Genomic DNA, 288,358 nt, shown 5'->3' with positions numbered 1-288,358 from the left:
AAATTGTACCCAATGATAGTATCTGCTTCATTGTGTTTCTGAGATAAATACATACCACCTATGAACTCTATAGTATAGTGTCTGGGACATTGTCAGTACCTTAATAATAAAGGTTTAGTGAGTTAGTAAGTTTCATTCCCTAAATAGATGATGACTTTTGAATGTGTAGTGAGGCTTTACCCCCAGAATGGCCTGGACCTGAATTGTGGGCACAATTAAATTCACTGGTGTGCCAATATACCACTGATACATGAATATTCTCTCATTAGAAGCCATCAGGTGAACAGGTGTGGACCTTCCTATTTGTCTAGGGTGTTGAATGTATTCATATATAATAAAGAACTGATTAAACAGTGGCACACTAGCTGACAATAACCCTGAAATTGTTTTAAAAATGGTTCAGTGAAATGGTGGGTGCAGTTTGGGCACTAAGACACTCTTGGCATTCCATGACCAGGTGAATTTCAAAGATGCAGTCATAGGGCCCTGATGAACTCAAGGCCTGCTATTACATGGTAGTGGGAAGGAAGCATTTGGTAGGAGAAAATGGAGGGCTTATCTGGCAACTGGTTGAACAAAGAAGCCAAAGGCTCAAAATCATACATTTATTAACAGTTGTGTTATACTAGAATTAGAATTAAAAACATTAAACATGAACAATTATGAATAAAGTATGAGAAGGCTAAGTTGTTTCTGTAAAGTTTCAGGCTTAGAATGTCAACACACCCTGCAGAAAAGACTCTTAACGTATTTGATTCTGTTCTAGATGTCAGCTGCAATCGATAAGAGACTATAGTATCTGAAAAATGGGCACTGTATGTTTGTGACAGTGAAGGAAGACAAGAGTGTTCAGAAGAAGATGAAAAGCACCCAGGTTCTGTTACTTGTCTCTGAAGAGCTCCCAAAGTGAGGCTCTTTTTTAAAAGTCAACATACTTGAAATCCCATACTTAAATGTGTTTTATATAGCTTAGAACGAAATGAGAAACAGGTCCTGGGAGAGGTCCACTGAGAATGATAGACTGAATTTTTACACACCCTGTGAATTTTTCGTGTTGTCTGTTCCTTTAGGAAAAAAAAAAAAAACCCTCTTATTTATGCAACGCATATTCTTCTAAAGCACTCAGGGCTTTATGGCTGACACTGATCTATACTATCAAATCAAGTCCCAAAGCATTCCTAATTACCTAATTTCTATTTCTTTATGTTCCCTTATTGGTTCTCTCCTCCTCTTCCTAACTTTCTAAAATCTCTCATTACATTTGTTTATTTGTCTTCTCTATCCGTTCTTTTGTGATGTCTACCTACCCAACCGATCTAATACTGACCCTTGGTAACGATGACAATCCAATAATACAGCAATAATGACACAATGCTCTGGTGAGCATTTGCTCTGTATCAGATGCTCTTACTTCCTTCTTTCCTCTTCTTTCACCTGTACTTCTCCCCAAGTATGGGCACTTTGGTCTAACATTTTGAATAGTGGATAGAAATGTGCTTTTGTGGTGTATCATAACCGTATCAGAGCCAACACAAACCATGAGCGTACTCTCTCGTTCCGTTCCAGTATTCAGAATGTGGGAAGAGGAAGCCATCTTGGAACAAAGAACAAGTAGAGTCACTGTGTACACACTTAATCTTAGGCCTCATAATCTCACAGAATCTACTAATTCATCCCTTTGTTCTATTGTCAGTATCTCGCCACCAAGAGAGGGACACAATTTTTCCCTTTGACTTCCGTCCTGCGTCATCAGCAGATTGAAAGAGTTATGTAGATAACACAAAGCCCTCTTTCCAGATTCACTTGAGGCTGAGATGAGCTCACTTCATGCCAGTGAATGTGGATGTCCAAGCAGTTAAAGGGTGAAGTGGCCTCAATGAACCCTTGAGTGAAGAGCTCCCTGACTGTCCATCTGCCATCTCCTGGGCCACCCAGGGGTTGGGAATTTGTGGAGGAGCAGCTGGGCAGGGAGACATCCATCCTCGGTGCCATGTGCACAAGTGTGGTTGTTTCCATTACTAAATTCTGCCAGAACAACTTAGTATTATATTGGCGTGCAAACTGCTAAACTGAGAAGAACTTTGTTTCTCTCTGAGAGAGTCCACCCTTGGTATTTCTTTTATGCCTGATATTTTTATGAAATCATTGTAGAGCTCAACCGTCAAAGTATATCCTCGGGAAATACATTAGATCTCTTCTGTGTGAGGAAGAATTATAGGACTAAGAAGAGGTTTTTGTTTTATCAAATCTCTAAAAACTAATACAGAGGAGGAAATATTCCCAGCGTTTTTTCTTTCTTTTTTTTTCTGAGAATGATAAAATTAAGCCGGTTTAAAGAGTTGTATTTTCTGTGCTATTGCCTGAGCAAAACTCACTTCTCCATGAAACTTTTATCTTAACTGTCAGGACGAAGACATAAGCATGACTCTAGCAATTTGTATTCTAGGCAGACACATCAATTCATCTCTAAGGAGTCAGAAAATGGAAGGAAGCTGCAATGAAGGTGGCTTGAATGAAATGAACAAGAAACTGCGTGGGATGCCTCATAACACAGCCTTGCTCTGGACCAACCGCGGCTGTAATTGATCCCTTGGGAGGCTGAAAGAACCTCAGCCTTACAGGGGAAAGAAGGAGGAAGAGAGATGCAAATTAACATGGCTTATGTCAGGTGTTTTCCACCTGTTACCTTCACTCTAAGCTAGTGGAGCCAATAGTCTCCTCCAAAAGCTTGGTGAGTCACATTGCTACTAAGTGGGAGGAAACAGGATTTGAACCTGCGTCTGTTTCTTAAGCTTGTGCATATTCTACCTCTTCCTGCTTTGCTGAGGAACTACATGTTTAGAATTTCTTTCTTCAATAACTGGAGTTACTAACAATATTGAGGCAGACAATTTTTTCAAGCTCCAGTTCAAGCCCAGAGAAGTTCTCACCTATGTTTTTATGTGTGTGTGTTTTTATGTGTGTGACCCAATGTACCAAACTTACATATTTATTAGATAAACATTTAAACTATACTATATCTTGTCTAATTTTGCTATCCCATATAAATGTGAACTTTCTTTCTTTTGTATTTCTAGACCTAACGATGACTCTCCTACACAACTTTCACGTTTTGAAGGCATTACTGGAGGAAGCAGTTTAAATTTAGTTATCGTTTTAGGTATTTTATTGGTTCCATCAGAAATTCCCATCTAGTCTATGGCCATACCACCCTGAATGCGCCTGATCTCGTCTGATCTCGGAAGCTAAGCAGGGTCGGGCCTGGTTAGTACTTGGATGGGAGAAATTCCCAACTAGACCTAGAGGGTATTATGCTAAGTGAAATACATCAGACTGAGAAAGTAAATACCACAGGATTTCATTCATATTTGGGATCTAAAGAAACAAACAAACAAATAGCAGAATCAGACCTATAAATACAGAGAACAAACTGATAGCTGACAGAGGGAAGGGGGCCTGAGGGATGGGCAAAATGGGTTAAGGAGGGTAGGAGATGAATGAGTCATGGAAATAAAAGGCAAAGTGTAGGGAATATATCCAATGATATTGTAAGAGAACTGCATGGTGACAGATGGTAGCTATACTCGTGGTGAGCACAGCATAACCTATAAAGAAGTTGAGCCGCTATGCTGTACATCTGAAACTAATGTAACACTGTGTGTCAATTATATGCAAAAAAAAATTATAAAAATTTCCCATCTATTGGAAACTTGACTGCCCTATTGAGTGCTGCAGAAACTGCCAGCTTGCCTAACCAGCCTTCCGTTCTCAGGTTAGCATGGAGTTTCGACTCTTAAAACAGAGATCTTCTTCATTTTGGTCCCCTCTGATTCATGATGTAACAGCTCAAATAAAGAAGTGCAACCATCGGCTGGAATCTACGCCAGGCCCTATCCATATCATGTGGTTACTCTGTAATGACGCCCTGTCACTTAAAATGGGATTTTGCATGAGTGCATCATATAACTGAATTACCCTGTTGCAAACAGCTTATTTTCTCCAGATCCATAGTCCAGAAAAATGACACAAAGAATGACATATTAGATGCCTTTGTACTTTGACTTCATTTTTTGCTTTGCCACAGCCTGCATATGATTATAGATGGTAGAAAATTAAAGTGCCCAGCCTTCAATTTTTTGATGATTACCATCTTAGTTGTGCAGAAAGGGGCTCACCAAGAAACCAGTTCTGCCAATTCCTTCTCGACTCTCTTCTGCATGTCAGGAGAATCAATCTAGGGCCTGGGAGTTTATCTTCAAGGCTGAGAAAACAAGAACAGCTAACCCTGTTTACAACATCCATGGACTTTGGACTCTTTGCAGCACCTGTGTCTGGAGCTGTGGATGAGTTAATATTAAAAATATGGTGTGATATGTCAGTCTATGTGGTAATAAATGACTACGGGAGGAAATGACAAGCACTGTGAAAGCTTCATTTCAGAATAAATTCTGGTGGCGCTTCTCTATTTTAGCGACTCAACATTCAGCATTTGGACTTAACTGCGTACTTAACCCTCTGTTCTTTATATTTTCCCGTTTGTGTGTATTGATGCTGTTTCTGTTAGGAAACCATCGTCCTCAAATTCTTCTGTCTGGAGGAGACACTCTTTTTGCCTCGTCACCATTGCAAACTCACAAATGGGCAGATTCAGAGTCAAGGGAACAATGGGCGTTGCTTACTTTCTCTCTTCAGCTTTAGAAGTGGGATAGCTGTGGTTTGTATCTACTGCTTTTCTATAGGTGGTAATGGACATACAACATGAATGTTTTCAAAAAGATTCCTTAAAAGTCAGTTTCTTACAATATCCACAGGCTATCACTCCCTAGCTTCCAGCCATCGACATGCTGCTTTTCAAACACACTTTACAATCTGACCTCTAGTCCCCATCCTTAGCACTTCTTTCCCGAACCCCAATACCCAAGCTCAATATTTGCCTGATCACGGCCATAGCTCCCTATACCTCAGCCCTCGTCAATCCTAGTCCATCTTCTCTTTTTGACCATGTTACTTTCTGAGAAACAGATTGGATCACATTATTCCCCTGCCTGAAATACTCAAGTAGGATCCCCTTTGCCTACAAGATACATTGTGATCTTCATAGCCTGACATTCATCTTCTGACCACAACTGGTCTTTCTCTGATTATTTTATTTGTATTTTTTAAAAAAGATTTTATTTATTTATTTGACAGAGAGAGAGAGAGAGATCACAAGTAGGCAGAGAGGCAGGCAGAGAGAGAAGGGGAAGCAGGCTCACCGCTGAGCAGAAAGCCTGACTGGGGCTCGATCCCAGGACCCTGAGATCATGACCTGAGCCGAAGGCAGAGGCTTAACCCACTGAGTCACCCAGGCGCCCCTTATTTGTATTTTTAAATGCCATTCTATTTTGGTGGCTCTTAGAAATGCATGCAATCTAATAAGCTAAAAATGAAAGAAGAAAGGAATCAAATCAAAGGAATTGATGATATCTTATTTTCCTTTTTGTTTTGCCAAATTGATGAAATTGTACTGTCAAAGTGGTTAGAAAATCATTGCTGTATTGATGGAGGCAGCCAAAGGAAATTTTACGTTAGTGCTCTGTAATTAAATAGGTATGAGGATTTACTTGCCCATTTTCCCTTCTCGAACTCTGTTTTCTGTCTTGGAATCTGTTGATGGTAAAGCATAGTTTACGTGCAAATGTTTACATTTTTATTAGGATAATGTCAGCATTGTTGTGCAGGCGTTGCTTCTCTAGCGAATGAGGAAAGATATTTTAAAAATAGAGAAGTTTAAAAACAATTTAGCCTGTCTATTCTCTCCCCAGTCTGGGTTAAGGCAGAACCAGAAATTAGATTAGACTAGTTGGGTCTGATACAGAAGTAGGGAAAAGTAAGATACAGCATTTATCGGATGGCATAATCCATATGGAGCAGAAAATTTTAAGTAGCGGGAGAAGCATAAGTAAATGCATGAAAACTGAAAGACACATTATATTTTTAAATTACAATGAATAAATGTTTGGGTAAAAAGGAATTATGTCCAGAAACAGAAAGCAATATGAGCAGAAATGGTTTTAAGAACAGGGCACAGAGGATCTGAAATGCTGGATTTAGGGGTCTGAATGTGACTCAGTAAGGAATAAGGAGAAGCGTTTCTACAAACTGAGTTTGAGCAGCTCCCTGGAGATACAAGTGGAGATGTTGGGTAGAATGCTGCGTATCTGGGTTTGTTCTGAACCCAGTCCTTTCCAGGTTAAATCGAAAATTTACAATCTTTGCATTTTTCATTTGTGGGAATGATTCTCTCCATTTGGAGAGAAATGGAATCTGCAAGTTTAGACTCCTGAATGAACACACTTGGTAACAAAATGATAGAAGTTCAAATCCCACCTGTGAGGACACACTTGTGTGACTTTGCCAGTGATCTCATCTATGTTTCCACTCATAAAATTAATGAGTACGAATGAAGTGCATGGGATGTGTGAACAGATCACAGTATGACAACTGAGGGGCTTTGCAGTTTGAGAAGCAGTGTCAGAGGATTCCCAAGAGCTTTCTTCAGTAAACAGAAAACAGCACTGAGAGGCAGGAATATTCCAGAAGACCAGGTCATCAGTGAAAAGCTGGGTAGCACCCATATTTAGTACCTTGACAGCTTTTATAATATGTACTGTATAATTTGATTATAATAATGAAAACAATAACCACTATGTTGAAAATTTGGAAATTGCAGAATAAGTATTAAAAAAAGCTATGTGCAACCCAACCATTCAGTGACAATCATTATTAGCATTTTGGTATATATACAGATAAGCCTTTTTTCCCCTCAGGTATTGCATGTTCTACTCCTGTAGATACATATAACCTGCCTTCTTCTTAAAAATGTACAACAGTACTCTTTGCAGATCAGAACATCTTTTTTTTTTTTTTTTCCTCTCAGGAATAAGTGAAAGACAGTCTGAGGTCAGCTTATATCCAGCATAGGCAACTAAGGGTAAAATGGCATATGATTGCCATTTTGAGTATTTAGTGAAAATTTTACCTTATTATAAAACCACAGGCTAGGCCATGCCAACTGCACTGATATAAATCATGCTGTAATAAACAAAAATTCTTTCATGTATTTATTTGTTTCCTTAGGATGACTTCACAGAAGTAGAATTTCTAGGTCAAAAAGTTGTGAATAATTTTAAGGATGTGAGGTTTTTTTTTTTTTTTAAATAATTCATATCCCCCCTCTTTCCCATGTGTTTTCAATTTTGAAATTTAGGGGATCACGATTTAATGGATTATTTGATTAATAAGTCCTGTGGAAGTGCAGTGGCACTGGAACGAATTAAGTGTCAGGCTGGGCTGTTTGCTATAGTTTCATGTAGATTGCCACTCTCCTTGATATTTTAGAAATATTTAAGCAGGTGCTTAATAGATGATAAATAGCTTGCACAGATCCTTTGATTGTACATAAAACATTTATTATAACTCCTGAAGGTACTGGAAAAATCAGCAAAGCATATGAAAATACTTAATCTGGCTAGTTAGACATTTATAATATGAGGTACTTTTTGTGTGTTTATTAAAGTGGAATCAGATTGCAGAATTCTCAATAATTTAAATGAAATGTTCCCATGGAAGACACCATATGCTACCATCTGAATTTTGTATGTTTTATTAATTCAGAGGGAAAAATATCTTAAGAGCTACAGGCAAAGCATAGCCAAATTTAACTGAAGCATTTATTTTGTTGAGTCATTCAAGAGGTATGTCCTTATGGGTGCAAAATAAATATTATTGAATTAACATTTTTAATCCATAAAGGAGCCAAAGGGCAAGACCCATTTTCCCAAAATTGGAAAAGGAATGCCAGCAGAGCTCACTCTCTTTACAAAACAATAGATTCTGTAGGGATGTGAGTAAATCTTAGAGAAATTCTTCTTTTTTTTTTTAATGTGATATTAGCTACAGACTGGTCCATTTGTTAAGAATACCTCATGACTGATGGAGGAGTCAAGATGGCGGAGAAGTAGCAGGCTGAGACGACACCAGATAGCAGGAGATCAGCTAGATAGCTTATTAAACCATTGCAAACACCTACAAATCCAACGGGAGATCGAAGAGAAGAAGAACAGCAACTCTAGAAACAGAAAATCGACCACTTTTTGAAAGGTAGGACCGGTGGAGAAGTGAATCCAAAGCGACGGGAAGATAGACTGCGGGGGGAGGGGCTGGCTCCTGGCAACAGAGCAACAGAGCACAAAATCAGGACTTTTAAAAGTCTGCTCCACTGAGGGATATAGCTCCAGAGGCTAAACCGGGGTGAAGCCCACACAGGGCCAGTGAGGCCCCAGGTCCCGCAGGGTCACAGAAGGATTGGGGGTGTCTGAGTGTCACAGAGCTTGCAGGTATTAGACTGGGGAAGCCAGCTACAGAGACAGAGCAGAGGAGTGAGCTCACAGCTTGGGGTTACCTTGAACCGGTCGCAGGCTGGGTGAGCTCAGAGTGGGGCCAGAGGCCAGGGAGACGGGAGTGATTGTGCTCTTTTCTCTGAGGGTGCACTGAGGAGTGGGGCCCGGAACTCTCGGCTCCTCTGGGCCGGAGACTGGGAGGCTGCCATTTTCATTCCTGTCCTCCAGAAATCTACGAAAAGCGTTCAGGGGACAAAAGCTCCTGAAAATGAACCCGAGCAGATTACTTAGCCGGGGCCCTGATAAGGGCGGTGCAATTCCACCTGGGGCAAAGACACTTGAGAATCACTACAACAGGCCCCTCCGCCAGAAGATCAACAAGAAATCCAGCCAAGATAAAGTTCACTTACCAAGGAGAGAAGCAGAATTCCAGTGGAGGAGAAAGCAAAGCACAGAACTCATGGCTTTCTCCCATGATTCTTTAGTCTTGCGATTAATTTAATTTTTTTTAATTTTATTTATTTCTTCTGCTAAATTTTTAAAACTTTTACCCTTTTCTTTTTTAACGTTTTTAAATTAGTTTATCTAATATATATATATATATATATATCTTTATATATATATATTTCTTTTTTCTTTTTTTTCTTTTGTGTTTTCTTTTTTTAATTTTTTTTTCCCTGAACTTCTTTTTATCCCCTTTGTCCCTCCCATGATTTGGGGTCTCTTCTGATTTGGTTAAAGTGCATTTTCCCAGGGTCTTTGCCACCCTTTCAGTATTTTATTTGCTCCTTCATATATTCTTATCTGGACAAAATGACAAGGTAGAATAATTCACCACAAAAAAAAAGAACAAGAGGCAGTACCGAAGGCTAGGGACCTAATCAATACAGACATTGGTAATATGTCAGATATAGAGTTCAGAATGACGATTCTCAAGGTTCTAGCCGGGCTCGAAAAAGGCATGGAAGATATTAGAGAAACTCTCTCAGGAGATATAAAAGCCCTTTCTGGAGAAATAAAAGAACTAAAATCTAAACAAGTTGAAATAAAAAAAGCTATTAATGAGGTGCAATAAAAAATGGAGGCTCTTACTGCTAGGATAAATGAGGCAGAACAAAGAATTAGTTATATAGAAGACCAAATGACAGAGAATAAAGAAGCTGAGCAAAAGAGGGACAAAGAGCTACTGGACCATGAGGGGAGAATTCGAGAGATAAGTGACACCATAAGATGACACAACATTAAAATAATTGGGATTCCAGAAGAAGAAAAAAGAGAGAGGGGAGCAGAAGGTATATTGGAGAGAATTATTGGAGAGAATTTCCCTAATATGGCAAAGGGAACAAGCATCAAAACCCAGGAAGTGCAGAGAACCCCCCTCAAAATCAACAAGAATAGGTCCACACCCCGTCACCTAATAATAAAATTTACAAGTCTTAGCGGCAAAGAGAAAATCCTGAAAGCAGCCTGGGGAAAGAAGTCTGTAACATACAATGGTAAAAATATTAGATTGGCAGCGGACTTATCCACAGAGACCTGGCAGGCCAGAAAGAACTGGCATGATATATTCAGAGCACTAAACGAGAAAAACCTGCAGCCAAGAATACGATATCCAGCTAGGCTATCATTGAAAATAGAAGGAGAGATTAAAAGCTTCCAGGACAAACAAAAATTGAAAGAATTTGCAAACACCAAACCAGCTCTACAGGAAATATTGAAAGGGGTCCTCTAAGCAAAGAGAGAGCCTACAAGTGGTAGATCAGAAAGGAACAGAGACAATATATAGTAACAGTCACCTTAAAGGCAATACAATGGCACTAAATTCATATCTCTCAATAGTTACCCTGAATGTTAATGGGCTAAATGCCCCAATCAAAAGACACAGGGTATCAGAATGGATTAAAAAAAAAAAAACCCATCAATATGTTGCCTACAAGAAACTCATTTTAGACCCGAAGACACCTCCAGATTTAAAGTGAGGGGATGGAAAACAATGTACCTGCTAATGGACATCAGAAGAAAACTGGGGTGGCAATCCTTATATCAGATCAATTAGATTTTAAGCCTAAGACTATACTAAGAGATGAGGAAGGACACTATATCATACTCACAGGGTCTGTCCAACAAGAAGATCTAATAATTTTAAATATCTATGCCCCCAATGTGGGAGCAGCCAACTATATAAACCAATTAATAACAAAATCAAAGAAACACATCAACAATAATACAATAATAGTAGGGGACTTTAACACTCCCCTCACTGAAATGGACAGATCATCCAAGCAAAAGATCAACAAGGAAATAAAGGCCTTAGATGACACACTGGACCAGATGGACATCACAGATATATTCAGAACATTTCATCCCAAAGCAACAGAATACACATTCTTCTCTAGTGCACATGGAACATTCTCCAGAATAGATCACATCCTCGGGCCTAAATCAGGTCTCAACTGGTATCAAAAGATTGGGATCATTATCTGCATATTTTCAGACCACAATGCTCTGAAGCTAGAACTCAATCACAGGAGGAAATTTGGAAAGAACACAAATACATGGAGACTAAACAGCATCCTTCTAAAGAATGAATGGGCCAACCAGAAAATTAAAGAAGAATTGAAAAAATTCTTGGAAACAAATGATAATGAAAACACAATGGTTCAAAATCTGTGGGACGCAGCAAAAGCAGTCCTGAGAGGAAAATATATAGTGGTACAAACCTTTCTCAAGAAACAAGAAAGGTCTCAGGTACACAACCTAACCCTACACCTAAAGGAGCTGGAGCAAGAACAAGAAAAAAATGCCTAAACCCAGCAGGAGAAGAGGAATCATAAGGATCAGAGCAGAAATCAATGAAATAGAAACCAAGAAAACAATAGAACGAATCAACAAAACTAGGAGCTGCTTCTTTGAAAGAATTAATAAGATTGATAAACCCCTGGCCAGACTTATCAAAAAGAAAAGAGAAAGGACCCAAATAAATAAAATCATGAATGAAAGAGGAGAGATCACAACTAACACCAAAGAAATACAAACAATTATAAGACCATACTATGAGCAACTCTACGCCAAAAAATTTGACAATCTGGAAGAAATGGATGCATTCCTAGAGACATATAAACTACCACAACTGAACCAGGAAGAAATAGAAAGCCTGAACAGACCCATAACCGGTAAGGAGATTGAAACAGTCATCAAAAATCTCCAAACAAACAAAAGCCCAGGGCCAGATGGCTTCCCAGGGGAATTCTACCAAACATTTAAAGAAGAACTAATTCCTATTCTCCTGAAACTGTTCCAAAAAATAGAAATGGAAGGAAAACTTCCAAACTCATTTTATGAGGCCAGCATCACCTTGATCCCAAAACCAGACAAGGATCCCATCAAAAAAGAGAATTACAGACCAATATCCTTGATGAACACAGCTGCGAAAATTCTCACCAAAATACTAGCCAATAGGATTCAACAGTACATTAAAAGGATTATTCACCATGACCAAGTGGGATTTATTCCAGGGCTGCAAGGTTGGTTCAACATCTGCAAATCAATCAATGTGATACAACACATTAATAAAAGAAAGAACAAGAACCATATGATACTCTCAATAGATGCTGAAAAAGCATTTGACAAAGTACAGCATCCCTTCCTGATCAAAACTCTTCAAAGTGTAGGGATAGAGGGCACATACCTCAATATTATCAAAGTCATCTATGAAAAACCCACTGCAAATATTCTCAATGGAGAAAAACTGAAAGCTTTTCCGCTAAGGTCAGGAACACGGCAGGGATGTCCGTTATCACCACTGCTATTCAACATAGTACTAGAAGTCCTAGCCTCAGCAATCAGACAACAAAAGGAAATTAAAGGCATCCAAATCGGCAAAGAAGAAGTCAAACTATCACTCTTCACAGATGATATGATACTATATGTGAAAAATCCATAAGACTCCACTCCAAAACTGCTAGAACTTGTACAGGAATTCAGTAAAGTGTGAGGACATAAAATCAATGTACAGAAATCAGTTGCATTTCTCTACACCAACAAGACAGAAGAAAGAGAAATTAAGGAGTCAATCCCGTTTACAATTGCACCCAAAACTATAAGATACCTAGGAATAAACCTAACCAAAGAGGCAAAGAATCTCTACTCAGAAAACTATCAAGTACTCATGAAAGAAATAGAAGAAGACACAAAGAAATGGAAAAATGTTCCATGCTCATGGATTGGAAGAACAAATATTGTAAAAATGCCTATGCTACCTAAAGCAATCTACACATTTAATGCAATCCCTATCAAAATCCCACCCATTTTTTTCAAAGAAATGGAACAAACAATCCTAAAATTTATATGGAACCAGAAAAGACCTCGAATAGCCAAAGGAATATTGAAAAAGAAAGCCAAAGTTGGTGCCATCACAATTCCGGACTTCAAGGTCTATTACAAAGCCGTCATCATCAAGACAGCATGGTACTGGGACAAAGACAGACACATAGATCAATGGAACAGAATAGAGAGCCCCAAAACAGATACTCAACTCTATGGTCAACTAATCTTTGACAAAGCAGGAAAGAATGTCCAATGGAAAAAAGACAGTCTCTTCAATAAATGGTGTTGGGCAAATTGGACAGCCACATGCAGAAAAATGAAATTGAACCATTTCCTTACACCACACATGAAAATAGACTCAAAATGGGTGAAGGACCTCAATGTGAGAAAGGAATCCATCAAAATCCTTGAGGAGAACACAGGCAGCAACCTCTTCGACCTCAGCCACAGCAACATCTTCCTAGGAACATCACCAAAGACAAGGGAAGCAAGGGCAAAAATGAACTATTGGGATTTCATGAAGATCAAAAGCTTTTGCACAGCAAAGGAAACAGTTAACAAAACCAAAAGACAACTGACAGAATGGGAGAAGATATTTGCAAATGACATATCAGATAAAGGGCTAGTGTCCAAAATCTATAAAGAATTTAGCAAACTCAACACCCAAAGAACAAATAATCCAATCAAGAAATGGGCAGAAGACATGAACAGACATTTCTGCAAAGAAGACATCCAGATGGCCAACAGACACATGAAAAAGTGCTCCACATCACTCAGCATGAGGGAAATACAAATCAAAACCACAATGAGATACCACCTCACACCAGTCAGAATGGCTAAAATTAACAAGTCAGGAAATGACAGATGCTGGTGAGGATGTGGAGAAAGGGGAACTCTCCTACACTGTTGGTGGGAATGCAAGCTGGTGCAACCACTCTGGAAACAGCATGCAGGTTCCTCAAAATGTTGAAAATAGAACTACCCTATGACCCAGCAATTGCACTACTGGGTATTTACCCTAAAGATACAAACATTGTGATCTGAAGGGACATGTGCACCCGAATGTTTATAGCAGCAATGTCTACAATAGCCAAACTATGGAAAGAACCTAGATGTCCATCAACAGATGAATGGATAAAGAAGAGGTGGTATATATATACAATGGAATACTATGCAGCCATCAAAGGAAATGAAATCTTGCCATTTATGAAGACGTGGATGGAACTAGAGGGTATCATGCTTAATGAAATAAGTCAATCAGAGATAGACAACTACCATATGATCTCCCTGATATGAGGAAGTGGAGATGCAATGTGGGGGGTTAGGGGAGTAGGAGAAGAATAAATGAAACAAGATGGGATTGGGAGGGAGACAAACCATAAGTGACTCTTAATCTCACAAAACAAACTGAGGGTTGCTGGGGGGAGGGGTGTTGGGAGAGGGTGGTGGGGTTATGGACATTGGGGAGGGTATGTGCTATGGTGAGTGCTGTGAAGTGTGTAAACCTGGCGATTCACAGACCTGTACCCCTGGGGATAAAAATACATTATATGTTTATAAAAAAATAAAAAATAAAAAAATAACCATTAAAAAAAAAGAATACCTCATGACCAGGGGCACCTGGGTGGCTAAGTGGGTTAAGCCTTTGCCTTCGGCTCAGGTCATCATCTCAGGGTTTTGGGATCAAGCCCTACATCTGGGCTCTCTGCTCAGCAGGGAGCCTGCTTCCCCCTCTCTTTCTGCCTGCCTCTCTGCCCACTTGTGATCTCTTCCTGTCAAATAAATAAATAAAATCTTTAAAAGAAAAAAAAAAAAGAATACCTCATGACCAAACTGATGAATTTGTTCAGACAATAGGCTATGCCTCTCAAGTATCGAGGCCACACAGGAAATTCCTACAGTATCTGAGAGAGCAAAGAAATAGCTTTTCTTTCTTTTCATTGACAATATTTGGCAACAGAGTTTCTGGGGGTGGTGGTTTAATATAGGGAGTCTCATTTAGCTAATTACTGGTTTTTAAACAACTATCACTTGCCTAACCATTGTGTTAATTGGTATACTGAATTTTCGTAATTGTGCGTTGTTAGGTTTTAAGGGTCTTAAGAATATATACCTTATTTGGCATCTGGATTCTCATCATTAGTTTATAATAAAAGGGGAGTGGTTAAATGCACATACAACTTCTAGGGTGGCACCTGAGTATTGCAAACTATAAATTAATGTTAGCTGTTTTTATTTAAAAGTTATAATACTAGTTGTTGATGATGCTATGGCTATTTTATTGTTATTGCTACTATTATTACAATCAGGAAAGCATGGTCAACTTTTCTCTTTCATTTTTTCAGAGAACTGCTAAGTGGCACAAACTCCTGCAGGGTAGGAAACCTCTTCCCACGAGGGCAGGGAGAAGTATCTGCTGTGCATTCGTCTAGGGAATTTCCTCATGTTGAGATGTACAGCAGCAGGACTGTTCAGCTCCCTCACTCCTCAGAATGAAACAACACAACCACCACTGCCACCATACAAGACTGTCTCAAATGATGATTCATGTACTGGCTACTAGAGATACGGATGGTGATTCTCTCAGTGGTGTGACCAAGAGAAATTAGTGACCCTACTTTCCCTGTCCCTGTTTTTCCCTCTTAATAAGATAAAGTTAGTGTCCCCATCACAGGAAAGATAGGCCGTATAAATATAAGTATATTGTCGCTAAAAGCAGTTCTCATGCCCTCCTTCTTTCCAATCTTTCAAGTTACATAAAATAAGGAAATACTTAGTCTTTAGCACACATCTGTTGGGGTTCTTCTTAAACGGTAAAACAGTCTTTGGTGCAAGGTGACGTTTAGAATGAATGCCAAAAAGACATCTATGGAATTGTCTCTCCAGCAACATCCTTCCTTACTCCCTCTCATCCCCGGGAGGTTACCGTGTGGCTATCTCAGGGATGCCCTTTTCTCATATGACCCTTTTCTCCAGGCCAAATTTCTTGATATTTAGAAAAAGATGGGCTCCAATGGGAAAGAAGGAATCCAATATAAGAAAGACACAAACAGAAGAGAGAAAGAGTAGAAGAGAGAAAGGGGAAGGGGGAGAGAGAGAAGGAGATTGAGAGAGAGGCATTCATCACTATGGTCATAGCTCTGGCTATTCTGAGGCCCCAATCCACCCCTAACCTTCCTGCTTTTTGATGACCCAATTATAAACTGGAGTCCCTGTGCCAACCAACTTCCCTTTGGTGTTTAAGCTGGTTTGGGTTTGCCTTAGGGTTTCAGTACTGTCTTTTCTGATTTCTTGTTATCTGTATTCAGACTCTTGAGACTCATGATTGTCCACTGGCTGGTTTGCGCTCACTCTACTTCGCAAAGCATTAGCCCCAGGAGTCTCAGCCTGAGCATCATTTCATAACAACATGAGATGGATATCACTCATTAGTTCAGCCCTTGGTGCTGATAGAGTTAAGTGTCCTAATTCAAATAGCAGTACTTATGCAAAAGAAAAGCCACATTCTAATCTCGTCTGTATTTCAAAAGCTCAAAAGCTTCATGTTCTAGCAAATGATCACATGTGAGATGTGCCTTTCTCATTTTTTTGCCAGTTGTCCTGCTTACTTATTCTTTCTTTCATTTGTCGTGTGGCAGTAGTATGGAGCAGTTTTTCTCTTTTCAAGACAATTATTACTGGTATAATTTAGACAGCAAAATGTGTTTCAAATTAAATTTAAAACCCATGGGCAAGAGATTGATGTTTGAAATATATCTAAAATAAGTCTGCCGGAGATGCTGTGATTATTTTGGGTTTGGAATCCTTTAACATACTAACGTTAATTATATATTTTTCATAGTTAGTTCCAAGGCATTGGTGCTCCATCTCTGTTTTGCTACTATAATCACTGTGCAGGAAAGGGTCAGGAATGCCGTCAGAGATTCGTTTTATATGTATTATCTTTTTGGCTAATTATCTGAATAAAAGTCTTCACAATTCTCTATTTTGACCCATATTATAAATAAATCAGGCACGCAGTCAAAATGGCTTGATTTGTTAAAATCGATTTGTTAAAATGGAGGGTTGGGTCAAATGTGAGGTAAGTGAGGCAGAAGGGTGAAAAGTATAAGGAAGCAGTCCCAGGGCTGCCTCTGTCACCTCGTCCTCACCCTGAGTCTGTCCCAATGTTATGAGCTAGACTGGGAGGTGTTCACATGCATCACGCTAAAAAATGAAACAGTATACGTACCAACTATGCGATGAGAGTATGGACCAAAATTACGTCATGTATGTACCAACTGTGGGATTAAGAAAAAGCCAGAAGGAAAAGGAAAAATAAGAACAGACTCTTTAGCAGAGTTGCCAGATTCACCTTCTTTCTTTCTTTACTCCCTCAGGAAAGGTGTCACCCACAGCATTCAGCACAGGTTTGTCCCAGGAGCTTTCTAGGACACTAGGCAGAGCACCTGTGACTCAGGGTCATGTCTTTGAGTGAGTTACGCTTGACTGTTGAAAATAAAAATATCATCATCTCCGAGGTCCTTTTCTGCCAGGTGTCTAAGACATTTCTTCACTCATGATGACTCAGTAGGTTCTGCTCAGTAGGGCGGAAGAGAAGGCCTGCCTGGGCAACTATAACAAGAGTGAGGTTTTTTTTCAGCTACCCTATCCTCTTAATTTTGTTCCCCCTTTTCATATTGATGGTTTCTTTTTCCAGTTCTTTCAAGCTCCAGTTGCCCTCATGGGTCCCTCATTCCTCTACTCACTCATAGGGTCTGTCCGAACCCTGTTGTTGCCAGCATGGAAATGACTACTGATGATTTGAAATAGTATTCCTCTACAGGGAATGGGCAGCTGGGAAGGCACAAGTAAGACTTGGCTTGATAGTAAATGGGCAGAGAGGTGGGCAGATTGGACATGGATATAGAACAGGTACGCCAGGACAGGTAAGCTCCAAGTTCAGCTCAAAATGAGGGTGACAACGTTTGAGCAAGGACAGAGACTAGATCTCCTCTGACCCTATCCCAAGGTTTGGCAAAAGGGGATGATACTGAGAATGGTAAAGTTTACCTCAAATCCCCATAAGGACATGTTGCAACTTATTGGGTTACAGCCACTAAGATATCCCTTATTACTGCATATTTGGCAATATGCTATTCAATTTTAGTTCTGCTTTATGCATTTAAAACTTGTTTCCTCTAAGATTATAAGTGAATTGAGGTCATGTACCTCCCATTTCACCTGGTACAATGCTAGAAAGATAGCAGGTGGTCAATATTTGTTCACTTAAATTGAATTTTATTACATACAGGGTGTATTTGTCTCACATACATATGTAGCCTTCATACTATTAATGTTCTTCTGGCTTATAAAGATAATATTAACACTTAATTCCTTTGAACAAAATTACTTTTATATCTCTTCTATTTTTGCAATAATTTTATTAGAATAACTCTTTCAGCTCTTAAATCCTATGTGGTTTAATTGAATTATCAAGAGACTTCACTCTCCATCCTGAGACAATCCAATGTACTTTTTTCCCCCTGGCCCATTCTACCTGCATTAGCTCCTATAGAATTTTTTTTTTTTTTAATAGCCATCTGAGCTTTTTAGAAGTTCTGCTAGGGCCACACATCACCAGCACTTGGCGGTTCAGTTATCAGCAGGGTGATTCTCAGTAACCGCCCCCCCCCACCCCCCACCACCCGCTGTACTCCCCCTTTGCCAAAACAAACAAACAAAACACCAACAAAAGCATCTTCTAACATCAGGGCTTTGGTTACTCTTAAATACCATGTGCAGGTAATATAACCACATGACCACATGTTCCCTCCAGTAAGTGCTTGCAGTAGAAGTGAATTCTGTGTGTTTGTTTAAACCATGCAGCGCGTATGCCATCTGGCATATTTCGCATAAAAATGAAACTGCTTTCATGGCTGAGTAGATGCCAAAATGGAATTGTATAACAGTAATAAGGCCTTGTCTGGTTCATGAATATACCTGAGGTGCTGCTTCAAGCATGAAACTACAGATGATGTGAAAATAGTCAGCTTTTTTCTCTTCAGAGGTGAAGAATATACTAAAAGTGAAGTTACTCACTTCTGTGGGCTTAGATCCTGGCCATGATTTTTAATGTGGAGAAAAATAATTGCAAATTCTTGGTCTATGATTTTTGAAATGTAATTCAAGGCTTTAATTTAACTCTGGGTTTATGCCTCTCCAAAATAGCCGGGAGGTGGGGAAATAAAACATTCAGACTAAAGACTGGATCTTTTGTCTCCATAATAGAAAAAAAAAGTTTCTAAATGTCTACGTGTCTAGAGTTTTAGGGTTTCTAGAATATATCAAATACATAGATGATTGATGGAATTTTCTCCTCATTACTTTAATGTTATACTGCCAAATCCCAACCCATGTCCTCTTTTCCACCTTTCCCAAGCACCTTATATACCTTAAGAAAATGAATTTTAATCCATCCAACCTCCAGGGTGCTGATGGAGGTTTAAGGAATTGTAGAGCACTGTATCAATTCCAGTGGGGCATACCACATTGGTTGAGGAGGTGTCAGAGATAGAAATAATCCTTCATGGTTAAAGGTATTTGTAGGAAATTTGTGCATCTCCACCATGTTCTACAACCTAATAGTATATTCTCCTCTGTCTATAATAACTTATTTTCTGGCAACTTGGGACTCAGCATATCTCATGGCTGATACTCAGATTTACACAAAAGTGTTCTTTTAATGCACATTTGTGCATCTCATACATACTTTCTTTCAGCATTTCTAGTATTTCTTTCCAGCATTATTTTAGACCCAGTAGAGTGTTGTAATAAACCTTCCCTATGTTCTCAGGACCAATATCTATAGCATCCAAGCAATTTTCGAATGTTTCAACTCATTATCTCAAGAACTTGCTGCAGTATAAGCATAAGTGCAATCAGATAGGGCACGTTTCTACTTTTCTGGACAACTTACCTCCAATGTGTACTCGTCTCTTTGCATGCAGTAACGAAGTGATTAATATATCAAATGGCACATTCTTATAACAGATGATGGAACTTTATGTCATACAGCTATGAGAGAATCTTAGAAATTTAGCTTGCAAACTAGTTTCTTATTTGCTTTATAATCTAATACTGGGAACCTGGATAAGAGATTGCTCCAAACACTTTTTGTCTCTTTTTTTAAGAGGGGATATTTCACCCCACTGGGTGCAGACATTTTCTGATGTCTGTTGCTACAGAAAGATGCACATGTTGGTTCTGTTCAGCGCTTGTCTACATAGTGTTTGCGAAGATAATTGTTGTTAAAAATGTCTCTGAGCTGGATACAAATGAACTGAGGCTTCCTTTCACTTGCAATTAAACTTCAAACTATGTGAAGCTGTAGATTTGTGAGGGATTAGAATTTAGTAAATATTCTGCAGAATTGATTTCAATCTCAGAGGTCTTTGGAGAACTATCACTCGAAATTTAGAATACCTGTTCTTTCTTCTAAAACTTTCTATGTAGGAAATAGTTTTCTTCTACCTATAGTGCCTAGAAAAGAGTGAAGAATTGTGTAGGCTTCTTCCACAGGCCCTTATAGTTGGGGATGAAAGCTTATAGCAATATTGACCTTTTAGTAACTTAGTTACAAGCCTGTCATTCATATATAACTTGTGGTTATTACTCTTGAGTTTTATAGTTCAATTAGGATTTCAGGGTATAAAGATTATAGCAGATTGTCAGAGCCTACTCATTATTCTGTTTTGCTAAGCATCCATCCATTTTAGGAAATCTTTTCCACCCCTGAGAACAAAAATGACCCTGTTTAAAAAAAGCAACATTGAGATCCCAGTGACAGAGACTTAGAGCCGCCATTTTGTTCCCTATAGGACCATAAATGGTGTTGCAGATGAAGTGCCCAGTGTAAAGCTGATCCTGAGGGAATAGCTTCCTATATGCAGACTTACAGGTGGTCTTGGAGATGGGTTTTTTACCGATTTTGTACTGATGGAATCACATCTGCCTGAGAGACAGAAAAAAAAAGTCATTGCAGCCAGAAGAGAACATACTTACGATGGGTGATATGGCACAGACTGGAAGAGATTCAGTAGTGAAAATTATTTACTCATGTTTTTCCCCTTCCACTTCCTCAACTGATATGCTGCATTAAAGACAAGTGTGGGATAATCTGTGAGAACCGATAAAGAGGTCTGAAATTCCAAAGACTACATCAGCGACCCATTGGATGGCATTTAAATGTTTTAAATTCAGTGTCTCAAAATGTGCAGAGGGTGGGGGGGATGGAACAGGGACTGTTGGAGTATAGCTCAAGTTTTGTCAACATGACCGAATAAGAGGATGAGAAAAGAGACCTTCCAATGATGTAAAGAAATCTAAATTTCTTTAGATGGCCACATCTAGGCATTTGGTATTGGCACAAAAATATTTTCTAATGGTATGAAATTTTTGCTTTTTTCTCTAGATATTTTAGAGATGTGTAGTCCCAGAGCTAGACTAAAATCTCCAAATAGCATTGTAGGATTTCTACCAACTATTTACTAAATACATCATCATTTACTCATTCACTCATTCAGTTAACAAATGTGTAGTGAACACTGACCAAGAACTATTTCAAATGTTGCAGGTCCACTGGTGAATAAGTTATACTGGGTCTGTCTCTCTTGGAGCTCATATTCTTCTCTCAATAGAAGGAGGATGCAGGGAAAATTTCTACCCTGAGAGTGTGTTCGATAACCTCACCTCTCTTCTAACATCCCATTGGCAGTAATCAGGGGTAGCCTGCTTTATATTCATAAATCTACCAACCCCTAACTTTATCAGTCCTTTCACTAGTCCAGCAAAGTACTTTTATACATGTTTTCCCAGTTGTGCCTCATCTCCTGGTTAAGCCATTGGTTGACTTTCTAATGTCATTTTTAGAAATTATTTTCATTTTTTCTATAAGCTCTATTTAATTTTTTTCCAAGTATATCTCATTCATAGGCTCCTCTTTGTTATACTTCAGATAATTTTATTTCTATAACTATATTAAGCATAATTATTTTAGGACGGGCATTTGACAGTTCTAATGTTTGCAGTGTTTCTGGGTCTGTTTTTGCTTTTTTGAAACTATATGTTTTATGAAAAATAATTTGTGGAATTTTTTTCTTGAGGATCAACTTTAAGATGCTTTCCACTTGTTTATGATAAGTAAATTCTCATTCTAAACTAATTTTTAAGCTAAACACCCCCCCTCCCCCATGTGGATAGTGTAAATGCTGGCTGTAATCCATGTGAGTCGGACTCACAAATGTAAATTCTTGGGGAACTATTTCTCCCTGTCCCTTCCCTCCACCAAGAGCCACGATGAGACACCATGTCTTCATTGTCTCCTTCAAAAGTAACTCTTTCCTTAGCTTATCTCTTTTCATAGAATGTGTTACATTCTGCAGGTCCCTGCTTTATGTGAGATTGTCCTCTGAAGATATACCATTCTTCCCAGTCCTTGCTAGTTTTAATATCTTTATGACTCAACTCAGATGTTACCTCTTCAAACAGTCCTTTCCTGACTGTCTGAAGTAGAGATCCTGGTCATGTCATCCTATTATTGTCTTCATACCCTTACCAATACTTGAAACTATCTAGTTATCTGGTTTGTGTATTTTTTTTTCTAATTAAAAATCAGCTTTCCCAATCAAGACGATGAACTGCACAAGTGTGAGAATTTTCTCTTTTATTTACTGTTGCAATCTCGGTGCCTGAGACAGTGCTTGGCCCAAAGGACGCTCTCAGGGAATTATATTGAATTAGAAATTGATGGAATGAGCTAATAGGTTAATATTATACCACTCTATATGCAGAAATTAACTTCCTTCATACCCATGTTGTTTAAGAAAGAAAGAAAGAGCACAAGGATTTTTGTGCTTTGCAGTTATTTACCTTGGTTCAGTTGCCCTTTGCTCACTTCCTTCTATTTTGATCCAGAGGTTCCCTCACACTTCGGTTGGATTGAGGGGAAATGCAGGCTGATGGAGGACTAAGAGTAGTCAGGCTTTCCACTGCATGATGGATGGCTGGGATGAGATTCAGGTGTGCACTATGACTTGCATCCCTTAGTATTTGTAGCAAGGCCCTGCTGACAGATGTGTGTACTTGCAGAGGCGAAGGCAGGATATGGTGCTAACTCCTCATATTTGATGGAGCTGACTCTCATTGACTATGAAAGGATGCACTATCACCCTTCTAAGGTGGTAATGACTGCTTCCTGCCTGTCCCAGATGATTCTAGGTTAAGGAAAATGGATCTTAAAGCAGCAGTTTTACTGGATATGCAGAGAATGAAGTATTGGAAGTCATGTAGCACATGGCCAAAAATGTAGCCAAAATAAATGAAAACTTGACCAAATTCGTCAGCATCAAGAATTAGTATGCAAGTAGCAAACTCCTGAATATCAGCATGACTGCTCAGCGGAACTCAAAAGACACCAAGAGTTTGCCTCATTTCTGATGGGATGATCTTTGGCCACCCCTGAGGAAAAGTAGTTCTGTGCACTCTGTATTGCTGACTAAGTGCCCCTGTGGTCATAAGTTTTGCCTGGTAGCTTAGTTCTCTCCAAAGAGGCAGAGAGTATGGGGATTCTATTAAGTATATGAGATATCCTGTGATACGCCAATGTATTGCCTTCTATTCTTTCCCCTCCCCTTTTTCTTTGGGCTGTAAATTGGATTTCTATCCATCTTTCCATTTCTAGGTGGACTAATGCCAGTTTGTAACTTTGACCATATAATGATAAACCTGCAGCTGTACCCAGTTGATTTCAGACCTCTTTATATCTCATTCTGGGTTCTCAATTGGAATGCCCACTTCTTGTTTCTTTTATCACTGCTACAATTTGCCTTGATCCTCTCTTATTTAACAAAAAAGGTGAATTTAGGTGGAAAATAAAAACAAAAGTGATCTAAATGAAATAAGTTAGTCAGAGAAAGAAAAATACCATATGATTTCACTCATATGTTGGAATTTAAGAAACAAAACAGATGAACATAGGGGAAGGGAAGGAAAAATAAAATAAGATAAAAACAGACAGGGAGGCAAACCATAACTCATATACTCTTAACTACAGGGAACAAACTGAGCGTCGTGGAGGGGAGGTGGGAAGAAGGAAGGGAGGGGGTAACTGGGTGATGGACATTAAGGAGGGCACCTGAAGTAATGAGCATTGGGTGTTATATGCAACTGATGAATCACTAAATCCTACCTCTAAAACTAATAATGCACTGTATGTTAATTAAATTAAATTTAAATAGAATTTTTTTAAAGTTCACTTAGAAATTTTAAAATATTAAGTATTTTAAAATATAAATGTACTATTAAAATTGCATAACCTCATTAAAGTAGATGTTGAAAACAAATGGAAACATAGAAGGAAAACAATCACTTACAATCTAGCCACCCAGTCACAATGATGGCATTAGTTCCTTTTGGTCCTTTTATAATGATTAATTTTATTTTCCCCACACTGTGTGTATAATTATACTATTTATACTGTATATACAATTTTGAATCATGGGTTTTTAAATTTTATCTTTAAGAACACTTGAATATGGTCTGTAATGGCTGCATAGTATTCCAGTTAATGGATATACATTAATTTCTTTAGGCTTTCACTTACTATGAACATTTGTGTTGTTTAACAGGTCATATGTTCATATAAATGTTTATAGGCCCATTATATAATCCATATCACATGTTATATCAGATCCCACTCCTGGGAAATGAATCAATTTAGCAAAACCTATCATTGGTTGAGGTGAGAGTTGGCTATAAGATGCTCTGAGGAATGTGCTTTGTAATTGATCACATCCTGGGAGGTTGGAGGAGGACCCAGCGGCTCACATACACTAAACTGGGTGTGTGCAGACATGCACATATGCCCAGATCCTGGAAGGGATCCATTTGGGGTTTGTACCACACAGAGCATGGTAAGGATTCATTCTTTGGTGCAAGGGAAACACATACCTATACTTCTCTAAGAAATATTTTGTAGTTCAAGGAAATCCCCAAATTCCAATTTATTAAAATAGTCAAACAGAAATAAAAATAAAAATTGCAAGATTCTTTTGTATTTCTAATACTATCTAAAGTGTTATGTTTGGATTTGCAAATTTATGAAGGAAAGCAATATTTTAAAGTGAAATTGCTTCTGTGTCAAGGATGTCATTGTTGCTTGGACGTTCATAAAAAACAAAAGATTTATGACTCTTAAAAGTGTGAGATTAGGTTTGGCAGTGATTCCCCATTAAATGATACAGATATTTCAGAGAATTAGAATTCAGAATTACCGGGATACTTTATGGGATACACAAAATGAAAGTAAGATTAGGTTATCTTGATTTTAAGAATGTTCTTAAAGGTGTCCTAAGTAAGCTGTAATTTTTTTGAAAGTAAATCATTTCAGCATTTCTCTGTAAAATTTATGCTAAAAAATAGAAAAATCAAATCTGCAGGGGGCAATAATCTGGTCCTGATGGAAAAAAGAAATATAGCTCTGTTTTATGGAATATCTTTGCTACGCTGACATGGAAGTGACATCATGTTTTAAAATATCCTTCCGGAGTAGCATAAATGAAAACATATTTTTCTCTGACTTCCTTCCTTCTAACTGCTCTTTACCCTGTCTTTGGTGTTTCTGCTCTGATCTGCCATTTCTTTTGTCCCTTCTTGGCCCCTCAGCCCTATCACTTTGATCTGCATTTCCTTATAATTCCCACTCCATTCTTTAATTTGAAACTTCCTTCTTTACTTCTCTAGCATCTTTTCCCTACTGCACTGAAACCTTCTGCTAAATCAAACAGCCACATTGATCATGAAAAAGGAAAACAGTGTCAGATGTTACCCTCTGCCCATAAGTAAAAGCAAACAAAACAAAATGAAAACACAGATGCAAATATTAAGATGTTTTTCTCATTTCAAGAAAAGAGTTTTGCTGAATGTCTTTGATCTGTGTGGCCCTATCATAGTCTATTTGTTTTTGAAGAATGAAAATGATGCATGCTCCTGTTTATACTTATGATTGATATTTTATTCCAATAACTTCTCATTGACTGAATAAACTTACAGAGCTGACTTCTCCATCAGAATAAGGGTATAGACTGGTTAGTTTTAATCAGTCAGGGCTTCAGAGAAGAAGGAGATACCACCTGAAATGTTTATATAATAAATAATATCTTATATCAGGGATGTCATTTATATGTTCCACTCCTCTACTTGGCTTTCATGACAGACATCACTAATCAATCATAGCACTCTTTCCTATTCAACATGGATATGGTTCCAAACTCCTAAGCATTACAGACAGTTATAAGTTAACCAGATGTGTTACAGAAGTGGAAATCGATTTGTTCTCCCTGCTTTAGATAAGGTCAATATAAATCTCTAATGACCTTTTCCATCTCCTATGAGCATGAGGTAGGTATTGTATTAAGGATTTTACAGGAGGCAGTTTTCCAACTGAGAAGAATTTAAGTAACTCAGCAACATCATGAAACTAGTGATAGGAATACTTCCATTTTTCTTATGGCAAAATCAATATTCTGTTCTCTATAGTTGTGTAAAGAGCTAATTGTGGACATTTGCCTTAGAACGCCTAAAGAAATAGCTAGCAAATGGTAAAAAAGATTTAGTTGCGCTGGGAAAATTCTTGTTCTGGGGCTCCGGCAAAATGTCACTGAATTTTGGTGTTGAGTGTGAGTAAATAGGTGCCATCTACTTGCAGTGAATAGTAAATTCTAAAAACGGAGCCTAACACTTCACTGAAACTATCCTCATATCAACACCTCCCTGCAGACAGTCACCTCCTGTGCTTGTCATTGATATTTCTTTAGATCTGGGGATTTTTTTTTTTTTTTTTAAAGCTAGTCAACACTGCTGAACTAAGAAACCAATTCAATTTGTAGCACTTAATGGAAACAGGTATACCCAATCATTTATTGTTACATTGGAAATCTACAACAGTGCTTAAAGGAAGGGAATAATCAGAGAAATGATATAATTTTAAAAGCTTGAAGCGTTACTCAGGAAGTCAGGGTTAGAAGTGGGTGATTCCAAAATGGCCACTGAATTAATCTGAATTCATCTAGAAGAAACATGAGCTTCTCAATTTTAAAGATGACTGGTCCTATAGCCACCCAGAACAGATAACACCTGCCCTTGATCCTCTCTCTTCTAGGTCCCAATCTCCCTTTGCCTTTTTCACTAGTGACAGAAGGAGACTACTTTTTCCAAACAATCTGGGCAGAGATCTTCCCTTTCCTGAAACGCCCACCCCTGCCCCCAACATTTAAAAGATTAGCTACATATTCTTTTGAATATTTTTAACAGGTCTTCCATAGCTTTGCATATTTGCATATAATGATAAAAATTCATTTCTTAGTTATTTTCCTTAACAAGCTGAAAAATTCCATGCAAACCTAAAGTGGAATCATCAAGGGGCTACCACATATTGCCCATTTGCTCTTCTCTATACTTCATCAAGTTACTTCACCTGAATCCTAGTCCAAAGCACTTTTCTTCTCCATTGTCACAAATCAAAAAAACAACGTCTTAGAATAAATAGGACATTTCAAGAGACATCCTATTGTTCTTCATACTATACTACATTTCCTTTCTCATGCTACTTTCTTAATATGAACTCTGGCTGAGAAGGAAGCACCCTATGCTCTGACAGCAACAACATGATCTACAATCCCTCCTAAAGCTCTGGGTGTTTGTTTATTGGATCAAGTAGCTATTTGACTCTACAGTTGTGTCGGGAACTTACAGATTTTTAAAAAAAAGATTTTATTTATTTATTTATTTATTTGAGAGAGCATGGGAGCAACAGCACAAGCAGGGGTAGGGGTGGGCGTGGGACAGAGGGAGACAGATGAACAAACCCCCGCCCTGCTGAGCAAGGGAGCTCTCTCTCAGGACCCTGGGATCATGACCTGAGCTGAAGGCAGACGCTTAACCGACTTTGTGACTCAGGCACCCTGGGAACTTATAATTTAGAAGCATTTTTATTTTGAAGAGAATAACACTTGTGTAAGATTGCAAAATATTATATACATCATATTTTTATGCTGATGCATCAGTATTATTTCTATATAATTTTAATGAATATTTTCACAAAGAATTATTTGTAGAAATGGGTTGTTTAAACATCAATTATGTGAAAATTAAGGTCCTCTCTGCATCTCATTCTGCTAGAAATCAACAAATTTAAAAATTAATATCTATATTTTTCATAATCTGTTTAAGAGATGGAAACCGAATTTAATTTCAGAAGATGAGATTTGCTAATTGATCTTTCTAGAGTAAACAAACTGAGGAAATGAGAATATAAGTAAGTTTAAGAAAAAGGACTTATGTTGTAACATATATTTATAAAACATGCATATTCTCCATGACTCTGTTTTGTATTCTAAGAACTTACAGTATTCATTCCTGTGGTTTATAAGCCCTCTTCCAAAGTAAAAATCGTATTAGTTTATGTCAACACTGTTTACTATTTATGTATTATTTGTTATATGAATATTAGAATTAAATATTCTTTTGAAAGAAATAATCGCTAGTTTTTCCCAGATCCAGAAATCCTAACACAAGGAAATAAAACCCAAGGCTTTTTATGCTCATGAGTGCATTTAAGTCTTTAATTTCTTTTTTTTTTTTAAGATTTTTATTTATTTATTTGATAGAGAGAGATCACAAGTAGGCAGAGAGGCAGGCAGAGAGAGAGGGGGATGCAGGCTCCCCGCTGAGCAGAGAGCCCGATGTGGGGCTCGATCCCAGGACCCTGAGATCATGACCTGAGCTGAAGGCAGAGGCTTAAATCACTGAGCCACCCAGGTGCCCCTAAGTCTTTAATTTCTGAGAGAATGAACAATAGCAAGTGATAAACTGTAAATGAGCAAATGGTTAGCATGTTTTCTCAGGGTCTCTTGCTGGTGAGTTGGCATATATTCATCAGAATCAAAAACAGCTTCCTCTTTCCCTTAGAGGAGCTTCCAGTTTTTAAAGAGCAGATGGGATAGAAGTAAATATGCAACATCAACAGGTAACTAGAGAACTACAAAACTATGTTTGGGGCAGCACATAAATCAATACATGTTTCTTTTGTTAAAGAACAGATTGGCTTTCATAGTTACTTTCTAGATCCACTGAAAAGAAAAAAACAAAAAACAACACAACCATCCATACCAAGCTACAGCTGCTTGGGTCTCATCATCTTCATGATCAAACTGAGAGCCTGAAAGTCCTTACTTTCAAGATTCTAGCTTTCTATTCCTATGTACCAGTCTGAGGATCTGTAAAGCAGATGTTCTTCTGGTATAAATCCATGTGCCTTGAATTATTTTAGTCCCTCTCAGTAAATCATCCCTCTCCAGTCCCTTTTCAGGAAGCATTCCTTTTGGTAAATATGAACACAGTTGACTACTATACACTAGGAACTGGGATGAAGAGAACCAACCGTAGGGCATTGTCTTCCAATCTCCCCCACTAGCATCAAAAATATCTTTGATCTTTGAAATTAATCAATCAAAACTTACTCTTTTATAATGGAAACCAAAAAAAGATAAGAGAGGGTGTTAGATGCTAAATAACTTATCCAAGTTACCTTAGGACAGAGTCCACAACTGGTCTATTTTGAGATGAAGGCTGCTGTGACCTGTCCACCCCTTCTGCACCTTCTAGGCACTTCTAGTAGAAGGGACATATGCTAACACCTGCCACCAGGACCCCTCGCCTAGAGGGACTGATAAAGAAAGAACGTCTTGCCCAACCCTCATCTTGTACTACAAGAAGATGTATACTATCTGCTCACGCTCCCACCCCAGGCCCACAGAACTCCAATTTTTACGGAATTTCCCTTTAGGGAATACAAATGGAGATGTCTGCTAAGAAAATCTTAGAATTTGGGGGGAACAAAGGTATTCTCTAGGTTGGCCAGACATAATCCTCAACTTGCTAGAAAATGATCTGACTTTTAATTTCACTTTCACAGTGTGACTATTGCCAGTGTCTGCGGGTGCCTGGAAAACCTAATCAGATACAGGGGGTGAACATTTTACTTTCAGTCAAGGGAATATTTCTCCTGGATAAATCACGATGGGACCCTAAAAAATAATGGTGTTTGGCTTAATTTTAAAAGAACCGAATGAGCCCTCAGATATTTTGGGTTTATTTGGTATTTTAACACAGGATACAATCTATAAGCTATATGGTTGGCAAATCTCTTTCTTGAGGCCAGTTTTTATTCAAAACAAGCATTCTAAACAACAAGGATCTGTTTGGTCAAAAGTAGAATACAGATATGTATCCTATCCTAATTTCCTGTAGTTCTTTTTAAATGATGAGAGAAACCCATATTTCCTCTTCCATCCTTGTAACACTGAATGTTTTGAAGATGATGCTGTCCTTTAGTAAGAGAGATGCAAGACACTTATTTGAAAAGCTGGCTTATATCTCTATGTGTTTGAATCTTACATATAGTCATTTTCCCTAGGTGTCTTCCTTACAAGTGGATACTTGGGTAGAGTTATAGTTGTGAGGTGGCCACAGAAACTCTCCAATCTAACTGTTTGGGTCTGCTTGGGATTGACCCTTCCCTTATGTGGCTAAAGACCCTGTTTTCCAGGGTCAGGGTTTTGGGGCTTTGCCTGTCTGTGGACAGAGACAGCCCCTTTGATTAGGCTCAGCCCTACTCAGCATCTAATCTGGTACCAGGCAGATCAAAGAACACTTAGGGAGTCTCCTCTCCAACAATGAGTGGGGTCCAAGTTATGCATGTTTATGCAGTCTGATGTTCAGTGTGGCCAAAGTAAGCTCATACACAGATATATTTTTATGGGGTTTCAGGCTTTCTCTAAGCCCTGCTTTGTTGGTCTGTTCTCAGGTTCGGTTTAGTATCTCAGTTCTCTTGCAAGGATTGGAGATTGAACTCCAGTTTGCTTGGATGGAGCTCTCACCTCCTCTGGTTCCTGCTGATGTTCTCTGTGAGGAGCATGAATTTCATCCAGATCTCAATGAATTTATCTCCACCTCCTATCTATCCTGCACTGAATGACAAGGTTTTCATCCCAACTACCTTCAAAACTTGCTTGGAACCCATGTTTATGCCTTCAAGCTTTGTATATCAAATTGAATTGACTTAGATTTTGATGCCAAACTTTATCAAGTTCAAGCTCACCCACTCTCCGACTGGTGTGTTGGACTGGTGGATAACATCGATAACCCTCTTCTCACCTCTTCATGCTGATCACACATAGTCTGTTCTTCTTCCTTTTCCCAAACTCTGACATTGCAGTGTGCCCACATTCAAGGGGTGGGGAGCTATGCTTTACCTTCTTATGGGTAAGGGTAAATAGATCAGAATTTGGAATTCTCTTGCATGGGAGAGTTATGTGTTCTTCTCATTTATTTATTTATTCAATCATTCATTTAAATAATACATATTTATGGATGTTCTCCTCTTTGAATAATAATCCAGTCTAATTTTCTTACAATTAGTTCAGGTATTCCTAGGGCATCAGAACAGGTATTCCTAGGGAATTAGAACTGATTCCTGCTTCTATCAGTCCCTCTGCCTGACAAAGAACAGATGCCTCCAAAATAGGTACTTGTTAGTTAATAGAACTAAAATAAGAATTAAGGTCATAGTATCTGTAGTGATATCCCAAAGCAGCCTAACTGGTCTTCTGACATGAACTTATTATATTTATATGCCTTTCTCATAAAGATGTCAGAAATGGAAAGATCCTCAGAAATCATCCAATCCAACCCTCTCATTTATGGATGGTAAGACTTGGGACTGGAGAAGTATATGGACCCATATATGGGATGAGAACACACTTTTCCTAACTTCTAGTGTGTATCTTTAGACCTAATGCATGCATGGCACCAACTATGGTGTCTAATGCACTCGACCCAGGTTGGCTGATTTGTATCTGTTAGGCAAAAGAGAGAAATCAAAGAAATTCCTTCTGTTTCGTTTTTGTTTTGTAAAGTGAATTTTCACTTTCTCCTGATCTCTGAGGCAGAAATGAGAGTGGATGGGTATAAAAATGATATTAGGGTGATCAGATTAAAGCAGATCAAGCAAGAGCCACTAAAGGCCTGAACAAAGCCAGTGGCTTGGAAAGAGAAGAGCAGATATATTGAAAGGCATTTTAGAAGGAGAATTAATGTAATCTGTTATGAGTTAATGTGGAGGGTGAGGAAGTAGGAGATGTGTAAGGTGACTCTGAGGTCCCTGGCTTGGGCAGCTAGATGGAAGGTGACATCACTAGTCAAGATAGAGTAGGTTTGGAGAGGAAGATGAACTTGTTAAGTGTGAAAGAGTTGTTAGACTCTGTAGTTCCAGGAGTCCGCAAATGTGTGGAGCTTAGAAAGAAATTTAAGTCCAAGGTATTGGTCTAAGAGTTAATGTCAAATGACTGATGAAGTCTTCGAAGGTGGTGGTATCACTTAAGAAAAGCAGGGTAAAGACAGAGAACTAAACACCCAAGTTCATGAGGGACAGAAGACATTGGAGGCAACAGGAAATAAGGAGAAGCTATCAGAGATCCAAATGTGCAGTAGTGTAGGGAAGTGTGGTGAGGAGAGATGGTGAGCTGGTTATATCTGGCAATGAGGTCAAATGAGATGAACATTAAAGAGGCTGTGGGGATGACAGTACTCACTCAGGTCATGGACAACCTTAGCTAGAGTCATTCTAGTGGAAAGGTACAGGGCTTTATATAAAAGAACCAGACACCGCAGAAATGGACAGCCAGATCAATACACACCTTTGCATTATGTTTCTTCCTGGCTCACACTCTCTTCATTTCCAAAGATTACAATTACATATGAAAAGATTTAAGCTAAACAGGAAAAATGTCCTAATTGTTTTTATGAGACATAGGAATAGATTAAGGGGTTTTGAATCTCTCATCTGGGGGAGTTTTTTTTTTTTTTTTTTGTGAGTATATTCTTTTTTTTTTTTTTGTGAGTATATTCTTTTTTTTTTTTCCAATTTATTTATTTTCAGAAAAACAGTATTCATTATTTTTTTACCACACCCAGTGCTCCATGCAAGCTTAAGAGTAAAGACGCAGATATTTCAAACTAGAGTTAAGTTAATCTTATCTGAAGCATGCCTATGAATTCCCCTTCAAGTCTTTGGCTCTTACTCCATTAAAAGTGAGCATATAAGGCGACCAGGAGAGTGTTTTTATTTTTTTTGCAGAGTACTTATAGGATAAATTTGCCCTGTCTGAAAATATTGAATTTGCTAACTAGTTGATTTATTCAGAGGTCCCTGAATATTTCAGTGTGCAATCAATTGTACTTTTAATAAACCATAAAGCATGTTTACTGCCTTATTTATTAAACTTAATCGAAGTGACTTGATGGCTAACTAGTACAGTGCTCTTGACAGGCTTCAGAGACTGGGTCTGCTTACTGGAGAAAATAATACAGCAAGATGATAAGATGATCTTATTCTTGAAAAATGCAACAAAGCAGAGCAAAGTAAAAGATTTCTTGTTTGTTTGTTTGGTGCAGGGTTTTTCTGGAAGATAGAAGGCCAACACTGTGAAAACCTTCCTGTGGTTCTTCCCGTCTTTCAAGCAGGTGCAAGCGACACAAGATTCTTATTGAAAAATAGCCTTCCCAGCTCCTCACGGCCTCACTGCTGTGTCTGCCCAGAGGTGTAAATAGATTCAAAGGTCATCTGCTTCCTAATATCCCATTTCTCTCCTTTTGGAGTGGTTTCAGTTAGAGTTTGAAGCATTGAGATGAGGCAGCTCCCCAGTCAATCTGAGAGAATCAAAAGAGCCCTTACACCCCCTACAGAGCCTTTTGCAATCTTCTAGGCCCTAACACTCCAAATGATTTGATTATGTTTGGTTATAATTGCAATATTGATTGAAGTTAGAGGTGGCCAGGAAGGGTCGAACTATGCTTTATGTCTCCTTGTAGTCACATAGCTCAGAGTCTGTTACTTTTACATTACCTGCAGGAAGGAATCACCAGCATCTTTCTAAAAAAATGCACTGCTAAAAAATTTCATAGGCCTAAAGAGAGCTTTGAATAAACTAGTTGGCACAGTAATAATTTGATTTTCATGAAGCAGTTTCCTTTAGTGAATAAACAGCACTGTATTTACACACAGAATGAAGATCACTGAAAATCTCTTTATTTGGTTTTGACAAGTTCACTGAAAAATTGACAAGAGAAACATTTATTTTAGACAGCACTGGCCAATCCAATAAAGATCCTGCTTAACTGAATTTTTAGGTTTTATTTCAAATACGAATAGACCTACAGACTGGGGAGGGGTAGTTGTTTTCAGTACTTTTTTATATTTACACATCAAACACTCATAGAGGAATTGCTTTCTAAAATATATAAGCCTTGGGTTAAAGAAGATTCTAAGATGAAGGATCATTTTAAGGGTTCTTCATTTTGCACTTGGAGTCCATCAAGAGCAGGAGAAATCTACACCCCAGTGAGCATTTAGCATGGTTCTACTCCCATGTTGTATATACTCAGTACAATGTTCCAGAAAGAAGCTCAATGGAAAAGAGCCAGGTAATATAGAATGTGATGATTAAGTGACCCAGAGCTTTTCCATTTCTCGGGATTTCACAATATGTAACATCTCCAAGATCACTCACTATCTCCGGAGAGGGAGCAGAAGACTTGTATGGCCCTGAATCTTGAGGTTTCCTGGCAAAGTATCTTCTGGGACTGCTTGCCTCTGATCCAGCCAGGGTTTCAAAGGCTGCTGTTAGCATGATAGTGCTCGTGAAGAGGAAAGGGAGAGACAGAAAAATTAAAGAGGGGGAAAAAAAAGAGTGCTTGGCTGGGAAATCCATACTTTCTTAGGGAAAATAGGAAAATAAAAGGAGTTTTATGTCATTTTATTTTGAAAATGCGTTTTATTTATATTTACTAACTTCCATAATATAATAACTTTGACATGACAGTTATATTGTATAGAAGCAAATGTGATTTGACTGAAATAGCACTGTACTAGCTTTGAACAAAGCAAACAACTGACAAAAGATGGAGGAAAGAGAAAACACTTTTTTTGTTGCCTCACATAAATCATGGCACATTGGAAATAGAAAATGCCTTTAGTGAGAGAGTAATGAATTAATGAATGAATAAAAAAGATCCCCATTGAACCGTAAGATCTTTTATGAATACAAGTATTCCAAGGATGGGAATTTTGTCTAAGCTCTTACTTTCTACAGTGCCTAGCTTTGGTGGGTAGTCAATCAATACTTTTTGAATGAATATACTGCATTCTACAGTCTTAATGACAGTTTACTTGTTTAGAGGGAATTTTTCAAAACAAATTCCTTCATAGGCCCAAAAGAAAATTGGAAAGCAGATTACAGTGTGCAATGGAACTGAGGTCAAACAAGGAGAAAAGGGCAAGGGCAGGACATACCCAGGAGGTTAGGTGTTCTTGAAGCCTTATTTATTTGGTGAGGCAGCTCAGGTCTAAAAACCTCCTGTCTATGAAATCAGATGACCCTCAGGGATGTGATGCCAGAATGCCAGTAGCTCCAGTACACAAATGATCCTTTGGTCCCATTTCATCCTGAAAAACCCTTTCCAAACCCTGAGCTTTCTAATGATAAAGACCCATTTTTAGGATCCTGCCTAATCCACCAACCTAGAAAACATCCAACATCAGGTCTGGCTTGGGGCAAATAAGATTTCAAGGCAAAGGGGAAATTTTCCAATATCATCCCCAAACCCATAAGCAATTTATTAAAAAACAAAACAAAACAAAAACAAAAACACCTTTCTCTGGAATTTAAATTTTCTTCTACAGGACTTCGTGGAAGTGAGATCTCTGGTGAAAACAGACTTGCCTAGGGGAAGGCTGTGTTGTTTCACTGTAGTCACATGCACACAGGTTGCTTATGAGATCATTTGCAGGAACCTGGGGAGCTTTTCATTACTGGAAAAGTTATGGAAGCTCTTTGAAGGCTCAGAAAATCTAAAGCCCTGTAAGTTTTGCCCAGATCTCACTGTAAGCACTGAGGGTGATAAAAAGACAAAGATAAAAAGATAAGGCACCATTATATCTAGGAGAGGCAGCTAACTTCCATGCTACTCCAGACTAATGTTCTCCAGATTTCTTAAAATCTTGACTGCTCTAATTAAGAAACACAAGTTTGCTTTATTCTCCAGGTAGGTGCTTATAAAAGAGAGAATAGTCTCTCCATGTCTGTCTTCTAGCTACAGCCTTCCTTTCCCCCTTCCTTTCCTCCTTCTCTCCCTGACTCCTTTCTTGCCTTCATCCATCCGTTCCTAAACATTTTCCAAGAAACTACTGTGAAGATGTCACATAATATGAAGTATATAGGACATGGTTCCTGCTTTCCTGAAAATAAAGATACAAATAAATATTTAAACTATGCCTGAATATGTTATGTCCTTCATTCCCAGCATGCCTGTCAGATGGGGCAGTGAAGGGGTGCCTGGATGGCTCAGTTGGTTAAGCGTCTGCCTTAGCTCAGGTCATGATCTCAGGGTCCTCGGATCCGGTCCTGCATCGGGCTCCCTGCTCAGTGGGGAGTCTGCTTCTCCCTTTCCCTCTCTGAGTGCTCGCTCTCTATCTCAAATAAATGAATAAAAATCTTGAAGAAGAAGAAGTAGTAGTGGTAGTAGTAGTAGAAGTAGTAGTAGTAGTAGTGGTGGTGGAGGAGGAGGAGTAGGAAGAGGAAGGAGAAGGAGAAGAAGAAGGGTGGTGGAGGGTGTGGCAGCAGCAGCTGGCAAGGGGCATCCAACCTGAATGTTGGGTACATGGACAGTGTGAACAACAGAATAGCAAGACATTTGTGTATAAGAGGTCAGATACACTTTTTTCCTTATTTTAAGATTTATTTATTTATTTTAGAGAGCGAGAGAGAGAGAGAGAGAGAGAGAGAGTGAGTGGAGGGAGGAGCAGAGAGAGACAGGGAAGGAGAGAATCTCAAGCAGACTCCCAGCTGAGCTTGATCTCACAACCCTGAGATCATGACCTGAGTTAAAATCAAGAGTCAGAGGCTTAATCAACTGAAACACCCAGGTACCACAAGAGGAAGGGTATTCGTAACAAACAAATGAAAAGGAACACTAAATTCATTACTTTGGCATCTTATATAAATTATGAAGCATTTGTTGAATAAAAGAAAATTAACATACAAATGAGGGGAAGTGACATTGTCCTGGGGACCAGTGGATCAGCTCATTAAGCATCTGTCTTTGGCTCAGGTCATGATATCAGGGTCCTGGAATTGAGCCCCTCCCTGCTGAACAAGGAGCCTTCTTCTCCCCTCACTCTACCTGAGTCTCTGCCTCCTTGTGATCTCTGTCAAATAAATTTAAAAAAATTAAATAAAACAAAACAAAACACTGTCCTGGGGATTCTGCACATTCCACCTTTATTATTTCAATGAGGTCTCATAATAACCCTAAAAAGGATGTGTTTTCCATATTTCTTTTCAGTTGTAGAAACTAAGACTCAAGAGTTCTTAGTCTACGATTCACACATTGTCTAAGTTAAACCATGATTGTAAACAAAGATCTGTCTGATTCTCACATTTCTTTGGGGTTAGGGAGGTTAGGAAAGGTGATAAGGGAATCTGAAAAAAAAATGGAAGGGTTAAAAGGATCTCTTTTGGGTATTTTCTCACAATGCTAGGAATATGGCAGAAATGGCTTTCTTCCTTTTCTAGTGTTCTGCTGAACAAAGCAAATCCCATTATAGTAAAAATTAGACATGTTTCTTTAACATCTTTTAGAGTAACCAAATAGTTAATATTCCATGATATCCTGAAACTTATCTAAATCCCAACTATCCCAGAGCAGATTCAGATATAACTGGATACCCCTACACTGAAAATAGATCACAGCCAATCTAGGAAACACAGTTATGAGTCCAATCTAAATCACATTTCATATATGTCCTTTACCAATAAATAAGGTGAACATTTACTGTTTCCCCAAATAGTTAATTGAATATTTTAGAGGAATTTCTAATTGCAATGTCATTGTCTTGCCATTTCTTAGTGCTTAGCCCTCTAATTTGAGATCTACTGGAGGGCAACATTTGCAAATTAGAAACATAATTGAAATCTACTGCTGAATAAATTGATGTTTACCACTACATAAAATTAGCGCAATCGTTTTAAATGGTATGGAATCTATTTTCTTTTCACTTCACTGACTTCTTGCTTTTCTTTGATGGAATTGTATTTGGAGATGACCCTCAGAAACAAGCGAGTGTTCTCCCTTTGATATAGTCCCAAATGAACAGTCGGAGGAAAAGAATGGTGGTCTTTGTTGAGGACCCACAGGTTGCTGTGATCTTTCATATGGTGGGTTCTCCCTAGTTTCCTGACTTTTTGAACCAATCTGAGTTAAGGATGTTGTTGGGAAACTAATGCCATCTTGACAGACTTTTAAAACTTGAATAATTGAAAGATATGAACAAAGAGTAGATTTACATCTAGACCAGTAAAAAAACAAGGCTGAATTTTGTCAGTGTTGAATTATTAATTAAATCAAAGTTTTAAAAACAAGCGAACTCTGCAGAATACACTGTTAAGAGAATGAATAGTAAAGCCACAGACTGGGAGAAAATATTTGCAAATCACATATCTAATAAATACCCAGAACATGCAGAAGTACACACTGAAAACGTTAAAGAAACAAGACTCTCTTAAAACTAAACGAAAAGAAAACAAACAACCCAATGAAAAATGGGCAAAGATTTGAATAGGCAGTTCACCAAAGATATGCAGATGAAAAATAAGCATGTGAGATGTCCAATATCAACTATCATTAAGGAACTACAAATTAAAATGAGATACCACTGTGTACCTCTTAGAATAGCTAAAATCCCCAAACCTGACAATACCAATTGCTGATGAGGATGTGGATCAATAGGAAATCTCAGTGCTGGTGGAAATGCAAACTGCTACAGCCACTTTGGAAGACAGTTTGGCAGTTTTTGACAAAGCTAAACATGGTTTTATACCATATGTGTTCCTAGATATTTACCCAACTTGAAAATATATGTTCACACAAAAACCTGGGCAATAATGTTTATAGCAGCATTATTCATAATCACCAAAACCTGGAAGCAGCTAAAATGTTGTTTAGTAGGTGAATGGATAAATTGTGGTAAATCCATACAATGGGATGTTGCTTAGTGATAAAAATAAATGAGCTTTCAAGCCACGAAAAGATGCAGACATAACTTAAATGTTTATTTTTAAGTGAAAAAACCCCTCAGGTTGAAAAGGCTCCATGTTCTATGATTTTTTTTTATAATGTTCTGGAAAAAGGCAAAAGTATAGAGACATTAGATCATTTAGTGACAATCAGGGGTTGGGGAGGGAGTAGGATAGAACAGATAAAGCCCAGAGGATTTTTTTTAAATGTTACACAACTATCTGTATGATACTGTAATGGCAGACACATGACACTGTGTATTTATCAAAACCCATACAACTTTACAGCCCAAAGAGTGAACCTTAGTGTATGCAAATAAAAAAATCAATTAGGTTAAGGGATCCCAGGCTGGAAAGCAGATTGTTACAAAGAAATCTAACCATATCGCTGGAAATGTGTGATATAAGCTTACTGAAGTTGGGAAAGGTGGAGAAATTATTGTTTAATAGGTACAGAGTTTTTGTTGGAAATGATGAAAAGGTTTTGAGTAAAGAGAGTGGTGATGGTTATACAACACTGTGAATGTATTTAATGCCAGTGAATTATACAATTGCAAATGCTTAAAATGATAATGTTATATGTATTTTACCACAATTAAAAATGCATGAGAAGAAATTGTATACTTAAGTGAATAAAATGGTAAATTTTGTTATGTATAGTTTACCACAATTTAAAAACAGTTATGTGAAAATGCAAAACAATAAACAAAGTAGGGACAATAAAAAGATCATTGGTTGTCAGGAGCAGAAGGGATATTTTTAGGGGCAGTGGAACTATTCTATATGATACTGTAATGCTGGGCATCTGACATACATTTGTCAAAGCCTATAAAACTATACAACATACACGGCTAATCCTAATGTAAACTATGGACTCGAGGGGTGCCTGGGTGTTTAGTGGGTTAAGCCTCCACCTTCAGCTCAGGTCATGATCTCAGGGTCCTGGGATGGAGCCCCACATCAGGTTCTCTGCTCAGTGGGGAGTCTGTTTCCCCCCTTCTTTCTCTCTGCCTGCCTCTCTGCCTACCTGTGATCTCTCTGTCAAATACATAAATGAAATCTTAAAAAAACAAACAAACTGTGGACTCTAGTTAATAATAATATATCAATATTTGTTCATCAATTGTATCACACCAATGTTGACAATTGAGAAATAATAGGGAAACTGTTTGTAGGAATGTAGGGAAGAGCTACATGGGAGTTTTCTACTTTTTGTTCACTGTTTTTGTAAACCTAAAAAATTATTCGTTAATTTTAAAATATGGTGCTGACCTAAATAACTACGGGAGATTTTAAGACTAAAGACAAAAGTAACTATACATAAGCACTGCAGTCTTGTTCTTGTTAACAGACTTGTTTCTCATAGGAGAAGAGTTTACCAATTCTGGAATTACTATACATGTACACTAGGATTGAAAACTATTTAAATAAATGTCTGAATGGTGGGAGTTACTGGTGGAGTAGAAGGTTACAGATACATAAAGAAGGGAGACTAGAAAAAATCATTTAGTACTGGATTATGATGGGGTACACTGATATGAATTCACATTTAGTTTTATACAGATACAGATGGCTAAATAAAGAAACAATTATAGATATGTGTTTGGATTAGTAGACAGACATATCTTTCAAAGTTCTGTTTGCTGAGAAGGCCTGGAAGAAATTACTACATTCTAGTAGTAATGAGCATACCCAGAGTCCATATCTTGGTTACTAATACCATTCTCCCTTAAAGGAACCAGGGTTTCTTAGAGAAACGGTTAACTCAAAAGCAGAAGCAGGGAATACACAAGATGAGCTTAGATCATATTGTAGTACTGAAAAATAAGAAAGTACTCAAGAAAAAATATGCAATGGGGCATTTCAAAGGGATGCAAGAACCAACTGAAAGAGCTCCCAATGGTTAAAGTTGAAGCAACTGAGCAAAAATATAAATAACATAGTATTGGATTATAATCCAAAGTACAAAATAAATATTCATAAGTCAATTCTGACATAAATATTTGATTGAATAAGTTAATTAATGAGGGGGAATTTATATAGATACTTTTTTTCTCTCTTAAGAGAGTGGAACATAACTCTGATTCCTCCCCTATCCCTTATGTGTGGGCTAAATATAGTGATTTCCTTCCAAACAGTTCAGTATGGAAAGGTGGGGGGAGATGAATAACTTTATAGTATGGAAACCTGAGAAACAGGTTTCCCAGCTTGTGAACAAGTTTAACATCAATAATTGATAGTATGTGCCCTTTGATATGATGTGATAAAAATGGGACTTTACTTCTGTAGTTTTCCTCCCTGAAACTCATCAACCCTGTCTAACCATTAGAAAAATATCAGACAGACATAAATCAAGGGATAGTCTACAAAATAAATGACAACTACTACTCAAGGTCATCAAAAAAGTCAAAGAAAAGTCTGAGAAACTGTCACAGTTTCTGTGACAGGGTAGGGGAGACATGACAACTAAATACAATGTGGCACTCTGGATGAGATTCTGGAACAGAAAAATATTAGTTAAAAACTAAATAAATCTGAAAAAAAACATGGACTTTAATTGTAATAATGTATCAGTATTGGTTGTGGCATTCATTATGACAAATGTACCTACTAATATAAAATCTTTTTTCTTTTTTTAAGAGAAATAATGAGAGAGAGTGTGCATGGGGTTGGGGGTAGAGGAAGAAAGAGAAAGAGAATTTTAAGCAGGCTCCCTGCCCAGCACAGAGCCTGATGTGGGGCTCAATCTCACAACCCTGAGAACATGACCTGAGCTGAAATCAAGAGTTGGATGCTTAACAGATTGAGTCACCTAGGCACTCAATAGTAATAGTCTTAACAACAGAATGGTCGAGCTTCATTCTTCTATACATAGCTATCCAATTTTTCCAGCACCATTTATTGAGGAGATTGTATTTTTTCCACTGTATATTTTTTCCTGCTTTGTTGAAGATTAGCTGACGATAGAGTTATGGATCCATATCTCGGCTCTCTACTCTGTTCCACTGGTCTATGCATCTGTTTTTTTTTTTTTTTGGCAGTACCATGCTGTCTTGGTGATCACAGCTTTGTAGTAAAGCTTGAAATCAGGTAATGTGATGCCCCCAGTTTTGTTTTTCTTTTTCAACATTTCCTTAGGAATTCAGGGTCTCTTCTCGTTCCATACAAATTTTATAATTGTTTGTTCCAGCTCTTTGAAAAACTCGAAATGGATAAAAGACCTCAACGTGAGGCAGGAATCTATCAAAATCCTAGAGGAGAACATATGCAGTAACCTCTTTGACACTGGCCACAGCAACTTCTTTCAAGACACGTCCCCAAAGGCAAAGGAAATAAAAGCAAAAATGAACTTTTGGGACTTCAAGATCAAAATTTCTGCACAGCAAAAGAAATAGTCAACAAAACAAGGAGGCAACCCACAGAATGGGAGAAGATATTCCCCAATGACACAATAGACAAAGGGCTGATATCTAAGATCTATAAAGAACTCCTCAAACTCAACACACACAAAACAAATAATCATGTCAAAAAATTGGCAGAAGACATGAACAGACACTTCTCCAATGAAGACATACAAATGGCTAACAGACATATGCAAAAAATATTCATCATCATTAGCAATCAGGGAGTTTCAAATCAAAACCACATTGAGATACCACATTACACCAGTCAGAATGGCCAAAATCAACAAGACAGTAAACAGCAAGTGTTGGAGAGGATGTGGAGAAAAGGGGAACCCTCTTATACTGTTGGTGGGAATGCAAGTTAGTGCAGCCATTTTGGAAAACAGTGTGGAGATTCCTTAAGAAATTAAAAATAGAGCTACCCTATGACCCTGCAATTGCACTACTGGGTATTTACTCCGAAGATACAGATGTAGTGAAAAGAAGGGCAGTCTGTACCCCAATGTTCGTAGCAGCAATGGCCACAGTCGCTCAACTGTGGAACAAGCCAAGATGCCCTTCAATAGATGAATGGATAAGGAAAATATGGTCCATATATACAACGGAGTATTATGCCTCCATCAGAAAGGATGAATACCCAACATTTGTATCAACATGGACGGACTGGAGGACATTATGCTGAGTGAAAGAAGTCAAGCAGATAAAGTCAATTATCATATGGTTTCACTTACTTGTGGAGCATAAGGAATAATATGGAGGGCAATGGGAGAAGGAGAGGAGAAGAGAGTTGGGGGAAACTGGAGGGAGAGACAAACTTTGAGAGACTGTGGACTCTGAGAAACTGAGTGTTTTGGCAGGGAGGGTGTGGGGGTTAGGTAAGCCTGGTGGTGGGTATTAAGGAGGGCACATATTGCATGGAGCACTGGGCGTGGTGCATAAACAATGAATCTTGGAACACTGAAAAATAAAAATAAAAAATAAATCTTAACAGCAAAAGAAACTGGGTGCTGGGTACATGGGAACTGTTACACAATCTTTGCAAATTTTCTGCAAATCTAAAACTATCCTAAAATAGAAAGCTTATTTTAAAAACAAACAAGAAGGGTGTGAGTATGAGTATAACCTGAATTTAGTCCATAAGTAAGGTTTTAAAAGTGACTGTGATAATAAAACCACAAAGGCAAAGGAAAACGAAAAATATCAAGACAGAATCATCTACAGAATTGTGGAATGACTGTGATTACTTCGGTTTTACAACTGCAGGGGCATACCGCAAGTTTGGAGACTACCTTTCACATATGTGAAAATAATGCTCCCCCCCCCTTTTTTTTTTTACCATCATTGCCCTGTTTCTAGGCTTTTTTACTCAATATATTCTAAAATTACCTTTCCATTCCTATCTCCCGATCATTTAAATAAACCTGTCTTCTAGGCAAACTGGTCTCCTCACCACCTGCGATGTATCAGAAGGCTCTTATGTTCAAAGTTGTTCCCCTCACCTAAAAGCACTTTCCTCTTGCAGGTGTAACCATCCATCCTGAAGTTCTAACCATCTCAACACGAGCTCTTTGGCTTTCCTTGATTTTCTTAGCTGAAAGAGATTTCATCCTCTCCTAATCTACAACGTTGCTCTGTCCTTCTCATGTCAATCATATAACTTCGGACTAAAGTATTTTATACATAGCTTCTCTATTGGTTATTAAATACTTTGAGAATGGGGTCCTGATTCATGCATCTCTGCATTCCCATGGCTCCCTCCATACATTTATAGAAGGTTGAACTAATGAATTTTATAAATGTTGGACAGTCATTTTCAATTAAGGGAAAAACTTGAAACCAAGATCAATTGGATTAAATTAAAAATAAAATTTTAATTATTCATAACAGAAGTCATTTGATGGAAAGGGACTGCTACATTTCCCCTACATCTGTTATTATTGTGGTTTCTCCATTTGTGGTCGATAAAGCACTGAGTCAATGCATGTCGGGTAATACCTCCTGTGTGTGAGCCATTATTACAATAATTAATAACAATGGCAGCTCAGTGATAGGAACTTGGCAATGTGTATATCCTTATCTTCAGAGTTACAAATGGTTTAGAATTTGGCTTTTTGTGAAACCATTTAATAGGAAAGTATGTGTTTAGAATCTGTTCTTAGCTCAAAGACTGACCCTTATCTCTAAAGTCCTTAATGAGAAAGCACCTGACAAATTGACTGGCACACTCTACTCCTCCAAGTAATTTCCCTACCTGCCAAATGAGTCTCTTGCAGCCTCCATTTCTAACTTAGAAAGTGTTGAATGATGAACAGTCTGAAGCCAATGTCTGAAGCTTCAGAAAGCACTCTTCAAAAGGTTATTTCACAAAGTAAAATTAACTTATTGAAAAGGTAGAAAATCAATCAATCTTTTTCTTCCCATTGTGCCAATTAACTACTTGATGAGTTTTACTTGGCTAAATTGACTGATGCGTTTAGTACTCCACAGCTGCCCCAAAAGGAACTTTCTTAATGATTGTCATAGAGTTCTTTTATTTAATGGAGTACAGTTCCATACAGCAGCACTGCAAATAAAAATCAAATGTATTATCCATCTTCACAATTATTGTTTGAGTCTACTCATAAACTTTCTTACTGAGAGTTTATTACTAATTTATTTGTTTGATAAATATTCAATAAATACCTAAAGTGGGTAGGATTTTATATTGTGACCAAAATGCAAAAGAAAATATCTGGCCTTATTTTTTTGAAAATAAATGCAAAAAATTTTAAGTGAAAAGAATTAATCAAAATGGGACTGGAAGGACTATAATCACTGATTCCACTATCCTTATCAAGAGAAATAATTACTAGTTTATTACAACACAAAAATATGTCTATTGTGTGATATTATAATCTCAAAACAATGTGGAAATTTCAAAGATATTACACAACTTTTAAATCATGTGTTCAAGAATATTAGTTATGGAGAATGCTAAATATATAAGTTTAAAGAGTTAAAAATTAAAAAAAAGAGTTAAGAATTTAGTGGGAAATCAAGAATGGATAATGTAAGATGGCACAACTCTTTTCAAAAGCATGACTGAAAAGAATGTGAGATTATGAGGACAGTATCTAAATGAGATCACAGAGTAAAGGGAACTTAAAAGAAAAGATGCATAGGATCAGCCTGATTATTTTAAAAAGCTGAGGAAGAGTGCCGGGAGGGAAGAAGAGACTGAGGATCAGAAGAAAGGAGTAACTGATCAGAGTGCAAAGTATCAAGAGCAACATACAAGTTGTTCAAGAATAAAATGATGATTCTTCAGCCTTGAGAATGGAAGGAAGAGGGAAATATGGGTGGATACATAGATACTCTTAGAACTTAAGTGCTTGATGACAAGGTGATGATTTGCAAAAGGGGTCAGCAAAATGAGAGGGGCAGATAACTAAAGATCAAAAAATACACTGCTGAGCAGGACTGGAAGGCCCACACATTCTAGGGGCACTTAAACGGATGGTGGTTCTATGATATTCTTCTGCTGTGCACAACAGTTTGGGTATAATAATGGTAATAGTAACATACTGTGATAAGCACTTTAGTTAGACTGGCTCATTTAGTCTTCATAGATAGCCTCTGAAAAGTACAATTATTATTTCAATGAAAATGAAGGCTTTTGAGGCCAGGAAATTTGCCTGTATGTACATACTATTATTATTTCCTTGAACCCAGGCAGTCTGACTTAGAGATTGAGCTTCTGCAGGGCTATTTAGGTTTGGAAGTACATTGTTTTAAATCAGAGACTTGGAATATTAAAGACCAAACACAACAAGAAGTTTCAATAAGGCAAGGGGACTAAACTGTTCATGGCCATAATCATGCCATCCAGGCTGAATAAGGAAGTAAGGCCAGGAAGAAAGACCACTAGAAGGAACTTATGGTCTCTGAGTCTGGCAAGAAGTTGTGAAGGAGATGGAAGCATGACAGCTCTATTGGAAGAGAAGATTATGGACAGAGAACAGGATGCTGGAGGTTTCTGAGGCGGTATATTTTTGAGTGATGATATGGTTCAAGTTGTGGGCATTGGTATGAGTAGCCAGAGGGGCAGGTGTAGAGAGAAAATGAAGGACTCAGGAGGATATGAGGGCTTAAAGAATTATGGTAGATTCCTATTTATATAGAACTATGTTAAGAGATATTTATTTCTAAATGACGGTTTTCACAGAGCAGACCTTTCCATCCCTGCTATAAGACAGAGTTCCAGGATTTTAGGAAGTAGCAGAAACAAAAGTTGCTTTCCTCATGAAGTTTACATTCAGCCATCCATATATCAGCTAGTGATAAGTGCTTCAGAAAAAATATTATGCAGGTAAGAATAGATACTGTCAGGGCAAGGGGTATAACTGTTATAAAGGGTGATGAGGAACCAGTGAGGGCCATTATGGCCAAAAGGACCGAGTCATCATTTTCAGAAATAAGGAGGAGTGTGTGGGACGTGTACAGTTTTGTTAGGTCTGAGAATTAGGAGTTATATTTTTGAGTTAGCAATAGCGGTGCCTCAGATAAAACTCACCGGCTACGATACTGCCACTGTGCAAAGCTGGAGTTATATTTTTGACCAACTAATTTTGAGATGTTCACCGGGCATCCAAGAGGACTACTGAATATTAAGTAAAGATTGGATATCAGATTCTGGATTTCATAGAGACATTTGGAAATGCAGGCTAGGGATATAAATTTGGAAGTTGTAAAGATGGTGCATAAAACTATGGAGATGAAGGGGATCACTAAGGAAGAGAGGGTAGATAGCGACATACAATACTCAGATGACTATATGTAGGGACATTACTAAAAGATTGGGATGTTCAAAGAATCCAGCAGAGGCTGAGAAAAAGAGACCAGAGGAGAAAGGAGGAAAACCAAAAATATGGTATCATGGAAACCATGTGAAAAATGTGTTTCAAGATGGAAGGATGTTCACTTTAATCAAATACTGGTCAGGAGTTTAAAAAGAGAGAAAGAGAGAGAGAGGGAAGAAGAAGAAGACTGAGAGTTGGCCACTGGATGGGGAGGCAATCAGTGGCTGGGGCAGAGCTGTCTGCTTGGTGACGGTTTAATAGAGGAGAGAGGAAAGGAAATAGGGTGAGCATCAACACATTTTTGTAGGTTTTCTATTGAGTAGAGCAGAGAAATATAATGACACTTGAGGAAAGACGTAGGATCAAAGGAATTTTTTTTTTTTTTTTAATATTTAAGGTGGAAAAAGCTGCAGCGTGTGTAGGTTGATGAAAGCTGCCTCATTGCTAAGGCCGAAGCGTGAGGCGATGAGATCTCAGCACAGGTTGAGGGTTGCTCCTGAAGTACACACAATCCATCCACGGTTGCAACTCTAAAGCTATTAAGAGGCTGGGATGCTAGCTAGCTAGCCGAATGGTGGCAGAGATACTATTTATTCGGGATCTGCGTACACGGAATACTGCTGAACAGTGTAAATTCCAGTGAGTAATGGTTAATGACATCGAACGCGGAGGCTGTACAGGGAATTACTCCTTTGCTCTCAAGGAGAACATGACTGAATAGCTGAATGATCAGTGTTAATAAACTATGACAATTAAAAATCTTCATGGTAACCTATGAAATGGATATTTAGTGTGACTTTCCCTTCCAGAAGTGAGATTCTTTATTGAAAACTACAGTCTGTGTAATGGGAGTTATTACCTACTCCCAATCCCCATCTCTTCTAACTGAAGAAAAAAAATCTGCTTTTCGCCCATAATGGTGTTCTAATAATATTTCATGGCTGTTTAAAACTTCTCCCTTATAGCTTACCTCTGTAAACAGGACCATTTTTGCAAATGGAGGCAAACTGTATATTCTTTCACCTTTTTATTTTCAGAAAATAAGGTATGTAAGAGTGTAAAGAAATCTGAAATGGGAATCAAGACACTATGTTTCTTGCCCTGGTTCTGCCACTAACTTACTCAGAATTGGTTTCTTTTCTGGAAAATAAAGTAGTTGGTCTGGAGGATCCATAAAGTCCCCTTTTGAATCCAAGTAATGAAATCAAAATAACAATCTAAATAATTCAGAAATTCACAGCTAATGCCCTTTATTTTTATATGCCCATAATATTCTATGTCAGGATAAGTCACATTTATATTGTTGAGAGGTTAACAATCACCCATGCATTAATATCTTACAGGGTTATAGTGAAGATTAAAAGGGAAAATGTGAAAGAAATTCACAAATTGTAAAGTGAAATACTGTCAGTCATTAATAACACGTAGGCACTGAAATATTACATCCAGATTCAGCTTCTACTATGTGGCTTTTAGGACACTGAATAAAGTCAGTACACAAGGAATGTAAATGTGGAAGAAGGAGATTTTACTCGAGGAAGGTGTACAATTGCTTTTTAAACTTCCTGTTATTGTTAAAAAATAGCCTTACACTATTACAGGAATAAAAAGACTTTAAGACCTAGGGAAAGACAATGAGACAAGCACAAGGGATGGATGTATTGGTATTAATTTATCATCAAACAGTATGTCTGCAAAACAAAAACTAAGTAAATTGAAAATTTTAATTAATTAATGTGATAGTTTAAAGTTTCAGGGTTAAATCAACAATCTAAAAATTATAATCTATTACCATAATTATATCCTTACTTCCTTCCTTTTCCCATAGTTCTCATTTTTTCTGTTTTTACACATTCCTTTATTCCTTCACACACAAGAAGAAATTTAATAATAAGCATATATATGACACTCATTTTTTCTTGTAAAAAGAATTGCACCTTCCTCCTAGATAAACTGTTGGGAAGGATATGCTTTAACACCAATAATAACAATGATAATCCATTTTTAGGTTTGCATAGCATTTAATTTTTTTCAGGGCAGCTTCACAACTATCTCACTTTATTCTAGCAATATGATTACTAGATTATTAGCCATATGAGCAGGCAAGTTACTCAACTTCCCTGTGCCATGGTTTCCTTATCTGTAAAATGGGGATAATAGCAATACTTTTCTCAATGAGTTGTGTGAAGATTCAATGAGTTAATTTATGTAAAATATTTTGTAATTATGCTGTCATAGTAAACATGGTGCCATATATCATAATAATTATATAATTATTATTACTCCTCTCAGTGGTTTAGAGATTATATCAGGCCCTACTGCCATTTTGTGGTAGTCCCAATGATTCATCTGGTATCATAAACTCAAACGTCTAGAGGTGTCTGACAGTAATATAAATGGATACATCATGCTAGGGTCAATTGTGGCACACTGAATAGCCCACACTCCTAAAACAAGCAGATCCTACTCAGTCCCAGGCAATGTTGCCATACAGGAATACAGTCCTGGTGTTGCCGCCCTAACGTCTCAAGAAAGTAGAAATTAAGATTTTTATTTAAATCCCTGACTTAAAAAAAAGGATGGTAAATTATTTGATTTTTGGTAAAGCACAGATGGATCACATACACACAAGATTGTGGATGGCCTTGTACCATGATCAGCAGCTTCCTTACGGGGTCTCATTACTGTAGTATGCATTATAATCTTGATACAATCCTAATGGACTATAAGAATTAGGGAATCATGGTTATTTGGAGGATTAAAACACCATTAAAAACAGATACGTGAGCTTCTCAATGGGCATTAATAATGAATGGACTGGAAAATCTAACATAATAGATGAAGCTCAAAGAGGCACTGTGTATACCATGGATATGATCCCTACAGAGCACCTCGATCTACAAGGATGCAGACTGTAGATTACCCAGTCTCTGGGGAGAAAAGATGGACAGCAGGATAGGAAGTGCAGCAGAGCTGGTGGGGGAGGGTGGAGAAAACCCCTAATAAAATGGAAAAAAAGCACACAGGTCTTCCAGACACCAATGTCCATGCTTTTCCACCGTGTCAAGCTGCTTCTAAATTAAATTAACAATTGCACAGCCCTTACCAATCTACAGAACATTAGCTGAGCCCTGCTTGGGGATTCCAATATAGTATTTATTGGCACTTGAAATCCAGGTAATGATTGCTGATACTCTGCTTGTATTTAGTGAGGTAGATGCTGAAGGTACCATTTTAGAGCCAGGTAAGTGTGGTTCTCTGACCCTATCAACAGGGAAAAAAACTTGTTAGTTTTTTTTGCAGACAAGTACCTCACCTTTGATGTGATTCAATTTTATAGAACCTACTACTCTTTACGACTTTTTAAAAAAACATTTTAAACCACTTAAGTCCCAGTTCTTTGATGATTCCTTTATGGCAGAGGGAGACTCATAGATAATTGAAAAGGGATGAGTCATAATGAGTTTTCACTGATGCATGTTGCATCTCATCACTAATTCCACTGATATCCTATAGGGAACGTAAACAGCCTCTCATCTCACTGACTGGTGGCATGAAAAGGCCTACGTCTGACACATAGAGCTTGACTCTGTCCTTTCTGAGCTTGCCTAGGGACAGAAAGGAGAAGGCCTTTGTTCTTTGACCCTCTGTCCCACAAAAGCTCTAATCCAGTCAATTTTATTCCTGGTGGACTGGAGAATACCCAGATGCCATGCTCCATTATTATCCTTCCAGACATTTGTTCCACATTTGCACCTGCTCTCAGTTGCTATTCCCGTGGGACAGTTAGAAGACTTAGATAAACATGGTGTAATTTCACATTTACTGCAGAAAGCACTCTCTTTGTTCTTGAAATATTAGCTATTCCACCATCAATTCACCTGATATTTAATCATAAGACAGTGTTACATTTCAGTCCCACAGGCAATTGAAAAATGAGTGTTTAAAAATATTGCAAACAACACAGGGATCTTTTTTCCCCTCAGTTTTGCATCCTCAAAGTCTAGAGCTCCTGATGACTATAAAGTACTCAATAAATGTTTACTGAACCAAATCAAAATTGTAAGGAATTGTCATTCCAGGAATGTTTGTGTATATTTATGGGTTTTAAAGATATGCTTATATTTACATAACGAATTTGGGGGATGATTACAGCACTCTTGAATTAATATCCATTGATATAGAATAGAGAATTCTGGTGACTATAACCATCTAGAAATACAACCAGAATTCTACATGTAATTGAACTAAGGCTTCTACACAACAAGAAGGGAAAGAAACTGTCACAAAGCCTATGCACAGTACAGGAAAAATATAGGAGAGCTTGGTCTTTAGTTTCTTTCTTCATCTTCGATGCCTCTCTATCAAGAGATTTGTTCTGTTATGAAATAAGTGGTACTAGTGACAGAATAGCAAGGGTAGCACTGTGCTTAGCCATGTTGGAGCCCGAGACGAGAGGAAAAATCAGTAATAATGATCTTGAATTTTTGAATACTTTGATAATTTTTGCTCACCATGAATTTTATTAATTTCAAGTTTTAAAAAGATTTTTTATTAAAATATTTATCTGGGGGTGCCCAGGTGGTTCAGTCATTTAAGTGCCTGACTCTTGATTTTGGCTCAGGTCATGATCTTGGGGTCATGAGACAGACCCTCACTTTGGGCTCTATGGTGAGTGTGGAGCTTGCTTAGGATTCTCTCTATCCCTCTGTATCTGCCTCCCTGCACGTGCCTGCAACCTCTCCCTCTTTAAAAAAAGAAAAGAAAAGATCTGGATTACTGAGATTTCTGAATCCCTCTCAAATTTCACTCAGTGAGTGCTTCACTTGCCTTACCCTAGTCCCAGCAGAGGATATAACAATAGAAATGGTATTTTCTGGCCTACTTGTGATCTCTGTCTGTCAAATAAATAAATAAAATCTTAAAAAAAAAAAGGATAAGGAAGATGTGGTCCATATACACTATGGAGTATTATGCCTCCATCAGAAAGGACGAATATCCAACTTTTGTAGCAACATGGACGGGACTGGAAGAGATTATGCTGAGTGAAATCAGTCAAGCAGAGAGAGTCAATTATCATATGGTTTCACTCATTTGTGGAGCATAACCAATAGCATGGAGGACAAGGGGCGTTAGAGAGTAGTAGGGAATTTGGGTAAATTGGAAGGGGAGGTGAACCATGAGAGACTATGGACTCTGAAAAACAGTCTGAGGGGTCTGAAGTGGCGGGGGGGGGGTGGGAGGTTGGGGTACCAGGTGGTGGGTATTATAGAGGGCACAGCTTGCATGGAGCACTGGGTGTGGTGAAAAAATAATGAATACTGTTTTTCTGAAAATAAATAAATTGGGAAAAAAAAAAAAAAGAATAAATGTTAAAAAAAATCAATTCTTTTATTTTTAGTAAGGGAGGAAAGTGTGGTATTTTAGAAAGATTTCTATCAAATAGAAATAAAATTATAAGTGACCTATTAGTTAGAAATGCTTTCAGCTGTAAGTAATGGCATATTCGACTTACAGAGGCTTAACGTTATATATCTGTTTTTTTCATTTTTCTTTTTTTTCCCATATAACAAGTGGTTTGGAGGCAGACAGATGGGGAATTCCTTTTCTTGTTTTCTAGTACTTGTTGCCTCATGGTTGTATAATAACATTAATTCTAGCAATTGCATGCTTTTCAACAAATGCATTAAGAAGGGGAAAGAACCTCACTACAAGTATATATCCCCTTTTATCAGGGTGTTCATGCCTTCCCAGAGCCACACCAACATATCTTGGTTCATGCTCTTTTGGAATGATGAGTCACCCTATCTCCCTCTTGTGGACACTGGGAAAGCCAGACTATCACATGGATCTGGCCACATTTCTGCCCTCAACAAAAGGATCTTAAGCCAGAAGGTAACAGAGACTGATTTACAAGCTAAGAATGCCTATGATTGTTAGCTTCTATAGAATTTGTGTAAATGATGTTTTAACTACCTGATGGTAAACATGAGCTGTTGTATTTATAAACTCATCTTCAAGAATGACATTCTTGAAGTTGTTTTCTTGAGACTGTGGTTTTTATTACTTTTTACTTAGAAATTAGCTCCCAAGGTCCTAACATTTGTATTGATAAATCTTAAAATGGGAGTGACAACAAATATGTCTGTGTACTGATCTGCCAGAAAAAAAATAAGTAGATGGGATGTTTTAGTAACTCTGTTTAAATGTTGATTTCTGTGAGTTTGATTTTATTTTGTTAGATATAGTTGTGCCTTAGGCAATAAGCTCTCATTATCCATCAGCATTTGGGGTTAAAATATCATTCACCCTCCTTTTCAACTAAGCTGAAACACAGATGAGACTGGCTTCTTTGGACCACTATATGATAGTGTTTTTAAGGAAACTATGTGCAATCAGAAAACAATAAAGGTACAATATATTTAGCTACACATTGTAAGTTACACCTTGACAGTTTATTATCTAGTTCACAGAAGTTTTTTTTTTACCTTTTAAATATTAAATACCTCCAAATGCTTTTAACAATTTGATTATATGGTGCTCAGCTGTTTAATTCTGTGGATGAACATTCCCAAAGTTCATCAAATAGTATAATTTTTCTTTTCACCTTTCTAGTGTGAGTCAGAGAGGTGTGATCACCGGAAGTTCATCAATGGCTAGCTGGGCTTCAGGAAGGTCTGACAGGTTTAGGGGGTGAAGAATTCAAGTTCAGAGAGCAAAGCAATTTCTATAGACTTGATGAGGTGCAGTTCAGAGATTTTCCTGACAGGAAGTGTGCCATACTAAAATAGTCACAAGTCATGGTAGTTAACAGAATGGATTTTTGTCTCCTTTCCTGGTTTCTTTATTTTATTTTAGGATCACTTTTGTACCCTGAGAGCATTATGATTGAGTGATCTGTGCTGTAATAGAAAAAGCTTGTGCTGGTGTCTAAAAAGACCTGTGTTAGCCGAATGACTCTGCTAGTATTTGCGTATAATGACCTTGGGTTAGTCACACCATCCTTGGGGACTTGTTTACTTATTCACAAAATTGGTGCCTTTTTATTTTTTTTAAAGAATAATTCCTTTCTTCAAATCTATTCTTATAGAGAAACCTCATATATTTGGACAGATGAAAGCAGAGTTACTCTGCTTGAAGTTAGGAGATGGGTCATCCTTGAACCCGGCCCATTGAGTCCTTCTTAGATCCTGTCTTAGTCTTTGAGATTTGGCCACAAAATCGTTAGGCTTCAGGGAGTGCCCTTAAACACTCCTGAGGGAGAGAAGAGAAAGAAAGCTATGTGTAATATCTTACGGGATAAATCTGAACTCATTTTTGTTACTTTCCTGCCTTTGCTTCTTTTTAATTTGGGGGTTTCCTTAGAAGTCCTAGGAAACCGCTTTCATGCCCTACTTTATAATTGCTTTAATTAACCTGTTTGTGAATGTATAATTATCTTTATTCTAATTATTTTGTATCTGCATGTGACATCCACTTACTTTCATTGACATGTAGTTACAACATCCACATCAGCAATTTTATTTTAATATTTAACCTTCTTATTGTGCAGAGAGCAAACACATACAGTCAGTGATTCTGTCACAAAGCAGCCATCCGTGGAGCCACCAGAGTCCAGGAAATGGAACATTGCCAAAATTCCAGAAACGAAACTTCTCCCACTGAGTGCCCCCATCATTGTCCACTCCCTTTGCTATTCTGGCCCAGCGTTGGTAATGGGGCCACACTCTTCCCATTTCTGACATTTCACCAGTCCTTGCTGGTGCCCCTATTACTGGGAGCACCTCTTTTCAATTAAGCTGCTTCTGTGTGTGTGTGTGTGTGTGTGTGTGTGTGTGTGTTCTGCTTCCTGGAAGGAATCTGAATGACACAAAAGCCCTGGAGAATTTTAACAGAAGCGATGTTAGCAGTCTCAGTGGAAGGCTTCTCAACATGTCATGATTAAATACATGCTTGCTGAAGGTGTGTTTTAGTAGACATGACTTACCAGATTTAGGATGTTCCTTTTTTTTTTTTTTTTAATTTTATTCATTTATTTGACAGAGAGAGATTACAAGTAGGCAGAGAGGCAGGCAGAGAGAGAGAGGAGGAAGCAGGCTCCCCGCCGAGCAGAGAGCCCGATGCGGGACTGGATCCCAGGACCCTGAGATCATGACCTGAGCCGAAGGCAGAGGCTTAACCCACTGAGCCACCCAGGCGCCCTAGGATGTTCCTTTCTATATCTAATTTGCTATATACAAATGGATAGTGAATTCTATCAAACCATTTTTCTAAAACTATTGAGACAATCATGTGATTTCTCTTCTTGATTCTGCAGATGTTTGAACTACATTGATTGCATTCTGAATGTTGAGTTCTGTTGAGTTCCTAAAATAAAGCAGTTTGGTCTGGTATGTTATTTCCTTTTCAAAATATTACTAAATTTGGCTTATATAGATCTTGTTTAGGTTTTTTCCTATTTTGAGTGAGATTTATCCATGTTTCACTTCACTTCATGTACGCAGTTGAAGCTCCAATTTAATACTCTGGAAACTTACTTACACAGGTTTTGATGGATAGTATATTTGGAACTATCATTCAGATCAAATTATTTTATTACAAATTTTAATGATGATGGTTTTTAGGGACCCAATGGGTTATTTGGAACTATATTTCTTAATTTCAAAATATAACTATTTCTAGTTATCTTTTTATTATTAATTTCTAGCCAAATGTCATTGTTGTCAAAGAACATATATTACATGATTTTAATTTTTGATATTTGTTGATACTTATTACCCAGAATATGATTAATTTTTGTAAATATTCTGTGTATTTTTAAAAAAATGTCTGTTCTGCAGTTGTTGGGTAAATTGTTCTCCATATATTCAATAGGTAAAATTGATCAATTGTGTTAGGCAAATATTCTACCTCCTTACTGAATTTTTGTCTGCTTGTTCCATGAATTACTGAGAGAGAGATGTTAAAAATCTTCCAATATGATTTTGGAATTGTGTATTTCTTCTTTCACCCCTGTGAAGATTTTGCTTTAAAGATTTAAAGCTACTTTATTCAGTGCAAAAAAATTTAGTGTTTTTGTATCTTCCTGGTAAAGTAAATGTTTTATATGTATGATGTGCACTTCCTTCTCCCCAGTGATGCTTTTTTACTTAAAACTCATTTTGATATTAATGTAATGACCCCAGCCTTTTTTGGTTAGTATTTTCATGACCTTCTTCCATTATTTTGCTCCTTAAGTTTACTATATACTTGTTGCTTTGTGAACAATATATAAGGTTATTTTATTTATTTATTTTTTTAAAGATTTTTATTTATTCATTTGACAGACAGAGATCACAAGTAGGCAGAGAGGCAGGCAGAGAGAGAGAGGAAGGGAAGCAGGCTCCCCGCTGAGCAGAGAGCCCGACGTGGGGCTTGATCCCAGGATTCTGGGATCATGACCTGAGCCAAAGGCAGAGGCTTTAACCCACTGAGCCACCCAGGTGCACCTATAAGGTTATTTTAAAATGCAATCTGACAACATATGTCTTTGAATTGGAACATTAAGTTCATTTGCTTTAATGTAATTACTGATGTATTTTGACTGAAATTTGCAATCTTAGTGCTCTAGGTTCTTTTTTCTCTCCTTTATTATTATTTTTTCTCCTTTGTGCTCAAAGGATGTACATTCTTTTACCATCTTCTCAATGCTTACCTGGAGATTAGAGCATTCATTCTTAATTTGTCAATGGCTAATATTAATTGGCACTTTTACCTAGATAGTGCACTGGTCTTCTAATCTACATGCTATTGTTTTCCTCTGTTTTATTTTATTGTATATTTTAATTCCAAAGCAATATAAAGATTGATTTATTCAGTCAATATTAATTTATATTTTCCTGGAAACTTGTTATTTCAATGCTTCCTTTTCCTTTCTCCATCTCTCATCTTCCATCTGGGATCATTATCTTTCTGCCTATAAAATATCCTCAGTATGTATTTTAGTGTGGGTCTGATGGCAATAAATTTGCTGATCTCTCATTCTTGTCTGAAAACCTGTTTACAATTACCTTATTATTTGAATGGTGTTTTCACTTGGAATAGAATTTTCATTACCTCAAGTTTTTCCTTAGCATTTTGTTCTATGTCTTCTGTTGAGGCATCAGTGGTTACTTTAATTGTTGCTCTTCAAAAGATATTCTCTCTCTCTGTAGCTGTTTTAACAGTTTGTTTTCTTGGTATTCAGTAATCTTCATATGCTTTATTCTGTTTTGCTATTTTATTCTATTTATCCTTCTTGAAGCTCTCCAAGCTTTCTTGATTCTTTGGCCTGATGGTTTTCATTTGTTGTGGAAAAATTACAGCTACGATCCCTTCACTGTTTCTTCTGTCCCATTCTGTCTTTTCGACTCTCCGAATATATGTCTATTATACCCCATGACCATATAGTACATGTCTATTTCTTTCTCTTATTTTTTAGGCACTCTGTTCTCTGGTTTTCCTTGGAAGCATTTTTTTTTTCCTGATTTATCTTCTAGGTTACCAATGATCTCTACAGCTATGTCTAATCTGCCGTTAAACCTGTCCATTCATTTTTTATTTTTGGTTATTTTTTCAGTTCTAGAACCTTTATTTGGTCCTCTTTCAAAAGCTGTTAATGATAGGTTAAAATTTTTTACCCTAGTCTTTTATTTCTTGAACAAAGTACAGTTGTTGTTGTTGTTGTTTTTTTAAAGTGTGTATGATGATTTGAGGATATTGAACCTTTCCTTATGAGTCTTCTATTGTCTCTTGTTTCTGTTGTTTTTGTTCCTGTTGCCTTGTTTCCTCACTCTCATATGCTGTTGTTTATGATTCTGTGCCAGACATTATATTCAGAATTGTTTGTAGAAAAAAATGTGTGACCTAAGAGGATGTTATCTCCTAGAGAACGATGTATAGTATAGATGTATAGTTTGCTTCTGCCTGGGGGTATTGCCAATTTAGAAACACTGGAATCCAACTTTATAGATAAAAATGACTTCAAACTGAGCTATAATCCCCATGAAGACCTGGAAACTTCCTACCTCCAGTTCACTCTTAATTTTAGTTGTTGCCATTTTGTGATTCCAACCCAAAGGAAGGAGGAGTAATAGAGGCCTCTCTTAGTGGGTTATGGCTTCTGATCTCCATCTCTTTAGCCACTATTGGCCCAAAGCACTTCTTGCCTTCTTAGCCATCCTCTCTTAAACCAATAAATATTTCTAAAGAAAAGAAGTTTAAAAAGGTGGGCCTCCCTTCTTGAAAGCAGCTCACCCATATCAAGCCCTCATAGTTCACTATCTCATTAGCTCTCTGATGTCTATGTTTTTCAATTATTCCAAGAGGCAATGTTGGTTTGAATTACCTAGTCTGCTATAACCAGATGTTCCTGTCTCAATTAATATGTATATATACTTTTTTCCCCCAAGTAATTTGTTTTATGGGTTATTCCTGGAGTGTCATAGTCCTTTTACTTTTACTCCTAGGAAGATGTGAAATACTAGGCATACACCATTACCAAGAATTATAATTAAAAGTTTTATTCACATACAAAAAACTTGGCTGTGGCACATAAATTCTACAGGCTACCTTAGATACTAGAGAGATCCTGGAAATCTGAGATTTTATGTAAAGCCTACTTACCTTTCCTTGAAATGATTATGTAAGCCCTCCTAAACTGGCATGTCAAACTGTGAGGTACAACTTGCTTCTGTTTCTGGGTTGCCCATCTTCCCAAATTTCCAAAAATCCATTTAAGCACAAACTTCTGTTCCCTTTGGTAGTAGCTCTGAATATACTTTCAGAGCACAGTTATTTAAGGGCTAGTTCCTATATATCATAAGTCTCAGGATAGGAATGTCCACCGAAATCTATCCCCGCTAACTTTCTGGCTCTTCTTTCTCCTGTCACTGGCTCTAATCCCCCACTGGCTTGTGGAATTCCCAATCCATTTTTTTTTCTCTCCCATTCCAAGAATCCATAGGTAACATAGTAGTCAGTGCTTGCTCACCCTGGTTTTGAAAGAATCACTACTATTCTATTTAATCTTTCTTTTTAGATTTTATTTATTTATTTGAGAGATAGATATTTATTTTATTTATTTATTTGTGAGGGAGGGAGGCGAAGGGCAGAGGGAGAGGTACGAACAGACTTGCGCTGTGCAGGGAGCCCACTGTGGGGGTTCCATAACAGGACTCCGGGGTCATGACCTGAGCTGAAGGCAGAAGCTTAACTGACTGAGCCACCCAGGCATCCTATTATTCTATGTAATTTTGACAAGATTGTTCCTTGTTCCTCTCTTCTTTGTGAATTTTACTTTACCTAAGAAAGATGTTTCTGGCTCCCAGTATCACCTTTTTCTCTTTGTTTCCTGGTCAGTTTTCTGAGATGCTTGCTTCCAAAATTCCCCCAACATCCAATTTTTACAAAACCAAGCAAAACAAAACAAAAAACAAACAAAACTATACAAAATGCAGCCAATTCTCCTTTATTTCTTGTCCCTATGTTTTTAGTAACCAATACCAGAACATGGTCTGTATAATTTCACCTGGGAGATTCCATCCATGCTTTTAACAGAAATTATCACTATTTGCAAATGATTAACATTTAGAGTTCCAGCTTAGACCTCTCCTCTGAACTCAAGACCTGTATATTCAATTACTCCTTGACATATCCTTTACGTATTTGAAGGTACTTTAAACTCCGTATATCTGAAACCAAAACAATGATCTTTTCCCAAACCGGACTCTTTTCTAGTCATTCATATTTAAATAAATATCACTGCCCATTTCCTTTTTAAAATGTATATCTGAAGTTTTCAAAATTAATAGACTTAATTTCATAGAACAGTTTTTGGTTTAAAGAAAAACTGAGTAGAAAGTACAGAAAGTTCCCATATTCTTCCTCTCTTCCTGCCCTTAGTTTATCCTATTCTTAATTTTTGCATTGATGTGGTATATTTGTTACAAGTGATAAACTAATATTGATAGTATTAATGAAATTACATAGGTTACATTAAGTTTCACACCTTGTATTGTATAGTTCCATGGATTTTTGCCCAATAGAGAACATAATATATCCACAGTTACAATATTATAAAGGTTACTTTCATTGCTCTGAAAATCCCCTCTGTTCCACCTACTCACTCCCCTTACTACATCCCCCTCCCTCTCTCCCGCAACCACTGATCTGATCTTTTTACTGTTTCCATAGTTTGACCTTTTCCAGGATGTCAAATATTTGGAATCATATGGCACATTAGCTTCTTTCACTTAGCAAAGTGTATTTACGATTTCTCCATGTCTTTTTTCTAGCTTGAGAGATCATTTAGTTTTTAATGTTAAATAATATTCCAGTATATGGATTTACCACAATTTGTTTAGTCATTCACTTATTGAAGGATAACTTGATTGCTTCCAAATTTTGGTAATTATGAAAGTGCTATTAATGTGGAAGTTTTTGTGTGGCCATAATTCTCCGACTCATTTGGACAAATACCTATGAGCATAATTACTGGATCATATGTTAGGCTAAGTTTAGCTTTGTAAGAAACCGCCAGACTGAGTTCCAAAGTGGCTATGTCATTTTGCATTCCCACCAGCAATGAATGAGAGGTGCTGTTGCTCCAGATTCTTTCCAGCATTTGGTGGGGTCAGTGTTTTAGATTTTAGCCATTCTAAAAGGGATGGAGTGGTATCTCATTGTTGACAGTTTTTTTTTTTTTTAAGATTTTATTTATTTATTTGACAGAGAGAGATCACAAGTAGGCAGAGAGGCAGGCAGAGAGAGAGAGGAGGAAGCAGGCTCCCTGCTGAGCAGAGAGCCCGATGCGGGACTCGATCCCAGGACCCTGAGATCATGACCTGAGCCGAAGGCAGAGGCTTAACCCACTGAGCCACCCAGGCGCCCCATTGCTGACAGTTTTATAAGGCAGAATCCTTAGCTGTCTTTGACATCTTTCTCTTCCTTAGCTTCTATCACCAGTTTTTTTCTGCAGATTTTCCTTTTACATATATTTCCATTTTATCTACTCTCCATCTTCATAGCTGCTCCCCTAGTCCAATCCGTCATTACTTCTAAACCACCTCAAGGCTCTCTTGCCTCCTAAATGATGCAACCACAGCAATCTTTTCAAAAAGCAAATCTAGGGGCGCCTGGATGGCTCAGTGGGTTGAAGCCTCTGCCTTCAGCTCAGGTTGTGATCCCAGGGTCCTGGGATCGAGCCCTGCATCAGGCTCTCTGCTCAGAGGGAGCCTGCTTCCTCCTCTCTCTCTCTCTCTCTCTGCCTGCTCTCTGCCTGTCTGTCAAATAAATAAATAATATCTTAAAAAAAAATAAAAGCAAATCTAATCATGTAACATCACCCCCAAAACTTTCTGAAAACTTCCCAACAGATTTGCATTGTGCTTAAGATAAAACCAAATTTTTGTCATGACCTACAATGTTCTGCATGGTTGTCTTCTACTTCTTCAGTCTATTTGGAACCAAGCCCCTACACTCTGCACTAACCCCACTAGTCCTACTGAAAGCCTTGAAAGCACTGTCTATGACATTCTATTCTGCTAATTATGATCTTCATCCCCACTGCACTCCATCTTCCCCAACTCCCTTTGCCTAGTTCATTCTTACTAATCCTTCCACTCTCAGGAAAATTATCACATCCTAGGAAAAGTTCCCCATATACCTTATGTGAAAGTTGTAATGTTACATTTGTTTTTATGATTATTTGATTGCTATCTGTCTTTCACACTAGATTCTAAATTTGAGGAGAGGTTTACATATTTGCTTGCTTATTTATTTAGTTACTCATTTATTTTAAATCATACATTGTCAGCAACTAATACACTGTGTGGCATCAAGTAGATGCCCATTAAAAATGTGTTAAATAAATGCTTTGTCCTAGCTGATAATGAGATTTATTAGTCAGAGAGTAAAATTTAGGAGTCTGAGAGCTAAAAAGTCAGAGAAATCTAACTGGCAACTGGATATAAGGCAAAGGAAAAAGAGGGAAGAAAAAGGAACTATCATTTTCGATACACAATGCTTTCTTTTTCTTCTCACACTTAAGGAACATTTAGGGGATAACAGCTACTTAGGGAAATTTTGGGTAACTGAAAAATGATGGCAGTGTTTTTTTGTTTGTTTTTGTTTAATATCTTCACTTAAAAAAAAATGAAACCGCTGGTTTTATTTCCCTTATACATCCAGGAGTTTTTCTTTTCAGTTTTTCTATTTGGATGAAATACCAAATCTGTGGTTTTTAATCAGCCTGTCCATATGCAATGCTCCCTTAATCATGATGCCTCTGTTCTTGTATTATCCCCAAGATAAAGAACACAAGTGTATGAATGCTATGGCCCAACAGGTTACAAGGACATAATAGAAAACAGCCTGTTGTCATCCTTTCCAGTCCATTCCCAGATGTCTCTTCCACACACTAAGGTTATTTGCATGTGCTGAGAATTGGCTAAAACCTCTGACCATGTTGTGCTTTTAGAGTATTTCTCACTTAAAAAAAAGGATCTGCCATTTCCTCTGAGATTTGCAAAGTAGCCCAGTGAGCACCTTGAGGAAGCTTATGAATTATTAATTAAGGCAATGAGAAAGAAGTGTGCTTGGGAGGCTTCTCTTTTTCCACGAGTCATCTTAATGCCTTTGGATGTGCAGAGGTGGAGTCACAGTGAGGTCTTCCGCTCAGGATGGCTTAGCCTGAGGCTGTGCATTCAAACTTCAAAGCTTATTTCCTGGCTAGAAATGGGTGGGGATAAACTAGAGTGCAGAGAAGGACTGACAAAGACTTTGGAGAGACACTGTTTATTTCAGCTGAGGCTGGCATTCATTCATTCAGCTCTCCATTTGTCCATTCACTACAAAATTTCCAAAATAATTTTGGGTGCCAGATATGCACAAAGCATGGGACTAGCCACGTGGACATACAAATGATTTATCTGGCTTACAAATTATAAAGGGCCTACACGTGCAGTGGGCTACATGCTGTGTGAGAAAGAAGACCCCATGCACTGGGGTCAGGTAACATGGGGCTCCACACTCCAGCCTACTTATTTCTTATTTTCTGTTTTTCACTTGGCTGCTGATTTTCCAAATTTACTGACAGGCGCTCCTGAGAGGGAAGTCTGGGCCTGTGGGAAGGGGGCTATCATGAGGCAACAACTCAGCAGCAGGCTCCCATCTTTCACTCCCCAACCTTTGACTGAGGTGCTTTCATTTTACCTGTTGTGCTCCTTTGTCTGATTCCACTGGAAGGAGTCAGTGACTGATCCACTTGAAAATTATGATTCTAGGATTAGCCATCTTTTCTGCTCACTGGGTTGTCTGCATCCCTTAACTGTACAGACTTTGCAACTGTTCGCATCCGTTTGCTCATTGTTTCTCTTTCTTTCTTCCAACTTGGTAAGCTCTTCCCATTTTCTCTGTTTACCATACTTCTGCCCGTGGGAGATCCCCCTTCCAAGGCTCAGTTCCATGGAAGCTTTCTTAATAACTCTCACCTGAGTCTCTAATTGTTTTCTTTTAATCATCAAAACGTTGAGCACAATGCTAGGATCCCATTGTGTCCTTAGTGGATATGTGTTGGCTGAATGAGCACATAAAAGGACAAAATAGAAAAGAAGCCATGATTTTATCTGAAGGACAACCCCAGTGAGTTCAGCTAGAGGATGCATACCGAATTTCATTTTTTAATCTGACATCTGGAAAGTTTGTACAATTTCATTTTTTACTCAGAAGAATAGGAAGAATAGGAGAGTGAGTACAGGAAAAGCTAAATAGTTTTCTTCAATGGAAAGCAATCTATTCAGGACTCCAGAGCTATGTGTTTAGCTTTAAAGAAAGACCTTAATTCCCTACCTTGGCCTGTCTGGCAAATATTAGAACTCTTCTTAGAATTTTACAATTTCTAAGGAAAGGCTGTTATTTGTTACAATCTAGTTTCTTCTATTTCAACAACTCAGTCAATGTTTATTGTGTATCTACTCTGAGGAGTAGGCAAGAAATGAAATTGAATGGGACATGGTTTTACATCTGGCAACACAAAATTTAGTGGAGAGACCACAGCAAAGAGAAGAAACACTGCAGCCTACCATAAGAATTAGAGTGGAAGGATAAAGTGCAATGATAAATAGAGGAGGGAGAGATTCATTTTGTCTGAAGGGAATCCCTAGCAGACCTGATAGACCCAAGTACTGCCTGAAGACTGTGCAGAAACTCAGTATAGGGAAATGAGGTCAGAGTACTGAAGGCTCTGGGACATCACAGAAAAGGTATAGCCAGGAAACTGGAAACATGGAAAATCCGCTATAGCCAGTTTGTAAAGGATATTTGATTTTATGTGCAGTTGAGGGACATTAAATGTTTTCAGAAGGAGAATGATTCATTTGATCAGGCTTGGGTTTGGAGCTAACTTTGGTGACAAGATAGAACAAAACACGCGGGAAACCACTGGAATGCTTCTGACAAGCCTAATGATGACTGGACCCAGAATAACGGCAAGGAGACCAGACTGAAGGACTAAGGGTGAGAGATACCTCAGGAACCAACTCACAGGATCTGATACCACTTGGACGGGACAGAGAAAAAAAAAAAAAAAACTTTAATACAAAGATAAAGTTCTTTAAGATGTCGCCAAAGTTTTGAGCTTGAGATACTGGGATAGGGTGATTCTACTTACTGAGATACAAAATATAACAGAGGAAGTGGGGGGTAGAGAGGAATAACTAGTGGAAGAAGATGTATTTAGTGGTACAAATACTAAGTTTCAAACACTTATAATTTTTCTAAGAAATGATGTCCCACAGGTGATTAAAGGTGTGTGGTCCGAATCAGGAATAGGGAACATATTTGGGAATCATTACCATAATGGTAATTAAGTTGTGGAGAGAGAAAGGCAAAGATAGAGCCTAGAACTCTTACAGATACCTATAGAGAGTATGGCTGAAGAAGAGAGCTTGTCTGACTAAGCCCAATCATGAAATGAGCAGGATACCCTACTAAGGAGGAGAGGGGTGGGGTTATGGACATTGGGAAAGTATGTGCTATGGTGAGTGCTGTGAAGTGTGTAAACCTGGTGATTCACAGACCTGTACCACTGGGGCTAATAATACATTATATGTTAATAAAAAAAATAAAAAGAGAGAGAGAGAGAGTTATGAATAGCAGACAGAATGAGTAGATGAAGAATATAACGTCTTGAATTTGCAAATCAGGCACATATTAATAATCTAGAAAAATAATTTCCTTAGAGGAAATAGAGGGTGACACTCAGATTGTATGAAGTTAGGAGTTGACGAAAGGGGAGAAATGTGTTAGAAGCTTGAGGAGGAAGAGGAGAGGGACCTGGTTCTTGGAATATGTTTTGAATGTGTTTATAGGTGAAGGAGAAGGAATGAATGAATTATCACAGAGAATAAATGACACATAAAATTAATAATAGCCATGCTGCAGAAATAGCTAGATATAAGCAAATGAAAGAAGACCTCTGGCAAAAAACAGACCCAAAGATGAGAACGGTGGAAAACAGGTTGAGTTAACATTAGTGGGCACTGAAGAGCTCTGCTGGAAAAGGATATTAGGCTCTTAAGTAGTTTTGATCATAGCAGTTTGGGTCACATATGGTGTGCACACACTTGGAGGGAAACCAACCAGCAACAGGGTTATCTTCAAGGCAGGACTGAGGAGGGGCTAAACAAGGAATCCTGGGCCCAGCCACTCCTCATACTATGATGACATGATAATGACAGGAAGTGTGGCCTGATATGGCTCCAGTGGGAGCCGGGAGAGAGTAAAGCAAGAGAACAAAGGAGGGAGAGGGTTTGGAGTTTGACAAAAGCACATGACTCCAAGCTGATATTCTGAGGTTATCCAGGTATGCAGGCATGTCACCTCACTCTGTTTTGGTCAAAATCAGCATTAAAGTAGAAACCATGTCATTGTGAAACCAGGTTGCTCACAGCGTTTCTACTCAGCATTTCTGACTGGAGTAAACCTTGGACCAGAGAGTGGGGACCTGTGACTCTCCCTGGCAGCCTGGAGAGGGGATCTGGCTCATAGAAGCCAAAAAACCCTATTGCTTAGGTCACTTTCTCTGCTCTGACTTAGTGTCCAGGAGTACTGGGGATTCTCCATCTGAAGAGGTGGGGAAAGGTAATCAGCAGAAGAGGAAAATGGAAGTTAGGGGAAGGAAGAGGCTGAGGCTACTTAGGAGGAGATCGGTCACAAACATGAGTAAAGACAAAGTCATTGGATTTGGAATGAGGCAGAACAAATGGAGAGAAGGGGCAGAAAGGGATGACTTAGAAAATGTTTGAGGCTGAAAGGAAGGGAGCTAAGAGATCCACTGGCCTGAAATTTCTCTCGACCTGTTGATGTGGGTTAAAGCGTAAGAACTTGGAAAGAACTGAAAAGATTTTCAACTGTTCCTGTGGGGTATTCAATTAAGTGCTTATAGGTGGGTTATTGGGACTCATGAGCAAGAGAGCATGGAAAATGCTAGTAAGGAGAGCTGAAGAAGTGGATGGCAGCTAGGTAAGGGCCAAGAAATGGAGAAGGTAAAGGTCTGGAGAGTGAAGGATGGGCTTGGTTCTGGTCAGAGTGGGACAGCAATAAAAAGATGGAAGGACTGCACTCCACAGTTGAAGTCAACATTAGAAATATATGTTGTGTTTCTTCAGCTGGGTTAAGAACTCCTTGAATTGTGTCAGTGACTCCTGTCATCAAGAGGAAGTGCAGAAAGGTGGAAACAGAAATTCAAACCCCCAAGACAGTTGTCCAGTAGAAACATAATGTGGATCTTGAACATATTTCTAAAATTTTCTAACAGTCACAGTAAAAAAAAAAAAGAAACAGGTCTTAATAATATATTTATTTACCCCCATATATCTAAAACATTATTAGTTCAGCTCCTAATCAGTATAAAAATTATTCATAGGATAATTTATATTCTTTTTTTTCCTACTAAGTCTTTCAAATCTTGTATTATTCCCCTTTATTACATCTCAATTTGGATGCTAAATTTTTATCAGAAACACTTGACCTGTACTTAGATTTCATGTAATTGACTACTGAGAAAGTAGATTCACATATCCCAGTTGTTTCAAACATAATTACATTCGGTAAAGTTTTAAAGTTTAAATTAATATTAATTAAAATGAAATAAATAATTCAGTTTCTTAATCACATAGTCATTCTCAAGTGCTCAGTAGCCACGTGTGGCCAGTGGCTTTTGTATTGAATAGAGCAGTCCCAGCATAATTGGTAACTACTATTATAAAGCACTTATTGATTGCTATTGGGGTTTATGTACTATTTTATTGAGATTAAGAGGTGAGAACTGGACACTGCCCTTTAGAAAATAAAACCATGAAGGCATGAGAAAGTGGGCATCTGGTTTTTGTAGTTTGGGGAAGCACCAGGAGACATATATAGACTGACATTGTTATAACCAGCCGGGAAGAAAGCTCCTGTTTTCTCTCACATACAGATGATTTATAAAGCTGACCTATCTTCTAAAACTATATCCCTGCCTTAAGTATGAAATGCAAATGATAACTATATTATCAAATCATTTACTCTTTTTTCCAAGCCCTTTTACTAGAGTGGGCCCTTGATAAGAGTCTTCTTAAAATTATCTCCCATTTTCATTATTTTAAAAGATCTTTGGCTCTTGTTCTTGCACCAATTTGTAAGCTTGGATTAAAGGAATTGGTGGAAAGAGGAGAGATCCACATTATTATTGGTGTGATTTATGCTACCTGCTCTGTATCACCTGTATATAGCTCATAATCAATTTGCACATAAAGTTGATTGAGCTCTATGGGAATATTTAGATGAAAGAAACTCTGTAAATGCCAGGCATTTATTATGTTCATTATGGTCATGTAACGTGGTAATAACAGAAATGTTACAACGGATTTAATGGAGCTCTGTTATTTGAAGCACATCTCTAGAATTATTACTGTGAACTTATTTCTTGAATTTTTATATTATTTCATGTGTGTTATTTCATCTATGAGCTTCCTCATATACTGACCAGATGTTGCATAGATGTCGTTTTTTCAGAGTTCTATCACCGTGTCCTACACATACTGATTACAAAGAACAAACGCATCTATTGTCTGATATTAGTGGCTGGCAAAGGAGGAAGGACTGGGTGATGGGTCCTATTTTTGAGACTAGAAAAGTGAGGCCCAGAGATCTGCAGTTTAAGATTACACAGTTAGTAAATGGCTGTGCCAAGACCAGTACTCACACACCTCCCACCTTAAAGTGTTCTTGTTTTATTGTTTTCCTGTTTTATTAAGGAACAGCTGACGTACATCACTATGTAAGTTGAAGGTATACAGCACGGTGGTTCGATTAACATATATGGTGAAACGAGGACCATGGTAGGTTCAACCAGCATTCATCTTCTTACATAGATACAATGAAAAGGGGGAAAGCAAAAACAAAACCAAAAACAACCCTCTTTATGAGAACTCAGGATTTAATCTCTTAACAAGTGTCCTGTCACACAGGACAGACAGCAGTGCTGGCCAGAGTCCTCATGTTGTATATCACATCCCTAGTGCTTATTTATCTTACAACTGGAAGTTTAGTACCTACCCCCCCTTTTTTTTTCTACCCCCTTTTTTATCATAAATTCCTAATTTCTACGTTACATGTTAATGAATAATGTTCCAGAAATGCAGTATAAAAGAATGGCTAACACACAGGTGTGGAACTGCGAGGGCCCCTGGTTCAAATCCCACCTGCCGTGCACTAGCTATGTACCGGTACTGCCAAAGCCCTGGCTTCTTCCCTTGTAAAAGGGGAAATCATAAAAATTAAATGAGATTTTTTTTTTTAACATGGAAAGTATTGCTCAATCTGAATTATAGTTGAAGAATATGGATATTTACAATGGCATATAAAGTAAATACCTGGAGATATGAACGTTAGATTTAAGTACCATTGAGACCTGAATGACTGCACCGTATGAGCACTTTTACCTCTACCAACCACATCCCATAGCCTCTCACTCCCCACCTCCCCACCCCACTAACCTCTTTTTGAAGCTTTGAACCCACTAAGCTTTCCCTTCCACAGAGCCTTTCTAGACACTGGTCCTTCTGCCCAGAATGTTGTCTAGCCCTCTCTTTGCGGGATCCGTCTTTCCTTCCCTCCCTCCCTTCCTTTCCTTTCCTTCCTTCATCCCTCCCTCCCTCCCTCCCTCCTTCTTTCTTTCCTTCCTTCCTTCCATCCATCCTTCTTTCTCCTCTCAGGTTGAATGACGGCTCACAGAGGCCTCTCATGATTGCCCCAACTAAGGAGATGCCCTTCATCCCCAGTTACTGTCGATTACCAGTCTCTGCTTCTTCATAGTCAATATTGCAGTTTGTCATTAAAATTTTCTTATTTACCAAATGCAATTTGCTTGTCCACATAAGAGTTGCCTAGCAATATGCTGAGAACTGTATAGAGTGTGCATCTGTGTTTGAAAAAATATATATCCAATGTAGGATTTTGCTTTAATAACTTAGCATCTTACTGTGGGTATTTTTCAGACATTAAAAATATGTTTATAACATAATTTTTAATATTTATATATTATTTGGTCGCATGGATCACTTCAACCACTTTCGTTTTCCTATGTGTCTTCCTTTCATTTTTTTGAAAACTATTTTAAGAAACATTGCTATGAATATGTTTGTACATATGTCTCCATATATATCTTTGATTATTTCTTTAGGATATACTATGGGAAGATGAAATTACAGGATCAAAAAAAAATACACCTTTTGAAAGACCAGGTTTATAATAGTGCCAAATTTCTTTCTGGAGAAATTTTAACAATTTATATTCTTGTGACACTGTTTTTGCAAACACCTGTCTTATACACTGTGAAGAACAATGAGCTTTATTCTTTATAAATAATGCAATTTTATAGGCAACAAAGAGCATTTCTTATTTTAACTTGTACTTATTTGATTAATTAGGACTAATCATATTTTTATGTTTATTAGATATTTGTATTTCTTCTAGCAGTGGGCTTTTGTTCTCTTTCTCATTTTGCTTTTATGTTTTTCTTATTAATATGTAAAGACAAATTTACATTAAGAATATTAACCAGTTTCTTACAACATTACTGCAAGTATTTTTCCAATGTATTGCTTGATTCTTAAATTTGTTTATATTTTTGTTAGATATGCTCTTAGAATTTTTGTACACTCAACTTTTTATGGTCTTCTCACTTCCTTTATATTTGGCAGGTCCCTATAAATGAACTAAAGCAATTAAAATATCTACCATTTTTCTTGGACATATTTTACTTTTTCTCCACTTGTGATTAAACTTTTTAGGCCTTTTAGGCTAGATTTTTTTTAAAAAATTTTATTTTTAAATTTTTATTTATTTTTAAAATTTCTTTTCAGTGTTCCAGAATTCATTGTTTATGCACCCCACCCAGTGTTCCATGGGCCTTTTAGGGATACCTAGGTGGCTAAATCAGTTAGGCGTCTACCTTAGGCTCAGGTCATGATCCCAGCAGGTAGCCTACATCTCCCTCTGCCTGCCGCTCTTCCTCCTTGTGGGCTCTCTCTCTCTCTCACAAATAAATAAATAAAATATTTAAATTTTTTAGACTTTCTAAAATATTTCCTGAGGTATGGCATCACATGATATATTCTTTGCCTTTTTTAAAAAAATGAAAATAACTGCATTTTCCAAGTAATCGATTTCCTTCTCATTGGTTTATGATGTTTTTACCACATATTCTGTTCTCATGTATACAAGATGAAACCTAAACTGGTGTCCTTTTTTCTGTAATTACTGCAGGTTTAAATCATATTTTAATATCTAGTAAGATAATTCTCCCTTCCCTACTTTCCTTTCTCAAAAAGTTTCACCTGTTATTACTTCTTTATACTTTCAGATTAAGAGCTATCTTGTCAACTCTGGTAAGCCAAATAATGGCCCTCAAATCCTTGTAATTAGTGAATGTTACCTTATGGGGGGGTTGGGGGAAGGTCCTTGCAGATGTAATTAAATTAAGTTCCCTGAGATGTAGGTAGGCTTTAGATGTAATCACAAGAGTTTCAATTGGATGCAGAGGGATATTTGAGTGATTAATATCCACCATGTGAAGATGGAGCAGAGAGAGATTTGAAGATGCTATGCTGCTGGCTTTGAAAATGAAAAGGGTCCAGGAGCCAAGGAATGCAAGGAAAGCAGCTCTAGAAGCTGAAAAAAGCTGTTCTTCCCCAGAGCGTCTCAGGGAGCATGGTCTCACCAATACCTTGATTTCAGCCTAGTGAAACTGATTGTGGACTTCTACCTCTACAGCTGTAAGAAACACTGAGTGTTGATATAAACCATCAAATTTGGGTAATTTATTATAGCAACCATAGAGAGCTAATATGTCAATTTAATTAAAAAATTTGAGATCTTTTTGAATTTTTGTTAATTTAGCTATATTTAAAGAATTAAAAAAATTCAATATTCAATATTCCCTTCCAAGAAAATATATCTTTTTTCTTTTCTTTTTTAAATGGGCTTCATGCCGAGTGTGGAGTCCACAGTGGGGCCTGAACTCATGACCCTGAGATCAAGACCTGAGCTGAGATCAAGAGTTGGACACTTAACTGACTGAGCCACCCAGGTGCCTTGAAAATATATCTTTTATTTTTGAGTAAAATTTTGTGGCCTTTTGAGAAATTTCTTGTGCTAATATTTCCAATGAAAGTGATTTTTGTTTTTTAGAGAAATCAGCAGCATGTCTTTTATAAAGTGATTTTCTTGTAGAAAAACACAGAGTGAATATGAGCGTCATTAAGATTGGCAGGACTTGGGCAATTAATAGGTCAACTTCTATAATATTATATAAGGAGCAACAATTTGGTTTTTTAAAAAAGGTTAGCTTAAAAGAGATAAACTTACAATTTTCCCCAAGTTATCGTGTTCTTTTGAAAGGCTCATCTGTGACCCGATTTTGTTCATTATATGATTATAGATGATGAATAAATGGAAATATAAAGCTGCATTATCTCTCTAAAGTGCAATTTCAACAACACTGCATTAGAGTATACTCAAAATAGTCCTTAAAGACTGAAATCATGTTTTTGACAAAGATATCAGAACTCTGAAGATTCTGGCACTTTTTTCACACTCTTCTTTGGTAATAAGCTTTTGGTATTTTACTGTCCTTATTTTGATAACTAAATAAGTATTCTAAGGCAGACATCAAAATTTTTTTCGTGTTTCAGATATATTTGCGGGAAAAAATTCTGACATGCTGGAGTGGAGTTAATTACTCACAAGTTTTTAATATGGCTTACTGAAACATTTTGGTCAGGTAACTTTTTCTAGTAGGTGGTTCTGTGGTTCCAGTAACTGAACATCAGTATCGCACAGGAAATTTTAAAAAGCGCAAATGTCTTGATCTTCCTCAGATTGTCCAGAAGGGAGTAAAAAAAGCATTTCTCTTTTTAAAGAGCTCTTAACATGATTCAGGTGTGCCCAAAGCGAATGTCCTCACTTTGGGGTATAAAGTAAGCCCTTGGGATTTGGAGATTTTCCTGAACTCTCAAGTACTGCCCAAAGCCAGCTGTTTTCCCACTGAGGTTACTATGTGAATGGGTCCCATTCTCTCTTAGCTAAGAAGAGAATCTCCCCCCCCCCCCAACACCTCCCCCAGCCCCAGATTTTTCTTCTCTATACAGTGAATCTTATTAAGAGTCAGAAAGGGCAACTTAAAATATTTAATGAGTTTCATTTTATGGGGAAATTTTTAGGATAGCGTAGCATTTGTGATTCGAGGATCAAAAGTCCTCTAGTATAACTTTTTCAAATGTCAAGAGTATATTGGTTTTATTTTATAGTAATATTGTGAATATAAATTTCATAAGAAAATGGAAAATATTTACAAACATAGTAATTTTGAAGAAAGGAAGTATGTCATGCTTTCTTGCTGACTCCCTAATCCTAAATCTTCAAGAAAGATTTCTTCTTTCACGAACTTCTAAATACTCAATTTTACTCAATGGTAACCTTTCTTGTTTCTAATTATGAGATATTTGCAATCATTTTGGTGCATGAATATCATAGTTTCTATTGTGCTTCAATTATCACATACATTTTTTTTTTCCTCAACACATATGAGGCTCTTGAGTGTTGGCATCTTTGGTACGCTTTGCAGTGCTAAGAATATTGTCAAGTATGTTTTAAGTCTATGAAACTCATTTATTAAAAAGAATAAAGTAAAAACATTTTTCTTAACAAAGATACTGATTTCATAAGTGTCAACCAGGCAAACTCTCACTTACCTTTCTTTTTTTCTTAGTAGAAAATTTAAGGAGACTAAACAACATGACCACTTTCTTGATATATACAATTAATCTTCACAATATGATTGCCAGTTGGTTGGTTTGAATAATCATATTTTTTATAAGAATGCATTTCAAAAGCTACTATACTCATCTATAAACTGCAAAACCAAACTTTTTAGATATAGTGGTGTGCTTCTGGTGTGTATATTTATACTTTTATATCTGTGTTTGGCTTACATGCCTGTGGGGAGGTGAGGGGAGAAACTTTCTTTACGGTAGTTATCAAAGCAATAATTAGCCAAAAAATATGCAACAGTATGTGATTCAAGATAATTCAGATCCATTATTACCCAAGACAATTAAAATCTCGTAACTTTGCTTAATGCAACAGTAATCCATCACCTGTGTGAATGCTTTCTTGGCAACACGGGCTGAATTTAATATTTATCATAAATACAGTGTTTGTTATAGAAATGGCATTGTAAGTGCTCTCTTCCACCTTTATGAAACTGGAATTAAAATGTCTTTACAGAGTACAGCATCCCTCTCATTAAACTTCACAGAAGAGCTCAGTGAAAATAGGATTTCAACACAAGTTTCTTACCCCTTATCTTTCTTTCCAACTGTTCTGATTCTCCTAAAAACCAACTGCTGTTGATGGTTTCTGTTAATAGGTAATAAGACCAGTGATTTAAATCACTGATTACTCTCTTTTGGCTTTCAAACTGTTCTAGCATGCTTCTAGTTAGAATAATGATTGCAGTGATAAGTCAATGTGAGAGGATGGTAATTTTATACATTAATGCTCACCAAGCTTCTTAGATTTACATTAGCTCGTGCAATAATAAAAAAGTTCTAATAGTAGAAGAAATACTTATGAATATCTGAAATTTAGATGTGCCCTCTAGCAAAATTAGAGACCTACACAAGCCTTGTTGAGATTCGTTTTGCTGCAACAAAACATGTATTTCCAGTACTGGTAATTGGTGAACTTAGATTACTCTGGTGTTTTTGTATTCAGTTCTCAAAATGTCATATTCTGATCAGTTCTACCAGCTGTGCCTTTAGAGATCTTCAAGGGAAATTCACTTATATTTATAAGACAAATTTAAAATAATTGGAAGTTGCTCCTCCTTCACCTTTCCTCCCACAGCGCACAAGTGCACAGAGACATGCTTATATTTACTACTTCTGTCCGCAGAGTCTCAGTGACCCGGTGACTTGCTCTGACATGTCTGGTAACAACTCTGACATAGAAGAAGATGTATACTTTTTAATTGGGAGTAGCTACGATTTCAAATTCTTTAGCGAACCATTACTTAGCATAAAGTCACTTTGGAATCAATTAAATATGAACCTTTGTCACATCAGTATTCATTGAAAAGCACTTAGGTGATTAAAGACCCTTGGCCTCTAAATATTTGACTACTTACCAGCACCAGCCATTTAAAATGTCTTATTAGCTCTTTATATTTCCAGGGATGGCAGCGTGAAAAAGTAAAACAAAATGAGAGGAAACGTAATTGCCTCCAAATGAATGTACCCTCAGCATCGTCATGGCTTGAACTACTCTAAGTGCTACTAGTCTCTGTCTGGCTCCCTGTACCTCTCGCTGACTTCTAGGTTTCCTGAGCTCTCTGCTTCTATAATGCAGTATTTGTTTCATAACAATGCAAGATTAAAAAAAATGAATGAACTTACAAATTTTCATTATCCGACAGAGATTGGGTTAAAATATACATTTTACATTTAGTAAATGTAGCAAATTTTAGCATGTTCAACCTTTAATTTTAAACAAACCTTTGGAGCAAATGTAAACAAAGTATATAAAAATGACATCAGTTTAAATAATTATTATGCTAATTAAGTAAAAACTGTTACTCAAGGAATTCTGTGCGAAGCTGTGTGGCTTATATGTGCTCATTTAATCTTCTTAACAGTAATGTTATGAAGTGGGTATTTTCATTGCTGTATTTGTATGGGAAACTTGAGGTTTGGGGAAGTAATTTAAGTAATCTGGATAATCTATCAAAGGTTATACAGTGTGCAAGTGGTCTGGTTGGGATCAGAATCCAGGTTTGACTAATTTTGAAGCTCTGTTTTTTGACCAGTAAGCCCAAATGACTCCTTACACAGGTTTCCTAAGCATCTGCAGAAAGATTTCCTTATGAACTCTTCAAGGCATGAGAAAATAACTATTTTTTGTTCAGGAGGTCATTGAATAAATTTGAAACTTTTATAAGGAAAGGCTCTTGGCTTTTCCCCATTGAGAATATTCGTTGTGGGCTTTTCATAGACAGTTTTTATGAAATTGAGGCATGTTCCCTCTATCCCTACAATCTGAAGAGTTTTAATCAGGAAAGGATGCTGTACTAGAGGTTTTGGAGAAAGGGGAACCCTTTTACACTATCGGTGGGAATGCAAGTTGGTGCAGCCACTTTGGAAAACAGTGGAGGTTCCTCAAAAAGTTAAAAATAGAGCTACCCTATGACCCAGCAATTGCACTACTGGGTATTTACCCCAAAGATACAGATGTAGTGAAAAGAAGGGCCACATGAACCCCAATGTTCATAGCAGCAATGTCCACAATAGCTAAACTGTGGAAAGGGCTGAGATGCCATGTAATAGACGAATGGATAAAGGTGTGGTCCATATATATAATGGAATATCACTCAGACATCAGAAAGGATGCATACCCAACTTTTGCATCAATATGGATGGAACTGGAGGACATTATGCTGAGTGAAATGAGTCAAGCAAAGAAAATCCATTATCATATGGTTTCACTTATTTGTGGAACATAAGGAATAACATGGAGGACATCAGAAGAAGGAAGGGGAAAATGGGGGGGGGAATCAGAGGGGAAGATGAACCATTAGAGACTATGGACTCCTGGAAACAAACTGACAGTTTTAGAGGGGTGGGGGGATGGGAGGGATGGGTAAGCCCGGTAATTGGTTATTAAGAAGGGCATAGATTGCATAGAGCACTGGGTGTTATATGCAAACAATGAATCATGGAACAGTACATCAAAAACTAATGATGTCCTGTATGGTGACTAACATATCGTAATAAAAAAAAAAACAAAAACAAAAAACCCAAAACTTACAAGGAAGAGCTTTTGCTCAATTCATAATTTTACCTGTTCAAATGGAATATTCCACTCATTAAATACCTAATACTTCAGTGAAATCCAGTCCTTTGCTATGTAAAGATCGAAATATATAGTTTGTATACTCAAAAATATATATGGTCTTGTGATATCTGATTAAAATTTGCAAAACGTTTACCTGTGTTTTATTTGGGTAATCAATATTATTTTAAAATATTCTACATCATAACTGTCCTAATTTAAAAGGAAAAATAGTCTTTAATAAATTGAAACAAGTGGTTATAAAAAGGAGATACTTCTTTCTCTAACAGCAGAATAATAATGATCATTGACAGTCATTAGTGAGTGGCTAATGGCCCAAAGGGAATGTAAAACAATTATTATCAGACCAGAGAACTGATTTATAATAAAAAGGGATAATATACATTGTCAAAAATAAAGATGTGTTTTAATGTACTAGAAAAGAATGAATGCGGGGCGCCTGGGTGGCTCAGTGGGTTAAGCCGCTGCCTTCGGCTAGGGTCATGATCTCAGGGTCCTGGGATCGAGCCCCGCATCGGACTCTCTGCTCAGCGGGGAGCCTGCTTCCTCCTCTCTCTCTGCCTGCCTCTCTGCCTGCTTGTGATCTCTCTCTGTCAAATAAATAAATAAAATCTTAAAAAAAAAAAAGAAAAGAATGAATGCTACTCACTTAAGTTTATGATTCCATATTTTTCCTTCTATCTTTAATCTTATGGAGATTAATCTCCATGGTATAAAATTCATATGTTTATTAATCTGATTCAGGCTTGAGAATTAAGACTTTGGGTTTTTCTGCTGTCTGTGAAGCCCCCCCTATTGTTTCCATTTAAAAAATCACTGCTAATATCACACAACATTGTCTGGAATGTTAAGTATCAATAGACATTGGAAGCTATGATTGAATATTCACTCAAAATATTGTTCTGTAACTTTATAAGTCTGCAACATCATGAAGTCCAGGGTTTTAGTTGTTGTATTATTAATATATTGCACATTCCCCTTCTCCCCTCTTTTTTTCTTTCAATGTACACTTTCCTTCTATTTCATACCTTGGAGGTCAGGCATACATATTAAACCTTCATGTAGTTTAATCTCCTGAGTACCAAAGTATTCTTATTTGGGTACTCACATGACATCTGATCATCTTGTGGCATCCAGGTGGAGAAAAGAAGTATCTTCATGTGAGATGAGATGCTAGAAGAAAAGAAAGGATGAGAATGTTTTAGGTCAGTCAGAGGTTGCAGTAAGGTAAGGTAAGGAAAATTCTACTCAAATACTTCTATTTTCTCAGTGGAGCACATGGCAATATTATGACTTACAGTGAAGCCTGGGAAAGCAAGCTTAAAAGGGATCATAACATCTTAGAGGATCCCATGGGTAATGAAAAGGGGCAGTGGTGATTAGGGACAAAGTAAGCCATATTGAGCAACAGTCAAGTTCCCAGACCCATGTAGCCAGTGCAGATTTGCTATATAGTCAGAATATAATTTTAGGATGAATGTTGATGAAGCCACCTCTGAGTTACCGACGCTTAAATATACCCAGATATTAATTTGAGGGGTGGAGCTAAAAAAATTTCTCTCATTGACATTACTTCGTTACATTAAATATATGCAGTTAGGCTATTTTCCCCCCAAGACTATAAAAAAAGCTTTTGTTAATTTTGAATTTTAAAATAATGACAAATATCATGATATATTATTAATGCAATTGAAAACTGCACATATTAAAAGGAACAAGATAGGACTGTATGTGCTTGCCCAAGAGGATTTCACAGAGATAGTAAATCAAATGTAACATAGAATGTATAATATGATCTCCTTGTTGTAAATAAGCTATAGTTAAAACATACCCTTGGAATGTTACCAGTTTGTAGGCATCAGATAGAAGTCTGCAGGGTGCAACTTTGGAAACTGAATATGGCTTCATAACAGCATGTTCCTTTGTTTCTGCAGCTGAATGCCTCACCTTTGTTAAAGGATCTATAAGATGGGAGGCTGCCTACCTTAACTAGATCCCGTGTCTAGATGGAGCCATTTGACAAAGTATATGGGTGGAGCTAGGACATTTAGGTCTGACTAGAGCAGGTCAGAGCCTTACAGGAAAAATTCATACTTTGCCAGAACACGAAGGAGTCCCAGATCCTCATGATTCTCACTATTCGTGAAACTTTGTGGGATGGGAAAGAGGGAAGTTTTATCGATTATTCTGGACATCAAAACTGTGTTCTATGCTTGGTCTTTGTTTTTGTTTTGTGTTTTTAAAATTTTATTTATTTATTTGTGAGAGAGAGTACATGAGCCAGAGGGGTAGAGAAAGAGGGAGAGAGAATCCTAAGCAGAGTTTCTTTCTTTTTTTTTTTAAGATTTATTTATTTATTTTGGAGAGAGAGAGAGCACATGTGGACTTGCAAGAGTGCAGGGCAAAGAGCAGATGGAGAGGGAGAGAGAGAATCTCAAGTAGACTTCGTGCTGAGCTTGGAGCCTGACTGCATGGGACTAGATCCCATGACCCTGAGATCATGACCCGAGCCGAAACCAAGAGTTGGATGCCCAGATGCTTCATCTTTGAAACTTCAGTGCTCACTTGAGTTGCTGGAAGTTGTGCAGAGGTGATCATCCCCCTTGATTGTCATACAACCTAGATCCTAGTCCTTGGAGGTACACCCTTTTAATCAGAAGTGTTCAATAGCCAGCACAGGGTCTTGTGGTGGGGAGCCCACAACATTACATTGCTTCCAGGATAGTCATTCAGGTCAAAAATAAAACGGCGCAGTGGGTTAAGCCGCTGCCTTCGGCTCAGGTCATGATCTCAGGGTCCTGGGATCGAGTCCCGCGTCGGGCTCTCTGCTCAGCAGGGAGCCTGCTTCCTCCTCTCTCTCTGCCTGCCTCTCTGCCTACTTGTGATCTCTCTCTGTCAAATAAATAAGTAAAATCTTTAAAAAAAAAATAAAAAAATAAAACTTTCGATATCACCTGGATAGCAACCAAACCCTTCAACATCTTGTGGACCATAGTAGATGACATATTCAGACATAAACATAAGACTTTTATTTTCAGATATGGTGAGAAATTCATGTCAACTTTTCCACTCAACTCACAGACAACAGATAAAATATATTTCAAAAATCTTCTTTAAGTTACTGAAAAACAAACAAACAAACAAACTAACGATGAACTCCCAAACCAGTGTCCTTAGAAAGGCAGAGCCATATGAAAGAAAGACTGGCATTCAGAGATGTTTTATGCTATGGGGGAAGGTGCTGATTACTGAGAAGGCAGATCAGGAGGCTGACTAACCCTTTTGAATGTGATTAATGTAAAGATGCCAGATAATATACAGGATACCCAGCTGAATTTGGATTTAAGATAAACAATGAATAGATTTTTAGTATAAGTATGTCCCATGCAATGTTTAGTTTAAGGTGAGTGAAAAAAAAAAAGCTAATATCCACAGGAGGCCAGCACATCTGGGTGTTCAACAATAAAACGTTGATATGCTTTATTGCTATGTAAGGTTTTAATTTGTGGGTAGACTAATACTTTGATAACAATAATATGTTATGACAACTGCTAGTTTTGTTCTTTTTTCCTAGTGTGAAAGTAAAGACACATTTGTGAAGCTTGGCTGAATTTGGCAGGAAGAGGAGGAAGAACTGGGAGTAAGTGGGTTGCTTTTTTCTGCCTTCCAACACCCCTCTCTATGCCATATACACAATGGGAGGAAGGAGAGAAGAAAACCAAATTTTACCTTGTTGTTTGAACTAAACTTTAGTTAGAACTAAAGACCTAGGATTAGGAAAATCTGTATAATTCTTCATGTAGGAAGTTAGTTGGAGTATTCCAGACCATAAGATACGAAGAACAGAAGAAATGGCTGTGTGGCATGTGGAGATAGCAGAAGTAGGAGACAGGAGAGCATTTCTTTTGACTTCCAAAAGGAATGGGCCGAGCCCAATTGTCCCAGTGAGATGTAGAAGTAGTGGAGGGGCAGGGCCAGGAGACCTGCAAATATCTGAAGAAGTGTAAGGTGAAGGGAAAAATCACAATTGCATAGTAGTGGTGAGGAAAGGACATCCTGGGTCATAGACAGTCAGCATATGTGGTGGAAATCTCTAAGAAGCCCTACTCCAGGAAACACCAGCTGAGCTGAAAGCTTGAGGAAGCTCTAGGAAGTGTGGGCACAGATGGGAGGAGTCTGGTTAGGACTCTACAGAGTCCTAACAATGGCCCAAATCTAAAAATGATCTCTTTTTTCTTATTGGAATGGTTAATTTTCTGCATCAATTTGAGTGGGATACAAGATGCCCAAATAGATGGTAAAAACATCATTTCGGAGTGTGTCTGTGAAGATGTTTCTGGAAGAGATTAATATTTCAGTTGGTGCTTTAAAAAAAGGGGGGGGCGCCTGGGTGGCTCAGTGGGTTAAAGCCTCTGCCTTCAGCTCAGGCCATGATCCCAGGATGCTTGGACTGAGCCCCACATCGGGCTCTCCGCTTGGCAGGGAGCCTGCTTCCTCCTCTCTCTCTCTGCCTGCCTCTCTGTCTACTTGTGATCTCTGTCTGTCAAATGAATAAATAAAATCTTAAAAAAAAATATTTCAGTTGGTGAATTAAGTAAAGCAGATGGTCCTTCCCAGTATGGGTGGCCATCTTCCAGCTTGTTGAGGGCCTGACTAGAACAAAAAGATGAAGGAAAGGCAAATTTGCTCTCTCTGCTTGAGCGGGGACATCCATCTTCTTTTGCTCTCCTTCTCAGATTTTTGGACTTTGCCTGGGACTTCTACCATCAGGCCCCTAATTCTGAGGCCTTCAGACTTGGACTGAGTTATACCATCAGTTTCTTAGGCTTTCTAGCTTGTAGGTGTCAGATCATGGAGCTTCTCAGCCTCCATAACTGCATGAGCCAATTTCTATAATAAATACCCTCTTATATATCTCTCTATTATGTCTATTAGTTCTGTTTCTCTGAAGAACCATGACTAATACACTTACTAACCCTATATGGCAGCAGGCCATAAGAATATAGACAAGTAAGAGAAAAGGTAGATGTAGAGAAGATCCTGGAAATGAATATGAATCTAGGATGTAACTGATTCATAAACCTGAAGCCCTCAAGAAATCACTGTCTATATTGCAAGAAATCCTGAAATTGATTTGAGTAGTACATTCACATTAAGTAATCTGGGATTTCAGAGCCAGATGTGAACTCATTATAAAAATAAAGAGAATTTGTTTAGGATTTTGACTATAAATTTTAACTTCTATTATACTTATATTAGTATCTACATAGAAAGAGTACCTGAAGAAAAATCATACCAAATCACTCATGGTGATTTGAGGCTGGGATGGGGTGGAGTAGGATGGGATAGGAGATAATAGCAATTTTCCCAAAGTGCATTGTGTATTTCTCTAATGTTTGAATATTTTACAAAAAGAATAATTTCTTTTGTAGCAATATTTACCAAAATAATGAAGATTAACATCAACAGGGTAAATGCCCTGAGCAATATACCACCACGATTTCTGTTGGGGCACTGAATTACTAAGCTAAGTATACCCTAAAATTGGAAAAGGTGGAGGAGATCCCAAATGTAACATCTGAGTCCTCGGATTCACTAATGACAAGATGCAAGGTCTGGGCACCACTGTTGTCAATGCCAAGATGGCCAAGGACCCAGTCATTTCAGTTCTGCATCTCTGGCAAAACCTATAGTGAAACTCTCTGCCTTATAGCTAACATAGGTGAAACACTTGAGCTAACATAGAAGAACCAACCTATTTTCTCACACTACATAGTACCCAGAAGAAATACTTTGCCTGCTGATACTAGGTCTGAGAAAAATGTCTAGATAGGGTAGAATTACTCCTTTCCCATACAGTTAGGTGGTATATTTCTCTATACTTGGAAGAGCCTCCTGACTAAGCCTAGTGGAAAGGACTTGATTCAGCCCTGTTACCTCCCATCCTCTGGTAGAGAAAATCCCGTAATATATTTCACTGCCTGATAACCTACCACTGCTGAAGCTATGTGAAAGCTCATGCTGAAGAGACTCTCATTTTCTAACAGGAGTATGCAAACAAAGCTCAGGAAGGAGACAGAGCTGAAAAATGGAAACAGGTGGATCTGATAGGGGAGACTGTACCACTAAAAGTGAAAAAAAGAATCATTACTACTGAAAACTGAGTTTGTGATAAGAAGGTTAAATGGAGGAACTATATTTCAACACAAAAGAGAAATGCTAAGCAATGTAAATCATGACTGAAAGTATAAGAGATATGGAGGACAGTCCTAAGAGAAGTGATATGCAAATAATCAGCATTTCAAGAGAAAAAGGAGCAGATGGAAATGGAATCAAAGCAATAATCTTCAACTCCCTGATATGAATATCAAAAAGTTTACTAAACATCAGGCAGATATGATGGGAAACACACACACACACACACACACACACATCTAAACATATCTTTGTGAAAATTTTGGCGTCTGTGGAAAAAGAAAAAATATATATTTTTCAGACAGTAAAACAAGTTTGAATATAATGGAAAAGGAATGTTTGACTTTGACTTCTTATATGCCACAGTAGGTGCTAGTGGAATAATGTTTATAAACTTTTGAGAGAGAAAGCACTGTTGCATAAAAATCCTACTCTCAGAAAAGTTATTGTTCATATGATAACAAAACTGGGACATTTTTTGGATATGTAGGAACTCAAAGTATTTTACTCATATTCTTATTCAAAATTACTCAAGGATGTACTCCAGCTTAAATGTTAGTAAATTTGAATAGAGATCTAAAGCAAATGGAAAATAAAGGGTACAAGATATAGCAGTGAGCAATGAATCTAGAAAAATATGTGGATGAGAATAAAGTGACTGCAAATTGTAGTATCACTTTTGAATAAGTATACTGAGAAAAGTCATACTCTAGAGGAAAAAGTAAAAAATAATACGGAATTACATTTCTGAAGTAGTTCAGAAAATCTAGGATTTGGAAATGGTATGAATGAATGAGAGAGTAAAATACTCTTAAGGTCCCATCATTGTGGGGAATGGTAAATGTACTACTAATTTTAATAAAATCTCAGAGAAATATGGGTTTTAATGTGACTGTTTAAAATACATGCTAATGAACTAGCAAATAGAGAAAGAGTACTATTTCTAAATGATTGTTAGGGGCAACTGGAATGCAAAACAAAGTAAACAGAACACGCGTGTGCGCATGCACACGCACAATTTGTTTAAGCTAGTGGAAGTTAAAAATCATAAGAAAAGGAAAGAGTACGGGGGGTGGGGGTGGGAAGTTGGGTGAGACTGGTGGTGGGTATTGTGGAGGGCACGTATTGCATGGAGCACTGGGTGTGGTGCATAAACAATGAATTCTGGTACACTGAAAAGAAAAAATTAAAAAAAATTAAAAAAAAAGAAAGTAGAGGAACACACACACACAAAGAGAAAAGGAAAGAGTATAATAAAGAGATTAACATAAAATTAGATGGGAATTAGAACAAACTTATCACGTTTCACGATAAATGTAAATAGGTTGAATTCTCCAATTAAATGACAAAGTCCAGTTGTCTGCTTTTTATGAGATGTAACTGAAATATAAAAACAAACAAACAACAACAACAATACCCACAAAAAACAACCCGTAAGGGTTATAGATAAAGGGAAGGGTGAAGATATGAGTAGTAAATGCAAAGAAAAAGGGGTGGTCATTATGATATTTAAAAAATGGGGAATTCCACATAAAAATAAAGTATCAAATCCAGCAGAGAGACATCATCCAACAGTAAGTTTTTAAAAAGCTGAAAAACTACTTGGTATATGTATCAGAAACGGTCCAGTCAGGAGATGATAATCACATTGCAATTTGAACAGGGAAAGTTTAATACAAAGAATTTTTAACTAGTAACAGGAGATTAGCTACAAAGAAGTAAAGTGAGCTCTAAAGAATGCAGGAAGGGCAGATAAAGAGAATAATCACCACCCCAAGGGCTGAGACAGAGTACTTAAGCAAGGAGGAACAAGTTTGGGAAAGCTACCTCCCTCATCTACTCTTAATGCCAGCTTAAGATTTAAGTATCATGAGAAAGAATGTAACTAGGCCCTTGGATAGTGAACTTTACCAAGGTACCGGTATGGCAGATTGCAGCTGGTAAGCAGGAATTGCTTATTGGAAGAACAACAGAAGTTGCCAGGAGGTTGCCCATGCGGTGAAGTGGAATTGCTTAGAAGCTACCTAGGGTGACTGTGAAACTTACAAGCAGTGTCCCTCCACCACCATCTACTGCGAAAGGCTAATATTATGCCAGGTGTCAAAAGGGAAACATTTAGAGCACCCAGCTCTAGTTTCACAAAGAGGGCAATGAAGGGTACATTTGGAACTGAGAGATAAGAACTTGATAACTGGCAGAGTATTCAGGACTGTGGAACTTTAATATGCCTCTTCCAGAACTGGATAGGTCATTGGGGGGGAAAAAAAAGTAATGATAGCAAAAGGATTTAACACAGAAAATGTAAGAATTACAATAAAAGTATTATGTACTTGACCACAAAAATAAATCTTGAAAGTTCCAAAATGTGGACGAGATGCTTTAGCATCTCATTATTTGGCTACAAAATAAAAATATAAACAAAAATAAGAACATCTCAAAAATGAGATAACTTAAGCAAAGTTTAATGAAATGTTAAAACAACTGCAGCTGAAATTAAGAAGGTTTTAAAAGTAATTTATGGGTCAAGAGAAAAACAAAAGTGAAATTAGAAATCATCTAGAAGTTGACAGGACTGAGGACACTAATTATTGAAATCTATGGGATATGGCTTTAGTTTAAAAAATACATAACCTTGGTGCAACCACTCTGGAAAACAGCATAGAGGTTCCTCAAAAAGTTAAAAATAGAGCTACCCTATGACCCAGCAATTGCATTACTGGGTATTTACCCTAAAGATACAAATGTAGTGATCTGAACGGGCATGTGTACCCAAATGTTTACAGCAGCAATGTGCACAATAGCCAAACTATGGAAAGAACCTAGATGTCCATCAACAGATGAATGGATAGAGAAGATGTGGTATATATATACAATGGAATACTATGCAGTCATCAAAAGAAATGAAATCTTGCCACTTGCTATGATGTGGATGGAACTGGAGGGTATTATGCTTAGCGAAATAAGGCAGTTGGAGAAAGACAACTATCATATGATCTCCCAGATATGAGGAAGGGGAGATGCAACGTGGGGGGTTTGGGAGATTGGAAAAAAATCAATGAAACAAGATGGGATCGGGAGGGAGACAAACCATAAGAGACTCTTTTTTTTTTTTTTCCCCAATTTATTTATTTTCAGAAAAACAGTATTCATTATTTTTTCACCACACCCAGTGCTCCATGCAAGCTGTGCCCTCTATAATACCCACCACCTGGTACCCCAACCTCCCACCCCCCCGCCACTTCAAACCCCTCAGATTGTTTTTCAGAGTCCATAGTCTCTCATGGTTCATCTCCCCTTCCAATTTACCCAAAAGCACATACCCTCCCCAATGTCCATAACCCTACCCCCCTTCTCCCAACCCCCCTCCACCCAGCAACCCATAAGAGACTCTTAATCTCACAAAACAAACTGAGGGTTGCCCGGGGGAGGGGTTATGGACATTGGGGAGGGTATGTGCTATGGTGAGTGCTGTGAAGTGTGTAAACCTGGTGATTCACAGACCTATACCCCTAGGGCTAAAAATACATTATATGTTAATAAAAAAAATACTAATATTGATATGATAAAGGCAGAAAAAAATGCATAACCTTACGCTTACTAGCAAAAGGGAGAGAACATGCATGTTTAATTGTTCAACTTAAGGAAAGAGAAAAGTAAAAGAAAGCAAAATAATAAAATTTGTAAAATTATCTAAATATAAAGAATTGAAAAATAAAATAAATAAAAAGTAGAGTGGAACACTAAAAGCAAAAGCAAGTGAAGAAATGATTTATAGCCATAAATAAAACAAAAAATTTACTCATGAAGAAATAAAGTATTTGAACAGACCAATGTATTTTTACGTTTTGTGTGTGTGTGTGTGTGTGTGTGTGTGTGTAAAAGAATACTAACAATCTACCACTAAAATGTACAAGGTTTGACTGGCTTTATAGTTAAGTTCTAGCTAGTCTTCAAGAAACAGTTATTTTCTATGTATTCAGACTTTTCCAGAGCATGGAAAAAAGCTTCAAAAATTCAGTTTATAAAGTGAACACAACCCCTCACACAAAAATTTGAAAATGTGGTACAAAGTTTAGTCTAGGTCACGTCTGAATAAAGATGGAAATATCCCAACTGTGATTTTGGCAAATGGAATCATAAGAGTGTTTTGTTTTATATTATTTTAAGATCTTATTTATTTGACAGAGAAACAAAGACATTGAGAGAGGGAATACAAGGAGGGGGAGAAAGAGAGAGAAGCAGGCTTCCTGATGAGCAGGGAGCCCAATGCGGGGCTCCATCCCAGGACCCTGAAATCATGACCTGAGCTGAAGGCAGAATGCAAGAATGTTTCAAAGCTAAGATGTAACTACATGACTAGTAATATTAAATTATAGGGGGAAAAAACCCCTCTCACTATTCAATAGATTTTAAAGTAAAAAAATAAATAAATTGGGAATAAAAGTGGTAAAAATTGTTCTCCAGAAAAAAGAAGAAAAATCCTAATAAATGATCAAATAGTAAAGTTATTGATAGTAAAATCAAGTAAAAGAGAGGGAAGACTCTAATAAATCATTATTTTCAGTTTTATTTTGTATTTCTGGGTCATGCAGCATAACAAGAGATTAAGTAAGTTGTAGCAACACTTGAAAACCAGAATTAAAATTCTGGTTAAAATTCTGGTTTCACTAAGAATTAAAATTTTCATATGATTTGTTTGTATACCTATGTAATTTCACAAGTCAGAAAAAACCACGATAAATAATAAAAGGATTGGGAGATGGAGAGAAGTGAGTTGGGGGAAATCAGAGGGGGAGCCAAACCATTAGAGACTGTGGACTCTGAGAAACAAACTGAGAGTTTTGGAGGGGAGTAGGGAGGGGGGTGAGCCTGGTGGTGGGTATATGGAGGGTGTGTATTGCATGGAGCACTGGGTGTGGTGCATAAACAATGAATTCTGGAACATTGAAAAGAAATAAAAATAAAATGAAAAAAATAATAAAAGGAAGTTACCTGGAAACATGATAAATATTTAACAATTTTCATTTATAGTAACAAAACCCTGTTAGAATGGAAATAAAAAAAAATTCTAATCTCAACAGGAATAAACAAGAATGTTTTAAAAATTTGTTTAAAGAAAAACACTTACTGAATGGCAAATGAAATGAAAAGTGATGATATCCCCAGTGGGGAAAATTTACTAACAAATATAAATCCTTCCCAAATTAGTATATGCATTTCACATGGTTCCAGTAATAGTCCCAGTGGTATCTCTTGCGTCCCATTCACGGTTCCTTTGTATGTCATTAGCTTTGTAGCAGAAAGTAGAAGGCACATTCAAATTTCAAAGGGAGTAATTGAAGGAACTTTAATAAAGGGATGATTTACAAGGGTTTTGGTAGGGTGAAGTGTAACCTGCAGAAGATGAAGCCCTAGACTCACATTATCATCATGAGTCCTTAACCAATGAGAAAGAGAGGGACTAGCAACCAGAGAGTTCTAACTCTAGGTGTAGGAGAGAACCACCCAACAAGAACTGTGGCCATTGGATGGAAACTAGTGAGAACTGTTACTCCTGCTGGGAAGGATCTGAGTAATAAATGCCATATCTGTCCTTCAGTCTCCTGTAGATGCTTCTCCTTGACTAAACCCAAATGGCAACAGGCAAGAAATTCAGAGTGAAGCAGTCCACAGACGCCAGCCTCCTAAAATATAGAACACGATGGTGAAGAGAGGCAAGTGAAACTGGAGAGACAAATGTCCGTAACCATATGAAAGAATCAAGTATAACATCACTAAGTAAACACTGAAAGCTTCATGCAATAGAAAGGGGACTTGTCTCCTCCCAGATTTTAAAATTTGCAATAAATGTGCAGATTAAGAAAAGGAATAACCAAGCAAAGCAACAGAGTTGAACAGAGGGCCCAAAATAAGCTTCAGTATATATGGGAATTAAATATACATTAGAGATTCTATTCTATTAGGTAGAGGAAAGATTGGTTATTCAATAATAAGTTTTTAGCTATTTGACTATTGATTTGGAGGAAAATAAAGTGATATTCAACTCATACAATTTAAAAATAAATTTCAGGTGAATGAAAAAACTAATTAGAAAAAGGAAATAACAATGTGTCTGAAAAAACTATAGTAGACTTTTTTTTTATAATTTTGGTTTTAACTGAATTTCCTAAATTAAATAGGACATGTCATAAAGGATAAATATAATGGATTTGAGCAGATAAAAATAAGATCTGGATTTCAAGATATAACAAACAAAACAAATGTACATAACAGCAAGAACATATCTGCAACAAAATAATACACAGATTGACTGCCATAAAATAAATAAAGCTATTCTCTAAAAGTAAGAAAAGCTCCTACCATCAAATAGAGAAATGGGCAAATTGTATGTACAGGCAATTCCAGGAAGTGAAATATAAACAATAAGTTTATGTCATACCTAACTAATAGAAACATTTATAACTTAAAAATATCATCAGAATGAAAACTTTGAAAATATTAGTAATATTCAGGGATGATGAGGGTGTGCAAAAACACATGCTTTGCTACTGCTGGTAGGAGTGAACCTGTTACACATTATCAGAAATTACTTTTCAAGTATCTGTTAAACAAAGTGTAGTTTTCCCCACTATTTCATTTAGAAATATAACCTATAGGAATTAAATAACCTTAAAGAATATCCTTTATTCTTTCCTTCCTTCCTCTGCTCTCCCCTTTCTCCCTTCCTATTAACAATATATATTTTCTGAAGAAACATGAATTTAACATGGTTTAATTAAATATCCTTCAGCAATAGAAGGTTTTATGTCAGAACCTCCGAGTGTTCTCAAATTTCTATAGTTTTATCTATATTTCCCAAACATCCTTGCAATTAGCTTGGGACCACATGATTACTTTGGCCTATGAATGTAAGCAGAAGGACTGACATGTGGAGGCAGGTGGAAGAGGTGTGACTTCTCCTATTCTTCTCTTCCTCTGCCATGTGGACCTTGCAGGGCCTGTGTTCCAGATCACACTCTTACAATATGGAGGAGGGACTGCCTCACCCATGTCAGATTTATACCATCAAGGAATAGGCATTTATTGTGTGATGAACCTGAGCTTTTATTTGTTATGATAGATGTTTGTCATTTTTGCTCTAAAGTCTTCAACTGATTGGATGAGTCCCACCCACAATATCAAGAGTAATTGCATTTACTTAAAGCCCAACTGATTCCTTTACAGCAACACCCTGATTAGTGTTTGATTAAACAGCTGGATATTATAGCCTAGCCAAGTTGACACATAAAATTAACCATCACATGGCTTTATGTGCACTGACTCAGAAAAACATCAAGCTGTTGAGTAGAAAGAGAAAATTGTCAACAAATTGTGCAGAATGTGAAGCAGATACTTTGTGTTTGTTGGCTTATGCAAGGTCTACTCCAACTTTTTTTTTTTCAGCAGGCCTCTATGCTCTTGTGAGACTGGAAAGGCAGAAGCTGTAGTTCCCAAGCTCATGCGAATCTTGGGTTCTATATGTAGCCAAGGTTCTCCTGGGTGGACATAATGGGATAAGGAAGAACAAGGTGAGACAGAGCTGTATGTAGAAATGAACTCTAATGAGTGATGCTGGGGACATTTGGCTCTTCTGGGGCAGCTATGCTCTAGGTTCAGGTGTCAAGTCCCAGTTTTCTGGCTGCCCAATTGTATAGTCTCAGTAGTAGATTTTCTGCTAGAATAGTGGCAGTGTGTGTGGTGTAGGTGAGCCTTTCTTCTGGCTCCCTTTAGTTTGGACTGCATATAATACAAAGCTGTCTCTATGGTTTTGCCAGAAACTCTGGTACTTAGTGCTCTCTGATAAATCTCATTCTGCTTAAACAAGCTATATTTGATACTGTTTCAAGTTACTGAGAACCTTAGCCAATAATGTATAATCTATTACTGTAAAAAGAAAAAGACATTTCTGTTTCGTTTTCAGTCTTAAGATGTGTAAAATTTTAGATATGCTTAATAAGCATTAAACAAATGAGAAATACAGAGATCAGCATGGAGTGGAAGAGGGAGGGAAATTTACTTTCATATCAGGCAGAGTCCAAATCAATCAGGAAAATTTCAAAACACTCAAGGCTGGAGCTACTACTACCTTCAGAATTCACTATGGTTTATGATTAAATTTTCTTTTGAGTTGGGTTTTCTAATACTTACAAAAATAAATTTTATAAATTTATAATGACAAATTGTTGAGTGTATATTCACATTCAAAATATTGGGAGGTTGGGGGGAGGAGTCAAGATGGCGGAGAAGTAGCAGGCTGAGACTACTTCAGCTAGCAGGAGATCAGCTAGATAGCTTATCTAAAGATTGAAAACACCTGCAAATCCATCGGCAGATCGAAGAGAAGAAGAACAGCAATTCTAGAAACAGAAAAACAACCACTTTCTGAAAGGTAGGACTGGCGGAGAAGTGAATCCAAAGCGACGGGAAGATAGACCCCGGGGGGAGGGGCCGGCTCCCGGCAAGCGGCGGAGCAACGGAGCACAAAATCAGGACTTTTAAAAGTCTGTTCCGCTGAGGGACATTGCTCCAGAGGCTAAACCAGGGCAAAGCCCATGCAGGGTCAGCATGGCCTCAGGTCCCGCAGGGTCACAGAAGGATCGGGGATGTCTGAGTGTCGCAGAACTTGCGGGTATTGGAATGGGGAAGCCGGCTACAGAGACAGAGCCAACAGTAAGCTCACAGCTTGGGGTTAACTTGAACTGGTCGCAGGCTCGGTGAGCTCGGAGCACGGCCAGAGGTCAGGCAGACGGGAGTTACTGGGTGCTGTTCTCTGAGGGCGCACTGAGGAGTGGGGCTCCGGGCTCTAGGCTCCTCTGGGCCAGAGACCAGGAGGCCGCCATTTGTATTGCCGTCCTCCGGAACTCTACGGAAAGCGCTGAGGGAACAAAAGCTCCTGAAAGCAAACCTGAGAGCGGATTACTCAGCCTGGACCCTGGTAAGGGTGGTGCAATTCTGCCTGGGGCAAAGACACCTGAGAATCACTACAACAGGCCCCTCCCACAGAAGATCAACAAGAAATCCAGCCAAGACCAAGTTCACCTACCAAGGAGTGCAGTTTCAATACCAAGGAGAGCAGCAGAATTCCAGAGGAGGAGAAAGCAAAGCACGGAACTCATGGCTTTCTCCCTGTGATTCTTTAGTCTTGCAGTTAATTTAATTTTTTTTTCTTTTTCATTTTTTTTCTCTTCTTCTGCTAAATTTTTTTTTAACTTTTACCCTTTTCTTTTTTAACATTTTTAACTAGTTTATCTAATATATATATTCTTTTCTTTTTTATACTTTTCTTTATTCGTTTTCTTTTTAAAATTCTTTTCTTTTCTTTTCTTTTCTTTTCTTTTCTTTTCTTTTTCTTTCTTTCTTTCTGAACCTCTTTTTATCCCATTTCTCCCCCTTCACGATTTGGGATCTCTTCTGATTTGGTTAAAGCATATTTTCCTGGAATTGTTGCCACCCTTTTAGTATTTTACTTGCTCCTTCATATACGCTTATCTGGACAAAATGACAAGGCGGAAAAATTCACCACAAGGGGCGCCTGGGTGGCTCAGTGGGTTAAGCCGCTGCCTTCGGCTCGGGTCATGATCCCAGGGTCCTGGGATCGAGCCCCGCATCGGGCTCTCTGCTTAGCTGGGAGCCTGCTTCCTTCTCTCTCTCTCTGCCTGCCTCTCTGCCTGCTTGTGATCTCTCTCTACCAAATAAATAAATAAAATCTTTAAAAAAAAAAAAATTCACCACAAAAAGAAGAACAAGAGGCAGTACCGAAGGCTAGGGACCTAATCAATACAGACATTGGTAATATCTCAGATCTAGAGTTCAGAATGACAATTCTCAAGGTTCTAGCAAGGCTTGGAAAAGGCATGGAAGATATTAGAGAAACCCTCTCGGGAGATATAAAAGCCCTTTCTGGAGAAATGAAAGAACTAAAATCTAACCAAGTTGAAATAAAAAAAGCTATTAATGAGGTGCAATAAAAAATGGAGGCTCTCACTGCTAGGATAAATGAGGCAGAAGAAAGAATTAGCGATATAGAAGACCAAATGACAGAGAATAAAGAAGTTGAGCAAAAGAGGGACAAACAGCTACTGGACCACGAGGGGAGAATTTGAGAGAATTCTTATGACACCATAAGACGAAACAACATTAGAATAATTGGGATTCCAGAAGAAGAAGAAAGAGAGAGGGGAGCAGAAGGTATACTGGAGAGAATTATTGGGGAGAATTTCCCCAATATGGCAAAGGGAACAAGCATCAAAATTCAGGAGGTTCAGAGAATGCCCCTCAAAATCAATAGAAATAGGCCCACACCTTGTCACTTAATAGTAAAATTTACAAGTCTTAGCGACAAAGAGAAAATCCTGAAAGAAGCCCGGGAAAAAGTCTGTAACATACAATGGTAAAAATATTAGATTGGCAGCAGACTTTTCCACCTAGACCTGGCAGTCCAGAAAGAGCTGGCATGATATATTCAGAGCACTAAACGAGAAAAACATGCAGCCAAGAATACTATATCCAGCTAGGCTATCATTGAAAATAGAAGGAGAGATAAAAGCTTCCAGGACAAACAAAAACTGAAAGAATTTGCAAACACCAAACCAGCTCTATAGGAAATATTGAAAGGGGTCCTCTAAGCAAAGAGAGAGCCTACAAGTGGTAGATCAGAAAGGAACAGAGACAATATACAGTAACAGTCACCTTACAGGCAATACAATGGCACTAAATTCATATCTCTCAATAGTTACCCTAAATGTTAATGGGCTAAATGCCCCAATCAAAAGACACAGGGTATCAGAATGGATAAAAAAACAAAACCCATCTATATGTTGCCTCCAAGAATCTCATTTTAAGCCTGAAGACACCTCCAGATTTAAAGTGAGGGGGTGGAAAAGAATTTACCATGCTAATGGACATCAGAAGAAGGCAGGAGTGGTAATCCTTATATCAGATCAATTAGATTTTAAGCCAAAGACTATAATAAGAGATGACGAAGGACACTATATCATACTCACAGGGTCTGTCCAACAAGAAGATCTAACAATTTTAAATATCTATGCCCCCAACATGGGAACCGCCAACTAAATAAAACAATTAATAACAAAATCAAAGAAACACATCAACAATAATACAATAATAGTAGGGGACTTTAACACTCCCCTCACTGAAATGGACAGATCATCCAAGCAAAAGATCAACAAGGAAATAAAGGCCTTAGATGATACACTGGACCAGATGGACATCACAGATATATTCAGAACATTTCATCCCAAAGCAACAGAATACACATTCTTCTCTAGTGCACATGGAACATTCTCCAGAATAGATCACATCCTTGGTCCTAAATCAGGACTCAACCGGTATCAATAGATTGGGATCATTCCCTGCATATTTTCAGACCACAATGCTCTGAAGCTAGAGCTCAACCACAAGAGGAAGTTTGGAAAGAACGCAAATACATGGAGACTAAACAGCATCCTTCTAAAGAATGAATGGGTCAACCAGGAAATTAAAGAAGAATTGAAAAAAAATCATGGAAACAAATAATAATGAAAATACAATGGTTCAAAATCTGTGGGACACAACAAAGGCAGTCCTGAGAGGAAAATATATAGCGGTACAAGCCTTTCTCAAGAAACAAGAAAGGTCTCAGGTACACAACCTAACCCTACACCTAAAGGAGCTGGAGAAAGAACAAGAAAGAAACCTTAAACCCAGCAGGAGAAGAGAAATCATAAAGATCAGAGCAGAAAGCAATGAAATAGAAACCAAAAAAACAACAGACAAGTCAACGAAACTAGAAGCTGTTTCTTTGAAAGAATTAATAAGATTGATAAACCCCTGGCTAGACCTCAAAAAAAAAAAAGAGAAAGTACCCAAATAAATAAAATCATGAATGAAAGAGGAGAGATCACAACTAACACCAAAGAAATACAAACAATTATAAGACCATACTATGAGCAACTCTACGCCAACAAATTTGACAATCTGGAAGAAATGGATGCATTCCTAGAAACATATAAACTACCACAACTGAACCAGGAAGAAATAGAAAGCCTGAACAGTCCCATAACCAGTAAGGAGATTGAAACAGTCATCAAAAATCTCCAAACAAACAAAAGCCCAGGGCCAGACGGCTTCCCGGGGGAATTCTACCAAACATTAAAAGAAGAACTAATTCCTATTCTCCTGAAACTGTTCCAAAAAATAGAAATGGAAGGAAAACTTCCAAACTCATTTTATAAAGCCAGCATCACCTTGATCCCAAAACCAGACAAGGATACCATCAAAAAAGAGAGCTATAGACCAATATCTTTGATGAACACAGATGTGAAAATTCTCACCAAAATACTAGCCAATAGGATTCAACAGTACATTAAAAGGATTATTCACCACAACCAAGTGGGATTTATTCCAGGGCTGCAAGGTTGGTTCAACATCCACAAATCAATCAATGTGATACAACACATCAATAAAAGAAAGAACAAGAACCATATGATACTCTCAATAGATGCTGAAAAAGCATTTGACAAAGTACAGCATCCCTTCCTGATCAAAACTCTTCAAAGTGTAGGGATAGAGGGCACATACCTCAATATTATCAAAGCCATTTATGAAAAACCCACCGCAAATATCATTCTCAATGGAGAAAAACTGAAAGCTTTTCCGCTAAGGTCAGGAACACGGCAGGGATGTCCCTTATCACCACTGCTATTCAACATAGTACTAGAAGTCCTAGCCTCAGCAATCAGACAACAAAAGGAAATTAAAGGCATCCAAATCGGCAAAGAAGAAGTCAAACTATCACTCTTCTCAGATGATATGATACTATATGTGGAAAATCCATAAGACTCCACTCCAAAACTGCTAGAACTTGTACAGGAATTCAGTAAAGTGTCAGGATATAAAATCAATGCACAGAAATCAGTTGCATTTCTCTACAACAACAACAACACAGAAGAAAGAGAAATTAAGGAGTCAATCCCATTTACAACTGCACCCCAAACCATAAGATACCTAGGAATAAATCTAACCAAAGAGGCTAAGAATCTATACTCAGAAAACTATAACGTGCTCATGAAAGAAATTGAGGAAGACACAAAGAAATGGAAAAATGTTCCATGCTCCTGGATTGGAAGAACAAATATTGTGAAAATGTCTATGCTACCTAAAGCAATCTACACATTTAATGCAATTCCTACCAAAGTACCATCCATCTTTTTCAGAAAAATGGAACAAATAATTCTAAAATTTATATGGAACCAGAACAGACCTCAAATAGCCAAGGAATATTGAAAAAGAAAGCCAAAGTTGGTGGCATCACAATTCCGGACTTCAAGCTCTATTACAAAGCTGTCATCATCAAGACAGCATGGAACTGGCACAAAAACAGACACATAGATCAATGGAACAGAATAGAGAGCCCAGAAATAGACCCTCAACTCTATGGTCAACTAATCTTCGACAAAGCAGGAAAGAATGTCCAATGGAAAAAAGACAGCCTCTTCAATAAATGGTGTTGGGAAAATTAGACAGCCACATGCAGAAGAATGAGACTGGACCATTTCCTTACATCACACACAAAAATAGACTCAAAATGGGTGAAGGACCTCAATGTGAGAAAGGAATCCATCAAAATCCTTGAGGAGAACACAGGCAGCAACCTCTTCGACCTCAGCCACAGCAACATCTTCCTAGGAACTTTGCCGAAGGCAAGGGAAGCAAGGGCAAAAATGAACTATTGGGATTTCATGAAGATCAAAAGCTTTTGCACAGCAAAGGAAACAGTTAACAAAACCAGAAGACAACTGACAGAATGGGAGAAGATATTTGCAAACGACATATCAGATAAAGGGCTAGTGCCCAAAATCTGTAAAGAACTTAGCAAACTCAACACCCAAAGAACAAATAATCCAATCAAGAACAACAACGTGGATGGAACTAGAGGGTATCATGGTTAGCGAAATAAGTCAAATGGAGAAAGACAACTATCATATGATCTCCCTGATATGAGGAAGTGGAGATGCAATGTGGGGGGTTAGGGGAGTAGGAGAAGAATAAATGAAACAAGATGGGATTGGGAGGGAGACAAACCATAAGTGACTCTTAATCTCACAAAACAAACTGAGGGTTGCTGGGGGGAGGGGTGTTGGGAGAAGGGGGGTGGGGTTATGGACTTTGGGGAGGGTATGTGAGTGCTGTGAAGTGTGTAAACCTGGCGATTCACAGACCTGTACCCCTTGGGATAAAAAATATGTTATATGTTTATTAAAAATTAAAAATTAAAAAAAAAACCAACCAACCAACAAACAAAAAGAATATTGGGAGGTTATGTCAAATGTAACTGATATATGTGCAACTAATATAAAAACAATTATATATATTTATTTATTACTGACATGCTATAGGAATCCAAAGTTCATTATGGAGTAAATGTCACAACTTTAATCAAAACAGTATGTCTGTGCTGAAATGAAAAGATTATTTTAAGTAACTGATTTTTATTGCTCTAATTTTACATTTGTTTTCTTTGGTTCTCTACTATCAGATTTGTTTTCAATTATTTGACTAATGTAATCCAATATCACTTATGTCTACTTATATATTTTTATTTATTTATTTTTAAAGATTTTATTTATTTATGCAACAGAGAGAGAGAGATCACAAGTGGGCAGAGAGGCAGGTAGAGAGAGAGAGGGAAGCAGGCTCCCCGCTGAGCAGAGAGCCTGATGCGGAGCTCGATCCCAGACCCTGAGATCATGACCTGAGCTGGAGGCAGAGGCTTAACCCACTGAGCCACCCAGGCGCCCATACTTATATATTTTTAAAGCCCTGAAAAAGTATCATAATCCCATGAGATTAAAGAAATAGTTACTGAATGGGAGGACTCTGTCCTCATGATCTCCTGAATGCAAACATGCTGTGGACAATTCGTATTTTATTTGCTCAGCACCACCTCTGCTTTCCTTATTGAGAAGGTCTCCAGAAGTAGAATGGCAGCTGCTGAGGTCTTTCATACCCTAGGTCTTCCCTGCAGTTCTTTTTTCTTTTTCTTTTAAAAAATCTTTTATTTGTTTATTTGAGAGAGAGAGAGAGAGAGCACTAGCAGAGGGAAAGGAGGGCTCCCCTTTGAATAGAGAGCACAGCGTGAGGCTAGATCCCAGGAACCTAGGATCATGACCCGAGCCAAAGGCAAATGCTTAACCTCCTGAGCCACCAAGGTGCCCCCTCCCTGGAGTTCTTTTGGATTTTTTTTTTTTTTTTCCTTTTTGGGTGGAGGAATGTGCTCATGACCTAACACTTCTTGAAGATGAAATTAGAGAAAGTAGAGGTCAGTTCTCCTGTGCGTGAAGCTGTGAGGCTTTTACCAAGTTCATCAACATGTGATAATGAGGCTTACGTGCTGAGAACAGATAAGGGATGGTGAGAATCCTGGCAGCCATTTTTGGTTACCTAAACGTGGTTGCTTAACATGCAATTGAAATAAGAGTTTCAATCACTTGCAACCAAAAGAGACACAAGTAATGGAATCTCCTACGTAGCTTTTATTTTTCTTGAGATTAGTTTGGTAGAAAACAAAATTGCTTACCCTGCAGGGTTTAGTAACAGGTTACCCAGCAACACTGAACTGGGATAGGGGTGGTTTAAATGCTGAGTGCTACTTAGACGAAAATAACCCACAGGTTGTTGAGAAGATAATTTACACTAATCTTTTTGAGTGGGGAAAGTGAGGGAAGTAAACACTGTGTTCATGCTACCCACCTTTCATTGAGCCTGAGTTCGAAATTCTTTCCATCCTAGATAGCCATTCTGGGATTCCCAGACCCTCTAATTAAGATTGCTACTCTCCTCTTCTACTGCGGTCTCCACTAACTCTCCATGCCCTTCTCCTATCCCCTCTTATCTGGTTTCGGGGAGGAGAAACCTTCTCAAAGAAATAAAGAGTTGCATGACCATGAACAAGCAGCCTCATTCCACCCAGGCCCAAGTTTCCTGGTGTATAAAATGGAAGAGGTTGGCAAGATCGTTTTTACTATTGAAGCAGTGATCAAAAACCTCCCAAAAAACAAGAGCCCAGGACCTGATGGATTCCCTGGGGAATTCTACCAACCTTTCAAAGAAGAAATAACACCTATACTCCTGAAGCTGTTTCAAAAAATTGAAGCAGAAGGAAAACTTCCAGACTCTTTTTGTGAAGCCAGCATTACTCTTATCCCTAAACCAGGCAAAGACCCTACCAAAAAGGAGAATTTCAGACCAATATCACTGATGAATATGGATGCTAAGATTCTCAACAAGACCCTAGCAAACAGGATCCAACAGCACATTAAAAAGATTATCCACCATAACCAGGTGGGATTCATCCCTGGGCTACAAGGATGGTTCAACATTGGCAAATCAATCAATGTGATAGAACAAATTAATATGAGAAGAGAGAAGAACCACATGGTCCTCTCAATTGATGCAGAAAAAGCATTTGACAAAACCCAGCATCCGCTCCTGATTAAAACGCTTCAAAGTATAGGGATAGAGGGAACATTCCTGTGAAATCCCACAGGAATTCTATCTGTGAATCTATCTATCTGTGAAAGACCCACAGCAAATATCATCCTCAATGGGAAAAAGCTTGCAGCCTTCCTGTTGAGATCAGGAACACAACAAGGATGCCCATTCTCACCACTCTTGTTCAACATAGTATTAGAAGTCCTAGCAACAGCAATCAGACAACAAAGGGAAATAAAAGTTATCCAAATTGGCAATGAAGAAGTCAAACTCTCTCTCTTCACAGATAACATGATTCTTTCTATGGAAAACCCAAAAGACTCCACCCCCAAACTACTAGAACTCATTCAGCAATTCAGCAACGTGGCAGGATACAAAGTCAATGTACAGAAATCAGTGTCTTTCTTATACACTAACAATGAAAATACAGAAAGGGAAATTAGAGAATCAATTCTATTTACTATAGCACCAAGAACCATAAGATACCTGGGAATAAACCTAACCAAAGAGGTAAAGGATCTGTATTCAAGGAACTACAGAACACTCATGAAAGAAATTGAAGAAGACACAAAAAGATGGAAGACCATTCCATGCTCTTGGATCAGAAGAATAAACATTGTTAAAATGTCTAAACTGCCTAGAGCTATCTATACTTTTAATGCCAATCCAATCAAAATTCCACCGGTATTCTTCAAAGAGCTGGAGCAAATAATCTAAAAATTTGTATGGAATCAGAAGAGACCCCGAATCGCTAAGGAAATGTTGAAAAACAAAAATAAAACTAGGGGCATCACGCTACCTGATTTCAAGCTTTATTACAAAGTTGTGATCACCAAGACAGCATGGTACTGGCATAAAAACAGACACATAGACCAGCAGAACAGAGTAGAGAGTCCAGATATGGACCCTCAACTCTATGGTCAAATAATTTTTGACAAAACAGGAAAAAATATACAGTGGAAAAAAGACAGTCTCTTCAATAAATGGTGCTGGGAAAACTGGGCAATCTATACATAGAAGAATGAAACTTGACCATTCTCTTACACCGTACACAAGGATAAACTCAAAATGGATAAAAGACCTCAACGTGAGACAGGAATCCATCAGAATCCTAGAAGAGAACATAGGTAGTAATCTCTTCGATATCAGCCACAGCAACTTCTTTCAAGATATGTCTCCAAAGGCAAAGGAAACAAAAGCTAAAATAAACTTCTGGGACTTCATCAAAATCAAAAGCTTCTGCACAGCAAAGGAAATAGTCAAGAAAACAAAGAGGCAACCCACGGAATGGGAGAAGATATTTGCAAATGACAGTACAGACAAAAGGTTGATATCCAGGATCTATAGCTAACTATAACTAACTCCTCAAACTCAACACACACAAAACAGACAATCATATTTTTTTTAACCTGAAAATGTGATCTGCTCCTCTTGGTTTGATAGACAGGCACATCTTCTGGTGTAGTGCCAGCCGTGTTCCTGAGAGATGACGGTGAAGGTCAGAGTAAATGGATTTGCCCATATCAAGCATATATCTGTTCATTGGGGCTGATTTTAACTCTGTCAGAGTGGATACTGTCAACATCAATGACCCCTTCACTGACCACAACTCTATGTTCTACATGTATGATTCTACCCATGGCAAATTCCATGGCACAGTCAAGGCTGAGAACAGGAAACTTGACATGAATGGAAAGTCCATATCCATCTTCCAGGAATGAGATCCTCCCCATCAAATTGGGGTGATGCTGGTGCTGAGCATGTCTTGGAGTCTCCTGGGGTCTTCACCAGAAGGCTGAGGCTTACTTGAAGGGTGTGACCAAGAGGATCACCATCTCTTCCACTTCTGGTGATATCTCCTGTTTGTGACAGGTGTGAATCATGAGAAGTATGACAAGTCCCTCAATATTGTCAACAATGTCTCCTGTATAATCAACTGCTTGGCTCCTCTGGCAATGGTCATCCATGACAACTTCAGTATCAAGGAGGGCTCATGACCACAGTTCATGCCATCACTGCCACCCAGAAGACTGGATGGCTTCTCTGGGAAGTTGTGGTATGATGGTCAAGGGGCTGCCTGACTATCATCCCTGCTTCTATCGATGCTGCCAAGGCTTTAGGCAAGGTCATCCCTGAGCTGAATAGGAAGCTCTGGCATGGCCTTCCGTGTCTTCACCCCTAAAGTGTCAGTCAGTTCCAGTGACCAGATAGATGGGGTAAGTGACCCAGCTCTGACTCGTGACTTAGAAGAGAGTGTTGGCTGGGGACTTTTCTGGGAAAGATTTTTCTTTCTGATAAAAATAGATGCATGTAGGAAGAGATACCCTCCCCATTTCTTTTCTGCCCTTGGATGTTGTCAAATGAAGAGATGATGTTGGCACCATGGCAGCCATCCTATGACCATAAAGAGAAAGGCAAAAATATCTCTGAGAATATAACCAAGAGTCTCGGCATTGGAGACCTCATGATTTAATTAAACTTGGAAACATGTAACTCTAATCTTTTTGTTATTTGAAATAGTTAACCCATCTCATCTAAGGTTTTTTGTTATTTGCAGGCAAAACTATATTATCTGAAATAAAAGTGATCTAATACTGTTAATTTGTGTTCATTATAGAATCAAACAGTTCTGAATTTGAATCAAGGAATTCTCAATTAATACCTGTATGACCTTTACAGATTGTTCTGAACTCTTCTGAGCCTCGGTTTTTTCATCTCTAAAATGGGGATAATAACGGAGTTCGATTCACTGGATTGTTGAGAGGATTAAATAGCAGACTGCATTCAGAACAGTCAATAAAATGCTGGCTGCACAGTGAACATACAGCAAAAATTAGCTATTTTTTATTAGAGTTTAATTTGGTTACTATTTTTTTTTTAAAGATTTTATTTGTATATTTGACAGACAGAGATCACAAGTAGAGAGGCAGGCAGAGAGAGAGAGAGAGGGAAGCAGGCTCCCCGCTGAGCAGAGAGCCTGATGCGGGACTCGATCCCAGGACCCCGAGATCATGACCTGAGCCGAAGGCAGCGGCCTAACCCACTGAGCCACCCAGGCTATTAAGAGGCTTGTGACTATAACATAGGCAGCTCTGGAGCAGCTCTACCAAAGCAAGTTGGAGAAAAGTAAGCACTCTCTCCTGTCTTGGTTGCCCCTGATCAGCACTATTCCATTCACAAAATGGCCCTTTAGTTCCCTCCCTAACTGCTGCAGAAGTTTCAAGAACAAAGGAGCACTCAAAGACAGCTGTGCATTGGAGGAATGGAGATAGCTTTGTAGGAAATTGTGCATATTGAGATGTTATTAAAATGGAGATTGTGGGGCCACCTGGGTGGCTCAATTGGTTGATTAAGTGTCTGCCTTCAGCTCAGGTCATGATTCCGGAGTCCTGGGATCAGCCCCAGGTCAGGCTCCCTGCTCAGTGGGGAACCTGCTTCTTTGTTTCCCTCTGCTTGCCACTCCTCTTGCTTTTGCTCTCTCTGTCAAATAAATAAAATCTTTAAAAAATGAAGATTGTGGGTGGTTCGGGAGTTAACCAAGATATGAGGGCATCTGGAAGTAAGGAGGAGGTTAAGTCTTTGATAGAGGACAGGAAAAAACTGAGTTATACTCTTCTGAGTATTTCAGGGGGCACCTGGGTGACTCAGTCTTAATGGGTCTTCCTTAGGTTCAGGTCATGATCCCAGGGTCCTGGGATGGAGCCCCACACTGGGCTCTCTGCTCAGCGGGAAGCCTGCTTCTCCCTCTCCCACTTCCCCTGCTTGTGTGCCCTCTCTCACTGTGTCTGTCAAATAAATAAATAAAATCTTTAAAGAAAAAAAAAAGAAGAAGAGTATTTCAGGAATTGACTGAAAACTAAGGAGAGCAAAGTAATATTTGGCAGTTGGGAAAAGAGAGAAGGCGGCATTGGCATGTTATTTAACTGCCCACATTGCTGAGTTTATGGTAGCTGCTTCTCTCTTCCTCACTTTAATTTTTGCATTCAGTCCAGGATAAATAACAGGGAATGAAATGGTACAAAGAAGAGGATTTACAAAAAGGTCTTTCTTTCATCTCTATGTCCCAGAAACCTTTTTTTGTTTTTTCATCAACTCTTGAAATAATGTAAACCCCAAAGGAGCATCTTGGTTTGAAAAGCTTACACAGCCAAACCTACTGCAAGGAGGGCCGGCGAGTGAGAAAGTACAAGCTGCAGGTCTTCTGCTTCAAAGTGGGACTTAGTCAGTGACTCTGAAAGCCATGCGTCAACAGGGGACCTCCGCAGCGCCTGCCTCCTGTCTGCATCATTTCCTCTGCCCTGGAGGTTGCATCATTTCCTCTGCCCTGAAGATTGCATCATTTCCTCTGCCCTGAAAGTTGTGTAGGAGCTAAGAGAAACCAGCAGTGTGGCTGAACAATGTCTAGCAATTTGATAGAGTCTCAAAATTTTAGTACTTTATGACCATCCAATAAAAATGAGATTTGGGGTAAGGAAAGCATTGACTTCACTATAGTCTCTCTCTGGAGTCAACTATTTGGTTCAGTTTCCCAGACATCTAAGTTACCTTAAAATTCCACAAGAACCACCCGGAGTGGTTCAGATTTTAGGGAGGGGCTCATTCAGAATGTTTGTATGGGGCCCAGGAATCTGCAATTTTCAATAAGCATCCTTGGTGATTCTAATGCAGATGGTCCAGGAACAACATTTTTAAAAATGTGCTCTAAAGGCTTGCCTTCAAAATGTTTTTTTCTTCCTTTCTTCCTTCCAACTCCCAAGATAGGTAACAATAGTAGATGCTACTTTTGAATAACTCCTGGTGAGCCTCTCTTTAAAAATTAAACCTAACTGGGCAATGTTCTGAAATTAAGACTTGGGCTTGGAAGACTGGGCTACTATCAGAAGGAACAGACCTCTCCTGGGAAGACACCACCACTGAGATATCCAAGGACCCACTAATGTAGCTTTCTCAACTTTCAACTCCTCCCTTCATTCAAGGGGAGAGCCCTTTTTTATATCAACTGAGAACAAAACAGTTGGCGGAAGATGTGAGCCAAGGACCTCAGAAAAGTCACATTCAGGCACATGTAATAGGTTAATTAGTGAAGGAAATTTTATAATTTGTTTAGAGACAAGAAAAACTTTAGTGACATGGTGAAGGAACAGATCCCATGCTCTCCCCCGGGTGGGGATGACCCAGCTGAAGACTTGAGGTTGGAGGCAGTGCGCAGGGAGGCTTCTGCCTGATTGGTACTCGGTAGAGCATTCCTAAAAGAGGAGGAAGGTCGTTAGGAGAGGAGGAGGAGAGGCTTCTACTCTTAATTACTGTCATCACACATGCTTGCACAGGAAGCACTCTCCCACAAATTTCATCAGACATGTGATAAAATGAGTTAAATGGGTATCAGAAGAGGTATTCTTAATTTTTTTAAAAAAATTTGAATTCATTTTACTGAAATTATGGATTCTCTCTCCAAACAGAATGCAAGTGAGCATACACATGAAAAATTTCGGTACTATTTCAAAGATTCATGGCCCTCCTGCTATTCATCTGAAGGCTCCAAGGGAAGGATGTCTTCTCTAGAATAAATATTGCAGACCCTGGAGATGGAAGTCAGGGATAGACTAATCCAATAAAAATGAGATTTTGGTTAAGAAAAGCACTGATTTTACTATAGTGTTTCTCTGGAGTCAACTATTTTGTTCAAATTCTGGTTATACCCCACTACTCCCCTCAACTCCCTAGCTGAGGCGTGAGAGGTAGCCCATCATCTTCCATGTGGCACAGGTTTCTAAAACACAGGTATGTTTACTGTGAGAAATGAAAGAGTGAATGTGCGTGAGGTCCTAACCTGACACATAAAGGTTTCCTGATATTATTATTTTTTTCCTTAATGAATGAGGCCAACATAAGCCACCTATCCAGCCAGTTTTGCTAGAAAGCTTAGAGTTATCATTTGAATTCTTACATACTATATTTTGTCAAATAGATAAAGGCTGCTGGAGGATTGATTTTTAACATTTTAGACCATGTGTTCCATGTAGAATGATTGCTTAATAAAAATATGTAGAAAGAAAAAAGATTGTGTGGAATGAATTTTATTAGGCCTCTCCAAATGTTCTTCTCTTTCTTCCTTTCTTCACACCCTCATTTCAGAACCTGTCTTTCCTTATCAGCACTCTCAAAATAGCCATGGCCTCCCAAAGCGTTTCTGGGACTTGCCTACCATTAGAACCACCTGTGGTGACTTTTAACTACAGATTCCCAGCCCCTATGAGATGGACACAGTCAGCAGCTCTGAAGTGATAGCACTTTTCAGAAGTTTCTCAGGTGATTCTTAAATAATGCTAGTTTTTGAAACTACTTGTTCCATATTATAAAGTCAAAATTGCTTCATCCTTTCATGAGAGGCCCTTTAGCCTTTCATTCACTTGTCTGTCCTTTCCCAAGCACTGCCTACCACTCCCCACACACATCCTTTAGTCCAAGTGTACAAAACACCTATTTCCTAGAGCTCATTCTGGATATCCTCGATACACTTCTGAGCTCTGCAAGGAGAGGTCATTTTTTGTTTATTTTTATTAAAGTCAGATGCTAGAAACTATTTTATTTCCCAGATTCATACCCCCATTAGAATCTCCAACAAAGTTCCAGTTTATTTGGTTCACTGGTAGAACAAAAAAGATGAAACAAATCTGAGATATAATTTACATACTACAAAAGTCACTCTATTGAAAGATAAAATTCACTGATTTTTAGGATATCAAAAAATTTTTGCAACCATTATCACTATCTAATTTTTATTACCCACAGAAGAAACTTCTTGCACATTACAAATCACTCCCCATTATTCATCACCCACCTTCAAAGCCTGTGGCAACCACTAATATACTTTTCATTGTTATGGATTTGCTATTCTGGACATTTCATATGAATGGAGTCATACATCATGTGGCCTTTTTGTGTCTGGATTCTCTCACTTGGCATCATGTTTTCACAGGTCGCCCATGGTGTAGCATTATCAACATTTTGTTCTCTTCAATGAGCAAGTAATGTCAATTATATGCATATACCCCATGTTGTGTATTCATCTATCGGTGGACATTTGGGTTGTTTTCACCTTTTGGCTATATGAATAATGTTATAAACATCGTGTACAAGTTTTTGTGTGGATATGTTTTTGATTCTCTTGGGTATCTACTTATGAGTGGAACTGCTGGGTCATTTACACTTACCTTTCTAAGGAATTGTCACACTGTTTGCCAAGGCAGCTGTACTATTTTACATTCCCACCAATATATGCAGGCTCCAATTTCTCTACATCCTATGGAAACCTGTTATTTTCTAGCTTTTTAAAAATCTTTATTATAACCATCTTAGCAGATGTGAAGTGATACTTCATTATGGTTTTTATTTGTATTTCTCTAATGATTAAGGATATTGAACATCTTTTCATGTGCTTATTGGCCACCTGTAAATCTTTGGAAAATGTGTATTCAAATCCTTTGCTAATTTTTATTTTTAAAAATTTTCCTCTTCCTTTCCTGTCGTTGTTAAATTTTAAGAGTTATTTATATATTCTGAAAACACATCTCTAATCAGATATATGATTTGCAAATATTCTCTTGAATTCTGTGAATTATCTTTTTACTCTTTCAATAATGACCTCTGAAATACAAAAGATTTTAATTTTGATGAAGCCCAATTTATTTTTCTTCTGTTGCTTGTGTTTTTGGTGTCATACTAAGAAACTATTGCCTGACTCAAGGCCATGAAGATTTTGCACGCTTTCTTCAGTTTTAGCTCCTAATATTTACTCTTTGATCGGTTTTGAGTTAATTTTTGTACATGTATGAAGTAAGAGTTATTCTTCTTTTGCATGTGGCAGTGTGCCAGTGTTGTGTATTGAAAAGACTATTTTTTCCCCATTGAATTGTCTAGGCATCCTGTTGAAAATCAATTGGTCATAAATGTCAGGAGTTGTCTGGACACTTAGTTCTGTTTCATTGATCTATGTCTAGCTTTCTACCAGTACTACATTGTTTTCATTATGATAGTGTTGTAGTAAGTTTTGAGATCTTGAAGCGTGAGTCCTCCAACTTTGTTCTTTTTCAAAATTTTTTTGGCTATTAAGAGTCATTTGCATTTCCATATAGTTTTTTAGTATAACCTTTTCAGTTTCTGCAAAAAAAGCAACTGGGAGTTTAATAAGGATTTCACTGAACATATAGACAAATTTGAGGAGTACTGTCATTTTTTAAAGAAGATTTTATTTATTCATTTGCCAGAGAGAGAGAGAGAACAAGCAGGGGAAGCAGCAGGCAGAGCAAGAGCGTAAAGTCCTTCAGCAGGAAGCCTGGTGTGGGACTTGATCCCAGCACCCTGGGATCATAACCTGAGCTGAAGGCAGCCATTTAATGAACTGAGCCACCCAGGCATCCTGAGTATTGCTATTTTAATAATACTGTCTTTTCATGAACATGTGATATCTTTCCACTTATTTAGGTCTTCTTTAATCCATCTCAATAATATTTGTTAGTTTCTAGTGTATAAGTTTTGCACATTTTCTGTTGAATTTATTTTTAAATATTTTATTTTGATGTTACTATAAATGGAATGGTTTCCTGAATTTCATTTGTGAATTGTTTATTGCTAGTGTATAGAAACACAATTGATTTTTGGATCTTACACTGCACATTACTGAATTAATTGATTAGTGGATTCCTTAGAATTTTCCTTATACAAGATCATACCATCTGTGAAACATGGGCTCTTAATTTATAGGGGATTTTGGTTAACATGCACTTTTGTATCATTTATTGCTTTATCTTGATCAAACTGGTTAACTTTCATGAGAATAATTTTCTTCATCTGTAAAATGACAGTAGTAATTCTGAATCATTGCTGCATATGACCACACTATTCTGACTTGGCTCAGAATCGTAGACTGAAAATCAGTGTCCCTCTGAATTTGAAGGTGTAAAGGCATTTTAAAATCTGGGAGTACAGCTGAAAAACCTGACATCTTTCTGGTACTTATTTCACATTTATGATCTGCGGTTCTGCATTGAAGGGCTACTGAAGTTCACGTGAAGATCTTGGGATCATCTATTTCTTATCTTCTGAAATTTAACAATGATATGTGTATCTCTTAAAATTTATTCTCTTGGCATTTGATGGGTCTTTTCAAACTGGAAACCCATTTCCAACAGTTTGGGGAAATTATCTGTATTACTGATATGCCAATTTTTCTTTCCTTTTTCACATTTATCTTTTCCTAAAAATTCTGTAATATGGAAGAAAGACTTGAATGATCTAATTCTTTTTTTTTCTCGATTGCCTTTTTACTATAATGTCTGAAAGATTATTTTGACTTCATCTTCCATTTATTTAATTGATTTTTTTCCATATCATTAATTTGTATTTTTGACTATTTTTCATTTTAAATGTTCTTTCATGTTTAAAAAATTAATAGCATCTTGTTCTTTTTTATGGATATAATACTTTTCTAATCTTTCTGCTTATGTTAATTAGATTTTAAAAAGTGATTATTTCTCTCTCTGTTATCTGTAATTTCCAATTTCTTCTCCTGTTTATTTTTTCTCTCACATTCATATTGCATCTGACCCCAAATTTGTTTGGTTTTATGATATTTATAAAATATCAGATTTCATATTTTAAAAATCAGTGCTTTTGGATTCCTTAAAAAAAAAATTGAAAAATCTGGAGTACTAAAGCCATGTTTTTCCTGGTGAGTAGAGGCTGTACATTTTATTTTTTATTTTTTTTTAAGATTTTATTTATTTATTTGACACAGAGGGAGATATCACAAGTAGGCAGAGAGGCAGGCAAAGATAGAGGGGAAAGCAGGCTCCCTGCGGAGCAGAGAGCCCGATGTGGGGCTCCATCCCAGGACCCTGAGACCATGACCTGAGCTGAAGGCAGATACCTAACCCACTGAGTCACCCAGGTGCCCTGAGACAGTCCATTTAAAATAGAACATATATTCTTTTTTTTTTTTTTCAATTTATTTATTTTCAGAAAAACATTATTCATTATTTTTTCACCACATCCAGTGCTCCATGCAAGCCGTGCCCTCTATAATACCCACCACCTGGTACCCCAACCTCCCACCCCCCCGCCACTTCTACTGGTTTCCTGTTTTATTCCTTTATCTGTCAGGCCCTATAGGCATTTAGGTAAACCATTTTGTCCATGCTTCTCTGTCACTTACACGTCTCCAGTCCACTCAGAAATCCCCTGACTTATACTTCTGGACACACGGCTTATCTTTGAAGATATATTTGCTCTGTTTTTCTTTCATAAAATCCTCTCCTATCACCAAATTCTTTTGTATTGTGGTTGTTCCTCTATCAAGACAGAGAGAACAAGTTTTATGACCATTGAAATCCAATGAAGACAGGTTATTATTTGATATGTTCCAAAGACACTCATTAGCAGGGATAATTTAGAGTGTTCTATTTCATAAATCTACTTTTGTACAAATTAAAGAAAATTTAAAGCTTTAAATTTCTCGTGTATCATTTTGTGAGGTTTGAGTCAATTAACACTTTCTAAAGATAGGGCTCTCTTTTTATATGTGGATATTGTGACTTAATTAAATGTTGACAACTTGGTTTTTATTTATAATATGGTAAATAAATTTTTTCTTTGTTTCTTTTTTTTTTTTAAATAAAAGAACTGGTGTAATTCAGTAAATGCCCATCATAGTTAAATGAAACAATATGCTGTATCTTATAGAAGACTGGTTGGGCTGAAATTCACAGGAGTCATATTTTAGTTCATTGACTCATCATTCAATCACGAATATTTATTGAGCACCTACTATGTGCTAAGTACTCTTCAAAGTGCTATGAGCATCAGTCAACCAATTAGGAGAAGTTTCTGTTTTTAGGGAGCTTATAACATAGTGGAGAGAAAAGAGATAGTAAACTATACAAACAAATATGTTAACTTCATGGTTTTGGGAAAAATTATTTTTTATTTCTGAGACTCAGTCTCTCTATTCGTAAAATTAGAATGCTGATCTCTAATAATTCCTGTATCTATAAGTTAATGTTCTGCTTTACATTTTAATTTGTTTTTATTTACCTTGCAGAAAGTCTTAACTGATTCTGGATGTTGTATAAGGGTAACATAAAAGTGGAAAAAATAACCTCTTTTTGTGGTTTGAGAGTGTATCTTTAGGAACAGAAGAGTCTCATATTGATTTTTAAATTGTCCAAGACTGTGTGATGGAAATAGCTTTGTATTTCTCTAGAAATATTCTGTGCTTAGAAAATGTAAGAAAGAAATATTTATGTTCATTTTTAACATAACCATGTGCTATTCACTTAACCATTCAATCTATATATTTTAGCATTTATTACATGCTGGGCATTGGTAAAAAGGTATAATAAAAGAAAAATATTCTATCCTCATGAAATATACATTTTTAGATAGGAAGATTTTTCCATAATCACAAACAAGTAAATAACACTTCAGGTAGTGATAAGTGCTATAAAGACAGATAATTCAGGGTAGGAGATTAAAGAGTGACAGAGGAAGAGAGGGGCCTATTTGATACAGGATAACAGGAAAGGCCTCTTTGAGGAGCTAATTGTAAGAATGCCAAATAAAATACGGGATGAACAATAAAATTTAAATTGTAGATAAAGGACAAAGAACTTCCTAGTATAAGTGTGTCCTATGCACTATTTTAGATGTAATTAGAGTATAAAATTTATTGTTTATCTGAAATTCAAATTTAACAGGGTATCTTGAATTTTTATTTACTAATCTGGCAACATAATATTTGAACCAAGATGTAAATAGTGAGAAGACTGTGTACATACTGGATCTAGAGAGAGAGATTTCAAGATTTTAAAAAATGGCAAGTGTAAAATCTTATAGTAGGGATGAATATGACTGTTCAAGAAAAAGCAGGAGAGCCAACATGGCTGGGTTGGATTGAGAGAGGAGGAATGGCTATCTGTGTTGGAGACAGAGGATAAGTCGTATCATAGAGGTTCACTAAGCCATTGCAAATAATTTGTATTTCACTTGATGGAAAGTCATTAGAAAGTTCTGGCTGTGGAACTATGTGATCTAATAAGTTTAAGGAAACCACATTGGCTGCTGTATAGACAGACAATGTAAGGACAAGAGATGAAGTGGGAAGGCTTGTGGGGAAGCCTGTGAAACAGGTCGTGCCAGAGATGTTGGTTTGGAACACAGCGTTAGCAGTGGGGATGGTACCCAGAGGTCTGAATTGGGTTTTATTTTAAAGGAAGAACTGCAGGACTTGCTAGTGTGTTTTAGGTATGTGAAAAAGAGTAATTAGGGTTGTTTTCTTCGTCTTTGCCTTGAACAACAGGATAACTGTTTCATGACAACTAAAGGGAAGCAAATTAAATTTGGGTAAGCACTTGTTTACTGAAACACACATAAATGCACGCGCCTGCACACGCGCACACAGACACACAGACACACAGACACACACACACACACACGCCTTGCACATTTCTTGCGAGGGTTATCAATTCAAGTTACTGCTCTACTGTATCATCATCATAATCATCATCGCTTTCGTGTGTTTATTATAGCAGGCAACATTACTTGCCGGTTAGCTCTATTATTCAGTTAAGTGTCACAACACTATGATGTAGATACTGTTATTAAAATCATTCTTATTCTACAAAAGAGGAAAATGAAGCTCATGGAGATTAAATAGTTTGCCCCAAGTTACACGGCTTCAGAATGGCAAAGTATGGCTCTAAAGGCAACCTGGCTGATCTCAAAACACTTTCACTAAACAACTAAGTTTTGCAAAAATGAAAAAAGGGAAAAATGGCAGTGTGAATCATTCTGAATATGAAAAAAGAATAGTCATTCAACTTTTATACTTCTATTTAGAAATTCAGAATTTTTAAAAAATTTAATGAGAAAATTCATGGAAAAATGTTATTTAGTAAAAAAAAAGATTTAGGAAATTTAAGATGGGAAGATTGAAATTATATTCATTTTTCCAAATTAATTTATACTGTAATTCCTATAAAAATCACACACGTATGTGCACACATATATACCTATACATGTAAATATAGGTATATATGTGTGCACATATAATGTGTAACATATATTTTAGTCTTATTTCAACAAATCATAAACAGTTAAACAACATTCTAACTTTATCAAGAACAGAAGGGGAAAGTATAAATATAAAACACAGGAAATAAATAAAAGTATTCTGAGAAATGACAGAAATTAGAAAATTTATGAGATTACTTTTATCTCTTCGAATATATTCCAGATATATCTGAAAATGCTGTTGATAGATTATGCTTACCAAGATATGCGTTTACTGATGGAAACAAGGCGAGGAACTGGAAAAAAATAATCTATACTTTTGTGTGTCCAAAGAGGTAGAAAACAAGATCATAGATTCATATTCACTCTTATCTCCATAAAGAAACTCTGAAAGGATATACCAGACACTCATGAAGGTTATACCCGCATGAGGTACAGTGAAGGAAGACTTTCTGCTATACTGCTTTAATACTGAGTAATATGACTGTGTTACCAATACAAATATTTAAAAAATAATATTAACATGCCATATTTTGGAAACTGGAAGGCAATTACTTCTGTGGTGAAAAAGACATGCTTTGAGCACTGACCATACAAAATTTGAGTAGTTTTATTACAAAGCTGTATTGGTTGGGAAACATATGGTTTTGATCAAATAAATCTCTGGATGATTTTTATAAGTCTTTCATCACCTATTGATTCTAAAAAAAAAAGTCCTTTTGACATCACAGTCTATGTTTGGTCCAATTCCATATTACTAACTTGATTTCCTTTCTCAGAGTCTCTGAAGCAATTTGCTTCCATGCCTGAGCAGGATTTCAATTCAGAGAAAAAACAGAAAAATTATTAACTAAATATGATGCATTATTTATTTTGTTCTGTTTCTTATTCTCTAAATCTAGTTTTGTGTTCAATTTATTTAAAAATATAAATGTTTCTAGGCTTAATGCTTTGAGCACTGGATTTTGAGATGATGTCCATATTTAATCATCTTTTCTGCTCTATAACAAGCTGCAAAATAGGTCTGAATAGGTTTTAACAAAGTTCATCACATTGCTCTCTTCCAGGGCTCTTACATTTTACATAATACTCTTTGTAATTCTGCTATCTGACTCATGTCTGTAATTTATTCAGGACAATTTCCTTTTCATAGTTTTCTATTAATATTAAATTTTAATAAAATTAATGGTTGTTAATGAAAATTAATAACCATTAATTAAGTATTAAATATGTTATATTTACTAATATATTTTTAGCTTTTATCCTCTTATTTTAGTCTGTCAATACTTAGCTGAATTTGGAGATTATATAGATTTGTCTTATTTATTTTTACTGTATTTTTCATTCATTAAAAGCTGATGGTTTGAGAGATTATAATTTTTATTTTTAATCTCTTGCAATGTTATAGCATTGTCATTAGAGTTGTTTCACTCCTTGAACCACAGATAAATCATTATGATGTTCCAAATCCTTCTTTCCTATAGGGCTTCTTGTTCTTCAACTCCACATTTCCAACATGCTAGCTCATAATGCTTCTAAATTTCACGTGGGGTAACATACTCACCAGTTCCTGAAAGCTGGTCACATTTGTGAGGCATGGGAAAAACTATGTAGTTTATTAAATTGACAAAGAAAACTATTTCTATTAAGGAAGTGGGTTCTACAGTTCATTTCAGATACTGATGGTATCATAAGTCTTCTCTGCTTAATATGAGGAATAACCTAAAAATTGCCTTTATGAGATTTCTCTTAGCTAAAGAAAATATAGGACCCAGTGGTTTTTTATCTTGTGGAGATAGTATGAGAATAATGATGAAAGAAAGCGTTGCTAGCTATGATTTTCTGAGGAATTTGTCTCCATTGAAAGAAAATGTCAGGGAGCCTGGGTGACTTAGTTGTTTAAGTATCCTACTCTTGATTTTGGCTCAGGTCGTGATCTCAGGGTTGTGAGACTGAGCCCTGTGTTAGACTCCATGCAGGGCGTGCAGACTGCTTAGAATTCTCTCTCTCTTTCAACCTCTGCCCCTTCCCTGCTTTCTCTCTTTCTCCCTCTCTAAAAAAATGTAGTGAGGTCATTTAAGGAAATCTTAAGATGTTTGGATTCAGATTATATAGTTGCCATAACAGATAAATATAAGGCATGGTGTGAGTTTTAGAGTCATCTTTCCTACACTGGAGGAGAAGGATGTCAGTGAAGGCTTTTCAGAGAATGTTACCTGATTGCATCCTAAAAGCATGTGGTGGGGTTTGCCAGGTATAGATGTGAAGGATAAGGCAGTACATACAGAAGAAAGCACCGTATGAGAAAACAGAGAAGCATGAGGTGCTCTGGCATTTGGGGCAAATGATGGAAATATGATGAGATACTGGGGTGATGAATAACTGAAGATAAAGGGATTCAGCTATATAAGGACCAAATCAAAGAGGTCTTTGTAACCCATTCTAAAGATTTTTTAAAGTATTTTTTTCTAACCATATTCTTATTAAATAATAGTTAATCTGCATAAACTCTAATCTTGATTGAAATGTACACTGTATTAAACAACAAACTCCGTTAATAGAGAGTACAGTGTAGGCAGTGAAGAAAAAGTATGAAGTGTCAATTGAAAGAATCTCTACCTGAGTGTCTACTTTCTTACTTTTCATTCACTCTTCCGACAGTAATTTGGTTCTGCTTCCACTATACCATCACAATTATTTAGGTCACTGTTATAGATTGAATATGCATGTCCCTCCAGATTCATCTACTGAAATCCTAACCCCCAATGTGATGGTATTAGGAGGTGGGCTTTTGGGAGGTCATTAGGTCATGAGGGTGAAGGGCTCATAAATGGGATTAGTACCCTTATAAGAAGAGTCATCAAAGAGGAAAACCCAAAGACTCCACTCCAAAACTGTTAGAACTTGTACAGGAATTCAGTAAAGTGTCAGGATATAAAATCAATGTGCAGGAATCAGTTGCATTTCTCTACACCAACAACAACACAGAAGAAAGAGAAATTAAGAAGTCAATCCCATTTACAATTGCACCCAAAACTATAAGATACCTAGGAATAAACCTAACAAAGGGGCTAAGAATCTTTACCCAGAAAACTATAAAGTACTCATGAAAGAAACTGAGGAAGACACAAAGAAATGGAAAAGTGTTCCATGCTCCTGGATTGGAAGAACAAATATTGTGAAAAGGTCTATGCTACCAAATGGAATCTACACATTTAATGCAATTCCTATCAAAACACCATCCATCTTTTTCAAAGAAATGGAACAAATAATCCTAAAATTTAGATAAAACCAGAAAAGACCTCGAATAGCCAAAGGAATATTGAAAAAGAAAGCCAAAGTTGGTGGCATCACAATTCCAGACTTCAAGCTCTATTACAAAGCTGTCATCATCAAGACAGCATGGTACTGGCACAAAAACAGACACATAGATCAATGGAACAGAATAGAGAGCCCAGAAATAGACCCTCAACTCTATGGTCAACTAATCTTTGACAAAGCAGGAAAGAATGTCCAATGGAAAAAAGACAGCCTCTTCAATAAATGGTGTTGGGAAAATTGGACAGCCACATGCAGAAAAATGAAATTGGACCATTTCCTTACACCACACACGAAAATAGACTCGAAACGGATGAAGGACCTCAATGTGAGAAAGGAATCCATCAAAATCCTTGAGGAGAACACAGGCAGCAACCTCTTCGACCTCAGCCACAGCAACATCTTCCTAGGAACTTTGCCGAAGGCAAGGGAAGCAAGGGCAAAAATGAACTATTGGGATTTCATGAAGATCAAAAGCTTTTGCACAGCAAAGGAAACAGTTAACAAAACCAAAAGACAACTGACAGAATGGGAGAAGATATTTGCAAACGACATATCAGATAAAGGGCTAGTGCCCAAAATCTGTAAAGAACTTAGCAAACTCAACACCCAAAGAACAAATAATCCAATCAAGAAATGGGCAGAAGACATGAACAGACATTTCTGCAAAGAAGACATCCAGATGGCCAATAGACACATGAAAAAGTGCTCCACATCACTTGGCATGAGGGAAATACAAATCAAAACCACAATGAGATACTACCTCACACCAGTCAGAATGGCTAAAATTAACAAGTCAAGAAATGACAGATGCTGTCGAGGATGCAGAGAAAGGGGAACCCTCCTACACTGTTGGTGGGAATTCAAGCTGGTGCAACCACTCTGGAAAACAGCATGGAGGTTCCTCAAAATGTTGAAAATAGAACACCCTATGACCCAGCAATTGCACTACTGGGTATTTACCCTAAAGATACAAATGTAGTGATTCAAAGGGGCACGTGCACCCGAATGTTTATAGCAGCCATGTCTACAATAGCCAAACTATGGAAAGAACCTAGATGTCCATCAATAGATGAATGGATAAAGAAGAGGTGGTATATATACACAATGGAATACAATGCAGCCATCAAAAGAAATGAAATCTTGCCATTTGCGAAGACGTGGATGGAACTAGAGCGTATCATGCTTAGTGAAATAAGTCAAGTGGAGAAAGACAAATATCATATGATCTCCCTGATATGAGGAAGTGGAGATGCAACATGGGGGGTGGTTAACGGGGTAGGAGAATAAATGAAACAAGATGGGATTGGGAGGGAGACAAACCATAAGTGACTCTTAATCACACAAAGCAAACTGAGGGTTGCTGGGGGGAGGAGGGTTGGGAGAGGGGGGTGGGGTTATGGACACTGGGGAGGGTATGTGCTATGGGGAGTCCTGTGAAGTGTGTAAACCTGGCAATTCACAGACCTGTACCCCTGGGGATAAAAATACATGATATGTTTATTAAAAAAAAAATTAATTAATGTTTTTTTAAAAGAAAAAAGACAGGGAAAAAAAAAAAAAAGAAGAGTCACCAAAGAGCTTGCTTCTGCTCTCTGCTTTCCACCATGCTAAAAGTTAGAAGACAGACATATTAGAACCCAACCATGATGGCACCCTGATCTTGACCTTTCCAACCTCCAGGACTGTAAGATACAAATATTTGTTGTTTTAAGCTACCTGGTCTATGGTAAATTGTTCTACTAGTTCAAACTGATTAGGAGAGTCACCAATGAGGGCGCCTGGTTGGCTCAGTCCTTAAGCAGCTGCCTTTCAGCTCAGGTCATGATCCTAGGGTCCTGGGATCAAGTTCCGCATCAGGCTTCCTGCTCTGCTGGGAGGCTTGCTTCTCCCTCTCCCACTCTCCCTGCTCATGTTTCCTCTCTCATGGTCTCTCTGTCACATAAATAAATAAGATCTTGAAAAAATAAATAAATAAGATCTTGAAAAAAAAAGAGTCACCAATGACCTTTATTTATAAATTTAAAATTTTTAAGTATAAATTACAATTAAATTCACTACTATATAATGAAATTTTATATTATATGTTTTTAGTACAAGTTAAATTTATAAATTATGAAATTATAAATTCAGCCCTGTTCTTATGTGGTCATTTGGGAGCACTTAACATTATATACCACTAACTGCTCCTTTAAACACTCTATTCTTGTGTCTTTCCAGATGCCCTACTTCTGTCATTTTCCTTGTTTCTCTGGCCCCTAACTTTAGGATACTTTGATAGCCCCTACTCTATTCAGCCATTTAATTTTGGTCTTCTAGGGATGGTAGGTCCTTTCTCTTTTCATCATGCCCTCTCTGCTGGGGCATGTCAATTTAGTTCCATAATTTCAATTACAGTTAATATTTGTATGTAAGTGATTTCTAAACATTTACCTACATCAAAAATGATCCTCTTCCTCAAAAAGTTAAAAACTGAACTACCCCATGACTCAGCAATCCATCAACTGCACTACTAGGTATTTACCCAAAGGATATAAAAATACAGACTCAAGGGTGTACATGCACTCTGCTGTTTATAGCAGTATTATCAACTATAGCCAAACTATGGAGAGAGCCCAAATGTACATGATTGGACTGAATTATGCCTTCCCCTACTTCCAATTCATATTGAAGTCTTAACCCCCAATACTTCAGAATGTTGACTGTATTTGGAGACAGGGTCTGTAAAGAGGTAATTAAGGTAAAATGAGGCCAGTAGGGTGGGCCCTAATCCAGTCTGACTGGTGTTCTTATAAGAAGAGGAAATTTGGACACAGGTACAGAGGGAACACCATTTGAAGACAAAAAGATAAGATGACCATCTACAAGGCAAGGGAAGGGGTTTCAAAAGAAACCAACCCTGCCAATACATTGATCTCAGACTTCCAGCCTTGAGAACTGTAAGAAACTACATTTCTGTTGTTTATACCACACAGTTTGTGGTACTTTCTTAAGGAAGCCCCAAAAAACTGATATAGTGATGAAGGGTAGAAGTTTATCTTTCAAAGTAAATCTCTAACTGATAGGATCATCTATTGCTACATATATTTAGAGTAATAATGAATCAGAATACCTTATTTTAGTTGGGAGAAATAAAACAAAAATGTGATTTTTAACATTAATTTATAGTTTCACATGACTTTTCAGATGTTGCTCTACTGTAAGGACTATAAATACAATAAAATATAACCCAATGTAAGGAGTATGATATGGTCTTATGTGTATGAACATATTATTGCATATTCTGGTACAATCCAGAATTTATTTTAAAATGAGATATCAGAAACACTTTGTTTGAAATAGATATAAACCATAGATAGTAAAGTTATTTTATGTCACCCAAGGATGTTAAATGGATCATATAGTAATGTGAAAGTGCCAACCCTATGTTTATGGGTGGAAAAGTCATTTTCATTTAAAACTCCTATTTCCTATTAACCCATTTGCTGAAATTTCTCACACTTCATCTCAATTTCAGCCACATATTGTGAGGTTACACAAAAATTCATTTGGTCAAATCTGAGACATCCAAATGTGAAGGACGTATTTCAGATAGATGAAGTTTTTGAACCTAATTTTAAGATTTTGATCATTCAAAATGGTTTGGCCTTCAGTTTAAGTAATACTTTTACTTGACTTAAAATAACGTAGATTAGAAAGAGCAAATATGCAGTCTTTTGAAAGAGATGCCTTTAGCACATTGACGGTACTGGCTCACGCATGGAGTTGCTCTAGGGGACTCCCCAGTGTTTCTCCTGTGGAGTTGTACACCAGCAACAGTGAGATGGTCCACTGAGAGATGGCAGCTCAAATGTCCTTCCTGAGGCTAGCAGTTATTTGAAGCAGCTCAGTTCCTCCCCCTGTAGCTCACTCAGGGCTTTCTAAAGTTGTCCAATATTCTCCAGCATCACCTATGACAATGATTCTCAGTCACAATTTCCAAAGTACTGCACACAACAGTTTTGTTGATTTATGCTGCGGAAATTAAGGCATGTAGACCCACCCACCCATGCACCCGCCCCCCACCCCACTTATGGCCACAGCATTTAGAATCATCAGGGTGTCTACATCATGGGCTGTGGTATAAGCATTGCCCCAAGACACAGGAACAGGTAGCCAGATGTTGAACGGATGAAGTGGAGTTGAGTTGAGAGAAGTGCTTCTTAAATAATTTCCAAGTAACAGCAGCCCAGGAAGGAATGGCATTAAGCTTGATTCATTTGCATATTTATATTTACATATGTTAATGAGAGATCTGTCTCTCTTTCTCTTGCTTTCTCATTTGCTTTCACTCTTGTACTTTTGACAGTAAATAATTGTGAAAATATAGAGTATAGGGTAGAAAATATAACTATTCCTGCATATGTGTTCCTATTTCTTTATCTCTATCATCTATTTATAATATAATTTGCCTTATAATATATACATGTAGTTCTTTATTCTGATTTTTAAAAATATATTATGAGCAGTTTGTCATTTTCTTAAAGAACTAGATATTTAATGATCATATGCTATTATTTTTACCATTAAATAATTGTTTCAGTTTAATTTTGTTCTGTTTTGCTATTATAATTAACTGGAATATACAACTGTTGTAACAACATCATTAAATGCCTGGGAAATTCAATGTTGAAACAATGACGGGCAGATGTCCGGATATGACTGCACAGGAACTTTGCCTCTGGTGGGACAACTCTGAGGCATGACTTCAACTTCAAAGTTTCCCTGAGGGATTAGCTGAAGCCTGCCTGGAGGTTTACCTACAACTACACCCTTCCTTTGCTTCCTCTCTTCCCACTCCTGCTTCTTCCGCTTGCTTACTGCTTCCCCTGGGAGCACTTCTTTAATAAATCACTTGGAATAAATCTTTGTCTTGCACTCTGCTTATGAAGAACTTGGCCCAAGACATCTTTTCATAAATATATGATTATTCTCATAAGATAATATCTTAGAATTACTCTTTTACGTGGTACATACTTTCCAAAGTGTTTGACAAACATTGTTAATTTGCTCTGTAGAAAAGTTGTACAGAATTAAATTCTTACCATCAATGCATGTGTGCTTCTTCCATTGTGTCCTTTTGAATATTATTAATTATAATTTGAATAAATCTTTGTCTTGGTAAGCAAAGAATACCCATTGTCATAATTATTTTGGGGCTCTTTGGTGAGCAATTTCTGCAAAGAATTTAGTCATGCTCTTTTGTAACTGCATATGGCTATAGTACCATGCTTTGACGTCCTCAGAACAGAAAGCTCTGGGTTGGCTTCCTTTCCTACAATAGTTTCACCCTCTCTGGAGGTAGAGGCCTCTCTGTGCTTGGGGAAGATCCTGATCCCTACCGTCCATTACGGAGCTTGGAGTAGATACTTGATTGACTAGGGCCCTATTAGGATCTCTTTCTTGTGAATATAAAACTGATAGTTAAAGCCAGAAAATCTAAAAAGGCAAAGAGACTAAAAAAATCTAGGGAGTGGCACTATGCTTATGGTGGTACCCTAAAGGAGATCCTCAAAGAGGCCAATAGAACAGACAACTGGGCTTAGAAATTGACTCATGCTGATATATGGAAATTTGATAATTAAACAAGTTGGTGTTGCAGAACAGAGAGCAAAGAAAGAACTATTCAATAAATGACATTTGGGAAAACTATGTATCCATATGGAAAAATGAAAATGGATTTCCTCCTCATATACAAAAAAGCCAAATCCAATTGGGACAAGAACTTCCATGAGAAAGGTGAAATTATAAACATTTTGGAAAAGAACTTGAGAGAAGGAACTTATAGTTGGGGTATAGAAGGACTTTTAAACAAGACACAAATGACCCTTTGCACAACACAGCTAAGTACAGACTAATAAATTTTATTAGATTCAAGTTAACAATTTCTGTCCTTCAAAAGCAACTTTTTTTTTTTTCAAAAGCAACTTTTAAGAAGAGGGAAAAAGAAGCCACAGACTTGGAGAAGCTATTTGATAAACATTATAATAAAGAGATTATTAGCACCAGACTATATAAAGATACCTATAAATCAACAAGAGGAAGCAACATAATAGAAAAAAATGAGCAATACATATGTATAGATATTTTCTAGTGGGGAAATTCACATGGCTTGCAAATGAGAACATATATTCAACCTTATCTGTAATTAGGAAAAGGCAAATTAAGCATCATAAAATAACATTTCACCCACCAGAGTGGCTGTAATTTATAAATCTGATAGTGCTAAATATTGATAAGTACATTGAGCAATGGACTCTTATGAGCTGCATTTTGGAGTGTATACTGGAACAGACTCTTTGGAAAAACTATCTAAAATCACCTTTTAAATTTAATATTTCCATAATAAAGACCTAAAAATTCCATTTCTAGGTGTAAATACACCCTTTAGAAACTTGTATATTATATCTGAAGACATGCATAAGATCATCCTGAGAAGACCTGTTGCAATGGCAAAAACATGGAAGCTGTCCAAATGTTCATCAACAGTAGAATGGGGAATTATATTACAGTATACTCATGTGTTGGCATATTATAGAAAATGAAATCACAGCTACATGCATTAGCATGTAAGAATCTCAAAAATAGTACTTAGTAGAAAGAGAAAACCAGAGACTACCTACAATAAATGTCAGTTCAAAATCATAAAAAAAACAAACAATATATATGTGTGTTTATATGTAACACACAAAACTAAAAATAAAAGCAAAAGAATAATTAACACAAAAATCAGACTTGTAGGTGAATCCATCTGAGGAGAGCGAAGGTAATGAAATCAAGAAGGGCATAGAGGGGTCCTCAAAGTTAATGGTAATAGACGGTTTCATGATTAGGGTGGTTGGTCATTGTTTTTATCATTATTTCTGAAACTATACAAAAAATTATCTATACTAGTATACACACATCCATATTCATAGGTTTGATAATTTTATAATAAAATGGTGGACTTGGAATGCGGCAAACAATGGTGTACATAAACATACCCTACAAGGACACGGCCACTACTCTGAGAATGAAATACTGGTGACAGTTGTCAGGTTAGATATACCAGTTTTGAGGTCTTTTTCTTAATTAGAGAAACAAACTGAAAATTTGTAATATTGTTTTAAAAAGCCAATTCACTGAGAATATGTGAGATTACAGACATGAGATGATGGAATGAGATTACAGAATTTGTTCACCCATTCTTGAATAATGAGTGATTTTTTCTACTTATATTTTTTCTTTTTAATTTAAATTCAATTAACTAATATATCATGTATTATCTGTTTCAGGAGTACAGGTCTATGAGTCATCAGTCTAACATAATATCCAGTGCTCATTACAACACATGTCCTCCCCAATGTGCATCACCCAATTAACCCATCCGAATACAGATGTGTGGATACTAGTATGACTTTAAAAAAACCTCACATGTGTTAGTTACTTTCTAGATGAGGTGACTGGAGCATTAAATAGTAGATAAAATACTGGCTCTCTTAGACCTTTCAATCAAGATGCAAGGGGGAAGACTTATAATAAGAAAATAAACTAATACTATAATATATCAACAGGCTGATAGCTATTATGAGAAAAAATAGATCCAGATGATTTTAGCTTTTGGCCACAACAAGGTAACTTGCCTTCTCAATAAAAACAAACAAACAACAACAGCAAGAACTATAAAATTGAACAAAATATATAATGTAACTATTTTCAAGCATAGACCAAAAGACAACATAGGACTGTGATCGTTTTGAAAGGGCAAACACACAACGTGAGGCCAGTGGTTGACCAATATTTCTCTGGATTTTCATCTATGGCACTTGACTATTGTAGAGCAGGAAGATGGATCCCAAATAGAAGAGGGGGTTGGATTTCTGGGTTGAGGAAGCAGAGCAAAATTCCATGTTGCCTTAAATATTTGAAATTTGTAGTGCAGCATACTAGAGGAGAGGTAGCTGAGCAGAGAGAGGGAGGACTCAGACATCTGTGTGGGAGTTCCTCATATATAAGAGGTCAAGGATTGAGCTGCACACATGCAGGGAAGTTTTTATAAGGTCTAGCAAGAGATTGCCTGCTGAAAGACTGAGAGTTGAAAGAGGTCAGCTGATTATTAGAGGTTCTGCAGTTTTGGAAGGCACTGGAGTTCCAGCCAAGTCAGAGTGGAGGCCTTGCTGGATAGCTGGAGCTGTCAATGCTAGAGACTTCATAATGTCTACATTTTCGATATTTTAAGGATATTATCACATCTATGATAAAGGATCACATTTCTAAATTCAACACCAAAAGAAAAAAAAATCTGCCACAAAAAATCATAGGACCAAGTCTGATAGAACCAACATCATCCCACAGTAATTTGATTAACTGCCAGAACAAAAGTCAACACCCTCTAAAGGATGGAGTCATAACTCAGACTCCCTATCTTCCATTGTCTGCAGTCTAATGTATACAGTGAAAATTACTAGATTTGAGAGGAAATAGGAATAACTTGCCCATAGTCAAGAAAAATTAAGTCTATCAAAATTAAATCTAGAACTAGCAAACAAAGATTTTTAAAAAGCTATTATATACATATTCAAGGACTTGAAGGAAAATGCGGTTATGCTGAATAAACAGCTGGGGAATCTCAAAAGAGAAATAAAAATCCTCTTTTATAAAAATATAAAAATTGAAAATTTAGAACTAAATGTGTAATATCTGAAAAGAAAATTTTAGATTGCACAGGAATGCATCATTGAACTTGAGAATGGGTCATTAAAAATGACCCAATGTGAAGATGAGAGAAAAAGATGATTAAAATAATAAACGTATCTTTCATGATCCATAAGATATTATTGATTGGTCAAGTATATATGTAATTAAACCAGAAGGAGAGGAAATAAATAATGGAGTAGAAAAAATTTAGAGATACAATGGCCAAAATTTTCTCAAATAGGGTGAAAGATATAAATTCAACATTCATGAGGCTCAGCAAACTTCAATTAGAGTACAGCAAAGAAAAGCCACACTTAGAAATATATTTCAACCTCTGGAAACCAAAGATGAAGAGAAAATCTTGAAAGCAGACAGAGAGAAAATGATCTTTACTTACAAAATGATGGCAAACTTCTCACCAGAAGTGGTAAAGTTAAGAATTAGTGGGATGATATATTTAAAGTCTTAAAAAAAAGAAACACTTGTCAATGGAGATGCTATATCCATCAAAAATATCCTTCAAGGGGCACCTCATTAAGCATGCAACTCTTGGTTTCAGGCTCAGGTTCTGATCTCAGGGTTGTGGGATCAAGTTCAATATCAGACTCCAAGCTAAATATGGAGGCTGCTTAATACTCTCTGTCCCTCTCCTTGTGCACTTCGCACCCCTCCCCCGCTCACACTCACATATTTTCTCTCTCAAAAAATTCTTCATGAATCAAAAAAAAATTTTTCAGATACATAAAACACAGAGAATTCATTTCTAGCTAATCTTCACTACAAGAAATGCTAAGGTAAGTTCTTTATACTTAAGGAAAATGAGATCAAATGGCAACTCCATTATATGAAGTAGTTAAAAATATCATACATACTAAAGATGTGAATAAATATACAATACTTATGTTTTCTTCATTTCCTCAAATTTTTAAAAAAAGATATATGGCAGTATTTTTTAAAGATTTATTTATTCATTTTTTAAAAAAAGATTTGTTCATTTAATTTAGAGAGAGAAACTCTCAAGCAGACTCTGCACTAACTGATGTGGGGCTTGAACTCACAACCTTGAGATCATGACCTGAGCCGAAACCAAGAGTCCAATGCTCTACCAACTGAAGCACCCAGGCATTCCAAGACATATGACAGTTGTTAAAGCTAAATTTATAAAACTGTGTTGTGGGATTTATAAAGTCTATGGATATATTTGTAATACCTATGACAGAAACATAAAGGTAGGGAGTAAATGGAACCACACTGCTATAAAAATATATTTTATATAATGTAGGAAAATGTTAATTCAAAGTAGATTATGAAAAATAAAGTATACTGCAAACCTTGGAACAGCTAACAAAATAAAAAAAAAAGAAGAAAAGAAATAAAATACAATGTAAGGAGGTACAGCTAAGAAGCCAATAGAGGAATTGAAACTGAATTCCAAAAAATATTTGATTAATCCTCAAGGAGACAGGAAAAAGAAATGGAAAAAAAAATTGGACTAAAAGAAAACAAATGGCAATAGAGCTGAATCCAATCCTATCAAAACGTTAAACAAAAATGGCCCCAAACCTCTAATTTAAAGCCACAGATTGTCACACTGGATAAAAACTGAGAACGATTTCTGTGTTATCTACAAGACAGACAGTGTTGTTTAAACTAAAACCTCAAAGTGCTTTACTTATTCTGTTGTTCAGTTTCTGCTTTCAAAATATTGCCTTAAAGTATAAATAATCTCTATTTACCTTTAGCTGTATTAACGATGACATCAAACACTATCTCTCCATCCTATTTTTTGAGCTATGACTGTCACATGACTCTGCTATATTGTCACATTAGATGACACATACCTAAGGGCTGACTTAATCATTCTACCCCCAAAACACATTACCTCCCCATTTTTCTTTCTCCATTCATGGAATTATCATTTTTTGCAAATTGCCTAGGTTCAAAACTTTGATTGAAGTGAACTTAGATTCCATCATCTTTTAATCACTAAATCACACTGCATTTTTTTTTTTTTCCCAAAATGTCTCTTTCTAATGCCACACCATTCAGGTCATCATTATCTCATATATTTTATAGAGTGTCCACAAAGCGTTTAAGCAGAAATGATAGATGTTACCTCTGTGTGCTTCTTCAATTTCTGCACACACTTTGGTTTTTACTCATGCTCTTCTTAACTTCTTCTATGTTAATAAATAGAAGTAATTAAAACAGCCCCTGATAACTATTCCTAGGTATTAAATTGATTTCCATTGAATTTCAAACATAGGAACTTTGTAGTCACTGGGTGTTAGAACCATAAAAATACTGTCAAAAGAGCCAAGATTCCAGGTGACGTATGAGAGCAGCTGGGAGAAGCAGAGAAATAAGAAAAAAAAAATGCATTGAGGAGTGTAGGAATAACAGATGTACATACCTCCAACACTCATCCCCTAAGCCCTGGCGTGGAGGGACACACCTTCCTCATGGAAGGAGAGTGAAGTGAGTGCCAAGTTCACTGCTGACCCAAGAGGTGGCGGCCCCAGGGTGGCTCCCTGGATTCTCCCAGGAACCCATGCCCCAGCTTACTCAGTGCCTGTCAGAGCTAGTGGCATCAGGTCCCTGCTGCAACCCAGGTGGTTTCTGTAGCACTAAGCTTCCAGAGGGCTTCTAGGAACCCATCCCTCTCCCTCTCTTCCACCTCAGCTTGCCCTGGCACCTGCTGGTTCCAGCACACCTGAGTGGATCCCATGGCCCTCAGGCACCCAATCAGCCACCACAAACCCAGGCTGCTGAGTAGGTCCAGCAAAGGAAACTGAAATGAAACATAATGAACTATGTAATTAAATATTATTATTTAAAATTAACTTTCATAATTTTAATAATAAATCAAATTAGTTTTAGTAATAAATTAATAACAATATGTTGCATTTTCGAAAACTCATGAAATTCTTAATCATGATTTCTTAATCTTTAGCAGTATCTTTGGCCCAATTTATTCTGGTTTCTTCTCTTTTTTCCTGAGATCAGAGTATGCTTTATCTATTTACTTATTTGAATACATTCATACTGCTACATGAAAGGAATTCTCAGCCACATGGTTTGCAACTGCAGTTTCTAGACTTTAAAAAAGAATCTTCATCCACTATATATCCTGGGCTTTCCTGTAGAGAATTTAAGGAAGTTCTGTCTTTCTACAAAACTCTTTACAACAGCTTGCAGTGTTTTTTTTTTTTTTCTTCCTCCATCTTCTCTCCTACTTCTCCTTTTTCTTCTCTCTTTTTGTAATTCCAGTAATGCACTTTACTTTCAAAGGACCATTTTTGCCTGCCCTTTTTCTGACTCTAAATTGAAAAAGTTTGCCCTAATTGCTGCCAAAATCATCGGGCTTAACCATACAGTACAGCAAACATACCACGTGGACTAAAACTCAGGTTTGCATCTTGGCTTGTGTAAACCACATGTATCATGTGAAGACAGTAAAAAGGGAAAGGGGACAATTACCTCTACTTCTGTGATTCAATAGTGCCTTTACTATCAGGGATTTTGGAATCTTGTCTATGGGAATGTGTGGTCTTTATTTTCTTGATAATTTTGTTGATATAGCAGAGTTATGTCTGACAATAATCCAGCCTGTTCAAGCTTTGGTAAGGGGAACTAAGGAGAGGACTGTGCACTTGCTGGCTCTAGTGTTTCATCCACTGAGCAGCCCACCCAAGGGGAGGCTTCTAGAACCAATGAGAGCCTGAATGAGGAGAGCTCTGGATGCAGAGCCATGGTCTGATTTGTTTTTCAGTTTTCAACTAAAGGTAGGGCATGGTCCATGTAAAGAGAGTCCTTATGGGTCTGTCTCTTAAATAAACATGTCTGAAAATAGCTTTTCCTTTTCCATAGGAATGCCAGGTCACCAGTACACATTTCTGACTTCAGAGACCTTCCCTAGACATACCAGCATTCTTTCTTCCCATTCCCTTTCAACTAGATTTCAATCCCAAGTGACAATTTCTCCTATGCAAAATCAACAGGGCTGTAACTAGAGCTATAACTACAGATTAACGTGAAAGGAGAGAGGCTTGAGGAGAAAATGAGAGGAAGTAGTAAGATTAAAAGTCAACCCTTTGCAACAAAGGAAAGAGCCTAGAGCCAAGGGCCTAAACTCTGCTCTGCATCACACTGCTAAGCTGGTTCCTGCATCCTGACTGCCAAGGGCTTTATGGCCAAGCAGCTCTTCCTGAAGAGAAATCTGTGCATTTACGAATGAGTCTTTGAACTATAATATATTCTTTTTTTGAGTTATGTTATTACATTTATGTAACAGGGAACTGAGTGCGATTAATTCACTCCTGGATAGAAAAGTTATTAATACAGAATGTGATTGTGGTCTTTTATTTATGACCACTTTTCTTTTAACTCTGCATTAGAATTAACTCAGCACTGCATTTCAGGTCTTGATTTGGAATCTTAAAGTTTAATTTATTACCTTAATCGGAATCTAGGGTATTTAGACAGCATTTGCCTTTCCCCTGTGGAATGTTACTCTATGGCTGTCCTCTGGCATCTCTCTTCTTTTTCTTTTCTTGCCTTTCTTTGGGTGTTTAACAGCTCCCTCAGGGCATTGCCAATTATTTATGACATACTTCTCCTTGTAAGATCTAGTTGGAAAACCTGTTCCTATGGCAACTGCTGTTTTCAAACAGGATGGTTCCAACTTCAAAACAATATCATCAAATATGCAACAGCACATATATCTTTTAATGGCAAGCGTATTCTAATGATTTGTACAACCAAATCTGAAAATCTGAACACTTGGGAAAAAAAAGATGAAATGGTTGGAAAGCCCATCTGACTGAGTGGGCAAAAAGGTGAGATTGCCTGTAGAATACTTCTGGGGATTAGTTTGGCTTGGCATTACTTAGGGAAGTCTGGTGAGAGGAGCACAGGCTTTGAAATTGTGTTGAGCAGAGAGCTGTGACCTTCATGAACTAAAATTACCAGAGGTGGACTATATCTGGGTTTTGACATTTCTCTCTTTTTAGTACATTTAAAAAATTTTAAACCCCCACTGAAAAGTGTTCAATCAAAGCACCGTCACTGGCAACATAGCACCCAAATTTTAAAATCAGAGTATTTATTAGTTTATTATTCAGTCATAGTTTGTTTTCTTTGTCCCACCATTTATTCATTTCAGTGCCAAGGAAATGAAGGGCAATGTTACCACTGAGTGATACTCCCTACAGAGAGCTTTGTTAATCAGGTTACTAAGACAAGATCACTCTATATCCTTGACTATTATTTTTTCTTTTGTTTGTTGAGAGACAGTCATTTTCTCTCACTGCATTCAAATCCAAATTTTGCTAGTTACCATGGTAATATTTTTGAAGTCAATATCATTCTAATGTTTCATCATGACCTATTATGATACAGCTTGGGTTTGTTGTAGACCCCATTAGTCCATCAATCATATTGGAAAATTCTGAGGAAGGGAGGTACAGAGGGAGGAATTGAGGGAAGGAGGAATAGAGAGAGAGAGAGAGAGAGAGAAAGTGAGGAGGGGGAAAAAAAGAATCCTAGAGAATTATTGTATAAGAATGTAAAAATGAGCCTATATAACTTCAGAGAAACATGTTGTGTTGAGGAGGACAAATTATTCTTCTAATCCTTATTCGGCTGTAATACAATATAAATCTAGGCACAAATTCATTAAGTCCATTGTAAGAACATGCTTGTTCCTTGATTTTAAGCCATGAGACTACCCAAGATGTGTATAAATACTTAGGAAAGTCAGAATGTTCAAATTAAAGATGCAATGTTACAGTCCCTGCTGAGGAGCTCACTTTTAGAGCTTTGGATCTGATTCATGGTTGGAAGCTTCTCCTTTAATGTACATCATTTCTGAGTGAGGCCTACCAGCATGTAGGCCCCTGGGAGACAGATGGTACAAACTGGAAAGCAATACCACAAGAAGATTTTAATCCCTAGTCAAAAGTCAATGTCTAGATCTAGAATAGAAGGAGCCTGATTATATATGATCAGAATAAGTTTCATCTTACCCTGATCCTGTAATTCTTACAATCAATAATCTCTTTGGGTTTCACACAGTTCCTCACTTCCCTGAAGACTAAGGCACATCATTTGTAAAACTTAGGAAATCAAATAATTATATTTTGTAGCTGAAATACACATCAACCATGTAGTACCATGTATTTTCAATGAGGGCAACCTTGGTTCTTGGAGGAGAAGAAAAAAACCTTATTCTTTTTATGCATAAAACACAGATATATTTATATATATATACACACACACACATATATATATATACACATACATACATATACATACATACACATATACACACATATATATGTATATGATAAACTGATATATAGTATATATATATGGCAAAATCTTATGAGTTACTGGATATTTTAAAAAATGTCTACAAAAGACTCCTTAGGGGAATAATAATGAAGAAAACAGTTGAGAAGCACTAAGCTAGAGCAAGTTCCAGTTCCAGGTTAACTGACCTGACCAATTTCTACAGATAGTGCAAATATGGCTCTTGGTTTGAAATCTCAACTTCCTCACAAAATTTCTATATTTATTCAGCAAACATTTATTGTGTGTCCATCATGTGTTATAAACTGTTAAGACTGGAGACGCAAGGGATGCCTGGGTGGCTCAGTGGGTTAAGCCTCTGCCTTCGGCTCAGGTCATGATCCCAGTGTTCTGGGATCGAGCCCCACATTGGGCTCTCTGCTCAGCAGGGAGCCTGCTTCCACCTCTCTCTCTGCCTGCCTCTCTGCCTACTTGTGATCTCTGTCTGTCAAATAAATAAATAAATAAATAAAATCTTAAAAAAAAAAAAAAGACTGGAGACACAAAAATAAAAATGTCACAGCTCCTAACATCAAGGAGACAATGAAGACTATCTGATAATTATAGAGCAATGTGGTAAGGACAGCAGTCAAAACAAACATCATACAGATCCCCTGCCCTATGGAAGAACTAATTAATTTTACATGTTGATTTAACTTAATATGTCCTCATTTCTATGAGTTTGATATTGGTTTCTCAAGTGAAATTGTTGCTTAGAACACACACTATGTACTTTGTGAGGACATCATAGACAGAATATTAGACCTCAAATAGACCATATGGACTTGAATCCCTGGCTTTTGCCTTTGGTAGTCTTCAAGATAATTTTTGGTTGGCTGTGGACATGCTCATGTATCCGAACTTTGGTTTTCTCATTTATTGATGTCACTGGATTTCTTTGAGAATTAAATCTCATAAAAAATATCTATTAAAACCTAAGAAGACACTTGGATGTTTCTCTGTCATAAATAAAATGTTTTGTCATAAAATTTAGGGCCTGTCTCTCCGTAAGTAGTAGACTGACTGCTCTGTTTCATCAGCTATATTTGTCACCTTCTTGTGCTTTACTGCCCGAGGCCTACTCCTTGGAGATACATTGTTTAACTTATGGCGTCCATGCGTGGGACTTCAACATGAACATTGTTAATTGGAATGATGAAGAAAGCCTCACATATTAATACTGACTTCTGGTTAGATCCATTGGCAGGAATGTAGCTTGCTCCTGATGAGTTCAATCAAGTCAATGAAAGCTGGAAGAACAAGAGGGAACCAGGGGCTCACATGTGGGTGATGTATTTAGTAAGTGGCCTCTGAAAGTGAATGGGGTCTCTGGATTTTGCTGAAGGTTTACTGTGTATAAATACATGACCATTTAAATAAGAACAAGCAGAAGCTATTTACTTAGAGTTTGCTATAGCAAGGGAGTCTTTGTATTTGGCAGAAACTCAAAGATAGGCTGGGTAACGGAAAAGCAGTGTAGTAAAAATAAAGTGGGGAGGGATGGGGAAAACTTTAGGTATTCTCTGACTGGAGGTTATTAGTGTGCAAGGTGGGCTAACTAGAAGCACAGAATCTATATGATTGGTTTAGGGATCATATCTGGTTTTCTTTGATTGATTCTGATTTGAGTAGAGGACAAAAAATAGGTAAGTTGGCAGTCATTGATCAGGTCCTGACCTTTTTGGGCTAGCAAATATTGCAGAAGTTGTGGTTTGGCTTCCTGGACTGGATTCTGCAGAGAAACCAGATTTCTATTGTCATGATGTGGGTCACATTTATACTGCCATGTACAGTCTGGTCATTGTTCATTTGTATATGCAGTCTCTTAGTTGGTATGCACATTGACCTGTTATATGAAAAAAATATATGAATTAAACCTCCTTGGGATGCTTTTAAGAAATAGGTTGGCCAGGTTATATAAAAGAAAGGTCCAGCCTGAGTGCTTCAGTAAATCTCAGAATAACCACGATACAAATTTCCTGAACTATCTGAAACTTGTACAACTTCCTCGCATCTATTTCCCCCAAGATGACTAGAATTGAAAGTTTAAAAGAAAATAAAAATAAATAAAACTCAGGTACTAATTTCCTACAACATCCAGTAAAAGAATGGTCGGGAGGATTGTGTCATTTACAGCAGTTTTGAGATGTAGGAAAGTAGATGGAAAGAACTCTTGGGTTAGATTTAAAAGCTGGGTAAAGCACAAGGGTACAAAAGAGAACCCCTTTACACTGTTGAAAGCTGGAAGTGGTGCAGCCATTCTGGCAAACAGTATGGAAGTTCCTCAAAATTTAAAAATGGAATTACTGTATGATCCAACAATTCCACTTCTGGGTGTATGTTCAAAGGAAATAAAATCACTATCATGAAGAGATATCTGCAATTCCATGTTCATTGCTGCATTATTCAAAACAGCCAAGACATGGAAATAACCTAAGTATCCATCAGCAAATGAATAAATGTAGAGACAATAAATGTTTTACCAGATTACCGAAATCATAAATGTAGGATCTAGTATTATTACCACCTACATCAATATGATATTATTATTCCAGGAGATTTTTGCCAGCAATATAGAAGTTGCAAATAATTTTATTATTATTCCAGAAATTTCCGGAAAGACTCACTAAATCTTCAATAGAAAGTAACAGTGGACTACTTACTTCCGAACATTTTTTTAATCCCTCACCTCAATATCTTCACCTTGCTGATTCTACCAACCCCGAACTATCACACCAACACCTTTACTTAATCCTAGTCAAGCCTCTCTGCTGAATCTAGACTTCAAAATCTCAGTAAATCAGCCCTTGTTTTTCTCTCTTCAAGACTTAGTAGCATTAGAGGTCTCCCACTGTGGTAAGCGAGAAATTCTACTGCAACTTATCTTGTTAATTTCTTCATTTAATACTTATTTAGCATATCTGTTGGGCTAAATTGTGTATGTCTTCTACTCTTCATACTTAACTGATTCAGTGCTCTCAAATTGAAACATTTTCTTTTTTCTAAGTCCACCATCTCTGTCACGTGGATCTGCTGAGATGTGCCTACACTGTCATATGGACAGGGAGAAAGGCATATACATGCATGGGATCAAAACTCTTCAATTGCACCTCAGTTTAACTTCAAATACAAAGGTCCCATGACATTATTCTCTCCTTTTATGGTTGTTGGGGGTGAAGTTTTAAACAGATGTAGACTATGGCCTTTTTCTGTGATAATCCATGTGAAAAGATTATTACCAACTATAATATAATCTTTTATTTTATGTCTGTGATAGAACAAAATGCTGCGACATAGGGACATCCAAATTGCAAAGTAGTACTCACATACCTCTATTGTGATTATTCCTTCCGGGGACAAAGTAAATGTTTAGACCTCCGTAAGCAGAGGAGAGAGAAGGGAGTATTGAGTCTTGGTGATTTAATAGCACTTGAAGGTAAAAGGACCTTTCTACATAGTCCATTCAGATTCAGTAAGGTAGAGTGGGAACAAAAAGCAACTCAGAAAGAAAACAGTGCCATAATTTTTTTTTAAACCAGTGCCATAATTTTTGTCCCAACCTTTAATGTTTTAAAAATAGGTAAAACAACCCCAGTTTTGTTGTCTCAACCCCTTATTTTCAGTAGTAAAAAATAAGAAACAGAGTGAAAGATGTGTGGAAGTCAGAAACTTGACAAATGTGGATGAAAATCCTGAAACTTACCAAGTGGTGAATGGTTTTAAGAGGCTAAAGGTGGTTTTTAAGGGAATTAATGTGTAAACCAGAGTAAAAGTTTCAGTATTTCAATAATATCTGTAGTGCTACAGGCTGCATATATTTGTAAAATCAGATAAATTAGATGCTTAGCCTTCAGGCCACAATGGGTTACTATTTACAAGGAAACCAGAATATCTGCCTCTCTAGAGGCAGCCCTCAAGAGCCATGGTGAATTAAAGCGACTGAATCTGAGTTATTACCAATTCCACAGTGTGCAAGTAGATATGGGTATTGGAAGTGGTTTGTTTATGCTAAGAAATTAAGGACATAAAATTATATTTTGAATGGAAGGAAATCAGTGGTAAATATCAGGTAATGAGATTCTAATACCACAACATTTCAAGGTTGTTTTGAAATCCATTGTGGGCAATGCAGAATCCAAACAGGAAGACAAGAAATTAGGTGTGATGAGGCAGGACATTTCCCTTCACAGCATGCACTGGAGATGGGGGAGCAGTTTTCTCCAATATGCAATTGGAGAGTACGTGTTTCCTTAGAGTGATGGAGCAGGAAAGTGAATAGTAAATGACAATCTAAATGTCAGATGGAATTGCACAGCTTTGAGTCCCTTAGTATTTTAATCCTTAGAAATTGCAGGATTCTGAACTCAGAGTATGCTACAGCATCAAATTCTCATCTATTCAATTTCTGCTTTCAGCATGAAATTATGCAGTTTGTTTGGAAAATTAAAGCATTTTTCCTTTGCATTTTCAACCTGATGTTCACATACAATATTGACTATCTTGGGTCTTAGGATAACATAATTACTATTATACTGTTGTAATTTTTATTGCAATTAATAGGCAACTTTTACAGTTCTACATCTCCCTCATTATTTCGGTCCCTTCCCTTTCAAAATCAGAACTCTGTGAAAAAGACAAATGAGAAGGCTAAATTATGCCAGTTAATAATCAAGCAGGAATGATTTTGACAACTGACTTCATGACTTCATTGGCACTTTAATAAGTAAAATAACTGGAAAACATGTGCCTTATTTACATTAAAAATATTCCAGTCAGATGTATGATTTCTTCATGGCAGAACTATAAACACTAAATTGTTATATGTATTTTTTACATTATTCTTGTCAAATAATGACAATTACATCTTTAAGCAGCCCAAGAAATCTTCTAAACTAAATTTTACAGACCCAGTTTAGTTAGTCCATGAAAATATTCATTTACTATGAGGCTATACAAAAGGAAGAATATACTTTTAAATTTGACCCATTTTTGTAAAAGTCTATGTGAAAATAAAACAAAACAAAACAAGGAAACCGGGGCGCCTGGGTGGCTCAGCGGGTTAAAGCCTCTGCCTTCGGCCCAGGTCATGATCCCAGGACCCTGGGATCGAGCCCCGCATCGGGCTCTCTGCTCAGTGCAGAGCCTGCTTCCCTCTCTCTGCCTGCCTCTCTGCTACTTGTGTTCTCTGTCAAATAAATAAAATCTTTAAAAAAAAAAAGGAAACCTCCCTGAATGTATAATTACAGAATTTTCAGTCTTGTTCTTCTCTAAAAAAATACAACATGATGTCCCTCTCCATTCTTAGAGTTTTTGCAGTATTTTTATGGTTTATGGTTGACTTGGACAAATAAACAGAGGTGGTGATTACAAATCCAATGTCACATCCCATAATTTCCTTCAACAAAGTAATAAGGAAGTTGGAGAAACTGTTTTACACCCAAGAGAATTTCTAGAGTATTCAATATCTATGTTCCCATAGGAAATGGAAGAGGAAGTTAACAGGAGAGAAGGCAAAAGTTCAATTCAATGCAGCAAGTCTACAGATAATTGTTGAGTTCTAATTCATTTCAAAGCATTGTGTGAAGTATAAACAGTAAGTCTGGTCAGTGCTCTCAAGGAAACTCTCCTCCTTTTTTTGTCCTTTTAAGACCCTCTCCTCCTCATTATTTAGCAACCATTCCCTTTGGAGCTGACCCTATGCTCAATTTCATGTATGGTCCCAACCTGGACTAACCAAGGAATTAGCAAACTTTTCCTGTAAAGGGCCAGAGTGTAAATATTTTAGGTTTTGTGGAACCATAGAGAACCTGTCACACTACTCACCTCTGGCCTTGTAGTAGCCACAATGAGAAAGTAAGCAAATGAGCATGTCTGTGTTCCTATAAAACTTTATTTACAAAAATGGTCGGTGGACCAATTTGTCCTCTCTGCTGCAGTTCTGTGGCAGTGCTGACCCCTGCTCTAAGCCAAACTTCAATGGTACATCGACTGATTCAGGCATCGACTAATCAATGCATGACATTTCCTTAGGTAAAGGGATTCTTGGGAAATGGAGTTAGGCAGCTGAAAAAAGATTTCTTTTTTCAGTTATTATGGAATATCATTTTTTCTATCTGCCATATGTGAAAGAGGAAGTTATGGTTGCTGTCAGCAGCCAACTTACTACCATGAAAGAAGCCAGTTCTGATGATGAGGCCAACCCATGAAGAGAGCAGACTGAAAAAATGTAAGAGTCACACATAATTTGGAACTCAAGTTCTTTAACCATGCGGGAAGCCTGTTCTACTTCTTGACTTCTCGGTTAAATATTTTGTTGCTCCAGTCAGTTTGAGTGAGTTTTATGTTACTTGTAACTAAAAGATTCCAGCTATAAACTAAAAGATTCCATATATATATGAAGTAAAATAGCAGGAGTGCTTCAGAAGAATTACAGCAAGAAAAACTCAGAGAAGAGAGAGTCATACTTAGTTCTGAAAAGTTTTTTTTTAAGTGATGACATTTGAGGCAAATCTTCTAGATTATATTTTCAGAGCAGAGATGGAAGAAAAGGACCAGGATGAGAAAATGTTCACAAGTGACAAAGAGTCAGCTGAATTTCTGGATAGTCAAGTATTACAGTATGGTAGAGGCATGGGGTTTCCAAGGAAGAAGAGTGGGTGACTATTCTGGAGTCAGTTTGAGGAATCCAAGCAATATCTCAGAGTGGACAACTTGAAGATGAGTAGAAGACCTGGCAATGAATTGAAATCTCCAATAAGAACCAGAAAACGGGGGCGCCTGGGTGGCTCAGTGGGTTAAAGCCTCTGCCTTCGGTTCGGGTCATGATCTCAGGGTCCTGGGATCGAGCCCCACGTCGGGCTCTCTGCTCAGTGGGGAGCCTGCTTCCCTTCCTCTCTCTGTCTGCCTCTCTGTCTACTTGTAATTTCTGTCTATCAAATAAATAAATAAAATCTTAAAAAAAAAAAAAGAACCAGAAAACGTCTGAGGTACTGCTATGTAGTGGTGATACTGGCAATTAAACAGGAAAATAAATTAGGTTTAGATATGTGCCAGCCACAGGGTACCAATGGAATCAGGGCACAGGTAAATCCCCAGGGAACCAAGGAAAGGTAAGACAGCCATCAAATCTTATCTCTTATAGTCTCTTTGAGGGAAAATACAGATGTTATTAGTAGGAATATTAATAGAGTACTTAGGGATGGTGTAGGTGACACTTCCATCAGTAAGCATAAATGACAATAGATTATCACTAAAATTGCTTTGAGTATTTGGATTAATTAACTGAAGGGTTTTTGTTTTGCAAAATGCTATATGCAAATCTGGGTCCAGAGCTAATTTGTTCATATAAAGTTAGAAAGCCAGATTACTAACACCAGCTCTTCTCAGTCCTGTCCTTCCTGAAAGGAGACTGGCTTTTCTTCTAAACAATGGCCAGCCAATATTTAAAGTGAATATCCATTTTAAGAAGCCCCAAATTATCAGTCAGTTTTATGTGCCCAACAAGTCTACCCAGCTTTGTCAGGAGGTGCTTACTGAAGGGATCCTGGCTTCCAGGAGAAAAACCCTCTAGTATCAAGACCCACTGAAGAAACCCAGACCAAAAGAAGCTTATCCTGACAATTCTTTCAGATCCTGGTAGTTATTGTGAACTCACTCTGTGCAGACTTGCCATGTTAGTGATGGGAATACAAAGATGAACAAGATGCAGTCCCTACTGTCAGGAGTTGGGGTACTTCCATTGGCTGACTCCCACCCACTTCCCTCACACACTTTACTATTCCACTCTTCTCGGCCTTCTGTAATCTATCACTTTATAAATTGGTATCTGACTGTGATCTCAAAAAATGCAGTAAGACAAAACCTGAGATTAATTCTCCATTTCAACTGCCTTGATTAGTTACTAATTAAATATTTTGTTAGAAAACCACCCTTGATAAGCAACTAGATTATATTAATTATCTGTTCCTTGGATCTTCTAGAACACTAGTCCTCACCCTTGGCTTCATTATTACAATTACCTGAAGGGCTTTAATAATACCAAGGCCAACCTCTACCCTCACAGATTCTGATTTAATTAGCTTGGGGTGAACTTGAGCATGGATATTTTTTAACAACTCCCCCAGGTGATTCTAAACCACAGCAAAGGTGCAGAGGGACTATTCTGGACTCCTATTCCATATTGTCAAGAAGCCTCTTAGAGCCAGCTGTTTTTCTCTAGTGTCATCCTGAGAAGGTAGTTGTTATTATGTCCCAGAATTTAGCTAGTTCTCATGACTCTGACTCTGCCCATGACCTTCTGGTTTCTGTACAGGATTTCCTGAATGAAGAGTTGCTGGGTGAACGGGTGTGACATCTAAGGGGAAGTATAAAGACTGAAGGGTTGCCCTGTACTGCTAAATTATTATTTAGAGTCTCTCGCAGGGCCAGAGGCCATGGGGTAAGGAGAGTGAGCTAATACCTTATGTGTGAACAGAAATGAAAACTGCTGAAAACAGGCCATTCATGGACTGTGGGGAAGGTGGAGGGGTATCAAATAACTTTTGCTGAAAGTTGCACTAAGCTTTAAATTTTATGACAACAACCTTCTTTAAATTAACAAGAACCACATATTTTGAGAGATATGACTAGAGGTTTTACTTTTATTTTTTTTTCAATAGTCACTGAAAAAATTCAACCTGCTGTTGGACTTCCTTAAGTTCATCCTGCAAAGAAAAAGGTTCTTGTTGGCAGAAAGTCTCTGCTCTTTGTTGGTTGGCTTCCTGGTTCCTCTTGTCTCAGTTTTTGTTCTTCAACTACCACCCCCATCCCTCTTTGCTCCCCAGGGTTAAACTCTAGGCTTAATTGGAGGCTTCTCTTCATTTCCCTGGGTTAGATTCAAAAGCTGACTGAACCAAGAGGGTTCAAAAATACTGACTTCCTTCTATGCAGTATTTCCCATTCACCTGGTACACACATTGTCATTACTTTAATATTTTCAGTAGGTGACTGCAAAAAGAAAATCAAGGTGGTCATTTTATAATCATCTCTGAGGCCTTATAATTTTAAACTACATGCAACTGGCCCAATATCTTGCATTGGTCGGCATTGTTTTTCTTTCACTTCCAGCTCTCCAGATTGAATGCAGTCATTTAAGGTGCTTTCTGTTTTAATAGAGCCCTCTCAGAATACTTTTATAAAGACCATAGGATGTAACATTTTGGCACAAATTTGAACCAAGGACTTAACAACTTCTATATCTGAGCTCTTTGTGTGGTCTGGTCAAGTGATGTGTATAGTAAATTGTTATTTCTTGTAGTGAGTGCGCTTAATATATATTTTTGTTATTTATGCTTCCTTGAAAAATCTGTCTTTGTTTTGGACATATGCACGTTTCATATAATAAAAATTTTCTTTATAGATTTTTTTTTTGTTTTCTTATTTTACAAGAATACTCTTTTCTCTCACCCTAGCCCTGTACTGTGACCCTTAATCATCCTAAAAGAAGGGAGAGTTCTTACTGACTTTTCCCAGGAGTTAAGAACAAGTGTTTGCTGAGAAAGCCATCAAGGGACGACATTACTCTTAGGCACATGGCATCACCCTTGTTCAAGCATATAAACTAAGAAAACAAGCATACTCTTGGCAGGCAGCAGAGTACTCAGGGACTGGAAGTCTTGGTGCGGTAAAGTCTTTATATTAGGTTATCTACATGAAAGAGAACATTCCTTTCCATGTCAGGAATGTCAATCAGAATCACAGAATCACTGTAGTCTTCAAGAGCCAAATTTTACGAGCATGATTTCTGGTGAATGAGGTAAGAATTTGTTCATGTTCTTCCTTTTGTCCTTTTGCTTCCCCCACACCCAACCAACCAGGTTATATTCTGTTTACCTCTTGATTGTTTAACTTAATCAATATCTGCCTCTGTTTCACATAGCAGAACAGCACTGGAACTGGAGTATGGGACCCTGGACTCTAGCTCTGCTCTTCCACTGACTTGCACTGTGAACTTTGGCCAAAGAGTTTCCTGCTAAATCTCAGTTTCATCTTTTATGGGTCAAGTGTTTCTTACGTCCCTATGGTCTCTTCTGCTTTCATGACTCCAGTGTTTTTGTGCCAGGTCTTTACGAGTATGATCTTTCACAGTGGGTGTGTGTGTCTGTAGCAGCATCAGAGACAGAGAAAGTTGAAAACATTATGGGTTGATATTTGAACCTTGCCAGGTAATGTTTATTGTTTTACATTCTAATTACTTACACTTAAACTCTACTAAAAATGGGAAAAAACTTCATTTTGAACAGAAGAACATATCTTGTAAGTTTAAACAATAGTTTTGATTATAACAAGATGCTTTGTTATGAGAAATAATCACATATTAATAACCTGTCTTATGACTTGCACAATGATTCAATGCTTTTTGAGAGTACTCTGCCACTCTGGACTTCACTGTGAGTAAGAAATGTGATAAGGAATTTTGTTTGCTGATCGCAATAAGGGCCAGCAGTAAAGTGGAAAACTTTATGTTCCAAATCTGGCAATACCTGCCCATTCCTTAGGCTACTGCAGGCCTCCCAAACTTTGAATTTCTAACTTTGTAAGAACCATGCCAGATTTAACACACTACACTGTTAAATTCCCAAATGGTATTTTTAACTCAAAGCAAAAGAGCATAAGCATCTAGCAATATAGACAAACTAAGAAAATTTCTGGGACATGTTTCTAAAGCCAAATGTCAGATCAACTATTAACATGTATGACCAATAGCAGTGGCGATGCACTAAGCTTTTTACAGCAGTTTGTATCTTTCAAAGGATATGGTATATGTTATTTTATTTGTTCCTCTCATCTACCTCAGGATATGGGTAGAGAAAGCATTATTACTGAAAATCTGAAACTGCTCTAAAAATATATCCAAAAAAGTAATAAAAGTTATTACACCAGTGAAAGCAAAGCAATACATGAGAAAATTACACAACACTGGGGAAGGGAGAGAGAGAGAGAAAGAGAGATAAAGAGAGGGGAGAAAGAGAAAATAATCTGACTACTGAAAGGATCTCAAAGCAATGCATCCCATTACTAAGGAGCACATCTAGCTTCTAGAGTTGGTTTCTAAATTACATTCCCCACTGAAAAGACCTGCAAGTCATTTAACAAATAGTTGACACGACTGACTTCTAGTCTGAGGCAGGAAAACACGAGATGAGCCTGGAATATCTGTGGCAGAAAGCAAAGAGGGGCTCAGGAACAATAACTTCATTTGAAAATGACATGGAAGACGGCTTGAAGGGGCTCCCATTCACCATAAGTTGGACAGGTTGAGCATGAAAGTCTTATGGAAATGTTTTATAACATACTGATACAAATATTTATGAGGTGGTAGTGATATCTGTGAGATTGTGTATGTAGGGGGCGGGTACAAATTAAAGCACTTTTCAGAAAAAATTCAATTAGTGAATGTAAAAGAAACGGTAGAATTAAGAAATCACTACTGGCAACCCTAAATGTAGTTATTAGATTAGGCAAGGTTCCTTTGTGGATGCTAATACTTCTGGGTGAAACATGGTTAGAGAAAAGAATATTCAGTCAAACCCAATGATTCACCCCCACAAATTATTTACTAATTGAATTTATAGGAGAAATGCAGTTTTATGAATAGATATTTGGCAGTCAACACCTTAACTAATAATCAAAGAGCATTACTATTAGTGTGACAATTTGATACCTTATGCTTCTAATGTGATATAATGAACAAGTACCAATAACACCTTTGTTATTCTTTCCAAATATGTTTAACTTGAATTCATTCCTAAAAAAGTAATTAGAAAATTCAAAATGTAATTTGTTCTTTAAAATAATGGTCTGTACTGCTCTAGAAAACTGAACAAAACACAATGTCTTGAAAAACAAAACAAATCAACATAAAGGTATGTGACTTCTAAATTTAAAAGGCTAAAAAGATATACTCAAACTCAATGCTTCATCATTCATTGAATCTTGTATTTTAAAGTTATAAAATATATTTTCAGAAAAAAATATACTTTTGGTAACTGGGAACATTTTAATTTTTTAAAGATTTATAAATTTATTTTAGAGAGAGAGAAAGAGAAAGAAAGAAAGAGAGATAAAGAGAGTGTACCCAAATAGGGAAAGAGGCAGAGGAAGACAATCTCAAGTAGGCTCCCTGCTAAGCATGGAGCCCCATGAAGAGCTTGATCTCAAGACCTATGAGATCATGACCTGAGCTGCAACCAAGAGTCAGATGCTTAACTGAGTGAGCCCCCCAGGTAACCCGCTGGGAACATTTTAATATGGAGAGTAGATGGTATTGTAAATTTTCTTGGTAGGATTATGTTTTTATCCTTAAAAGATGCATGATGTAATATTCAGGGGTGAAGTGCCATGATTTCTGTAATTACATTTCAAATTGCTCAGGAAAAATGTCAAAGATAGAGAAAGAAAGAGAAAGAGAGAGAGAGGGAGATGGCGAATATAGGTGAAGGGCATTAAAATGTTCATTGTATTAGTCTTTTAACTTTCTGTCAGCTTGAGAAAATCAAAATATGAATTGGGGAATGAAAGAACAAATACAGCCAGAGGAAGATGTAAAATATAATGAAGACATCTGATGAGATACTTTGGCTCAAACTCTTAACTAACACACCTTCTGAACTTACCCAGTTCACAACTGTTCAGCAGGAGATGGGTGATCTCAGAAGATCACCCATGGGTGACTGGAAGAGAGTTCCAAGGACGTAGAATAAACGTCCACTCCTTCTTGCTTACCTGCAACTGCAGTTTTGAAAGTTAGACAATCTCTCATTCATTCTAGTACTAGAACCTGTGCAAGGATGGCTACTCCACCTTAAAGAGGGGGACTTTCTCACTGGCCTCTTCTGGGCATGGAGCTCTAGTTTCCTTCCTCTATCCCACCTCCTCACCCATTTTTAATTTGGTTCCATAAACCTCTGTTTCCATCCCTCCCCCCCTTTCTTTTTAGTTCTTACTCTGGTGCCGCTTCAATGAATGCAGGAAGTTCCTTCAAAAAATCTCTAAATTTATCAGGCAGTAGAGTTCTCAAATTATTTTTTTTAGCTTTTTACCTTTTAGTCCTTATATCAGACTCTATTCCACCAACACTAAATGGATTATTTTTGGAGACCAAGTTTAAATTAATAATTTGAATATACTGTCTTTATTTGAGAAATATCAGGAGTAAGATATAAAAGGTGAAATAGAGGTGTTCTACAAAGCACTGACATAGAAAACTCCTAATCCACTTAAACTATGGAAGATATCTTTCTCTAGAAAAAGCTTTTTAAAGAAATAAAACACAAGTCCACTTTTTTAGATGTTCTACACTGCCCCAATTTCACTGATGGAACAAAACTCTTTCAAGGAGGAATACACACATACTTTCTTCTCAAGCAACTAGTGGAAGAAGATTCTAAAGACAGCAAGTCATTTGGATCTAGAAATCAGCTATCAGGAGAAAAGACTAAAAGGATAGGAAAAGTATTGACAAAAATTGAATCACCCATGCTGGGATTTTAAGACAATGTTTGTAGGCTGGCTAAAATACAGAAGTAACTCCTCCTCCCATACAAAATTTAAATCAATCCTATAATAAGCTTCATGATCTCATTATTTTTCATTTGAAGAAAAATACAGGAGAATCCATTTTTAACACTGGGAGAAAGAAGTGGACAATGTTTTTATTTGCTTTCTGTTGACTGTTGTATGTGGGTATTTCTTTTGTGAGTATGATGCCTAAGGCATTGTAATTATGTAATTTATTTGACATTTCTCAGGATTTAATTTGACCAGTAATGCATTCAAAATGCATTTAATGTCAGACTGTGTTCATTTAAGAGTCTACTGAATCCTGGCTATGCCTATAAACATGGAATTTCATATACTTAGTTCCTAGTTTTGTATTTCAGAAAAAAAGTCTTAGTTTCAAATAGAAGTAACAAGATAGTGACACAAATGCTGTATTTTCCTAATAAATAACTAGACATGGATTTTTTCATTTTAAGTATTGCATGTTATTTAAATCTAATTAAATTAAATGACCACTTTTGAAAGCAGCTGTGGTGGAGCACCTGGGTGGCTCAGTCAGTTGAGTGGCTGCCTTTGGCTCAGGTCATGACCCCAAAGTCTTGGGATAGAGCCCCACATTGGGCTCCCTGCTCAGCATGAAGTCTGCTTCTCTGTCTCCCTCTGTCCCTCCACCTGCCTGTGCTCACTCTTGCTCTCTCTCTCTCTCTGACAAATAAATTAAAAAAATATTGAAAAAAAAAAAGAAAGCAGCTGTGGGAAAGACAACATGTTGACTGATATAACACATGGTTCATGTTTTATGTTGAAATGAGCAAGACATAAGTTGAAACATAAAAGATATTTCAGTCTTCAAAAGGCATGAAGCAAGCATGTTCTGCCAGTCTGTGAACCGAAGTCAGACTGTCTTTGCATAATTTTAATTTCTGTAGATTCAGCATTTAGCAGTGACTTAGATACAGTCATACTTAGAAGGCAGTCAATAAATGCTTGTTGAGGCAATAAATATGCATAAATAAATACAATGAACTACCATATAGATCTATAAACAAAGCACTACTGGAAAAAAAGAAAGAAAATATTAACAGAGGAAGGAAAGGCCATACCTGACTGAGAATAAAAGAAAAGGCTTTATGGAAGAGGTACTACTTGAATTGAATCTTGAAAAACAAGTAAGGCTAAAATAGATAGGGATGCTAAAGTGAGGAGGGGACATTGCCCATAGCGATGAAAGTATTTCCAACTGATGACTTCCTGGGGATGTCCAAGTATCTATGAAAGTGCTTCTTAGTCTGAAAGCTGCCAGAATATATTTAATATGGCAGGAGAATAAGATTGAAGTATTTCCTAAGAACAGTGTGATTTTTTATTTAGAAATGAGAAATTGCTGAGGAATTGGATGAAGGTATCTCTAGAATATAGAGGAGATTGCTGTATAGAAGTCTGGTGTGTTGTAGGAAACAGAGTTGTTTTGTTTTTGTTTTTGTGTTTTTTTAAATCAGACAGTTTTGACTTCAAGTCTTGGTTCTGAGTCCCCCAAACAGTGCTATTTTGAGATAGTTCTTTAAACACTTTGAGCTTCATTTTTTCCTCTTTTGTAAAATGGCACAATTGTTCCTGCCTCTCCAGACTGTTGTAAGGATTAAATGAGGTAATGTTTATATGAAACATCTGACCCCTGGTGAGTGCTCAGTGTTTCTAAGTGGGCAAACTCTGAACCAATTATGTCATAATGTTTCCCTTAAAAAGTGGAATACAAACACACTGAATTCTTTCCATGGTGCAGCTCTGTCAGTTTATCCTTGTATACAATATTTCTCAGAGATGTTTATAATTTATCTGTCTCTCCAAGACTTTATTCAAGGCTCTGTACCCAGGGGAACCTAATAAGTTCTTCTTAAAAATAATTTCCATCAACACTTCATTCTGAGCTTGCTTTGATTCCAAACAACTCTGAACCGTATCAATATCACTGACAAGTTTCATCTGTATCTTTAATTACCGATTTGAATTGATAATGTGTCAACCCTGAAAACATTATCTCTAACAGTCTTATTAAATAAGCAAATGCCAATCATGTGGTCCACTGTTTAAAAAACAAAGTACAAAATCTTCTCCCTTAAATAGGCTTTTATTGTTTCACTGATTTTGCCAGTTGCAGCTGTAGTGTGCTATTTGGGTTATAAGGATACATTCCCCAAATCAGGAGGAGGAAACAGGTATTTGCAGTGCAGTAAGTCTCATTTAGACTTGCTACTGCCTTACTTCCTCTTGGATCACAACATTCTCCTTTTCTAATGTGTTTAATTACTTCAGTCACTTATTATTTTACTTTATTCTATTTTCCAATCACTTATTTTAAAGTTGCCTCTTTCTTTTGTGCTCTTAGTGTGTCTTATGCAGCAGGAGACTAGTATTGCTGGAGTTTAGTTAAACAGAAGCCAGTACATTGGAATGAGAGTGACATTTTTCTTCATACTGAACAAAAGGAAGCCTCTGGACTTTAAGTCCTGAAGTGAAATTACTGGAATCTACTCATTTAATATATGCTAAATAGCTGGTACCAAAGGCAGGTACCAGCTATTAGTAAGGATTAGTAAGTCAAGGACATTTTGTTCCATCTACAGGACAATATGCTGCCTTTCAATTGTAAGACAGGATCCTCATTTTTAAAAGTTGAATAGAACACTGCTTACAAAGGAAAAACAAACATTTTTAGCTGGTTAAATCTGAGATGTTGAGTAAATTCATTACAATGCCTGTAGCGCTTTTATTTGATCTTGAATTGGAGAGATTTTCCCATTCTCAAAGCTTTTGTTTCTCAAGGCTTTGTTGAGATATCCAAACAAATACTTAAAACTATATTTGAGATAGTAGACTTAAATATTCTGGTCCATAAGTATTAATTTCAGTTGTGTTGCTAGTTGAACTAACCTTGTATTTGTTGATATTTAGTCAAAGATTAACTATGTAAGGAATAGGAACATAAGCATCTTCTTATAATTTAACATCACTATTTGGGCAGTTGAGATGGAAGAATGATGAGAATGATGTATCTACGAGAAAGAACTCAAAGCTGCCACGGAAGCAGTAAGAGAAAATTAAATACAGAGAAAAATACAGAAAATCAGTCCTGAAGGGATGTAGTACAATGGTAAATGCGTAACTTTCCAAGGTAAAGAGGACAAGCTTATGCTACCTTGGTTAAGTGAATTGTTTGTCATGATTTCCTCACCTATCTATTTGCAACTTTTTTTCTGTCTTGTGTCTTATTTTTTTTTTGGAAACCATCCTACAACCAGGAATAAAGCAGATATAAATGCATAGTTAAAAATCAGTTCTTACTATTTAACAAAGAAAAGTAATTTACAAAATATGATTAAATTCTTTTCCCTCTTTGTTCTGTGAAAGCTTTTTCAACGTGAGCCTTTTAAAAGGCAACTTGGAACGTATGAAATAATGTCCTCAATTGCCCTTTCCAAGAAAAAGAAAAGTGTCATATTTACTTTGACCCTGGATAAAATCCAAGGGCAAAATATTTAGTCATACGGTTGTAGAGTCAATTTCACCACACTCTACCATGAGAATAGAGCGTTCTGGTGAAATGACTGGATAAATGGGTAAAATCTTGCAAATCAAAGCACTTCTCTTAAACCAGTTGTTCCAAGTTTGGTCCCTAGGTCAGCAACACTGGAATCACTGTGAACATGTGAGAAATGCAAAATTTCTGGTCCTGTCACAGATCTCCAGAATCATGAACTTTAGATAATTCTGACGTATGCTTAAGTTGAGAACTACCATCTTAGACTGCCTATTCCCTGTATTAATAACCTCAGATGGGCTTCTACCTCTAGTGTACTGTTCTTAGAAATCATTTAAAAAATAATACAAGTTTATTAAATAAAACTTGAAAATTGTAAAATAGAAGATGAGAAAGAACAAGAAGAGGGGGATTATGTCAATATCATTTCCTCCCGCCCAAATGCCAGAATTTTAACTTTTTTTTGTGATTTTCCATTAAAGTTTTTTCCCTGCTACACTTATTTTAAAATATCTATATATTACAGTTTACATTTTAAATGTCACAACACTTTTCCATGTAATTATCTGAATGTGTAAATCTCATTTGCAAATCTTCAAAACAATCCCATTCGTTTAACTACCTGCCTGTGGTGATATGTCAGTTTCACAATTACAGATAATCCACTGATGAATATATGTGTGTACAAAGCATTTCCACATTTTTAAATGTGTTGTATGAGTGACTTCCTGGGTCAACGTAGATGATTTTATTTTAAGATGTTTCTATTGGTTAGATTCTGAACATTGTCTTAACTCTCCAACACCCAGTTGTTTCTGAGGTATAGAACTTTATTTAGCTCAAGAGGCAATCCTAGTCAATCTCCATACCCACTCCCTGTGCCTTTTTCTTTTTTTGATTGTTTATATTTCTACTAAAGTTTGCAGCAAATCTTCCTAAATTTTGTCCCACACCCAATCTCAGAATTTAAATTTCTGATCCTGCCTTCATCATTTCCTCATTGCAGGTCTCCAAGGAGCACGTTGAAAGGAAGTTCAGTGTAAGGCTAGATCCTCAGCGGTTTTTAATTTTAAAGAGTCTTTCTATCTATCTATCTATCTATCTATCTATCTATCTATCTATCTATCGTGAGCACAGAGAAGGGCAGAGGGAGAGAGAGAAAGGGGCCCAATGCAGCACTCAGTCCCAGGACCCCGAGATCATGACCTGAGCCAAAGTCAGACACTTAACTGACTGAGGCACCCAGGTGTCCCTACCATCCTCTTTATCACTTTCTCTGCCTCCTTTTCAGAACCTTGTGTGACCCTTTCCTTTCTCTCCTGTACGTCTGTTTGCAAAAGAGATATATTTGCAATTAGCAGATGGCTTTATACTTATTCTCCTAATCTGGGTTTAATATGTTTGCTAGACCTACCTATTCATCAGTGAGTTTGCAACTAACCCAGAAGCCCACAAAGGTCTTATTTTTCTGTTATTTCCCTAAATTCCTCATAACTTCTCTGTGTTCCTATTTTCCAATCTCCCTGTGCTCTGTCCAGGCATTACTCCATTGTTGGTTTTACACAGGAAAAAAAAAAAAGAGATAGCCAAATATCATCATGCACCATACTGTCAACTTCTTTTTTAAAACTCGCTACCCAGGCTTATCTTCTCTAGAGGTATGACTGTAGGTTAGAAATCTGGAGCCAGAGTGGGATATTCAGCAGACAAAGGGGCCCTGTGCTTATTCTTTCTGTAAATGGATTCAGAATGGTTGCCAAATCAATACACTTTTTAAAAGTCATCTTTCCTTTACTTAAAGAGCACTTAAAGAAACTGCATTCAGTCTTTCAGTTCAGTGGCAATGTCCAATTTAAGGAATTTGCTTCCACAGAAGCCTAAGAAAGTGAATATAACTTTGGAAGTATTTAGTTTGCACCCAGGGAATAGTTAACATGCCTGGAGAAACTCTATCAAGATACAACTGGAATCTGGGAAATTGACCCAGTGCTAGATTAATATTGATAATAACTCATCCAGCATCCTTGTACCCTACTTCCTTATGTTTACAAAGTCCTTAATACATTACTTGCTTTCTACTGAATGCCTCCAGATTGAATCCCTCAAAGAAGAGCTCCAAATATAACCAAACAGGTCATTTCATTTTATCCCCTTAAAGATGGGATGAGAAAACGAAGTGAAAGTGATGGATTCCTTAATGAAATAAGAGACTGACTGGTCAAGTAACTCCTTCTCTGAAACCTACAAAAAGTAGAAATTGATTAATTAATAATTAATCATTAGGTACTACTATATTACTACTAAATAAAGGGGATAACACCCATAGATGCTAAAGTTCAGAAGAGGCCTGCTATCAGGCAAAAATATATCATAGTAACTGAAACTCCACTATATTTCAGGAAATTCATTGTTTCAAACAACAGCTTTATGCATATCTATTTTAGAAAGAGTTCTTTGAAAAGATGAAGACACTTAAATTTCTAGGAATACTGAGATTGGGAGGTGAAAATTCTCCCATTATGAAAGAGCTAGGAATGCAGTATAAAATATAACAGGCATCTTAAATGCATAATTGTGCTCATAAAAGAATAAAGGAAACTGACAGGGGCCAAAATTAAATGAGTTGAAAGTTAGAAAAGTGTGGGCCAAGAGGGCATGGTTGGCTTGAGAATAAGTCCTCATAAAGCCTTGGCTCGTAATAGATGTATAAGGACTGGATATAATACTTTGGGTCTCTGTAGGGTTGGACCTGATATGCCTGCATAATGTTAAAACTTCTTTGGAAGTTTCCTATCATATTATTTCTCAGAGCTTAGCTGCTCGCCACTCTGTTCATTAAGGTAATCCCACAGCAGAGGAGCTAAAGCCCCTAGTTTTATAATCCCTTCAATTTTACATCACAGCTGGCATAGATAGTAACAAAAATTAGGGATAGGTTTAAAAATGTAGTTTCCATAAGAGACTCTTAATCTCACAAAACAAATTGAGGGTTGCTGGGGGGAGGGGGGTCAGGAGAAGGTGGTGGGGTTATGGACATTGGGGAGGGTATGTGCTATGGTGAGTGCTGTGAAGTGTGTAAACCTGGCGATTCACAGACCTGTACCCCTGGGACTAATAATACATTATATGTTTATTAGAAAATAAAAAAAAATAAAAAATAAAAATAAAAATGTGGTTTCACATCCAACATCTACTAGTTCTTCCTAATGCCCAGGAACCCCTGTGAAGTCTTATCTTCCTAAACTCATTTGCCACTTGTAATGATTTTATTTGGGGAACCTTATGTTCTTTTCTGCTATGACCTTGCATGTCTATCCTGTTTATTCAGACATGCTTGTATAAGGCTTTAGCTTAACTGAGGGGTACAAACTTCCAGTTTTTGTCACTGGGCTTCTAGGTCCCAGGAAAATCAAAGATTATAGCTAAATACCAGTTTCTTTGTCTCTGAACATTTCAAATATAATCACATTGGCTTTGTCTAAGCAAAATACATAGAAAGCACTGATTGTGGGAAGGATGTGTAGGGCAAAGAGGGACAATGGCATGAACCTTACGTGAGAGTCTCACATGAACCCAGGTAATATGCTGTAGTGTATTTATAAGTGGCACTGTGTCTATCATACTATATGCATATTTTTAGTTAATGTTTGTCATTTTCTCTCCTTATGTAAGAGCTGGGAGGGAAGGTAGCAGGATTCCAGCTTTGTCACGCCATGACTGTCCAACACTACTAATTTTTATGGAACTGTAAAAAGTATGAAGAATGATGTTGTATAATAAATGCAAGTCAGTGCAGTAAGTCCAGTAGGTGTTCTCCTAGAGCTGGTTGGGTAGAACTGGAGGTGAGAAAAGAGACAGAGAGAAAGAGAATCAGGATTTTGCTTTTGGATCTGTGAGGCTCCTTAGCTATTATTTCACCCTAAGCAAAAAGAAGATGTGTATGGTGGTGGTAGCATGGGGTTATCATACTTCTGTAGTCATAAGACATTTCTCATTAGGAGTGAGGAGTGAAAAAAAGAGGGGTGGGGAAACAGCAGAGAGATTAAGAACGACCGGCTGGGCAGATACACTGAAAACCTTTGTATCATTAAGCTGCTGATTTATTCATTCAATAATGCATTCATATTCAATGTGGTTAGCGGAGACTGGAGGGACAACCCATGATGCACCTCTGTATCATATACCACAAAACACTTCATCAACCTCACTAGTTTCTTCACATGTCTCTGAAACTTTCAGCCACAGACTCACTTTTCCCCCAGTTAGGCTATTCCCTTGCCATTGCTTTTATTGCATGGTTGCTCCTCACCACACTAAATTAAAAGATCTAAATCTGAATCTAGACAAATAATTTGTTTTACCACTTTTCTCCCAGCGAGTTCAGTTAGTTTTAGTTTTTCAGTTTACTTTTTTCTAGTTCAGTTTAGTTTTTCTAAAGGGACATGTGTTTAACAAATCTTGACATTTGGGTTTAGCGCATGAATTAGCCATTCTGGTGTGGCTTTGATCTACATAGATGCTAGCTCAGCACTGAGAGGCTATGTGGAATGTGATTCACAAGGGCAGTTCCGGGCAGAGCCGATGACCTGGAAAACTCATCTTGACCTATCTGAACACGGGTATCCTCTTATCTCACAGTGATTATAATCACCATGATCAGTGTTTAGTAATTCTTCAAGTATATATTAAAAAAACTAAATTCTCATCTACTTCAGATTGACTCTAAGTATTAACATAAAGGTTTCCAAAAAGTAAAAATTAATTTTGCAATTTAACAAATAATTAATACAAGCTTGTAAAGCAGCAAAAATCATTATACTTTTCCCCCCAAAAAGGCTGAAAAAAGGGAAACAGCTGTCATCGAGTAGAAAAGCTTTTCTAGATATAATGTGTAAAATGTAGGCTCTTTACTGTGCATTTATTAAGAGACAATGAGCAAAGGGTCTATTAGACTGTGGCATTTTGAGTCTGATACACTTGGGTTCAGATGCTAAGTCTTTTTTCCCTCATCTGTAAGATGGGGTTACAAATAGGACCACCTGTGTAAAAGCACTCCAAGGATCAAATGAGAGTGTGTGAGGCATTTAACAGTGCCTCACTCTGTTCAGACACAACAGAGCTAGCAGCAGCAGCATTGTAAATGCACTGGTTTACAATCTATGGTGTTCCACCTTTTTGACTGAAGCACCTGACAGTTTGCTATACATTCTCTCTATAAACTCTACTTCTCATGAATTTTTGCAGCAGGAAAGAATGTCTTTTTAAAAAATGAACTATAGCACACATTGCTTTTTGTGGGAAATATGGTCTGGGAGTATAGACTTTTAGCTAAGCCTCTACCACACATACGGTTACAGCACACCCACTATTCACAACAGTTCCTCATATCTGACCAAAGACAGAATATCAATGAAACCTTTACTCTTCTTACTGTATTTGTGATGAATGCTATGAATATCAAAGACATTTTTATATCTTTTATTTTATTCATTCAAACCAATAAAGTTATTAGATTTTTTTTCTTTTTTAAAAAGATTTTTATTTATTTGACAGAGGGAGACTCAGCAATAGAGGGAACACAAGCAGGGGGAGTAAGAGAGGGAGAAGCAGGCTTCCCACTGAGCAGGGAGCTCGATGTGGGGGCTCGATGTGGGGGCTTGATGTGGGGGCTCGATCCCAGGACCCTGGGATCATGAGCTGAGCCAAAGGCAGACACTTAACAACTGAGCTACCCAGGCACTCCCAGTTATTGGATTTTTCTTAGGGGTTAAGCACCTGTCTTACACTGGAGGGGGCTACAAAGGTAATGGGAACAGAATCCTGGCCCTCATTTTCCACATTCATCACCATCAGCATTTTTATGATTTTTCTTTTGTCAAATATAATTATTATTTTCCAAGTCTTGAAATTTGTCTTAATTGTTAGAGAAATATCCTTTTATGCCACTCCCAGATCTCTTCTTTGAATGAGTCACAGTGATAATGGATATGCAAAAGATAAAGCCTCCCCTATGATTACACAAAGTCCTTCCATTGCTGAGTAGAAAAGAAACACGCATAAATGGGAAAACAGCTGTTACCATGTAGTCAGCAAATTGTATAGTTCTCTCATCTTGCTGAGGCAACTCAGCTTTGATAATACACTTTTTTGATAGTCATTACTAATAAGGGTAGCTCTTAGGTGCTAATGTTGTTAATTCTTTAGAAAAAAGGTAAATGAGCCTAAAAGGTATTCAGGATATCAAAGATGGAAATGCTAATTTCAACCATAACTCTCTATTGCTTAAGCTTTTATACTATAATAAATGTGGCAAATGGCATTCTGGTATGGATTGGAATAATTCTTTCTCACTTCTTTGACCCTGAAGCAGTCATTCTAACTTGGACTGGAAATTTGTACCATCAACACATTCTGTTACTGAACTCACATACTGTCTTTAGTGACATGCCAAGACAGTGGTATAATTTTTCTTTCAAAAGAGTGAAGTGTTATTGATCCCATTCTAAGGAACTGAAGGAATTGAATGATAGCACAGGGAGGCTACTGCTGTCACCAGTACTTGCCACCATCTGCACAGGAATCAAGTCATGAGAGAAAGAGGTTTGAAATGCCATTGCAAAATCTTGGCTGTCTGAAAACGTCTGCACATAAGAGGCCAATGGTTTCACTCATGGCATACAAGTTTCCCAAATGGAGTGCTTATCAACCTTTTTCCACTTTAAAGCACATGTAGAAAATAATATTTCCTGGGGTAAATCAGAGTAAATTTGGGAGTAGCTATACAAGGTGTGGTGATTAAAATAATTACATCTCTTTATAAAGCAAAGCATTAAGAACAATACTTGACATTTAACTGGAAAAATATATCTAAGTAAAACCTTGAGAGTTCCAGTGAGAAACCTGAGCTTGCTTCAGTGAACATACTATGATTTTTTATCAGACTTTTATACCTGAGATGACTACAAGCAATTTCTGATTAAGACTTTTTAAATGATGATGCCTCCAGAACTGGAGAATCGTTATCAACAAGAATCTCTGTTCCCACAAATAGGTGCTAAAATATTTAGAACCATTATTACAGTAATACAAAAGTTAATAGTTGTCAATTAGGTTTAGAGAATATAACCAGTTTTCTTTTCTTCCACTGACAAATGCAATGCTGAAATTTCCTGTGATAATAAAAAAGGATCTTGAATGTAGGTATTTTAAAATAATGATGGAGCTCTGATTTGTGGAACTTGCATACATTGTTTGAGCAGCCAGCCTGTTAGCCTGGATGTCACTAACAAATAATAGAAGTATCAGAACAAAGACTGCAATTATTAGCCACTGCATGGAACCGTACTCATGGAATTGTACCCCTCTCTTCCAATGGGCTGGAGGTTGGACTGCTGTTCTGTGTGTTTCTCCTAGAGTGCCTCCGGCAGTAACACTGCCCCTTTTTCCAGATGGCAGAGCTACTCCTTGACTCTATACTTGAATATCAGAGTTCAGTGGTGAGAACCAGATATAACTAGGAGTGCTCACCCCCTGAGAAGACCAGGCAGTACTGCGGTACACCATTCCTCTTGGGCTGAGCTCCAGAGGAAGAATCTAATAATCAGAGGCAGCTGGCTTTGTAACTCCAACCAGCCTCTCCACACCATTGGGTTACCTATTGGGATCCTTATTTCCCAGGATCTACCTCTGTAACTCTTCTGTATCATACCCACAATTTTCAAACTTTTTATGAAGGCTTCCCCTAGGGTCTGGAATAACTGACTGAATACCTATATATGTTAATCATAGGATAGCCATCAAGTGCCCCTCCTTCCCTAAAAACTGAGAGATGATTATGAGAGTGAGTAGCACGTTTATCTTTTTAATTATTGTGTTTTTAGTTCCCAACAGGAAGAAGGGGCTCAATACATATATTTTGAAAGAATAAGTAAACAACAGGAAGTATATTTGCTCCCTGATGGTTAAGACTACTCGAGGTAATGCACTTGAGACCATAATGAGCCATGGACAACAGCATTGGAATCGCAGCTTAGTTTTTTCAACAAATTTATTCAGCAAATGTTATTCAACAAATTTGTTTATTCAACAATTATTGAATTCTTACCATGAACCAGGCACTGATCTGAGTGCTAAGGATCAAGCAGGGAACAGAAGAGTCATACATCCCTTATGGGAGATGGAGGGCACTGAAATAAACAACGTGCGTGAGTTTAATGTACGTATGTTAGATGTTTATGGTATGAAAAAAAGTTAAGACATTGATGAGGAATATGGAAGCCTAGAGAATTTTTAAAAAGGAATTCTAAGAAAATGACATTTGAACAATAGCGTAAAAGAATTAAGGGAACAAACCTGCAGGCATGTGGGAAGAGTGTAATGTACATGGCTGGTGGAGGGAGCAGAAAATTAAGGCCCTGAGACTGGAAGATGCTGTTATGTTCAGGAGATGATAAGGCCAGTCTGGCCGGGATGGAATGAGTGCAGAGGAAACTAACAGGGGAGAGTGGTGGTCCATGTCATACAGAACTCTGTAGGGTGGATTAAGAACCTATTCTTTCAGGGGTACCTCGGTGGCTCGCTCAGTTGCTTAACCGTCTGCCTTTGACTCAGGTCATGATCCCGGGGTTCTGGGATGGAGCCCAGAGTTGGGTTTACTGTTCAGCCAGGGAAGCTGTTTCTCCTCTCCCTCTGCCTGCTTCTCCCTCTGCCTGCTGCTCCCCCTGCTTGTGCTCTCTCTGTCAAATAAATAAATAAAATTTTAAAAAAAAAGAACCTATTCTTTCAATTTGAGTGAGACAGATAAAATGCTAGAGGCAGAGGGGGTGAGTAAAAGATTAACAATGACCTAGACTTTAATAGGACCTGTTTGTAGGCTCTGCTGAGAATAAACCAAAAGAGCAAAAAAACAGAAGCAGGCATACCAGTTAGGAGGCTTCTGCAATAATCCAGGAGAGAGATAGTGGTTACTTGGAAAAAAAAAGGCAGATGTGGATCAATGTGCAAATGATGAGGAGTCAGGTTTAGGATATGTGTCAAAGACAGAGCCAGGAAGATTTGCTGATGGAGTCAATGTGGGGCATGAAAGAAACAAAGGAGTTAAGGCTGCTATCTGGGTTCATGTCCTGAGCAACTGAAAGAATGAAGCTTCTGTGAAGACTGCCTTTAGCTTAACTGGCATAAATCTGTTAATGAAATTATTTGTCAAAATGGGACTCAAGAGGAAAAACTTTGGCTATGTGTCTCTCGTACTTGTTTCTTTTAAACATTATTTTATAGAAAATGGCATATATAAAACTTTAAAAAGTAAGATAATAAGCCAACTTCAATAATCAACGTTTTATTAGTTTTGTATCTTCTATTTCCCATCCACGCATTTTTAACTTTTGGGGGAGTATTTTAAGGCATGCTAGCCATCATGTTACTATTAGAGAAGGCCCTCAAGAGAATGGGATGCCGGGTGACACAACAGCTGGACCCAGGCAATCAGAGGCTCCTGGCCCCCTCCCCTTGCCCTTGGAATGTATGCTCTGCCTACTATTCCCCTAGTGGGAGCTGCTTCAAGGATGCAGCCTGGAAAGAGTAAAGTGTTGTTGAGACCATCTGGACTAAATATATGACTGAACCCAATTAAGGCCTCTCTATAACTTTGAAGATTCTGGCAGGTGCAGAAATATACTCATCTTGCAGTCACCCAAAATAAGCCTCATATGTAAGTTCCTTTGTTTATTAAACCTGCCTCTGCTAATGTGGAGTGGTCTGCCTCTTTCTGCAGACTCTCCTTGCCTTCTGGGTATGTAGGTCAATTTTAGATTTCACCCAGGAAGCTCCTGAGGTTGCAAACCATTTCCATCTTAAATCATTCAGTGTATTTCACTTATTCCAATAAATGTGTTATGGACCTATCACAACACTATTATACCTTAGAAAGTATTTCTTAATACCAGAACAGACTCTTTTTAACCATTCTACATTTCTACCATTTCTTAATACCATCTAATATGCAAGCCACATTCAAATTTCCCTAATTGTTTCAAAATTATCTACTAACAAGTGGTTGTTCAGATCAAGGAGCAAACAAGAGCTTCACATCACATTTGATTGTTATACCTTTTAAGTCTCTTATTCAATAATAGTCCCTTCCCTTGTTTTCTCTCCATATTTATGATTTTTAAATTATTATTATTATTATTTGCAGAAACTTGGTCATTTGTCTTATAGAATGTCCCATACTATGAATTTGGCTGATCATCTTCTCCTGAGAAGATTTCTTAAAAGGGCTCTCTACCCTATTTTAAGTGATAGACTTGACCTGGTTCAATGTCAGTATTTTTGGAAAGAATATACATAGGTGGTATTGATTATTTCCTATTGCACCATTAAGCTTTTTAATTCATTGATGAATACTGCTTAGATCCATTATTAGTAAAATTGAGACTGCAAAATGGTGGTTTTCTAATTTTATTGCTTTTTTTTTTGTAGTTTTATCAGGCATCCTATAGGAAAGAACTCTCTCTTACCAAATATTTGATTATCCTGAAATAAAGTTTTAGAGGAAATGAAGGGTAAATATTTAATATTTTTCTTTATTTGTTAATCTGAAGAATACTGAACTTGTCCATTGAATTATCCATTGTGGTAAATAGTGACTTTTACTTTTTAAAAATCATCATGAACTTATAGGTTCTTATATATTTGATGTGTTGCAATCCATTATAATAGCTTTATTTTTTGGTGATTAATTAATGTTATGCTAGGCCTGTGAAAGCCCCTTTAGTTTGGCTCCTTTGTCCCTTCGGAATGAGTTTGTTGGTCTTTGATAGGTTTCTGGCATAAGATATTCATTGTATATTTCCTGAACCAGACATAGAACCAGTTATTTTCCTTAGTTTCTGTTAATGTGCCCCTAGATTCTGTTAATGTGAAAGGTATCCAGAGACCACAAGCTGTATGGGTCCTTAATGCTGTAGATTCTCATTGTCTCTTGGATCAGAACATTATAAGGGAAAAGGATACTGATCCTGGGATTTGTACATTCCAATAGGTCTTATGAGATATTCAGTATTTAGTGGTGTTTTGGTCAGGATTGACCTTAAGTGCTTCCAAAATGAGCAGCATCCTATGTCTGGTCACTAAGTCCTAGTAATACCCCACAAACACTACCAATCACTGTTCAGTTTAAATACTTTCAGGAGGAGTTACTATCTTTGGTTGAGATCCAGTGATGATTATGCCCTCTCTTGGTTTCATTTCCAAGCTCACCGAACAAACAAACAAACAAACAAACAAACAAAAAAGTATGTGTACAAGAGTGGTGAGAGTGGGCGTCCTTGCCGTGTTCCTGATCTCAAAGGGAAGGCCGTCAGCTTTTTCCCACTGAGGATGATATTCGCTGTGGGTTTTTCATAGATAGATTTTATGATGTTGAGGAATGTTCCCTCTATCCCTATACTTTGAAACGTTTTAATCAGGAATGGATGCTGGATTTTGTCAAATGCTTTTTCTGCGTTAATTGAGAGGACCATGTGGTTCTTCTCTCCTCTCTTATTGATTTGTTCTATCACACTAATTGATTTGCAAATGGTGAACCACCCTTGCAACCCAGGGATAAAACCCACCTGGTTGTGGTGGATAATCTTTTTAATGTACTGTTGGATCCTATTAGCTAGGATCTTGTTGAGAATTTTAGCATCCATATTCATCAGGGATATTGGTCTGAAATTCTCCTTTTTGGTGGGGTCTTTGCCTGGTTTGGGGATTAGGGTAATGCTGGCTTCACTTTTGTTCAACATAGTATTAGAAGTCCTAGAAACAGCAATCAGACAACAAAGAGAAATAAAAGGTATGCAAATTGGCAATGAAGAAGTCAAACTCTCTCTCTTTGAAGATAACATGATACTTCATATGGAAAACCCTAAAGATTCCACCCCCAAACTACTAGAACTCATTCAGCAATTCAGTAATGTGGCAGGATACAAAATCAATGTATATATATCAGTTGCTTTCTTATACACTAACAATGAAAATACAGAAAGGGAAATTAGAGAATCAATTCCATAGCACCAAGAACCATAAGATATCTGGGAATAAACCTAACCAAAGAGGTAAAGGATCTGTACTCGAGGAACTACAGAATACTCATGAGAGAAATTGAAGAAGACACAAAAAATGGAAGACCATTCCATGCTCATGGATTGGAAGAATAAACATTGTTAAAATGTCTATACTGCCCAGAGCAAGCTAAACTTTCAATGCCATTCTGATCAAAATTCCACTGGCATTTTTCAAAAGCTGGAGCAAACAATCCTAAAATTTGTATGGAATCAGAAGAGATCCTGAATTGCTAAGGGAATGTTGAAAAAGAAAAACAAAACTGGGGGCATCATGTTGCCTGATTTCAAGCTTAACTACAAAGCTATCATCACCAAGACAGCATGGTACTGGCATTAAAACAGACACATAGACCAGTGGAACAGAGTAGAGAACCCAGATATGGACCCTCAACTATATGGTCAAATAATCTTCGACAAAGCAGGAAAAAATATACGGTGGAAAAAAGACAGTCTCTTCAATAAATTGTACTGGGAAAATTGGACAGCTATGTGTAGAAGCATGAAATGCGACCATTCTCTTACACCGTACACAAAGATAAACTGAAAATGGATAAAATATCTCAAAATGAGGCAGGAATCCATCAGAATCCTAGAGGAGAACATAGGCAGTAACCTCTTCGACATCGGCCACAGCGATTTCTTTCAAGATAGGTCTCCAAAGGCAAAGGAAACAAAAGTGAAAATGAATTCTTGGAGTTCATCAAGATCAAAAGCTTCTGCACAGCAAAGGAAATAGTCAACAAGACAAAGATGCAACCCACGGAATGGGAGAAGATATTTGTAAATGACAATACAGACAAAGGGCTAATATCCAGGATCTATAAGGAACTCCTCAAACTCAACACACACAAAACAGATAATCATGTCAAAAAATGGGCAGAAGACATGAACAGATACTTCTCCAATGAAGCCATACAAATGGCTAACATATATGAAAAAATGTTCATCATCACTAGCCATCAGGGAGATTCAAATTAAAACCACATTGAGATACCACTTTACACCAGTTAGAATGGCCAAAATTAACAAGACAGTAAACAGCATGTGTTGGAGAGATATGGAGAAAGGGGAACCCTCTTACACTGTTGGTGGGAATGCAAGTTAGTGCAGCCACTTTGGAAAACTGTGGAGATTCCTTAAGAAATTAAAAATAGAGCTTCCCTATGATCCTGAAATTGTACTACTGGGTATTTACCCCCAAAGGTACTGATGCAGTGAAAAGAAGGGCCATCTGTACCCCAATGTTCATAGTAGCAATGGCCACAGTTACCAAACTGTGGAAAGAACCAAGATGCCCTTCAATGGATGGATGGATAAAGAATATATGGTCCATCCATTGGAATATTATGCCTCCATCAGAAAGGATGAATACCCAACTTTATTATCAACAATGGATGGGATGGGAAGAAATTATGCTGAGTGAAATAAGTCAAGAAGAGAGAGTCAGTTATCATATGGTTTCACCTACTAGTGTAGCATAAGGAATAACACAGAGGACATGGGGAGCTGGAGAGGAGAAGTGAGTTGGGGGAAATTGGAGGGAGAGAAGAAGCATGAGAGACCGTGGACTCTGAAAAACAATCTGAGAGTTTCGGAGGGGCAGGGGTTGGGAGGTTGGGTGAGCCTCGTGGTGGGTATTCTGGAGGGCATGTATTGCATGGAGCACTGGGTGTTGTGCATAAATAATGAATTCTGGAACACTGAAAAGAAATTAAAAAAGTAAATAAAAAATTTAAAAAAGTATGAGTACTATTTTGGCATTATAATTGTGTTAATGTTGGGGAAGAGCTACCCTGAACAGAGAATGTGACCATCTGGAAATTAGATGAATAGAGTTATTCATTACAAAAATGGTATTAGATTTCATGTATTAGCCTAGTGTGACTTTGTTTACTCTTGGTGCTCACTGAAAGACTGATTGTTTGGGGATATACTGATACATTTTATTTAACTTTCTAGAAATACAAGACTGAAAACTGGGCCCTGGATTTTGGTGAATTTAACAAGTTAATTTCACTTGAAGGTTAATTATATTTTCCTTAATAACTCTTCATTTAACTTACTTTGTACATATTTTTATTCACTTCATTTCTGGTGAAGAGATACTGGTGATACATAAACATTCCAGAGGAATAAAAGGAATAACATGGTGTTTGGAATTTCCTATTAGTCTATTTGTAATGAAGAGCTAATTGTACAACAATTGCTCATTGGATCAATGGCAGATTTCCCTTAGGTTTCAGTTAGTACTCATGTGGCTGCTGGCCAGAAAATCTAACTGACCTGGTCCAAACAGAAAAGGGGAATTTACTGGGTCACATAACTGACAATCGAGGATTAGGACAAGCTTCCGACATGGCTTAGTGCAGATGCATAAACAAAGTTATTAGGATCAGATTCTGAGTCTGTTGTCTCTGAGTCTGAGTTGATGGCATTTTTAGTTTGGTTCCATTTAATGTCACAAGATGGATGCAGTTGGGCTAAGTCTTATCTCTTCCAAATCCCAATTACAGAGGAGAAAGGGAGAAAGAAAGAGAGACAGACAGACAGACAGAAACACACACACACACACACACACACTCACACACACTGAGAAAGATTTCTGGAAGCCCCAGAAAATATGCCTGTGCATCTCATTGGCAATAACTGTACTGACTATGCACTCAGAACTAATCACTTTGGCCCCAAGTACTGGTTCCCTTGATTTATTTAAACCTATCAGAGCTTTTTCATGGAGAAAATCACAAGGGGGACTGAGGAAAAAAATGGGGAAGGGATCATTTTGGAGGATGGTTATTATTACTAGTGATGGTGAATGCTGGAAGCAAACTAGCTAATTATTTAACTTCCTCAATCTTGTTATTAAAAGCCTTGAGAATAAAAACTAAAAAAGCAATAGAGCATATTGTTTAAAAAAGTCAACTTACTTCAGTCTCAAAATTAAGGATATCTATGACCTATAGAGTCAATGATTTTAATAAGAATTTCATACTGTCATTCAAAGTGGAACAAGAACTACCGTTTCATATTGCAAGCTACAAATCTGTAGCATATATATTAATGTTCACTCTTAATCATGTCATAAGCTAAGTTGCAGTCATTCATTAACCCATGATAGATTTCTTTAGGTGAATTGATATATATTTATTCTTAAAGCAAATACTCATCCCACTAACTATTCCCTTTACATTTCCCCCAGGAAAAAAGGCCAGCTGAAATCCTGAAGGAGCTGCTCCCAGAACATATATAAAGAAATGTATACAAAAGGCTCAAGGTATGGACTGCTGCAGCTGTTGGGGTGCAAGTGCTGTTATCCCTTTGGGAATTAAGAATTTATTCCACTAGCTCCTGAGAGCTACTCAAAGAAGTGCTATTAGTTATCACCCCTCTTTGAGGATTTCCTTTGGAAGAATGGGTGAGGAAGAAGACTGTTTCACCCAATCTCCTGCCTAGGGCAACCTGCATCCATGGTGCTATAATGACTTGACTCCCTTGACCCAATGCAACATAACAGAAATCATCCCAGCACTGGATCTGCTCAAAGGGTTGGCTGAGATCGGACTGGGATTGCAATGCCCAATCCCAATCCAGTTTTCTTTCCCTCTGTTAATCTTTGAATCTTGCAGAATCACTCTCTAGGATGTAGATAACAATATTTTCCTAAAGTTCTCAGCATTTTCTCAGATATCATGGTAGTAAAGATAGAAAAAGGGTATTTTAATAGCATTACATAAAAGCTGAGAGAGCTTGAGTTTCCTTTTGTGAGAAGGGGCTGAAGCAGTGGTAGGCTGAGCAATCAGTAGGCTCAGAATGGCCATATATCTAGTTTTGGGTTATATCAAGTGTTTCTAGATTCCACTGTGATGGTCAATGTTCACTTTTGGTGTAAATAATGCAGTTTCTGGGACTACTAGGAGCATCTTCTCTTGTAATCTTACACTTTTGGGGGATTATAAAACCAACTTCCTACAATGCCAAAGTGCTTTGTACTTAATAGGCTCCTTGAAAACATTGGATAAATGCATTCATGCACGATTATTAAGTGAATAATTAAATTGATAAATTATTTGTATTAAAATCAGTGGCAGAATATACTTTCTTCCTTGAAGAATGATCGTGTTGAGTAAGAAAATGATTAATTTTGTTTAATTCAATTTAGTAACCTGTTTCTCAAAAATTTATTATAAGGACTTAGCAACTCCACTTATTAGTTTTATAATCTTGAGCAAATTTTCTAACCTTGCTGAGTTTCACTATCCTCATCTAGAGAATCAGAATAACAACAGAACTGACTTTATTAATGTGAGAACTGAATATAATAAAGCATGTAATGCAATCAGCACAGTGCCCCTCACACAGTAAGCATTTTATAAGTGCTTACTACTGCTACAATTAGTATTAAAATAGGAGTGGAGGGGATTTTCTGGCCAGTAACCCTTCTGATGGCATCCCTCATCTTCATGACCCTGTCAATGCCTCTTGCTCTCTGTCTGCCCTTCCTTGAGCTGGTTGCTCAACATCCTATCAAGTGTGAGTGAGGTTCCTCTTAGATTACTGGCCTTGCCCTTTTCATAAGGATTGCTTTTCTCTGAGAGTGACATATTAAGCTCTTCTCTGAGGGCAGCAGGTTCTCCCTGAAGTGCTCAGTCTGCTTTACTTTTATGTCCAGTAACGTCATAATACCATTTTCTAAACTGCACTTTTCTTCTTATAAAAACCTTTTGTCATAAGGAAAGTGCCAGGATAAGTGACACTCAGCTCAATGCGCTCAAAGCCTTTGTGTTGTCCTGATGGAATTAAGCTGAATGGGGTTACGTGAAGAAAAGGAGATTCAGATGTTTTTCCTACGGAGGTAGCAAAAGCAGAACAGAAAGAAGTCTTCGAGTCAGAATTACCGGAGTTCAAATCATGGAGTGGCCTGTAGTACTCTATATGTGATCTTTCCATTCATCTTTGTATCTTCACAACTGTGTCTGTGTGTGTTTGTGTGTGTGTGTGTCCACTTAGATGAGGAAATAAAGGTTCGGTGAATATCTATCACTATTATTACTGGTATTGTTACAACTACGTCAACATAGTCGTCATTCACTCAGGATTGGATGTAATGATTAAACGTGAGTGTCAGCACTGTTAACATGCCTGATACTATTCCTAATCCTTTTATCACTTAAATTATTTAATCCTCACTACAACTTTTTAAAGGTAAATCCTTCTGTGAGCTTTATTATAGACAAGAAACTTGAAGCACGTCTTCGTGAGGGAGTAAGTGTTCAAAGACAGATGTCCTGACTCCACATCTCTCCACACCTTGTTTCATTGCATAGTTTTTTCCAGTCCTCAGCAGAAAAGTAGGGTTACTTATAGACCTCACTCTCATTTGAAGAAGCAAAGTTAGGTACGAAAAGAAAAGAGCAAAAAAAAAAAAAAAATAGACAAAGCGCGTCGGTGGGATAGCTTCTTCTGTAACCTTTCTTTCTCTGGCAATGTAAAATGGGGAGGAGGTTTCAAACAGAGGAGAAAATAAGTTTATTTTAGAATATAAGTGCCATGAGGGCAGGAATTTGTGTTCATTTTGTTCCGTGTATCCCTGGCACTAGAAACTGCCTGGCTCACTCTCTCTTAAGAGAGTAAGTGAATGAAATTGAGAAATGCGTGCCTCTGCTAAAGCAGGCCCTACAACCTGGGGAATATTTCTGAGATATTTCCCACAGAAATGAAGCAAAGTACAACTACGGAAGTCTCGGCATGGTGTGTCTAGAGGTACAGAGGAAATGGCAAGAGCCAATGCTCTGTTACACTCAGAAGCTGGAGATCCAATAGCCTCTTGAAATTTTACAAAAATGTTTTGTATTTGAGCCATACTCCCTAGAGCATGGACTGTGAATCTAAAGCCTTTTTTAATTTTTTATCTTTACATCTCTAGTCTTTTAACTTTTTTTCTATCTTACTTTTTTTTACATATTTCTAGTGGGTTTTTTTTTGTTTTGTTTTTAAGAATATAAATTTTCCTTCTAAATTACACTTCTCTGTGTCTTCTTAGAAGTTTTTGTCACCAGATTTGATGCCTTACATTTACTCTTCAACTACCTTTTTTGTTTTATTTTTCTAAAGTACATTTTTGGACATTTTGATCCAGGAGTGATAAGCAGCTAGTGTACTACTGGGTCACTAGAAACTCTGTTGCTCTAGCATCTGAATGACATGATTTGGCCAGAGTGTAGACATTGCTCTGCTGTCCTCTGGTGATTAATAAAACAGAAGGGAAGTCTGATGTGAATATATTTTTTTTAATTTTGTATGCAAAATTTTTTTTCTCTGCCTGAATACTTGAAGGATTAAAAAATTTTTCCAGGAATTAACAATCTGTCCAAAAATACATTTACAAATTGATCTCTTTAATATTTTATCCATCATTCTGAGACTTTAACTCAGAAACATGCTACTTGTTATTTATCTAATTATGGGTTTTCCCTTTCTTTTGTTTGCTCTCTCATTCTGGGGGAATTTCTTGAACCTGTTGTCCACTAAAGTTGTCTTAATATATTTCTAACATGTTTTTAAAGAAATAAGTTGATCTTCTAAATCAAGAAAGGGTAAACTATGGCACATGACCTGTTTTTATAGGGCCCATGAGCTAAAAATGGTTTTTATATTTTTAAAGTTGCTAATAATAATAATAATAATAACAATAAGCAACAGTAGCAAGACAGGCTATCTCTGGAATTCACAGCCTAAAATACTTGTCATCTTATTCTTTATAGACAAGTTTGATGACTCCTGTTTCTAAATCAACTACCCATTTTGCTGCAGTATTTAATCTGTTCTTTACTGCTTCAACTCAGTTTTTTTTTTAAAAGATTTTATTTATTTATTTGACAGATCACAAGTAGGCAGAAAGGCAGGCAGAGGGAGAGAGAGAAGCAGGCTCCCTTCAACTCAGTTTTTAAATTTATTTACCCTTATTTTCATCTGAAATCATTTATTTCCTTATCTTTATCTTTTTAATGAATTCAATAATTTTATTTTTCTAGAGGTAGTCCTTCTTTCCCTGGTAATAAAAAATGGGGGAGGGAGTTTCAAGTAGAAAATAACTTATTTTAGAGTATTAAGCATCTGAGGGTTAAGATTTATGTCATTTTTTCAGCTGTATTATCCCTAGTCCTAGAAAGTGGGAATTAATATGTTAGTTATAAGGAAAGCACTTTTTTGGCAGGAAAATTCACTTTGTTGCAAAGTCTGTATATATGTATCCGTATTTATGCATGGCCTTCTTAAAGTTATTCGAGTAATTTTCTTCCTCCCAGCTGACCTAGTATGGCCTATCCTCAACCACTAGCTCCAGATGGAAAGTTAGGATGCCTGTATCCATTAAAAATTCTTTTGTTCAGTAGAAGAACGGAAAAAAACCATTAGAGGCTATTATTTTTGCCTTATTCTCCTACCATTTAAGGGGGAGTTGTCATTTCAAACATTTTCTAATTGACATGGCTATGTTTTATGAGTCTGCAGTAGCAAATTTCATGGTTTACCTTGTGGTTTGACCACATTAGTTGGAGGAATGGTGATGAGAGCCACAGCTTCAGCACCCATGTATACGGGTACTGAAATAGTTTCTGAAATTCTTAAATTCGTTCAATTTGCTAGTCCTCCAAGTATTCCCAAAGAGCTCTTCTCTCTTGAGTCATGGCAGCTTTGGATTAGTAGTTCCCAGGGCTCTGTTAGAAATCCTGTTCATTTATTACTTATGTGGGCACCTTCTCACATTCTTCACTTCTGCAGATTTGCCAGTTGGTTATTGCTTTTTGTAAGCTGGTCTTACCTTTACTGTATCTTAAAAGAAATCTTTTAAAATTTTTATCTTTAAAAAAATTTTTTTTTATTTTTTAAAGATTTTATTTATTTATTTGACAGAGAGAGATCATAAGTACGCAGAGAGGCAGGCAGAGAGAGATGGGGAAGCAGGCTCCCTGCTGAGCAGAGAGCCTGATGTGGGGCTCGATCCCAGGACCCTGGGATCATGACCTGAGCCAAAAGCAGAGGCTTTAACCCACTGAGCCACCCAGGTGCCCCTAAAATTTTTATCTTAATTACAAGTATCTTCTCCATTTTCTACACTGTAAAGTGTTTAAATTAAATTTTCATTTTGGGTATTTCAAAGAAATTTTGGAAGGGAAGAGAATTAGTCGATTAAAAAATTTTTTTTAAAGATTTTATTTATTTGACAGAAATCACAAGTGGGGGGGGCAGGCTCCCTGCTGAGCAGAGAGCCCAACATGGGGCTCGATCCCAGGACCCTGGGATCATTACCTGAGCCAAAGGCAGAGGCTTTAATCCACTGAGCCACCCAGGCACCCCTAGTTAATTATTCTTAAACAGTTATCCTTAGACATATGTACTTGAGTGCATTCCCACAGAAATTAATTCTTTCAGCCCTCAGACAACCTTATGAAATAGAAAACTTTAAAAGAAATCTTTATATTCCTTATAAAGAAAATAGGCTTCAGAGAGGTTAAGGGGCTGTCCCAGGGTCACACGACTGGTAAATGCTTTCAGCTCTCAGGTCTCACACCCTGTCCTCCACCTGGAGATTTATGCAGAGGTGGGACAGGTCCACTCCCCTAGTGTGATTAGAAGTGATGCTAGGAAATGTCCCTTATCTAAAACATCAACCCCATCACCTTCCCTTCCACCATTACTGTGAAACTATTAGATTGCCAAAAAAATCCAGTTCACAGAATTCAGTAAAAATATTAATTTTCTTTACTATTATCAATTTAAGAAAATTGATCCAGACTACACTGGGGTCTGTACCTTCTGATCTGCTGGTATTTGCCTTTCATCCATTTGATCCCCTTACAGCTCAATGCATCCTATTTCCACAACTTGCAGTTTAAAAGGCAAGTGATTTGTATCCATCAGCTCAGCAGTGACAACAGGGCTAAATCCATCATTGGGTATTACTTGGTCTTCCCGCACAGGCTGCCAAATGCCTTCCAAAGCCACTGAAATTGATGGTGACAATTTTCCACATTCTTCATTTATGGTTTACATTGTGACTTTCTTCCACTTCAATCTCTCTAGGGACTAAATCCAGTCTGTTTTGTGTTAGATTTTACAGTTATAACCTATTTCATCTTTTGAAGTTGCACCTTGAAAGAGCCTTTTGTTACATCTGTGAATCAGCCAAAAACTTACAGGTAATAAGACTTCGTTCTTAGTTTCTGCTACCTCTTATAATAAGTTTTATTTAAATTGCAGGGAGGATTATTTTATAATTTGGTGGTGCCAAATGCTTCCAGTATTTGTTTTGATTTAATCATTTTCCTATTTTGTTGGGTTTTATTTTGCAATGACTTGTATAACCTACCCGTAAGTTGTTACATATATACTGAATTTTGGGCCAAGTCCACTCTGTTGGACTGGTTACACTGAAAGCATGTCTGATGATGAGACATCATGAAGCATCCTGTTACCTTTACAGTTAATGGGAATTGGTTGGGTACAAACAGAGGAAGCAGCAATGCTTGAGTAGTAGGCACTAAAGACAATTTTAGCCATGCAATATTGATGCAGACAGCTGTTTCCATGGCACTAAATAGAGCTGGGCTGCTTATTTTCAACAAAAATCTTGCACAACTCATGAAGCAAAGAGAGAGAACTTCAAAAAGACAAACTACTGAGACTGGTTAAGACTAATCAACTGGGGGGATGCCTGGGTGGCTCAGTTGGTTAAGCAGCTGCCTTCGGCTCAGGTCTTGATCCCAGCGTCCTGGGATCGAGTCCCACATCGGGCTCCTTGCTCGGCAGGGAGCCTGCTTCTCCCTCTGCCTCTGCCTGCCTCTCTGTCTGCCTGTGCTCACTCTCTCTCCCTCTCTCTCTGACAAATAAATAAATAAAATCTTTAAAAAAAAAAAAAAGACTAATCAACTGGGAACAGGTCCTTAGAAAAGCCCTCAGTTCACTTTTCCAGTAGCACATGGAATAAAACTTTTTTTTAAACCTATACATATTAAATTGGCCTTGAAGTTCTATGGCTGAAAGTGAGTAACACTTTTAAATCTGCTATTGTTTTTGCTTTAGGTTTTGGTTGCTTTTGAATTTATTCTCTAACTTTAATTAGTAACTGGGATTTCAAAACTTTAAAATCTATGACGCTTTCCCTTGTTTTCTCCTTTCAAGCCCTATTTCTTTGATTATATATGGAACTGATGTAAAGGAAATGCAGTAGATAGAATTATGGTGTTGAATTCAAACATCAACTAGAATTTTTGGTATCTAACTGTTGTAAAGCAAACATCTTTTATTGAAAATACTCTATATCCAAAGTTCTTAGAAAACTGCTTTGAGCTCAAGATGATGTAAAGGTGAATAAAACTAGTACCCTAACTGTAATGGCCAATTTTTCCTGAAGGGGTATCTGACATATTATGTATAAGTGGATCTAAGTATAAAAGCTGGTATTCCATAATCCAAATTTTAGTTTGAATGTATATTTTAGAAAAAAATGATACAAAGACATGGGAAGGGAAGACAGATGACAATGGAATTATTGTCTAGAAAATGGACTTCACTCAAATAGATACGTAAACATGTTAAGTATGTTCCACATTCATTAAAGTAGAAATCATGTTCAAGCAAGAATATACTTACCCCCTCTATATCCTCTTCTTTGTATCCAGTTCCTGCTCATGAGGTCAGTTGTGAGCATACGACAACCATAGAGGAGAGACCCAGAAGAGGTTTTCAGTTTACAGGATGCCCTTGTATCTGTAGTTATTGCTGCTTCCCCCACACTCTGGTGATAATTTCTTATGAAAGAAAGTTTCATAAGAAACTTTCCTCAGGAAAACCTTTACTGGAAGTTCCTCAGGAACCTTTACTGGAACGTTAATTCTGAAGCTACTTGCTTTACCAATGATAGCTTCGTTAGTCTACTCTTGAAAATATCTAACACAAATAGAGCATTTCAGAATGATAGAAAAGGAAACTTTACATCTATATTGCTAATCCTAAATTCATTCTTTGTAGTTTTTTCATACAGTTTTTTTTTATTGTCTTATTTCTATACCAGGATTTTCTCCTTAAATATTTTTCATTCCTCAGTAAAGTATCATATCTTGGAATGGTTTATCCCATTATGGCTCCTTCTGTAATCACATTCACTTTGGATTAAATTAAATCATCTCTGAGTAGCATCAATGGAGGGAGAAGCAATTCTAAATTTAAAAATATCTGGACTCTAAAATTGAAACCCTATGTGGTTAATGGAAGTGAGGTGGCCACACACAGAGCATGTAGAAAGTTCTTAATAAGAACTCACTGAAAACAAATTTTAAGTCAGGTACCAAAACATTCATAGCTATCATTGTCAGGGCTCTGGGTACAACTTTTGAATGGTTCCAGACATCTTACAGAATAAAACTAAAGCTTCTTTTCATGGTGTACAAAGCCCTCTATGTCCAGTTCTGGACATCTTTTCTGTCACCACCTTTGAGTTTAGTTCCCTACACACGGAGTGTTCTGTATGTCCATTCCTCTCCCTATGCTATCTTTTTACCTGGGAAGGAATCTTTTTACCTGGAAGGAATCTACCTTCCCATGTTTACCAGTCTAAACTTTTTATAGCTATAATCTCTTTTAGGAATAACCTTCTAAGAATACTCTCTCAGACATCCTATGCTTACTTCTTTTTTTTTTTTTTAATTTTTTTTACAGGCAGATCACAAGTAGGCAGAGAGGCAGGTAGAGAGAGAGAGAGAGAGAGAGAGTGAGAGGAGGAAGCAGGCTCCCTGCAGAGCAGGAAGCCCGATGCGGAACTCGATCCCAAGAACCTGAGATCATGACCTGAGCCGAAGGCAGAGGCTTAACCCACTGAGCCACCCAGGCGCCCCCTCCATGCTTGCTTCTTAAATGAATACCATGCACCATATTGTATGCAAATTGCTTGTTTGCACATTTTGTTTCTGTTCCTTTGTTGTGTTCCTGGGAATCAACCCCCAGTGCCTGACAGAGAGTACATTTATATGTGTTTGCTGCAACATTAGAAACAAAACAACAACAGATGGAACAACAGCCACAAATAGATAAATGTTAGTCTAATCAGAAAGAGTGAAAGGAAACTCATTTCATGAAACTCAGTGTAGATAAAAATTCTACCATGACTACTACCATGAGACTTCTATCCCACACATACAAACTTTGGTTGTTTTTCTCTGAAATGTGTTATTTCTTTGATCTTTGCCTACTGGATTAAATCGAAATGCCTTATGTAGGCACAGAAAATCTGAATTCTTGATCCTAATTTCTCTGTCCCATTTTCTTCTACTACTCAATTCTTAACTTAAAAGCTTTATGACTTTCTAGTCATATGATTTTGAAGTAGTTATTTCTCTTGGAACCTCAATTTTCTTCTCTGCAAAATGGGAATAAATAATATAAATGTTATAATATTAATGAAATAATGATATCTACTACGTAGTCTAGAACCATTGTTCAAAATGTTAATTACCGTTAATATTGAGATATATATTATGACTCCCAAATATTTTACTCCATCCAAAAATATTTAAAATAGGTTTTGGGATGTGTGCTTTTCTGCCTTTTTGCTTTTGTTTGCTTTATTTGTATTTTCCTATTCAAGTAATAGTATTCAAGTATCAGTCTTCTAGAATCCAAATGCTTTGTAAAGCATCCTCTGACAATCTAAACTGATGTAATCTCTTTTTATTTTTATAGAAATTATTGTGTTTATAATAAATTTGAAAATTACTGAATTGATTCATGCAGTCTTCCAACACATATTTATTGAGCATTTGCTGTGTATAAGTAATTGTGTTAGAGAGTACACATAGGTGGTAAATGAGAGATCACTGTCACTATACGCAAGGAATTTTGGAAGCAGTGGTTTACAGAAGGAAATCTGGAGCCAGATTTTTCATATCTGTAATTAGGTTCCATCACTTACTAACTACTTGACCTAGAAAAGTTAGCTAAACTCTGAATCTTATAGGTGGAAATTGCTGAGAAGAGTAGCACAGAGTAAGCATTATATAAATGTTATCAGTCTGTTATTATGGTTATTAATATTACATTCTAGGAAAAGTGAGTGATCTTAAACACTTAAGCAATTAACTTTTATTACAATTTTTTTTGTTTAATATTTAAAAGAGATTTTGAAAAATCTGAGGCTCCAATCTCGATTCAAAAATACTCAAAGACGGATGGAAGATTTATGTGCTGATGAAATATCTTCAAAGACCTTACAGAATAATGCAGTCTTTAAGGTAGTGAAAGAAAAGCTTCTGGAAAGACATCTACTTCCAGAAATACCTAACTAGATGATTTGATCTAGTCCTTCAAATAATGGTAAATAAAAGAATTGGTCAAAAATCTGTAAGATAGTAAGATACTGCCAGACCATGAAAAAAGGGAAGATACTAGCCACTGAATTAAACCAGAGCCTGTTTCTATCCAGGGACATTTTCCTAAAGCAGGTGAGAGCTGGGGCTCCATCAGTGATAAGTAAGGGATAGCAGTCAAATTCCTTTGTCCACCAGAAGCAAAGCTTCCAGAGAATCACATGTCTCTTTCCCTTTCATCTATCAATTCTAAGAAAGTTGTTAAAGGACATGCAGAACTTTGAGACAAACTCCGTGAACTGAAGACAAAAGATCAAATTTCAGTCTTCTTCAAAGGTAGAAATCTTATTTTAGATGGTCCTTATTCTGGGCAAGAACCACAGAAGGCTACACTGGAAATAGGAATGGTACGCTGATCATCTAGGTATCACAGAAAATTCTGATGCCTTAGGTGTGGACTGTTAGATTCCCAGGGACTTGGGAGAAAGATTAAAAAATAAAACCATTTCTGACAGATTAAAAAATAAAACCATTTCTGACACAAGATAATGACACTCTAGATTTCAAATTATTTCTAAAAAAATTTATCAAATGAAGTATTCAGTAAGCAATTAAAGTTTATGAGGCACACGAGGCAATAAAATACAAACTAAAATCAGCAGAAATAATCACTAGCAAAAACAAACAATAAGAGCAAAACCATGGAAATCATCCAAAATAGAATGTAATAGCACTATGTTCATTATATTCTTAGAAATAAAATCTAAATGTGAAAAGTTTCTGAAAGGTATTGGAAACATGAAATATTATTTTGCAGATTTGAAAAGCATCCAACTAGAAATGATATAAATAAAAAATATAATAACTGCTAAAAACTAACAGATCACCCTTACGGCAGATGAGATACAACTGAAGAGAAAATTATGAATAGGAAGATAGCTCAGAAGAAATTTAGAATGAAATGAGAAGAATTGGAAAAAACAGAAATACAGTTGAGGGAATAATCAATATAAAGGATAAAATAAAAATGTCTAAAATTCATTCATTTGCTAGAGTTCTGCCAGAGGAATGGAGAAGAAAATGAGGGAAAAGTAACAGGATAGTAACTAACAATTTTCTAAAACTGATCAGTAAGCCCAACAGATGTCAAATTGGATAATTAAAAAGAAATTTACATTTGAACACATATAATAAAAGTACAGACACCAAAGTGTGTATAATTTCGAAACTACAGAAAACATGGAGGAGTATAAACCAGTTGTGGTGGCTTTGCAATATGTCAAATTCGCTAAACTAACCTACATCTCCCATTCCTATCCTGTAAGCTTTTGGTTAAGGTAGTCCACAAGGGAAATTCTTTTGGGAAATTTGCAAGGTGGAAATGAAGCAGCAGGCTTTTTGTCACTCACACATATTTTCCCTTACCCATGGGCCTATCCATTGACTAGAGTCAACGGTCAAGCCTGAAACTGCTCCATCCTTTCATCTTCCTTTGGCTTCTCTGAGTCAGGAGAGTGTGCATTTAGTAACATGATGAAGCTCTCTGGCTTCTGCAGGCTCCCCCATCATCAAGGTGAAAAACAACAAGAACTGTCACAGGTGCCAGTTTGTTCTTGCTCTCCTCAACTTTACGTCCATATTACTTTCCCAATAGCCTACCCTATGTATTGCAAGCTCTAGAATCAGATGTGAAAATGACAGCTCTACAGAGACTGCTTAACCACTCCCATAATTGTGTAAGATCAAATCTAGTTGTTAAATCCCTTTATACCTATCTTTATCTAAATTATCACTTTTCTTTGTGGTATTATTCCTCTAATTGAACTCTGATGCAGTAATCAATTATGGTAAATGAATGTGAGAAGAGAGAGAAAAATGAACATAGAATAATCATTTTCTAAAGCAGCCAAATGGTAAGGTCATAGTATAAGCTCAGATATACTAGTAATTAGATAAAATGTAAATATTTTAAATGCTGTATATAAAATTCAAAGACTGTTGAACTGGATTCAAAATACAGCACTCAAACTGTATGTTGTTCATAAAAGTCATATTTAAAATATATGGAAAAAGTAGAAAAAAAGTAGTACAATAAACTCAGCAAAATATAAGGAGATAAAAAGTGAATAAAATAATACAACAATCACATAAACAGGACATCACTATGAATGTTAAAGAAATTTCAAAGAAAACACAAAGATCTCATGAAAGAATTAATTCTAATAAAATTAGTATCTAGTTGAAATGGACACATTCTGAGAAAAGTGCAACTTAATTCCAACACAATGAGAAATAAATATTAAGAATCGTATATTTTTAAAGAAACCTTGATTTAATGTACTTCATATACACACACATACTCATACAAACACACAGACACCAATGCCTCACCATCAAATTCTACTGAATATTTTTTGAAAAATTCCAACTCTTACACAAATTCTTTCAGAACAACAGCAACAAAATATCAGAAATTCCTTATCTCATATTTTGAAGACAGTATGATTATGGGTTATAAAACCTAGAAAGTTGGGACACTTGGGTGGCTCAGCTGGTTAAGTGTCTGCCTTCAGCTGTGGTCATGATCCTAGAGTCCTGGGATTGAGACCCGTATTGGGCTTTGGTGGGGAGCCCGCTTCTCCCTCTGCCTGCTCTGCCTGCCACTCCCCTGCTGTGCTCTCTCTCTCTCTCTCTGTCTCTAACAAATAAATAAAATCTTAAACAAACAAACAGAAACCTAGAAACTTTTATGAAAAAAAACTTAGATCAATCTCTGTCATGAACATAGATAACAAAGTCCTAAAAACATTAGTAAACCAACATATCTATAGATAAAAAGCACAATATTTCACAATTAAGTTATATTCATTTTAGGGCACAAGGCTGGTTTTACATTAACGTATGAAATAATGTAATTTACCACATTAGCCTAACAAAGAAGAAAAACAATATGACTATCTCATTAGATAAAGAACAAGCATTTGCTATAATTCAATACATAGTTATGCTAGAAATTTATAAACTAGAAATATGAGAGAACTTCTTTAATTTAATAAAGTATATCATACAGAAAACTTAGACCAATTATCATACTTATAAGTGAAACCTGAGAAGCATTTCCTTGGCTATTAGAAAATAGAAGGCTGTGCTTCCTTCCAATATTGTAGCTAAATAATCATGGTTATTGTGAAAGAAGAACTAAAAATATAAAATAAAAACAAAAACTTAAGACTCTACTACCACCAGATTGGCAAAATTATAAGGTGAAAACATCAAATATTGGTGAAGATGTAGAAAAATAAGAACCCTCATAAACTGATGGTGGAAATATGAAATGATTTGGCTACTTTTTAAAAAAAATTAATTTAATTTTTTCCAATGTTTCAAAATTCATTGTTTATGCACCACATCCAGCACTCCATGCAATATGTGCTCTCCATAATACCTACCACCAGGCTCACCCAACCCCCATCACCCTCCCCTCCAAAACTCTCAGTTTGTTTCTCAGAGTCCACAGTCTTGCGTGGTTCATCTCCCCCTCCAAGTTCCCCCAACTCACTTCTCTCTATCTCCCAATGTCCTCCATGTTATTGCTTATGCTACACTAGTAAGTGAAACCATATGATAACTGACTCTCTCTTCTTGACTTATTTCACTCAGCATAATCTCTTCCAGTCCCATCCATGTTGATACAAAAGTTGGGTATTCATCCTTTCTGATGGAGGCACAATACTCCATTGTCTATATGGACCATATCTTCTTTACCCATTGGTCCGCTGAAGGGCATCTTGGTTCCTTCCACAGTGTGGTGACTGTAGCCATTGCTGCTATGAACACTGGGGTACAGATGGCCCTTCTTTTCACTACATCAGTATCTTTGGGGTAAATACCCAGTAGCACAATTGCAGAGTCATAGGGAATCTCTATTTTTAATTTCTTAAGGAATTTCCACATTGTTTTCCAAAGTGGCTGCACTAACTTACATTCCCACCAACAGTGTAAGAGGGTTTCCCTTTCTCCACATCCTCTCCAACACATATTGTTTACTGTCTTGTTGATTTTGGCCATTCTAACTGGTGTAAGGTGATTTGGCCATTTTTAGAAAGCAGCTTGACATTATCTGGAAGATACTGAAACATACATATTATATTATCTGGCAATCCCACTATGTGCACAAATACACTGAAAAACATGAACAAAGACATTCATAGCAAGACTGTTTGTCACAGTTCAAAACTGCAAATACCTGTATTTCCATCTACACTAGAATGGGTAAACAATCTATTATATATTCTTTCAGAAAATTAGAGCTCAATATATACATATGCATGCAAAAAATGAATAAACCTTCATGATGTTCAGTGAAAGAAACCAAATATAAAAGAATACCAACTGTTTGATTCCATTTATATAAATTTCAAAAACAGGCAACAATTCAACATATTATTTCAAGATGAACAATTAGTAAAATAATAAGGGAAGGGAAAAGGACTACATATTAGAATATTCAGTAGTATTGTTACCATTCAAATTAGTAAGGGCATTATGATCCAAGGAGCTTTCAGATGCTAGCCATGCTCCAGTTCTTGACATTGGTGGGGGTTGGAGAGACATTTATGGTTTACAATTTGTTAAGTTGTGTATGTCTTTTTTGTATGTTTGTTACATATTAAACTTAAAAATAAGGCAGTGCAGAAAGACAAGAAATAACAAGAATAATTATTGACAAGGAAAAAAATACAAATTTCAATTATTAGGACATGATGTATTTATGTATGTAGAAAATTTTTAGAAATCTACAAATTCTCCAGCCCCTAGCATGGCTAAATATAAAGATAAAGAGGAGGACAGGACCAAGAACAATGGAATTTCACTGAAGGGATTTGAGTGCATGAATGACTTGATCAATCACAAATTTAACTGAAAAATCCTAGTTTTAATTTGGCTTGAAGTGCTACAACTTTGCCTCTTAACTGGGATATTACGTTCTTTCTGGTTACAGCTTCTAGGTAGTATTTTTTCCATGGTACAGTTTCAATAACTATTTGTGGATTGGATTTACTGGGAAATTGGCCCTCTGCAAATACTTTATTAATTTGAACAAACAATTTTTTCTTTAACATTGTAATACAGACATAATAGTAGAAAATTCTGAAAATTATGGATTATATTTGTAAGTTTTCTGTTCCATATACAAATATAATTAGCATAAGTATTATGTCTACATATCTAATGCAAAAAAAAATACAGGTTAATACATGTGGGTGGAATTTAGCCTAAATGTTATTTTAGCACAAAAAATAACCAACCAGCCAAACATTAAAATAAACAAACACACTTAAGTGAAATTTTCCTGAATTGTCTAAAATATTGTTTTTCTTTTCATTTAATACTGCATATGTAGATGCAGATTTTATTGATTATAAAATGGTTTTGAGCCATCCTCCAAATACTCCTATCTAGAAAATGACTTCAAATCAGTTAACTATTTCCAAACTAACAATTTAGGATCAGTATCACAATTTTCTAAATAAGAGATGCATTAAAATATGGAGTAATTCAAGCCTTTATGGTAATGTTTATAATGTATAAATACATTAAATATTACTAGAATGTTAATAAAATATTAACATTATGACCTAAAATAAAAATAACAAGAAGTATTAAACTTATATTAGCATTGCAATATTGTCTTAATACTTATTAAATATTCCATATAGCAAAACACATTTAGCATTAGAGACTGTAGCCACATTTAATACGAATACCTTTTGCGTTTGAAGCCTCATACGTAAACTTGAAGCATTATCATCTCTTTTTTTTCCTTCTAATTTATTCTCCACAGAGAAGGTAAGGTAATTGTAAATAAGGAAAGGAAGAGAAAGGCTTACTAAATCAAATATTGTTTTATAGAATTATGGGCAATTTAAAGTAATCCATAAAATGCATACATTTTTGCCAAGTATTATTTAAATTCCCATTAAAAAATATATATATAGTCACATATAGTCTAGATGCTATATATTATGGCTTCATATTGCTACACTGGGGATGCTACATGGGGATAAAATAGTAGGTTACATTGAAGAGCAGAGTTTTAGGATTTTGAAAGGGCGTTAGGCATTAGCTGATTGTCTGAAGAAATACAGAACAGATTTCATGCAATACCATGCCATGTAGGAGTATCTTGAGCTGAGTTTCTCCATTCTGGGTTGTGGCTCAAGATAGGGAAATTTTAAATCTGACCACTGCTACTCAGAAATCTGTCCAGAAGTATTGTAGGGGCTGCCATCATCATATTTTTATGTCACTTCCACGTGTTTGTGAGCATTATTTGGAAAAACTCAGTCTTAGTGCTCTGCAAGTTGGCATTTGAGGCTTTGTACAATTTGTCTCAACCTTTATTTCCAGTTTTAATGTCCTCTACACATATTTGCCAATGCTTCCCTCCCAGATGTTGTATGTTTGCCTATGTGTTTATAACTTTCAGAAATGTGAATATCCTCCCTGTTAACCTATAAGGTGATCCTGCCCTCCTTCAAAATCCAAATAAATTCTACTTTTCTCATGAAATATCTTCTTTTACTTTATCATTGGAAAGAGTAAGTCTTAAAGTCTTCTGGCATTTTTTTTAAACTTCAGTCTTCATTTATACACAGCCTACTGAAGTCATAAAAGTTCTCCTAAATTGAATGTAAAATTCTTAAAAGCAAAAACTGTCATCTTTCCTTTGGCTTTTAGCACAAACACTTGATTATATCAAATGCCCTTCCATCCTCACCTAACTTCTTTAGAATTTTGGAATGAACACAGAAAGGCCATACTTCAGAATTCCAATCCTAAAGATTAATGAAGTCCTCCAGATTATATACAAAAATAGAGTCCTGCTGGATGCTTAATGCATTAGTTTGTTCTCACTAGGTAAGGCTGCAGTAACAATCTCCAGATATTGTTGTCTCATAGCAGAGGTGTGTTTCTTTTTGATGGTGTTTATAGACTGCAGTGGCTGTGGTGGTCATGATCAGTGTGGCCCTTCTGTGTTCATTCCAAAATCCAAACTGAAGAAGCAGTTCCTAGTCTTGACCTACCCATCTCATGGCAGAGAGAAAAAAGCAATAGAATGCCAGTAGAACCTTGCAAATGGTTTGTAAACCTATGCTTAGGATCACAGATGTCTCTTCTGTTCATATTTCATTGTCCAAAGACAGTTAAATGGCTCCTAACAATGAGTCAAAAAAGTAGGTAGAGAGTCATACATGAAAATGCCATGTGTTTGGTGGTGCTTACATAATGAGCTTCAGGATATAAAAGGAGGCCAGAATTACTCAAGAACAGAATGTGAGGGGCAGAGAACAGGACACAAAACTGGAAAGGTGCTCTTCCCAGTACAAGTAGGGACTGGTGCCTGCACTGATGATTCTGATTTTTATTCTAGGTTTTATGGAAGAACCACCGAAGGCTTTTAAGTAGGAGTATAATCAGGTCACACTGAAATTATTAAGCTTCAGGATAAAAAGCTCTGAGACCTGGTAGCAGGGGCCAAGTAAGGAGGGGAAATCAGTAAGAAAGCTAGGTTAGGTGGGACTAGAGTATTTAAGATGGATGTAGAGAGGAGTGAATGAATGAAGAGATGTTTAGAGAGGCTTCAAAGATGACTTCTATATTCCAAACTTGCTCAGTCAGATGAATGATAGTTGCATTTAATGACGTATGGAACATTAAAAGACAAGCAAATTTGCTTTTATATTGTAGATTTTAAATCTGGTCTCAGGGTACTGAGTTTACACTATTATTAAGACAACCAAGAGTTATAGTTGAGTAGGCCGCTTGATTAAAGTATCTGGTCTCAGAGTAGCGATCTGGGCTGGAGATATAAATTTGGAAGTCACTGACTAGACCTTATGGAGCTCACGTATCCATAGTTCACTTAGAGAATACTGAATTTGCAAAGAGAGTAGCCAGAGCGATGGGAGGCAAACTTGGAGAATGAGCTATCTTAGAAGCCAGATGAAGATACCATTGCAAGAATAAGAGAAAAACGCTTGAGAGTATCAGATGCTGCATGGAGATCGGGTGTTACTGGATTCAAAAATTTCTTTGGATTGAGCAATTTGAAAGTCATTAGTGAAACTGATGGGAGTGGTTTTGATGGGGTGAATAGACTGGAGTGAAGAGTGACTGGGAGATAAGGAAATGACACAGTGAAATGAGGTAACTGGAGAGAAGAAAGTTATCACTGTAGCTGGAGGGGAACATTTGGATCAAGGGATTTGGTCTTATTCTCATCAATTATAAGAGAGTCTTGGAATATTTATGGAAATATTGACTAAGATGACAGAAAGAGGATACCTGATAGGCTAAGCCAGTTGTTTCCAGAATGAGAAACAAGTACTCCAGAGAATGAAGGAGGTACAGTAGACACTAAAATATGTATATAATTATTGTCTATATGTTTTATTATAAAACTGGGATATATCATTGAACTAATTAATTAATTTTAAAGACTTTATTTGAGAGATTGTGTACACGCATGTATATGTGCACACATGAATAGGGGGAGAGACAGAGGGAGAAGGAGAGGGAGAAGCAGACTCCCAAAGAGCAAAGAGTCTTATGCAGGGCTCAATCCCCAGGACTCTGAGATCATGACTTGAGCTAAAGTCAGATGTTTAACTGACTGAACTACCCAGGGGCCCCTCAAATTTATTTATTTTTTATTATTTTTAAAATGTTTTATTTATTTACTTGACAGATAGAGATCACAGGTGGGCAGAGAGGCAGACAGAGAGAGGGAAGCAGGCTCCCTGCTGAGCAGAGAGCCCGATGCAGGCTGGATCCCAGGACCCTGAGATCATGACCTGAGCTGAAGGCAGAGGCTTAACCCACTGAGACACCCAGACACCCCTCAAATTTATTTATTTATTTATTAAAAATATTTTATTTATTTATTTGACGGACAGAAATCACAAGTAGACAAAGAGGCAGACAGAGAGAAAGGAAGAAGCAGACTTCCCACTTAGCAGAGAGCCCGATGCGGGGCTCGATCCCAGGACCCTGAGATCATGACCCGAGCCGAAGGCAGAGGCTTTAACCCACTGAGCCACCCAGGCGCCCCTCAAATTTATTTTTAATAAATGGCACACACAATGCAATGTTTCCATTATTTAGAGAATACAAATATGAGGCTGCTGAGAAACCTGAAGGGAAGAAACCTTTTTCAAAACTTTATTATGGGTTTTTATATGTCAATGTAAACCATCTAAAACAGGAAATTAATGAATACTCAACTATTTTATATACTGCTTTATTCTACATGCTTCCCAAAATATGCAAGAAAATTACCTTACTTAAACTTACTTAAGTTAGTTTTTCCTTATTGCCTAAATTTTTCTACATCATAAAAGTTGATATTATAATCAGAGGCTTACTAAGAAGCTTTTGATGATGTCAGACTCAGATCATCTTTAAGAGCACATATAGGTTGGAAATAAAGGGATGTTTACTTTCATGCATGCAAATGATAGCCAAAGGAGAACAGGAGTGCTATATGTAAAATAAACTTTCAAACAAAATTTTAGTTAAAATCGGTTTCAGATAAAATCAGTCAAAAGAGAAAGATGTCAATTTATATAGAGGATGTAACAATAATAAATTTATATGCACTCACATCAGAGAACCTAAGTATTTAAATCAAATATTAACAGAATTAAAGGGAGAAATAGACAGAAATGTAGTAATAGTGGGAGATTTCAATATCCCATTTTTAACATTATCCAGAAAGAAAATCAGTAAGGACACAGCATAGGGGTGCCTGAGTGGTGTAGTCAGTTCTAAGTGCCCAACTCTTGGTTTTTGGCTCAAGTCATGATCTCAGGGACACTGGGCTCTGCTCTCAGCACAGAGTCTGCTTAAGATTCTCTCCCTCTTTCCCTCTGTCCTTCTACCACTCAAATAAATAAACCTTAAAAAAAATGATTATGCTGAGTGAAATAAGTCAAGCAGAGAGAGTCAATTATCATATGGTTTCACTTATTTGTGGAGCATAACAAATAGCATGGAGGACAAGGGGAGATGGAGAGGAGAAGGGAGTTGAGGGAAACTGGAAGGGGAGGTGAACCATCAGAGACTATGGACTCTGAAAATCAACCTGAGGGTTTTGAAGGGGCGGGAGGGTGGGAAGTTGGGTGAACCAGGTGGTGGGTATTGGAGAGGGCACGGATTGCATGGAGCACTGGGTGTGGTGCAAAAACAATGAATACTATTACGCTGAAAAAAATAAAAATAATAATAATAAAAAAAGAAACAGTATACCTGAATAATGTTACAGGCCACATGGACCCAACAGACAAAACAAAAACATTCCATCCAAAAGAACCAGAATACACATTCTTCTCAAGCTCACCCAGAACATGTTTCAGGATAGATTACATGTTAGATGAGACAGCCTCAAAAAAAGTCATAAAAAATTTAAGAAGACTGAAATAATATCAAATAACTTTTGAGACCACATTTTTATGAATTAGACATCAATAACAGGAGGACACTGAAAAATTCAAAAATATGTGGAAATTAAACAACACACCTCTGAAAAACCAAGGGGTCAAAGCAATCAAAATGGAAAATAAAAATACCTTGAAACAAATGCAAATGGAAATAGAATACACCAAAGCCTATGGGGTGTTGCAAAAGCAGTTCTAAGAGGAAAGTTTATAGCAACAAATAACGTACATTGAGAAAAAAGATCTCATATAAATAATCTAATTTTACACTTCAAGGAAATAGTAAAACAAGAGTAAACAAAATTCAAAGTTAATAGAAGGAAGGGAATAACAAATCAGAGAAGAAATGAATGAAAAAGGCTATAAAAATAAGGAAAAATTAACAAAAGAATTTTTTAAAAGGTTTTATTTATTTGACAGAGAGAGGGGCAGAACACAAGCTGGGGGAGAGGCAGGCAGAGGGAGAAGCAAGCTCCCCACTGAGCAGGGAGCCCAATGTGGGGCTCAATACCAGGACCCTAGAATTATGACCTGAGCTGAAGGCAGATGCTTAACCAACTAAGCCACCCAGGAGCCCCAAAAACTAGTGTTTTGAAGAGATCAACAAAACTGACAAACTTTTAGCTAGACTAACTCAGAGAGAAAAAGAGAGGACTCAAACAAAAATAATCATGAAAGAGGAGACATTGCAACTGATACCACAGAAAGATAAAGATCACCTGAGGCCATTATGAACAACTATATAACAACATATTGGATAATCTAGACAAAAATGGACAAATTTCTAGAAACATATAACCTACACCAAGACTGAATCATGAATAGAAAATCTGAAAAGACAAATACAAAGTAAGGAGATTGAATCAATAATCAAGAGCCTCCTAACAAAGAAAAGCCAAGGACCAGGTAATTTCACGGGTGACTTCTACCAAACATCTAAAGAAATAGTGCTAACTGTTCTCAAGTTTTTCAAAAAAATTGAAGAGAAAAAAAATTGCCTTATTTTATGAGGAAAGCATTGCCCTGATATCAAAGCCAGATAAGGACACAAGAAAAGAAATTACAGGTCAAATCCCTGATGAATATAGATGCTAAGATTCTTTTAAAATATTAGCTAATTGAATTTATTCATATTAAAGGAAACATACACCATGGCCAAGTGGGAATCATCCCTGGAATGCAAGAAAGGTCCAACATATGCCAATCAATAAATATGACACACCACATTAATAAAATGAATGATAAAAATGATGTGATCCTCTTGATAAAGAAAAAATGTTTGACAAAATTCAATGCCATTTCATAATAAAAACTCTCAAAAACTGTATATATTAGGAACATAACTCAAAATAATAAAGGCGATACATGATAAACTCACAGCCAACATCATATTCAATGACAAAGAGTTTAAGTCTTTTCCTCTAAGATCAGGAAAAAGACAAGGGTGTTTACTCTCACAACTATTCAATATGATATTGTAAGTCCTAGCTAGAGCAATTAGGCAAGAAATGGTTTCCAAATCAGAAAATGATCTTTGTTTGCAGATGATATAATCATATATAGAGGAAACCCTAAAGAATCCACCAAAAAACTGCAGAAATGATTAATGAGCTTGGTAAAGTAAGGCCAAAAAATAGAGAAATATCAGTTGCATTTATAAATTTTAACAACAAACTGAGAGATAAATAAAGAAAACCCTCTCATTTACAATAGCATGAAAAACAAGAAAATATTTTGGAATAAAGTTAACCAAGGACGTGAAGGATCTATACACTGAAAACTCTAAAACACTGATGAAAGAAACTGAATTATTCATTATTGAAGAAACACTATTCACATTACCTAAGAAGCATTATTCACGATACCTAAGACATTAGGGAAGGAGTCTTTGTCACATGTTATTTCGTAGCTTGATAGCTTATTTCTTTTCAGTGTTGAATAATAATAATATTCCATTGTCAAGATGCCCCACAGTTTATCCACCCACCTATCAAGGACATCTTGGCTATTTTCAAATTTTGGCTGTTATGAATAATTCAGCTATAAACATCTGTGCTCAGATTTTGTGTGGACATATTTTCAGTTCACTTGGTTTAATTTCAATTCACTTGGTTTAATTTCAAGGAGCACAACTGCTGGACTGTATGGTAAGACTGTGTAGATTTGTAGGATACTGTCTTCCAAATGGCTGTACCATTTTGCATTTTCAAGGGCAATGATTGCAAGTTCCTGTCGCTTCACTTCCTTGCCAGAATTTGGTGTGGTCTCTGTTTGGGAGTTTGGCCATTCTAACAGGTGTGTTGTGGAACCTCATTATTGTTTTGATTTGCACTTTCCTGCTGACATGTGATGTTAAATGTCTTCCAATATTCTAACTTGCCATTTTTATTATCTTCTTTGATGAAATGTCTGTTTAGGACTTTTGCCCATTTTTAAATCAGGTTGTTCACATTCTTGTTATTGAGTCTTAAGAATTCTTTATACATATAGATAATAGTCCTTTATTAGATGTGTCTCTTGAAAATATTTTCTCCAAGTGCTTTATCTTTTCATTCTTTTGATACTGTCTTTCTCAGAGCACAAGTTTTAGAGTTTAATGAAGTCCAGCTTATCAATTATTTCTTTTATGGATTGTGTACTACATTGTACCTAAAAAATAACCATTCTACTCAGGGTCATATAGATTTTCTTCTATTATATCTTCCAGAAATGTTACAGTATTTCACTTTACATTTAGGTCTATGATCCATTTTGAGTTTATTTTTGTGAATGGTATACAGTCTCTAGATTGGTTCTTTTACATGTGAATCTTTGGTTTTTCTAGCACAATTTGTTGAAAAGACTATCTTTGCTCCAATGTATTGCCTTTGATCTTTTGTCAAACATTGACTGACTATATTTATGTGGGTGCATTTCTGGTGTGTTTCTCTCTTCTGTTCCATTCTGCTCATTTATTCTTTCACTAATACCGACCATCTGGATTACTAGCTTTACAGTATGTCTAGAAGTTGGGGTAGTGTAAGTTCTCTGAAGTAATTCTTCCTCTTCAATACTGTGTTGGCTATTCTGGGTCTTTTGCTTCTCCAGATAAACTTAGAATCAATTTGTTATTATCCACAAAATAAGTTGCTGGGATTTTGATTCAGATTGTATTAAATCTATATCAAGTTTGGAAGAACTGACATCTTGACAATATTGAACCTTCCTATTCATGAATATGGAGTACCTCTCCATTTATTTAGTCTTTTATTTCTTTCATTACAAAGTTATAATTTTGGGGGCACCTGTGTTGCCAGTCAGTTAAGTGTCTGCCTTTGGCTCAGGTCATGATCTCTCAGGCCTGGGACAGAGCGCTGAGCTGGGCTCCCTGCTCAGTGGGGAGTCTGCTTCTCCCCCTCCCTCTGCCCCTGACCCCTGCTTGTCTTCTCATACTTTCAAATAAATAAATAAAATCTTTTTCTAAAAAGTTGTAATATTCCTCACATAGCTACTATACATCCTTTGTTAGATATACGTAAGTATTTTTGGGGGTGCTAATATAAATGGTAATGTGTTTTTAATTTCAAATTCCACTTGTTCATTGCTGGCATACAGGAAAGTGATCAACTTTTGTAATTTAACCCTGTATTTTGCAAGTTTATATAGTCACTTATTAGTTTCAATAATTTTTTGCCTATTCTTTTTGGGTTTTCTACTTAGATGATCATGTCATTTACAAAAAGACAGTTTTATTTCTTCTTTCCTAACATGTCTACATTTTATTTCCTTTCCTTACCTTACGGCATTAGGTATGACTTCCAGTATGATGTTGAAAAATAGTCATAAGAAGGGACAACTTTGCTTTGTTTCTGATACCAGCAGTAAATCTTAAACTTTCTCACCATTAAGTATGATGTTAGCTGCAGGTATTTGTAAATGTTCTTCATTAAGTTGAGCAAATTCCCTCTATTCTAGTTTGCCTGGAGCATCATTTATTTTTCAAATATCCTCTTAGATACTCTGCAGTTTTTGTTGTTTTAAGTCCCTTATATGCAGTGGGTATGTATTTTTAGATCTTACTAGTACAATACCAACACTATGAAGAGACATTAAGGGCTTGGGTGTGCACATGCTGCCTACTTCTTCCTCTTAAGGAGCAAAAATATTTAAGTATAAAGCTTGATAGAAGATACTAAATATAAACGCCACCCTGATATTTCTTGTTTGAATATCATCTATCTCTTTTCTTTTCTGTTCTGTGTCTACTTCCTTGCTTTCTTATATTCATGTATGGCTTTTATTAAAGAATTTTCACATTCTAAGAAGTGAGGCTTTCTTAATGTAAATTTTAGATCTAATCTAGATCCTTAACTTTGCTACTGTTTTCTTGCACAACTTTGGACAAGATTTTCGACTTTGAATTAATTATGGTTTTTTCCTAGGCTAATGGCAGGCTATGTCCAAAAAACATCACACACACACACACAGCACTTGACTGCTATTTTATGGTAGATATACAGAGAAATCATACATAATTTATAAAATTAAGTGATATTCTGATATTAGTAATGCTAATAATAGTGATAATTAAAACAAAGTTTATGTTTTCTTTGGTAGAATACACAAAATAAATTTCTACAAGACTGCTTCATTTACTTGTAATAGAAAGAGTATAATAAAATTTGTAAATATGTGATTAGGTAGGAAGTGTCATTTTATGGATAATTTACCTTCAGTTTTTTTTTTCTGATATTTATATTTCAAACAGCATCTGCAGTGAAAAGAAAGATGTTTCACTGTCATTTTAATCAACTGTAGATGATAATGAATGGGAGATTTTTTGCTAAATAATGAAAGAGGACTCCCAGATGGAAAAATAGGAAATGTGAAAGAAGTGGTTATATATGTGTATGTGGAGATTTACAGGAACAAAATATGTATAAGGGATGGCTAAGCTGAACAACTTGCACTGATTAATCTTAAGACATGTTTAAACATTTGGGGGAGAAATAAAGTCCATTAAGGCTGCCCAGTTACACTCAGCTATACCCTTTTGGCAGTGGACGCCATACAATACAATGTAAATGGTGCCCTCTGGATTAGTGCAATGCTGTGATGCTATACATGACAAGTTGAATTTAGAGCACCATTAATAGCACAAATAAAATGCTTATAGGTTTAAGAGTTTCCCCTAAAGGAGACCAAGGGGAAATCTCTGGAATCATTCCTTCCAGGCATTAGAAAGTTCTGTCTTACTTTTCTGGCTGAAAGCTGAAGTGCTGAATTAATAACTAAGTCACTGCCTGCACTTAGAGTTAAGGTTCTGTTCTAAAGAATCTGATGAGATTCCACTATGTCCTCTAAGAAATTCCCATAAGATGTTCAAAAAAGAAGACAATATTTCAGTGTACCTGAAAAAAAAAAAAAGGAGGGAAGTTTTCCCATGCATCTTTTTTCTTCATCACCATATTGACAGATTTATCTGCACTAAACAAATTCTTTATGCCAGTGTGGTGGTGGATATCTCCTAGAGCAGATTGATGATTTCCAAATTCAATTATATGTCTGGCATTCAGTTGACTTGACAACAAATACAGCAAGCAGCCTACATGAGTGAAATTGTGTATGTCCTTTTAAACGATGAAAATGCTGAATAAGTTTTCTGCTGAATAAAATTTTAATTTTGATTATGCTAGTTTTAAAAATATCAAAAGATATTGTTTATATACCTTAATTCTTGGTATCTTCTCCTTACTATGGAATTAGAAAAGAGTAATTTTGCCAGATCATTTCAATTCCTAATTAAAAAAATGTTAAGGACCTTATTTAATTCATCATAAAGCAGATTTAAGCTTTAGCCATTTAAAAAGACCGAGGAATGATGAGATATATAATGATGAGACATGTATCAAAGTTAAGAGTTGAAGGGGACCTTAGTCATTATCTTGATCTGTGCTATCCAACAGGGTAGCCCTTATCATTTGTGACTATCAAGCACTTTACATGTGACTTACACAAACTGAAACATGCTGTAAGTATAAAATACACATCATGTATCAATGACCTGGCATGAAAGTATATGTAAAATATCTCAATAATTGTTTTTATATTGGTTACATGTTGACATGGTAATATTTTGGATACAGCAAATTAAATAAATTATGTTGAAATACTTGTTCCTTTTTTAAGGTAGACTCTAGTATATTTAGTTATAAATGTGGTTCACAATACACTTTTTTTTTTTATTTTTTATTTTTTTTTATTTTTTTTTTCCCAATTTATTTATTTTCAGAAAAACAGTATTCATTATTTTTTCACCACACCCAGTGCTCCATGCAAGCTGTGCCCTCTATAATACCCACCACCTGGTACCCCAACCTCCCACCCCCCCGCCACTTCAGACCCCTCAGACTGTTTTTCAGAGTCCATAGTCTCTCATGGTTCACCTCCCCTTCCAATTTACCCAAATTCCCTACTACTCTCTAACGCCCCTTGTCCTCCATGCTATTGGTTATGCTCTACAAATGAGTGAAACCATATGATAATTGACTCTCTCTGCTTGACTGATTTCACTCAGCATAATCTCTTCCAGTCCCGTCCATGTTGCTACAAAAGTTGGATATTCGTCCTTTCTGATGGAGGCATAATACTCCATAGTGTATATGGACCACATCTTCCTTATCCATTCATCCGTTGAAGGGCATCTTGGTTCTTTCCATAGTTTGGCGACCGTGGCCATTGCTGCTATAAACATTGGGGTACAGATGGCCCTTCTTTTCACGACATCTGTATCTTTGGGGTAAATACCCAGGAGTGCAATTGCAGGGTCGTAGGGAAGCTCTATTTTTAATTTCTTGAGGAATCTCCACACTGTTCTCCAAAGAGGCTGCACCAACTTGCATTCCCACCAACAGTGTAAGAGGGTTCCCCTTTCTCCACATCCTCTCCAACACATGTTGTTTCCTGTTTTGTTAATTTTGGCCATTCTAACTGGTGTAAGGTGATATCTCAATGTGGTTTTAATTTGAATCTCCCTGAGGGCTAATGATGATGAGCATTTTTTCATGTGTCTGATAGCCATTTGTATTTCTTGATTGGAGAAGTGTCTGTTCATATCTTCTGCCCATTTTTTGATGTGTTTGTCTGTTTCGTGTGGGTTGAGTTTGAGGAGTTCATTATAGATCCTGGATATCAACCTTTTGTCTGTACTGTCATTTGCAAATATCTTCTCCCATTCCGTGGGTTGCCTCTTTGTTTTTTTGACTGTTTCCTTTGCTGTGCAGAAGCTTTTGATTTTGATGAAGTCCCAGAAGTCTATTTTCGCTTTTGTTTCCTTTGCCTTTGGAGACGTATCTTGAAAGAAGTTGCTGTGGCTGATATCGAAGAGATTACTGCCTATGTTCTCCTCTAAGATTCTGATAGATTCCTGTCTCACGTTGAGGTCTTTTATCCATTTTGAGTTGATCTTTGTGTACGGTGTAAGAGAATGGTCGAGTTTCATTCTTCTACATATAGCTGTCCAGCTTTCCCAGCACCATTTATTGAAGAGACTCTCTTTTTTCCACTGTATATTTTTTCCTGTTTTGTCGAAGATTAATTGACCATAGAGTTGAGGGTCCATATCAGGGCTCTCTACTCTGTTCCACTGGTCTATGTGTCTGTTTTTATGCCAGTACCATGCTGTCTTGGTGATCACAGCTTTGTAATAAAGCTTGAAATCAGGTAAGGTGATGCCGCCAGCTTTATTTTTGTTTTTCAACGTTTCCTTAGCGATTCGGGGTCTCTTCTGATTCCATACAAATTTTTGGATTATTTGCTCCAGCTCTTTGAAGAATGCCGGTGGAATTTTGATCGGAATGGCATTAAAAGTATAGATTGCTCTAGGCAGTATAGACATTTTAACGATGTTTATTCTTCCGATCCAAGAGCATGGAATGGTCTTCCATCTTTTTGTGTCTTCTTCAATTTCTTTCATGAGTGTTCTATAGTTCCTCAAGTATAGATCCTTTACCTCTTTAGTTAGGTTTATTCCCAGGTATCTTATGGTTCTTGGTGCTATAGTAAATGGAATCGATTCTCTAATTTCCCTTTCTGTATTTTCCTTGTTAGTGTATAAGAAAGCCACTGATTTCTGCACATTGACTTTGTATCCTGCCACGCTGCTGAATTGCTGTATGAGTTCTAGTAGTTTGGGGGTGGAGTCTTTTGGGTTTTCCATATAAAGAATCATGTCATCTGCGAAGAGAGAGAGTTTGACTTCTTCATTACCAATTTGGATACCTTTTATTTCTCTGTGTTGTCTGATTGCTGTTGCTAGGACTTCTAATACTATGTTGAACAAGAGTGGTGAAAGTGGGCATCCTTGTCTTGTTCCTGATCTCAACGGGAAGGCTGCAAGCTTTTTCCCATTGAGGATGATATTTGCTGTGGGTCTTTCATAGATAGATTTGATGAGGTTCAGGAATGTTCCCTCTATCCCTATACTTTGAAGCGTTTTAATCAGGAACGGATGTTGGATTTTGTCAAATGCTTTTTCTGCATCAATTGAGAGGACCATGTGGTTCTTCTCTCTTCTCATATTAATTTGTTGTATCACATTGATTGATTTACGAATGTTGAACCATCCTTGTAGCCCAGGGATGAATCCCACCTGATCATGGTGGACAATACACTTTTATCAGTGATCACTGCTTTGGACCAATTGCATTGGAAAACCAATCACTAATTGGCCAGATTCCTTTAATTTCCAGTTCACTTCATTGCATTTTTGCAGGGTTCGATATGTTTGATATACATTTGATTTTTATGGCAACTTAGTGATTATTATGGATTAGAAATTTAATATCCAGTTTACAGAACAGGCACAGAAGTTTAAGTGAGTTGGTGAAGGCAGTATGCCTAATAAGAGGAAGACACTTAATCTTTCATGACTCCTAGAATGTGTAGTTTATAACTACCAGTAATTATGAGTCATTATGATCACTGTAGGTGACACAGTCAGTATTTTGTTTTGTTTTGTAATTGCATCCTGTCATAGCAGAGGAATTAGTAAAAGGGTATCCAGCAATACTGTAAAGTCCCTATATATTTTTATAGTCGCTATCAGTCATTTTTGAGACATTATAAAAACTGGAAGCGAAAAAATGAAATATAGCCAGATTTCAACAAATTACTTGATAAAATTTCTAAAATATATTTGAGTATAGCATGGTAAAATGTGGATTTGATTAAAAACCTGAATGTCTGGCCTCTCTTTAAAAAAGTCAGAGTCTCTGTGAATATTGGGCTAGCATAGTTACAACAGGGGTAATTACTTGGAACAGAGTGACAGCTGCCCTCTATCAATGTTTAACACCCTCCCCACTCTTCCCCATTGTCTTAGAAGTATCCTCTTGCATTATCTGCTGGATCCTATAGGTGTTTGGTTTGTGGTCCGCAGACTTGATGCTCTCAAAGGCACTTTCCAAATCCCAGTGTCTATCTATCTATGGGCCCATAATTATCTAACTGCTTTGTAAACCTCATAATTGAAAGCTATTCAACAGCTCGCTAGATGATACTATTGCTTTTTTTCACATGATGCATACAACCTAATGTACTTTCTCCAACTGCAGATTTATTATCTTTATGTGTTTGCTGAATGTTATGCTTATAACATTTTTATGTTTATGCTCTTCTTCTAATGTTGTGTTTTCAATATATTTCATTCTATTGAACAATACATAGCTCCCTATTGACCATTTTACAAAAGTGATGTGTATTAGCCTGGCCCCCAAGGTTTTGCATGGATAGTCTCCCACCCACTGTTTTTCTTGCTTTCTCATTATACTCTAATGCAAAGATTTTACTCTAATGATGTAAGTCTCCTTCCTGTCACTCCCAGTTGAGCTGTGGCATAGTACTGTGGTTTCCCAATACCAGTCAGTGCCTTTCTTACTATATGTGAAAGTCTTATTCAAATACATACAGATTTCTCTGTCCTTACACCAGATTTAGTGAATCAAAACCATTGAGGATGGGATCTATATGTCTACTGCATAATATATTACTTATCATTTACCCTGAAACCAAAATACCTGTATTTGAATCTTATCTTCTGTATTTGTTAGCTGTGTGACCTGCATAAATCACTTAACCTCTCAATATCTTAGTTTTCTAATCTGTAATTTGTACTAATAGCATCTACCTTAAAGGATTGTTACGAGGATTAAATGAGGTAACATAGGTAGAGTGTTTATAACAATTCCAGGTACAGAAAGCACTATGCAACTATGTGCTAAGTGTGTTAACTAGTTAAATCAGAAGTTTCTCCATGCGGTTTTGACATGAACAAGGCTTAAGAACCAAAGAAGATGGAAAGAAGGTGCTGAAATGGTTGGCCCACTTCTCACTGAAGATCTGTCTTCTCTTCCACTTCTAGTTATTCCTAACAGAGGTAGTGCCATACCCAGAGGATGTTTTGGCAAATATGTGGAGATACATGGCAGTTGTCACGTGACCAGACCGGGCGGCGAGCAGGAAGATACTAGACATCTGTCAGTGTGAGGACAATCTTGCACAATAAAGAATTGTTCCAAATTTTCACCTTATTTGAATAGCCACTCATTCTTCATATAAATGAGAAGTCTGTTTCTAATTATTTAAGACCAGAAATTAACCCTTTCACATACAGGAAACAAAATGGTTTCATACAGTTTTAATACACAGCGATTTTTTTCATGAGTGTAATGCACATATAAGCTAAGGGAAGATTTATTTTCCTTTGGAACTTGACCAAGAGTCAGTCACCACTCTGGAAATTCACCCTTCTGACAGCCATGCCTCCTGATTTTCAAGTTATCAACACATTTGCAGTTGTCACATACAGGACCAGTATTTGACCCTATGTCTTTTTGTTTTCTAAGTGTACCTGTGCTGATCAGTTATATTTTGAAATATATATGACTATAAATTATTTTCACTTTATTGTCCTTTATGTTGCAGATTAGACATTAATGTCTTTGAAATTATGTGTATTGTTAGATTTTTATCATCTATTAATTTCATTTTGAGACAGTTATCATAAAATATCTGTTATAAAAGGATGCATGATATCTGATAGGCTTGAAACTCAAAACTCATATCTAGAAGAGATTTCTCAATCGATTTCGCATAATACTAAATAAAACTGCATTCTTTTAGAATACATATAACTGTTCTGCTAAATTAACACATGCTTATTTCAGGCCATTTTTGGAGTGTTTTCGATGCTTCAATGGGAATGTATGTTCTGTCTCACCAAGTAGATTTTACAGTCTTCCAGGAAAGAAAATGTTGCCTTGATTCCTTTTGTATCTCCTCACAGCAGGCATTCAATAAGTGGTGTTGACAGCTTGACTCAAGTTTAAAGAGAAGCAGGAAAACTCAGAGAGTACAGTCAGAAGTTTAAAGTAAATTGAAAAAAGAGTTCCTGAAAAATGTTAGTTCATCAGAAGAAAACCGGCAAAGGTAAAGGAACAGAAACAGAGAAAGCCTTCAAGGCAGTATTGGGGAATGTAATGTTTAGGCAACTGGAAAATTCTGTGGTTAGAGACATACAGGTGTGCCCTATCTTTGGAACACCCACTATAGGCACTGACAATTAAAAAAACAAACAAACAGATAAATTAGAGGCATTTTTTTTTTGGAGGGGGTAGGGCTGGAAAGAAAGAATGTCAATTACACAATGATTGGACATCTGCTATGTGCTGACAATTTTGTATTCAAACCTACAGATTCCTTTTAGTAGCTTTAAGTATATCCACTTACAATGTACCTAGCTATATTCAAAGTATGGTCTAGTTAACAAAACATTTATTTTATTTAGGCTTTTGGCAGCATATGATTTCAAAATATAATGGACATTGAATAAAGCTAGGTAGTGATTTTATTGTATGCCTGAAAATCAGGAAATCTCATATTCACCACAGTAAACAGACATCATCATAATCTTCATCATTCCATCTCAAACAGGTATATAGGCAAATAAACACAAAAGAGAGAATAAACACACTGTAAATGATCTCAGTTGAAAGCAGATGAGGAGCTATGTGGTGGAAATTAGAATGGAATATTTACTTTGTTCATAGACAATGAATGTAGCTTGAAAGCAACTTGAATACACTACATTAATCACAATGGTAAAGAACGGTGTATCTGTGCAATATGATGTGATAGCAACATATCTACTTATTTCCTAACATCACCATTTAGTTAGAAATTCTTTAAGCAACCTGTAGATCACACACATATATACCCATGTACACACACAAATATACATATATACAAATATTAATTTTTAAGTATACTTATTTAGCAATTATTTAAAAAATGAATAAAGAAAAAAGTGTGGAAAATAAAAGTTAATTTTCAGTTCACTATGGCCTCCTAAGTGCACCTACCATCCCATATCTCATGGAAACATACATAAAATGAGATGCACAGCAATTTAGAAACCTGGGAAGAGTGACTGAAACTGTATTTTTTTTAAAGAAACAGAACACATAATATTAGGTGATAATTGAATGCAAGATTGCTGAAAAGTGCACACCAAGCAAAGAAAAATGCTCAGAAAGCCAACTTTTCCAACAGGTAGTTAAGTTTTAAAGAAGGAGGCCGTGTGAGGTCTGGTTGGTAATTAATAACAGGGTTGTGAAAAAGTTTTGCCAATTGTATTAATCAGGTTCTTAAGTGGAGCCAGAAATGCTACTCTGAATGAAGGAGATAAGGATTTGGGTGGCTCACCAAATTATAAGAAGGCTGGAGAACCAGGCTGGAGGCTGGGCTGCCAGGAGCTACAAATATATCCAAGCCACAGAAGTGACCTTACTATGAAATTTCTGAAACCTCACTCAGGCAAAATTATAATAACTTACCATTGAGCCAGTTCTGTTCAAGGACATGAATTCTGTAGGCTTGGACATACATTTTCCTTTACAGATCTTCAAATTGTGGCACAGATGTATTTTGATTGGCAGAGTCTAGGTCAGATAGCTAGAAAACAGAATCACTGGAGTTTCAGTTTTCATAAAGGGAATCATTCTTTGCCTCAGTAAGATTCACATGATGGACAATTCTCCTAACATAGAAAAGGCTGCAGCTGCTGGATGGGGGAAAACTAATGACAAATGCCTATTCATTACGCTTTTCCACTCTTTCCTAATTTTTGGCCTCAGGATAGAGTTGGAGGGGTTAAGATATGAATAAAGAAATTCTTTTAAAAAATTATTTATTTTAGAGAGACCATGAGTGGGAGGGACAAATGGAGAGGGAGAGAGAATCTCAAGCAGACTCTGAGCTGAGTGTAGTGCCCAACACGGGGCTCAGTCCCAGGACTCTGAGATGACAACCTGAGCCAAAAGAAGAGCTGGACGTTGAACCAACTGAGCCATCCAGGTGCCTCAGAATAAGAATTCTAATTTAGACATTCTCACAAAAGATTACAAGAGTTTACAAGAGTTATGGAGATTGAAGTATGGAGAAGGTTTCAGATAATATGTCTGCCATGAAAATGGGAGCTCCCCCCAGCACCCCCTTTCCTGAACAGGCAAAATATTATCATGCACTCACAAAATGCTAATCTACCAGAAGTCCTGCCTTTTGCTCCAGTGTATAACTGCTAGGGACAGGACTCCTAAATTAACTCCCCCCCCACCGCCCCCGCATGGGTTTTTTCAGTGTTTCCTAGAAGCTAATCTGAAAATACGAACATTCAACATGATCCCAGGCATGTAAGGAAACCCAAAAGATGATATTCAACAAAACTAAGAAATGATCATACACACAAAAAATATAGGAGAAAAAGAAAATTTTGAAATAGTTATTAATGTACTCTAGGACTAGAGACTAAAATGACAGTCTGCAATGGAAAAGCAAATCTGACATCTTGGGAATGAAACTAAAAGTAAATACCGGGGGTTGGGGGGGATAAGATAAGATAAAGGATACTGCTGGAACTAAATTCATGAATTGGAAGACTAAGCCAAATACTTTTTTTTTTAACTTTATTAGGTACTAATTGAAAAATGTAATTGTGTATATTTAAAGTGCACAATGTGATGATCTGATATACATATACATCATAGAATGATACCAAGATCAAAATAAACACATCCAACACTTCACACAGACAACTCTCTTCTGTTTGGTGAGAATGCTTATTTACTCTAAGCAACTTTCAAGTGTACAAAACTGTATCACTGACGATAGTCACCATGCTGTACATTAGAGCCTCAGAACTAACTCTTCTTAAAATTGGGAATTTGTACACCTTGATGTATATCACCCTATTTTCCCTGCCACTCGTGTTTTTCTTATAGAATGTGGTAAAAAGGATGAAACTATATTAAACATGAAAGAAAAATAAAGCTAGGCTATATTCAGGAATTTTGTACTGCTTAGGATAGATCTTAATTGCAAATAAGACAACAAAAATAATCGTGACTTTAAAAAAGTAAGATTTGCTCTTCAGGGACCCATGTTCTCATTCAGTTTAGAACATTGACATTAATACCCACATTCCAGGTGGGAGGAAGAAAGGACAACGAGAAGTGCCAAAGAATGAGTGGCATGTTTTTAAAGAAGGTGCCAAAATGTTGCCACTGGATGCTTCAACTCCCAGTCCACCAACCAGAACCCCAGAACTTAGTTGCATGCCTGTGTCTAGCTGCAAGCAAGGTTGGGAAATAATAGTTTTCAGCTGGTTGGGGAAAAGAGGAGAAATTAAATATATACTAAATGTCTGCCTTATTTAAGAGATAACTGTAGATACTTCTTATTTCTCAAAGTTCATAAGAAAATATGTAACAAATGATTTTTAAAGCCTAAATATAGTCACTAATAGTAACAGAAAATATGGCCCTATAAAACATCAAGGAAAAAAAAGAATGAAAAAATTAATCTAGTAAACATATGATACAGAAATGAAGAAAGATAGAAATAAGCAACCATAGCAAAGAGAACACACTGTACATCCTTGCATAAATGGCATAAACCCAACTTGATCTTGATGTTTTGCTTTTAGTAAAATACTGAATTTGGTTTGGTAATATTTTAGGTATCTAGTTCATGTTTATGATAGATTAGTAAAACTGTATTTATATATATACTGCAGAAACATATCTAGGTACATGGGAATTTAGGTAAAAGTGGAATTTCAAGTGGCGTAAGAACGATATTTTGTGCTTTATAAAGGAAAAGTTAGACCTTGCCCTCATTTCTGTATACAACAACAACAACAACAAAATTCAAATAGATTAGATATACCAATGAAAAAACTATAAACCATCAGGAGTGACTGAAATACATACTGACATGTAAACTTTTTCCAAGCCCAGAAAGTTAAATATGGACAAAATTCACTACGTAAAAATTAGAAAAACTTCCACTATGAAAAAGTTCCATTATAAAGCATAAAAGGGGTGCTGGGGTAGTTCATTGGGTTAAGCATCTGACTTTGTCTCAGGTCATGCTCTCAGGGTCCTGGGATCCAGCCCTACATCCTGTTCCCTGTTCAGCAAGGAGTCTGCCTTTCGCTCTCCTCCCTGCTCATGCTCCCTCTCTCTCAAGTAAATGAATACAATCTTAAAAAAAAAAAAAAAAAAAAGAAAGAAAGAAAGAAAAAGAAAGCATAACAACTAAGGAAAAAACCAGAAAAAAAAACACAAATAAAACCTATGATACTGATTTATGTATTAATAAGAAAAAAAGTCTTGCAAATTCTTTTGTAAAAAAATGCAACTCAGTGGAATATGGTGTGAATAGGCTATTCAAAGAAGAAATATGAATGGTTAATATGAAAAAATGCTAAATTTTATCCTGATACAAGGTCAAACAAAGCCAACAACGCAGTTACCCTTCTCACTCATTTTCCATTGGAGGACTCGAAATGATAAAGATCAGTAACATCCAGAGTTGGAAAAATAGGCACTTTCACAGAATTTTGGTCTGGTATATGTCAAAGATACTAAAATAATTAAAGATGCTTGTTAAGACAACGGCCCAGGAACATGGTGCTAAACTGTGCATGCTACCGCGCGCGTCAGTCACCAACTTGAGACTTAGTTACAGTTTCAGCGGTCCAGAGCCTGTAACCTCAGGAGTCGCCTGATCAGCACTAGTTAATCAGCCATTCCCTAAAGGAAGGGAACCTTACCCCCCCCCCCCCAGCATCACTTTCTTATTTGTGCTCCCTTTTGTCTATACAATTCTTTGACTTTGTATAGCTCTCCAGGGCTCTTTCGACTGCTGCTGGATGTTGTCCGTGTTTGAATCCATTTTTGCTCAGAGGAACTCAGAATTTTTAATATGCCTCAGTTTCTCTCTGAACAGTCGTGTTGTCAGAGGAGGGAACCCAAGGAGACCTCCCTCGCCTCCAGCAGCCAAGAGCAACCAGGTTAGGATACCTGCCGAGGCCCTTGGGTTCGTTCGCTGCCGTCCAGCTGTCTCTGGAGGTGGCGGCCAAGTCTCTGTCAGATCCCAGCTTTGCAGCCTTTGCGTTATGAGCTTCCAGATTTTATTCGACTTTTTTTTTTTTTTTTTTAGCCTGGACTGAATCCCGCTATCTGGTCCCAGCCAGAGTCGCTCTGGGTTGGACTTAAGAAGCCGGACAGGGTCCGGGGTTCAACTGGGTCCGACTTGGAAACCGGTGTGGGTTAGGCTTGCACTGGGTCAGATTCGGCAGCCGGACAGAGTTCGGGGGCGGACCCGGTCCACATTCTGTCTGGGTCCGTCTTAACAGAGGTTGGTGTGAGACGAGACCTCAGCTGGAAAAAAAAAAAAAATGTTTTAACGCTGAACAAACAGGTTACCCTTACCAAGATTATCATGAATTACAGTGGCTACCGTGGAGAATTTTAATGTAGATAAATGTTTCCATTTATGAGGTGCCCTGAAAAAAAAAAAAAAGTTCTCAGCCAAGCAACTCGCTACAAAGTAGAGGGGAAATTATTTTCCTCTCTAGTTTCTGGTGACCAGGATGAAAGCCACTTGCTCTGGAAAATGAAGACAAGATTCTGGAAAAACCCAGAAGCTGGCCACATGGGTAAGATTCTTCACTGACATTATTTCCTCCATATCTCTTACCTGTGGTGCTTGGTCAAGACAGGAAGATAAAATTTCATGTTTTCCCCTCCTTTCCAAATTCAGATTGGCAAGCGAAAAAAAAAAAAAAATTGGTAAGAATTAGTTCTTTGAAGTGTGACTCCTGAATTTAATTTCAAGTAACCTGTTGGTTTGTCTGTCTCATTTTATGTCCTGTGAATTTAGTTTGGCATTTGTTAGGTTGGGGGCTTCCCAAAATTTGGTTGGACTCAAATGTGGGTTGCACTCCATCTGAGGCTAGGGTCCCACTCACTGTTGGCAACCTTCAGAGGTACTGTCTGTCTTTTGCTTATCTTTAGGATTGTCTCTGTACCCAGTGTCCTTGGCACCCTCTTGTACCTCTTACGTCCAAGGGGTTGTTCCATACCACCAGGAATATTTACTGCCTGCATGGCAGAAAACTTGAGAAGATATTCAAAAGGATTTGTTTATTTTTAAGTGGCTCTATGGTCAGAAGTTGGTCAAGTTGGAAGCCAATACTCAGAGGCTGACAGAACTTTTTTTTTTTTTAATGATTTCTCCGTTTAGCTAAAATGAAACTATGTATCCAGAGGGAAAGGGAAACATTCAGAGCTTTTGTGGAAAGGTTTGCTGAAACATTCCAAAGACAAACAGCTCTCAATCTAGAATATAGAAATCTTTTGATTTCCATCTTAGTTGAAGGTCTTCTTCTGATAAAAAAAAAAAACAAATGGAGGATAAGGTAGTTTAATGGGTGGTTCAACATCTTGATACCGTTCATGTGGTAACCCAGTTTTTTGAAGAATTGGAAACAACGGTACTTGTCTTGCAGATTGAGTATTCATAAGAACAGAAAATGTAGCTCTAGGGGCACCTGGGTGGCTCAGTGGGTTAAGCGTCTGCCTTAGGCTCAGGTAATGATCTCAGAGTCCTGGAATTGAGCCCCACTTCAGGCTCTCTGCTCACCCGGGAGCCTGTTTCCCTCTCTCTCTCTCTCTCTGCCTGCCTCTCTGCCTACTTGTGATCTCTGCCTCTTTGTCAAATAAATAAATAAAATCTTAAAAAAAAAAAGAAGAAAAGAAATGCAGCTCTAGGAAAAAATCCCACTCATCCACTTTGCTGATGGCCAAACCTCTATTCAAAATAAGGGATTTAAAACACTTTTTATTCTCACACTTAAAGTTAATATCCTGCTTAGGGAGCCTGCTTCCCTCTCTCTCTCTGCCTGCCTCTCCATCTACTTGTGATTTCTCTCTGTCAAATAAATAAATGAAAAAAAAAAAAGTTAATATCCTGCTTAGAAGAAAGTAAATCAAGAATGTTAGATTAAAAAACATTTTGAAGAGAAAATAATTCAAGGTGATGAACAGGGAAGAGAAAGTCATGTTAAGAAAAAAAATAGAAGAGTGTCAATTTGGAGATAATTGGGAAATTGTTGGGTTGATTTTCAAAAGGCAAGGGACTAGCCAAAAAAAAAAAAAAAAGAGAGAGAGAGAGAGAGAGAGAGAGATAGAAAATGAATATCCAAGAAAAGTTTGTTTTTTTTTTTTTAAGGAACTAATTGTTCTAATTTACATTAGTCAATTCATTCAACAATCTCCTCGATCCTAGAAAGTTCAATGCTGATTATTTTTCTGGCAAGCTTATTCTCACTCTCGAAAGCCTTTATCAATAATAAGTCGTAATATACATTATCCTGTTTTGAAAGCCAGTTTGTTCCCACAAGATTGGTATTTTAGGGAACAATTTGAACATACGTGAATTTTGCATTCGCTTACGCATCATTTTTTCTGTAAGAAAAATTAGATGGATGCAAAAAAACTGGCCAAGTGAAGTGATTCAGGTAGGAATACACAACACACACACACACCCCCACACACCCCCCTCAAACATCTTCCAGCTGCCTCAGTTCACTGCTTTTGGTATTGCAATATTTCCTGTGATTTCTGTTAATCCTCCTTCCACCTCTTGACAATAACTCACAAGCTGTCACCTGTTGCTCACTTATACAAGTCAACTTCAGGTCTTTTTTCAGGTAAAACACCTTGTGTATTTTAGTACTTATGTATTTCTTAACTATTTAACTTGTATAAAACTGTTCTGGCCATATTCATTAGGTTCCCATTTTTTTTCTAGTGTTTCACTGATGATACTTTCACTGTGTGCCTGAGTCTCTCATTTTTGTTGTTGTTGTTGTTGTGATAGTGTTTGTTGCATAAGCCTTATGGTTTTTATTGCACAATTTTGCAGAATGCACTGTTATTTAGGAACACATATGTCTCATTATCTCAGAACTGACTATATGCGGGTATCATACTAATTAGAATTCTAATAGCTCCTTCTTTTGCTCTTAGTCATTTTACCTACAGATTAAAGTTGTGACTGAGATTTTTTTCAGTAAATAAATTTAAGAATTTGGCATTTTATTACTATTGAGTTAACTACTATCATCCTGTTGGATATTATCCAGTTGTGTCTAATTCCAGATCCTTTGTGCTTCTTCATTGTTTCAGCTGAGTGTTCATTTGCCATTTAGAAACAAGTTATATTTTGAATGTACACATTATGAGAATTTGTAGAATTTATTTGTAGAACTTTAGAGAAATATGGTGTTGCCACATAGTTTCTAATAAAAATAACTGGAAAACTACCTCTCTAGTTCTCATGTGAATAAAACCCAACATTTGTCAGAGCAAGCAAATGCCAATTTTGAGATTCAAAATTTCACTAATTCAGTAGACTCTGCATTAGGATTTTGTCTAAGTATTCATCACCACCCATATGATGGGTTATTCTGATGTAATAAAAGCTGCTGAGTAACTTTAGCTACATTTTTTTCCTCTCTTAAATAGACCTTGTGACAAGATAATTTTTTAAAATGATATTTCTACTGATATTTTCAAAAATTTTATTAAAAATCATATTGGAATCTATCAGACTATGAGTTCAGATATATGGAAAACGATAATAACTTATTATTTCCTAGTACCGTCCCGAGCATTGGTAAATACCCTTTTAGGCGGGCAACAAAATCGTCTCTACTTATATATGAGAAGCAGTAGGTACTTGAAAGTAATTTGCCTCAATTTACATTAACTGGTGATGAAGCCTGGGATTTGAACCTTCTATTCAGACCCTTGAATCTGTATTTCTTCACAGTATGCCTTGATTTGGAAGAGCTGAACATGTTATTTCCTGGATTAAGAAAGCCAATTTGCTTTGTAATATTAACCTGTGATAGTGGTCACTTGATCTAGCTTCTAGACCTCTGACCAACAGATTTCAGCTACTAGGTCATTTCTCCCAAAACTTAAGGGTCCACCTACCATTACCCTTTTGTTTCACTGCTGGGGGCAGAGCCAAACTTAAATTACTCTACCCACAAGAACTGCTTCTTGGGTGTATCTGTATCTGTACTCACCTAATTATATTTCTCTCCACTGGGGAATAATAACCTGAATTTGTCTTTTAACTGTAGAAAATCACTTTAACATTTTCTTCTCTAAATTTTACAACCCGAATGCCTTTAATTGCCCTCGTGAATGTTCTCTGCTTTTTCTTTTTTATTTATTCTTACTTTCGTTGTTCATTCTGTACCATCTCATGTTCACCTTAAACAGATATTTTATTTAAAATATCGATCTAGAATATTTTCATTTTCCAAATTGCGGTGTATTGAATATTAAATTATATGGGCCATAACTAGTATTTGCCAATTTTTCTCACCTAGAGAATTTCACTGTAGTTGAATTAGATATTTCATTATAGGAAGCAATATCTATAGTGAAGAGAACATTGAAGTTTGTAGGAATAAGGAGATTGAAGAGTTTGATTTTGAAGCAACAACATGTTTGTTACATGCGCCATTATTTTTGTGAGGACTTGAATGACTTCCTTGTTTCTTTTGATGTCAGTTTGCTTCTTTATAAAACTAAGAGTTGAGCTAATTGTGCTGTACTGTTCCTTTTAGTTTTAACATTGGTTGTTGACATATAAGTGACTTCCCATGGCATCTTACTCAGTTGTAGTGTGGTATAATTTCATCAACAGACAAGACATTTTGCTACTAATTCAGTGCTGAGTCATTATTGTTTTCCTGTCTTTGTCTAAGAACCCTTGAGCATTAAGAACTTTTTAATTTGGTTTTGTCCCAAGGACTTATTTTTTTTTAAAGATTTTATTTATTTATTTGACAGGGATCACAAGTAGGCAGAGAGGCAGGCAGAGAGAGAGGAAGGGAAGCAGGCTCCCTGCTGAGCAGAGAGCCCGATATGGGGCTCGATCCCAGGACCCTGGAATCATGACCTGGGCCGAAGGCAGAAGCTTTAACCCACTGAGCCACCCAGGCGCCCCTCCCCCCCCAAGGACTTATTTTACTTAAAATTCACTTGGTCTTTGGTTCATTTCTAATTGACTAAGATTCCTGCCCCCCCCCTTATTATTTTAGAAAGCTGTCCCTTTGTGAAAGTTAAATGATTCCCCCCACTCTGGTATTTCATTTGAAACAACAATTAGGATTAGGTTTTTGTTTTGTTTTGTTTTTAATTTATTAGCGAGCGAGCGAGAGAGAGAGAGAGAGAGAGCACAAAGAGAGAGGGAGAAGCAGACTCCCCACTGAGCAGGGAGCATGATCCCATGACCCAGACCCCAAGATCATGACCTGAACGGAAGGCAGACCGCTTAGCCTACTGAGTCACCCAGGAGCACAGACACACTGATTAGAATTAAAGTATGTCAGTTCAACTGATCTCTGTGGACTGGAAAAGAAAAAGAGGGAGTGACTCTTCTAGGATGATCTCTTTTGGCAGATATAAAACATGTAGTAGATTAGATTTATTGTCTATTTTCACCAGCTCTCCAAAGCTGTGAAATCAGAGGCCAGAAACAAGATTTTCCATAGTCCTTTCAACAGCTCCCCCAAATTTTACTTAATTGTATGTTGCCATAGTCTCAACATTCATAAAATGAAACTTTTAGTTTTTATCTTACACAATTAAATTTATAGCTAAAACAATTAAGGGCACTGGGAGGTATATTAAAATAAAAGTATTTGATATTTAGAAAGACAAAAATAAACCTTAAATAAGTGCATTGTATTACATTTTATGATCACATTTAAGGGAAAATGTTGCACCCATTAAAAATAACAGGATGCCATATATAATAAAAAGAGTAAAACAGTAAACTATTAGAGGTACCAGAAAAATTATGAAATGTATAAATTAATAAAGTTATATAAAAAGATACCAACACATTATTTTTTAGAATGAAAGGACCCTTTGAGTTTCTAGCTCAGTGAATGGAAGTATACCCATATTAGAGAACATATTTGTGAAATTTCAGAATAGTAGGGACAAAGGGAAGATCTAAAAGCTTCCAAAGAAGGTGGAAAAAACAAGTAACATACAAAATGACCAATTATATCTGGGTCAACAAATCCCAAAATGTGAAGAGTAACGATTCCATGTTCCACTTCCTAGAAATATGGTGGAGAGGCGTTATTGAAATAGGAACCTTCTCTCTTATGTTGGTTCAGTATCTAAGACAAGCCTTGGTCATCAGAGTGTATGAAAAGCATGGTGAAATGAGCCAAAGAGAGAGTAATACCTACTAGACATAAGGCTGACCAGAGAGCAAAGAGGTGCAAGACACAGACACTAAATAGACTGAAGCATATCTTTCAAGCAGGTTATAGCTAATACTGAAAAGGCAAAGTGGAGGTGGCATTGAGACCAAGCCTCAATGAAACAAAGCCTTGGCTCTCATTCTCAGTATATTTCTGTGTGTGTGTGTGTGTGTGTGTGTGTGTGTGTGTTTTGGGAAGGGGATGGGCAGTGATGTTTCGTTAGATGAAAGATCCTATTGAAGGAATGAATATCCAGAATGGTTAGTCCCTGGAGAAAGATGTAAATCTCCGGAGTGGCTTAGAAAGGAAAAATAGGGTGTTCCTGGCACATGGGACTTTGAGGGCTAAAACGGAGAAAGACTGGCATCCAGCAGAGCTGAATGACTTGATCATGCAAAGTGAAGTTCCAGAGAGCCTGAGAACGAACAGATAAATCCATGGATGGCTGGGGCACCTGGGTGGCTCAGTGGGTTAAGCCTCTGCCTTCGGCTCAGGTCATGATCTCAGAGTCTTGGGATTGAGCTCCGAAGTGGTCACTCTGCTCAGCAGGAACCTGCTTTGCCCTCTCTCTCTCTGCCTGCCTCTCTGCCTACTTGTGATCTTTGTCTGTCAAATAAATAAATAAATAAATAAAATCTTTAAAAAAACATCCATGGGTGGCACTGGCGTATAGGAAGAATAACAGAAGAAGAAGGAAAGTGGAGTGGTCAGAGTTTAAGAGTAGAGTTCACGCTAAGCCAGCCTTTGAGGGAGTCCTTCAACCAAAAAGATGAAATGCTAAGCTTAGGGTTGGCATGTGGTATATGACCAAGACATTGTAAATAGCTCATTCCTGCCCTTTCTCAGGTTGGAGAAAGTCTCTGTAAAAAAATAAAATACACCAAATTCTAAATCTACCTTTTCTCAGAATTAATTGGTAATACATGTGAGTTTAATAAAAAAAAAAAAAGCTTTTTCTAGATATTAGAGTTCATGAAGTTTTGTTTTGATTCTGATTCTTTGGACCTACATACCATAGAGAAGCATCACTCTCATTAGAAACCAGACACCCCCATGAGAGCTTCACAGTGACACCTGTGCTCTTCCTCCCTCTGGTGCTCTCCTTTAGGCCCATGCTTCATTACCTTTTGAAATTCCCAAGGACACCATTCATTTTCATAAACATAAGATGTGATAGAATTTAACAAAGGCCGCACGACATTGGCTACTGTCAGGAAAAAATCCTAATTGGTCTGTCTGCTAAAAAATATATTCTCAGAATGCAGCCCTAGACTGAAATCTCAAAGGCTGGTTTTGAAAGATCTGCTGAACCAGGGGGTTTGGCAATGTATATTTTTAAGAAGAGAACATTAAAGTAGAAATTGAAGCATAATTTGAGATTGGATATCTGTGTTTCCCCTTTCTTTCTCATGTAGTAAAAGTATAAGCTTTTTCTGAGTATGACTGCCCCTTTTCCATTGTCAACACCATGAGACCTGATGGCATCATTTCCCATCATCTAATTTACCCCAGCAGTTCTGCATTTTTGAAATACTGAGTAATTATTCTCTGTACTGGCTCTTCATTTTGTGTGCCATATGGGATTAACTGGAAATAATATTTAAAACTTTTAGGTATTTGGAAAAGTAACATAGAAGATGAAATATGACAGAAAAGCAGGTTAATGCCTTTGAGTGCAAATAAATGATAGAAAAATTCAAACACTCAATGGGAAGATAAAAGTTGTAGAAAAATAATGCTGTAGGGTATTACATAAATGAGAAATAATAAGTTAGATATTGAAATAAAACATTTTTTATAAAGGGCAACTGCAAGTTGGAAAATATTTCATATTTCCCAGTGTGGTTGAGCCTGTTGTTTTCAAAGTCACTGATGAGACTTAAAACAGACTATCACTTTTTAAAATAGATTCAAATCTGTATAACCTTGGAGCTCTTAAACCATTTGCATTTTACCATCTGCTTTGCATGCTTCTTAACTTAATATGCATATCAGAATTGATTCAACTTACAAGCTCCTTCAGGAAGACATGTGCTGCTATTGTATTGCCGAAATGATGATATTCAACAGTCTGTACAACATAAATCTGAAAGGACAGCATGGAGAGAATACCAGACAAAGAGTTAGGAGACTTCAGTCCAATCGTATAATAATTATTAACTCACTTTGTGACCTTGAACAACAAATCTAAACTCTTCAGTCTTCAATTTTCACATGTAAAATGGACTGTGCAGCCTCTAAGATTCTTTCCAAGTCCAAAAGTCTCATGAATACATCGTCATCTTCCTGGGGGGTAGGTTTAATCATTTCAATTAAGAAACAGATATCATCTGCTGCCTCTACTCCCCTCTTTTGATAATCCTATTTAGGAAGGTCCTCTCAAGAGCTTTGAATGAAAAAAAAAATCATAGTCCTGTAACAAATATAACTAATAAATACTACAGTCTGGATGTTAAAGTCTCCATACTAAGGAAATGCATGAGAAATTCAAAGCTGAAATGAATTTAAATGTATCAATAATCACAATAATTGTAAATGTAAGAAACTTTCTTGATGACAATTGGTTACTGAGAAAGGGAGAAAAAGACTTGCTATAAAAGAAAAACCTAAATCAATCTATAAGGTAATTCCAAGAGACATCCCTATGATATAAAGTAATGGAAAGGTTGAAAAGTGAGAAATGGAAAATATGTGTTTTCAAAAATCTAATCAAAAGAAAGTTGATGTAGCGATGTTATCAAAATGGATAGACTTCAAAGACAAATGTATTGTTAGAGGTAGTGAGGATTATCTTAACCATAATAGGAACCATAAAGATAAAACAATTCTGCACCCTGAATACATCTACCAACATAGCCTCAAACATGATAGATAAATATTGACAGGGTTACCAAAGAAAAATTGGCAAAACAGAATTTTGATGGGACATTTTTATATACTGATAGATCAAACAAACAATAAACAACTTAAACTGATAGGCATGTATAGAACTCTGCAAGCCAATATTGAGAAAATACTTAGGCTTTTCCAAGGCAACAAAGCCTACTAACAAACATACACACACACACATATATACATATATATATATATATACATATATATATATATATATATATATAAAATCTGTGCATCTGCATCTATGATGACACCATTTGCATTATGCTATTAAATGTCATAAATGTGCAGATCAAAAACAAGCACTACAAAACTCCTTAGACATAGGAGTCCTTCATTGTGGTAGCCAAAGAGAGCAAAAAAGATGTTATTTTCAATGAAAAGTTTTTTGTGATTTGATAAATGTATGTATCTGGGTAATTACCACTGAAATCAATATATAGAACATTTCCATTATTGCAGCTTAGGTCCCAGGTAGTCATAGCTATGCTTTCTGTCATTTTATATAAGATTTGTCTTTTCTAGAGTCTCATAAAAATGGAAACATATAGAGTATGCTTTTATGTGTCTTCTTTTTTTCAGTGTGTTGTTTTTCGATTCATCCACACTCTTCTTGATAGACTTTCTGGTTGCTCCCAGTTTTTGACTGAAGAGAAAAGTTGCTGTGAACATCCCTGTACAAGTGTTTTTGTGCATACATGTTTTCAGTTTTCCCAGGTCAATATGTTAGTTGAATAGCTGAATCATATGGTACCTGTGTGTTTAAATTAAAAAAAAAAAAAAAGTCTCCCAAAGGTTTTATCCTTTCATGTTCCCCCCAGCCATGCATGAGTAGCAGTTGCTATATTACCTGGACGGGTCTTTTCAACTTCAGACATTTGAGTGTGAGTGTACCGTGTTACCTTATTACAGTTCAAAGTCATATTTCTCTCATGACTAGTGATGTTGCACATCTTTTCATACATTTATTAGTCATTTGTATACCTTTGTATAATGAAGTGTCTGTTCAGATTGTTTGCCCATTTTTAAATTGGATCTCCTTCACATTATTGAGTTGTAAATATTTTTTATATATTTTTCATACAAGTACTTCATCACATGTGTGTATTGCAAATATCCTTCCAGATTGTGTCTTTCTATTTAACATTGTCTTTGCAAAAATAGTAATTTTTAATTCTGATGAAGTTCAACTCTTCTATGATTCACATTTTTTTCTGTGTGTGTGACTTAGGAACTCATTTCCTAGTCCAAGATCACACATCTTTCTCTTACATTTTCTTCAAGAATTTTATAATTTCAGCTTTTACATGTAAGTCTAAGACCCATTTTGAATGATTTTTTAAGATGCAGATAAGAGGTGATATTTATTTTTTTTTGCATATGGTTACTCTAGTTTTTCTTATACCACTACTGAAGAGGCTATATTGTGTTCTTGATTCTTCATGTTTCTTGAAGTCTTAAGTTGCTATCTTTGCATATAAACAAGTGGCTACCTTCTCCAATCTTTATGTTCCCCAGATAAGATCCATTTGTGGATTGTTTATCACTATCTTTATTTTACCCTATCATATAGGGTAAATCCTATATGTTATACTTTTTATATGTTACTAGATTTTATTTACTATAAATTGTTAATGGTTTTGGGGGCACCTGGGTGGCTCAGTGGGTTAAGCCTCTGCCTTCGGCTCAGGCCATGATCTCAGGTTCCTGAGGTGGAGCCCTGCGTAGAGCTCTCTGCTCAGGATGGAGCCTGCTTCCTCCTCTTTCTCTGCCTGCTGCTCTGCCTACTTGTGGTCACTCTTTCTCTGTCAAATAAATAAATAGAACCTTTAAAAAAATTGTTAAGGGTTTTTGTATTTATGTGCATAAGGATATGGGCTGCAGCTCCTGTGTTTGTAAAGTCTGCATCTGAGTTTGGTATTATAGTGATGCTAGCTTTATATAGTGATTTGTTAAGTTTTTCCCTCTGTTTTCTGAAAGATTATGTATATGGTTATTATCTTTTCATAAATGTTTGACATAATTCATTGAAATCATGTCCTACAGTTTTTGTGAAATTATAGAAAAATCAATGTTTTAATGAATATTGCAAAAATTCAGTTTTCTGTATCATCTTGTGTTAGTTTTGGTTTATTGTGATTTTCAAGGAATTTGTTTTTCTTGAAGGTAGCGTAAATTGTTATCAAGTGGTGAAAATTATCCTTTATTAAATTTTTAATGTCTGTTGGCTCTTTAGTGATATACTGTGTCATTTCTGGTAAGTTGTGTCTTTTCTCTCTCTTTTTTTATTTGATCAGGCTAAGTAGTTAGAATTTTGTCGGCCTTCTCGAAGAAACAACTTTTGCTTTAACTGATTTTTCTTTATTGTTTTCTGTTGTATTGCTTTTCAATTGCATATATATTATTTTCTTCATTATACTAATTTGTTTTTAATTAGCTCTTCATTTTCTAGTTTCTTTTTTTTTTTTTTAAAGATTTTATTTATATATTTGACAGATAGAGATCACAGGTAGGCAGAGAGGCAGGCAGGCAGAGAGAGAGGAGGAAGCAGGCTCCCTGCAGAGCTCGACGTGGGGCTCGATCCCAGGACCCTGGGATCATGACCTGAGCCGAAGGCAGAGGCTTTAACCCACTGAGCCACCCAGGTGCCCCACTTTTTCTAGTTTCTTAAATGAAAAGTTTACCTTGTTTATTTTTAGACCTTTCTTCGATCCCAGGACCCTGGGATCATGACCTGAGCCGAAGGCAGAGGCTTTAACCCACTGAGCCACCCAGGTGCCCCACTTTTTCTAGTTTCTTAAATGAAAAGTTTACCTTGTTTATTTTTAGACCTTTCTTCTTTTCTAATGACAGTATGTGAAGCTATAATTATCTCTTTAAGCACTGTTTTAGCCAAATCTTACAAACTTTGATATTTTGATGATTTCATTTTTATCAGTTCAAGGTATTTTCTAATTCTTTTGATGATTCTTTCTTTGACATATTTATTTAGAAGTACATTGTTTCATGTCCATATATTTGGGAATTTCCCAGATAGCTTTGTTAATTTCTGTGCTAATTATCTTATTGTCAGAGAACATACTGTGTATTTGAATCTTTTAAAATTTATTGACTTGTTTTATAGTCCAACATATGGTTTATCTTGGTGGCATGTGGCATGGCCAATTGAAAATAATGTATGTGCTGCTTTCTTTGCTTTCTTTGGTAAAGTGTTCTGTAAATAAATGTCAGGTCAAGTTGTTAGAATGTGTTGTTCAGTTTTTTGTATCTTCACTGAAACTCTGTCCAATGTTTTATCATTACTAAGAGTGTTAAAATCTCTAATTATAATAATATATTTACCTCTTTCTCTTTTCAGTTCTTCCAGTTTTTTGCTTCATAGAATTTTGAAATTCATGTTTGAAATTTATGTTTAAGCACATAAAATATAAAATTATTTTATGTTCATTAGGAATTGACCCATTTATCATTATGAAACATTATAAAATATTCTTTTTAAATTCCTGTTAATATTCTTTGATTTGCATTTTCTTCTACCTAACTATAGTTACAATAGCTTTTGTAAACTAAGTGTTGTATAGTCCATCTTTATGCATCATTTTACCTTTATCCTGTTGATATCTTTATACCTAGAAAAAATGTAGACAAAATGTGGTTCATTGTTCCTTTTTTTGGTTCAGTCTGATAATCTCTGATTTTTAATTAGAGTGCTTAGACCATTTATACTTAAGTAACTTTTAACATAATTGGGCTTAAATTTACCGTAATGCTATCTGATTTTTGTTTATTTTTTATCTTTTGGATTAATGAAATTTTGTTTAATTTATTAATATTTGTTTATCTTTACTTTTGGTTTATTAGCTGTACATCTTTATGTATCTTTTTGTGGCTACTATAGATTTTATACTATCTATATCTTTAAATTAACATATGACTTAAAAACCTTGAAATATTTTCCTATACTATTTCCCTTCCAGTCCTTTGTACTTTTATTATGGTACATTTTACATGTATATAGGTATAGGAATATGTTAAACCCCACAACATATTGTTGTTTAAAAAGAGCCAATTATTTTTAAGATTTTTTTAAAAAATTCAATAAACATGGTTTTTATGCTTACCTGAATATTTACCATTTGTTGTTGTTGTTTTTTTTTTCTTTCTTTCTTTTTTTGTCACTTAGTTTTTCATCTGGTATCATTTCATTGTATCTGAAAAATTTTCATCAACATTTCTTTCAGTGAACACTTGCTGGCAAAACATTCTTTCAGATTTGTTTGCTTGAAAAGTCTTCATTGCTTAATTTTTGTAATATATTTTCACTGTGTTCTAATTTGACAGGTTTTTTTTCTGCTTTCATTTCATCAGCTCTGGATCACTGAGTTTGATGTGTCTGTGGTAATCCTTTTTTTTTTTTTTCTGTTCTATTTTTCTGTGCCTTTTCTCTTTATTGCCAGTTTTCAGTAATTTAATTATAATGTGTGTGTGGTTTTCTTTGTGTTCATTTGGTGTTTATGGATCTTGAATCTGTGGCTTTATTATTTTCACTTAATTTGGGAAACTTTTGGATAGTTTTGGAATTTTAATTTCTTTAAATATTTTTCCATCTTCCTTTTTTTTTTTCCCTTTTTCTGGTACTCCAATCACATTGTGATTATGTGTCTTGCAATTGAGAACATGTCACTGAGACTCTTTTTTTTTTTTTTTTTTTCTTTCTGTTACTGTATTATTTTGGGTAGTTTCTGTTATGTCTTCAGGTTCACTGATCTTTCTTTCTGAGTGTCTAATTTGGTATTACTTCTTCCTAGTGATAGTTTTATTTTAGATATTTCATCTCTAGAAGTTCCATTTGATACTTTTCTTATATTTTCTATTTCTCATTCTGTTTTTCTTTAAATCTTTGAGCATAATGAACACATTAATAATACTGATTTTAGCATCCTTTTCTGCTAATTCCGTTGTCATTGTCATTTCTATGTCTGCTTCTTTTAGTTGTTTCTTCTCCTGGTTATAGGTTACATTTTTCTGCTTTTTTGCATGTCTAGTGATTTTGATTTGCTGTTGGGCATTATGATTTTACTTTTTCTTTTTCTTTTTTCTTCTTTTTCTTTTCCTTTCTTTCTTTCTTTCTTTTTTTTGAGTACTGGACTTGTTAAATATATATGAAGCATGTCCTGACAGGCAATAAAGTTACTTACAGGTTATTTTGATGCTTTTGTGATTTGTTTTCAAGCTTTTGGGGTTAAGACAGGGATAGAGTAGCCTCCATTCTAGCTTTATTACTGAAGCATGATTCTTTTGGGACATTTACTGGATGCCCTGTATATTAACAACAAGGTCTTTCTATTTTGATTGCTGGGAACACAGATTATTTCTTGCCTTGAGTGAGCACTAGAAATTACCTGACTACAGATTACCAATAAGTTTTCATTCCCTGAAAGTTGTTCTTTTCCTGGCTTACTGCACATATGTGCAGATTCATATTCAGCTGAAGATTCAAGAGGACTGCATTGCATACCTGGACCTCTTTCTCTTCATAGCTTTCTCCTCTTTGATGTTCTACAATCCTGCCCCCATCCTGCATTTGAGTTTTCTTGGCCTCGTTGAACTTCAATCTCTGTCTCCTGTACTAAGAAAGATGGCAGTCTCTGTTTGAATTTCCCTTCTCTGTTGTACAGTCCTAAAATTTATAGGCAAAAAGCCAAGGACTCTTATTTTCAGTGACCATAGGTCTGTGCTATCTGTTTTCTAGTGACTAAAAGAATAATTTCATATATTCTGTCTACTGTTTTAATGGTTTACAGTAGAAGAATTATTCTGGCATTATTGCTCCCTCATGGGCAAGCAAGTTTTGAATTTCTTTTTAAAGTAGATTTAGATATGTTTTTCTGCTGTGTAAAAATTCTGTTTATTCCAAAATGTCAGCCACAGAAGATTTACTCTGCATGGAAATAATGTTATCTTATAAAAAATCATTTCCAAAAATATAAGAAATCTAAAGGTCAGATTCTGAATATAAATGTACTTGAAAAATTGCCCCCATTTTCCCTGCCAGCTCCATTTTGATTGCCTATACATGATCTATGATTTCTCAGTCTATTAATGGTCCAGGTCAGGTACTATGTGGACACAATGAATGTAAAAGTATTTTAAAAGATTACAGTATTGTTTTCCTTGAATAGGTTATAATCTAATGAAAAATCAAGAACACAAACATAATCATTAAGTATTAAACATGAAGTACTAGAATTTTTCAGTGTATAGAGAGGGCACAGCTATCTGCTATGGAGAGAATTTCAGTGGCCTGATCTTAACATTGGACAGTTCCAATAGGAGTCCTCTATGTGAGTCAGTCACTTTACATTTCCATGCTACAACCAAGTTATGGTTTACTCAGAAGTGCCTCAGAGCAAGCAAGGCCTTAGGCAAAGTTCACACCCTAAATAGATTGCATTCATCATCTAAGAATAATCTTTTCTCTTTTTGCATAATCTTCTCATATTCATTTCTACTCATGGACATTTATATGCAAGGTATAATTATGTGTACTTTATATTTTCAATTTATATTGCTTATACTTTGCATATCCTTTTGTCTACTAAATTCTGATAACAGACATAGAGTTCCATGAGTGACCTTGTGGTGACCATAGCTTCACCAGGTCCTCACTGGTTAATTTTCCTTGTGGTTTGATTTCTCTGAATATCAGTCAAATAAAACTGCAACATCCTTGCATTGAGGTGATGCCATATACATCTTACATTTTACATTTTAATAGTTCTTATTTGTTTTCAGTGAATATCTGAGACCATCTACTTCAGTGGAGTCTGCAAATGCATTGTCAAATGGTGCAATTCTCTGTAGAATGGCTGAAGATATGTTTACACACATTAATGGAGAGGGAACATGTTTACCAGCTATGACTAAGTGGTTCCACTTTCTTGGATTAGCTTGAGAGGCATGTTTACTATGATTTAGTTCAAGGTGAGTGGTTTTGGATGCAGCTACACATACAAAACCCTCATAGTGATACCATTTACTTTCTGTAGAGCTGCTTACCAGGATGAGTTTTAAAATCCAGTAAGAAAGATGATGCCAATTTCCATAATTTGAAATTCCTTTCACAAAAAAAAGTATCTGTCAGAGGTTTTTGCCTTAGTTCAGGCTTCAAAACTGACTGAGAACTGAAGAGTTAGTAAAGAAACTAAAATTGCTAATAAGAAAAAGGGAACTAAATTTATGTGGATTTCAAGGCACATGATGAAAGAGTTGGATAGAAGAGGTAAATAGAATAACTCTATGAAATTAATTTCCTGATCGAGGAAAGGGAACCACAGTGATCCCTGCTCTGGCTACATCTCGATTAACTCTGTTATGTTCTATAATTTTATTTTCAGTTGCCATGAGGAGGGAAGAAAGTTAATGCTATTATCTGCAAACTTTAGAGAAGAACTGATTTTATTTCTGACCCTCTGTCAGCCAACTGGGTGACTAAGGTAAGTCACCATGACTCTGGGACTCAAGCTTCCTATGAGAGGGTTAAACTAGATGAGCTCTAAGTTTTCTTCCAACTTATTTCATGACTTTGTAAATTTTAAATTAGGGGGATAAAGCTCAGAAACTTAGAAATAACCATGACTGGTCAAGATTGATGTTGCATCTAGCCCCCAAATCTGTGCAAACAATGGCCCTAGGGGATGAACCATGAGTGGTTGTAATTTTTCATCCTGACATCAACCTTAGAGGTAGAACATGCGTCAGCTCTTCATAATCTCCATTGATGACACTGTGGTGTATAAATTCAGCCAATTCCCTTCAAAACTTACTTACATTTTCTGTCAGTACCTACCTCTTGGGGATTAAGAGTTTCCTAAGATTATTGTCCTCTGTATAAAGAAGTACTTCCTTTTTTTTTTTTTTTGTCCTAAATTTACCTTGCTGTTTTGAGAAGCATCTCTTTTAAAGGAGACTTGACCCTAGTCTTTCAGATTTTGAAAGTCAAATGTATGCATATTGTAGTAATATCAGTCATTTTGTATTTTAAGAATTTTAATGCGATTAGCATCCTGTGGTTTTGCCTTTCCAGGTTGAAGAGTTTTACTCTTTCAGTGTTGGCTGTCTTCCCTAGCTCTATTCCTAGTCTGAATTCTTATGATTGCTTTAATTTTATTTTTCTGAAAATCTACCAGGTCCATTTTGCTTTTCTGGAAGTGCAACAACAAAGAGATGTATAGGGTTATAGAGGAAGAAGCAGATGGGAAAGTCGTATTTTTTCTTATATTCTTGCAAATGGTTCATGCCTTTCTGACTTTTGGGTTACAGAAACATCATATGTCTGGGTTTTCAAGAAACCATTCGCTGCTCACCAAATTGAAATTAGTTTTTTTTTTTTAAGTGTATATTTATTCTTTTTTTCCCCCTATTTCCCTCGTTCCTTCAGTCTTCTCTCCTTTCTTCTCTCCCTTTTTATTCTCCTTCTGTTCTCACTTATTGTTGTTTAAACAAGGCAATCATTTGGGTTCTGAGGTTTTAGAATGGGGAGCTCTATCTTCTAGTCCTTATTTCGTAAATTTTAGTTTAAGACAGTAAACATTTGGGGTGCCTGGATGGCTCAGTGGGTTAAGCCGCTGCCTTCGGCTCGGGTCATGATCTCAGGGTCCTGGGATCGAGCCCCGCATCAGGCTCTCTGCTCAGCGGGGAGCCTGCTTCCTCCTCTCTCTCTCTGCCTGCCTCTCTGCCTACTTGTGATCTCTCTCTGTTAAATAAATAAATAAATAAAATCTTAAAAAAAAAAAGACAGTAAACATTAATTTTGTAGATGAAAAAGAATGGCTCAAACTAAGTCTTTTTATAAAATGAGTTCTTAAGGATATTGAAAGTAAGATTGTTACTTACTTATGATATGTACTACCAATGTATGTCCACTTCCTTTTAATTATTGAAAATATAATGAGCCTAATTTAAATATATAGCATCAAAATAAATAATCATAATATAAGGCAAAGATTTCCTGCAAGGCAATGGGGAATGCTGAAGAGGTTCTTGAGGAAGAAGAAACTAAGGGCCTCAGAGATTTAAACTAACAAGAATTAAAAACACCTAAGCTTGAGTTATTTTATTATGCATTTGAGATGTATCACTTTGCTCTCTTTTTATTAAGGTTTAGTTCTATTTCAAATGCAATCCCTCTAAATTTATGTTTACTTCCTTTCCATAATTCCATTTTACCTGAAATCAGCATCCATTTGATTCACTCTTGTACATGTGCTTAGCCTGATGGTCAGTAGGGATACAGAAATAGCAGAAGAGGCCAGCATGCTAAAGTTTGCTGAGCATCTGTTATATGTCAGGCACTTAAGTAGGCACTTTTATTGTTTCATGAAATCCTCATAATATCCCTGAGGGAGAATTGTTATATTCTTCCTTTTACACATGAGTCATTTGAGGCTCATTCATTTTCCCTAGGATCTCCAGGTAGAAAGCAGCAGATTTGGAATTTGAACTCAAGTTATGCCTTGCCAATAAGCAGCTTTAAACACCTCCATTAGCTATGGAATTATGAGATTGTTAGAATCAAGATTTTTCATTTTTTAGTTAGCTTTTGTTTGAATGTTACAATATACAACTATTGTCTTCATAAGGTAGTTTTCTTTATTAGTATTTTTTAGAAAATTTACTGTAGAATTTTGTAGATGAAGCAGAATGGCTTAAACTAAGTCTTTTTATAAAATGAGTCCTTAAGGATATTGAAAACATACCGTATACCCATCTGCTATTCTTCCTGTAAATAGTGCCCATTGCCCTCAAGTAGTCAAGAATCAAGGGGTGTGTGTGTGTGTGTGTGTTTTCCTATCTTAAGGAAGCCCTCAGAGGCGGCCTTAATGTATCTGACCTGGTTTCTGTTGTAGTTGTTGATAATGATTTTTTGATACTTTTAGAATTATACCATAGATTAATTTGCAACTGTGGGAAAATTCAGAGACCTCATAGTAAGTGGTTTTCTCTAAATATACCTAAATCTCTAAAGATTCCAAAATTGATCAGGAATGGCAGACGATGCAAATGAAGAAAAGGAAATAAAACAGTTTCTTGATAGGTCTCATCTGAAATATTCTTTTGAAATTGGAGTAGAAGTTTATTTTAAAAATATCTACTGTGAACATGCATGCTTCTCATGTTAATAAGTCATCAATTAGCTAATTTTATAATTGTACATGGTCTGTCACACACTGAATTTCCTCAGTAGGAAAATGCAATACTTTCCTTCTCAGGGGCCCTCAAGGGGAAAAGAAGTAATTACTGTCAATGGTCCTTCACTCCCTAAGTGCCATAAGTTGCAAACCCACTCATTTGTAATTCTAGCCACAGACTCTTTTTCTCAAATTAGTTTAGGTAATAACTGGATGCTGACAGAATGCTTATTTAAAATCATCACTAGGATATATATGTATATAGATAAAAATTATCTTAAGTTACTGAAAGAGGATAGGAACATTATAAGAGAAAAACAATTGAAATCATAGGAGTGATGGGGTTCAAGTTTTTCATTACTACTTCCAAATTCAATACAACCTGTGTTTATGTTCCTTAACTGGTAGTCAACTTGACTGATTTGACTCAGCATGATAACACCACTTAATGTTTCATCAGCCATAACATGAAAAGACTTCAGCTACAGCAGAAACGAACAAAAAATTCATATTTTTCACTAAGGTCTTTTAAAGATATAGTCAAACTTATAATGCAGTAGGTGTAAAAAGTCCAAGCCTGGGTTTTGGAAATAAAGTAATTCTCAGAGGTATAAGGATCTGGTTCTGGTTTCCATAGATTTGATTATTTTGGTGCCTAGTAATCAAATCCCTTAATTCCTGTCTGTCTTTGGTCTCTTAATTTATTTTTAAAGATTTATTTAGAGAAAGAGAGAGAGAGAGAGAGAAGAGGGAGGGGCAGAGGGAGAGGGACAGAATCTGAAGCAGACTCCCCACTGAGTGGGAAGTGCAACATGGGGCTTGAGCTCATGACCCGGGGATCATGACCTGAGTTGAAATCAAGAGTTGGACGCTTAACTGACTGAACCACCCAGGCATCTCTGGTCTCTTAATATTTTATATGCCCTAACCCGATTTGGAAATCTGGTGACCCTATATATCCCTTTCTCAGAATAATGTTTTAAAATTCATATAATAAGATACATAGGATTGCAATGGAGACCAATTATATTGAAATGCAATTAGCAAATATTAAAAAACAAATTTGTGATATAGTAACTATGTGCTTCCTTAATAATGCATTAAATAATACTATCTAGTGGTGAGTCTAATAAGTACCATCATTTTGAAGTTGTGATCAACATACACAGGATATCAAGATTTCTGAGACAACTATATGAGGTATGGAAATTCCATTGATTTCTATTGATGACAAAGTTACAGTTATTGTTTTATGTTACTGTTTATTTTCTTACATCCATAGTTGAAGAAAATTTTCATTTCACTTAGAGATTGGTAAGACTAAGGATATCTTTTTATTTTTCTTTCTTTCTTTTTTTCATCTAAGTTCGTGGACTGCTTAAATTCTTTCCTGGCCTTGGAGAAGGCAGTGTCTTACTAGAGATACATTTCATAAATTTCATGCTTCAGAGTAAATAATAGCACAGTTTGCCAAAAATGTAAAAGAAGACTTTAATTATAATAAACTTAAGGATGGAAATAAGGATTCTTCAGTCACTAAGTCAGTCAGTTACTTTCTCTCTTGTTCTCTCTCCCACTTCCAACCTGGTCTCTAATTTTTGCATTGTCTTTGTGACTTCCCTATACTCTGATTTTTCTTCTATGTGCATATGGCCATCCATGCAGCTCCTCAGTTAATTCTTCCTCATTTCAAATGACTAACAGATACTGTTTCAATGAATACTAATACCAAATTGTCTAGGGACAAAAATCTGATTGTTCTAACTTGAGTCTGTTGTCTCCTTTTTCAATAACAATGGAGGAACAGGGTAATGAAATATAAACATAACTTCTGAGTCTATCACTTTCAAAGTGGATGTATTGAAGGGGTTAAGAAAAGTATATTTATGGGCTAGACTAACAGCCTTCAAATTTCAATTCAAAATGGTTGAGCCATTTTGTCTATTCTCATAGACCTGTTAGAACTATGCTCATAAGCCATGTCTTACTCTTACCCTACCACAGATCATGTGCTGGAAATACAGTTCCACCATCAATTTGGTTGATGTACAACAACCAAATAACCAAGACCAGGGGCTTCCATTCCATTCCATTCCGTTCCATTTCATTCCATTCCTTTCCCTTCCCTTCCCTTTCCTTCCATTCCGTTCCATTTCATTCCATTCCTTTCCTTTCCCTTCCCTTTCCTTCCATTCCGTTCCACTTTGTTCCATTCCAGTAGCCAAGAACCAACTGTCAGCCAATATGCTAAGCTTTGAATATATGAATCAAAATGAGATACGGCCCTTTCCTGAAGGTTCTCAGAGTCTAATATTAGGGAGAGATAAACTTTGAAGAAACTACTTACATGTAGCTCATAGTAGACTCTGAAAATGACGTAAGAGAGTAGTTATGACAAATGAGAGGCAAATAATAACCAAATGCTAAGTTGTTGGGCCTCTAAGGAGGTTTAGCATAAATGCCATTTAGCAGACTTACTGTTGTAAAAATGTATTAAATGTTATGATTGTAGACTGCATCCACTATTGTCAGCATTAGCATGCATTCATCTTATAACTAATTCATATAGCTGGAAATATATGGTGCAAAATAAGATTGCACATTTTGGCTAGGATGCATGTAAATCTGGAGATATATGATAGTGTTCCAGAGGGTATAGAGTGGTACAAATAAATATGCCACATAATCCCCAAAAATCAATTTTCTTTGAAAGTTCTGCATATAAAAATAGAGTTCACTTCATGGTTACTGTTTTAAGAGACCCAGTGATCACTGCAATCTAAGTTAACTGGTTAAGTATTTCTACCTCACAAAATTTCTGGCTGTTCTCTAAACTTGCATCTGCTTCACACATATGGGACAGTTGCATTGCAAACTTAATACCACACAGTGGATTCTTAGATAAGCAAAACCAATGGATCTTAAGAGCTTGCTATGGGCTAGGGCCACCTATACTCTTAAGGAATTTGTAGGCATATTCTTGAACATAAATCTTGAGCTTACTTGGGATTCTTCTGTCAGAAGGAATAGGATAGGTTATGCTGCTGTAAGAAACAACTTCTAAAACACAGTGGCTTCTGTGTAAGTTTTCTTTCTTTCTTCTTTTTTTTTTTTTAAGATTTTATTTATTTATTTGACAGCCAGAGATCACAAGTAGGTAGCGAGGCAGGCAGATAGAGAGGAGGAAAGAGGCTCCCTGCTGAGCAGAGAGCCTGATGCGGGGCTTGATCCCAGGACCCTGAGATCATGACCTGAGCTGAAGGCAGAGGCTTTAACCCACTGAGCCACCCAGGTGCCCATGTGTAAGTTTTCTATTGCATGTAACAAATGACCATGAACTCGGTGGTTTAAAACATATTAATTATCTCAGTTTCTGCAAGACAGAGGTTGAGGTTCTAGATTCTCTGCATGAAAGTCTAAGCAAGTTACAACTATTAGCTGGGGCTGTGGTTTCACCAGAAGCTTGAGTAGAAAAAATTTCAACAGCATAAGCAGATTTAGATCCCCCAATTTCTTACTATTATTGAACCTAATTCAGAAAAAAATAGAGTGATAAGACATGAGCTGCTGTCTGGGATCAAGAGAATAAATAGACTTTGACACTGAAAATGAGTGGAGAATTTGAACTGAGGTAAATATGATTCACTTTTCTTCTTCATTTTGTTGGCAGACTCTACCTCATATTGACTATAGAACTGAGGCTTCAGTTTCATGCTTGAGGTTACCTTTCTCTACTAGATACTGCCCACCATTCCTTGCTACTGGGCTTTTCCAACACAGATCTTTCTTTCATAATAGCTTACTTCAAGGCCAGTGAGGGGAGTCCCTGGTTAGTCTTCAGGTAAGATATTTTTTCATGTATTGTTATATCATCACAAATGACCTCCTATCACTTTTGCATATTCTGTTGATTAGAAGCAAGTCCCACCCACACTTAGCGGATTTCAGAAAGATTGAACAATAGGAAATGAGCAGTATTGGGCATCACCTTAGAGTGTGTTCACCAGAGCTTACAACAATACAGGTTTATTCTTCATCATATTTATATACATGTTCACTGGGGACAATCAAGGACAGGATAATGGAGACTCCATTTTGACATGTGTTTCCTTATCACTGCAGCAAAGCCAGTGTGTACTGACTCTAGATGTTTTTGTCTTAAAAAGTGACTGATCACTTCTGCTAACATTTCATTGACCAAAGCAAGTTGGGTGGCTATGCCTAAATTCACAGGGAATGGAGAACCACGGACCACCATATGTGAGAAAGCGACTAGAGGAAATACTTGTTTAACAGCATGTATGGCTGCCATACCTTCTTATGAAAGGTGGGGAGCCAGTTCCAGCTGACTTCTTAGCACCTGCATTTGACTTCTGGGTCTGCATCATATTTACCTCAGTTCAAATTCTCCACTCATTTTCAGTGTCAAAGTCTATTTATTCTTGATTCCAGACAGCAGCTGATGTCACATCACTCTGTTTTTTTTCTGAATTAGGTTCACTAATAGTAAGAAATTGGGGGCTCTAAATCTGCTTATGCTGTTGAAATTTTTTCTAGTAAAGCATTGCTATAAATTGCTTCCTGGGTCTGATTTTTGAAAACAACTTCCAAGGACTTTGCTGAATGGTTTATTTAAAATGTCTCATATGTCTTAAAATATTTCTAGCCCATTCCCTGCCTGTTTATGGTCAGAAATTTGAATTGCATTTTAAAATTTCTCCACTTTCTTAAATACCCATTCTGTATTATTTGCTATTTTATTTGCAAGATAGTTTCACTGGTGGCTTTGGGACCATATGTTTTATCCTCCCAACTTTCTAATAGCTAATTTCTCTACTCTCAAGACCTGTGACTGTACTGAACATTTCAGGAACATGCTTTCTCCTTGGCTCCAAATCCTCCTGTGTAAACCCTAAATATATGCTCTGTTAAAGTCTCTTGTTTACAGTAGTTTGTAGGCTTGTTTAGAGATTCCAATTCCTGCCAGATAGACACTAATATAGCAGTCCTGGTTGGAGACTTCTCTCTCAGTGAGTAAAATAGGAGAAAGAAATTTCAGCTTAAATATATGTGCGATGGATGTTTTTCCTATTCTAGGACAGATTTCATGGCTTTTCAGTTAAGCTCTGTTAAAAAGTCGGCTGGTTCAGGTGGGAGTTTCTTAAAATTGCTGAGTCTAATAAGTTCACACCCAGCTTTTTGTGTACTTAGCTTTCCATTTGGCCCCATTCAGCAGTGTAAGTAGTAGTTTCCAAACTTTGCTTTGACTTCGAGGTGCATTCCAAAAACAATCAGGACTTGTGCCTGGTGATGCTCTATATCCTCATTCAGTTCTTTCAGTGGATTTGAGACAAGGCAGGAACATCTATAACCTGATTATGTCTGAGGGTAGATGATTACATATACCTGGTCAAATCATGCTAGATAACAGTATCCAAGACATAGAGTCTAAAATGAAACCCAAGTGACCACAGGCATAAGAGGTTTTTATTAACCTGCTACCAATCCCCCAAATCTAATCGCTTTTATTTGCATATCTTTTTTCTTGGCTATCACCTAACTGCATCTATCCTTTTAGTCATAATTTCACCCCTGCCACATGAGTGCAAAACTTCAGCTTTCTCCAGTTTCTCACAAAATCTGGCATGCAATCATTGAATTTACTAATTCCTTCACCGTGGGAATTCAGCAAAATGTGGGTGGGATCATATTTTAAATTATGGAGACCCCATTATCCATCACCATTTCCCCTGTCTTTTGCTGTGCTCCTTTGTATCCCAGAGCAGAAACCAGCACATTCTTTATCTTGTGTAGGAAAGATTGTGGAATGATTCTGCTCATACTGAGGCCCACCAAGGTTTCCCCTTAAATCTGGAAGGACCTTGAGTATTAATTTATGTCTTAACAGTGTGCTTCTTGAAAGATATCACAAGGAGAAAAAGTTTCCCTTTTTACTATGTATAATTAGAATTGTATTTATACCAAATAACATACAGTAGATATGAGCGATGTAGTAGAGGCTTTGGAAATACAGATGATTGGTTCTCATGTGGAAGGCTGGGATAAAAAAATAAAAATGGCTGGGAAATCCAGGACATGGGCATGACAGAAGCAAGGGCATCTGTGATTATGATGTATTTAAAGAAAGTTGAATAAATGGCACTGAAACAAGGATAGGAGAAACAGAAGGGGGTTGTTGAGAGAAAGGTAGTTTGTTGTACCTAGGAAGAGTCATTCTGTTTTTGGACTTATAAATATTATGAAGAATCTTCTGGAAAATTTGGATAGACTGTAGAACTGAGTCATTATCCTCAAAGCTTTTCTCTCCTTAAAATTTCTGCTTCAAGTGGCAAGTGTGAATTTGAAATTTTGTAGAACAAAGTAACTAAGCAACAAGATGGAACATGTTAAGTTATGAAACAGTGATATTTGATTTAATATTTCATAATAGTGCATATTGTACTTAGGACTATATGGAACATACAAAAGTAACAGAATCTCATATTCTGAAAATTTACTCCATGTGTATTAAACCTTAGTAAACCAGTAAGAGTTTGCTCAAGCATTACTTGACAGTCAGAAAGAATGATTTCCTCTCTTAAGCTTTAATGTGAAGCTTAAATTATATGGGATCTAACTGAATTGAAAAAGTGCTTCTATTTTAATATATTTTACTATAGAAATGTGGATATTTTGTGAGATAAAAAAAAAATGCAGGACATCGAGGGAGCACTGAAGTAGAGAGAGGGGGAACATCTTCCTCCTTCTTTTCCTGTCTCTCATTATTCCTTTTTTTCCACCCCTTTCCTTCCTTCCACAAATATGTATTGAGTGTTTGTTATGTGTCAGGGACTATGCAAGGTCCTGGGAGACAAACTGGCAGTTGCAATAGTGTGGGATAAATATTCTTAGAAAAAGGTGTTCTAGAAGTGTATTGGAGGAGTCTGAACCTAGACATGAGGGATGAGGAGAACATTCCAAAGAAGTTAATTTTAGGTGAAAATGTGAAGAATGAGAGATGTCACAGAGACTTGAAGAGTTTTGGATGTTGAAAGGATTACTTATAGTTAGTTAATTTCTGGATAAATAGTAACTTTATAAGACAAAGCAGTGTTATGCTTTTAAGTGTAATTTATAAATTTTGAAATAGTTTTCAGAAATATATTAAAATTTCAATAGTCATTTTGATTTGTGATTACTCACCTGAATAAATCCAAAATGAGCATACTAACACCCCCCCCTTAAGCAATTAGTCTGTTACCTTAGTTAATAAAATTTTCTTAGGTAACAATTTTATAAAGAAAATGAAACAAGAGACAGACAAGAGACAGATATAAAGAGTGTATGGAAGGCTCTTATGATGAAAAAACATTTGAGCATTAACCTGAGGGAAGTGAGGAAGAGAATCTTAAAGGTATCTGTGGAGAAAGCATTTCAGGAAAAGGGAACATTATAGGCAAAAACAAGCTGTTTATGTATATGAAAAGACATGCTTTTTGAAGGTTAAAAATACATATTGTAATCTATCTAGTAAACAACTAAGAGTAAAATAAAAGGCATAGCTAAAATGTCAGTAGAGGACATACGTGGAGTTTCAAAAAATACTTAATTTAATGCATCCTACTGACCCCCAAAAAGAGGAAGGGAGAACAATGGAACAAAGAGCTATGGGACACATCAAAAACACCAATATCATAGACTTAACTATAGATATCTCAATAATTACATTAGGTGTACATACATTAAAGAATGCAATTAAAAAGCAGAGATTATTAGGCAGCATTTAAAAAACGATCTACATGTTGACTATAAGACATATTTTAAGAACAGACACCAAGACACAGGCAATTTGTAAGTTAAAGGTCAGAAATATAAACATTCCCTGTAAACACTAAGCATAAGAATGTTGATGTGACAGTATAAATATAAGGTAAAAGTGTCAAACAATCAAGAATTTATATAAATATTAAATAGGTCTGAATCTAAAAACAAACTTTCTAACATTCTTTAACCAAAATTGTCAAACTAAAGGGAAAAAGTTTGCATGGAACCACAAAAGAACCCCAAAAGCCAAAGCAGTCTTGAGAAAGAACAAAGCTGGAGGTATCACTATCCTAGATTTCAAGATATACTATAAAGCTGCAGTAATCAAAATAGTATGGTACTGGCACAAAAGTAGACACATAGATCAATGGGATAGATTAGAAGTCCACAGATAAACCTGTGCTTATATGGTCAATCAATGACAAAGGAGGCATGAATATAGAATCAATAAAAGACAGTGTCCTCACTCAGAAAACTATAAAGTACTCATGAAAGAAATTGAGGAGGACACAAAGAAAATGTTCCATGCTCATAGATTGGAAGAACAAATACTGTGAAAATGTCTGTGCTACCTAAAGCAATCTACATATTTAATGCAATCCCTGTCAAAATACCATCAAATTTTTTCAAAGAAATGGAACAAATAATCCTAAAATTTATATGGAACCAGAAAAGGCCCCGAATAACCAGAGGAATATTGAAAAAGAAAACCAAAGTTGGCAGGATCACATTTCCAGACTTCAGGCTCTATTACAAAGCTGTCATCATCAAGACAGCATGGTACTGGCACAAAAACAAACACATAGATCAGTGGAATAGAATAGAGAGCCCAGAAATAGACCCTCAACTCTATAATCCACTAATCTTCGACAAAGCAGGAAAGAATGTCTAATGGAAAAAAGACAGCCTCTTCAACAAATGGTGTTGGGAAAATTGGACAGCCACATGCAGAAGAATGAGACTGGACCATTTCCTTACACCACACACAAAAATAGACTCAAAATGGATGAAAGACCTCAATGTGAGACAGGAATCCATCAAAATCCTTGTGGAGAACACAGGCAGCAACCTCTTCAACCTCAGCCACAGCAACTTCTTCCTAGGAACATCACCAAAGGCAAGGGAAGCAAGGGCAAAATGAATTATTGGGCCTTCATCAAGATCAAAAGCTTTTGCACAAAAGGAAACAGTCAGCAAAACCAAAAGACAACTGCAAGAATGGGAGAAGATATTTGTAAATGACATATCAGATAAAGGGCTAGTGTCCAAAACCTATAAAGAACTTATCAAACTCACTACCCAAAGAACAAATAATCCAATCAAGAAATGGGCAGAGGACATGAACAGACATTCTTGCAAAGAAGACATCCAGAGGGCCAACAGATACATGAAAATGTGCTCAATATCACTCAGCATCAGGGAAATACAAATCAAACCCACAATGAGATACCACATCGTAACAGTGAGAATGGCTAAAATTAACAAGTCAGGAAATGACAGATGTTGGTGAGGATGCAGAGAAAGGGGATGCCTCCTATACTGTTGGTGGGGATGCAAACTGGTGCAGCCACTCTGGGAAACAGCATGGAGGTTCCTCAAATGGTTGAAAATAGAATTGCCCTATGACCCAGCAATCACGTTACTGAGTATTTACCCTAAAGATACAAATGTAGTGATCCGAAGGGGCATGTGCACCCCAATGTTTAGAGCAACAATGTCCACAATAGTCAAACTATGGAAAGAATCTAGATGTCCATCAGCAGATGAATGGATAAAGAAGATGTGGTATATATATACAGTGGAATATTATGCAGCCACAAAAGAAATGAAATCTTGCCATTTACAACGACGTGGATGGAACTAGGGGGTATTATGTTGAGCAAAATAAGTCAATTAGAGAATGACAATTATCATATGATCTCTCTGATATAAGGAATTTGAGAGGGAGGGTGGGGAGTTTGGGGGATAGGGAAGGAAAACGTGAAATGAGATATGATTTGGAGGGAGACAAACCATAAAAGACTTAATCTCACAAAACAAACTGAGGGGGCGCCTGGGTGGCTCAGTGGGTTAAGCCGCTGCCTTCGGCTTAGGTCATGATCTCAGGGTCCTGGGATCGAGTCCCGCGTTGGGCTCTCTGCTCGGCAGGGCTCTCTCTCTCTCTCTGCCTGCCTCTCCATCTACTTGTGGTTTCTCTCTGTCAAATAAATACATAAAAAATCTTTAAAAAAAAAAACAACAACAAACTGAGGGTTGGCGGGGGTGGGAAAGGGAGAGGGGTGGTTGGGTTATGAACATTGGGGAGTGTATGTGATATGGTAAGTGCTGTGAAATGTGTAAGCCTGATGATTCACAGACCTGTACCCTGGGGCAAATAATACATTATATGTTAATAAAAATAATAAAAAAAGAGAAACAAATTACTAACATGAATAAAATAGGGATCATCACCAGAGATGTTAAAGAAAATAAGAGTATATATGAATAACTTTATAACAGATCATGCAGTAATTTATAGGAAATTCCTATTCCCTTAAAAGCACAACTTTCTATAACTTTTACAATAAGAAATAGATTTTTAAAATTGTCTTCTAATAAAGAAATAGAATTTTCACAATGAAAATGGTAGTTCCAAATGGCTTCAGTATAAATTCTATTAAATATTTAAGGGAGAGGGGCGCCTGGGTGGCTCAGTGGATTAAAGCCTCTGCCTTTGGCTCAGGTCATGATCCCAGGGTCCTGGGTTTGAGCCCCGCATCAGGCTCTCTGCTCAGCAGGGAACCTGCTCCCCTCACCCCCCGTCTGCCTCTCTGCCTACTTGTGTTCTCTATCTGATAAATAAATAAAATCTTGGGACGCCTGGGTGGCTCAGTTGGTTGGACGACTGCCTTCGGCTCAGGGCATGATCCTGGAGTCCCGGGATCGAGTCCCACATCGGGCTCCCAGCTCCATGGGGAGTCTGCTTCGCTCTCTGACCTTCTCCTCGCTCATGCTCTCTCTCACTGTCTCTCTCTCTCAAATAAATAAATAAAATCTTTAAAAAATATTTAAGGGAGAAAAATCATACCTGTATTTTACAAACTTCAAAAAGTAGATAAAGATGATCATTCCCCTGTTCATTTTATGAAGCCAGAATAATCCTGATACCAAAATAAGACAAAGATATTACAACGAGAAAAAAAACTGAAGACTACTATTTCTCATGAATATAAATGCAAAAATCTTTAACAAAGTATTCTATTGATTACAATAGAACAGCAATATAAAATAGGGACCATTATTTATGACCAAGTAGGTTTTATCCCAGGATTTCAAAGCTCTTATATGAAAAATCAGTCAGTAGAATTCACCACAGTAAAGGATTATGAGAGAAAAATCACACAATCACTTTAATAGAGCAGAAAAGTATTGGCTAAATTCAGTGACAGTTTATGATTTAAAAAAAATTCCCAACAATAAACCATGAATGGAAGAAAACTTCTTCACACTGATAGAGAACACCTATGAAAACTTGATGGCTAGTATGAAATTCAATGATCAGAAATTAACCTTTTTTCTCTTATATCAGAAGCAAAGAAAAGACTGCTCTCATTTCTCTCCCCCACTCAAATTGAAGGAGAGACCAAAATGCAATAAGAGAAAGAAATAAAGTCTGATAAAGATGGAATACCAGCAACCTCTTCGACCTCAGCCGCAGCAACATCTTCCTAGGAACATCGCCAAAGGCAAGGGAAGCAAGGGCAAAAATGAACTTTTGGGATTTCATCAAAATCAAAAGCTTTTGCACAGCAAAGGAAACAGTTAACAAAACCAAAAGACAACTGACAGAATGGGAGAAGATATTTGCAAACGACATATCAGATAAAGGACTAGTGTCCAAAATCTATAAAGAACTTAACAAACTCAACACCCAAAGAACAAATAATCCAATCAAGAAATGGGCAGAGGACATGAACAGACGTTTCTGCCAAGAAGACATCCAGATGGCCAACAGACACATGAAAAAGTGCTCCATATCACTCGGCATCAGGGAAATACAAATCAAAACCACAATGAGATATCACCTCACACCAGTCAGAATGGCTAAAATCAACAAGTCAGGAAATGACAGATGCTGGCGAGGATGCGGAGAAAGGGGAACCCTCCTACACTGTTGGTGGGACTGCAAGCTGGTGCAACCACTCTGGAAAACAGCATGGAGGTTCCTCAAAATGTTGAAAATAGAACTTCCCTATGACCCAGCAATTGCACTACTGGGAATTTACCCTAAAGATACAAACGTAGTGATCCAAAGGGGCACGTGCACCCGAATGTTTATAGCAGCAATGTCCACAATAGCCAAACTATGGAAAGAACCTAGATGTCCATCAACAGATGAATGGATAAAGAAGATGTGGTATATATACACAATGGAATACTATGCAGCCATCAAAAGAAACGAAATCTTGCCATTTGCGACAACATGGATGGAACTAGAGCGTATCATGCTTAGCGAAATAAGTCAAGCGGAGAAAGACAACTATCATATGATCTCCCTGATATGAGGGAGTGGTGATGCAACATGGGGGCTTAAGTGGGTAGGAGAAGAATCCATGAAACAAGATGGGATAGGGAGGGAGACAAACCATAAGTGACTCTTAATCTCACGAAACAAACTGTGGGTTGCTGGGGGGAGGGGGGTTGGGAGAAGGGGGGAAGGTTATGGACATTGGGGAGGGTATGTGCTTTTGGGTAAACTGGAAGGGGAGATGAACCATGAGAGACTATGGACTCTGAAAAACAGTCTGAGGGGTTTGAAGTGGCGGGGGGGGTGGGAGGTTGGGGTACCAGGTGGTGGGTATTATAGAGGGCACAGCTTGCATGGAGCACTGGGTGTGGTGAAAAAATAATGAATACTGTTTTTCTGAAAATAAATAAATTGGAAAAAAAAATTATAAAAAAAAAGATGGAATAAAGCAGTAATTATTCAAAGGCAAGCAAACTGTACATAAGATAGTCAAAGGAACCTATAAAATTGGTATGAAATAGTAAGGGAATTTTGTAAGAATTCTCAATACATAGTCGATATAAAAAATCAATTATTTTCTTTAAATTTTCAAAGTATAATCGAGGAAAAAAAATTTAAAACATTCCCTTTGCAATAGCATGTGATGCTTAGGAATAATCTAATGACAGTCACTTTAGACTTCTATACCCAAAATTACAAAACATTTCTGACAGTTTAAAACTCTAATAAGATAGATTAAAACCAATAGATAGATTAAAACTCTAATGAGAAATATATATCAAAATAATGGATTGGAAGACTTTATATTGTTAAAGTATTAATTATCCCCCAATTGGCATAAAAATTCAACAAAACCCCAGTAAGATTGCAGTAGGGTTTTTGTTTGTTTGTTTGTTTTGATAAAAAAATTATAAACTGGTTCTAAAATCTGTGTTGTAAAGAGAAGGACCTAAAGAAAATAGCAAATTTTCTTGAAAGAAAATAGTAAATTTGGAGCTTTTACCTCTATTTCAAAACTTGCTATAAAGATACATAATTAAGGTAGTGTAGCATTAGTGATAGCACAAAGTAGATCAAAATACACAACTGAAAAACCATAAATATTCCCACAAGTAGGGCAAATGACTTTTGACCAAAGTACTAAAGCAACTGGGTGAGAGAACAGAAAATCTTTTCAGCAAATGCTACTGAAGAGATTGGATGGGGGAAGGGGAAGAAGACTCTGCACCCTTACTTAATGTCATACACAAAAACTGACTTGAGTTGAATGATAGATTAAAATGCTGAAGTTAAAACAAGAATACTTCTAGGAGAAAACCTGGAGGAATATCTTCACAATCCTGGGATTATGAAATCTTTACCTAAAGATTTCTTAAAGACCACACAAAAAGCACTAACAAAAAAGGAAAAATTAAAAAAAAATTAGCCTTCATAAAAATTAAAAGGTGCTCAATCTGTGCAATAAAAAATAAACAACAATAGTGTTGGATTATAAGCTAGAGAGAATTAAATATATATTCACAAGTCCACACTGATAGAAATAAAGAATGGAAGAGAAGAATTACAGAATTCCAATTCATAAATGAAGATAAATGACAAAAATAGAACATCATTTGAACATTACAGTAATGATTATACATGCAAGTTCCACTAATGCCAAAATAAGTAAGGAATATTTTAAGCAGAGACAAGATATTTGGGTACTGTCAAAGTAACTCCCCCCAAATATTTATCAGTTTCAGAGCCAAAAGTCATAACTTTACAGTGGAGCATCCTGGTAGACACTACTTCAGGCTGAATGATTAATGTTAATATCATTAGTAATACATATGAACATCATGTACCCCTTGAAAAAGTCACCTCACCCTGTGGCATCCTTTTTAATAATGTATAATCTCAATTTCTTTATGAAATTGAAGAAATTCTACAAAATACATGACGGGTATACTTCAAAGTGTCAAAATCATGAAAAACAAGGACCGACTGTCATAGATTGCAGGAGACTCAGGAGACCTGACAACTAAGTGCAATATGGGATCTTTGTTTAGCTAGAACAGCAAAAGGACATAGATGAAAAGAGTGTTGAAATCTGAATACTTTCTGTACTTTAATTATATGCTAGTATATCAAAGTTAATTTTTTAGTTTTCATTAATGTTCAGTGGTTACACAGATGTTAACATAGGGGGGATTGAGTGAAGGGTATATGAGAACTGGTGTACTTATTTTTTAACTCTTCTGTAAGTCTGAAGTTATCTTGAAAGAAAATATTATTTCCTTTTTTAAAAAAAAGATTTTATTTATTTATTTGAGAGAGACAATGAGCATGAGAAGTGGGAGGGTCAGAGGGAGAAGCAGACTCCCTACTGAGCAGGGAGCCCGATATGGGACTTGATCCTGGGACTCCAGGATCATGACCTGAGCCCAAGGCAGTCACTTAACCAGGTGAGCTGCCCAGGTGTCCCACAAAAGAAAATTTTAAGCAAAACAACAGTGACCAAAACTAAAAACTCATTTTTAAGTCACTTCTCTGTAAGAGCAACCTCATATTCCTGGTCTGTCTGTGTAAATGATTTCATTAATGTACCTTACTATCTATGGGACATTTTGAGTAAATGCCATACCCATAGCCTCTTTTGAGGAAGGTCATTAAGGTGTAGGTTATTTGACATAAGGCTTAGTAAACTTCCTTAAGAAATGGAAATTTTAACTAATTTTTCTTTAGTTAGGCAAAACATTTTTCTTCCCCGTCGGGACTAAATGTTGCTTCTCCATAGGAAATTTAAAGATATTACATCATAAGTTCAGTAATGTCTTGGTTTACATTAATGTCCATTTGAATATCTATTTTAAGGAATGTTTGGTTATATGAATGATAATGAAGTCTTTCGGGGAAAGAGGCCCTCTTTAGTACCAGTGGAGCAAAAGGACGAAGTGTTCTGAAAGGAGCAGGAAATTGTTAGTGAGACCCCTGAAATCAAATTACATAGATTTCTGCTCTACTTAGCTGTCTATGTTGAGCTTAGTCTTTATAATATTTAAGAATTCAAAAAATTATTTTATGCCTTTAAGAACAAAAATACTTGAATATAAAAAACTCAGTCCAGCATATTATCTTTGCATCCACACTGTAATGATCTATGAGTGCTCTTGATACAACACTGTTGATAGTCCTGACAGAGTAGATCAGAAAGTTCACAATGCTAAATCACAGTAATAGCTAAGAATGAGGACACGAATCAAGTGGGGAAAAAAAAAAAAGAAAGTGAGGAACAGCAAATGTATCCCATAGGTAAACTTTCTTTTGGACTGAAAACAGAGGCAAATTAGTAGACATTTCTAATAGTGTCCTTGAATAGACTGTGTTTGATTCACAAGGTCACATCTTCAGAAGTATTATTGAAGATGTATGATGTTTATTCATCTCCATGTTTCCTCTGTCATTCTCAGTAGTGTCAACTAATGATCATATGTGTCCATTAACATTTTCTTGTAGCTGCTTTTTAGCCAGGGAAATAAAAATACTGCACTGAAGGCAGAGTTACATCTTCACCCCATGTTACACAGCTGTGAACTACTTGTTTATTTAGTGATTTTCACTGTTGATAAATATGTTTGGTCCAGTGTTGGTAGCAATGCTTCCCTTGTCATTGTCATTAATGGCACTGTTGAAGTACCATTGATACTTTGTGTTTGGAGATGTTTTCTCTTGAATTCAATTCCCCTTGAAAAGAGACCTACTCTGACACTATGGAATAAGCATGTTATATTAACTTCCCAAGACCACTGGGGAACAACTTAAAGAACTGCTGACTTCCTTCAGCAAGTTTACTGAGCTACTATTTCTGGTGATCTGCATTGGAATACTTCACATGTTTGTTTCATGGCACTCAAGGCTGGTTTTTGTAAAACTGGGAAGTGGAAGGGCAGATATACCTAAAAGAGTATAGAAGGCCAAGGTTCTTTTCCCAGGTTATTTTCTTACTACTTACTAACTTCTAAAATTGGGCAATTTATTCACCCTACTCTTAGTTCTACTTTATTTAACTATTTTTTTAAAAGAAATTTATGAAGGCTTACCTAAGTATTCCACATGGATATTACAGCAATTGAATATGAGATAGTTTTGCAAGAAGAATACGAATGTAGGATATTCTTACTTATATTAGTTAGAATAGTAAACAAAAGTTTCTTTGATACTTGGTTTCTCCTCCTTCTCTTTAATTTACCTCACTGAACACTGTTTTCTCTTTCTTTTTTTCCTTTCTTTCTTAATCTTCAGGTGTCTGGTATCCTTAGGTTCACTTACATATTTTAGAAATTCTAAGTTACACTTTCCTATGATTTGCTCTCCCATACAAGTATCATTTTTTTTTTACTTTTCACATTTTAATGTAATACAGATACTTTTCCAAAGGAATGAGGCTAAAATATTAGATTTCATGTAGGATGTGCCTTTTTTTTTACACCTTTATTACAGCACTAACCAGACATCACTTCTTGCCTTATATTATAAGTAATTGTTTCTGTCCCCTCCCAGCATATTTACCAAATATATAAATTAATCATGAGCAGATATTCAACTTAGAAATACTTATACTTGTTTCCAGATATTTCCAGATTCAATAGATGTGTAATATACATATATTACAGAATTTAGTCAAATCAGCAAAACTGGAAATGACAAATACTTGGCAAGCTAATTGCATTTCTTCTGGCCTCAGGCATACCCCCCTAGGCACAGATCTCTTTTCAGCTGGGCTGGGTTTGGGCCTTAGCATACCCCTGAAATGGCATTTTAGGAGGCATGATAAGTTCATTAGACTGGCATTCTAAATATTACCTGCCTGCTATCCTTCTCTTAACAGAGATGAATTCAGATATGGAAAATTACTTTTCTCTGGAGCTCTGGTTTACCAATTGCCAAACTGAAATTACCAAAGACATAGATAAATGAATTGTAGCCAAAACAAGAGAACTGCTGGAGGTGGTGTCTCTTGGCTCTCTCTCTTTCTGTCCTTTTATGAACTTGATTCTGTTTTCTTTCTTTTGTCCTTATTAATTATAAAAGTATAAGAAGCCTTTTATGGAAATGTTGTCTTAGGGACTTTATCATACCTCTGATTCAAATTTAACCCTCTCTTCAAAGCCTCACCTGATAGCTCAATTGTTCTTAATTTCCTATCATCAGTCCTCATGGGTCTCAGATGGCTATCAGTTTCCCAGGGATCCTGGAAATCAGACTCCAAAGGCTGTGAAAGGAGAAAAATCACAAAATTGTATCCAATGCTCATGTCTAAACCACTCACCTCCCAGGAAAAGGCATGAGATCCCCCACAATAAGTTCATACCAATCAACAGATTTCATCCCCTACAATTGGAAGCAGATTCCTAAAAATCATGGCCGTTTGGAGGGGAGTGAACAAATTGGGGTTTAGTTGGAAGGAAATGGAGAGGAAAATTGGAAAATTGAATAGGTGGTGGACAGTGTCTGCTACATGGTGGCATTGTGCCCATCTAATGTTTGATTGTGTGGAGTCAGTTACTGCCATTTATTGTGAGAACAGCAACTTCTCAGTCTTGTATCTTGCCGTCCCTTCCATTAGAAACCTGATAATCTTTCAGGTCCAGTTTTACCATACACAGAATCTAATTTTCAGAGCATATTTGTGGCTTAATAACATATTGATAGGGGCCCACACATGAATTTTATTATGTTTGTGTTTGATGGTGTTGAAGTGTGAACCATTTTCTATAATACAGGAAATTATATAGGGACTCTTAACTGTGAGTCAGGTTCTGGTCTAAATGGCCTTTACTTTTTTCAGATGAGAAATAGTTTTGTAGATGAAATAGAGTTGGTCATTATAGGAGCTCTAGATATGGAACTGATCATGTTATATCAAATATAATAGAAAAGTCTATTACGTTTGGTAATACAACTAAGTGATGTACCTAATATTTGTAAAGACTAAAGATAGCATATTTAAGTGTAAACTAAGAGTAATAAAGGTACATATCTATACATAAATTCTGCACAACACAATTTCTGTTAGATTTTCTTTAGCATTTTTTACTGTGTTGTCATTGCAGTTTTGTGTCTTGTCATATTTTAATCTATTTCTATGTACAATCAGGAAATTGCTTTGGAGTACAGTAATATACCCATAGAATCACATTACAATGATTTGCAAATAATGTCACCATCACTATTACAGTTTTCACTTGGAAAAGTATCTTATCTAGGAAGTTTCTCTTAAGGCAAGCTATAAACAACTTCATTAGAAATAGTTTTTTTTTTTAATGGTACATTTCAAGCTTATTTCCAGTTTTGTTCTGTCTTCTTTCTAAATTTGCAAGAATTTGATTGATCAGCTGTCTTCACTTTTATTTTTTTGTATCTTCTAGAATGTGAATGTGTCTTTCTAAGCATCAAAATCTGACCCATCATGGATTACTGTATGGACAGCCTTACAATAATTGTGTTCTGTCTAAAATTTAACTTAACCTTAGAAGATCAAGTGAATTACTTATTGCAGCTTCATTCCTTAAAAATTTCTTATGGCCTTGATGTTGAGACTGGACCTGGAGTCCGCTGGGTAGACTGACTTGAGAATAAGCCATTTCAGAATTTCAGAACTAAAAGGAGGGGAGAATCTTCTTCACTTGGGACTGGATGTTTAGATTACATCTGTGATGAGTTTACTGGGGGAAGGAGACTCTGAGGGGAAGCAGCTCGCTCATTCTTCTTGTTGCTGTGTTCACATGGAACCATCATCATCTGCATCTCCCAGAGAATGTAAAGGTATCTCCAGCTAGTAGAATAGCAGCCTCTTTCCTGCTGCCTTTGACGTTTCATTCTGATGCTTTTGAAATGACTCTAAAAAAGGTGAAAGATTAAAGGAAAGCAGTCTGCCAAGTACCTGAAAGAAACCAGCTTTTGGAGCTGAGCTTATAAATATAAGCTTATAAACAAGGGCTCAGGCTTCAACAGAGAAAGGATAAAAGGGCCAAGGAATTCCTCTGTCTTCTGTACTCAGAGGATGTTGCTTCCTTGTCAAAGGGAAAAATGAATAGAATGGCCTCAAACTGAACAGAGAGGGTGTTGAGAAGGAGAAAGATAAACTTTCAGACACCTGCAAAGGGCAGAATATTTTCCCTAGCATGATTGCTTTAGACTATATGAATCTGCTGTCCTCAGGGGCCATCCTGCATGCCATTGCAAGAGGAAGGCTGCAGGAGGAAAGGGGGAAGTCACATGTCTGGGCTTTTCCTATAATTGTTCCTAGGTTCCCAGTCAAGCTAATTTTTCAAGGTAAGAAGGACATTTCTCAGTGGACCTATGTCTTCCAGCTGTTTTCTTGCTTTCCCTTTTGTATTTGATACAGCTATACGTCCACTTTTATTTTTCATTGTCCTCTTCAGGTTAACTCTACATGTAGATTATATGGCTTTCTATAAAGGAATCAAGCCCTTCACATCTTTCAGCCCAAGATTTCGATATTGCTTGGAGAAACATGAATGTACATCTTGTCATGAAGAAAAAACCTCTGTGAACAGTTGCAGTGCTATTTCCTGAAGCTTCTCCTTTGGGAAGACTATTTTATATCTCCCTATTGTACCCTTATATTATTAATTCTAACATTAGAGCATCTTCCCTAAATAAGTCTGAATTATTTTGCCCTACCATCTTCAACATTTTATTTTGGTTTTCACAGATGATTATGTTCCATTTGAATGTATTTTTCATATGCTATGCTCCTCCTAGCAAGATAGGACTTGTTAGAATACTGTTCTTGAACCATTAGGAAAGCTTTTTCTCATTCTGATATTCATCACTGCTTTTATTATTACAACAATAGCAAAGCATAATCTTGCCCAAAAGGGAGGCGATTATTTTACATTCATAACTTTGGAAATACCTGCCATGTGCAATGCTAAAGGCATTCTTTAATTATTATTGTTTCTTTTTGATAAGCAAGAAAGTTAGACCACATGATTGATTCCTGTGTCTTTGCCACATGAGCATTTTAATTACATGAAAAATAGTTATAGTTTAAATTAGTGGGCACCTGGCATAATTCAGATTTTGAATCATCTTCTGGCAACCCCACTGCCACCACAATTTACATTTCTACTACTCTTCTCATGACTAATATTTCCAAATAAGAAGCAGTAGGAAGCAACAACAACAAATTCTAAGAAGAAGCGATTTAAACTTTTTAGACAATTTTTATTTCTTTTAATTTTTTTTAAAAAAAATATTTTATTCATTTATTTGAGAGAGTGCGAGGGAAGAACACAGAGGGAGAGTGAGAGGGAAAAGCAGACTCCCCACCAAGCAGAGAGCCCTGTGTGTGACTCAATCCCAGGACCGCAGCATCGTGACCTGAGATGAAGGTGGACTCTTAACCAACTGAGCCACCCAGGCATCCACGACTATTTTTAAACTTAAGAGACCAACCTATAGAATGGTTAAGGACACTAATAAAAAGTACCTGTCATCTCTTCTGAAGAGAAGGACTAATAATTTATGAATAATGAGAACAAAGAGAATCAGGACACAATAGGTTAATGACAGGAAAGAGACCTCTAGGAATAACTGCTGCCCTAAAACCATGTGTGGAAGTTAGATACTAAGGGAGGAAATAAAGAACTATAGATAAGAGACTTTATGCTTGCAGATTCCCTTTAAGTGTCACCTGAAGTAACTGGTAATGTTCAATAAATCAAGTGTGAAGAGATTTTGGTAAACTCTCAAGAATGATTAGATGAGACTTAGTCTATATATTAAGTATTTTACTTCTAACTAATACACTTAAATTCCTGATTTGGTATGTTGTATAGAAAACAAAATATTTTTTAAGAGGCAGGTTGAATATCATTTAAATAAATTATCCATTGTCTTCATGTTTCTGAATCTGTAAGCTCAGAGCATCAATTTCTAACATCATTTGTGCCCATGAATTGCTTCAGATGTTTCTTGCATTCTTAACTTGGATTTTCAGAAAACTTTGGTAGTAGTGTTTACTTAGTGCCAGTTCCAGCCTCATGGTATGGCTTGAAAATATGTAAGAGGGTCAAAGTGGAATAGAAGAAAAAGTTGCTCTTCGTTTGTTCATTTTTGAGCTAGTATCTTAGGAGGTGGTGGAGAGGAAGGAGGTGGTAAGGGCTGGAGGGATAGGTTCATGCTGCTGAATGTTTAATTTTGTGTCTAGGAAGAGCAGGTGTACAATGGGAAGTCCTGACTTATCTGCTCTCACCTCATTGATTTTTCAGTAACTAGACCATGAACTATTCCCACCTCATTCATAATATCTATGTCACAGTCACCTCACCTGTCATAAAGACATAAAAATGAATGAAGTAAGTGTTCTTTTTTTTTGTTTTTGATGAGTAGGGCTTGTCATTGACTGTCTGACTGTCAAACTGAGTTGAAACTCTGGGAAGCGTTGGGGTCTTTGAGATTTTTCACTAGCTTATGTGTTAATTCAGCTGCTGGATATTGCCTTGTTACCAAGTAAGTGCCTTAAGATTCTGTTCATTTTAAATCTTCAAAAAGGAGGGGCACCTGGGTGGTGCAGTGGGTTGAGCCTTTGCCTTCGGCTCGGGTCATGATCTCAGGGTCCTGGGATCAAGCCCCACATCGAACCCCACATCAAGCCCTGCATTGGGCTCTCTGCTCAGTGGGGAGCCTGCTTGCCTCTCTGCCTCTCTCTGTCAAATAAATAAATAAAATCTTAAAAAAAAATCTTAAAAAAGGAAAAAAAATAACCAAATTAGATCACTATATTTATAAAACTTTCTCCCTTTATCCACAGACCTGACATTCCTTTTGAAGTGAACTCTATGACTCTTTTTTAGTATAGGCTTTTTGTGGGATAACTTTTAATCTAGAAGGTGACACTCCTGATTCATGATGTTTTATTATAGAACTTATTACATGGAAATGGGGGTGACCAATATATAGGCACAGGCCCTGGTTATTTTCTTCAAGTGGTCTTAAAAGTCTATCAACTCTCTCCCCATTTTAGCTTGCTGTCAAATGGAGGTATTCATAATAAATTAGTAACACAGAGTATGGTAATCCACATATTTTTTAGAGTACAACATAGAATGTTTTGCTATCAGTTATTCATCAGAAGATTGGTTATGAGAAAATTGAACTGAAGAATATCTAGAGAATGATCGTCAAAGAGTTGATTGTGGAAGGTTATCTAGAGAATACAGTAGATATGTATAGATTGAGAATAGTATATCTTTCCCAAACTAGGTTTCCTGAGTCACAGGGTACCTCAAGAGTTAATACAGTATTCAGAAATTTAAGGAGAAAACAGTTGCTAAACTAGTTCCTTTAGATTTCAATCTTGGTTTAATTTAGAATATTGAAGCATTGTGTTTTTTGAGCATAATATTTTGGCATCCATTGAGCTATAGTTTGGTGATAGCCATTGTCCTTCATTGAGGAACTTTCCAAGAGTAGACCTCTGAAAGTCACTGCTAAATGTATTTCAGGAATGTTGTCAAGAATCTGATTTATTCCAGTCACATTTTCCCCTTAGGGGGACCTATGTGAAGAAGTTCCCCTCAGGTCTCACTATTGAGTATAGGTCTTTTTTTTCCTTTGAAGATGTATTATTATTACTCATTGTTAAGTACTATTTTAAAATTATTATAAGATCTGTAAAATGAGCATTTGAAGATGTTTTTACTTTCACTAGGTACCAGCAAGCTCAAAGTCACATTTGCTGGTTTGCTCTAAGAAATCTTCTAGATCTTTTGGTATATCTTTCATATACTTACAGCTTCACTTTCTTTTTCCTGACTTTATTTTATCATCTCTAGTCTTCTTCAGAATTTTAAACCTGGTTTTATTACATGTATATGTGTAGAGTGAATTATATCTCGCTGGAGTGGGATGGAGCTATACATACAGTACGGCTTTATGCCTTTTCTTATCAACTTAACTCGATTTCAGGCTTTTTTTACCACAACATTCACATCTTAGTCACATGCTATTTCTTTCCCATATAGACACATTCCCTTGTTCATGAAACACATTGTATTCATTTGTTTAACTATTATGTCTTAGTCACCACTACAGACATTGTGTGGAGCGTGTCCTAAGGAACATGAAGGATGGAGTTGCCATTTACTGAGATGAGGAATACTTGCAGGAAAAACAGTTTTGGATGGGGTGGAAATTAGGAGACGAATTTTGGACAAGTTAAGTTTGAGATGAACACATGCAATCATATCTTCCTAAGAATTCTTCTGGGGGTGACTGGGTGGCCTGGCCAGTTGGGATTCTGCCTTTGGTTCTGGTTCTGGTCGTGACCTCTGGGGTCTTGGGATGGAGCCCTGCATCGAAGGGCTTCCTGCTCAGTGGGAAGTCTGCTTCTTCCTCTCCCCCTGCCAACTTGTGCTTGCTCTCTCTCTCTCTCTAGTATTCTCTTTCTTAAAAAAAAAGAAGAATTCTTCTGGCTATGCTTATAAACAGGCAATGAGTCACATCTAAGGAACAGTGGCATAGATTTAGACCATTATTTAGTGATCTCTTTTCCTCCTCTTTTGATGGACAAGGAGACAGCATCTAACTTGTCAGGGAACATCAAATATATCATGTCCTCTGATCCAGGTCTCAGATCTTTGATTTCTAAAGAAGATACATGAATTTTCAGTGGTAATGAGGTGGGTCCTCTTTTGGCCTCAATCCCTTAATTGTTGGGAATTGGGGAAAACCTGGATTCCAACTAAAACCACCATGCTGTTATTGGCAGAAATGAACACAGAACTCCAGGACTCAGCATGCTCTGCGTTTCCCTATTCATAAAGCACTCACAGCCCCTCCCCAACTGCTTATTTCTAGCTTCAGAGCAGAACTAGGATGAGACCAGGTGGAGCACTGACCTGGTGAGGGCAGGATGGGCTAAATATTAGAGATGGCAGTAACGTCTCAGTAGTCAAGATAAATACTACTTTAATGCAACTTTTTTTTTTTTTTAATCAAAATTTGGGCGCCTGGATGGCTCAGTCATTAAGTGTCTGCCTTCGGCTCAGGTCACGATCCCAGGGTACTGGGATCAAGCCCTGCATCAGGCTCCCTGCTCGGTGGGAAGCCGGCTTCTCCCTCTCCCACTCCCTCTGTTTCTGTTCTCTCTCTCGCTGTGTCTCTCTCTGTCAAATAAATAAATAAAATCTTTAAAAAAAATTAACGTGAAATAACAGTTCTATGCCTAGCCAGATAGAATTCTGTGGCCAAAGGAAAAATCAGTAACACTAAATTTATTTATTTAAAATTTTGATCATTTGCTCATCATAGATTTTTTTTTTTCATTTGGTACACCCTTAAAATTTGCTCCTGAAAAGCAGTGCCTCACTCTTCCCTGACCTTGGGCCCAACTCTATCTAAACTAATCCATTTGTCTTTTACCACTGTCTACATCAGTTTGAACAGGAATACCAGGTTTCATCCTTTGGGCTGTCAACCTTACATCACTTCTTCTTTGTCTTGTCCCACTTCTCCTTAACTTTCACCTTGCCTTCTGGAATTCATTGATATTTAAGAGTTTGGAAGAGTTACATTAAGAACTTACATCACTTGTATTTTGAAGCTCTTCTCTGAATACTTTCTTCATCATTTTTCCCTGCTTCTTTTATTTTCCTACCTGTCCTCTCAAATGGTAGTTATTTTCTTTCCCATATTCCTTATAACACCGGCATTAGAATGTAGTCTTTGCTCACTATAACTGTTTCCAGATCCTTTCCCCTCCTTTCCCCCTATAATCCCTATATGTTAAATATCTTGTGATCAAAGCATACCACAAGGGGCGCCTGGGTGGCTCTGTCAGTTATGCATCTGCCTTCGGCTCAGGTCATGATCCCAGGGTCCTGGGATGGAGCCTCACATAGGGCTCCTTGCTCAGAGGGGAGCCTGCTTCTCCCTCTCCCTCTGCCAGTTGCTCATCCTGCTTGTGCTCTCTCTATCTCAAATAAATAAATATAATCTTAAAAAAAAAAAGCAAGCATACAACAAACTACCCACCCCACTTTTTTTGTAGTCATTCACTGACCCCAGTATCCATCTCCTTTGTTCCTGGAAGATTTTTAGCTCTTTGCCAACTGTCAAGTTCTGCAGCATTGCTCATTTATGGTTCCTAGTGATTTCAGTATCCATTTAGTTAATTTTTGTAATCACTTGGCCTCAACTTCTTTGCTCACATCTCCTCCAATGATCTTGTTCTTCACTATTCCACAACCTTTCACTCCTATGGAAATGCCGTGGATGACATTATTACCAAAAAATAACATCTTTGTAACCTTAATTTCAAGCATCACACTGTCCAAGCACCTCTTTATATCTTTTTATCTCAACTTTTCTAGAACCCCCAAATGAACAATTCTTTGAGCTCTTTGGTATAATCTATGGATTCTTGTACTTTTCCATGCTCTTTTACCACTCTGTCTACAGCTGCTTCTTTATCCAAGTTAAATTCTGTCATTGGACATTCAAACTCTCCTTTACATATGTTCTCAACTTGCTTACCCATCTCATATTATCATACTTGTCTGGAAAATTCCAAACCTGTTTAAATACTTCTCTTGACCTATATTGTCCCTGTATCTTCAGTTGGAGCAACATACAAAACCAGGCTGTCCAGTCTCACTTTAAATTCATTATATCTGACATTGAGTGGACTCTCAGTGCTGCTGAGCCATCCTCCCTATTGCCCTCATTCATTCACTCTCACTCCGCTAGGCCCATTTTCCCTCTTTTCCAATCTTTCTTTGTTCCATCTTCATTCTTAACTGATTTCTTTGCTTTAATACACTTTGCTTTAAACCACTTTAATAATGCAAATCAAAAGAATGTTTATAGACTCCCACTATCACATCTACCTGTCTACTTATACCTGTACCCATATATTTCGATTTCCATCTCCGTTCGATGGACTGACCATGTTCCTAGTAAAGGTGAACCATCCACTTGTGAAAATGTCAGTGTAGACATTTTCTTGTTGCTCTCCTAATTCAAATATTTCCCCTTTATACAGATCATGCTAATCATTTAGTATCCTAATTTCTCCCATCTTTAAACAAAATCAAAACCAAAAAGACCTCCCTAGACTCCCTAATCTTCTTTAGTTTCTTATTTCTTTTTTACCGTAATAGTTGAAATAATTGTCTAACCTGCTGCCTCTGTGTCCAGCTTCTTTCTTGAACACTTCTGACTCAGAGTTTTGTTTCTATCCACTATTCTACTAAAACTGCTCTTTTCAAGGCACCAAATTTCCTTTCTCTGTTAAACCCAATAATCAGTTCTAAGTCTTGATATTTCTTGACTTACTAGCTGCACTTGACCAAGTTGTCAATTTTCCTCCTTGAAATATCTTCTGTACTAGCTTCCAAGAACACCATATGTCTGGTTTTACTACTAACGCCCTGTTGTCCCTTTTCTCATTCTTATTTATCTTCTCAAACTTTAAATATGAGAGTGGCCTTGGTACTCTTTCACACACATCCTTTTGGTATACCATCCAGTGCCATGGTTTTAATTATCATTTTTATATAACAGAATCCCCAAATTAATCTTTAGCTTAGATATTTTTTAACCCATTTGAATATCTAATAGGCACTTGAAATTTTAAGTGTCTTAAAGTAAATTTCCAGTCTAGCCTCTGCCCCTTACCCACAATGGAATCATTTCAACATGTTCTTTCCATCTTAATAAATGGTGACTTTACCCTCCAGTTTCTCAGGCCAAAAAACCATGGTGTCATCATTGACTCCTTTCCCTTACACACAGTTACAATCCATTGGCAAATCCTACCTTAAAATATATTACAAATCTGAGGACTTTTTACCATCCGCATTGGTTTTATCTTGGTCTAAGATATTCCTGTTTCCTCCCTTTCCCTCCAGCAGTCTAACTCACAGCAACCAAAATGATGCCTTTAAAACGTAATATCAGGTGATACCCTATTTCTGGCTTCTGTCTCCCTCAGAATAAAGCAAAGATACTAAAAATGACACAGAAGGGCCTACGTGATTCAACCTTTCACACCTTTTCTGGCCTTATCTATTATTCTTTCTCTTGCTCATTCACCCAGACACTCTGCTTCCTTTTCCTTCCTTTGGACATGCCAGCCGTGCTCCCATCATCTTAAGTCCTTTGCCCCTGTTTTACTCTTTGCTTTGAAAGTTCTCCTCCAAGATATTGCATGGCTTGTTTTCTCATCTCCTTCATGTATTGCCTTCTTAAGTGACACTCTCCCTAAAAATCATATTGGCCCGGATTTCCCTAATCCCTTTTCTTGTTTTATTTTTCTTAAAACCTGTAATCATAATTGGACTATTGTATTTTAAATTATTTGTTTATTATTTTCTTCTTTCCCCTTTCTCCCTAAACACAAATTCTACACAAGAAGGTCTATGAGGGCAGGGATTTTTGTCTGTTTATTTCCTTGCTGTACTCCAGTGCTATTAATAATGTTTGCCAATGTGTTCAATTAGTATTTTTTTATTACTTTGGTAAATATATTTTATACATATATATGTATATATATATGTATGTATATATACATGTATATATATGTATATATATGTGAATATATATATGTATGTATATATATGTGAATGACATTAAAGCTATTATATATATGTATATATATGTGAATGACATTAAAACTATTATGTTTATATATATATATATATGTATATATATGTGAATGACAAAAATTATTAAAACAACATGTGGAGATATATATATCTCCACATGTTGTTTCTTTAGGACCAACACATTAGTTTCCCTTACCAGTTCATGGCACCAAATCACGAGATGAAAAGAAAGACATATCTTTCTATTTTCACAAATCTGGTGAGAAAAAAGCCCAAGTAGCATATTATATAATTTAGAGGTACTTAGCTTCTTTTTCCATGTCACACATACATAGCTATAGTGCCTTTATTATTTGCTAGTAAAAACTAATACGTTACAAACGAGGACATTTATGTATATGCAGTCACCTTCACTGGGTTTCTAGATGACTGTAGACCAAGAGTGACAAACTGAAATACCTTGAGTGTTCAGAGAAAAAGCATACATTTGTCCAGAAAGGCCATTGGTAACATAGGAAATGTGTTTCCCATCTGAAGTGGACATCTGGTGTTCAGAATCAGTCAATAACTGTTACATATTTATTTAGGTTCAAAACAACCAGATCTTCAGATTTTCAAAAGAAGTTGGAAATGCATATTGCTCTCTGAAATCTCTTCCCATTTAAAATCTGGCAAAAATCTAAAATTTTGAAAAATCACTGTTGTACACTAAGAGATCTTTATAATTTGGATTTGGTTCCTGGGGTTCTTGTTTGCATTCTTTGCTTTTAGGTCTTGTGTGCCCAGTTGTGTAGGCCTAACCACTGATAGTTGTAAGTACTACTGATAGAGTGTAAGCAGAAAGCTCTCTGCCTTCTAACCTATGGCTTATTCATTTTTGGATTGTGAGCCAATAGGTCCAGAATTTTTGACAGGTTCTTCATTCTAGATTGTTAAGATACCTCCAAGAATTGTAAAGTATATCTTCTCTGGATAAAATTGGAGTTTACAGTTTTAGGGCTTTATAATTTATTATACTTTATAGACTTGTTCCATTATGTGCATTCTTCTTACCAACATTATTTTAGATCACTCATTTACTTGTTCATTCAAAAAATACTTAGTGAGGGTTTCATATGTGCCATGCAAGGTACTCGTTGCTGTGTTTGTGTTCAGTGACAAATACTATTTGATGAGACAGAGAATCAATATCTGTTCTCTTCTTAGTAACAGCACCAGTTTAATGTGGAATGGTAATATATCTAGTGAACGTTGATTCTTTCCCTCATGCTTGCATATTGTTGTGGCCATCTAGCTAAATCCTACCTAATGAGGTTGTTAATGAGTTGAATTGTGTTCCCTAAAAAGATATGTTGAGTTCCTAAACACTAGCACCTCAGAATGTGACCTTTTTTGGAAATAGGATCATTACAGATGTAATAATACACTTAGCAGTGTAGTACTCCACTACTCACAGTAGAGTAGATGGGGAACCCCTCAATCCAATGATTGGTGTCCTTATAAGAAGGGAAGATGCACAGACAAAGGGAAGAAAACACCATGATAAGACACAAATAAAGGGAGAATGCTGTATGACAACAGAGGCAGAGACTATAGTGACACAGCTTATATAAGCCAGGGAACACAAAGAACTGATGTCCACACCAGAAGCTAGAAAAAGGCAAGGAAGAATTCTATTCAGGATTTCAGAGGGATCATGGTCCTCTTGACACCGTGATTTCAGACTTCCAGCCTCTAGAACTGTGAGAAAATAAATTTCTGTTGTTTTAAGATACTCAGTTTGTGGTACTTTGTTATAGTAGCCCGACAAAACTAATACAGAGGCATATGCAAGTTGTCATATGGGATTTCTAGGAATTCTCCTTTTTTTTCAAGGTTTTATTTATTTATTTGACAGAGAAAGAGAGAGAGAGAGAGAGAACGAACCTGCACATGAATGAGTAGGCAGAGTGGCAGGCAAAGGGAAAGGGAGAAGCAGGTTCCTAACTGAGCAGAGACTCTGACTCAGGGCTTGATCCCAGGATCCGGAGATCATGATCTGAACCGAAGGCAGATGGCTAACTCACTGAACCACCCAGGTGCCCCCTGGGAATTCTCCTTTCTAGAAGTTGTACATTTAGATGGAAATACAGTTGTGATAACTTGAGCTCCAGCTGGCATGTTGAACCATGCAGCATTTTTGAGGATGGGATGGTAGAGAAAAACTATAGAAATCTGGGACATTGGTGGTATTGTGAAGCTGCTGTACTAACCCTGGAGGCCCTATATTTGACCCTTCTGTATGTGAGATTTAAGTACACTTCTGTCATCTTGAAGCATGCCATTTGGACTTTTATATGTAGGCAAGCCTAATCCTAACCAATATTCTGGTCTTCAAACACATTTGAGTATAGCACAGAGGAGAGGCATGGGTGGAGGTAGGGAGCAAAAATTAGGGAAATGCTTCACAGAAGGGATCTTTCAGCTGGGAGAAGAAAGGAAAAAAGGGGTTTGGGAAAGCACCAACAACTAAGTTCATTTCTATTATTATAATAATTCCTGATGGCCATGTTGCAAATACCTACTCTGGAGAGTTAATTCCTGAAAGAGCCAAATGTTAAAAAGGCACAGATTTTGAGGCAGCAAGGCAAGGTTGAAATGTCTTCTCTCTGGTCTCACTAACGGGGATTTGTGACTTATTATCTAATGTATCTAAATCTTTATTTTCTATAAAATTTGAATAAAAACATCTGACTGCCAGGCTTTTATGAGGAATAAATAAGGTAGAACAGTTACCAGTGTCTAGTGAGGAGTAGCTGAGATAGTACATCTAGAAATAACTGAAAGTATAATGAGTTATGAGGAATATATTAAGATAATATAAATAGAAGTGCCTTGGTATCCTGCCTTTTATTATTAGCAGATAGTCATTAGTTGTTATTTCTCCTCCATTCTTTCTTCTGCTAGTTTTTCTTATGTAATATAAAGTAAATAAGTCCATTTCTGGTTTTCTTCTCTAGATTTTCATAAAGTCTACCTTACGCTGTGTGTGGTTGCTGAGTATCCCAGTGCACTTTTTTGTGTTTCCATTTAACCAACCCTGTCTTCTGGCCCGTTCTTCTACTTATTGAAGGTGATAGTGCCCAGCTCTTTCTCACCACAGATATATGTGATATTGACTATTTGTTTCTTGCCACAACTGATGGTAGGACTCCTCTTTCCTGCTTTCCTATCCCCAAACCAGTTCTTCCTTGTGCCTGATTTTGGCTACCTTTAATTTGGTCTATGTTGTTGATGACCATACCCCTGCTCTGACTTCTGCTTTAATTGATTTTCCTGGATTGGATCCTTCAACTTTCAAGTTGGTACTCCAGTTTCCTATAGCAAGAATAGAGGATAATGAGCTTGAATAATTTTATTGTTTTCTGTGCAGATAGGAACAAAAGATTTAAAATGTTAAACTCTAGCTAAGCAGTGCCTAAATGTGAGGCCTTTGGCAAAACAGCTTTCTGAGTGTTCTACTTCCCCAGAAGTAGATCCAGAAATGGATCCTTTTCTTTTTCTCCAACAATTTCTAATCTTTAGCTGTCCCAGGTCATCCCAATTGGAAATTGCTAAGAAAACTGTGTATGTTGATGATTACGTCTTAATTTTCCTGGAAGATTTGCATGATAAAAAAGCACTGCAGAAAGCGTCTGAGAGTAGATTTTAAGATTTTGTGTCCCTTCCAATTGCATTATTTTTCAGAAAAATATCTCCCATGCTTTTGATTTGAATGACTGTAAATGTAGTCATTAACCAAAAATTAGGACTATGTATACAAGGTTATTAACTTTATTTTATAAAATATTTATAAAAATACATCATATATCACCATCATTTTCTAAATGACAGGAAATCTTCAATTAATGAATAGAAAGTACATCATCTCAGAATAAAGGATAATATTTTTCATGAAAGGACTACATTATTAATTTTGAATGTAGAAATTTTATATCAGTTGTTTTGTTTGCATAAAAAATGTATAAAAAGTGTTTCAAAATGACGAAAGTAAAAGGAGAAAAGGAAGGATGGAAAGAAAAAAAGTGAACACCAAATATTCGGCTTTTTCCAAGGCACTGATTTTTTAAGTCACAAACATTTTTGAAAATCCAGTTTCATGTATGTATGTTTAGGATGAGTGTTGAACTTTTTCTGAGTCCCAGCCTCCTGTAAAGCAAGGATGGTTGGAAAAGCCTCCCCCCCTCCCCTTTTATTCTGTTTTGGGAAATTGCTAGGCTAATCAGAAGACCACCTGCCACGGCATATTCTAAGACTGGAACCAACCCTGCCCCTAGTCAATAACTCCCTTGTTTTATAAACCCTAGGGTTTCTCTCTCTTCTTTTAGACTTTTCTCATTAATGAATATTTCCCCCCGATGCAAGAGCCTGAATAAAATCGTCTCCTTAATTAAATGGTGCATTTTGTCTTTCACAATCAAAATATCTAACATCATCCATCTCCCCCGACCCTGTTTCTGGTTTCTGTTGTCATCAATGCAGCATTCTTTGTGATCTCTGACAAGCTAAGGAGCAGCTGCTTTGTCCCCTTTCTCCTTGATGAAAGAGAACAACAGTGGGCTGGGCTGGGAGACTGGCTACTGCTGGCTCCAGGTGGCTCTTTAGGACAGCAGACGCTCAGCCTGAGGTAACAGAATATTTATACAACATGACCAGGCAGATATTTTCATATTTTTCTGACCAGGATGTTATGTGTTCCTGTGAAGTTTTTTATTTTTGTTTTTTGTTTTTGTTTTTCATGGAGTTGATGGCAAAGGAAGTGCCTTTGTGAGCAAGGGGGAAAAAAGAATGATCACTATTTAGATTTTTTTTTCTCCAATTTATTTATTTTCAGAAAACAGTATTCATTATTTTTTCACCACACCCAGTGCTCCATGCAATCCGTGACCTCTATAATACCCACCACCTGGTACCCCAACCTCCCACCCCCCCCCGCCACTTCAAACCCCTGATTGTTTTTCAGAGTCCATAGTCTCTCATGATTCACCTCCCCTTCCAATTTACCCCAACTCCCTTCTCCTCTCTAACACCCCTTGTCCTCCATGATATTTGTTATGCTCCACAAATAAGTGAAACCATATAATTGACTCTCTCTGCTTTCTGTGTTTTCATTATTAGTGTAATATAAGAACGCAACTGATTTCTGTACATTGATTTTGTATCCTGCCACGTTACTGAATTGCTGTATGAGTTCTAGTAGTTTGGGGGTGGAGTCTTTTGGGTTTTCCATATAAAGTATCATGTCATCTGGGAAGAGAGAGAGTTTGACTTCTTTATTGCCAATTTGTATACCTTTTATTTCTCTTTGTTGTCTGATTGTTGTTGCTAGGACTTCTAATACTATGTTGAACAAGAGTGGTGAGAGTGGGCATCCTTGTCGTGTTCGTGATCTCAAAGGGAAGGCTGTCAGCTTTTTCTCATTGAGGATGATATTTGCTGTGGGTTTTTCATAGATAGATTTTATGAAGTTCAGGAATGTTCCTTCTATCCCTATACTTTGAAGCATTTTAATTAGGAATGGATGCTGGATTTTGTCAAATGCTTTTTCTGCATCAATTGAGATGACCATGTGGTTCTTCTCTCTTCTCTTATTGATTTGTTCTGTCACATTGATTGATTTGTGAAGGATGCAACCATCCTTGCAACCCAGGAATGAATCCCACCTGGTCATGGTGGATAAACTTTTTAATGTGCTGTTGGATCTTCTTTGCTAGGATCTTGTTGAGAATCTTAGCATCCGTATTCATCAGTGATATTAGTCTGAAATTCTCCTTTTTGGTGGGGTCTTTGCTTGGTTTGGGGATCAGGGTAATGCTGGCTTCATAAAAAGAGTCTGGAAGTTTTCCTTCTGCTTCAATTTTTTTAAACAGCTTGAGGAGAATAGGTGTTATTTCTTCTTTGAAAGGTTGGTAGAATTCCCCAGGGAATCCATCAGGTCCTGGGCTCTTGTTTTTTGGGAGGTTTTTGATCATTGCTTCAATCTCGTTACTAGATATCAGTCTATTCAGGTTGTCAATTTCTTCCTGGTTCAATTTTGGAAGTTTATAGTTTTCCAGGAATGCATCCATTTCATCTAGGTTGCTTAGCTTATTGGCATATAACTGTTGATAATAACTTCTGATGATTGTTATAAATCTGATAAAATATAAGGATAACTATGAGGGGATGATAATTTTTAATCAATTCATATTGAAACGAATAACCTTCTTTAAATATAGGATCATTTTAAACTTAGTCTATTATATTTGTTTAAACACTTTAAAATATATTTAAATTCTTTTATCCTCTGACTTTGCAATGTACAAAGTAAATTTAATCAATTATGAACCTAATTCTAAGCTCTTGCCAGGGTTAAGTTCCTCTTTCTCACTAAGGAAACAGCTTTACTATTCCAGGTAAGTTGGAATTTTCATCTCACAAGAACAGGGAGAAGTTATGGATATGAGGGATTTTTATCTAGACTGGGTGAAGCTGACTCATCTTACACCAGTGAGAGAATGTACACTGTTTTATCTAGCTGCCTCCCCCCACCCAAGATTTTATTTATTTATTAGAGAGAAAGAGAGAGAGAACATAAGTAGGATGAGCAGCAAGCAGGGGGAGAAGGAGAAGCAGACTCCCCACTGAGCAAGGAACCTTGTGTGGGGCTCCATCCCAGGACCCTGGGATCATGACTAGAGCCCAAGGCAGAGGCTTAATGACTGAGCCACCCAGGCGTCTCTGTAGGTGCTTTTACAACAGTGATTATTAATCTAAACTCTTTAAACTCAGTTGGTTTCTTTCAGTTTTCAGTTACATTTTACCAAATGTTTTTCACCCTATTTGAGTCTGCAACATCTCAGAGAGGTTACAGATAACCTCCGTTAACCACTTTTCCCTGATGGAGTGATCACTGGATTATTTTTATATTTTATAGCTGGTCACAGTTCTTTTGTGGATATTAAAAAGACTTGGATTCTGTATATCTCCCATGACTTGGTCTTGTCCCTTAGATCACAGTTTCTAAATCCCACTAATTATGTTACCAATCTATGTGCACTTCTGCATGGACTAGTGTTTATAACCCAGTGGGGAAAACTACATAGCCTCAACCAGAGGGAGGCTGAGAGTCCAAGATCCTAAAATGTAGGGAAAAGACAGGGGGGCATAGATGATAACCTAATTGCCAACATTGTCTTCAGTTGTGTGTGAGCTACAGTCTTAGCTTCTTTAACTGTGTAATGCCTATCTCAGTGTGTGCAGTAAAAGGTCAGTGTGATCATACACTTGGAGAACTGATGAGATATTTTTACAAATAAAAGGCATAAAGCCAATGAGTACCATATTTATATTTCTCATCATTTGGAGAGAAAATAATAATAATTCTTCTAAAAGTAAACGTGAAGTGTATTTGATTTTAAACAGATGGATTGTGAATGAATGAAAGATTGCATTGAAAACACTATGCAACAAGAGGAGTCCTTCGAATTTTGTGAGTGAGTATATATCACGGAAGGAAATAGTCGTGGGTAATAAAACAACCCAACTCTGCTAAATAGACTATGTGACACAAAATATGTATTGCTTCTGAAGTAAATTAAATATGGCTTAGGAGAATGAGCTAAAGAGACAGTTTCTGGGACCAAGAGGCTAGAACCTTTTACAATAAATAAAATAAATCCTAACAAGTGCTCTTTTTTTCCCCTTCAGGCCTTTCCTATTAAAGTGATAAATGCTTACGAAACAGATAGCTAGCTACATAACCAAGCAGACTGAATGGGACTGGGGGACATTACACAACAGTAATTTTGATTCTTCAAACTTTTGGAAACAAAACTACTTTGAGATAAAGAATAAAATTTTAAGCCCGAATAGCATACAATGAAAAGCATTTTAAATCCATGCCTTCCTCTGGAAGTTGTATCTTTTTAGACACTCAAGAATGAGTTGGATTTACAGCCACAAATCAAATGTTCGGAGATCCTTGGCTGCTGAGCCTGACTGCCCTCACCCAGCCAATTGGGCTATAAAACGCCTGTGTTGATGCTATTTATTCCGGAGGGGAGGAGCAATGTTGTGAAAAACAAAATGAAAAAAAGACTTGCCTAGGCAAAATTATGATGTATTCAAAATTTCTTTGTCTTCTCATTGTCCTTGTGGCATATGTTCTTTCTCAGCCTTTCGTTCCCAGTATCTCCATGACTAAAGAGTACAGAGTGATGTTTCTTGATCTTAGATCAGTTTATCAACCCATTGCCCTAATTTAGGATTTGTCAAACCCACCACCGATGCAAACTTGTTGCTATAACAAAATACTATAGACCGGGTTGTTTAAACAACAGAACTTTATTTCTCCCAGGTCCAGATGCCTAAGTCCAAGATCAGGTTGCTGGCATGGTATAGTTCTGTGAGAGCTATCTTCCTGGCTTGCAGATGTCTACCTTCTTGCTTTATCCTCATATAGCAAAGAGAGAGAGCGTGCACTTGTGCCTCTTGTAAGAACACTAATCCCATCATTGGGGCTCGACTGTCATGACCTCATCTAAACCTATTTCCCTTCTGAGAGTCCCATCTTCAAATATCATCACACTTGTGATTAGGATTTCCAGAGAATTTTGGTGGGACACAAATATTCAGTCCATAGCAATCAGTATATGAGTTGTCATTTTCTTGTCTAAGGAAATCTATTAAAATCTCTCTAGTAGGTTGTCATGCAGTATAGCAGGCAAGAAACAGAAAAATGAGTAAGTGAAATATTTTAGCAATGGCCAGTTCTTTAGCCCTCTTCTAAAACTTTTTATCATTCAGGAGACATTACTTCTGTTTGGAGCAGGTCCAGGATAGGTAGGGTTCAGTCACTAGAGGGATGACATCTTTTTTCCATCTCATAAACAAAGAAAGGATTCTGCTCTGTTTGTCTTATGCCCAGTGACACTCACAGACAGCTATAGCAGGCACAAGGTGACTGCTTGCAGTAGGCTAACACCCCTGCCCATTTCAGCCAGAAGTCAGCTATTCTGCTTCTGAAGAGGTAAACACTACTACCTTATGAGGATATTTCTTAAATAAAGTGGATGCTTTTTCAGTGTTGGCAATAAGGGATTGAGTAAACAAATCTGAAGGGCACAACATCAGGAGCCAGGAGGTGAGTGCCAAGAATAATCTGAGCAGTGGGTAGGAAATAAAACTGGTGGGACTGGGGAGGCAGGAGTCAGTGGCGGGAGAGGAGAGCTAAATCAGCTATTCCCACGAAGTTGTCTGGTATCCACAGCAGAAAGCAGGAGAAATTAGGATACCGGAATGGAGCTGTCTGGCAAGGGAGGAGGGAAGGCAGTCCCGAAGTCCATCTGAAGTCACAGGGAAGGGGTCTGGAGATTTAAATGGAATAGAAAAATCAGGAGATGAACAAGTAGGGTAATAAGAATATGAACCAGATCTGAGGAGAGAGGCTCATTTAACTGACTTCTTAGGTCGTTCTCTTAGCAGGAAGCAATACCTAGTGGTAGGAGAGAGGATATTAGGTGCCTGCAGGCTGAGAGAGGGCCATTCAAACAATAATAGCTTGCTGGGAGGTAAACCCTGTCGCTGTGTGTAGCTAAATCAAAGGTAACCTCATAACCCCTCCACCTTCCACCTGTTACCAGTTAGCAGGAGCACTGCCTGAAGGAATGTTGCATGATCAGAACATTCTGCCAGACCAGAGACAGTTTGAGCAGTATCCCACAGAACTGCCCATTTCTGAGAATCCGAGAATTTCAGATTTGGAAGGGACCCATGCCAGCAACCTCGATGGACTGATATTTGTCCTAATACCCTGAAACTTTTGTTTCCTAAGAGGCAAACTCCCAGAGTCCACTGGAAGAATCCTGAGCCTTGTTCCTTATCTTTAGTATTGCCCTTTACCCAAGATATCCTAAAAGAAGAAAAGGAAATATTTTTGACTGTCTTTTAGTAAATTTATTGCTAGTATAAGACAGGGAATGTTCTGCTTACTTTTAGCCCACAGATATGTTTCCTTATATATTCATTTTCCAAGGTTGCTATAACTAAGTACCACAGAGCATGTGCTTAAAACAACAGAAATTTATTGGCTTATAGTTCTAGAGGCTAGAAGTCCGAAATTAAAATTAAGGCAGGGCCATGCTCCCTCTGAAAACCTTCCTTGCCTTTTCCCAACCCCTGGTCATTTGTTATCAGGCTTTGGTGTTCCTTAGCTTATAGATGCATCCCTCCCATCCCATCTCACATGGTGTTCTCCCCATGTCTCTCTCTTTACATGGCCATATAAGGGTGCCACTCCTGTTGAATTAGGGGCCCACTTTACTCCAGTGTGATCTCATCTTAACTAATTATATCTGCAAAGAACCTCTTTCTAAGAAAGGTCACATTCTTATGTACTAGGGGTTAGGGCTTCAGTGTATCTTTTTGGGGAGGATATAATTCAACCTCTAATGCTTTACATGAGATTTTTCTGGCAAGATGTGAAAGCACACTTGTTTCAGTGTTGGTAGCACCAACATTGCATTTGGATTATATGAATTCAGGATAGAAGAACTGATTTTATTTTTGCAGATATTTCTGCAATGTAAACTGAAGTCATTCTTTAATAGGTTACATGACTAATTGCTATTCACCCTGAATTCATATGAAGGAACATCTCACCAATCCCTTTCTGCTAAGAACATCATTGGTGCATACTCCTCAGTCTGGGAGGGTTATACAGTACTACGAAAGGGAATAGGATATAAGTACAATTTTCATATTTCTCTAGTTTGCTGCCCTGAGAACCTTTATTTCTAGTTTCACTTTAAAAGTATCTAACCCTGGTTCAAAGGTGAGCATCAAATGAGAGATGGGCATGGTGGTGCTCTGTTAAGGGCTGAAAGTGTCTTCCTGAATTTTATATGCTGAAGCCCTCACCCCCAATGTGATGGTTTTGGAGATGGAGTCTTTGGGAGAATACAGGCATACCTTGGAGATGTAGAAGGTTTGGTTCTAGACCACTGCAAAAAGGAGATTTTACAGTAAAACAAGTCAAATGAATGTTGTGGTTTCTCAGTGTGTATAAAAGGTATGTTTACACTGTACTACAGTCTCTTAAGTCTACAGTTGTATTACATCTAAAATAGATAGGTATATGTATATAACTTGAATTAAAAAATATTGCTAAAGTATACTAACCATCATCCGAGCTTCCAGGAAGTCATAATCACTGATCACAGATAATCATAATAAATATAGTGATAATGAAAAATTGTGAGAATTACCAAAAATGTGACACAGAGACCTGAAGAAAGCAAAAGCTGTTGGAAAAATGACACCGTCATTAGATTTGTTCAACAAGGCAGACCTCTACACAGGGTTGGCACAAACCTTCACTTTCTAAAAAACACAATACCCACAAAGTACAGTAAAGAGAAGCACAATAAAATGAGATATGCCTGTAATTTGGTTAGAAGAGGTCACCAGAGCAGGGCTCTCATGATGGTATTATTGCCCTTATCAGAAGAGACACTGGAGTGTACCTGCTCCCTCTCTTTCTTTATCCACCACGTGAGAACACAGTAAGAAGGCGTCTATAAGTCAAGAAGAGAACTCTTACTGGAAACCAACCATACTGACAGCCCTGATCTTGGAACTCCAGCTTCCAGAACTGTAAGAAAACAAATTTCTGCAGTTTAAGCCACCCAGTCTTTGGTATTTTGTTAAGGCAGCCCAGGAAGATTTATGCTACCTCACTACTATGGAAACTATCAAATTTCAAGTTCCTTGTGGGCAGTAGCCAGCTCCTTTATGCATAATACATAGTAGCGCTTTACAGTTAGCTCATAACCCCCACATTTGTATTACACTGCAAATGTTCATATTTTACAGATGAAGAAACAGAATTAGAAAAATTTGATGAACCTAAGTTGAATTCAGATTTCTTTCACAACTTGCTCATCTTGCCCACTGCCCTGTGCTTTGTATAGTCTCAGTGTCTTGAACATAACTTAAACTCAATTCTGGCCCATTCTCTTATAGAACCTCATGTTGTAGACAGTGTTGGGGGGATAGAAAACTGTGTGGGTTGAGTCCTATGAAAATGCTGTGGTTAGCTTTCTTTGATTTCCCTCCAGAGTGTATCTGTAGTTGCCGATATTATTATAGATATCCTTGTGTCCTAAAATCCACAGAGACAAGTAGAGATTGGAATGGGTCCGGGGGCAGAGATACTCATGGGAAAGGGCAGGGGAGGCAGGGAGGAGACAATGAGTAGCCCTTTGTGAATTATAGGCTGGTGGAGTATCTAGAGAGAAGAATTGCAATTTCTCAGCATCGTTATGCTGAGGCCAAAAGCGCTGCTGCCATTCTGTATATTCATCTTTCTGACTGCTAAAGACCAAGACAGTTTCATTTTAACTTATGAACATGATGAACTGTGTCCCAGTGTGGACAAAGAGATGGTGGAAACCTAATTAAGTGGCTGTAAGAGCTTTGAACTACAAGTTGGCTCTAACAGATTTGATATTTAAAAAAAAAAAATCTGCTATCATCCAGGTTATCAGTTGAATTATTTTTCTTCATTATAAATAATATCCCAAGCCTAAGTATTTAGGAAGAGATTACTCAAAATAACAGTCTCCTTGCCAAGATGTACATACTGGATGTCCCTTGGCTACTTGTCTTGAAGCTCACAGAAGAAAGGGTAATTCCAATAGAATCAGTGAGATCTGGGGAGCAAAGTATAAAGTGAGCTATTGCAGACTCTTTGAGGATTGGGTGAATGTTCCACATTCTGGGAAAGGTGAGTAAATTGGTAGTGATGCTGTTCTTGCATGTCAGTGTCTGTTAATCGTGGTATTAAGTATCCTTAGGCGGAATGTGGAAGGAATAGGAGCTGGTTGAACTACCCAAGAATTTATAATCTTCAGGTGGCTGTGATAATTAGGATAAATGGAGTTAGAAAGACTTTTTTAAAGAGGGAAATATTGAGAACCATTGAGAGGAGTGGTTCATCAAACATTATGTGTTTATGGACCACTCAGGTAGGTTGTTAATGTAAATTTCTGGAACCCACCACAGATTCTAATTCAATATATTTGGAGAGGGTATTTATATAATTTATCTCAGGTGGTTCTGATAGAGATGGACACAGCAAGGTAACATTGGTTTAGAAAAAAATTAATTCTGTCATTTGGCTGAAAGAGGCCATTTTAAGTAACAAAAAAGAGACATAAAACAAGGATGGGGCACCAAAACTTTCTGGGATAAAGAAAAGACAAATGTTGAGATAGGTGAAAAAACCTACAGACACTACAGTGTAAAATTTGGAATACCTTTTTAAAAATCCAAAATTTTTTACCACCTTTTGTTTGTTCGGTAGTTCAACTTTAATCCATAAGTTAACAATTTTTAAAATATCAAATATTATTTGTTTTTATAATTTTTCAATTTTATTATTAAAAGTACAGCCACCAATTTAGCAAAGTTTGCCTTACATATCTGAAATAACTTCACAAGCACTGTCAGCTGCTAGATTGTTCAGGATGTTACTATATTGCATGTTTTGTTTTGTTTTTTAAATCACTTTATTGTGGAATGATTGACTATAAAATGCTGTACATATTTAATGAATATAACTTGGTGAGTTTGGAGACAACTATGCATCCATGAAATCATTACACAATCTATGCCATGAATATGTTCATCCTCTCCAAGAGTTTCCCCCTGCTCTTTAATTACTATTATTACTACTTTTGTTTTATGATAAGAGCACTTAACATATAATCTACTCTTTTAGCAATTTTTTAAGTACATAGGCTGGTTAATTTTATGTGTCAACTTGACTGGGCTAATGTCCAGATAGTTGATAAAACATTTCTGGGTGTATCTGGAAGGATGTTTCTGGAAGAGATTAGCATTTGAACAGCGTGGGTAAAGAAGATCACTAGCAAGTGGGCATTATCTAGTCCATTTAGGCCTTTAAAAGAGCAAAAAGATGAAGAAAGGGTATATTCGTTCCTATTGCTTTAGTTGGGGCATCCATCTTTCCCTGCCCTTGGATATCAGCACCCCTTGTTCTCAAGCTTTTGGATTCAGACTGAATTGCCCCACCAGCTTTCCTGGTTCTTCAGCTTGCATATGGCAGACCATGGGACTTCTCTGTCTCCATGGTCATCTCTCTCTCTTTCAAGATATCTACATATATATAGATACCTATCTATATATCTTTTCAGATATCTATATATGTATATCTATAAATATATAGCTTCTCGGCCTTTTGGCTAAGATCAAGTATAAATATATAGATACATAGATATGTACATATATAGATACATCTGTTTCTATGGAGAATTCTGATCAGTAGAATATACAGTATGGTATTGCTAACTATAGATATCATGATGTACAGTAGATCTCTAGGGCTTATTCACATGGCATAACTGAAACTACATAAGTTATAATTTTAATATAATCATTGCTACTACCACTATTGTGCTATTTAAGTGCTTTTGAAGTCAGAGACTTGCTTTTCTTCTTTACACCACATTGGGACATTGTTCATTAAATATTTATTGATTATTGGTTGGGAAATATAGCATATATTCATGAGACTGACTCACTTTTACAAATTTAACCAAATAAACTATTTTGCTCTATTTTTAATCATCCATGTCATTTAACTTCTCTTGCATATTTTTAATCTCCTTATTTATTTGTGCTATAATATGGTTGGTTTTCCCAGCTATTTTCAAATTTTTAAGTTTTCCTTTCAACTGTATCTAATCTCAATTTAAGCACCTCTTGGGTTTTTTAAATTTGAGGATTAAATGTTGTTTATATTTGAATATATTATTCTCTTTCATATGGGTTCGTCCCCCCATAATGTTCTATTCTTGTTCTATATACTCTCTTTCCTTTTGTAATTTCTATTTTAAGATACTTTAGGGTTGCTCTATTTCCTTCAGTTTTTCAGATATGAATACTTTGATCTCTTGCATTTTATTTCTATTGTGTATGATGGTGTGTTTCCTTATGTGTTTGGACATTTTGTTAATTACTTCATCCTTAGTGTGTAAGTCTTTATGGGAAATCTGCATATGCCTTGAATCATGAAGGCAACATGATGGGATGGTTCAGAAGTCCTATGAGATTAAATGGTCATAGAATGATTCTTAAGTTAGTTTTTGGTTCAGGATTTATTCATAATTTTGGTACTCTAAATTTTGTTACCTTGCCCATATTCAACACTTTAGTTTTTTCTTTAGAGCCCAGGTTATCCTTAACACAACCCTGGGCCTATTGATGTAGATTTTCTGATCTATGACAGACTGTGAAATCCTTTCTTCATTCTTAGTGTTAGGTAGCAATCTCTGTTTTATTTTTTAATTTTTTTAAAAGATTTCATTTATTTATTTGACAGAGAGATTATAAGTAGGCAGAGAGAGAGGGGGAATCGGGCTCCCTGTGAGCAGAGACACCCCCCACCCCCTCCACCACCACCATCCCCCCACAATGCAGGGCTTGATCCCAGGACACAGGGCCATGTGGCTGTAGCTGCTGTCTCAGCCCAAACATCAGAACTCTAGCCCATAAAGTGTGTATCTGATCTGGTATCCCTGTGGGTTGTAGTGGATTTCCCTCTTGCTTAGCATTTTTTTAAATGAATTCCCTCTTTATGACTTTTCCTAAGGAAATGTTTTCTTTTCCCCTTTTGAGGTCAGCTATCTCTTTTAGATTTTTAACATTTATTTCATCTGAAAGTACTATATAGTTGTAGTAAGATGAAGGGATGTTTATATCTGCTTAGACTGCACATCTTGTCTGAAAGACCTGAAGAATTTTATCATTATCTTCATTTTATTGATGAGGATAGAGGAGGTTGGGGCCAACTAAGCCTATTTTAGAAGTGAAAACATGATATTATTGAAGCACATTTTGTATTTGCCAGTTAATAAGTGAGTGAATTTAGGTGAAGCAAAGGAAGTCTTATAGAAAGATATAGGTGAGGAGGGTGGTGGATAATGATAAATGTAGTTCATAAGTGCCATCAAAGCATGAGGTACAGATCAGGATATATTCAAGGGGGAGGCCAGAAGCAATACACATCCACAGTATCATAATACCAAAAGAAGTGGTGGGGAGAATCTCACTGAAACAGGCATGCTCTGAAAAACATCTTCAGATTTTAAATCTTTTAAATAACATGCTGACAAGAAACACATCTGCTGACTAAATTCAAAACTGACCACTATTTTGCCATGTGAGGATTAAATAATTTAGACTTTGTCTTTTAACCAGTGGGGGTAGAGAATATAAAATCTCTCCTTTGAAGTTCACTGCAATACTCTTATTATAGCCAATTTTCATAGCAAATATCAAAGTATAGTTTGCACTTTATAAGCACATATGAAGTGAGGGTTGAGGCAGGTTGCCAAACATATGCTAAGAAATATGAGATACCATATTAAAATGACCCCTTTACAATGTGGGTAATATGCTCATAAAATTTTGAAAATGTCTCTATTGTGATTTGTACACCATAGGGAATAAATAAACATTGTTTAATACATAACTGAGTTTCCAAGAGGCACATTTCCCCCCCACTCTGATACAATCTCAGTGTCCCAAAGTGGGGAAAGAGATGGGAAGAGGTATGCTGATACCATGGCTCTCTTGAAAAAAGAAAGCCCAGCTAGGACAAGAAAACCAGACATTTATAGGGACAAATCTGATAAGATATGGTCATAGTAGGGTACCACACAGTGGTAGTTTCGATTATTTTTCTTCTTCTTTCTTTCTTTCTTTCTTTCTTTCTTTCTTTGTGTGTGTGTGTGTGTGTGTGTGTGTGTGTGTGTGGTTTTTTGTTTGTTTGTTTGTTTTGTTTTGTTTGTTGTTTTGGGAAGCACAACAATTTGGATCTTTTCCAGTCTTTGTAGAGTCAGGCCTTTTGTCTGAGAGCGGTGGTTCTCAAAGTGTAGTCCTAAGACAAGCAGCATCAGCATCACCTGGGAACTTCTTAGAATAGCAAATTCTGTCTCCCTTTGAGATTCACTGATTCAGAAGTTCTCTGGGTAGAGTCCAACAATATGGGATTTAATAAACTCTTCAGGTGATTCTAATGCACACTGAGATTCAAGAAATGTCTGAGGGGGAGAGAAAGTTTATATGCTAGACATTTCTGCATCTTTAATTGATATGGAGTAGATGGAGCCATCAGTATTTGGCAGAACTTCAGAATAGCCAGTCTGGACTATTACTACTACTAATAGCTGGTTCTTTTTGAGTACTTCTTTTCTAAATATTTTACATGCATTGGCCCACTTAGGAACACTATTATTATAGGGACACTATATTTAATACGTGGAACACTATTATTATTCCAATATTATACAGGAAAAAATCCCAGAAGCTCAGAGAAGTTAAGTAATTATCCATAAGGCACAAAGCATTAGCTGCACACCAAAATCCATTCTCAAATCATCTCCTATCAGGAAAACTTAACTTAGAGTGTTTAGTAAGAAGTAAATTTCTCTTGTGTTTAAACCATAATATATGTTTGGGTCTATGTTTCACTGCACCTTGGGCTACCCTAACAAATGCGTACAAGTAAATGGTAGAGTTTATAGTTTAACCCAAGTAGTTTCATTCTAGATTCTATGCTTTTAACCCTAATATTTTACTACCTGTCCAGACTGCTGTGGATGCTAAAAATGTACTTGAAGAACTTTATCCTGTTTCTCTCTTGTGTATCGATCTCTGCCCTAAATTGGACCCTTCAGTATGATGATTTTTTGCAGTTTTTAGAGCATTGTGCATTATAAAGGAACATAAATACTTATGTTCCTTTAATTTCTCAGGGTGTTTATTCAGCAGTGTCTTTTTCTTTTAAAATATATATGGTTGCATTATTTTTTTGAAAATCTCATATTACTTTGTGAAATTATTGCTTTGCTAAAATTTTTGCCTGTCATGTTTACTCAATTCTAAAGTCCTATTTCTTTCCTCATCCCTATCTCGAGAATTAACACTAAGCTATCTTAGGATCCTGATGCTCTTTTTTAAAAATCATATGTCATTTTTTAATGTTTTAATTCTTATATGTCTCTATTCTCTCTATACATATGAAAATAAATATCTCCCATATTACTAATGTAAGTTTCCATAGTTAATCTAAACTACATTTGATAGGCTTCCACACATTGGTAAAAAAATTTTTATGTAAAGGATAGAATCCTAAGATTACCCGTTAATTTTTCTAAGATAAATTTGGCAAATAGTACTAAAATATATAGAGAGAGTTTAGTATCAAACTATGGATTCATAAAGGCAGCAAGCAATGCAGCAGAAGAAATATGCAGTAGCAGAAATATGCTAGACATGGACAAGCTAGTCTTGGCATTGACATTTAAGAATTGTGTGAGACTGGACATGGTACTTATGGTCTCTGGGGAACAACTCCTCATTTGTAAAATGACAGACTTAGATGATGCCTAAAGTTCTTTCTAGCAATAAAATTCTATGTTCCTCATTCTAAGCCTGAAGGTTAATTTCAATGACATTTCCCGCTGGGCCTGATTTCCCAAAGAGAAGCCCTTGATGCTTAAGCTTATAGAATATAAGGTCAGTGTATCAATAAGGGTGAGGTCAGTCAAGTGAAATCCATTTTAAATTGTTCAGTAAAAGGATTTTAATGTAAGGAATTAATGTTAAAGGTTTGAGAAGAGCTTAAGGAGCAATAATAGGATGTTCCTCTCAGCTTCTGTAGTAGAAGGACAAAGAGAAGACGTGGTCTTACCAGAACCCAAGGACGAGTCTATCTGGAAAGAGTTGGAATCCCCATGGTAGGGACCTTGCAAAGCTAGTGATGGAATCATGATGGAAGGAGTTCCTTGAATGAGATGGAAACATGTTGGAAAGGGCTTCTTGAATGAGCTGCATCCACACAGAGACCCAGTGAATATCAGAGACAATTCTCAAATCAGAGCCATAAGAGACATTCTGTGGCTTCTGCCCTTTCTGCCCCATCTAATCCCCTTCAAGAGCCTGTCATTGGTTAAATTTAACTGTTAGTAGATAAAGAATCCTAGCAAATGTAGGTTTCAGGAGTCATCCCCTATAACAAAGATTATAAGAGAAAAGTTTTAACTGATTAATGCAGTGAGTATAAGGCATCTATCACAGATTCCTCACTTCTGGTTTTAGTGAATTTCTTATCCTAAATTCTAGTGTGATTGGCCAGGGGTTTGTTTCACAGCCCCAACTGTGATTAATTAGCTATGACAACTGTAAACCAAAGACACTTCCTCCTGAATTGTCCTCCACAATTCCTGTGAGCCTAGTTACTTCACCACCAAATGCTAGCTAGTAGGATGCAAATCCTCCATGAAGGGAGCCATAATCAAGAGATTTGTCCTGGAGCTGGTTATCATGAATAAGGCTCTTTCTGTGGAAGGGGAACATGGATGTTCCAGGCAGCAGGAGTAACATTTCACTCCACATTCTCAGAAAGAAGAGGTATGAGAAAAGGCAGCAAGGCGTGGTCATGATGGTACATCTCAGCTGAGGGCTCCAAGGAGGGTCTCCTACTCACAGCTGCCATAGTGAATATAAAAGCCATAGTATCTCAGCTGAATTGGATCAAGGGGATTCTTTACTTTTTTTTTTTTTAAAGATTTTATTTATTTATTTGACAGAGAGAAATCACAAGTAGATGGAGAGGCAGGCAGAGAGAGAGAGAGGGAAGCAAGCTCCCTGCCGAGCAGGGAGCCCAATGCGGGACTCGATCCCAGGACCCTGAGATCATGACCCGAGCCGAAGGCAGCGGCCCAACCCACTGAGCCACCCAGGCACCCCGGGGATTCTTTCCTTTTTCCAGCTTCTCACCAACTAGTACTTGGGTTCCAACTAGTATTAGATACTCTTGACATAATTTCCCAGCTCATTCTAACCCTTTTGACTTACTTGAATTTGGTAGCATGAGTCTCAGCTGATTTAAGTTAAAGACTGAGTCTCTAGCACAGGGCTTCTCAATTTCAATGCATGTACCTATCTCCGGAGATCTGATTTCAGAAATACATGAGATCTGGGCTGGGCTCAAGGTTCTGTAGTTCTAGAAAACTCCCAGGTATTGTTGATTGCCTTAGCTCACACACCTCACTAAGGGTTTTTTATTTTGTTTTGTTTTTGTTTTCTTTTGTATCATTTTGTTTTATTATCCTAGGAAGTATTCTTCAGAATTTTGTTCAGGGACCATATTCCAACATCACTAATCATCAGGAAATAAAAATCAAAAGTACAGTGAGGCATCACCTCACACCTGTCAGAATGGCTAAAATCAACAACACAAGAAACAGGAGATGTTGGTGAGATTGTGGAGAAAGGGGAACGCTCTTGCACTATTTGTGGGAATGGAAACTGATGCATCCACTCTGGAAAACAGTGTGAAGTTTCCTCAAACAGTAAAAAATAGATATACCCTATGAACCAACAATTATACTACTAGATATTTATCCAAAGAATAAAAAAATACTAATTCAAAGAGATACATGTACCCCATTGTTTATAGCAGCATTATCTACAATAGCCAAGTGATGGCAAGCCCAAATGTCTATTGACTGAAGAATGGATATAGAAGATGTGGTATATATTTATGGTGGACTATTACTCAGCCCTAAAAAAAGAACAGAATTTTTCCATTTGCAATGACATGAATGGAGCTAGAGAGTATTTTGCTAAGCAGAATAAGTCAGGGAAAGAAAAATACCATATGATTTCACTCATATGTCGAATTGAAGAAACAAAACAAATGAGCAAAAGGAAGGGAAGAAAGAGAGGGAGGCAAACCAAGAAACATACTCTTAACTATAGACAGAAAACTGATGGTTACCAGAGGGGAGGTGGGTGGAGGGATGGGTTAATAGGTGATAGAGATTAAGAGTGCAGTTGTTGTGATGAGCACTGGGTATTGTATGGAAATGTCGAGTCACTATATTGTACACTTGAAACTAATATTACACTGTATGTTAAATAACTGCAATTTAAATAAAAACTTTGAAAAAATTCCCCTAAACAAAAACAAAAGCAATAACAAAAACTTGTGTTGTTGAGTGGGTGTGGAATTTAAACTACTATCTCTGGTCATCTAACTCTGTTTGAGGACCTCAAAGTGGCATGGAAGTCACATAACTCTGATGAGACTGTGCGAGGCTAGTCTCCTTCAAGTAATAAATGGAGATGTTTCACTCCACTGTATGGTAGCTCTATTTTAATAACTGGATAGAGGATATCTTTCAGGAAGAGGAAACAAAACAGAAATAAACTGAGATGGGAATAACTCTGGATGGGTTACAACTAAGTCATGAACCATGTTGATTTCCCCAATTTGCTGTCACTTGCTTAGTGCCTATGAGGGTGGCCAGCTAGTTTTCCTCTAGACAGCATCAGCATATCCAACTCAGTATTCTCTACTTCCATAGATGTTATGATGATTATCTCCATAAGGAAGAATTTGAAAGATGAATGGCTTAAAATCGGAGGTTCCTTCATAACAGCTGTAAGGGAATTTGACAGCACTAGATCTCTGAAAATAAGATTATATTACTTCATGGGGCATTAGTAATGGCTGATAGATTATGGTTTGTTTTAATCTGTGTTGTCTCTGGATTAAGGATCTGCAGTTTGTTATGTTTTTTTCTATTTTAGTGGACTTACAGAAACTCTGAAATTATTCCATAGGGAGTAAAGAAATATACCATTTCTATTTCATACTCAGCCTGAAGGGAGTGATTAGTAAAACTGGTGATATCAGTTAAAAAAAAAAAAAAAAAAAAAAAAGTTGGTCACATCCTAGGGGAGATGCCAGCCTGCTAAAGCTGGCACGTACCCACAATTCCTGCACTTTCTTATTGCCCAGCTAAAGCCATTGGACATGTGTAGACCACACAGAGGACATGAGGACTCTTTTGCACTGTTGGGGGGAATATAACCTTGTGTAGCCATTATGGAAAGCAGTATGAAGGTTCCTCATAAAATAAAAATAGATCTACTCTCTCTGTAATCCAGAAATTCCACTGCTAAGTATTCATTCAAACAAAACAAAAACACTGACTCAAAAAGACGTCTGCAATCCTATGTTCACTTTAGCTTTATTTACAACAGCCAAGATATGAAACAACCTGTGTCCATTAATGGATCAAGGTATAAAGATGCTATGTTATATATAGATAGATACATATTTTCCATTATATACATTATATTGTGTACGCACACACACTGAAATACTACCTGGCCATAAAATAGAATGAAATCTTGGCAATTTGCAACAATATGGATGGACCTTGAAGGAATTATGCTAATTGAAATAAGTCAGACAAACAAGGACAAATGCCTATGATTTCATTTATATGTGGAATCTAAAAAGCAAAACAAATGACCAAACAAAACAAAATTCATAGATACAGAGAACAAAATGGTGGTTGCTAGAGGGGTGGGTGGTTGGAGAGTGAGCAAAATGGGTGAAGAGGGTTAAGAGGTACAGAATTCTAATTATAAAATAAATAAGCTATGGGGATGTAGTGCACAGCATGGTGACTATAGTCAATAATATTGTAGTGCATACTTCAAAGTTGCCAAGAGAAAACAAATCCTGAAATTTTACATCAAAAGAAAAAAAATTTTTTTGTAATTTTGTGTGGTAACGGATGGTAACTAGATATAATGTCCTATTGTCATGATCACTTCAGTGTTTACAAATATAGAATCATGCTGTGTACCTAAAACTAATATAAAGTTATATGTCAATTATACCTCAGAAAAATTCATGGGGAGAATCAAACAAATGAGGAAATAGCAAATAAAAAACAACGATGTATTGGGAATTGCTCCAGGATTAAAAAAAACTCTCAGGGAATTATTCTCCTTTCTTCAGAATTCTTAGTGATTTTGAGGTCCCTCATTGATTATTAAAGTGGTTATATGTGCAATAGATAATTCCATGCCTGAAAAGATTTTTGTTTGCTTTTTTAATTTTGATGTCCTCATTTGGAAAAAGAAAGGAGACTCTTGGAAGTCAGCTTCAGTTTTCTCACGTGTAATATGAGATAACATACCTCTATTTCAGGACAGTTTTACTACTTGAATGTAAATATATCATATATATTTATTATATATAATATGTAATTAATTATTAATAATTAATATTTAATTATATAGTAATATTAACTATATAATAATATAATTAATATATAATAATAAATGACTAGTGATCAATAATTAATTATATATATAACATTTAGCATTTGACTTACACGTAACATATCCTCAAAAATTTTCAACATTCAGTATGAATATTTTATAGGCTTCTATCTCTGACTTTGCCTCCTTTAATCCTGAGAACATTCTTATGAAGTACATCTCCTTTGAAAGCTTCTGCCTGCACTGAAGCTTAAAGAGGAGAGGGCACTTGCCCAAGGTCACATAACTGGGAATTTATAGTATTAGGCTTAAACCCTGATTCTCTTATTTCAAATCCATGCTCTATTCATTTTACTACTCGGCCTTATATCCTCATGCTGTGAAGTGGTGAATATTTGGGGCATCAGGGGATTATGAGAGTATCCCCTTTAAGGATCTTGGAGCAGAATAATTTACAGGTGGTGAACTTCCCTCTGTTATGATGCCTATATGTGGTTCAACTATATCCAGACTTCTTAAGAATACATTCTCTTGGTTCATCTCTGGACCGGCAATGATCAATCTCATTAGTATTTTGTCTTCTGTCTGTAGACCTGTTGATTTCCCTTAACTGTTATCCATTTAGGTTCCAGTCATTTATTCTGCTTTTAATTCAGCTGGCTGATCAATGGTTACAGTTTTGTTATCCCTTCCACATACTTTCTACTTGTCACTCTCACTAAACTCAATTCCTTTATATAAGGACTAGTCCCAACTGTTTCCTTTACTACTTCACTTTTTCTGTTCTCAGCACCATGCAGGATTGATTACCTTCAGAGTCGGGTTGAGTTAACTCCATTTTATTTATCTTTTGAGATGTGTCTTTAATTGCTAAAGGGACTGCCTGCTATTTCTTTTCAAATTATACTGAAATTGCTGACTGAATCCCACTACAACTACCTGGAGGCAAATTTGGTGGAAAATATTTTATGTTACTTCCTGAGCCCCATAATGAAACACACTATGTTTGTTTCAATCTACCAGAGCTGGCTTCGGTCCTAAATAAAGTTTCTAAAATTCTTTTCTAGCCAAACATTTAATTGTTCGTATTTTAAAAACTGCCAGCTTAAACAGCTAGGTTCTTCCAACTGTGCTTGTGAAATATTTGATCTCATTTAGAGGCAAATCATTTATGCCCTCTGCCAGGGGACTATTATTGATACAATTAGGACTCGTATCTGTTGAGGTACTGTCTCTCCTTATGTGCAGAATTCTTAAAATGATGGGTTAAGTGCATGCCCCTGCCTGGTTGGATACCATATTGCTTATTGCTTTATGGTTAGCAGAGGAAAACCCTCCATCTGCATTTACTCTTCCAGTTTAGCCTGAAAGACCAAATACTGCCTTGAGGCTCTGCCACATGCCTGTGGGTTGAATTTAGAATCTAAATGTCCTCTTTACCTTCAATTTCATGAAAAATTTACAAAGGGAAACACTAGAGTGGAGTCAGTATGGAATATACCTAGTGTTCATCTGAATGAGTAAATGTCTTGAGAAGGGATCTCCAACTTGTCAACTTGCCCTCCTCTGGTTTTCCTCTCAGTTGGGTCTTTGTAGTGGTGAATTCCTTGCTCACTGGTGGACTGTATTCTCCAGTAGATAGATTGCTCTCTGGGATGTAGGTAATATCTGTGGTTGTTGAATGTTGGGGATGTGTCATAACTGGTGGCAAAATGAATACCCAGCTCTATCTGCAGATGTTACCAATTAGGGCCAGTGCCATTTTCCACAGCTGTGGGCCCTAAACCTCTCCCATGTGCAGGTTCAGAACTATCTGATCTTTAAACCAGCAAGAGCTTGGGCTGATGGGGTATTTGTAGCTCCTTTCTTTCTGGATGAGTGAGCTCTAGAAAAGGTTTGCTCTTTCCACGGACAGCCCAGTCTCTTGGCTTGACTTCTGCTCAGTACTCTGGCATCCAGTTCCTATTCCAGTCACCTTCTGGGTATGACCCTAACTCTTACTTAGGTGTCTTAAATCCTGGGCCTGGCATTTGGTTCCCCAGGGATAGCCTCTGCTTTGGATATGTCTTTTAACACCCCCCCACCCCGCCCCATACTACCAGCTATGGCACAGATTTCTACTTGCACTGAAAACTTCTGCCAGCTGGAGCTGTTCTCTGCCCTGTTTCCTCAGGGCAGATCTCTTGGATTTGAAGAGTGGTTCAGATTGAAATCAAAAGTACCACACCCCTTGGATTTGGTAAACTATACTCTTGGCTCCTCTCTGGAGTGGGCCAGCCATGTATTTCTGTCTGCTCTTTCCCATCCCTTTTCAAGACTGCTCTTGGCTCAGGATTTGTTGCTGATTGGGGCTTCCAGCATCCAACCTTAATTTAGAAAGGTTTTTCATATATGTAAAATCACCCACTATATGTGTATCATTTAGAATGGATTAATAGCATGACACACAATAATAAAATTAAAGAAAAATAGGATTTTGGAGTTTTTCTGTATCTTAATTTATTTTTAATTTATCTTCTTTCTAACTCCTTTCCAAGATCATCTTTAGGATTTTTGCTATAAAACAAGTATTAATCAAGAACCAATAGGCAACAAATACTTTTAGGTATTCTTTTTTATTACATCCAAATAACTATGCTTTGAGCTAGATGTTCTTTTCCTCATTTGCAGGTGAAGGACTGGAGACTTGGAGGTGAAAGCAGTTTGCCCTAAATCACACACACATAGTACATAAACATGGCATGATTCAAACTCAGGTACTTTGGACTTATAAACCCTACATAACTCTTCAGAGACAAATTCCTTGGTTTTATAGTTAAGGAGAATAATGCTCAGAGAAGGGGTGCCTGGGTGGCTCAGTGGGTTAAAGCCTCTGCCTTTGGGTCAGGTCATGATCCTGGGGTCTTGGGATTGAGCCCCGCGTTGGGCTCTCTGCTCAGCATCGAGCCTGCTTCCCCCTCTCTCTCTGCCTCCCTCTCTGCCTACTTGGGATCTCTGTCTGTCAAATAAATAAATAAATAAAATCTTTTAAAAAAATAATGCTCAGAGAAATGAAGACCCTTGCACAAACAAGCTGATTACATTATGTGGTTTTTCCTGACTTCCAAAGCAATACTTCTTCGATTAGACCACGTTGCCTTTTAACTTAATTAGATAAAGCAGCTGAAGTAGATTACACTAATATCTGTGCTGTGGTAGTACATGACTTTTTATTTTCTCTCCCTTGGCATACTTCTATCTTTTGTGCTCCTTGTTTCCTCCTTGGATCATTTTTCCTATTCCTGTGACCACGCCCTCCCGATGGTGTAGGATTGGCAGCCTCACAAGAAATTTGAGTTGCTTGGACATGAACAAAGTTGCTGCTGTTTTTTGTTTTGTTTTCTGTTTTAGTAAAAAGTCCTGACACAGTAAGCTCTTTCTCACCAGGTTAGTCCTCTTGTCCTTGTATTTCCTGTACCGTGAAATTGTCACTGTTTAAACATCAGAAACCTCATCCTAATTCAGCCACGCAAATTAGTTTACGTCAAAATCCTGAGGGTCTAAAAGAATCAGTCAAGCATAGGATCTTTGAGCTGGAAGGGATCCTCAGTGCAGGTCTAGAGGAATTTAAGGAGTGGTTCTATTGATGTTTGGGCATCATGCCTAAAAGGAATCTGATATATTCAGTGTCTGCTTTCAGTTCCCTTTTGATTTTCTTTTATATGTGTCTCTACAGGTATAGACTTGTGCCCTCTTAATCCATTTCTGTGAAAAGCAGTAGAATAAGGTGTGAATGGCCTGGAGAGCAAATCATAGCTCTGTTATGTGTGGGTAACACCAATGCATATTTCCAGACTGAATGCTTTTGAAAACTCTGTACTAGCAAGACTGATCCCTGTGACAGTAGTCTTTGTAGTCAGCTAAATAAAAAAGCACCTTCTGTAATTAAGCAGAAACGCATGGCGGGACTCACCTTGGAAACCCCGAATTTGAACGGCTGTTACTGGTTCCCCTGCCTTCTCCACAATCCTGAATATCACTCAGTGCAAGTTTGTGTAAAACTCTTTTTATTTTATTTTTTTATTTCTCTTCAGCATAACAGTATTCTTGTTTTTGCACCACACCCAGTGCTCCATGCAATCCGTGCCCCCTCTAATACCCACCACCTGTTTCCCCCAACCTCCTACCCACCCTGCCCCTTCAAAACCCTCAGATTGTTTTTCAGAATCCATAGTCTTCTTGATTTTGTGAATTAAAGCCTAATAAGCAACCAGTGAACAATATTACCGAAAGGTTTTGGTACAGGACTGTGATACAGAAAGAATTTAGCAAACCACATTTGTTTGCACATCTGTGACTCTGTCGTCACAGTTCCATAAAGTCACTATATTATGAATCAAATACACTAAATCACCCAGGCATGTTTATTTTCAAATAATTTCTCAAAGGTTTTACAGGACTCATAAGAGACATTGTACCCAGAAATAGTATGATGATAATGTAAAATATATTCATATCATATCAGGTGAGCAAAGGCTATTGGGGAGAGAATAAAGTACTTTCAAATAACATATCACATGATGGACTTGCTTTGAACCATATACAGTTGACCAAAATCCACATGTATTACTGACATTAATTTTGCAAATGAATAAGGTTTGCTTTTTTTTCCTAAGGAATTTGAAAATAGGAAGTGAGAAAAGAATTCTCCAAACCTTTGTTTATTCACTAAACACACACACACACAGAGATAGATACAGATATAGACATAGAAATAGATATAGATATAGATATATAATGCATGAATTATTTGCTGGGCTGCTTTATAGGCCCTGGAGGTACTGGTGAAGAAATTGACAAAAATTCCTGCTTCCAGTGAGCTTCCATTCTAATAGAAGGAAACCGCAATAAACATACTGAATAATCCAAATGTGTAGTATAATAGAAGAAAAGAAGCCCCATGGAAAAAACTAGTTCAAGATAAAGGAGTTTAGGGGAATTGCATATTTAAGTAGAATAATCTTAGGTGCCTTTCTGAAAAGCAGAGTGTGCATGGAGGAAAAATGAGCCGTGTTGCTATCTGAGGGAAGGGAGTGTCAGGAAGAGAGAACTGCCAATGCAAAACCCTGGAGTGGGAGTGTGCCTGCATCGTTTCAGAAACAGTAAAGAGGCTAAGTTATCTGGAGGGAAGTGAGTAAGGGGATAAGACAGGAGAGAAAATGGTGGGGAGTAGGAGAGGATAGATCTTGTAGCTTTGTAAGTTTTGTTTTGACTCTAATGGCATAGGAATCCCGGTAGTGTTTTGAGTAGAGGAGTAACATGACCTGATTTTCATTTAGGAAAACTCTGGCTCCTGTGTTGAGTAGAAAGGTGTTGGGGAAATGGAGAGACTGAGAGACTAGTTAGTAGTCTCGGTAGTAAGGATATGTCAGCCTGAATACTGCAAGAATAATGGAATTTCTTTACTGGCAGAGTAGCCAGAGTAATTGCAGTATAGATGTAAATGTGTCAAAAACCAAGAATTTACTAGACTTATGATAATGCAGAATCAGTAGTAATGGGGACAGAGTGCTTGAGAAGACTAGCATATTCGTGTTTTTATGATATAGTGTGGTGTGAATAGGATTGCTCTTATTGCTAGAGACCAGGCAATTTTTAACCCAGTGTGATTTGAACTATACATGGATTCATTCCTTTCTTTCTCCTTCCTTCCTTCCTTCCTTCCTCCCTCTCTTCCTTCCTTCCTTCCTTCCTTCCTTCTTTTTTTGACCTGTACGTGGATTTCTGACTGTTCCAAACTCCAGTCTGCTGAGATGAATGAAACTATCACTTCTAGAAAACCTGATTTTAATAGTAGTGAGAAATCATCTAACTCCAGATAGATACTAATATCCCCGCATGAAATCTATTAAGCTGTCAAGGTCAGGAGTAGGGCTTGAGAAAACAGGACTTGGAGCTGAAGCACTGATGAGTGAGGAAGAGAGGACTGTCTTATGATGTTCCCCATGGACAGTTGTAAGCAACCAAGCAAAAGGTGAAAGCACTGAATGCTTGAGAGGGGACAAGGTCACTTGGAAGGAACTTGGGGAATTACCCAAAAGAAATTCCATCTAATTCACACTTCTGTTTTAGGGCTTCCCAGCAGCCCATGTTCTAGAAAAAGCTGGTATCCCTGTGTTTGGATGGCTCTAACTTAACGTCCACATTTGCTGGAATTCTCTGTGCCTACTCTGTTTCCTTTATGTTTTCACAGCTGTTTTTCTGAATTTCATTAGGTGTGATGTATAAAGTAGTGATAGAAACACTTCGGTAGAAAATTGCTTAAGCTTTTTACTTGTAAGGAAAACTTTTGGTGACAGTAACACAGGTCTAATATTGATCATTGGACTGAAGAGAAGGGAGGGGAGGGCATGGGTGGCTTAGTGGACTAAACATCTGACTCTTAAATTTCGACTCAGTTCATGATTTCAGGGTCATGAGACCAAACCCCACATTGCGCTCTGCACTGGGCATGAAGCCTGTTTAAGATTTTCTCTGTCTTTCTCTCTCTGCCCTGCCCTCCTCTCTCCACCTCCCCTGCTCTCCCTTGCCTCCTGCGCTCTCTCTCAACCTCTCTTAAAAAAAAAAAAAAAAAAAAAAAAAAAAAAAAAAAGAGGAAGTGGTCACAAGAAAAGAAAGTTTCCATGAATGGGGCTAAGATTCAAGAGAACCAGGGTCATGCAAGAGCCAAGGAGTGAGGTAGGAGAAACCTTTCCCTCATGGAGAAAGGGGACCAGAGGCTTACATTTCTATGCTCCTTAAATCTCTAAACCCATCTCCACTCGGAAAATGGATTACTGGATTTTGAGCTAAAATCATTTTGAGCTGGTCCTTTTAAAAGGCTCTTTTGGACAGCAAAACATTTGTCTGCCTGATACGTTTCAATAAGCAGCTAAGAAATGCAGAAATGCAGAAATGGAAAGGGAAATATGCAGGCAGTTAGGGCATTGTTGTTTCAGACAGAACTGTCAATGACAGGAAAGCTAGGGCATTAGCTTCTTTAGTCTCAGGTGCTGAAGTTCCTGTGTGGTCACGGAGTACATGTTTCTTTAGCTGTACTCAGTCATCTGTAATGAGTTTACTCCCCTGCAGTCACCACAGCTCCTACTCTAACTCTGGGGCATCTACCTGTTTGGTACTATTTCAGGGGGAAATGGAAGGACTGCTGTCTATGGTCTCTTCCCTCAAATGTTTCTTCCACTTCTGTGAGGGTTCTGTGAAATATTTTAGAGAGTCAGTTCTTTCACATTTAGAAAGGATTAATACGGAAATGTATTTAGGAGAGAGATTATTGATTAAGACTGCTGGGATAACTTTCTTGTTGTTTCCTCTTCAAGCTTCATGGAATGCTACACTAATAGGACGTGAAGAAAACACTGAAGAAGGGGCAGGGATGTGAAGCTCTTGTGCCCTGTGCTTGCTGATGGAAAGCGTTTGAATGGGGGAGATAGGATCTACGCTGGCTTTCACAGTTTCAGCGCTTGTGATAACCTGCTGCCCCTCGTCTTGTATCTTTCTCTTCTCTGCCCTTTGTTTGCTCTATTATTATTATAGCCTTGACCTTGCCTTAAAAAACAAAAACAAACCTGAAAACTCGTTTTAATACACTTAAATGGTGAAATTTTCGTATAACAATTTTCATCACACTATAGGAACTCCCCTTTGTCCTTCAGAAGGCGCATGGAGGGCATTCATGATGACTTCCTGCCAGCACCCTGCACTTTTTGCCCACGTGGTGGCAAAGGTAGCAGGAAGCACTATTGTTGGCTGGCACATTCCTAATGTGTTCCCTGGCACATTCCTAAAGCATTAGTGCTTGGAAGATGAAGGTGAGGGGCCACCTGTGGTGGCATCTTGTTAAACAAGGGTTGAATTTGTACTTTCTGGCTAACCATTTCCCAATAAACCTTATTTCTCCCTCTGTTTTGGCTAAACCTTGAACAAATATAATGGCAGTTCTGGAATGAGATTGAGGAATATAGCAGATTATGTTTTCCTTAAAATGACCTTAGCAAGATTTTTGGTCTTGCTTACTCCCCAGGAAATTTACTGCACCCCCATCAGGAGGTGGAGTGTAGATCTTCTCCCTTTCCTTTAAACCTGGAAGACTATTTGACTTCCTTAGTGAATAGAATATTACAGAAATGACACCAGCTGACTTCTGAGGCTATGTCATAAAAAGGAATATGGCTTGTGTGTATGTGTGTGTCTCTCTCAGGAAGGTTGCCTGGAATCTAGGCATTATGGTATCAGGAAGCCCAAGCTGCATGGAGGGCTTGTGTGGGGGTGTTCTGGCAGCCAGGCCCAGTTAAGGTCCCAGACAACAGTTGGCATCATTTGCATGTATGCGATTTCAGATGACTCTAGTTCTTAACGATTGAGATACACGAAGTGGTACCAAGTGGAGGAGAGATGAACTTTCCCTGGAAAGCTCTACCCAAATTGCAGATTTATAAACAAGGTAAATGTTATTTTAAGCCACTAAATTTTGCTATTGTTTGTTACAAAGAAATAGATAATTGGACTAGACACCAAAACTTGTATTTTGAAAAGAAGAAATTCTAGTCCATAGCAAGGGCAGGTTTTCCTTCTAAGAAGCAACAATGATGCAACTTGGTTTTAGCAGACGCAGCTGCTTTGTCCTTGTCACTAATTCCATACAATACTTCCCCCTAAAATTTTTTGAAATAGAATCATTGGATAGTTAAGTAAAGAAAAAGTGAGATATCCTATGATGCCTTTTAACATAGACTAGGAAAAGAAAACACGAATGTTTGGGTGTGTGTGTGTATATGTATAATTATTTTTTAACGGAAATTCTACTGTACTTTTCCCTGAAGATGCAGTACTAAGGGTTCTGATTTTATTTGGTGGTCTTCTAATCTAATACAGGCTGCTTCAAGGGTGGGCCCCAGGCTTTGTTTTTGTTTTTTTTTTTTTTTTTTTTTTCCTGTCTCCCTGTTTCTGTGTGGTTGTCAAAAATGAGACTCAAGGTCACCAGAGATTATCAGGTCCCTTCAAAGTAGCCAGTAGCTTTAGAGTTTTCTTAACTCTCTAGATTACTGCTTTCATTTGTTTTGGCTTCTGAGGACATCCCTTGCATTCTTATAAAATAAAAACAAAACCTTTTTTTTTTTTAATCCAGTATTTGTAGTTGTTTCCAGCAAGAAGATTAGTTTTGAGGGTACATACTCATATGCCAGAAATAAAAATTGGCATTTTTTTAAAGGTAGTTTGAATTGATTAATACAAAAGCCCTCTTGTTTGCTTCCTCTTAGGTTTCACAACATAAATTTTAAGTAACTTAACTGGGGATAAGAATTCCGTTGAAAGTCAAAGCTTGACATTTATTCTCTGGATAATTCTCTCAGATAATTAGGAGGTTAAAAGGAAACCTTAACTTTTCTTTTTCAACCTTCTTTAACCAAATGAATTAATGGACACAAATTACCTCTTGTGACTTAGCTTTCTTTGTGGTGCATTTGATGACCAAACTTTATTGACATCATGGTGATTGTTTTTTTCTTCATGGATGTGTTCTTGAGTGTTATGAAGTCCTCCTAGGAAAAAAACCGCACCCTAGTTTATTTTATAAATTGTATTAGGTACTCTGTTTGGCCATTGATTCGTATCCCCAGGAGCCAGAAGAATTAAGGTGGGTAGAAACCAGCTATTTAAAAATTTTAAGTACCTAGGCAATTTTATGATCCATGCTGAAAACTATGGATCTTTTTCTGTATAGTGTCTCTCCGGTGATTCCATTAGAAAATATATTCACATGTGGAACATATTCAGCTGCAAGAGTGTGGAGAGAGAGATGCAAGTTAAGCATGCAGCTGGATCCCAGGCACTTTGTTAAAATTTTAAAGCTCACAGGCTAGAGGCAATTTTTTAAATGGTAACTTTTGCTTCTGAGGCGGAACAGACATTATCTCAAGCTAGCTCATTTGTTTTTGATTCTCTGCAGTTTTTAAGGGTATTTTTAACCAAATGACCAATCTGGGAAGACCTAGGAAATGAATGTCTTATCTATTATGGCTTGAAGGTCTCAATGCACAAATCATAAATCAAATGTCAACAGATGGTACATGAAGCAAACTTTAAACTCAAAGATTCAGAGCTTCAAATGGTAATTTTGTAGGGAACTTGATATATAGTCAATAAAGGAAACAAAAGTTATTGGGAGAAAAATGAACCAAATAAGGTTGACTCGAAGCAAAGTCATTCACAATAGCACCTGTGTATGAAGTGATCTGACTAACATGAAGTGAAATGTAGTCACAACAATGATTAGAGGTCATTTGATTATTAAGTAACTGTAAGTAACTATGATAATTGGGAAATACAATAAAGCTAGCTTTTAAAGTTTTGAAAATCGTGATTATGGTACAATTTTACTGAAGATTAGATATCATTCTCTAGGCTCATGAGGATTATTTGGCTTACTGAAAACTGGAAGCATTGTTCTGAGGAATATGGGAGAGTTGGTACTTTGTTTTAAGTCAGTTGCCCATATTTCCTTAAATTGAACTTTATTTAAAATAAGCTTAAAAGCTTCTAACTTTTGACATTACAAAGTCCTACCAAAATAGTAGTAAATCAAGAATAATTTAAATGTAAACTATCAAAATTTGTTAAATAAATAGAATTAACCAGTTCTCTGCACATTGGATCCAAGTTTCATAACATACAATACCATGTATAAATGGTATTTGAAAGCAGAATACCTAAGGTACTTCATTAATTGCAGCTATTCATAAAATTAGTACTTCAAATAGAAGCATTTGCAGATAGGTAACATTAAATCATCAAAGCGAACAGAAGTTGAAATACACATTAACTGTGTAAACATTTCTGGTAAATTGAACCAGTTTATCCCTAGCTACAGAAAGATAAACCAGGAACCCCATCTCAGACAAGAGACTTCAAAATCAGGCCCTTGAGCAAAGTGTTAACTAAATTCAGTGCTTGAGAACAGTATACTTGAGCAATGAGAGGGGAAGCACGGACTAAGGGCAGTAGAAAGTTCATCCTGTTGCTCTTTTAAAAATTCCCTCCTGATTTTCAATAGACTGAAACACAGAAATATAATTAACTGAACCCCTTTTCCAAAGGGTTCTGGGAATGGCAATTATACATGAATTCCAAATGGCTGTTCTGCCTGGGGTTCTAAGATGGTAATCTTAGAGACAGTTGCTCCTACTTCATTTATAACCATTCATTCATGCTGCATTTCTTCAGTCAACAAATATTTGTAATGGGCAATCTTCTGGTTTCCAGTGTTTCGCAGTATCTGCAGTCTTGGGCACAGATACTCATTGCCAAAACCTATTGATTCTTCACTCACTGCTCTAATATTTACTCTTAGCATCCATTAATACATTCCATTTTTTTTATTTTCTCAAGCATTATAAGACCCAAACCTGTCCATGCCTGAGGAGTTTATGGTCTATAGTCAGACCAAAAGTAAAAGCTATTATAAAGCAACATTATAAGTGCCTCTATACTTGTGAGCATAGGGAATTATGTTAACCATTAGGGAGAATTACTACCTCACATTTCAGGTATCTGGGAAGGTTAGTTGGAGAGGAGGATTCATATTTGAATATTGAATATTTGATTCAAGGTGATTGCAAGTAAGTCAGAGGAGGAGGGTGGATATGTAGAATACTCTAGGCAAAGAGAACAGCATGTTCAAAATTACAAAACGTGCAAGGCTGAATCTGCAGATAATTAACATAAGTACAGGACACACAGGTGGGGATGGAGAGCCAGGAAGAAAAAAACGGAGAGCAGAGAGAGAGGCAGATAAGTCCAGAAGGATTAAGAGTACAATGTTACAGAGTTTGCATTTTCACCTGAGAGCTATGGAGAATGAGCGAAGGCTGTATACCAGGAAAAGGGAGAAATATTTGGGTCCTAGACATGGAATGTATTTTCTCGCTGGACTGTTCTGTTATGGAATTTGTTATTTGAATGCAGGTTCTTGTTGCCATGATCTTCATTTTTACTTTCTTTTTGTCTATGATATATGTATACTTTCTCATCTCTCATCTCATCCCGATCCCAATCATAGATCTCACGTCCTCATTTAGCAGACTTCAAGAGATGTCACTAAGTATCTAGGATGTCAAACGGACATAGCTCCTACCCTGTTGGAGACTCCCCTGATAGCACCAACTGAAAGCGAATTCTTTTTTCTTCACACTCTTACAGGATTTCGTTCATACCAACCGCATGACGCTTACTTGGAGTCTTTGTATCCCTTTGTATCCCTCAGGAGTCTTTCAAGAAAAAGGCAACTCACTCGAATTGGGCAATTTGCAAAGCACTGAATAAAAGGAGTACTTAACAAAGATGTAAATAGGGGCTGTGATCCATATTAGTGGGTGCCAGGCCACCCCGAACTTACTGACATACAGTAATAAGCATTTTATTGTGCACACGGATTCTATGGGTCAGGAGTAAGAGAAAATCACAAAGATTATGATTCTTTTCTGCTCCATGATGTCTGAGGTTTCTCTGGGAAGGTTCAAAGCGGGGTTTCACTTGATGGCTAGGGTTTGATTAATTTAAAGTCATCTTCACTCATTTGTCCACCACCTAGGCTGGCACTGTTGAATGGACCACATGTATATGGTCTTTCCATGTGGCTTGGCTTGGCTTCTTTGCAGTGTACTTGTCACGATATAGTCGGGTTTTTTTTTTTTTTAAAGATTTTATTTACTTGACAGAGAGAGATCACAAGTAGGCAGAGAGGCAGACGGAGAGAGAGAGGAGGAAGCAGGCTCCCCACTGAGCAGTGAGCCCAATATGGGGCTCAATCCCAGGACTTTGGGATCATGACCTGAGCCAAAGGCAGAGGCTTAACCCACTGAGCCACCCAGGTGCCCCTATAGTGGGTCTTTTCATACAGTGTCTTGAGGCCCTAAACACGAGTGTCCAAACAAGCAAGACAGAAGCAGAATGTCCATTTCTGAGATAGCTTCAGAAGTCACAGAACACAGGTGCTGCTGCATTGTATTAGCTGTGAGGGTCTCTAGGCCAACTCAGGTCCTAGTACAAATGTCTTAGACTTCACTGAACAATAGGAGGAGTGCCAAAGGATTTTCATACATGTCTTAAATTGCTGAGGCAGGGTTTATGGAAGCCAACAAGGGGTAGTTCGGTGTCATATGTCTCAATAGAAGTAGTTGAGTTTCTACTTCTTTTTCTGAAGAAGAAAGGAAGGGAGAATTTATCAAAATGGAGAGCTATAGGAAGGAGCTACAGAAAAGAGCTACATGATGGTACTATGGCCTTCTGTCAAGAAATATAGCTAAATAAAGGATAGAAGAAAGAAAGATGCAGGAAAATTTATACCTGGTCTTACTCCCTTTATGTCTCTGGTGCCTTCCCATTTGCCAAACCCAACTGGAATCCCAGGGATGCATCCTAAATAAATCAACCTCTTGAAGCTACAAGTAGGGTAAGAATTATAGAAAGTAGGTCTGGAAGGACAAACAGAAGATGTGCAACACATTCTTATATTACAGTTAATTGCTTACATCTCTCTTCCAAATACATATGCCTATCATTCTTCCCCCATATGATAAAGCACAATTATTTTTCCCCCATTTGGCAATGCACAGACAGCTAAGATGTATTTTATATAGTAGGAGCTTAATACTTGTTTGTTCCACAGGTGAATGACAGCTAATTCTATGAGTGAATAAATACACAGAAAATGTTCTTTTTACATTAAAGTTTTCTTTTTAATTCTATGTGGATTTAAAGATGCTAGTTGTCTACCAGCTAGTGAATAAGTCACATTATTTTCACCATATACATTTTTTAAAAGCCTAAAGCATACAATTTACAATAGCTTTTATCAACAATGTTTAAAAAGAATTCAGTTATGAGCACAGATTTATTCATAATAAATAAGGGACCATGTTTCTAACTTATCATGAGCCAAGAGGATAAAAAACTTTGGGGCAATTTAATTCTTTTGGTCACGGTGACTCAAGGCAGTATCATCATTTCTAGGTTGAGAGCAGCTATGGAATTTCTTCTCTTTTTATCAGTTTTATTCTAATAGACCTCTGAGAAGACCATTAGGAAGTTAAAAGAGAAAATAACTTTATCAGAAAAGAATATGCATTAGACTCTAAGAAAACCAAGACAGATTGGGGGTTGGGATGCAATGTAGGTAAAAAGGTGTCGTTATGGTAAACAGAGATTAATGTACTCTGTTACTCTATTTCTACCAGGATAGCTTATATACTGTTAATGAAGAAACTAATGGAGAGGGGAGAGATGTATGACTTGTTAACAGGCATATCCCAGCTGAAGCAAAAAGAAGGCTGAAAGCATTTATTATTCTCCCTACTTTTAGTGTTGCATTATACATCAAATAAAATAGTGTATTGAAAACAGTAAGATACAACAGAAAGCTCCTTTTTAAGATATTCAGTGAAATAACTAGGTGAAATCATGGCTACCCTGTTTAAGGCAGTGTTCCAAAAGTATTAACCAAAATTGTCTATTAAGTACTTGATGCTGAATGGCCCTCAACTGCTCCAGCTGGATTTTTAATTAGATGATGTGGATAATTGTCTTCTTTGGACCCCCCCACCAAGGAATTCTGTCTATGATTATATAGTCCGTGTAAGCATCGGATCAAAGAGATCCAGAATCTTAAACTTCATTTTATGGCTTTTCCCATAATCGTGCCACCTCCCAATTCATGATTAGGTAGTATATTAAAAAAAAAAAAAAAAAAGAAAGAAAGAAAACATGATTTGTGTGTCACTGGAGGTTGGTGATAATTACGTTTAGAATGTACTCAGGGCACAAATGATAAGTTTATGAGGCTTGGCTCTCAGTTTTTAAAACTATGGTTTTACTCTCTATTGAAAGTGCATAGAGTGGTTAAGTTTATTGTAATGAGAAATCTTAAAATTATTCTAAGTAGATCAATATGAATTCAACATTTTGATTAGCAACAGTATTGACATTTCTAAAATTCCAGTTTCAGAGTATCCCAACATCTAATTATGAATAAAAATGAGTTCTTAGATGGCTTATCAAAGAGTAATTTTTGTTTGGCCCCTAATGGAATTTGAATGCCAACAAAGGAGGCAGAAATCCTTGGTGCATGTTTTAGTTGGCAGAATACAGTTGTTACTTAAGTCTTTTTTCTCTCTTACATCTAATGTCTCAAATATGTATTGTCTCTGTATCACTATGTTGAATTTAATGGTGGAGAACTCTAATGAATTGTGTTGTATTCAAACTCAATGTGATAATGTAGGTTTTTATTTTCATATACCACCATGAAACAAAAACATTTTGCAAAAATTTATTGCTCCTGCATATGAGCCAGAGATGACTTATGTATTTTAACAATATTTATATTCTCTCTGAATTAATCAATGTATTACATTTCCACACTTGAGTTGTAGACAAGTATTGTCAATTTTTTTTAAAGATTTTATTTATTTAGGCAGAGAGGCAGGCAGAGAGAGAGAGAGGAAAAGAAGCAGGCCTCCTGCTGAGCAGAGAGCCCGATGTGGAGCTCCATCCCAGGACCCTTGGTTCATGACCCGAGGCGAAAGCAGAGGCTTTAACCCACTGAGCCACCCAGGCGCCCCCAATATTGTCAATTTTAAAAAGAAAAATAAACTTACATAAAATAAACCACCTATACTTTAGGTGGAAATTATATAGTTATCATTTCCATTTTCGGAAAGAATAGTTATATGATGACAGTGCCTATTATGGCATTGCTTCATCCCAAAGAAATTGCTATACACAGCTTCAGCTACCTCTGGTAGTCAATTTCCTAAACTTTCATGTTATATTTCAAATCAAACCTATTCAAATTGAGCAGGCTCCTGTTAGAACATCTCTTCCTTCCTGAATCCCCATTTGCCGCCCCTTAAACCTTACTTCCTTGCCTTTGTCAATGAATACACTGTTCTCTTAGATAAGTAATTTAAGCTAATTTCTCTCATTAACCCTCACTTTTTTTTAGTCATGCCCTGTCATTTTTCCTTTATGAAGTCTTTCATTCTCACATTTCCTTTACTTTTCTATTTTTTTAAATTTATTTATTTTTTTCAGCGTAACAGTATTCATTGTTTTTGCACCACACCCAGTGCTCCATGCAATCCGTGCCCTCTCTAATACCCACCACCTGTTTCCCCCAACCTCCCACCCCCAGCCCCATCAAAACCCTCAGATTGTTTTTCAGAGTCCATAGTCTCTCATGGTTCACCTCCCCTTCCAATTTACCTCAACTCCCTTCTCCTCTCCATCTCCCCTTGTCCTCCATGCTATTTGTTATGCTCCACAAATAAGTGAAACTATACTTTTCTATTCTTACTGTAATTCATACTTAACGGTAGCTTGAAGAATTTCCAGGAGGTTGGGCAACCAATCTTGGATGTTGCACAGCTTGGAATATGGCAGCCACAGGAAACACCATCTACATCACAATCTTCATTTATAAAACAAGGAAGCTGAAGCCCAGATAAGCTGAGGGTTTTCCCAAGATCATTAAGTTTGTAATGGTAGAGGTGAATTTGGAATCTCATCCTGTGCTTATTTTATTCCTCTATCCAGCTACCTCAAGGAGAGGAACTTCGCTAACTATAATTTTCTTATTGTTTTATGTGTACTAGTTTTCCTAACAAATCATAATTTCTTTAAAAATTATTTAAATGCTGATGCAGGTAAACATAATTTCTGTGCGAGTTGGCTTGTGATACAGAGGACTCTAGGAGGAATGACTGTTTCTATTTCCTAGATGGCAAAACTCCGGGTATGACCACATGATTTCTAGTTAGGAGCTCAACTTGTACTTAATTGATGCAGAAAAGGGAGATGTGTTGGAGGTCACAATGGGGCCTATCAAAGGAAATACCAAAAACTGGCTTAGATAGAATCTATAAGAAGTTGAGGGCAAAGGAACTGGAATAATCTAATATAGCACTCTAGCTAAATGTTTAAAATAATGCTCTATGAATCTTGTCATCAGCAAAGAGAAACTTTGTAATTTAGAGTCATGCTCTGAGCTGAGATTTGTTAAGCTTGTGTGTTAGTATATTGTGTATATTGGTTTTGAGGTTTGGAGAAAAACTGTAGATATAGAAAATATTGGTGTAGCTTCTCCAGGAATATTTTAAAATGTTCCTAAAAAGGTTAAAATGTTACTTAGTAGTATTACACAATCAAGTTATGCTCATTATAAAAGCGTACTGTATTACAATATCCAATATCCAGTTTTAGCCTCTTTTGCTTTTTGCTATATAAGGCAATAAATACCTCGTAATGGTATATTATCCTTTCTTCACCAAAAGCCTAGCCAAATTCTATTTTGATCTTTTCTGCTTAATTAATTTCCTCTTTTGCTTAATTAGCTTAGTTATCTTTATCTTTATCTTTTTTTTTTTTTAAACAATCTCTGCTATGGAAACAAACCACTTTCTACTTTAGAAATGGACCAAAAATTCCCCAGGTTATTTCTAGCTTTCTGTTTCTCAGACTCCATCGCTAAAGAATCATAGGCCATATT

At 36.9% G+C, this 288,358-nt stretch overlaps 1 long non-coding RNA gene across 1 annotated transcript; it reads right to left on the bottom strand.

Moving 5' to 3' along the window:
* Positions 1–77,761: 77,761 nt before the first annotated feature.
* On the bottom strand, positions 77,762–200,924 carry LOC122915780. The gene is made up of 3 exons (XR_006386091.1): positions 200,268–200,924; positions 196,740–196,857; positions 77,762–77,819 (listed from the first exon to the last, which is right to left on the bottom strand). It is a non-coding gene; the product is annotated as an uncharacterized LOC122915780 (long non-coding RNA).
* Between the last annotated feature and the right edge of the window lie 87,434 nt (positions 200,925–288,358).

This window comes from Neovison vison, chromosome 8 (assembly GCF_020171115.1).
Source record: "Neovison vison isolate M4711 chromosome 8, ASM_NN_V1, whole genome shotgun sequence".
Lineage (NCBI taxonomy): Eukaryota > Metazoa > Chordata > Mammalia > Carnivora > Mustelidae > Neogale > Neogale vison.
This window is presented reverse-complemented; position numbering and strand designations above follow the sequence as displayed.